General features: G+C 36.4%; 1 protein-coding gene across 2 annotated transcripts; it reads right to left on the bottom strand.

Moving 5' to 3' along the window:
* Nucleotides 1-11,803: 11,803 nt before the first annotated feature.
* Nucleotides 11,804-147,720, bottom strand: LOC150102630 (32 kDa beta-galactoside-binding lectin-like). 2 transcript variants are annotated; one of them, XM_090399794.1, is made up of 9 exons: nt 147,573-147,720; nt 108,164-108,252; nt 97,206-97,413; nt 77,907-78,035; nt 77,536-77,624; nt 63,307-63,628; nt 43,787-43,861; nt 31,002-31,090; nt 11,804-12,447 (listed from the first exon to the last, which is right to left on the bottom strand). In XM_090399794.1, exons 1-9 carry the CDS (start codon nt 147,636-147,638, stop codon nt 12,123-12,125), a joined length of 1,392 nt encoding a protein of 463 aa, XP_090255920.1. In that variant the 5' UTR covers nt 147,639-147,720; the 3' UTR covers nt 11,804-12,122. The 2 variants fall into 2 exon arrangements, with proteins under 2 accessions (XP_090255920.1, XP_090255921.1); XM_090399795.1 differs by lacking the exon at nt 147,573-147,720 and adding an exon at nt 122,258-122,369.
* Between the last annotated feature and the right edge of the window lie 106,189 nt (nt 147,721-253,909).

Genomic DNA, 253,909 nt, shown 5'->3' with positions numbered 1-253,909 from the left:
AGATTCTAAATAAACTTGGTATAGCTCTTCACAGTCTTTATTCCAGTCAGGTATGTATTCCTTTCGGAAACCCTTGGAATATACTTATTGGCTGTTGATATGACTTCTCCAATGAATCTGTTGTAGTTTTCACACACAGGTGGTATCCATCTTGCTTGTGGAATAGTGTTATTTGTATTCCTATTTCTACCAATACTGGGCGATGTTGGCTATGTGGAAAATCTTCAAGGACTCGTCTTATTGTCTTTAGCAGCTGATTTTATGAGTAACAAATCAGAGATCTGTGTTGTATTCCGTATTCCATGCTTCAGCCTTAAAGGTTCCTTTGTCCTTTGCATTGAATTAACAAACTGCTCAGCCCAGTTTGTTAATTCTTCACTATTTCCATCATTATTATTGTAATTCCACAGGATGTGGTGGCTGTTAAAATCCCCTAGTAGGATGTGAAAATTACTTCAGGTGTCCATTCTACCAAGGGGAGACTTATAGATATTAACCACTGTGAGATTTTCCATTCTCGTTATGATAGTGTGTGTATTCTGATTAATATGTGCTGATATTAAGTGAGCATTCTCTATATTATTGTGTATGTAAGTTGCACAGCCATGAGTTTGGTGATATGTAGCTCCTAGCAATCATATCCTGCAATTCTTCTAGATTTCAGTTGTTGTTCATTATGTGTGTGTCTCTTGAATGACAGCTATGTCAATATCATTTACCCAAAGGATTTTTGAGAGATATTGACTTTTAGCAAAGCTGATTCAATATTGAGTTGACAAATCCAGAAATTAATACCCAACTTTTTTTTTTGTTTTTTTGTCTTATGGTCATGAAAAGAACATTTGTTGATTATATAGCTTGTGATTTCATGTGTATATAGCCAGGAGATCATTAAGATCTCCTGGCTGTAGACTCATGCCAGACTTATTATTAAGATAAGTCTGGCTGCCAGCAATTGCTAGCTCATTTAGCATTACCAAGGGTGCACCACATAGAGGTGAGTAGAAATGCACCCCAGTGTTTATGTATATCCACAAAGAGTTAAGTGAACAAATGTTTCATTAATGGAATACCATAAGTTGGCATAATCAAAAGAAATATAAAAATGGAAGAAAACCCAAGTAAAATACTTATTTAATCTAAAATTTTCACCTAAGTGTCATAGGCATTTTTAGTACAGGATCATAGAATGGCAATTAAACAATAAGAGACAATTTTAAAAAGCTCCACTTAAGCAGTTAATGTAAGATAACTAAATAAAGTCAGTAATTTCCAAATGTTATTCAAACAAACTTTTACAGAAAGAATTGCAACATATTAAATCCATCTTTTTTATCTAATGGTTTTAAGGATTCTTTCATCAAAAAAAAAAAAAAAAGAAGAAGAAGAAGCTTTTAACAGTTATGGTATCTCTGCCTCTTCCAATATAGAAGAAATAACTCATACTTATCCCTTATGTGCAAAGCATTTCTGATCAGCATAGTGAAAGTTTTAAAACCACTGAATTTTTTTGTTGCCTTTCACCTCTTCAGAAAAACTCGACCTTTTTGCCTCTCCTGAGGACAAGCTTCTACCTCTAGGTTTTCCAGGTGTCTACCAGATTCCTTGCTCTTGTGGGTTATCTTATTTTGGACAGACCAGAAGATCTGCTTTTATTCGTATAGAGGAACACAAGTCTTATATTAAATACCATGAGCTTCAACAGTCTGTATTTGCATAGCATGCTGTCAGTATTAAACATGTTGGAAATTTTTCCACTTGGTTATACTATAAATTAAAGATACCAAGAAATTATATACTTGGTTTAATCCTTTATCCAAGTGTAAGCAAACAAAGTTTGTGCCTGAAATATTTTCAGGACTGGGGCCACTCATATATAAAAGCTAATGACTTCACATCACTTGCCTTAGTATCCCATAATGCAAAGCACATAATCTTTGCAGACATGTATAATACTATTCATTATGGGCAGGGTCACTACCCTGACTGGTTTCAACCTTTATTGAGGTCTCATCAGTGGGAGCCAAACCCAGAGGTGATACTAAGGTTGAAGTAATGCAGAAGTCATATTTTCTACTCAATAAAGGTCAAAACCAGTCTGGGTAGTGATCCTTCCCATAATGCATAGCATTATACATGTCTGCAAAGATATGTGCTTTGCATTATGGGATACTAAGGCAAGTGATGTGAAGTCGTTAGCTTCTATATACGAGTTGCCCCAGTCCTAAAAATATTTTAGGCGCAAGCTTTGATTACACTTGGATAAAGGATTAAACCAGGTATATAATTTCTTGATATTTTTAATTTATAGCATTAAACATAGTTTATTGGAACAAGACAAGAATCCTTCATAAAAGTCATTTCCTCATAGAATGTACAGAAAAAGGAAGTTATTTGACTGTATTAACTTACATTAGCTATTTAGGTGTATAATACTATAGTCATTCTTCCTCTTACTTGCTAGATAATGACAAAACTCTTTTGGACTTACTTTGGCCTGCTTAGCTAATTATCTGTTATTGTTTAATTGCCATTTTATGATCCTGTACTGAAGATGCCTATGACACTTAAGCAAACATTTTACGTTAAATAAGTTTTTTATGTGAGTTTTCCTCTGTTGTTATATTTTTTTAATAAGTGAATGAATAATTTGAGTCTGGTATATATTATGTAGAGAATTTGTTCAATATTTTCATTTTAAAATTTCATATGAAAGAAATTATCAGTATTCCTTAGATATATGATAAACCAATTGTGGGTCAAGTGGATGGGTAGGAATATAAAGGAAGAATTGCAAAAAAAATAACATCAGATAATGAGAGAAAATTAGCTAAGCAGGCCAAAGTAAGTCCAAAAGAGTTTTGTTGTCATTATCTAGCAAGTAAGAGGAAGAATGACTATGGAAGCATGACTTTAATCAGTGCTGATGGAAGGAATATAACAGTGGCAAAACAAATAGTCGAGTTGCTGAGTGATCACTGCAAAGGTGTATCATTCAGATGGAGATCTTGCAGTTACTGATACGAGAATTGAGGTAGACTAGCTGTAGGTGCTCAACATATTGAAATTCATCAAAGTGAATACTGCAGTGGGAATGGATGGTGTGTCAGTCCATGTGCTACAAGAATATGCAAGATAACTGGCAGTGCCTCTAACAAAGTTGTTTAATGTAAGTCTCCATACTGGCAAGGTTGAAAATGGAGAGAAAAGAGGGTAAGATAGTTATGTCTTAGAGCCATAAAGATGGCTCTAAGACATAAGTGGCAGTTACAGAACAATTAATATTTCAGGAGTGCTGGTTAAAGATAAAATCCAGCAGTGACTGGAATACGATACTTGGTGGTGGGCAGCATTGTCCTGTAAAAGGTGGGTCCTGCTTTAATAATTTACTCACATTTTATAAAGAAATAATAGCATAATTGAATAAGGGAAATGGCTATACCATGATACTGCTGGACTTTGCAAAGGCATTTGACAGAATAGTGCATGGAAAAGGGTGGCTGACAGTCAGGTGGAAGAGAATGAGGGTAATTAGTGGAGTATCTCGGGGTTCTGTACTAGGACTACTCTTTAATTTGTATATTGTGAATATAGGGAAAGATTTAATGGGTATGTTTCTGATGAAAAAAAATGGAGGGCAATAGTTGATAAAGGTGATCTAATCCTGCAGGATGATTTAAATAAATTGGCATTGTTGGAAAGATAATGATTGTTGATTTAACGTTGCAAAGTGTAAGGTTATACGCTTCAAGTTGAAAAAGTTACCTACTGTGTATGTAACTACTGATGGTCTGAATTGCAGGAAATTGATGAAGCTAGGGACTTGGAGGGTAATGGTGGACAGAGAATTGAAGTTCAGAGGACATATTGCAAAAGTTGTTAAAATAGTTCAAAGGGTAACGTATGCGTTGAAAAACATAGAGAAGTTATCGTATAAGGCCTATGATTCCGCTGTATCTTGATTACTGTGCTAGATTTGGTCATCTGGGTTTCTTGGAGATCAGTAAATAGTGGAGAGGATTCAGAGAGAGTGACCAAGCTGGTGAGAGGTCTGTGGAATTCTCAGTATGAGTATAGGTTGAAGGCATGTGGGCTGCAAAGTTTAGTTGATAGGCAGAAAAGAGGGAACAATGATAGAAACTTATAAGGTTCTATAAGATTGACACAGCAAAATTTCACTATGTGGTGAATAGAGCAAGAATTAGGGGGTCAGCTCCTCAGAGTTGTGTAGGAGTGTGATCAAGGGTTGCTTGAAGAAAGCAGTATCACAGTGTATACCTAGAGTCAGAATGATAAATCAGGTAGGAGTTAGATGAATGAATAGCATCATTAAGCAGGAGTTGTAGATAAAGAAAAAAGTGACTAGCATGCCTCTGAGCAGTACAAGACAAGCAAGAAGTGTGACCTGTATGGAAAGGAAGACCAAAATTAATTATGAGAGACAGCTAGTTGATGAGACCAAAAGAAATACTAGTTCTTTCACTATGTGGCAAGTAAAAGGAGAAATGACTGCAGAAGGATGACTAAAAAATCCTGATGGGGAGAAGCTAAAGGAAGTAAATCAAATAGTTGAATTATTAAGTGAGCATTTTGCAAGGGTGTACTATCTAGGTGGTGATGTTGCAATGCCAGATGTGATATTGACTGATGGGAAGAATAAAGGGTGGAGAAATGGAGATACTTAAAATATTGCAGTATCTCAATTCAAACACAGCCATTGGATTAAATGGCATATTAGCATGTGCAAAAGAATTATCAACTCCTTTCACTAATCTGTGTGATTTCAGTCTCAGTACTGGGAAAGTGCCAGTGGGGTGGAAAGAGGACAAAATAGTCCTTTTACTTGCTACACAGGTAAGAACTAGAGGATTTCTTTTGGTCTCATCAACTAGCTTTCTCTCATAATTAACTTTGGCCTTCCTTTCCATATAGGTGACACTTCTGGTCTGTGTCTTGTACTGCTCAGAGACATTCTAGAAACTTTTTGCTTTATATTCCCACAAGAATTTTTTTCTTTGTCTGCTCAATGATACTATTCATTCAAATAACTCCTACGCTGCATACAGGAGTCTCCAAGACAGAAGTAGAAAATTAAAGGCCAATCAGCAACTCAGTAGTTGAAGTTAAGACATTGGAGAAATTGATGAAAGACAGAATTTGGGACTTTGTGGCACTATATAAGGGATAAGATAGTTTTGGGAAGGGTTGGCTTTACCTTAGTCATTTGCTTACTTTTTATAACAAAGTGACAATGGAGTTTGATAAGGGAAATGACTACTGGGTGATACTGCTAGAATTTGCAAATGCATTCCACAAAGTTCTACATAGAACTCTGATACATAAATTGAAGCAAATGGTGGGATGGATATGAATCATGTGATTTAGATTCAGAATGTGACCGATGGATAGATATCAGTGGTTTATGGAGGAGAAAGCAGGTAACCACTGGTTACCTGCTTTCTATAATATAAACTGAAACCATTTCTGATATGACACAGTGAGAATTCACGAGCATTCAGAAGCATTGCTCCGATGATGAACTAGGAGTTTAAGAAGTCATGGATGACTCAAAAATTGTTTGAGGATGCCTTAATCAACTGTTATGTGAGTGAAATAAAAAGCTATTGTGTGAAAGAAAGTGTAGAATTTAAAATGTTATTAATTCTAGATAACGCTCCATGCCCTCTGTCTTATAGCAGTGATCTTCACCAAGTTCAAGGTAATGTTTCTCCTTTTTGTGTGAAAATGTATTGGAATCTGCAAGTGCTGAGAAGGCTGCCAAGGAGTTTGTGGAAAAATGGATAAAATTATTACAGAAGAAAATTATTCACCGCAGCAAATATTTAATATGGATGAGACATCCTTGTTTCGGAAAAAAATGCCTGAGCAGATATTCATCCACAAAAGCTAAAATCTATACCTAGTTTCAAAGCTCTTAATGCTCGTATTACTATTCTTTTAGGGGTAATGTGGCTGGATATAAATTGAAACCATTTGTGATATGGCGCAGTGAGAATCCACGAGCATTCAAAAACATTAGGAATCGTACTCCAAGTTCATTATCAGAGCAATAAGAAGTCATGGATGACTCAAAAATTGTTTGAGGATGCCTTAATCAACTGTTATGCAAGTGAAAAAAAGCTATTGTGTGAAAGAAAGTGTAGAATTTAAAATTTTATTAATTCTAGATAATGCTCCTGATCATCTGTCTTATAGCAGTGATCTTCACCAAGTTCAAGGTCATGTTTCTCCCTCCAAACACTACTTCTCCCTGATCCATCAGTTGGATCAGGGAGTTCTTGCAGTGTTTAAGGCTTATTATCTACAGAGAACTTTTTCACAAGCCATTTCTGTACTGAAGGAAATGACCAGACTCATGCAATTCTGGAAAACATTCAATATTTATCATGCTATTAAAAATATTGTGGCTTGGGACAAAGTGACCTCTCAATGTATGAGTGGCATATGGAAAAAGACATTAAAAAGGTTTGTGCATGATTTTGGAAGTTTGTAATAGTAGGAAACAATCTGAATCTCGAAGTGAATGATGACGACGTAATACAACTCGTAGAAAGTTCCCCTGAAGAGTTGACCAACAAAGGCACTGGCATGTGTTCTTACAAAAGAACGCATGGCGGTGTCTAGTCATGTTCTTTTCTCGAACAATCCTGATGGTGAACACCAGGGTCATTCAGTCTGCTGGGATAGATCCAAAAACATCTTTCATTGCCATAAGTTTGAAAGAAAAATTGTGGAGTCCAGAGAAAGCATCCTTAATTGTGAACATTTAAATAACAATTTGAGTTGCAACATCCCTGATAGCCACTCTGTTGTTCAGTACTGGCGTTCATGAGAGTCTGCACGCACACACTCAACAATGCCACGTTTGAAGGAACTGAAATGTAAATACGTTTTTTTCATGTCAATTATGTACTGCAATTTTCCTGTGCTTCTCAGTTTTAAACTTCAGTGTTTTTATTGCTGCTTCCTATTTTTAGAAGACACCTGAAGAAGGCTTTCAAAAGCCAAAACTAGTAGTGTTTTATATCATTAAAGCCTTACAATTATTCTCTGTTTTAGTCATTAAATCTTTTTATAATAATGTATCAAAACAACCAAATCAATGTTCCTGAATGCATATATGTATAAATAAAACTGATTAGCCTCTGGTCAGGATCAGAATGTTCACAAGAGCTATGGATTTCATATACACTTAGAAAAAATAATGGATCCAACTTGTATGAAGTATAAGCTGAAATTTTTCAGTCTTTGTCATTCTGTTCAAGATTTCTTTGATGCAAGGTATGGTTACGTCATGAATCTCCAGGAGTTAGTACTACACCCTTACACAACTTCCAGGGATTGCCTGTATTCTCCCCTTTGCTCCTGCAAAACAGATCACCAACTTTAAGATTTCTCTCTCTCGTGCCTTCTCTTTTTTCTGCATTTCTTCAGACTTTCTCTCTAATTAATATTGCACTGCCCTGATATGTCTTAACCACCTGTTTCTGAACCTTCTCCAGAGTTTCCTCATCACAGTGTAAACCACCAACTAAATTTGAACTTAGTTCTTCATTTCTGCTCAGGACCTTGTATAGTGATTGTACCGCAGTACAAGGCCTTGATCAGAAATCTTATCTTTTCAGCGTGCTCTTTATCATAACAGCAGTGCACTATGTATGTCAGCTTCACAACACTTATAAGCAGTACTCCTAAACACTCCTCTGTCAATCATCACTCAAGATCCAAACTCCTTCTCTAGGATTGGATTATAGTTCCTAGTTACCTACTGGTAAGTAGGTCATATGCTATAAGTTGATCTTTTAAAAAAAGTGAATAGATCAGTAATCAGCTGGTTATCTGGAAACTAGATGGTATTTAATTTATTGTACTTGCTAGTGATGTTTTCACAGGACTTTCATTTTGCACTTACATGTTTAATTTTTGATATTAGTATCTTTGTCTCTAGATTTATCCTAGTTTCTTTGCTGGTCTTAAGAAAAAAAAAAAGAGGTAATTTTTATCATATTTAACTATTAATCTTTATTGGGTCTTTGTCAGTTTTGTTTGCATCATTTTGTATTTTTTAGGCAGTACTCAACTGAATGCTTTAAATGTTTATAAAATCCTTTAGTCATTGGAATTTATCTTCTCATCAGTCATAATATAAAAAAGTACTTAGCTATCTAATTTGAATCCCAGTTAACTCAATGATCCTTTATAAAAAAAAAACCAGTGTGTCGTGTTGCTCCTTTCTTCGAGCAGAGCCCAGTGTTTATGGACCCCGAAAACTTCAAGAATTTTTTTTTTCACTATCTGTGAATTTTACGAATATATATCTCCATGGTCAATAAAAATAAATTAGTATAATTCTTTAGTTGTATTTACTGCAACAACTGATTTAGTTGCAGCAAATACAATGGCAACACTGAAATGAATCAGTTATCTGTTCTTGATGTGATGTTAGCATTCATCCTGTATACACACATATAGGTTAGGCAAGATCTGAAGATGAATTTTGAGTGGGTAAGAGAATTTTATTGCATACTTGAAATACTATTTGTGATAAGTCATATAATTAAAACCTACAAAGAAAGTAAAAAAAAAACAGTTAATTCAGGTTATTTTCTTGTTGCCGATCTTTCAAAAAAAAAAAAAAAAAAACTGAATTTAATGCTTAGTCTACTAACAACTGCATATAATGAGGACATTCTCTTATATATCTACAAAATTGAAATACAGATGCTATTTATATTTCTCAAGTATTTGTCTTCAAGTGAAAATCTTGTTCATGACAAGATTTATTTTGCCTGAAGCCAGCATCTTCCCACTCTAACTAGAAACACTCAGTAAGGAAATTCCTCTATAATTCTCATTGTTTTATTTGCCTTTTCATGATTAGTATTATGAAAGCCATTTAGAATTTGACCTTCAGACCAGGTTTCCTGAATTATGTAGTGGAAACCACTGTAAAACTTTTTATACCTCCATATGCGAGCATTTCTGGTTGAATATCATCTATTCCAGCTGCCTTTCCATGTTTCAGGTTTTTTGATGGCTTTTTCTATTTCAAATATTGATATGTATTCCTGACTGCATTCCTGTTGAGTGTTTTCTACCATATATATACATACCACCACCATGCTATTGCCAGCCTGCTTGGCCAAGTGGTTAGCGTATCCACTCATGAGGCTGCAGATTCAAATCCCACCAAGGGCATGGATGTTTGCGATTGTTCTACTAACCATATGTACTGCTGTGACTGACCTTTGTGCCATAAAAAATCAAATCAAATCCACACTGTCACTACTTGTTTCATTTAGTAGCCTTTGAAAGTAATTACTTCAGGCATGTAGAATATATATCTTCAGTTTTCATTTCAATTGAAAAGCTTTGATATGCTATTCCTTTATTTACAAATAAAAGGAATTTCCTCCATATCCAAGCCAAGCTTTTCAATTGCCTCCAGAATATTTTGACACCTTCCTGATAATTTATTTTCTATGTTAAGTCTTTCCCATGACTCGTTTAGTTAGTTTTACACAGTGCTCACTTTATATTTTCTAAGAGCACAAGCTGACTTACTTTCTCAAATCTTTTGATATGCTTTCTTTTCCTTGACTGCCTATAACTTCTTGATTCTACCATGGAGTTCTGAATTTTATATCCTTGCAGACAACCTCACTACATGCCTCTTTGATGCAAGATTAGAATTGAGCAGGATGAAGCTCAATTCTAAATGCTGATCACTTAAATTTTAAATCTGTTACTCCAGATATCCAAAATATTTTGTAATTTTTATGTTGCTTTTTTCATCCTTTGATACAGTCACTATCATCCAGTTCTAAGTTTTTATGATAGCCATTTTACAAAACTTCGACATTTCCCCTCTTGGTATTTGTTTCATCTTTCTCCTATGACTTATTTAGCTACTTTTACAATATCTCAGGATTCTTACATTTTTTTTCCTGTATTGTGTAAAGGTACATACAACTTGCCAAGAAGTTTTGAGTCCACGATGAAGTTTCTTTTTTTCTCTCTGGATTTAGGCATTTAGTTTTCATTCTTTTTCTTCTCCCCCCAATAATATTTTAGTCTACATGTCACCTCCAAAAGCTACTTAACTTCCTTTCTTTTAGTTTCTCTTGCAAAATTAAAAAGCTTACTCAACTCATCCAAAGACCCTCTGCTGGCCCACCCCAGAGTATACCATATATAGGAGAAACAGGATGCACAATTCCTATCAGACAAAAAGAACAAATTAAACATAATAATTATGGTGAAGCTGGCCTTTCTGACCATGCCCTGAACACCTTACATAGAATTGACTGGAAAAGCACTAGTTGTCTACATCATACCAAAACATGGTATGAATGCAAATATAAGGAAGCCTGTGAGATTATTACCAACCACCCCAATCTGAACGGTCTAAAAATCCCAAACATATGGAAGGCATATTCGACCCACAGAACCTTCCTCTCTAAGAGGAACTATAAACAGGACTGTAGAAAATCCAGGATCCTAAATCAAAAATAACAATTGTAATGCTAAAAATAGGACATTGTTACTGAAAGAAAACCATCTGCAAGAAAGAATGTTTATTCATGTTATCATAAATAGAATTTAGCTTGATGTAGTTTATAATTTTTTTTTTTTTTCCACTAGAGGTCATGCCAATAGAATAACTTGATCAATTTATTGTATGTAATGTAACTTAGCTTGTCCCGTATGTTTGTATATACTCCAGATGATCTTGATATGAAGATAGAAATGTCAGGATATTAAAAGAGTTATTTATAACATGGTTGTAAAGGCTATAATTTCTAAAATGAAAGCTGCTTAATTTATTTTTAGAACTTTCATACCACATTCACTTTAAAATTAACTATATACTCCTGAACCATTTGAAGAGGTATCATGTTAATACTTGCATTCTTTGTATATGAATTTATGCACATCTTTATGTTAGAAGGTGGTTTAATCATTAGTAACAATTTGGAGGAAAGAGCAAATTCTATGCCCGATTTATTTTCTATTCTGGGTCTCCAACAAGAACTGGCATTTCTTTTCAATTTACTCCTCCTCTAATGACAAATTAGTTTTTCTTTTCTACTTGAACCCTTTGTGTGAAACCAAAGGTGCAAACATAGTCATTGTTCAATTTGCACACATTACTGTAGACAGACTGGACAAACGATTCATTGAGTTCCTTTGTGTTTAATGTGTAGTACAGAATTACAATTTTCAAGGTTCCAAATTGCCATTTGTTCATTCTTGCATGCTATCTAGTTTAACTCTTAAATGACATCTTCACCCAGACCAACCCATTCAAATTTTTAACTGCTGATCCTCACAAATGGATCTCACATAACATCTGAATGTACTATACTTTTATTCACTATGCAAAATGAGAAAATTTTCTTTATTTATGGGCTAGTGCTCTATACCTATTTGTTTCTTTCTTGACAGAATACCAGCACAGCAATCACAGAATCTTACTATCACTATCAAAACTTAAAGTGAAGAACATATTTCAGTAACAAGTCCTTTTATATTTCAAATGTAACAATTTTTGGGATAAAAAGTAATGACAAAATCTTGCTGTTCTCTAGTGAAGAATGCTTAAAAAAATTAAAACAATTAACAAGAAATGCCACTGGGGTCCACCTAATAATGGGACTCATGCTTTTGTTGAGAAGTCTTTACTTCAGCAAGAATCAGACCATTCCAACCAGACACCACTGCTGTAGATGTATATTGTAATTTTGTCCTTAAGTACACAACAAAAGTGAAAAATATATACTGGCATTTGATTCTTTATCTTTTTAATTTCATTTTTTGAAAGAATCAGTGTTACATCAAATTGGCACAAAAGTTATTCATTTAATGCTCCATATTTTAAAAATCAACAGCAAGTTGCAAGTAATGTAGGATTTAACAGAATAATATATACCAGAGAAAAAAAGAAGCATTTTTTTCAGAATGCTCATTTCATTTTAGTGTTTTTCTGCACAGTTCAATGAAGGAACAATTACATTACCAAACTAGAGCATATATACAAAATGTGAAACCAACAAGTATATTAAAAAGTGCAGGAAATATGGGCTAAGAAAGCTTATTAACTATACAATTAACAAACGATGAATAATGACAGAGCCATCAATAACTACATGATCTATCCGACTGACATCAAGTCTGTGTTGATATTCAGCTTGTTTAGCACCATTAACGGCAATCAAAAATCCATCATCTTGACAAAGAATTTGCAATTCAAACCAAAGGCCTTCTGAGAATGGAAAGGAATCTGTAATTCTAATTTCTTCTCCCCAGCTGTCACTGTCACAAGAGTTCATCACTATAACAGGTTCAACATCATCCCAGCGTGGATTGTAGTGAAAAGCAACATCTGAATCTTCAGTACTGTCACATTGGAGGTTGATGTGAAAGCTTTAAAAAAAATTAATAAATTAGGGTAAAAATTTACAAAAGGGCAGGGGAATTGCCTATTATTCCCATATTTTTTTAACTACATGTTTAGCATTATCTAAATTCAATATCCAAATTTATTTTAAGAAGATTTGGCTAGGTAAATCTTATTCTTTTAATTTTTCTGAATACTTAAATTATGGCTGAAAATTAAACATATTAAGCAAATCAAATTTTACAGCATGTTGAACTTCTGTATCAATCAGTGATGCTGACTAATATTCACTCATTTTGAAACAGTTTATATATATATATATATATATATATATATATATATATATATATATAGTAGTCCACCATTTATCTAATAGTATTGAGAATTTATTTTTTAATTACAAAACTTCAGGATGGTTAGCTTGAAGGAATGCTGCATGTGCTATTGGGGAGCACCATTTCTGAGCTAATAAATGCTTTAAGTCATTGCCACATTATAACTGACACTTTCAATTTTTTTTTAATTACAAAAAGTAGCAATTAGAAGATTGAAGTGAGGAGAGAGTTAATTACAACAAATTGTGAACAAAAAACATTTTCACTTACTATCTAGTTTTGCCTTGTTTCTAGCATTGTATATTGTTTAACCTCTCAACTGGCCACGACATCTATAGACGGTCGAGATAAATCTGGATACGAAGCTCTAAAACCCATTGAATAACATGGATAAGAAGTGCAATTTGGTGTCACTATTTCATCCACATGGGCCGGTAGGGAGGTTAAGGAAATTGACAACGTGTTTGTTAATACATAAAACTTTTACTTATTATTCTATATTTCACTGAAGTCAAAATCAGCATCATCAGGAATTAATACACTTGTATTAGACACACTACAATAATAAAGAAAAAACTGTAGAGATACAGGAAGACCTAAAGTCCTACAATTATGCCACCTATTGGTCTTAGTTGTTGGGTTGACTGTCTGTGGATTAAAGTTTCTCCTATGAGGGGGAAAGTCTGGTACAACCATATTTGCTTAGGTTGGGATAGTAGTTGGTGAAAGTTAGTTGATTTGAGGGAAGCCTTTGAAACTTGAATTTGTCTCAGTAGAGTAAGGTGGCCTTTTTCCAATGGATCCTGAGCGGTGGAATCAGATGTAATCTTGGTGCTCTGATATGTGGATGTTGGCTGTGCTACCTATAATAGGAAAGATTGCAGCTGCAGGGTACCTGGTAAACTCCAGGTAAATCCAGAGGGTGTAGCTGGTCTTTGGGAGGAGCAGTAAGGGCTGCTATAGTTCGCCCACCGTTTGTAGGTCTCTGCTTGGAGTCTTGCCAAGAATAGTCGATTCATGCTGAAGGGGAGAAAGAATTAATGAAGGACGTATGAATTGGTCACCAACACGCAAAATCGCATGCTTTATAGGTAAAGTTTTCCAACTGTTATACGAGTTAACTACAATAATCATAAAAGAGAAGTTAATTTTCTGACCTGTAATAATAAAGAACTCATCCCACAATATGGACTGATTACCCTATTTTCGGAATGGATTTTCCTTTTTCTGACATGACACGCAGAAGTGTCGAAGGATCTCTAATCGGTGGGCGAACTATAGCAACGTGATTTATAGTTAGTCAAGATGGTGCTTTTTTTAATATTTTGGCCACCTTTTCTGAGCTGCTGTAGATATAGGGTATGGTGATAGATTTACTTTGATTATGCTTGGGAGTAATAATGTGGATACACGGTGTTACAATTCCTTGTATTTGGTGGGAGGTGTAGCCATTGGCCAATTTTTTTTTTTTTTTTACGTGGGCGAGTTCTGTATTGAGTGCGGTGTTATCTGAACAAATTAATTTTGTCCAGTGCTAAGATTTTTATAGTTGCAAATTGTTGGGAGAAAGTGATTAATGTGACTGTTGTTGGATGTATCTACCTGTGTGTAGGTAGGTTTTCTGTTGACTGGGAAGGTCAGGGATCCATTTGGTTGTCTTGTAACTAGGGTGTCTAGGAAGGGAAGACTGTTGTTTCTTTCTAATTCTATCGTGAATTGGATCCTTGGATATTGGCTGTTCAAATGGGAAAGGTGTCCCAGCCATGTGGCCAAATTGCAAACATCCACATAGCATAACCAAATAATGGGGTTTTTTTTTGGGGGGGGGGGATTTAAGGATTTAAGAAAGAGAATTTAAGGCATTCTTTTCAAATGTCTTCATGAAAAAGTTGACTGGGGAGGAGGGAAGCCCATAGCTGAACCCTTGATTTGTTTGTAGAATTTTCCTTGCCAAACAAAACAGCCCAAGTTAATAGTGAACTGAAAAAGGGCTGACATATTGGGAGAAAATTCTGCTTGGATAGTCAAGGTGTCTAAGCAGGAGATTTGTGAATAAGGAGGAGACATCACAATCAACCATTAAATCAGTGTGGCAAAGTGTGTGGTCTTGTATACTGGACTTAAAATGGGCTGAGTTTTTATATGTGTATGTGAGAGAGAGACATCACTAGAAAGCACTTTGGCTAATTGTTTAGCTAATTTGTAGGCAGGTGAGTATATACCATCTACAATTAGGCATAGAAGTACATCCTCTATGAATTTTGGAAGTCTATAAATATGGGGATGGGGGTCTGGAATTGTAGGGTTTTATTTGTTGGTTATGTCTGCTGGGCAAGAAGTAACATTTTTAGTAGTGGATGGTTTTAATCTGTTGTAGGTGGTTCAGTCTTTAAGAAGGTGGTCATTTTTTTTTTTTAAATATAATCTGCATGGCTTAAAATGACAGTAGCATTGCCCTTGTTCACTTTGAGGTTTTTTTTTTTTTTTTTTTTTTTTTTTTTTTTTTTTTTTTTTTTGTTATTTCTTAGATATAGAAAGGCTTTGTATGCTCTGTTGGGTGGGTTGCTTGCAGAAGTTTTTGCCTGTGAAAGAACATTAGGTACATCAAACCTAATACTGTTGGCCTCACTGCTGGGAAGGTTGTAAATTCCACACTCTATCTGGATCACGAAATCTTTGGTTGGTATGTATCTAAGCATGATAGCAAAGTTTGGCCATGATTGAGTGTTGATGGGTAGATTTACATTTCAGGGCAGTCTTGGAGACAGCGACTTTGTTAAATTTGAGTTTCTTGATGTGCCAGCTTTTGTTCATTTATCTAATAGTATTGAGAAATCATTTTTTTTTTTTTTTAATCTGAAAAAAAGTAGATGTTAACTTGAAGGAATGCTGCATGTACTGTTGAGAAGCACCATTCCTGGGCTAATCGATGCTCTAAGTCATTGTCAAATTATATAACTAATAACACTTAATTTTTTTTTTTAATTACAAAAGAGGAAGCAATTGGAAGACTGAAGTGGGGAGAATTAATTGCAACAAATTTTAAACAAAAACATTTCATTTACTGTTCAGTTTTGTTTAATGGGAGTTCATTGTTTTCTTCCTTTCAATCAAAAGAATTCTAATCACCTTTCTCAAAAAACTAATTTCTTTTGGGTTGTACCAGAATGAAATTATAGTAAACAGATATTGGTGTCCAAATTACTTTGAAAATTTCACTACACCTATATGATAGCTCCTGAAGAGCACAAAAAAAATTTTTTTGAAGGTTGCTAAAATGATAAATTGCTGTCAGTGAATCATACGAGGGTTGTTTGAAAGTTTGGTAAATTTCCAGTAGATGGCGACACAATTTGTTCATTCATACCAGTGTTAGCACATCTTTTTCATGATCCCTGTCAAAATTTTAGCCACTTGCGACACGTAGTTCTTGTTTGGCAAACATTTAATATGACTGTGTTTGCATTTTTCATAAAAATTGAGAAAAACAAGTTTCGTGCAGTGATAAAACTTATTGTTAGAAGTGGATGGCCATGCAGATCAAAGCCAAGTTCGATGCAGTTCATGGGAATTCTGCACCAGCATTAGACTATTTTTGGATAAATGAGTTCAAATGTGGTCATAAGTCTGTTGAAGATGAAACGTGCTCCAGACGCCCGAATGAGGTCACTATGAAGGAAATGATCGACAAAATCCATGGTATCGTTATGGAAGACCACTGAGTGAAGGTACGTGCAATTGCTGAGATTGTAGGCGACGGATGCCACAATTGTTGACTGTTGATCAAAAACACATGCAAAAAGACATTTCAACGCAGCGTTTGGCAATGTTTAATCACAATTTGAAGGAATTTTTTTTTTTTTTTTTTTTTTTCCCGATTCATGAATGTAGATGAAACTTCTATCCACCACTACACACCTGTGTCCAATCAGCAGTCAAAACAGTGGACAATGATTAACAGTGAAAGATCACCGAAAAAAGCGAAGACCGTTTTGTCAGCTGGGAAGATGGCCACTGTTTTTTTGGGGATTCCCAAGGAATTATCATGATAGACTATTTGGAAAAGGGCAAGACAACAACAGGAATCTATTATGCATTATTATTGGACCATTTAAAAGAAGAACTAAAGAAAAAAACTGCCAGGATTGGCACACAAAAAAGTGCTTTTTCATCAAGACAATGCATTGTCCTACACATTGGCCGTTGTAATGGCAAAATCGCACAAATTGGTTCCATATCCACCGTATTCTCCAGACTTGGTCCTGTGTGACCTCCTGTTCCCAAACTTAAAATGGCTCACTGGGGGAAAAAAAAAAAATTTTTTTCTTCGAACGAGGATGTCATCAAGGCTGTCAATGACTATTTTGCACAATTTGACAAATCCTACTTTTTAGATGGGATGAAAAAATTGGAAACTTGCTGGACCAAATGTGTAGACCTCGATGGAGACTTGAGAAATAAAGGAGATTTTTTTTTTCCAAAAAATGGGTTTAATTTTTTTTACCAAACTTTTCAAACAATCCTCAGAGTATACCATTCGAAAATTTTACCTTTCTGTGATAATGCCTTTACTTAACAGCTTCTCAATCACTTGAGTTTTATAGTTTCTTGCATCACACGAATTAGATGACCTACTCTTTCCCCCCCCCCCCCAAAAAAAAAAAGATGTTCATATAAGTAAGTCTCCTTGTCCAGCACTATTTTTATAAAATCTCTTCCAATTGGGAAAAAAAAACAAAAAACAACCAAACTTCCTTCAAAGTAGTTATTTTTCTTGGTTGAATTTCTTCATGTTGATTTAAACTAATATTCTTTGTCTATTATAATACAGCTATATTGCCTGCTTCAGTTTAGGAGTGCCCCTGTTTAAATGTCATTGGCTATTTACTCATGGGTTCTTAGGGCATTATGAGTGTAGATGTACTAAAAAGTATATGTAGCTTAAGGAATAGAAATTGCACATACCTTTTTCAGGGTGTTGTGGCTTTTCCTCTGTCTGCGATGTCGAGAACTGCAGAGTGTGTGTGTGGTGTGTGTGGGGGGGTAGGCAGTTTGGTAGAATAAGTTAGAAAAACCCGGGGTTTTTTTTTTTTTTTTTTTTTTTTTTTTTTCCACACCACACACACACTCTGCAGTTCTCGACATCGCAGACAGAGGAAAAGCCACAACACCCTGAAAAAGGTATGTGCAATTTCTATTCCTTAAGCTACATATACTTTTTAGTACATCTACACTCATAATGCCCTAAGAACCCATGAGTAAATAGCCAATGACATTTAAACAGGGACACTCCTAAACTGAAGCAGGCAATATAGCTGTATTATAATAGTTTATAATGAGGAGTAACATGGGAGTTTTCCCAGAAATAATATACATTCTTTGTCTATTTTATTACTGTATTTACTCAAATATAACTCACTTTTTCCCCACAAATTAAAGTTAAAAAATCTTAGTGTGAGATACATGCCGGAATTTTTGGAAACTAAATTTTTTCAGGAAACACTAAACTGACGTTTATAATTAAATCCTCGCTATTCATTATAATTGCTCAAATTATTTATAAAATGAATTCATTTAAATTATCAACATTTATGCAATGCCCTTACCATCACATGATATATTTGAATATTTAGTGACAATGCTTCTGTAATTAAATTAAAGCAAACAGTATCATTATTGATTTTCCTTTTATCATTTCAGAATTATAAGATCTTTGAGTTTAAAACCAGCATTACCTTGAAAGTTTCTCCATATTTCAAGCAAATATTATTAGTAATTTCCAAGACTTGAGGTATGTAATGAACAATCCTTCACAAGTGACTAATGAGAAGTGAAAGCAAAACAAACAGCAATGGTAGGTTGGTAGAGAGTGCAGCTATGAAGATGTGCATATGATTGATACAGTATTAACAAAAAATCGCATGACTCAACGACAGAGGCAAGCTAATGATCGAGTTGGAATGCTGATTCACTTCAACCGAATTCCAAAATATCTAAAACTTCCATAATCATTCACTATATATTTCTTAAAGTTTTAAACTTTGTGTGCGAGGTATATGCAAAACTTTTTAATTTTTTTTTTCATAAAATAAATCTCGAAGGGGTGCAAGGGCAAGTTATATTCAAGTAAATGTGGTATTTGTTATTAATATCTATTGCTACAGCCAAAATACTGCACCACACCAAAATGGTGGCACTCAAATGAATCCATATATATCACACAGCATGTGGGAAAAAACTTATTATTGGGGAGCAAGCATTGTGCAGCAGTAATAGTGTAGCAAAATACCATCTAGGTGGTGATGTTGCAATGCAAAATGCAACATTACTTGTTATGGGATGAAGAGGAGAGTATTGCAGTTTATGTATATCAATGCCAGAACTATTCAAAATAGGTGTGAGGAGTCTTTGACTTGGCCAAAAGTGAGACTCCGTTGACAGTTGGTGATATAGCCATAGGTATAAAGTACAAAGAATAGAATATCTTCAAAGGACAGAAGGAGTATTACTAATGACCATAGAAGAATTGAAGCCCAAAAGAGTAGAAGTACATCATAATAGGGATACAGAGGACAATTTGTTTGAAGTTATCTGGTATGAGATAGATAACAAGATGAAATATGTAATTGGTTACTGCTATAATCTAGGAGTATAAGGGAGAATGTAGATGACATGCATTGGCAAATTAGTACAAAGCATGCAGGTTGAGAAATGATTATGGGACGATTTTAATTATGGTAGGAAAAATGAAATTTATACATCTGAGATGTAATTAATGAGACAGCATGTAACAGAGAGGACATGAGGTTTGAAAGTGCTCTCTTGCTTAGGGAAAATGATCATGTAGTCTTGACTCGGAAGATGACACACAGAATTTTCTGTTAAGATGATATATATGTGGAATTACAAAACAGGTGATTATGACAAGCTGAGGTGTCAGCTTTCTGCACCGACTTGTAATAAGAACTTAGAGGGGAGAGGCAATGGTCAAAGAGTGTTTGAAGAAAGCAGTATCAGAAGGTATATCCCTAGTCAAAAGGATAAATCAAGTAGAATTTAGATGGATGAATAGCAGAAGTTGCAGACAAGGAAAAAATTCTGGAGAGAATATAAAGAAAAAAGTGACTAGCATGAGTAGTACAAGGCATAGGCAGAAGTGTGACCTGTATGCAACCTGTAAAAAAGGCCAATGATAATTATGAGAGAAAGCTAGTTGATAAGACCAAAAGAAATACTAGTTCTGTCACTATGTGGCAAGTAAAAGGAAGAATGACTTTAAAAAGTCCTGATGGTGGGGAGGTAAAGGAATTAAACCAAATAGTTGAATTACTGAGTGAGCATTTTGCAATGCCAGAATAAAGTGGAGAAATAGAGATACTTAAAATATTGTAGAACCTCAATTCAAAGACAGACATTGAATTAAATGACATTATGTGTATTAAGAGGATTTGCAAGGGAATTATCAACTCTTTTCACCAAGCTGTGAGATTTTAGTCTTAGTACTGGGAAATGCCAATGGAATGGAAAGAGGTCATAATAGTCATGCTGCATAAAGGGGTCTCCAAGACAGAAACAGAAAATTAAAGGTCAATCAGCATCTCAGGAGTGGTAGTTCAGACATTGGAGAAAGGTAATTCAGGAATGGGTGCAGGGCCAGCTGGTGGCGTGTGCAATATATGCAGGTGCTGCAGAAGAAAAGGCACCTAAAAGATGTCAAAAAATATGAAATTAGAGTTTAAATGAACAATGAATGGTACATATAATTATGAACGTACGTCGTCTTCCGTTCAGGCCCCTTCAGATCTTCCCGGAAATGAATAAATAAATTCTGAAATTGTATCCTGGACCCGATTATATCACTGTAATTTCTGATTAAAATTTATGAAAATATACTTAAAATTGTTCTTTATTTTTCGATGCATCATAAATCAACTTATGATTAATTTTTGAATTCCATGTAAAAAAAAATTTGTATAAGCAGGACTAATCCGTAGGTAACATACTGTAAAGCGGTTTTCATTTCCTGTTCGTTTTATTCACACTTTATTCAAAAAAAAACCTTTTTTGGAAAGGCGCCGAACATTAATCACACGCAAGAAAAAGACTAGGCAGCAGTGCTGACTGGGTGGATACAAATACTCTAAGCAACGAGATGGTTTTGTGAACAGTAGGTCTTGCCTTAGTAATTTGCTTCAAAAAGTGACAATGAAGTTGGATGTAGGCTGAAAATAATCAAATAAGTCTTATACATGATCCTAAACAGCCATCATTTAACAGTGGAAGATGGAAAAGAGGATATAAACCCAGACCTTGGATTTGTTAGTAATAGAATAGCTAATCTGCATAATAAACAGCTACTTGCACCAATTCCAAGTTCACAACATTATTATTACGTGACACTCCCATGGAGTCCAAAGACTCATCGAGGGAGGGCACCCACTCCACAACTCAATCCACAGCGAACCATAACTATCATCATCTACACCAATGCCATCTACTGCCCCACTACCACCACAAGTATTTTCACAGACAATCACAAACATCCACAGTGGGATTCAAACCTCAGTCTTTTGGCTGGGAGCAGATACGCTTACTACTCTGCCAACAGACCAATAATGCTGCAAGTCTTTCCACCAGTCCGAGTTAAGGAGATCACACTTAGAAGACTCTTTAATTTTAAAAAAGCTAACTGGGAACAGCTCAAGAGAATTAGATATAAACTTATACAACATTTTACCTAGACCAGAAAAGTATGGAAAGTTCAAAGCTATTAGATGTCTACTACCAGGCACATCCCAAGAGATTATAGAAGTTGTTATATTCCAGGTTTTATAGAACATAAAATGGAAATATATGAAAGATATTGTGATCTATATGATAAAGATCCATTTTCATCAGAAACAATTGATGCAGGAGAGGAACTTATAGCATCACTGTCTGAAAAAGAAAAAAAAAGTCAACAATGGGCAGAGAAAATTAAAAGCTTAGATATGATACAATAGCAGGAAAGCCTGGCTCTTACCCAAAAAATTATCTGGCAACCCCACAGCAGCAACTGAAGTTAATATAAATGCAAACCAAATTGCAACTCTGCTATATCAGAATGGTAAACCAAGTACCAAAGGAAAAATACCTAAAGATTACATTAAAAAGTTAGGGATTCAGAAAATCTCTTTAAAGCACCATTTACCAAACAGGAAGAAAATGCCCTTAAAAGCCACCAGTATAAATGATATTAGAAAAAGACCCTAAGAAATCTGGGAGAAAAGACAATAGAGTGGTTGTTAGAATTTTTCAACTTTTGTTGAAAATTTGCTAAAATATGTTGCATATGGAGGCAAAAGTAATACATATCCTGAAACTGGATAAACCTGCTGAAGATCCAAAGAGTTGCACGCCTATAGCTCTCCTATGTTCAATGCTGAAGCTGTACGAGAGGTTAATTTTCAACAGATTAAATCCAGAAATAGAGAGTGCTGATAAAACAGGCAGGATTTAGACCAGGAAGATTATTATTACGGGTATCTCCATGGAGTCAGTAGACTCATTGCGGGAGACCAAACTATCAAAACAATACATCTCTTCTTGAATTCATTTACAGACTAAGAACTCACAACTGAGTCAGGCAATGCATTCCACTCATTCACCCCCCTCCAGGCAAAAAACCTCATTCTCACACCCTTGTTAACCACAATTTTCCTTAATTTCCAAAGATGTCTTGTTCTTCCATCACTATCACACAGCTGAAACATTTCCCCTGCATCAATCTTATAAAACCTTTTAGTAATTTAAAGGTTTCTATCATATCCCCCTCTTTTCTGCCTGTCAACCAACCTCTGCAATCTAGCAATATAGAGAGCATTTTTTTTTTACATCACTCACCAACTTAGTCACTCTCCTCTGAAACCTCTCCACAACCTCCTCATCTCAAAGGAATCCAGGTGACCAGACCTGAGCACAGTAATCCAAATGTAGACGTATCAACACTTTATAAAGGGGAATAATAACCTCTTTATCTCTGGATGTTAGTGTGTTCCTCAATAACCAAGTAATCCTATGTGCAATCTTGGACACCTTAGCAATGTGTCCCATGAACTTCATCTCCCTATCCACCAACACCCCCTAAGTCCCTAGCCTCATCAATCTCTTGGAGTACCGTTCCATCAATGTAGTACACAGTTGGTAATCTTTTAATCCCAAAATGCATAACTTTACACTTTTCCACATTGAACTGACATCCATTACCTTTTGCCCATTTTGCCAGTTTATTTAAATCATCCTGCAAACTCTCAACATCAGCTTGATTTTTTATTGCACTACCCAACTTTGCATCATCAGCAAACTGAATATCTCCCTTTAAGCCATTTCCTACATCATGCACTGGACAAGTATTAAACTTAAGTTTCAGGATGGCTTGAAAGGGGTTTACCGCCCACCTGCTGTGCTGGACAGCAGCACAGCAGGTGGGCGGTAGATGGCGTTGATTTCGTAGTAGAGATTCGGTGTAATGGTTGAGACAGTTGTAGGTGTCCTCCCACAATGAGTCTGACTCCTTGGAGGTATCAAGAATAATAATAATATAACACTTAATCTTAGAAGGCTTATAGTCAAAATTTATAGCATGACAAACAGCTATTGTTTAGTTGGAGGTATTTAGGTCACTGCTGTTTAGCAGCAGATTCTTTGTGGAATTTCAAGGAAAAAAGAGCAGATGGCATATCCAGAAAAATGGTCAACCCAGGGAAGTGTGCCCTCTACTCCCTCTTCAACACACACACAAACGACCAACCTATAAACCCCACAGTCAAGAATGATCAGGCAATAGCTCATCAAGCAAAATCCTATGATAACATTGAGAAGCAGCTCACAAGCATTAGAAGCCCTTACAGTTGACTATAAGGAAAACCAACTGAAACCAAATCCCAGTAAAACAAATGTGTTTTTTCCATCTCAATAATAGGGAGGGAGGAGAGAGTTGAATATAGAATGGAATGGCGTGAAATTGGTCAATTATCCAACTTACCTAGGTGAAACACTACGTGGGCCTTAAATTATAAGTGATAGAGAAATTATAAGCGACTATAGCTAAACCTCAAACATTTAATATTTTGTGCTAATTAATATCTCAGTGGGGTGCAAGTCCACAAGTGTGCTGCTCTGCACTGGCACTTTGCTTTGACAGCAAAGTATGATCCCTGTTTGGGAAAGATCACATGTCAAAATTATTGACAAGGTTCTTAATGAAACATGTCGGCACATGACTGGCTGCCTTAAGCCTACAAAAATTGACCATCTATACTCACTGTCTGGGTATCACACCTCTCACATCAGAAGGACAACACAGTAAATATGAGCATGAACAGCATCCTTTGTATGGACATGCTGCAGTAAATAGGAGGCTAAGATCAAGAAAAAGTTTTACTCACTCACTGGCACCATTGGTTGATTCTGTAAAAGCTACAAGATCAACAATGTGGCAAGGATAATCTTCAGAGGCTCTGAACTTAAATCTCTTCTTTCTGGCTTACATCTATATTGGCAAAGATGAAAGACATTGAATCGACTTCATTCTGGGATCAGTAGATCAAAACAGAACATGGTCAGATGGGGTTACACAGACAATCAAAACTGCTCATGTGGTGAAACAAACCATAGAACATTGTCTGCAATGCTGCCTAATAGACAATAATACATGTACCCAAGAAAATTTAATGCAGTCTAATGAAACAGCTTTAAAGTATATTAGTCACTGATGAGTGAAATTTGACATTTCATGTTTTTGCATAGTATTTTTTACAGGTAGCATTTTTATGTTACTTTTTTTTTTAATGTCTATTCTTTTAAATAGATGCTTTTAATCATTATTATAAATGCTCTTATGCTTTTCTGTAGTTCTCACACAAAATAGGATAAAGAAAATGGCTACTCAGTAATACTGCTAGACTTGAGAAAGGCTTGGCATAGGATTCCACATAGAACTCTGTTGCATAAATTGGAGCAAATGGGGGATAGATATGATTTTAGTGATTTGGATTTAGAAGGTGACTGATATCAAAAAGTGGTTATGGAAGAGTTGAGTCCAGAAGAAAACAGGCAACTAGTTGTGTACCACAGGGCTCAGTACTTGGTCGTTTGTTGTTTAATCTGTACATCAATGATATATGAAACAATTTGACAGGAAATATGCAGTTGTTTGCTGATGATGCTGAACTTGAAAAAGCAAGAGTGATGTAGAGATCTTGCAAGAAGACAGACTAGTAGTGTGAGCAAAAAGGTAAACATCTGTCAAAGATACCAAGAAATTATATACTTGGTTTAATCCTTTATCCAAGTGTAAGCAAACAAAGTTTGCACCTGAATGATTTTCAGGACTGGGCACAACTTGTATAAGGAAGCTAAGACTTCACATCACTTGCCTTAGTATACGAGTTGTCCCAGTCCTGAAAATACTTCAAGTGCAAACTTCGTTTTGCTTATTGGATAAAGGATTAAATTTGTAATAAGAGATCACAATTTGTGTACTATGTTGATGGAACTGAACTGCAAGAAACTGATGAAGCCAGGGAGTTGAGGAGTCGATTGTGAACAGGAGTTCAAGTTTAGAGAGTATATTGCAAAAGTAGCCGAAATCAGCACATCAAATTACATTTGAGGAACACACTAACAAGCAGAGATAGAGAAGTTACTGTTCCCCTATATAAGAGTTTAACACATTAACATCTGAGTGATCATAGTTCTCTCGCTGAAAACCTAACCATCTGGCAAAGCAAGCGGAATTACCAGCAATTTTGTTCCTGCATGTTATTAGACCCACTACTTTTCATGATGGTTTCTTCAGTTGTAAAAGCATGGGGGGGGGGGGGTGAAAAGGAATGTTCTTTACAAAAAATGATAAAAGAATGATATATTTGATTATTAGTTACTATAATTGATTTATTAAAAGATGTAAAGAATAGCAAATACAGTATAAGGAAGAGAAAGAATAGGTGTCAAAAATACTTTCAGTACTGTAAAATGGATTACGAGTGATTTTCAGAAAGGGATTTGTTTGCAAAACATAAAATCACTAACCAATAAGAAACAGCAACTGTATACATGGCTAGCTCAGTAAATAACTATAGGGAAGAGCTTATCCTATGATCTAATAATGCTAATCAGGTGACTGATGTGACAAGAATACATGTGGGTGGACCAAGGAGCAAATCATCTTGTACAATTTATTGTGCTTATGTGTGTTTTTTTTTTTTTTTTTTTTTTTTTTATATATATATATTTCACTTTATTTACTAATGATCAGCATGTTTTTTTTTTAAACACAGTAACATAATTCTTGAAATTCGCTTGTCTACCTGGAGTTTCACAATCCTAAGTTGTATATAAGCACTGATCTGCATATTAGTTGGTTTCTCTTATCATAAATTCCATTAGGTCATCAGTTAGAAATGCATAGTACACTATAGATGGATTTTCCCAACAAGCCATAAAAGCAGTGCATCTTCTCTACTATACTCTATTATGAAATATCTAGAACTTGTGGATTTCCCACGTTTCTAGTTTGCTGGTTTTCATCAGAAGCCTTCTTATAGGATTCATTTTCAGTTAGGAATATATAAATTTTTACTCCCTACGTGTATACTGTCTGAAGACTGGAAGCAGCTGTCCTTATATATTGAACAACATGCCCTCCCAACTGCCGTATAATACTGCAGATGCAAAAAAAAGCAAGTAGTTTTATTGTATCACTGAATATGGTACATATTTGCATTCTGTTAATATATCTGTTCAACAAATAGTGCAATTAGAGACAACTGGGATAAAAACCTAATGAAACACATCCCCTCCTCCCACAGAAACTATGCTACATAAACTCAAGCAAAACTGTTTGTTGTACTGCTGAACACGATATCTAATTAAAAACAATTGTCCTAACATTTGTCCAAATTTTCAATTGCATGAAATAACAGTTTCAAAATTTCAAATGAACAGTATCATTAAGACAGGATCACACATGCTGTATAAACTTTGTGTCGGTGAGCCCATCTGCATGACGCAGAAGCAGCACACAAATGGTAATGAGAAGTCCCATGGTTACGATAAATGTGCAAAACAATTCCTGATGTGAACATGTTTATATATAAGGACAGATCTGGACACCCATTGCAATGTTATTTCCTAAAAATGAATATTAATCTTTTACCACTTCATAAATTTTACAGTTTGATTAAAAAGACAAGAAAATAAATATTAAATTTACTTTGCTTATCAAAATATCTGTTCAATAGATTGGGCAAGGTTTTCTCCTGGAAGTCTAAATTTGATATGAACTTTATATTGGCACAGCTTCAGGCAATGAAGACACTTTGGAAAGGAAAATGCACTTGCATTTTCCTTTGCAAATTGAAGGATTAAGACTACTGCATGTGAAAGTTACTGTGCAGATTTTTTTTAATGCAACTCCCACTCACAAAAGCTTTTAAAACTATAATGCATAGTACCTGTGGGTGGGCTTAGAATTTTTCAAATTTTTACTTATAATTGCATTTTTGCATAGTCCAGAAAACCAACTCCAGAGACCAAACACTGAACTTTTTCAAACCACTGCAAGGCCTCCAATAAGCAAGACAATGGACTCATACCAGACAATGAAATTTGTCTCTTTCCTACATGGAAATGCCACAGGTATATTCATCATAGAATTTAAACAGGATAATCATTGGAGAGGGTTTATTTTTATATGTAAACTTGATGCTTTATATTTTAGTTCCAGATATCTCTGAAGGTAATATTATTTGTCTTCTGATGTGACATGCTAAGAATGCTTAGTGAGATATGCTTGTGAGGAACCTTGATTGGCATTATAAAAGGAAAATGATACTGAACCTTTTAAAGATCCTCTAGTTCCAGAAGCACAAACTGCTTCTTAGGCATGACTAAAGACATTCTTTGTATCTGCCAGTTAAAAATTTCCATTTAGCCTTGTGCTTTTCCCAACTTGGTTTTGTCTTCTATTTCTTCATTCTGCCTTTGCTGCCTAAAACATTGACAGCGTTCACTTCAGTCAGTCCTCACAGTTTACACAGTAGGAGCAGTGTTATTTCTTCATATTCAATCTTCATTTGGGTTGTTAATAATTCAAAATCAGTTGCCCAGAGCAGTTTATCCGCCGATTCTTGTCTTTGTTTCCCGCTTTTCATAAATGCATTCAAATTCTTACAAATCCAATATTGGTATTACACTGGCATCTGAAACCTAAGGATGCACTATTTCTGAAAGATTACAATCACAAATCAGCTTGTGGCAATTTGTATAACTGATGATTTTGAGTAGAAAGTTGACACATTGAAATTTTTGAAAGAGATGCAGACTACAGGCCTACTTGTGGCCGATGTCTTGCCAGAGAGTTTGTTGATATCTACTACCTGTGCTTGAATAGTCAACTTGTAAGCTGACCTGCTGTGGTGCACAAAGGTGTCATGTGGTAGCACTCAACAGGATAAAAGGCAAAAAAAAGCTGCACTAAGCAAATTGTGTTTAAAGGAAGTTCTTCTCATGAAGGAATAAAGTTGCAAACTTGGATGTCTTGTAATGTCTCAAAGACATCTAGATGCTTTCATGTGGGGAAGAATTATTGGAAAGCTTGAAGGCAGTAGAATTACCGATATTGCCAGAGAGTTGGAATTTCACATAGTATTGTATCCAGGCTCTGGGCATCATTTCAAACCAATGGAAAATGTTCCAGATGTTTGTTGTGGAGTGAGGATGACTTCTTAACAGAGCATGAAGACAGAATTTTGATTATAACAGCAAAATGTGATCTACACACCATGGCAGGTCAGCTTACAAGTTGACTATTCAAGCACACGTATGCAGATATCAACAACTTCTGGCAAGACATCGGCGACAAGTAGGCCTATATGCCTGTAAGTCTGCATCTCTTTATCCACAGCTCATTGTAGAGCAGGTTTTTAGTGGTGTTACATCCATAAAAATTGGACAAGACGCCAATGGAATAATGTACTCTTTACAGATGAGTCATCTTAGTCTTTCCTCCAATTCGAGACTACACTTGATCTGGCATGAAAGTAGTACTGCTTACCATCCTGTTCTTGAAATGGGATAAATATGGCAGTGCTTGGGTCATGGCGTGGGGATAAGTATGCTTAATAGCTGCACTGAGCTACAAGTGCTGGAAAAGGGGACTATGACTAGTGAACGATATTGCAATGAAGTTCTTCAACGTCATGTTTGATTGTTTCGTGATGCTGTAGATGAATTAATTTTTATGGATGACAATGCCACACCACACTGTACAAGCAGTTGAGATACTTCTGGAGACCAAGGATATTAATTGAATCAAGTGGTCAGCATGCTCCTCAACCTCATAGAACACATTTGAGATGCTATAGGAGACTCTTTGCTGCTCAAAATTCTCTTCCAGAAAACAAACGAGGCTTATCCTTGCTCTAAAGGAGGAGGCTAGTTTGCCTCAAGAACTCTTGAATCACTCTGCACTAAGCAGGGTACAATGTTGTGAGAGCTGCATTGCAGTTCGGGGTGGACATGATCTATACTGAAATGTTTTTCTACATAGCTTTCTTTAAGTGCTGTATATTAATTCCTTAACTACATCCTTAGGAATGTAACTTTTGCCAAAATCTATTGCAATTTAATTTGTATGAAATTTATAGCACATTTTTACTATAATTTATTAGTATGCTGGCAATAAATTTGTCACATTTGGTTATAGTCATTAAAAAATTTTTTTATATAATAAAAATGTAGTTCGTTCTTAGCTTTGACAATAGTGTATGAGCCAAATTCTGCATTAGGCTTGTCATAACATCACTGAGGATCTGGCACAAAATTCCTTACTTTTCCCATAGTACATGCCTAATGGTAATATATGGCCTTGCATGTAAATGTCTTTAATCTGTTTAGTTTCATAAATTAATAGAATAATTTTAAAAAAATTGGCAGCGATATTTCTTAGCCAAATAATGGCAGCTGAAACTGTGCTATAAAATAGAAGTTCTAATGATAAAAACCCCATCCCATCTTCCATTTTGTGTTAGGTTCAATGATCTGTCACAGCCAAGCAGCTTTGCTCCTACAAACCCTACACTGCTTATGATGGGTGGTTAATCCTGTCTGCTTTTTAAGTTCATTCCTTTCTGCATGTGCTCTTACTTATAACACCAAATGATGAGCAACCTATTTCCTGTAATAAATGTTTAGGCTCCAAGCATTCTTGTTTTCATGTACATGACAGAGCAATTTTAATTCAACATGTGCTTACCAGAGCTTTTTTTTGCGCTTTTGAGTTTATATTTTTGAGCCAGGTTTGCAAAACAAAAGTTAATTATTGTGTAGGAGATGCATAATAATATATTCAGATAACGGCTTTTATTCCTTTATAGGAAGTAGAAGAGGCCTTTTAACCATATCTAGCTTTTGGAGACTGAGTGGGAAGTTCAATCTCCACCAGTAGCCATTCAGAGATATCTGGCCCATGACTAATCACTAATTGTAAGTGGCCACTGATGAAGAGACTGGCAAACAAGTGCTGACATCTCTTGGTGCCTAACCCTAACAAAGATATGTTACTGTCTGAAATAACATAGGTTCTGTGGTCGATTTTTTTCGAGTTTACAGGATGAAAAACCAGAGTTTCCATGGAGAAAAAAACCTGCTTCCTGTGCCAGAGATTAACTCAAGAATTCAATCAGTTCCTGGAGATGGATGCTGATCATCTTTAGGTCGGAGAAATTTTATCACCTGGTGCAAGACCACCATCCTACTTAGTGGTAGCTTGGGAAAGGAGGAGGTTCCATGTTTGGGCTCTAGAACAGGGTTTTCACATTATGTAAAATATAAAAAAAATTTAGTCCACTCAAGGTTCTAATGTATTACAGATTTACAACCTTTCTATGATTGGGAGTCACAAAATGATATATATTGATAGTGATAGCCAGGAGGAGGAAGAAAATGCAATAAAATTGAGCCTAGTTGCACATAACATTGTATTGCATAAAAGTGCAAATTCAAGGATCAATTGACTTAAGGATTGAAATTTTCAAGGATCGCTGTTCTGAATGTCATTAAATGGTGGACTACTGTATATCAGTGAAGGAATGTGTGCTATTTATTTAAAATTAATAGTAAATCACAAATGATTTTGAAATGTCATATTTTGCGTTTTCTATTTTAAAAATACTCATGAAATAGTATTTGTTTCACTATCTTACCGTGTTGGATCTTTTGGTACCTCTCCAGAAAGAAGCACCAACTGACCTGAGCCTATCCCACCAGAAATTCTTGACACAGCTCTGGGTTTCTAAGAGAAAAAAATAATAGAAGAGTATACTCAGGAGCAAAGGTTGTGGCAGTGTAATTGAATAAACACAATTATTAAAATCACACTTTCCAATGAAGCTATTCTTAAATATCCAAGAATACCGAAGTGTAATTCAAAAGCATTCATTTAATCTAAATTTTTTAATGATTAACACCCCAACCAGCCATGACATCTCTAGACTTCCAGCTAAATCTGGATACGATTCTGTAACACCCCTTGAATAACATGGATAAAAAGTGCAATTTGATCTCACTATTTCATCCACTTGGCTCGTAGGAAGGTTAAATGTGAGCCAAAGGTAATTAGGCTCTCCAAACTTTAGAGATCTGGACCAAATGATAATTAGCAAGAACTATGTCAATTTGTTAAAGCTGGTAGCATAAAACAGTTTTACAATATTTACAGCTGAATAGTTATTCTGAGTGAGTTCAGATTGAAAAGACAAGCATTTTACACAAAACAGTTGAACATAATTAGAACTAGTTTTCTAACCCTGTTCCATTCCATGGAACAGTCGTAGTTTTATGGATATGAAACTGGCAGGCTGACAATTGCCTTAAACTTCTATACGCAAGATCTTCAAACTAACATGTGCCAGCTAATCAATTCCTTTATGTTCTAATTATTATTACTAACACCAGACGAGTCAAAAGACTCATCATCATGGGAAGTACACACAAAGTTCAAACTATGCTTTAAACTCAATGTATATGTATTCACTGAATTTTCAGGCATTGTATTCCAACCACTCCATGCAAAGAACCTGCTCCTTATGTCCCTGCTCACACCCTCCTTATACAACTTCCAGGAATGTCCACTTGTTCTATGAAAAATTTGCACATTAACCTGGTAACAATTGACTGAAATGTCTCCATCACAGCCCATCTGTTTTTCTATTCAGAAGGTTTTGCAAACTGTACTTCCTTAATCTGTCTTCATATCCTAAAGACCAGTTACTACCCATCTTCTCTGGAGTCTTTCCAGTATATCACCATGAAAACTAGGTTAAGGTCCTCCACATTATTACCATAATTTAATGTAATGACTAACTTTTACATTATGACCTCTGAACTTCTTATCTTTGTCCACCTCCACCAAAGTGTATACTTTGCATTTCATTGTTGCCTACCAAATTTCAGACATGTACACTTTGCAAAATTGAACTGATAGTTCCATACTGTTGCTCACTACATACAATCTATTCAATCCTTCTGTAAAGCCATAACATCTACTTGATTCCTCACTCTTCTCAGTTATGCATCATTTGCAAACAGTTGTATATCACCAGTTGAACTTGTCCCAATATCATTAATATACAAGTTGAACAACAGTCCCAACACTAATGGCTTTATTCTTTTGAGATACTGCAGCCATATACATAACTTGCTGATGCCTATCTGGAGCCAGTTGTCTATCCAACTTCTAATCTACCATCCAATCCCTTCTTCTCTAGTTTAGTTACTAACTTGTGGTATGGCAAGCTATCAAAGCCTTTGCAAAATCTAAGTATACACCTGTAGATGCATCTCCCTTGTCTGGTACACTCATCACATTGCTATAATACAAAAACAAGTTGGTAAAACAATCTACTTTCAACAAACCCATGCTGAAAAGTACAGAGAACACTGCTGTTATCAACCCACTTTTGTAACCTAGCTCTCACCAATTCCTCCAATCTTAAGTACAACTCCAGATATACAGATCAGACTAATTTTTAGCTTTATCACCACTTGGGAAGTAGAACAATTTTGCCTTCCTTCTCCTCTAGGACTTGTGCTGTTGCACAAGTTAAACAGGAGCCATAGCCGATTCTAACTCCTGGAATGTTCTGTAAAGACAGATGGTGATATGTTATCAAGTCCTATTATTGCCTTACTGACACCTAGCTTAACTTCTCATATACTCTTTCTCTCTCACCAGTAAGTTTTGTCTCCTTTCATTTTTTTTTTTTTTACACTTGAGCTTCTGATTTCACACTGAGGATGAACTGCTTGAGGAATACCTATATCCTGTATCCTCTGCAGCAGTTACCAATCTACTGCTTTCATATTAACATCTTGTCAATCATGCTTGCCACAAACTAGTTTTTCTTAGCCTGATTTGCTCATTTCTGCTCATACTGCACTTTTGTTGTTTTTACCTTCTGGCCTGTACTTTATACTCAAAGGTCAAAAATAATTTAAGAGAAAGTAAGAGGAAAAATAATTTTGGCAGGTGGATAGTTATGGCAGCAGAGTAACCATAGCAAATGATATGGTGGAATTATTTAACGAACACTATCAGTGTATATCATGCTGATGTGAATGATGCTGTGCAACATGTAGACGGGAAAGAAGTATTTGCTTGGGTTAGATGTTAATAAGGCTGTGGGAATGGATGACATGTCAGCATATTATTGAGCAATGTGCAAGAGTTAGCCATACCTTTGACATGGTTATTTAATGCAAGTCTTGCAGAGTGGAAAGAAGGTAGAGTAACACTTCTCCAGAAGCATGATTATAGGACAAATTTCCAATTACAGACTGACTACAAGTGTAGATACACAGACCAAAGTGTTGGAGAAATTGGTTAGGAATAAGATACAGGATTCTGTAATGGTCAGCATGGGTTTGTGAATGGAAAGTTTTGTTTTAGCATTCTGCTTACATTTTATGAGAAGGTAACAAATGCAATAGATAAGGGAGATTGATATACAGCGATTTTCTTGGACTTTGCAAAGGCATTTGATAGATTACCATAAGATAAATTGGTGTATAAGCAGCATAAGATGGGATTGGATAACAGATTACATGGATTAAAGAGTGGCTTTCTGAACAATGCCAGAAAGTTGTGTATGATACTTCATATATATGGCATGCATCAATGTTCTGTTCTTGGGCCTCTACTGTAACTTATTTGTTAGTGATATTTCACGTAAACTGACTGAGAATCTTTAAATGTTTGCTGATGATGCAAAGTTAGGTGGAATTATCGGGAATATTTCTAATATTAAATCTTTATAGTTAGATCTGAATAGACTTTTAGTTTGGACAGATGAGTGGGTTGTAATTTTAATAAATACAAGGTGTTATCTGTTGTGTGCAGAGAGGTAAGATACTATATTGGTGGAGCTGTGCTTCAGTATCTTCTTCAGGTGATGGTAGTGGACTTAAGTTCCTATGGCACATTCCAAGTGTTACAAAGACTGCATGTCATATCGCTGCTATGATAAAAAGTACATTGACATGTACGAATATGGAGGTGGTACATCTATATATAAAGGCATTGGTCAGACTACATATGGACTATTATGCTCAGGTTTGGTCACCTAGTTTTCACTGATATGGAAACACTAGAAAGGATCCAAAGACAAATGATCAAGGTAATAATATCAGGATTGTGGAGTGTTGGTTATGCAAAGCATTTGAAGAAATATGGATTACAGAGGTTGGTGGATATCTATTGTCAAGTTAAGGAATTCTAGCAAAACAATACAGAAGGGATTATAAACAGAGTAGAAGGTGAAAGGAAAAGAAATAGAAGCCATCCCTGGAAGTTATATAAGAGTGTGACGAAGGAGTGCAAGGAGCAGATTTTTTTACATGGAGAATTGGTGAATGGAACATATTACAAGAACATGTTTTTAATGTAGGAAGTGTTAAGGATTTTAAGAAAATTCAGCATGATAAATGTCAGTTGAGTGAACCTCCTATGATGAGTGTGCCAACTCATTGGAGAATGATAATAAGTGGATAGTAAGATGGGAAGAAAGAGGCCAGAAGGAATGCATTATTCCTAATTTCAAAGTTTATTGCGATACACATTGCTGGTTCAGTGGGCCTCCCACAATGAGTATTGCCTCCATGTAGGTTACTGTAATAATAGAAAGCTAGTGAAGAAAGTTTTAAAAGTATTATTTGTTAAATGTTTTATTTATTAAATCGTGTCATGGGTTTCACCATTGTGAATAAGTTTTAAACTATTAAATCTTGTCTACTGCACCTATTGTAAAAATAATTTGCTAGTGCTATCAGATTTCTATATTGAAATCTAAGCAAATGAGTAAGGACCTAGATATGTAAGTTATCTATTGTCAAAATTCAAACTATCAATTATTTAAACAGGAAGTAAACAGTCTTCACACTTCAATATACAAAAATGAAAAACAGTTTAATAATATTAAGATACATTTTAATATATACATACACTCAATATTCTGAATGTTACTTCAAAAACAAAACTTTTTTTTAAGATTAAGAAAAGAAACAAATTGCACAAATTGAATATACCAGCTAAAAAAGAACTCTTAACTGCATCTGGACCTCTTGAAAGAAACAGTTTATTTCTTTACCAGTAATAGTTCTTCTGAAAGTTACTTTATCTTGTAAATAACTGTAGATTTCCTATTCTTAGTTAAGTACAAAAAGTTAAGACTCGACACTAAAATCTTCAAATTTGAAGACTGTCTACAGTTCCTCCATAAACACCTTCCAGAAAAATCACAAAAATGCTAATTATATGAAGAGCAAAAGGCTTCAATTCAGCGACATAACTTATTTAAGTTAAGGGATGTTACATCCCATATTGTTTCTTAGCCGAATAAGAAACTCAAAGAGTTTCATGCCGAATATAGAAACTATATAAAGTTTGGCAATTCCAAGCGTAAGCAAATACCTGGATACTGCAGCAACTGCCCCATTAGGTAGTGCAAGCTGAGACAACTCATATCAAACGTGGAGCAAGCTCCGATCACTATATTCTTGATATTACCCATAAAGTAATACAGCTCCTAGGAGCTAAGTTCACATTATGGGTAATATCAAGAATATAGTGATCGGAGCTTGCTCCACGTTTGATATGAGTTGTCTCAGCTTGCACTACCTAATGGGGCAGTTGCTGCAGTATCCAGGTATTTGCTTACGCTTGGAATCGCCGAACTTTATATAGTTTCTATATTCGGCTAAGAAACAATATGGGATGCAATATCCCTTAACTTAAATCACAAAAATGTTTTTTCCTTCTTTCATCTTCAAAATCCACAGCTTTTTTCCTTTTTCTGTAAAAGGATTTAAGGAAAAATGACTGACCCCCAATTAAATTAACTGTATCTATTTCCCAAAACAGCCATTAAATAATTACTCTAGGAATGGAACCTTTAATATCCAATAAAACATTTCTCTTCCTATATGTGAAACTTCATTTTCAACATTCCAGAGTTCTTCCATAATTGTTATTCCTGTTACTTTTGTAACACAACAGCTAAATAGCTTTTAAAACATTCTTTCTCTCTGAAAGACTGCTACTTGGAGAATTTTTTTCTCACTTGTTTCAAAAACTCTTCCATATCACAACATCTTTCAACAACTCTACCCAACTGTTTACTAGTTACAGTGTTCTTTTCGCACACACAATACTTCTAAAGCAAGGGAAAACTTCGACATATGTTATCTTCATGGTGCATTGCTTGAAAGAGATAAAAACTCACATTTTCGTCAACTGAGTCAGCCTTTTTAACTAATGTATACATTAGTATACACAAACATTAAACTAAACTAATGAATTTTGGATACAGTAAACTACAAGCAAATATTAATGCTACACGTAAACATAACATGTAAACAATGCACGACCATACATAAAAAACTCAGTTAATCAGTTCTCACGAAATGCAATTCTCACAATATGAATGTTCTAATAATCAAAAATTGAAATTTTACACAAAATTCTGTAGAATATCTGTATGGATTTTTTTTTTTTTTTTTTTTTTTTTTTTTTTTTTTAATAAGGTGTCCTTTCAGATTCTCATTAAATAATTTGTGTTACAGTACAGCAAGTTTAATATTAAAAGTGATTTGCACATACAGCATTATTTTGTATTAATGATTATTAGCCAGTTATGCTAAAATGGATCAAATTATTCAGCACTACTGTTTAATACATCCAATGCTGTACTGTTAAATATTGAGTTAAGATTTCATAGCTAATTACACAGATTTTTTTTCTTATGATGAAATTATTCTTTCAGAGATAAACATGCAAGAGTTAGAGTGAAGAATTCAGAGTTTATGTGGAACTAAAAGGCAGGTAATCATAATGAGTTGGGAATATACGAGGGTGGTCTGAAAAGTTCTTGGCCTAACAATGAAAAACGAATGTATAATTTCAAAATAATTTTTCAACATAATCTCCCTTAAGACTAATACATTTATTCCAGTGATGCTCCAGTGCCATTATCCTGTCCCTGTAGCAGTTCTCAGTAAGATCTGCAAAATACCCCTCTACAGCTTCGATCACCTCTTGATTTGAAAAAAAAAAAATGCTGACCAGAGAGGAAGAGTTATTTTTGAGAAGAGATAGAAGTCAGAGGTAGCCAAATCTGGGGAATAGCATGAATGTTCCAACAATTCTTAGTACAGATCCCTTAATTTTCCCACTGCCAAAACACCTTTCTAGGAAGGTGCATTGTCCTGATGAAAGATGATTTTTTTCTTCTGCAAACAGGGTCTTTTCTCATGAATTTTTTCATCTAGTCTGGTTAAGAGATCAGAATAATAATATTCCCCAATTATTGTTTTACCCTTTAAGATAATTAATAAACAAAATGTCTTTAGCATCCCAAAACACCGATGCCAAGACCTTTCCTGCTTCTGTCCACTGTTTGGATTCTGGTGTGTAATGGTGAATCCAAGTCTCACCCATAATAATAAATCGACAAAATCAGTTTTATTCTTGTTAAAACACTCCAAGCACTGTTCAGAGATTTTCACACTAGTGCATTTTGATCTGCTGTGAGCAAGCGTGGCACCCACCTTGCACAAAGCTTTTTTCATATGTAATTCTTTATGCAAAATTTATCCTACACATTCTTTTGAAATGCCTATAGTCTCAGCAATTTCACGCACTTTGAATCACCAGTCATCCAATACCATATCGTGCACTTGATCAATGATTTCTGGTGTTACACTTTGCAGACATCATCCTCAAGGTTGCTACAGCCACATTTAAACTCGGCAGCCCGTTTCTTAATTGTTGAAAATGAAGGAGAAGAGTGCCCATAAACTTATGAACTTTGAATGAATTTCTTTTGCCATTAAACCTTCTTTTAACCAAAGAATTTTATAACCACATGATACTCAATTTTATCCATTTCAAGGGATACAGACAACACTTGCTTTAGACAGCTGTATAAAACAAACTACTAGATAGAATGACTTGCAATTTCACATGGATGCTTATGACAGATGTACCAACTTAGAAAAAAAAAAATCTCTTGCCGATAGTGTTGCCATCTATGGTCGAGGACTTTTCAGATGACCCTTGTAGATAAGCTTGGATGTTCATAGTTATTCATGAGTTCATCATATAAACAATACTAGAATCAAAAAATCACTAATTTATTTTGCTAAATATTTACCACTGATTTCCTTTTTTTTTTTTTTTTTTTTTTTTTTAACCTGGATCATCAGGGCAGAGATTACAACTATGGTAAATGCATGGAACATTCTAATTGGAACTGAAAAGGAATAAATGTTCTAACAATGTACCCTCTAGGGGTCATACTTGATGTTAAGGGAGTGCTTCATAGCTGATGCTAATTCTGAAAATACTCTAGTTAGTCCTAGATAGTAACATCTATGCAGCAGTTTTCTTCCATTTAATCTTACATTATTATTATTCAGGCCTCTATGGAGTCAAAAGACTCATCGTGGGAGGTCCCTCCTAGGAAACAAAGTCTATCATCTCCATAAACTCATTGATCATTCTCGCTCTCACCACTCCATCAGGCAATGCATTCCACGGTTCAACCACCCTCCATACAAAGAAACCACTCCTCACCCTCTTGCTCACAGTTTACTTTCGTAACTTCCAAGGGATGGGCCCTTGTCATTACTCCTTCCCACTGATCAACCAAGCGAAGGAACTCCCCAGTATCAACCCTGTAACTACCTCTCAACAGTTGAAAAGTCTCGATCATATCACCTCTCCTTCTATCCACCAAACTCTGCAGTCCACATTCCCTCAGCCAATCCTCATAACTAACATTGTACAGTCCTGAAACTATCTTTTTTTATCTGCCTTTGTACCCTTTCCACAGTTAATTCATCCCCTTCAAATCATGGGGACCAAATCTGAGAACAATAGTCTAAGTGTGGTCTGATCAGGGTCTTATACAATGGAATGATATCTCTTTTAGCAAGTCAGCGTCCTTCTCATTATTTGCAACAATCCTCTGTGTTACCTTCACCACCTTTACAATATGTCCCCTGAATTTCAGGTTTCTATCAATCAACCCAGATCTCTTGTCTCCCCTACTTCCTCCAGTATAGCTCCTCCAATAGAGTATGCAGCATCCCAAACCTCAAGACCTTACATTTTGCTGCATTAAACTGACACCCCATTCACTTGGGCATCTGTCTAGCTTATTCAAATCCTCTTGCAGGGCTACCACATCTGCACTATTACTAATAACCCTTCCTAGCTTTGTATCATCTGCAAACAACTGAATATCCCCTCAATCTATTGACTATAATTCATATAAAGGTCCCAGTTCTGAGCCCTGTGGGACCCACTTGTAACCCTCTGCCTCTTTGAAACTGCCCCACCATACACAACTCTTACTAAATCACTTAGGGAATTGAACAATGTAGATACGAATATACATTAAATTATACTTTAATAAATAATTCTGATATTTCGACACCGTCACGTTGCCATCTTCAAAAGGAACTTACGAAAAAAAGGCACGTGCACGTAGGCACTACAACATAGTAACTGAAAATTCTCCTAAAAGTCCTTATAGTGCCCTCTAGTAGGCTAAGTAGGTGTTCTTGGATGTTGGGCTAAAAGTCTGCTGATGTAAGCCTCCCAAATTTGGGGCAGTTGCATACAACCAAATTTGTTGAGGTTTGGAGAGTTTCTTAGGGCTGAGGCTGATTCCATAAATAGTCTTTTGAATTTGCATTTTCTATGGTGTATTACTGTAGCTTTCTTCCACCGTATTCTGTGGCGTGTATCCAGAGCATTATCTGCAAGACCAGAATGGCTGTACTTGCGAAAACTGATGTTGTCCTTGTGTTGAGAAATTCTGATATTCGCTGTCCTGTATGTTTGGCCAAAGTAAGACAGTTTACAACTGCAAGGGACCTGGTATACACCAGGTAGGTCTAAGGGAAGTGGTTGGTCTTTAGTGGAACGGATAAGGGATGCTAATTTTCTGTAAGGCCCGTAACAGGAGGTCAGGTCAGGTCATGTTTTTTTTAAGATTTTGGTAATTTTTTCCGAGGTGCCTTGGATATAGGGAATGGTGATGGATTTAGAGTAATCCTTGCTGTGGAGGGGACTGTGGTTTGTAGGTTTTAATATTTTTTGGATTTTTTTTGGGGGGGGGGGAATAGCCACTGGCTGAGAAAGTGTTGAGGATGTGATTTAGTTCAGTGTTTAGGGCCATGTCATTAGAACAGATTAGTTTAGCCCTGTTGTATAATGTTTTCACCACTCCATATTGTTGTGTGTGGGGAGGGGGATGGTTGGTGAATGTATCTGCCTGTATAGGTGGGTTTTCTATAAACTGAAAAAACCAAGGTTCCATCAGACTGGCAGGTGACTAGTGTGTCTAGGAAAGGGAGACTGTTGTTTTCTTCTTTTTCCAGGGTGAACTTGATTCTGGGGTGTTGGTTATTTAAGTGTGTTAAGAAGGAGAGGAGTGTTTCAGAGCCATGTGGCCAAATAGCAAACACATCATCAATGAAGCCATATGGTTGGTTTTTGTGGGGCAGAGGCTAAGGCTTTTTCTTCAAAGGTCTCCATAAAGAAATTGGCCAAGGGTGGGCAGAGTGGTGAACCCATGGTTGTCACCTCTATTTGTTTGTAGAATTTTCCCAGCCAAACGAAATAGCCCGAGTTCATTGTGAACTGAAATAGGGCTGAGATATCGGGAGAAAATTTAGCTAGGATTAGCTCTAAAGTTTCCTTGAGTGGGAAATTTGTGAATAAGGAGGAGATGTAAAAGCTGACCGTTATGTCAGTATGTTGGAGTGTAAGGTTTTCTATGCTGGCTTTGAAGTGGCTGTTTTTTTTTTTTTTTTTTTTTTTTTTTTTTTTTTTTTTTTTTTTTTATGTGTGATGCCTGGCAGCATAGTGTGTGAGCTCATTGGCCAAATGTTTAGCTAGTTTGTATGTTGGGAGTCCGTAAATACGGGGGGGGGGGGGGGTATAGAGTTAAACGGCTTTAATCTGTTGGTAACTTCTACAGGCCAACAAGTGACTTTCTTAAGGAGCCTGTGAAGTTTTCTAATTTGCGAGTTGGTGGGATTGTATTTGATAAGGAGGTAAGTAGCCTGATCTAATACAAGAGCATTAAGCCTACCTGTGTAGTCCTTTTGGTTAAGTACTACAGTTTGCATTTCCCTTATCCGCTTTGACGTTAACTAATTCTTTATTATTTCTCATTTCCTGTAGAGCTTTATATTCCTTGTTGGATATGTTGGTTTTTGGTGGTCTTGCTTTGGAGAGGACACAAGCTATATCCAGTCTTACACTGTTGTCAATTTGATGTGAAGGTGGCAGATTCTGCATTCGATCTGGATCATAATATCCTCACTAGGTATTTTTCTGGGAGCAATGGCGAAGTTGTGGCCACGTGAAAGCGCGTCGAGTGCTTCAGGGCGACTGAAAAAAGGTTGATTACGGTGTTGGTAGCAAGTTTTGGATTGACGGTAGAGTTCTTTCATCTGTCGGCCTCTTATTTTTTCAAATTCTTTGTCTGCAACAGTACATGAGACGTTATGTAAAATAGACCAAAGTTCACGATTTAAAGTGCACGAAAGCTCATCTTTGAAGGCACAAATAGCTTCGTTAATGTCCGCTAAGAGAAACTGCGTGGCGGTGATTTGTTTGTGAAGCAACGCGTAGCTAGCATGTTTATATATATGGAGAGCTTTTTGTGAAACAAAACAGTGCTTGAATTTTACACAGTTTGGGATTACCTTATTATCCTGGCAGCGTTTCAGGAAAGTTAGACGATTTAATTGTCTAGACAGCTGATACCTATCAGACAGCCAATTCTGAATCCAATTGACCAAACTGACATCCAGACCAAAATGCTGCAACTTAAATATCAGCTTATATGACACCCTGTCAAATGCTTTCGCTAAGTCCAAGAAAATGGCAGTATATGCTTTTCCCTCATCTACTGCTCTCGTTATTTTATTATAAAAGGCTAGCATATTACTAAAACAAGAGTACCCCTTCACAAATCCATATTGACTCACAGATAACATTACCCTCATCTGCCCAATGCTGTATATAGTCCATCACTAATTTCTCCAAGATCTTAACTACTGATGACACAGACTGGCCTATAATTAGACACTTCCAGTCTGCTACCACCCTTATGCAATGGCACTATCTTACCTTCCTTCCATTCCATGGGCACCTTTCCCCACAGCCAGACTTTCACTGAAAAGCCAGGTCAGGACTGGATGGTATTTCACCATGAGTTTTGAGAGAATGTGCTAAAGAACTGACAGCCTTTGACCTGCCTGTCAGTTCTTTAGCACATTATCTCAAAACTCGTGGTGAAATACCATCCAGTCCTACAGCTTTACTGACATCCAGAGTACAGTATTTGGAACATGCTCTCCTCCTGCACCTCTAAACCTCAAACCTGCCCTATCGCTCTAGTATTAAAATTTACTCCTCCAGGATGAAATACTCCAATAAAGTGTTCACTGAACAATTCCACTATGTCCTCTGCATCAGTCACTCTATTCCCATTTTTATCCCACAATGTCATTCTTCCACAGTCATTTCTCCTCCTACTGGCCACATAGCTAAAAATTCCCTAGGATTTTCTTTGAATCTTCTGAACATTGTGATGCATGGAATTGAAACTAAGTGTTTTGCATTACTGCTGCTTGAATACAAATTATACTTGCCAGGAAATTATATTCCTGTTTAATCCTTTATCTAAGTAAGCAAACAAAGTTTGCAAGTGACTTCAGCCTGTAAAAGTAACCTAGTCTCGAAGAGGTTTCATATGCAGACTGTTTGCTTGCACTTGAATAAAAGGAATTAAACAAGGACATAATTTCTTAGCAAGTACAATTTTCTTTCTAACCAACTGAAAAAACTGTCAGCAACAATCTCTGATCCAGAGCATTTTAATAAGGTGATACACTTTTTGCTTTAACCTTTATCTTTTTGGAAGAAAGTTGGAAGAAAATGGAGAAGAAAGGCTCAAGACAGGAATAGCTGGACTCTTTACAACCTGCAGTCATGGAAAAATCCTGACAGAAATCACAGGTTCATCAAGGTAATCTTTCTGGATCTAGGTCACACTGATGAGATCTCAATAAAGGTCAAAACTAGTCTAGGTAGTGACCCTCCCTTAATGCATAACATTATGCACTTCTGAAAGGAAGTGTTTTGTAGGATGGAATACTAAGGCAATTGCTGTGAAGTCATTAGCGCACACACACACAGCCTAGTCATGAAGACATGAAAACTTTGTTTGCTTACACTTAGATAAAGGATTAAACAAGAATATAATATCTCGGCATGTATAATTTGATTTCAATCAAAGTGAAAGAAAAAAAAATTCAATATACTGCTGCTCATTTGCAAAATTTAGAAGCGTCAACAACTAAAATGTTTTAGATATTTATGTCCAACCCAAGTCAATGTTACAAAACTTACCACACAAAATAGTTCCACTTTCGAGTTCTTGAAATCCCTCTGGTTTTCATCTCCACAACCTGAAGGTAGCTTGTTCTGAAAGAAAAGAAGTTTACCCTGCTTAATGTTATATGAAATTAAGATATGTATCACTTGATATCTAGCCACACATTTTCATGTTACAAGCAAGTCATTTCTGCCAAGTGATAATTTGATGACAAATTAGCAACATCTAGTTGCTTGGCATCAAGTGACCAACATTCAAACAACTGGTTTATAGTATAAAATTAAAAAGTATTAGATGAGTTACTGAATACAAGTTAAATGGGAGTTCCACTCATTAACTTTTTCTTAACATTAATGGAAAAATGTTTGCAATACTGATGTGCACTCTTGGTTCAGTATAAGTTGCCTGTGTATTCAAAGAATGATCTGCTAATAGCTGTAATGTCAACTTTATAAACAGCCTTCAAAATCTGTGTTGCAAAAAAAAAAAAAAATAATAATAATAATAATAAATCTTATGGCTTATTTCCAGCTGTTACCATTCAACCAAGTAACAGATGCCATCTATGAATTTAAACCTAGGTCTTTCCAGTCAAAAATTTTTTTTTTTTTTCGTGTGCAGTACAAAGTATTCTAAAGAACTCTGCTGATTGAAAGAATACACCCATTCATCTAATTTGCTCTGAAACTAGAATAAAGATTGGTAAACCAAATATCTGAATTTTTATCTAGCAGAATATCACTGTCATATGAAGAAATGTGAATGACCTGCTGATTCAACCACTACTAAGAGTGAGTTGATGTCTTGATGTGGGATGCATGCAAAAGTTTCAAGGCAAGACAGAAGTAAAAGTAGATGACATATTGTGAAGGGCCTACTACTTCAAGAACCTGAAAGAAAAATTCTTGTGTATCCTTACTTAGAAGGTTGATTAAGCAAGATAAGACAGTTTATCTATGGTTAGATACTCTAAGAATCCTAAAACCCAAAACATAGTAATTCTTAAATCACTTCAAGCCTCCAATAAAAATTACCACAGTGAGGTCTGGTTCCACAGTCTATAAGAGGTTGGAGAGCAGAGACACTCTGGCCAACTAGACTAGCAAGTAGTAGTGTATATCCAAAGCAAAAGAATTAAGATTGGTACATAAGGTAATGCATTTACATATAACATGCAGATTAATTGCTACCTGCACTTAAGGTGCGACTAGTATTATTACTATTGCAGGCAACTCCAAGGAGTCCTTACTCGTCAAGAGAGGTCCTAAACATCATGTCAAGAACTATCCAACATTTGCACAGTATCTATCATATTTTGCTTTGAACTCATTTCACAGTCATGGCACCTACAACAGACTAGCAACCTATTCCACTCACTCACTACTTTCCAAGCAAAAAATCTAGTCTTAACATCCTTGCTAACTACTCTTACTCTGTTTCCCACCACCAGACTTGTTCTGAAAAATTTCCTCTGAATTAATCTTGTAAAAATCCTTCATTAATTTGTAATCCTCAACGTGTTCTCGTAAAGTTCATTCCATAGATCTGCTACCATCTTGATCACTCGCCTCTGGATCCTCTCCTCATCACCAAGAAATTCTGGCACCCAAATCTACATGCAGTAGTCAAGATGAGGTCTTATCAAGGCTTGATGAAGAGGAACAATTTCTGGCTTCAATTTCCTGGAGAACAGTTCCACTAATGTGGTATACAACTGGTAATCTTTTCACCCCAAAATGCATAACCTGCACTTTGCCATTAAACTGACATCATTTGCCTTTACCCAGTCTGCCAATCTATTCAAATCATCCTGCAAAATTTTGACATCTGTATTAACTATTTCTCTACCCAACTTTGCATCAGCAAACAACTGAATAGTTCCTCTCAGATCCTTTCCTATATCATTAATGAATAAATTGAACAGTATTGGTTCAAGAACAGAACCCTGCAGCATGCCACTAGTCACAGGCTTTCTTTTGGAATCTACTCCCGAATAAACTACTTTCGGATCTCTCTCCAACTACCCTCCTATCCATCTCACCAACCCTATATCCAACCCCCATGTGCTACAGTTTATTGATTAGAATTCCATGTGGTATCCTGTCAAAGGTTTTTACAAAGCCCAGCAGTATCACTGTAAACCCCTTACCTTTATCCAACTGAGCTGCCACTGTATTATAAAATGTGAACAAGTTATGAGGCATCACCTACCCTTAACAAAAACTATGCTGCCTCCCCCCCATACAGTATCCAATTTCCATTCCTGTATTTTGCTCTTGACTAACTTCTCCAATACTTAGACAACTCCTGATATGCTGATCAGCCAGTAATTTGCTACATCAGTCTTGGAGTCTCCTTTATGCAATGTAACTATTTTCCCTCTCTTTCCACCCCCCCTCAGACTAAAGACTTAAATTAAACAATATGGTCAAGAGTACTGACAATTCCCTCACCGCTTCATGCAAAACTTGAGCTGGTATACCATCCAATCCCACTGCTGTATTCACACATTAAAGGTTCTGTAATATGCTATGCACCTTCATTTCATTTACCTCAGTTCCCATATAAGCCTCTGGTTCTCTCATTCCTGCAATATCACCACCTGAATGATATACTCTTGTAAAATGTTCACTTAGTAATTCTACTATTTCAACTGATTCAGTTACCTCATTACCATCAGCATTCATTAAAATGCTTCTGCCATATACATTTTTTTTGCTTGCAGCATATCGAAATAACTGTTTAAGATTCTCTTCAGCCTGCTTTGCTAACTTCCTTTCATAATCTGGTTTGGCCTTTCTCACTGCACTAGTACCACACTGGCCTGTAGGTCACCTTTCAACTTAAAATTCCCTCCACATTTATTTTTTTTTGCAGCTCCAGCTTGATGGTATTCATCCATTTAACTCCCACTTGATTTACTCTCCTGACTCTAGGTATGCAGTCTGCCATCACTTCCCTCAAACACTCCTTTACCACTTCCCATGCACTGTCACCATCCAGTCCTTGCAGTTTTGCATACCATGGCACCGATCCAAGCAATATCTTAAACTTGTCATACTTACCAACCCTGTAATTCCACACGTTTGGCTACCTCCCAGGTCAAGACCATATGATCACTCACCAATTGGTGGCAACATGGTCATTTGTTATTATATCACACCTCCAGGGAGTTCAAAGACTCATCGAGGGAGGGCATCTACTCTACAACTCTTTGTGTTACTACTCCATCAACCTTCATCACCAACGCCATCTACAGCCACTAATACTTTCACAGACAATCAGAAACATCCATGACGGGATTCGAACCTGCAGCCTTTTGGCTGGAGAGCGGATGCTCTAACCACTCGGCCAACAATTATATTACTAAACAAATTTTATATTATAAACAGTATATAATTATATACTGTTTACAAATAGTATACTATTTGTTTACAAATGCCAGAAGTATTTGAAATAAAGTAAATGAAAATTGTAGCATTAATAGTATGAGTATTCACAAAAAAATTGTTGGAATAAGTTAGACATGGTTATTATTATACACACACCTCCATGCAGTCACAAACTATCAACACAATATCTATTGCAGCTCTTCTTGAAACCATTAACTGACAAAGAACTCAACTGACTGACAACCCATTCCATTCATTCACCACTGTCCAAGAGAAAAATCTAGTCCTCTCATCCTTGCTAACCACACTCTTACCTAACTTCCAGTGATGACATCTTGTTCTGCCCCCACTAATCAAATGCAAAGACATTTCCTGCAACTTTCAATCCTATAAAATCTAAGTAACTTAAATGTTTCTATCATATTCCCTCCCTCCTTTTTTTTTTTTTTTTGTCTCTTAACCAATTTTTGCAATCACAAACCCTCAGTCTATCCTCATAGGGAGCATTCCACAGACCACTTGCCATCTTGGTCGCTCACTCACTTCTGATTCTCATCCCCAAGAAACCCACATGATTAGACTCGAGCACAGTAATCCAGATGGTCATATCAAGGCTATATAAAGAGGGATGGTAACTCCCTTATCTCTGCTTGTTAGAGAGTTCAATAACCAAGTAATCCTGTGAGCTACCCTGATGACTAACAAGATTCCCTCTAAACTTCAGCTCTATCTACTACTACCTGCAGATCTCTCAATGTGCTACATAGCTTGTAATCTTTGTATCCCAAAATGCAAAACTACTTTTTCAACATTAAATTCGCATATACTGTTTTACCCATTCTTCTGACCTATTTAAATTATCCTGGAAGCTCTCTAACATCACCCTGATTAACTATTACCCTCCACAACTTCACATCAGCAAACAACTAAATATCTCTTTTCAAATTATAGTATTTCTTTAATCATTTATGCACAAATTAAACAACTAAGCACAGAGCACCGTAACACCAGTCACCTGCCTTGTGCTCCCCCATGTACTACTTTTTGGTATCTGTCATCAGCCACCCTTTTATCCATATCACCAGTTTTACATACATTCCCTTGTTGAATAGCAAAGTTTCGTGTGATATCCTGTCAAACACCTTTGCAAAATCCGGCAGTATCTCATAATCACTCCCTTTATCCAACCAGTAATTTTTTATAACAGTAACGGCTAAGGTACGACCAACCCCTCAACAAAGCCATGCTGCCCCTTAAAATATAATATTCTTATCCATCCATTCTTGAATTCCTTTTTGACCAACTTTTCCGGTACCTTTACCATCATTCCAGAGATACTGATTGATCTATAATTTTCTACCACAGACTTAGATCGTTCTTTATGCAAAGGAATTATTTTCCCCTCTTTCTATTCTTGAGACTTTGCCAGAGCTGAGACAAATTAAACTGCCTAGTCAAAGATATCCCTTCCAATCCCACAGCTGTCTACTGTGGGATATTCTGAATGCAATTCAGATTCTGAATTGCATTGAGATTCTGAAATATATTAAGTACCTCCAATTCAATTTCTGTTCTTACATCAGTCCCTGTTGATCTGTATGTTCACTGGGCATCCACAGATGCTGTATGGTCAATCCAATGCTCGGTAATGTGCCACACCAGGTCTCGAAATGTAGTCCTGTTCGAGTTTCTGGATACTTCAGCTCTCTGAAGATTAGTCACTCAACACATCATCCATCAATGATGGTCTACCCCTTCCTCTTGTTCCAGGAACTTTACCTTCTATTACTGTTCTGAGAAATCCTCCTTCCAATGTGTCCAAAGTATTTTAACTTTCTTTTGTCAATATCCTTAAGGAGCCTTAAAGTTCTACTGATCTTTTCTAACACCCATTCATTTGTACACCTTTCAGTATATGATACAGTCTTTTGTAGCACCACATCTCAAAAGCAGATATCCTTTTCTTATCTGACTTCTTTAGGTTCCAAGTCTCACATCCATAAATCACTGTTGGAAAAACAACTGCATCAAAAATCTCAACTTTGTTCCTATGAAGACTGATCCATCCTTCCAGATTTTAGACAAGTCTGACTGTTGTTGTAGCCATTCCTAATCTTCTTCTGACATCTTCTGAACAGCAATTCTTCACATTAATAATGGATCCCAAGTACTCAAACTTGCTGACTTCCTCAAGTCTTTCTCCATTAAGGTACACTTGTTTCACTTCTGTCATAACAATATCTTCACTTGTCTGATATACCCTTGCAAAATGATCACTCAGTAGCTCAACAGTTTCATCTGCCTTCATTGCCTCTCTACCATCTACGCTCATTAAAGTAATCCTTTCATAGTCGTTCTTCCTCCTACTTGCCCCAAAAAAACTGGGATTTCCTTTTCCTCGTTTGGCTAATCTCTTCTCAATCTGATTTTGCCAACCTTAACCATGCTAGTCACCTATCTTGCCTGATACTTGTACTATTCATGAGTTAGCTGGTCGCCTTTCTCCTTATAGACCCTCCACAACATTTTTTTTGTTTGCAGCTTATGCTTAATGATACTATTCATCCATTTGAACTCCTACCTGATTTACTCTCCTGACCTTGGATATAGTGTGATTATTGCTTCCATCAGATACCCTATGCACTGTGAAATCCTTCCCTTGCAGATCTTTATGCCATGGTACTGTTTCGAGCTGTCTCCTAAGTGTATCATATAATCACCTGCCTTGCAGTTCCACACACACACACACACACCCACCCCTTCTTAATTGAAATTTCCACATGTTTTGCTAGCTCCCAAGTCATTTCCACATGTTACTTTTCCCAATCTGAGGCAATGTACCACCTTAGTTATGGATAAATCTTCTGATCATAACCAGATTCACTCTTCTACCCTCCATCACATTTTGTTTCAAGTAAGAATGTCTCAGGTATATAAATTCCATTTCCTTCCTGCCATGTGATCTTTCCTCCTTCCAATCTATCTTTTCGAAGTTTAAGTCCCCATAAATATTACTCTACTTGCACTCATTGTACTAATATGCTGATGGATGTCTTCCATATCATCCCTGGCATATAGCAGCAACCAGTTTTATATTTAGTCCTACTGGCTGCAATCACACCAGATTAACTCAAATAATTGCCATTTTCCCAACTGACTCCTACTTTTGTTGGCTGCAATTCATCTGCTATAATTAGAAGTACCCCATGTCCTGTCTACTCTATCTCCACTGAAAATATTAAATCCATAAATTAAATCACATTCAGTCCCTATAAATACATCTGCTGTTAGCAGATGTATTTAGCCATTAGCCAAGTCTCACTAATACCTAACAACATTTGGTGAGGTTGCACTAACCAATGCCAAAAAACTCCTTCCTCTTGTTCCTGATACTTCTAGCTTTAGTATATAGAAACTGCAACATCCCTTTAGGACCCAACCACCTTTACTTCCTGAATTGACTATCTTATTCAATATTTTTAGCTTGAGAGACTAGATTCTCCACTTGTTAGTCATTCTCACTCATTTGCCTCATGGGGGCCATCACACACACCTGCATCCACCCTAATTTTAGTTTTTCTGACTGTGCTTCCACACTCCGTGAACATAGCTTTCTCGATACCTAACTCCAGATCTATTTAATTGCATCCATCAGCATTGTACAGATCTTTACGTCCATCAATCTCAGGCCTTGCACAACCTGTGTATTGATTTATTAGCTATCATTGTTCTCTTTCTGAGTTTGCCTCTATCAATATGGCAGCAGACTTTCTAAATGGATGGGGTTGGATATTAGATTAGTGCATTGGATTGGAAACTGGCGATCTGATGGGTATTAGCAAGTTCTGCATGGGGAGGGGGCAATATCCTGGAAGAGGAAAGTCACTAGTGGTGGTGTGCCTCGGGGGTCTATTTTAGGGCCATTGCTATTTAACCTGTATGTTAATGATATTAGCAAAGATTTGGATGGGAATATTCAGTTGTTTGCAGACTTGAATAAATCTAGTGAATGGGCACAGGAATGGGGATGCAAGTTCAATGTTGCAAAATGTAAAGTTTTAAAATTTGGGAAACAAAGATGAGTAGAACTTATGCTTGGTGGGGATATATTGTTGGAGGAAATAAGATCTTGGAGTGATAGTGGATAAGGATCTGAAATTTAGGGGACACAAATTTCAGACCTTGTGAGGACAACACAAAGAATCCTGAGAATGATGCAGAGGACACAGACTTATAAAAGTAAGGATATTCTTGTTCTACTGTATAAGGCTCTGATTAAGGCCACACATTGCACAGATTTGGTCACCTGGTTTTCAAAAGGAAGAAGTTACAAAGGGTAAGAGGTGATCGACTAAGGTAGTTTCTGATTTCTGGAATATCAAATATGAGGAAAGGTAAGAAGATGCAATCTACAGAATCTAGTGGATAAGAGAAAAAGGGGTGAGATAGACCTACAGTTAATAAGGAGTTGTTATAAGATCAATGTTGATGTGTTTACAGAAAAAAGTGGCAGATTAGGGGAGAACCAGAGGTCATCTCTGGAAGCTGTATAAGGAAGGCGTGAACAGGGGAGTTAGAAGCAGGTTTTTTTGCATGCAGAGTTGTGAATGATTGGAATGCCTTGCCAGAGAGGGTGGTGTCTGCAGAGAATTTAAGTGTTTAAGGCACAGTATGATGATATACCGTATGACAAAAGGACCTCCTATACGAGTCCTTGACTCCATGGGATCTTAGGATAATAAAAAACTTTACCCTCTTGCTCTTTATTTTTGCTTCTTCCAAAAACTCTTTCACATCATATGCAATACTTCTTACCTCTCAAGTCATTGGTTCCAGCCAAAATAATCAATTCTTTCACCTTCCTTTTCTGCATTCTGACAGCTTTACTAATATTAATTTTTGCACCAGAGAAACAAGAATTTGTAGTGCTTTTTGTAATATACCCCACTTATTGTGGAATCGCCATAAAAAATTATCTGCTTATGGTCTCTCTCATTTATTCTTATGATTTTCTTTTTGGCTTCAGACCTCTTGCTTTTTTCTGTGCTCACCAATCTCTTGCTATTTCTGCAGCCTTTCAATCTTGAGCTTTGTCCTATGAAGGACTACATGCAAGAGAGTTATTTCTTTATTCAAGAATATGTTGCCCTGAGCTTCTGCCACCGGAGCTTTCACATACACTATTTTACTACTGCTTGCAATCACCTATTTACATTCTCTTTCACCATTTTAAACCAGAACTCCATTCACTCCAATACTTTCAGTTTCATGGCTTTCAGTACTAACTACCTCATTTCTGGCTTGCGAAATATCTACAACACTGCCACTCTTATCCCACAATCCATTCTCTTGGGAATGAATATATAGTACATACACTACACTTTGCAAAATTCCCCCATCTTAAACTCCCTGCACAATGACATTTTGGCTGCCATTTTTCTCATTCACATCGGTGCTATGAATAACAATTTATCACACATGGTATAAATATCAAAAATAAACACTCAACCACACAGTAATACATACAGATAATACAATTGGTAATTATCAAAATATCATTAAATCAATATCAAAACAGTAATTTAGCTGAAGATTACATTCTGACAGGAACATAAATGGTGTTTTTCATGAAAACAGACAGGGCAGAAAGGAGTAGAAATAGTGCTATTGATGGTAGCAGGAGGTGTTATTCCAGTGGAGGTGAAAGGAAAGGAGCAAACAGTGGCAGTGGTTTTGAAGCAGTGTGATGCGAGTTGGAGATGAACAGAATGAAATATCTAGTTGGGCATTGCTATAGACCAATTTGCCTATACATTACTCTGGCTAATAAGAAAAGGTGATCATTATGGCAGAGGTGTAGCTAGGGAGGAGGGGGGGGTCTGTCCCAGGCGGCACTTTGAACCTTTTGCAGTTAATTCTAAAATACAGTCTGTAGAACTCATTTCCAAATATTGTAATACTACTGCAAATTTTCTTCACAATCGCTGTAAGTGTTGCTAGTTGTGACAGAAGTTTTTCCAAATAAAACTGATTAAGAATTACCTACATTACTATGAAATAGACTTCGCCAATGTCATCGACGATTTTGCTAACAGAAAAAGCAAGCAAAATAACATTTTAGAATGTTGAAATTAAAGTTTTACTTCAAAAATAAACAGTGTTTTAATTTATTTCTCTATACGTCGTTTTTACTTTTTGTAGTATTTTTGGTGTGTATTGAGAGGGGTGGCAAAGCTCTAGCTACACCACTGCATTATGGGCATTTTTAATTATAAAAATATAGACTGGAATGAAAGGAATATTTGGGGAGAAAAAAGAATGTCCCTCAAAATCTCAAATTCAACTACCTTAGGCAGTACGTAACAGAATGTACACGGGTATCAAGAATCTTGGATTTGATTATCTCATCATAAGATGTTATTGTAAATGAGAGGAAATTGTAAATATTGTAAATCCCCCTCCAGTTGGTGAAAGTGACCATGAAGTGATTACTTGACTGGCAACCAGCCATATAAAGACTTCTGTGAGAAAGAGAATGTGTGGAACTATAAAGCTGGTGATTATGACAAGCTGCTATATCATGGAATGAAGAATTACATGGAAAGGAGATCAATGCTGCTTGTGACCAGTTTGGTAACTGTCTGGCACAGGCAATGTCTGAATGCATTATGAAGGTCAGGAGGTCATATAAGGTGGGTATGAAATGGATGAATGAAGAGGTGAAGCCTGCAATTTACAAGGTGGCATTATGGCAACAAGACATGAACAGTGCTAATAGCATAAAGAGTAGAAAAAGAAAGCAAGAAAGGCAACTCACTTCATTAAGGGTAGCAAAAGTGCAGTGAAAAGCTAATGAGGCCAAAAGAAATCCTAGAGAATATTTTCTCTATGTGGCCAGTAGAAGAAAGAATGACTACAGAAAGTTATAACAGTGGCTGGGAAAAATGGTAGAATAACCACTGAAAGGATATAGTAGAGATGCTGAATACAACCTCCTTTCGTAACGTCCATCCCTGGAAGTTACGAAAGGAGGCTGTGCACAAGAGGGTGAGGAGTGGTTTCTTTACATTGAGGGTGGTTGAACCTTGGAATGCATTGCCTGAGAGAGTGGTTGGAGCAGGAATGGTCAATGGGTTCAAGGAGTGGTATGATAAACTTTGTTTCTCCTAAAAACGACCTCCCACGAGGAGTCTTTTGACTCCATGAAGGCCTGGATAATAATAAATATTAAACAAAATTACATGATAACCACAATGAAAACTGATGTACTGTGAAAATAGCAGTACATCAGTAGAAAGAACAGGAATATAAAGTACATACAACAGTTGGTTTACCAATTGAGAACTCTTGCCACATGCTATAAATTAATATTAAAACTATTTTTCATGTTTACATAAAATGAGAATCTCCCAAACTTTTGGGAGAGAGAAAATCATTCCAATTGATGTTAGGCCTAACAGCTTTGAAAAAGGTGTTCATATTTAAAATTGTTTCTATGGAGAAGATGAGCTTCATTCCACAGGATACTGTGTTTAGCATCAATACTATGCAGTGCCAGACCAAACTATTCAGGCTTCACATATTCACAATGAGGTTCAATTTTTTCCCCCCCACAGAATGGCCTGTTTGCCCAGACTGTATCAAATTACATTAACAAGGGACCTGGTAAGCACCAGCTAAGGACAGAATCCGTTTTTCTTTTGTGGATAGTAACAGATGAAAAATTTTGTTGACACTTTTTCAAAATTCTACCAATAGGTTTAGAGATAACAGAAATTAAGGGATTAGAACCCTGCAGTCTCTCAAAGAAGCCTTAAGTCTTGGAACATAGGAGTCAGTTATCTGTTGGATTTGATGAGGGTTGTAACCATTTAATTCCATTAAAGTTTTGATAGAAGTTCTTGTAAGCTTGAGGGAGAGAAGCACACATTATGTACTCTATTAATATTTTGGGAGGTGTGATGAGCGGACTTGGATGAATTTATCTACCAGTTAAGGTAGGTTTCTGATAGAGACTGGTTGACAAAGTATTGGAAGCCATGTGCTTAAGGATATCCAAAAATGGACAATTTCCATGGTGAATTGAACAATCCAGATTTTCTTGGGGGGGGGGGGGGGACCCAAGGATATTCAAATACAAAAGACAGACATGTTGGTCAGCTTTGACATTGTTCTTTATTTACAGACATTACATTATCTGACAGTGTTAGTTTACTTGATTTCTCCTCTGATGTTGAAGTTTTTGAATTTCTTATATAATCAGGATATTTCAGCAGGAAAAACAAGATCTGTAAACAGATTGAAGGCACTGTCGTGGGTAGCCCATATCTACACCTTTGGGAAGAAAGTATCTTTCAGATAGTTTCTAAACTATCTGAAAGATACTTTGTTCTCATCCATCCCCAATCCTCTTTGATTTCATTATGTCTATTACGTTTCTGCTCTCTGGCGACATTCTGAAAATGAACCTAACACTTTCCTACATTGGATCGCTCATGCATTCAATTCACCTGGGAAAAGAAAATGCTGCTAGATACATTCATCATGTCTGGTGTGTTCCTCTTCCCCAAACTTACAAGAACTTCTATCAGAACTTGAATGGAATTAAATGGTTACAACTCATACAATCCAACAGATAGCCAACTCATATATTCCAACACTTAAGGATTCTTCAGACTGCAGGATTTCAATCTCTTATATTTCTGATATCTCTGAACCTATTGGTAGAATTCTGAAGTATCACCTTAATCCACATATCAACAAAATTTTTCATCTATTATCTACAAAAAACAAACTGTCGCCTCTGTCTTTAGCTGGTGTTTATCTGATGTCTCGTGAATGTAATTTGACATAGTTTGAACAGACAGGCCATTCTGTGAAACAAAGAATTAATGAACATCACTGAATATGCGAAACCTCAAGTCTTGTACTGCATAGTATTGACACTAAACACCGTATCCTGTGGGATGAAACTAATCTTCTCCATAGACATAGTTTTTAAATACCTTTTCAAAGAAAGTTCTTATATCGACCTAACCTGAATTGGAACAAATGCCTCTCCCAAACGTTGGAGAGATTCTCATTGTATGTAAATATCAAAAATAGTTTTATTATTACTTTATAGCACAGCAACCATTTTTAATTAGCAAACTGATTGTATGTATCTTGCTCTTTAATTTGCTTGTTTTACACACTGATGTACTGTTATTTTCAGTATGAAATATCTGTACTTTAATGAAAGTTCATTACTGTTATGTAATTTTGTTTTATAGTTGCCACAGATATTGTACTTGCTGTTCATAGAACTGGGGTTGGCAATGTGCCAAGAATAATCAATTTATGCTGAAGGGGAGAGAGAAATAAAGGATGTATGAATTGGTCACCAACACGTGAAATCACGTGCAAGTTTTCCAGTTGTTGTACAAGCAAAACAGTTACCACTTTAAGAACTAGAATTTTCTTAAAAGAAAAGCTAATTTCTGATGTATAATAAACACTCATCCCATGAAATGCATTGATTACATTAATATGAATTTATTCTCCTTCTGACATGTGCAGAAGCGTCAAAGGGTCTCTCATCTGTGGGCATACAGTACCTTTAAAAATTGTGTCACATTGCCATGGAAAAAAAAAAAATTTTTTTCTTCTTTTTTATTGTAATATTGACCAATGTAAGCCCGCTTGTCTTCTAATGCTATAATTCAAAATATATTCCATAAGACATTCCATGAAAATCTATGGGATATGAAATATCACAGGCAATAGATTTTCATTCTCTTCATGTCACTTCTCTCAAGAAGTACATAAATATCTTAAATCTCAACTCAGAATTCATATTACTTCTGAATATCTTCTAAATGAAATTGGAATTTAAGATGAAGAGATGCCATCAGTAATCATAAAGGATATCATAAGGAGTAAAATAAAAGATAATCTCTTGGAAAATTAGACAAATTAAGTAATTATTACTGACTACATGAATGTGCAAGGGATTATACATCACTAAAAATTATTCCATGCTATGGCCATCTATCCTCATATTTTACTTTTGTAAAAGGACCTACCATATACTATTTGGAAAACACTACAAGTCAGGCTAGCTACTCCCTTGACTTCAGGAGATAAAAGCCTGTATCTTGTGAAAGCTATTTCCTATCTTTTAAAGCAGCAATAAGAATCATGTGGTCATGCTCTGACATTTGACTCCTACCTCAAATATTATCAACAGACCCCTGGAGTCTCATCGTGGGAGCCCCCCCCAACTCTCATGACTCATTATACCTCAACTTAAATGCATTCACTGTCCTTGCACTCACACTCTCAGGCAATGCATTCAATCACCCATCACTCTCCATGCAAAAAATCTACTACTTATGCCCTTGCTCACACCCATCTTATATATATACAGCTTCCACAAAAATGGCCTCTTATTCTCCCAGCTGGCCTAATTGGCCGAGTGATTAGCATATCCACTCTCCAGCCAAGAGGCCGCAGGTTCAAATCACACTAAGGTAATGGATGTTTGCGATTGTCCTAACCAATTGCCATATGTACTGCTGTGTCTTGGTGCAGTATGACCTATGATGTCTTTGCACCATAAAAAAAATGAAATCTTTCTCCCCTGTCCCTAGATATGCTCTGAAAAATCCCATCCACTGATCCGATAATTACTCCTTACCAACTTATGTCTAGATCATGTCTCTCCTCTTCTATCTGCTTTGTAATTTGCATTCTCAATCTGTCCTCATCTTCCACATTCTAGAGACCAACTCAATCATCTCTGAATCCTCTCCAACATCGCATCATCGTTTTGAACTTGGCAACCAACTGTGCACAGTAATCCATATGCAGCTTGATCAAAGCCTTGCACAATGGAATCAAGTCATCCTTCTACAAGTCAGTGTTCTCATCATCATTCCCAAAATCCACTGTATTGTCCTCACAATTTTAGCAAAATTGTGCACGAAATTCCAAGTTCCTATCCACAATAACTCCCAAATCTTTCATCTCCTCCACCTCCTAAAATATCTGTACCAATCCTGTACTCTATATCTCCCATCTTCACTTCTTAAATTTTACACTTTGCAACATTAAACTGACATCCCCACATTTGTATAGCAACAATTGAGCCCTTTCGAATGTAATTTACATAAAAATTAAAAAGTGGCCCCAAAACAGATCCCTGGGGCACTCCATGTGATTTTCCTCTTCTGGGAAATCACTCTCACATATACAGCTTGTTGATACCTATCAGATAGCAATCTCCAATCTAATGCACTAATCTGCTTTCCAACCCCATATTTTCCAGTTTAACTACTGGTCTGTCATGTGGCAATCTAATGCCTTTGCAAAATCTAAATATACTACTGTATATTCATCCCCTTGTCTAATGTATTCATCACCTTGTTATAATAAGATTGTAAAACATTCCTTTAGCAAACCCATGCTGCCCATTAAAGAGAATTCTACTGTTGTCAACCCAATTCTGAATCCTTATTCCCATTAGCTTCAACACCTTGACTACAACTACAGACAAGCTGATTAGCCTATAATTCAAAGGCTTAGTCTTATCACCCCCCCCCCCATGAAGGGGTTTGCCATTTTTCTACTCCTTCAGAACCTGGCCTAATCCTCATGTTAAAAGTACAGTTAAAGCCATCATGAATTCCATGGAACATTCCCTCAAGACACACGGTGATAGACCATCAAGTCCCACAGCCTTGTTGACATCAAGTTTACTCAACTCCTCATACCTCCTCGGTGGTCCCCCCCCACACACACACACTCCCACTGCTTCTAAGTTCTGCATTATGTTACAATGCACAAGGATAGAATACTTTAATGAACTGCTCATTAAACACCTCTACTATACTCCTCAGTGTTTATCATTCTTCCATTATTACTGATCAACATCATCCTCCCATAGTCATTCTTCTACTGGCCACATATTGAAAAGCCTCTTTAGGATTTTTTTTAGCATCATTTGCTAACTGCTGCTCATACTGCGCTTTTTTGCTACTCTTAAAAAATGAATCGCCTTCCTTGCTCTTTGTGCTCCTCATGCAACTGATTATCTCTACTCATTTTGTGTCATCTCCACAATGCTTTATCTTCCAGCCTGCATGCTTCACCTCTTCAGTCATCTATTTTACATCTTATTTAATCTCCTGATCTTAGGAATACTCATTCATTGACTCTGCCAGATACTTCTTGAGTAGAGACCAAGCAGCATTGATTTCCTTCCCATGCAATTTCCTCATTCCATGATATTGCTGCAAGCCACATCCTAAGTTTGCCATGATCACCTCCACAATATAGTTCCACATAACCCCTTTCTCACAAAAGTCCTGATATGGCTGGCCACCACCCAGGTGATCACTTCATGGTCACTTTCATCAACTGGAAGCCGTGACATTATTTACAACAATATCTTCTGATGATAAAACCTTCTGGTTTTCAGAAAGATGGAGATGTTGGAAAGGGTCCAAAGGCGACTGACTAAGGTAGTTTCTGACCTCTGGAATGTTGGGTATGAGGAAAAATTGAAATATGCAGAGTCTGGTGGACAGGAGGAAGAGGGGGAGATATGATAGAGACCTACAAGTTGGTAAGGAGTTGTTATAGGATCAATGGTGGAGAAGTTCTACAGAGAATAGTGGGAGATCAGGGGAGAACCAGAGGTCATCCCTGGAAACTGCATAAAGGGGGTGTGAGAGGCAGGTTTTTTTCGTACAGAGTTGTGAATGATTGGAATGCCTTGCCTGAGAGTGTGGTGTCTGCAAGGAGTTTGAGTGCGTTTAAGACACTGTATGATGAGATGTGTGTGTGTGTGTGTGTGTGTGTGTGAGAGAGATAAAAGGACCTCCCAGATAAGTCTTTGACTCCATGAGGTCTTGGGGTAATAATAATCAAATCTAAGACCCTTGATCCAGGTGGCCTCTGTTACATACTGCTTAAGGTAGTTATTGCTTAAAAACAAGAAATTCATTCTCTTTAGTTCCTGGTGCTGTCTCTTCATGCCTGTCTATAGTATCATAATTGAAATTGCCCATAATGATCATCCTTTTGTTATTAGTTAGACCAATTTGTCTAAACATTTCCTTTTTACTGCTTTCCACATTACCAGTTCTATAGCAACACTACTAAACATTTCATCCTGTCCACTTCCACTTCACACCATTCTGGATGGTGTGAAGTGGACAGGATGAACCACTGTCAGTATTTGCTCCTTCCCATGCTAGATAGGCACAGCTCCTCTGCCAATTAATAATATTCCTCCTCCTTTTTGCTTTGTCCGTGCAAAAGACAACATATCCCTCCATCTATTCCTGCCAGAATGTCATGTTCGTTTAAACATATCTCACTTATACCAACAATGTTCGAGTGAATAAACTCAACAATACAATTCCATTCTGCTTGTTATGAATACTACTAGCATTTATAAACACTCATTTCTGTGTTTATAACAAGTCCCACTAACCTAACTTCTCAGACATGACTCCCCTATCCATTCCTGTATTTCTGATATTACACCCCTTATCTGACCTAAATGTCATTCCCACATCCTTGACCATCTTAATCCTCACATATATACTCCTGAAACTATCATCTACACTTTTCATGTAGTGTGCCCTTGTCCACCCTGACCTCCTTCTCCTATTCTATTCTATTCACTCGAGCCACTCACCTCCCATTCACAAACTTGCCTACCATACTCTCCTGCTCTTCCACAACACTTCTTGCTTCCTCAGGTCTTACATTCACTTCAGTCATTCTCTCTTGCAGCTACAGTTTTTCCAAGTGACTTGCACCAAATCCATTTAAATGTATCCTTCTCTTTTATACAGCTCTATCCAACCCCTCAAACTCATGAAGCCTTTCGCCTCACAACTCTGCTAGCATACCATTCATAATTCTGACTGATAACAAGAAGAATGTAAGGAGGGATGTCATGAGGTTGTTAAAGAGAGTGAAAGATAATGTGATAAAGTAGTCAGTATGTTGCCCAGGTATGATAATGACTTGAGAAGGTGAGCAAAAATTTTGAAAGGTATGCTAGCAGAGCTGTGTGAGGAGAAAGGAGTTCAGTTTGTGAACGTGTGGGATGAGTCTGAGGGGGGTGTATAGAGTGAGTGTGTGTGGGCAGATGTCAGTTTAACATTACTAATGTGTAAGGTTTTAAAATTTGGGAACACAAGATGGGATGCAGAGTGTAGGATTGGTGGGTATATTTTAGAGGAGATGAAAGATTTGGGGGTTATGGTGGATATGGACATTTTGCTATAATTGTGAGGACAACATAGCAGATTATGGGAATGATGCAGAGACTGTTTTGATTCCGTTGTACAAGATTTTTATCAAGCCACATATGGATTACTGTGCACAGATTTGGTTGCCAGGTTTTCAAAAGTATGATGAGATGGAGAGCATTCAGAGACTATCAACTAAGTTGGTCTCTGGAATGCAGAATACGAGAACAGATTGAGAGAATCCAAATTACAGAGCCTAATGGATAGAAGGAAGAGGGGAGACATAATCTAGACATAAGTTGGAGGTAATTAGCAGGTTAACGTGGATGAGATTTTTCATAGAATATCTAGAGACAAGGAGAGAACAAAAGGCCATCCCTGGAAGCTGTATGAGGCAGTTGTGTGAGCAAGGAGTAAATTTTTTGCATGGAGAATGGCAGGTGATTAGAATGCATTGCCTGAGAATGTTGCAAGTGTAGGGACAGTAAATGTCTAGGTAAAATGAGCTGTGCATGTGAGAGTGGAACCTCCTAAATGAGTCTCTTAACTCCATTGAGTTCTGTTGATAATCTTTGTTCACCTTCTCACCTCATCATTATCATGTGGGAAACATGCTAATTACCTCATCTACCACACTGTTCTTTCCTTCTCCTTAACAGCTTCATGATATTCCTCCTTCCATTCTTCCTGTTACTAGTCAAATCATTTGTGCCAACTACCAACTCTTGCTCGCATAGTCCTCTTATCTAATGATTCACCCATCCTGTTCATTCTACCTCCCAGAAAATATACCTTGTAAACTTTTCAGTCATCCCATCTTTTATCAAATCTCCATATATTGCCACTCTCAAATAATTCAATATTTCTTTCAAATCTTTTGTCCCATTCCTATGTAAGTTCATTACTCATACCTTTAATCTCTTGTCTCATCTTTACCAACTCTGTTTTCATATCTTTAGTTTTTCAGTGCCATTTACACAAATTACATTTTCACCACATTTCAACATCTGTTTTTCTACTCACTGCTGCTAACTTGCAGCCAGCTCTCTTACCGCTGCAATTCACCATCCACACATGCTGTTTTACCAATCAACATCACTAACTCATTCCCACTTTCACCTGCTATCTTACTGTTATTGTTCAAGTACCGAGCCATTCTGTCAACTCCACTTACTGCCACAATCTTTTGCTAGCTACAGTTTACATTATCTCACAATCCATAAGTATGCTGTACTTCTTACACACCCAAACTCTCATCTCTCCTACTGATCCTCTCCACATAAATATCTTCAATCTCTCCCCAAGAATACATAACTACATTCACAGCATCATGACATTTTCGAAAAATCCATGCCACTCCCATTCGTCTTTCGCACCGTCTTATGTTTCACTACCATTTTACTCGTGCTCAAATCTGCAAATAAGAAACACAAAGAAATTTAATAAATACAAAATTATAACCACACTGAACACTGCCTACCGATCACAACTATCATACAACATGTTAAATGATCGAGATCATCATTCCAAGGCAGTGATTTATCATTATCAAGCACCTTACTCATTACATCCAATTGTTCTAAATTGCTCACAGGAACAGGTGCAGCGGCACTGCTGCCCTTATAATTCAGTCATTCAACTTTTCAAATAACATAACGTGCTATTTGAAAAGTTGAATGTGTTCATGCTCACATACTTGTTAGTTCTGCAGTTTCCCCATCCTGGTTTTAGTGCTACTGCACAGATGCTGTCATATCTACATAGTTTGATAAACTTTAGTGAAGCTAGGTTTAAAAGACTTGAGTGTACAGTATGTTCTTGCTTACAGACCTACTCTATCATTTGTATTAGCTTCAGCTGTTGTATGATATTGCAATAATCAAATATTCTTACCAACACTGAGTCTATGAAGATGTCTTCTGTATTCAGGTCCCCTTCAATGAACAATGTGCATGCTGTTGTCATATCCTGGCGATGAGGAAATGAAATAAATTCCTTGCCATTTACCCAGGTTTTGAAAGAATCATTTGCAGCTGCTATTACAAGCTTGAAACTTTCACCTTCACCAAAAGGCATTCCTCCTTCACTTACTTCTTCAGCCCACTCATCATCACTGCGAGAGTTTCTCACTACTATTCCATCACCTATACGAGGATTAAAATGAAAAACAACATCGTCGGATTTCCCTGGACCACACTGCAAGTTGATGATAAACCTAAGATAAAGAGAAAAAGAGGTCCAGATTCATAATGAGAAATTAACAAAACATTGAGATATTGAAAAGTACACTTGTGTCCAAAAGCTAAGGACGAACTACATTTTTACCTGTGTATGAAAAAATTTTCATAAATACAGCCAAATGGACAAATTTATTGCCAGAATATTAATAGATAACATTACACAAAAAAGTGTTATAAATTTTGCACAAATTAAATTTGTGCAAGATTTGCACAAAACTTAAATTTCCAAAGGATGCAGTTAAGGAACTAACTTCCAGTGCTTAGAGAAAACCATGTGGAGAGACATTTCAGTTGCAAATGCAGCTCTGACATTGTATGCTAATCACAAAGAAATTTGCCCACTCCTCCTTCAGATCAAGGATAGGGCCATGTTTGTTTTCTAGAGGGGAATTTTGAGTAGCAATGCATTTCTCAATCAAACACAATGTTGAATTACTTCATTGCAATCTCATTCACCAGTCAATCCTTTTTTTTCCCAGCACTTGTAGCATCCTTATACAGCTTCCTCTTGTTCTTCCCCATTTCCACCCAATCTATGAAAAATCAGATCACATTAATCTAGTAATAATCCCTTACCAACTCTACATTCCAGACCAGAAACTACCTCAGTCAATAGTGAACCCATTCCAACATCTCTTCATCCTTTTGAAACCCTGATGACCAAATCTATGTACAATAACCCATATGTGGTGTGATCAATGCCGTATGGTGCAAAAAACAGTACTGAAATTCAACATCTCTTATGAGATATGCCATTCAACTGCATGCACATTAATAGAAGATCATGTGTAGTCTACATCATTACATTTAGCTGTAGTAAATGATGTTAACATTGGAAGAAAAGACGTTTATTATTAAGCATTATTTTTGTTCATACAGAGTTGGTAGAACAAATGGTCTATCACTTGATGCCTTCGTTTGGAATATGTTGAAGGAATGGGTATTCCATGAAGGCATGACCTGCCTTCAAACCTTGAACTAAGGAATAAAATTAAACAATTTGTCCAAACCCTTGTTCTCCAAGATGACAGAACCTTTGCATGCACTATGAAACTGATCTTGAAAGATCAAGGTTCCCATTTTGAGCACAATCTACTGTCAATGCTTTATTTGACCAAGATTCTGCAGATAGTTGGGGATGTACATATGTGTAAACATATTTCTTTTTCAGTAAACCAGTTTGCTCCATAACATTGTTGTAGTTATTCAGTACTTTTTTTTGCACCATACAAAAGGAATCATAATTATCATCCTTACTCCTACATGTCAGTGTTCTCTGCATCATTATCAAAATGACCTGTGCTGTCCTCAATTTTAGCACATGTCCCTGAAGTTTCAGGTCCTTATCCAAAATACCAGATCATTCATCTCTTCCTCTTGCTGAGATATGCCCACCAGTCTTATACTCTGCATCTCATCTGTGCTTCCCAAACTTTAAAACCTTACTTGTTACATTGAACTGGTAGCTCCATTCATTGATCGATCCTTTCAGGAAATCTATTCTAGTCCTCTTGCAAGGCTACAAAGATCTATTGTATTCCTCATAGTTCTTCCCAACTTTGCATCTTCTGCAAACAACTGTACATCACCATTCAAGCCCTTCCCAATATCATTTACATACAAATTAAACATCAATGAACTCAAAACCTCTGGGAGACACCACTATGACCTTCCTCCTCCAGGATATCACCCCTCCCCCATACACAACTTGCTGATACCTATCAAACAGCAAATCTCCAATCCAATGCACTAATCTACTATTATTATGTTACACCTCCAGGGAGTCCAAAGACTCAGAGGGAGGGCACCCACTCTACAACACTGTCTCCAACTATACCAATGCCATCTACAACCCATTATCACCACTAGTATTTGCAGAGACAATCATAAACATCCATGCCCAATGCAGGTGTTTCATGATCTTAAGATCTCCAGAACCCATCTGGTACAATGTGGAATATGATACTGAACGTTTTGCTGTCTACATTTGTGGTTCTGTGTCAGGTTGTGCACCTGGTATTCAGGTCTGCTGCTAGAAGCAATGCTTGGTTTGTGTGTAGAATTTTAGTCAAGTCTCCTTCCAGTATTTGTTTAGATATACTCATAAAATATATGTTAATTTTTTAGGAAAAAGTAACAATTTAATTTTTTGTTTGTTTTTATAAGTTCCATGTCTAAATGCCAAGGAAAAAGAAAGATCTAATGTTAGCAGATAAAACTGCCTTACTTGACAAAATAAAAAGCTAACCATCTAACACCAATCATCTTCAGCTGGCAGAGATGACCAGTGTTCCAAAATCGATAAATCACATTTGTTAGGCCAGCAGGACAAAATGCGAGAAAAATGGGCATTACATGGACATGTGAATCAAAAAATTTGAAATCATTGTATATTGCAGAAAGTTGGTACACTACATCCTTGAAACAATTGAAGAAAAACAACTGATGCCATCTTCAAGGTCCAAAGGACAACAAGGAAAATCCTAAAAACTGAAGCAAGGATTCAGTTATAATAGAGGTCTTTATTATAATTGGATGAGGTATGTGTGTTAATGGTCAAATGTTAAAAATCAAATCGAAAGAGTTATCTAGTTATCTAGAAAGCTCATGTGAGCTTTAAATCTACAGATGGTTATTGTGATGGAAAATCGGACATGAAACAAAATTTAAAATGGCACATGGTAAGATGCTGAAAACTGAACAATGGAAATCAACTAAACTACCCAAATTGCTGCAGAAGTTTAGTCCTGATGAAATCGATGATGACGACGAAAACAGGTCTGTTTTACCGTGGCACACAAGTGTTCCCCGAGCTATAAACTTGCAGTGCTGTCAGGTTCCATGTTACTGCACATGACAGTAACACAATTACAATGTCGCAGTAATCATTACCATCTTGTGCTGCTGTAACATGTTGGGAACTGACAAACTGAAGTTGTTGGTTATTGGATAAAGCACCAAGCCTTGATGTTTTAAAGGGCTTAGAATGGACAGTTTGCCAGCTCTGTATTATGTCAACAAGAATGCATGAATGACTTATTATTCAGGAATGGCTAATGAGTTGGGATGCAGAATTGCAATGAAATTCAAGAAAAATTCTTCTGCTTCTGGACAATTGTGCAGCATCCTCAATTTGTTTATTTGAAAAACATTCGACTTGAATTTTTCCTGCTAACACCATGTCCCGGTACAGTCACTGGACATGGGAATCAAAAAATTTGAAATCATTGTATATTGCAGAAAGTTGGTACACTACATCCTTGAAACAATTGAAGAAAAACTACTGATGCCATCTTCAAGGTCCAAAGAAATCAGCACAAAGGTTACCATTTTACAGGCAGTACAATCTGTTGCAGATAGTTGGCAAGGAATAAGCAGCAAAATGATTCAAAACTGCTTTGTTCGTTATGCTTTTAAGAATTCAGACTAGGAAATACCAGATATGACTTAATGAAAATGAAATCATTTTGGAACTGCAACACATCAGAAACTACAAAAAGTTTTTATGCATTGACAATAGTCTTCAATGTTACAATGAAAATGAAGATTGTGAAGATGCAATTGTTGAACAAATTGCAATAAAACACCTAAAGACTCCAGAAGACAAGGAAAGTAATGAGGATGGCACACCTGAACATGAGTGACTAACCAGGAAGCAAGGAAATTTATTGCTGAATTATGCTACTTTATGCAAAAAGGTAAAAAAGGCAGCAGTCCTTCATCTGAATTAGATACCTGTGCTGATTTTGTTCATTTGCAGTCTATAAAGGGAACATGTCAGGGTACACTCGATAAATTTCTCCAAAATAGTTGTTAGTTTTTCTCCAAAATAGACCTACATATAATTAACCACTTTAGGATATTAACACATGTACGTTTAGTTTTTTTAAAATAAAAATATGGTTAACAAAAACATATACTGAAAGTGTATTTTTAAACATTTAACTTTGTGGTATTTGTCCCAATTATGCAAAATTTTATGGAAAAAGTGCTATAGTTTCCATTTTCCCTCTGTCCCAATTAACTGGAATCCACTGTGTGTCAGCAATTTCTAAATGGACAGTAGCAGGATTTTTAATTTCACTCATTCTGCATTATTATTGACAAAGACAGCTAGTCCCCCCCACACACACAACACACACCTCAATACTGCACTTGTCAATTAGTTAAACAGCATTTGAGCTTTGGGTTGTCAGCTGGTTGGAGGTGAATTTAATTTAAAAGGACTACCCCAGAACTGTAATACAACATGAATTCTTGTTCGTATGTTTTGTTTCATAGACTATTGGCATTCCAACACAATCTGTAGAGCATTAGGCCTGTGTCATCACTGCATTAATTCTGCAACAATAGCAGATGCCTTGAACTAGTGGTGTCAAAACCAGTAGTGACTTTGGGTGACATCTTAATATAGCCTGTTTCTAGCTTTTGTAAAAGTTCTCTTACAGCTTTTGAGGACTTTGGCCACAAATTATTTGCTCCTAAACTTGCAGAATGACTGGAGGAACTTCTTTCTTATAGAAGTTGGTTACTGTATCTGTGGGATTTCCAGGTTCAGCACATGTTGGTTGGTCTCTTGCATCATTCCCCCCACCCTGCTTTCTTTGTAGAAAGCATTATTTTCATTTGCTGTTCTTCATGGGTCAATTCTGAGCCATTTTGAGAATGGCTAATTTAAGACTTAGGTCTACTGTCAATATCTGGGGCAGCTAGTAGTCTTTCAAGTTGTATATAGTCAGACCATTCGATATGAAAGAGTTTATAAAAAACTTTCTGAACAAGACAAGTACCTGATCGAAGTCTAGGATCTCCCACTGGGAATTTTACAATTTAAAGAATTTACAATCTCATCACTAAGAGAAAAAAGAAAATTAGATATTTCAAATTTAAATAACTAAGAACTTGCCTCCACAGCAGATGAAGTCAAAGGCAAAAAATTAAACTCAAAATCCCAAAGATCAGATAAGGTTAACTCAATGCAGATGATTAATATTTTCTATAATAGTAAAAAGGTATCACCATATTGTTAAATTATCTAGATAAGAGATTATAAAGCAACTGTAAAACTTTCTGTAACAAAATATATTTGACAAGAACTTCTAATGAGATAATTGTAATAATTAAAATGAAATATATTGATCTTTAATTGACCATGATTTAGCTGCTAGAGGGCTACATGATGTTAATGTTTTCAGCAAGCTCCCGAAAGCTAAGTATTATTTTGAGTGAAAATTAGAATATTGGTGTTAATCTTAACGTAGTATTGTTTATTTTTGGTAGCTGTGTGTCGTGTCTGTGTAATTTTGGTGTGAATTCGGTTTTATTTAACTTAGTATTTTAAAGATACGTTTCATAGAGTAGCACATGGTGCTAATGCGACGAAAAATAATGGCGTACAAAAATAAGACGCCTTTGTTCAAAAATTTTAATGTGAGGGAGTTTGTCTAGTGTGATATGTGTGGGATGTATGCTTTCCCAAAAGAGGCTGTAATTTGGATGGAAAAATGATAGTGGTGGGAGACTGTGCAGACAGTGTAAAGAAAGCGAGGAATTGAAGTATGTGTCAGGTCGTGAGATTGTTGTGATAGAAGAAAGCCAGAATGTGAGTGATGAGAGTAGCTTGATAAGGAATTGCAATGTTGTACAAGATGGCAATGAGAGAGGTGATCAAAGAGACAGTGAAAGCAATTATACAGAGAGAAAATGGTTCAAATGATGAATTATTTGTAAGGAGTGAGATCGTACTATTACGTGGAGTAATACACAGTGCGAAGCGGCAGTTGGAGCACCTGCAAAACTCTTTCTAGAGCGTCTCGGCTAATGGAAATAAGCAAGTGCTTGAAAGGAAAATAAGCGTAAGAGTGGGAGAGGTTCAGAAATGAAGGAAAGAGTGTTGTATGGTGACTCGTTATTAAGAGGTGTGATAGATGAGAGTAACTAAATCTTACTTACTGGGTACAAAAGTTAAGGATGTAAGTGAGAGTATTAGAGCGCAAAACCAGAGGGTGAAAGAATTAATAGTTGTGGTGGGTATGAATGAATTGAAAGGAGATAAATTTTTTATGAGAGAGGACTTGAAAGTATTGTTAAAAGGTGGTGAAAGAAAAGAGTGACAAAGTTAGGATGGCGAGTCTGTTGCTGTGGTACGACAGAGCGGAGTTTAAGAGGAGGGCCATAATCACAAATGACGATGTACAGGTTATGCAGATGGTGTGGTGCGAAATTTGTGGACATGTGGAATAAGTTTTATGGGCGAAAGGATTTATACAAGATGGATAGCCTGCATTTGAATGGATTTGGTGTGCGCAGACTGGAAAAACGTGTTGCTGAATGAAGTGAAAAAGTACAGAACCAGAGAAACTAGAACTACCAAAGAGGGGAGGAAGTGGATAATGCAGACATCAGTGAGACAGTTGAGTGTAAGAATGTATATAATGTACCCGAGCCAGTACTAAAGACAATCGGAATGGGATAGTTAGAATAACGCATCAAGATAGAGGTGGGACAAAGGGACCTCTGCATTTCATGTATACTAATGCCAGGAGTATTAGGAACAAGGAAGAATTTTTGGCCTTGGTTGGCTCTTCCTGGCCACAGGTTATTGGCATTAGTGAAACATAGCTGACGGAAGAGGATATAGTTAGTGGGATAGAATATGTAGGTTATAGTGTGTTTAGGAGGGACAGAGAGAATAAAATGGGGGTGGGGGAGGAGTGTTATTGATGATAGCTGATGAACTTGAACTGCAGCCAAGGAGAATTGAAGTTGTATTGCAGGATAGTGAAAAGAGCTCATTTGAGGCTATTTGGTGTGAGATTGAGACTGCCAGAACAAAATATATAGTTGGGTGCTGCTATAGACCAGGTGATGGAATAGGTAGTGATAGTATGCATAAACAAATTGATGAAATGAGTGGAATGAGGGTAATTATTATGGGAGATTTCAAGTATGGTAACATTGATTGGAAGGAGGAGAGGACACATGTGAGGAAGGAACTGGATTTTATTCAATTTATTAAGGGATAACTATCTGAGACAGCATGCAATAGAAAATACTAGATGTCTGAAAGTGCTCGATTTGGTAATAGCATCCGAGAATTTGACTGTAATGAATATGACTATGTTGCCACCTATTGGTGAGAGTGATCATACGGTCTTGACCTGGGAGGTGGCTAATGGTGTGGAATTTTTGATTACATGTGGAATTACTGTGCTGGAAAGTATGACAAGCTCAGGAGATTGCTTGGTTCAGTGCCATGGCATGTAAAACTGCAAGGACTGGATGTTGATAGGCCATGGGAAGTCAAGGAGCATTTGCAGGAGGTTATGGCAGACTGTATACCTAGAGTCTGAATAGTAAATCAAGTAGGGGTTAAATGGATGAATAACACCTTAAACTTTTGTTGCAAAAAAAGAAACTGTGGAAGGAATTTAAGGAGAAAGGTGACCTGCAGGCACATGACCAGTATAAAGCGCAGGCCAGAAGGGTAACGAGTGTGATAAGAAAAGCAAAAGCAGATTATGAAAGGAAATTAGCCATGCAAGCTAAAGAGAATTCCAAACAGCTCTTTCAATACGCTGCAAGTAAAAGAAAAACTGTACACGGCAGAATGATTTTAAGGAATGCCGATGGTAAGAAGGTCACTGAATCAGTCGATAGTGGAACTACTGAGTGAGCACTTTGCAAGAGTATATCATCCAGGTAATGACATTGAAAGAATGAAGGAACCATTAGTTTATACGGGAATTGTGATGAATGAAGTGGAGGTGGCCTATATAGAACCTTAACGTGAACACATCTGTGGGATTGGATGGTATACCAGCACGGGTCTTACGTGAAGCGGCTAAAGAATTGTCAGTGCCCTTGACCATATTGTTTAAGGTGAGTCTTTAGTTTTGTTTGGTCCCGAAGGGGTGGAATGAGGGGAAAATAGTTCCACTGCATAAAGGAGGATCCAAGACTACTGTTGCAGATTACCAACCAATCAGCATATCAGGAGTCTTTGTCAAGGTCTTGGAGAAAGTAGTCAAGAGAAAAATACAGGAATGGATCGATGAAAATGAGATATTGTACGGGAAACAGCATGGTTTTGTGAAGAGTATATCATGCCTCAGTAACTTGCTCAAGTTTTATAACACAGTGAGGGCTGAACTGGATAATGGTAAAGGGTTTACAGTGATTCTGCTGGGCGTGGATAAGACCTTTAACAGGATACCACATGGAATTCTAATCTGTAAACTGCAACATATGGGAATGGATATAGGGTTGGTGAGATGGATATGAGGGTGGTTGGTGGTGAGATACCAGAAGGTAGTTTACTGAGCAGTAGTGTCCAAAAGACTGCCTGTGACTAGTGGTGTGCCGCAGGGTTCTGTTCTTGGACCACAGCTGTTTAATTTGTTCATTAACGATATAGGGAAGGATCTAAGCGGAACGGTTCATTTGTTCGCTGATGATGCAAAGTTGGATAGGGTAATATAATAGTGAATCCAAATCGTCCTGCAAAATCTTGCGGGATGATTTGGATAGATTGGAGTTCTGAACTAAGGAGAATGGATGTCAATTTAATGCAACAAAATGTAATGTTATGCATTTTGGGGGGTGAAAAGATTAGCAGCAGTATACCACGTTGGTGGAACTGTACTCCAGGAGATTGATGAGGCCAGGGACTTTGGAGTGTTGGTGGATAGGGAGATGAAGTTTAGGGGACACATTGCAAAAATGGCTAAATTAGCTCAAACCACTTGGTTGCTGAAAAATACTTTGATGAGCAGAGACAAGCAAGTTATTGTTCTTCTGTACAGAGCTTTGATAAGACTTCATATCTGGACTACTGTGCCCAGATTTGGTCACCTAGGTTTCTTCTTGATGGGGAGGAGGTGGAGAGGATCCAGAGGCGAATGACCAAGATGATGGCAGGCCTATGGAATGAACCTTATGAGAACAGGTTGAAGATTTGTGGGTTGCAGAGATTGGTTGATACGCGGAAAAGGGGAGATACGATTGAGACATTCAAATTGCTGAAGGGTTTCTATAGGATTAATTCAGAGGATATTTTTGAGATCAGGACAGGTGGTGGGGAGAACTAGGGTCTATGGAAGCTGGGCAGAAGTGGGTTAGCAAGGGTGTTAGAGCTGGGTTCTTTACTTTTAGAGTGGTAAATGAGTGGAATAAGCTGCCAGAGTCTGTTGTGTTTGCTATGACAGTGAATGAGTTCAAGCCAAGGTATGATAGATACTGTGAGAATGTTGAATAGTTGTGTGGACACTATGTTTAGTGCCTCCCTCAATGAGTCTAAGGACTCTCTGGAATCGCCTGTAATAATAATAATGATGATTCATAAACATCTAATGCCAACAAATTTCGCCGACGGGGCTGTCCGGCTTCTTCAGGGCTTTTAAAGGTAAGAGAAAAAAACTTAAAGTGGCTAGTACCAAGAAAATGGAGTAACACTATTGTATAAAATTTATTATTATATTAATATCATTATATTAAATTAAACTTTAAAACAGAACATGCAACATTACACACATGGAGTGCGTTGTGTTAGTCACTGTTATGAGAGCATGTTCTGTAGTTTTGAGCAAAATTAAATTCTGGCAGACTGATCTTAAGGTTTTCCATATGTCAGCTATTATCCTTCCCTGGTTTCTGTTAATATTTTCTTCAGAATGGACTACAACGGCTTCCTTGCAATTGTAATGTACATCCTCAGTCCAAAAAGAAACCGAACTTTTCCAAAATAGAAGAAACTAGTAGTGCCACCTGTTGTATTTTTTTTTGTTGAAAGCAGCAATCTTCATTAGTGTTGTGCCAACTGTTTATGACATTTGTTTCATTAGAAGCCGAGTTATAGTGTCAAGAGTGACTGTGTTTTGACGAACAGTTGCAAAATGAGTTTCAAACAGACAGTTGCGATTGACGTTTGTGTTAAACTTGGTAAAGTTTTACCGAAATGCATCAAATGCTTCAAAAAGCATATGGTGATGAATGCTTATCCCGTACTCAAGTTTATGAGTGGTTTAAGCGATTTGAAAGTAGTCGTGAAATGCTTCAGGATGACGAAAAGCTGGGTAGTCCAAAAACTGGACTAAGCAAAGTTAACATCTAAAAAGTGTGCGATTTCAAAGAAAACCTGAAATCATCCATGAGATTGATTGAAGATTAATCGGGGATTCTGAAATCAACTATGCACAACATTTTGACTGAGAGTTTAGGCCTTCATAAATTGAATTTGTGATTGTTCCCCACAAGTTGACCCATGAACAAAAAATGTGTCGAATTGAACACTGCAAGGACTCGTTAAAACTGCTCTTAAGGACTGAAATTTCCTTGAAATGATCGTTACTGGTGATGAAACATGGTGTTTTGACTATGGGCTTGAAACAAAGCACCAGAGTGCTGAGTGGAGACCACCAGAAGAGAGGCATCTAAAAAAAAAAGTCGCTTGGAGAAGTCAAAAGTAAAGACAATGCTAATTTGTTTCTATCTACGATTCCAAGGACATTATCCACAAAGAATTCATTCTGCCTGGCCTAACGGTCAATGGAGAGGTTAATCTCGAAGTTTTGCAGCGATTACTAGTGAGAATTTGTCGTGTATGGCATGAATATTGTGATACAGGCAGCTGGTTACTTTTGCATGATAATGTACCATCTCATCGTTCGAACATTGCGAGACAGTTTTTGAGCAAAAACCAAGTTTGTGTATTGGATCACTCGCCGTATTCACCTGATTTAGCACCCTGTGACTTCTTTCTCTCCCCCCCCCCCCCCCCCGACTTCATTTACCAACGAAAGGAAAGCAATATGACACCATTGAAAACGTTCAAGCAGCAGTAAACATGACCCTCAATAGTATCCCAAAAACCAATATAAAAAACTCATTTAACAAATTAACTGACCGTGCCAAACACTAAGCTACGGAAGCATATATTGATTGAAATAAATCATTTGAATAATTAATTGGCCTGTGCTTTATTTTCTAACAAAAATTCTGTTTCTTTTTGGACAGAGGGTGTATTATTACTTATATGTGTAATCCATGGGAGTTGACTCACTGTGGGATACCCACTATCCATTAAACGCAATATCTATCATACATCTCCTTAAACCTATTCACTGTTGGGAAGCTCACCTAGTCTACACCCTTACTAACCACTCGTAGACAAGTTCCAAATGAGACTCCTTTTTTTCCTACTCCCCAAATTTCAAAAATTTAAAGTATTCAAAAATTTCTTCTGTGTCAATTTTATAGAATCCCTTTAGTAATGTATAAGTTTCTATCATATCCCCTCTCCTCAGCCTGTCAGCTAAGCTCTGCAACCCACACACCCTCAATCTATCCTCATAGGGAATATACCACAGACCTGTCACCAGGTTGGAGTCACTCATCTCTGAATACTCTACACCACCTCTTGATCCATAAGAAATGCAGGTGACCAAATCTGTGCACAATAGTCAAGTGGCGGAATCATAGCCTTATAAAAAGGGATAAACCTCTCTAGAGATTTACCTCTCTAGATAACTTTATTTGTCAGTGTGTTCTTCAGCATCCAAATAATCCTCTGGGCTATTATGCCAACTCTTGCAGTATGTCCTCTGAATTTCAAATCTACCAACCATCACCCCTAGATCCCTAGCCTCAGTTTCTCGTAAACTAATACCATCGATATGACATAAAGTAAGCAATCTTTTTATCCCAAAATACATTACCTTACATTTACAACATTGAATTGAGAACCACTGTCTTCTGCTTACACTGCCAATGTATTTAAATCATTCTGTACAATGTTGAAAGTTTATTTTTCACTTGGTTAGAGTATAATAAAATTAGTTTAATCCTTTATCCAAGTGTGAGCAAACAAAGTTTGCACCTGAAATTATCTTCAGGACTGGGGTAAGGTGGTACAACACCAGGGAAACTCATTGCAAAGGTGGAGCAAGATACCAACACTCCTATCTCAGTATCTCCTCTAATGCAAAACACATCTCCTTGCGGATATGTCTAATGTTATGCATTAAGGGAAGGGCCACTACCAAACTAGTTTCTACCTTTATTGAGGTCTCTTCAGTGGGAGCTAGGCAGAAGCATTAGCAGGTCATCTCCACTTGGGCCTGGCTCCCACTGAAGAGACCTCAATAAAGGTAGAAACTAGTTTGGTAGTGGCCCTTCCCTTAATGCATAACATTAGACATATCCGCAAGGAGATGTGTTTTGCATTAGAGGAGATACTGAGATAGGAGTGTTGGTAGCTTGCTCCACCTTTGCAACGAGTTGCCCTGGTGTTGTACCACCTTACCCCAGTCCTGAAGATACTTTCAGGTGCAAACCTTGTTTGCTCACACTTGGATAAAGGATTAAACTAATTTTATTATACATCCTGTACAATATCTACATCACCTTTATCAACTATTTGCCCTCCCTAGCTTTGCATAACAGGCAAATAACTGAACATCCTTCTTCAAATCTTCCACCATATCATTAATGTACAAATTAAAGAGTAGTGGTTCTATTACAGAGCCCAGGGACACTCCACTATTCATCGTCATCTGCTATGATTTCACTCCACCATACACTACCCTCTGATGTATATCAAATCAACCTCCTACCCATGCCACCAGCCTCATATCCATTCCCATTCGTTCCAACTTATGTAAGTTTTCCCATATAATATTCTGTCAAATGCCTTTGCAAAGTCCAGCAGTATCACTCTGTAGCCATTTCCTTTATCCAATTCTGCTGTCACCTTATTATGAAAGATGAATAAACTACTAAAGCAGAATCTACCTTTTACAAAGCCGTGCTACCCCCCTAGAGTATCATATTCCTCTCCATCCATTCCTAAATTTTATTATTGAAGTATTTTTTTTGAATGTAAATTACATGTAAATTATTCTGAAGGCTGATTTGTCTGTATGCAAGATGAAAAACCCGCTACCAATGTACGATATCAGCTAACTCACCTTAAGTTGAAAAAGCCCATATAAGGATATTCCCCTCATCATGACTAGAATCAAACCAGGTCTTTTCTAATCAAAGGACACAATGTTCTACTGTTCTTCCAGTTGCACTACAGCCATGTTGAATCAGCTGAACAACTTTCATTATGAAAATTATTTTATTATTTATATGGGTATTCCATGAAGTCAAAAAGACTCAAATAAAATAATTTTGTAGTTGCTGATATAACACTACTGCCAACATAAAAAAAAAGGTGGGTTTTACTTGCATTTTTATAATAGAGATTAAAACTGATGCTATTAATAGTAAATTAATGAATTTGATCCTAATGCAAAGTGAAGAAAAAATAAATTAAATCAGTAGCAATAATGACTTTCAAGTTTTAAAAAGCTATGCATACAATGTTTGTAGTTCTAATGCAATGCAATATTTCCACACAGGCAATTCAGACAACTATTTATGGTGCCAAATTATAAAAGCATGCCCTCCAATATCTTCTGCATTTTAAAACATAATACAAAATAATCTAAATTTCTAATACATGACAAAAAAAGAGGCACCAAAGTAATGCCTGTGGGAACCAAAGTCTTAAAATACAAGCATGTTCACAAAGTGAAATATAGTTCAAGAAGAGTCAATGCTAAGGATTGATTGGAAAAAGATAAACGTGCAGTGACTGTTTGTAAAATGTTAAGCATTTATTAAAACTTTAAACATTTAATTCTTAGAACAGCATTTTTGATTAAATGAATTGGTACAATTTGTTTTGTTTAGAAGAAAGGAGTTACTTTTTTTGTACTGGGACAGGACATATTCCCAGAATTGCTAGTCTGAAGGATTCATTTACATATCCTCCAATCAAATGATTAAGAACACTTTGCCTTATTTAAATATGGGGTGGGGGAACTAAGATTGTTACCTGTCGGCACCAGATGGTACTGTACCCCTGATAAATATCATATCCCCGACCTTGATGTTGTTTGGGATGCTGAGCCTCAGATTCTTCGACTAGAAAACAAAATAGGAATATTACTTAAAACATTGGAAAGTTGTGGATTAGTTTTAACAGGCACAGAACAAAAGAACAGTTGCTGATGCTAAACTTCAGCAGTGTAAATGTACAGCATTTAGTAATAAAAACAAACGTTAAAATACTGTAAGTGTAAACTTAAATGATGGTTTAACTTTAAATCTCTATCACAAAATGCTAACATTTACAAAAAGCATATTTTATCATGCTTTTTTCCTTTTTGAATAAAAAAAACTGCAACCAGGATAGCAGGTACTTACTATCGTCTCGATCGGGATGTCAATGGCACGTATGATGACGTCCCCGCCAATCGCCAAATGGGTGACATTGGCAAGCGGTAACCCCTCTCTATGTTTGAACGTCGTGAAGGTGTTACCGTTGACCTCAACCTATATAGACAAACAAAACTCAATTTAGTAAAAATAGATAAATACACAAAAGTCAACTAAACATTTCTTGTTAAAAATATTTCAAAAAGATTAAACTATTGGGCAGTTACACATGAGAGGACAAGAATAGTTTCCAAGCACAGTAACTCAATGTGAATTTACTCTGAAGCTTAAACTGGTATGTTACATGATTATAATTCATAAATCCAAGTAATTTAACTGATTTTTGTGTGTGTGAAATTCTTAATTTTTAACTGCCTCCATGAGATAAAGACATACTGGTATATATAGATTTGATTCATCTGTGCTCTGTCTTTATATATATTTGATCCCCACACATGAGAGGCCAAAAGGCTTAAGCACATTAGTGCTTATGTGGGCAAAAAAGGTAAGAAAAAAAAAGGTGGAATTTTGATTTTTTTTTTTTGGTTGAAGCTGAAGGTTGTATTCTTCAGGAAAGGAAGAGTGGGGAGGCTGTTCCAAAGAATGAAGTAGATGGAATAAAGGAGGTAGTGAAGTTGATTTGGCAAGTTTCAAGCTAGACTATAAATGGATGTTGGTTAGCAGCACTGGTAGACATTGAGAAAATGGAAAGACATGAAACTGAATTACTAGGCATTCAAATACAGACATTTCAAACTATACTAGACAAAATCTTCAGAACAGAAGAAACATAGGCTGTTAAAAATGACATTAAAATAAAAAAGGTAGACATTGCAAAAAAGCAGCAATTATGAATTCACAAAGCAAGAAAGCAACCTATTACAACAATAACAAGTTCGTCTTTATTCAATTTTACTTAGCTCTATAGATGAATGACAAGACATCATCAGCAAGTTCCAACTTTCCTTTAAAAAAAGAACCAGCAAAAATATGTTTAAAACTCTTGATTTCAGCCAATTTCTGTTCTGTATCCAGAATTGAAATATTTATTCTTCTAATGGCGGTGAATTTGAGCTGTGCAGAAGAAAGTGATTTTTAATCTGTGAATAGTCCGCTTTTTCCCCCGTTTTTCTACGTTTTTGAGTGCTAAATTGTTTCTCTGAATACGAGTGTACTTCAGTGGTTGTTTTTTTTGGAAGTTAGTTGCTGTCGCGATACAATATATGTTGGTACCGTCGGAATCGAACGCGTAACGGTGGAAGACAAAACGAAGCTAAGTTACTGTATTTAGTTATATTTCGTTTATTTAATTATATTTAGTACTTTAAATGTTCTGATGTTTGTACTTTTTTCCCCTCTTATTTATTAATTGAATAATTATTAAAGATTACGCTACTCGGCAGTAAGGAATGATGGTGGATTCAGCAGCAGTCGCAAGTGGCGTAACGCCAAGTCCTCCGCCATTTAAAAACTCGATTATTAGCAATATCATAAAGGACTTTGTGGCATGCAGTACTTGCGGCATGTATGCTTCTCGGGAATTACATATGTGGCTTGTTAAAGAGAGTGGAGAGCGTATGTGCGCCAAATGCAGGCAGTTGGAGGAAATAAATACATTAGATATATCGATATCCGACTTTGTTGCTCCAGGAACGGAGAATAGGAAGACAAGTAGTATGATAGGAGCGAATGAGAAAATAATAGTTGATAGTGTGGAAGGTGTGAGTGACTGTAGAAGTTTAGGAGATGGTTTTTTTGTATGGGAGAGTGAATTTAGATTAAGAGTGACTGACCTGCAGAGGGAGATAGATGAGTTGAAAGAGGAGGTGGAATGTCTAGTGAATGAGAGCAGAAGTATGAAAGATAAGATTAGGAGAATGGAAGAGATAAATGCAAGGCAAATCAGAGTAGGAGAGAGAGAGAATTTAAGGAGTATGAGTGAGAGGTATGGGGGTGCTAGAAGAGGAGAGAATGGAAACAGTAGAAGAGAGGGAATGAGAGAGAGGTATGGGAATGCTAGCAGACGAGAGGATGGAAACAGTAGGAGAGACGGAATGAGAGAGAGATATGGAAGTGCTAGAAGAGGAGAGAATGGAAACGGTAGGAGAGATGGAATGAGAGAGAGGTATGGGAATGCTAGAAGACGAGCGGATGGAAACAGTAGTAGGAGAGACAGAATGAGAGAGGGATATGGAAGTGTTAGAAGTGGAGAAAATGGAAACAGTAGGAGAGAGGGAATGAGAGAGATGTATGGGAGTGCTAGAAGAGGAGAGAATGGAAACAGTAGAAGAGAGAGGTATGGGAATGAAAGAAGAGGAGAGAATGGAAACAATAGGAGCGAGGGAATGGTAAGAGGTATAATGTATGGCGACTCAATGATCCGTGGTGTTCAAGATAGGATGCGTGAGGAGTGTTTGCCAGGAGGAACAATAGAAAGGGTGGCTATGGCAATTAAGAGAGGTGAAAGGGTGGATGAGATGATTGTGATGGTAGGAACGAATGACTTGAGTGGTAATGTAAGTCGGGCAGCGAGAGATATGAGATTTTTGCTTGAGACTGTACGGAAGAAGACAGAGAGGAAAAATAGTGTGCGTGTTGCCTAGGTATGATAATGATGAGCTGAGCAGAAGAGCGGTGATATTGAATGGCATAATAGCGAGAATGTGTGACAAGAGAGGACTGGTATATGTGGATGCTTGGAGTGCGTTTGAGGAAAGAGAGGAGTTGTATGCGAGAGACCGTTTACATTTGAATGAGGAAGGGCGTAGGCATCTGGAGAGATTGCTGTTCTGAACGAGTCAGTGTGTCCCAGGGAGGATGAAAGCAGGGGTGGCCTCTTGTGGGAATGGATACTTGGGAGAAGGGAGACAATGTCAGGTAACACTGAGCCCAGTGGAGTCTAGAAGGGATAAGGCTGGGTATAGAAACAATGGCATTTATATGCTGTATACTAATGCCAGGAGTATCCGGAATAAGGGAGAGGAATTGGTGGCGCAGATAGCATCAGCCTGGCCAAAAATTATTGCGATCACTGAGACGTGGTTGACAGAAGAGGATATAAAAACAGGAATAGAAGTCGCTGGGTATAGCATTTTTCGTCAGGATAGGAGGGGAAAGTGTGGTGGTGGGGTGCTGCTTATGATAAGTGATGACCTATGTCCTCTAAGAGTGGAGAATTTGGAAGGAAGTGAGAAATGATTTTGAGAGCGTATGGTGTGAGCTAGAGGTAGGCAAGACAGGATATTTAGTGGGGTGTTGCTACAGACCCAGGAGCACAGAGGATGGGGACCAGGAGATGTTTAGACAGCTAAGTTTGGCAAGTGCAAGAAGAATGATTGTTATGGGAGATTTTAACTTCAGTAGTATAAATTGGAGAGAGGAACATGCATGTAACAATAGGGGAATGGAATTTCTAGAATTCTTGAGGGACAAATGTCTTAGGCAACATGTAACAGAGGGAACAAGAGGTTCAAAAATTTTGGATTTGGTTATAGCATCAGAAGAGTTGATAATAACTGAGTTGACGTCTCTCCCACCAGTTGGAGAGAGTGACCATATGGTGTTGACATGGAAAATGAATAGACATGCAGGAGTATCAAAGAGACGGGAACTTATGTGGAATTATAAGGCAGGTGATTATAATAATCTTAGACGTCAACTTCGGGAAGTTTCATGGAGGGAGGAATTGGACGGCCGGGATATCACCAGTGCGTGGGAAATTGTGAAAGAATATTTGTTATCAGCAATGGTAAGTTGTATACCACGAGTGAAGAAGAGGGCGCAATTTGGAGTAAAGTGGATGACAAACAACATTAAACAGGAACTGCATGCGAAAAAGAGGCTATGGAAGAGATATAAGGAGACAGGTGAAGAGAGGATGGGTGAAGAATATAAGACACAGGCCAGAAGAGTGACTCGTGTGGTAAGGAAAGCGAAACTGGAATATGAGAGGAGATTGGCCCTAAGATCCAAAGAAAATCCTAGGGAATTTTTTAGCTATGTGGCCAGTAGGAGGAGAAATGACTGTGGAAGAATGATATTGTGGGATAAAAATGGGAATAGAGTGACTGATGCAGAGGACATAGTGGAATTGTTCAATGAACACTTTATTGGAGTATTTCATCCTAGAGGAGTCAGTTTTAATGCTAGAGGGATAGGACTGGTACGAGGTCTGGAGGTACAGGAGGAGAGTGTGTTTCAGATACTGAGTACTCTGGATGTCAGTAAAGCTGTGGGACTGGATGGTATTTCGCCACGAGTTTTGAGAGAATGTGCTAGCGAATTGACAATACCTTTAACGTGGCTTTACAATGGAAGTCTGGCTTTGGCAAAGGTGCCCAGGGAATGGAAGGAAGGTAAGATAGTGCCATTGCATAAGGGTGGTAACAGACTGGAAGTGTCTAATTATAGGCCAGTCTGTGTGTCATCAGTAGTTGTTAAGATCTTGGAGAAAGTAGTGAGGGACCATGTACAGCATTGGGCAGATGAGGATAATGTTATCTGTGAGAATCAACATGGATTTGTGAAAGGACGCTCTTGTTTTAGCAATATGCTAGCCTTTTATAATAAAGTTACAAGAGCATTAGATGAGGGAAAGGCATATACTGCAATTTTCTTAGACTTGGCGAAGGCATTTGACAGGGTGCCACATGATAAGCTGATATTTAAGTTGCAGCACATGGGTCTGGATGTCAGATTGGTCAACTGGATTCAGGATTGGCTGTCTGATAGGTATCAGAGTTGTGTATGGTGGAGCAGTTTCCAGGAGGCAGAGGGTTACAAGTGGGGTCCCACAGGGCTCAGTACTAGGACCTATATTGTTTAACCTTTATATCAATGACATAGCCAGTGGATTGCAGGGGGATATTCAGTTGTTTGCAGATGATGCGAAGCTGGGAAGGATTATTAGTAATAGCGCAGATGTGGTAGCCCTGCAAGAGGATTTAAATAAGCTAGATAGATGGGCAAATGAATGGGGGTGTCAGTTTAATGCAGCAAAATGTAAGGTCTTGAGGTTTGGGAAACATCGATGGGATGCTGCATACTCTATGGGAGGAGTTATACTGGAGGAAGTAGGGGAGACAAGAGATCTGGGGTTGATGATTGATAGAAACCTGAAGTTTAGGGGACATATTGCAAAGGTGGTGAAGGTAACACAGAGGATTGCTGCTATTATGAGAAGGACACTGACCTGCAGAGATAAGAGGGTTATCATTCCGTTGTATAAGTCTGATCAGACCACACTTGGACTATTGTTCTCAGATTTGGTCCCCAGGATTTGAAGGGGATAAATTAACTGTGGAAAGGATACAAAGACGGATGACAAAGATGGTTTCAGGACTGTACAATGATAGTTATGAGGATCGGCTGAGAGAATGTGGACTGCAGAGTTTGGCGGATAGAAGAAGGAGAGGTGATATGATTGAGACTTTTAAACTGTTGAGAGGTGGTTACAGGGTTGACACTGGGGAGTTCTTTCGCTTGGTTGATCAGCGGGAAGGAGTGATGACAAGAGGCCATCCCTGGAAGTTACGAAAGGAAACTGTGAGCAAGAGGGTAAGGAGTGGTTTCTTTGTGTGGAGGGTGGTTGAGCCGTGGAATGCATTGCCTGATGGAGTGGTGGGAGCGAGAACGGTCAGTGACTTTAAAGAGTGGTATGATATACTTTGTGTTTCTCAGGGGGGGGACCTCCCCTCGATGAGTCTTGACAGACTTTGTCTTAGGAAGGACCTCCCTCGATGAGTCTTTTGACTCCTTGGAGGCCTGAATAATAATAATAATAATAATAATAATTTGAAGATCATCCTAAGATCCCATGGATTCACATACTCTTCTAGGAGGTCCCTTTTGTCATACCCATAGCTCGTCATACCATGTCAATATATTGAAATTCTTTACAGACAACACACTCAGGCAATACATTCCAATCATATATAACTTTCCATGCAAAAAACCTGCATCTCTCTCTGGCTCACACTCTCCTTATACAGCTTCCAGGCATGACCTTATTTTCTCAGCATTTAATCTCCCAACATTCATTTCTCCCCTCCATTTTTTTTTTTTTTGTTTTTAAACAGACAACAAATTTCAGTCATCTGGAGCTCTTCCCAGTTGCAAAATTTTATTTAATAGTCTCTTATGTAGACTCAAACTGGCATATTTAAATTCCATATTTATTCATTCCATCATTTCCTGTTTTTTCAGAACTTTAAACCAAATAAAAGTTTCTAATTTGTTACTATTACTTATCTTTCCATAAGTTTTCATAATTATTTGGTCTCCATTTTTACTTGTAACACCTATATTACTTTGTTCTTTAATTTCTTGGTTCAAGTACTTGAAGATTTTATATGTTGATTATTATTTCTATGTAACATAACTAAAAGTTCTTTTATATAGTTATTCCAGTTCTCTATATAAGAGAACAAACTGGAATAATTATAATTTATTATTATCTGACCTCCATGGAGTCACTCATTGTGAGAGGTACACACAAAGGTCATCCAACCACACCTTAAACCAATTCAGTGTATCTACATTCATAACACACTCAGGCAATGCATTCCACTCACTAACTGCTCTCCATGTAAATAATCTTTTCATTCCTCTACTCAACATCTCCTGACTAGCTTATATCTCCATCATATTCCCCCCCTCCTATTTCATGAGACTTGGCTATTTACATTCTCTCAATCTGTACTCATACTTCAGTTCTAAAGAAGACTGACCACCTTTACAAATCTTCTCTGGACCCTTTCTAACATATCCTTGTCGCCATGAAAATGCAGTAACAAATCTATGAACAATGATCCATACAAGGCCCCTGATCAAGGCTTTATACAATGGCATAACCTCTTTATTTCTGCATGTCAGGGTCCTTTGCATTATTGCCATTATCTGATGTGACAACTTGTGCAATGGGGATCCTGAATTTCGGATCCTTGTCCACTATCACTCCCAGATCTCTCATCACCTCTACCTCTTTTAAAGTTTCCCCACCAAGTGTATACAGTCATACCCCGACTTACACAAATCCAGAGTTACTCTGTTTCTTATATGTACGTATTCCCGTCCCACTTCATGCCTCACCACTAGTCTTATCTTTCCGGCACTGGCCGCATTCACCAGTGTCGCACATGCCGTGAACAAGCATTGCTGTGTTTCGTGCAGTCTCCATTCATGCTTGATTTTTATACAAAACTTGATTGTTTAATGTTATGTTCTTGATAAAAATTTTATCATATAAAAAATAATAACGTTGTCCAAAATAATCAAGTCCGATTCTTCTACAGCTAGCAAGAAAAGAAAAACATTGACTTTGGAAACAAAACTCAACATTAAGGATTTTGAAGGCAGAATGAAAATTTGTGAGCTAGCAAAGAAGTTCAATCTACAGGAATCCACAGCAAGAACAATCATAAAAGAAAGGTTTACAGATTTTGGAGGACAGATTCTAAACGAGGAATGAATTGTAGCCACAAGGCAAGGAATAAAAAAAAAAAAGCATTAGCTTGCTACGAAGAAATTTTGCTTGACAAGAAAAACGCATTATGCCGTCAGACGAATCTATTAGATGTTATAAAACCATTGACATTGAAATAACTTTTTTTGTGTATGAAAAACTACAATTATGATTATATTTCTTAAAAAAATAGCTGTTTTTGTAAACCTTTGGTCCCAATTATATGTTTGTATATATAAATTCATGCAAAATTATACCCCGAGTTACGCAAATTCGACTTGCGCGGTTTTTGTTGGTCCCACCTACCGTGCAACTTCGGGGTATAACTGTACCTTGTATCCCATCATTGTTTACTAAATTTCAAAATCTTACACTTTACAACATAGTACTGACAGTTCCACTTATCTGAGCATTCATGCAATCTATTCAAGTCCTCCCTTAAGGCCATAACATGCGATTATCACCAGTTACACCCATCTTAATATCATTAATATACAAATTAACCATGGTCCAAAAACTACACCCCATATACAACTTTCTGATACCTATCAGACAGGCAGTCATTGATCCAACTCAGAAGTCAGTTTCAATTTATTTAACAGTCCATCAAAAGCTTTTGCAAAATTTTTGTATACCATTATACACATCTCCCTTGTCCAAGACATTTGTCATAGTAGATGGATCAGTTAGTAAAACTGATCTCCTTTTAACAAACCTATGCTGATAACCAGAGAATACCTCTGTTATAAACCCATTTCTATATCCTACTTTTCACCAATCTAGTCCCTTCACAACTCTAGATATATAGATTGTTCTATTATTTGTAGCCACAGCTTTATCACCACCTGCATGCAGTGGAACAATTTTACCTTCTTTCTACTCCCTTGGAACCTGTGCTATTGTAAGATTCTTATTAAACAGGTATGCCAATGCTACTGTCAATTCCTTGGAATATTTCCTTAAGATGCATGTTGATATCAAAATCCTATTGCCTTATTGATATCCAGCTTATTTCCTTAAATACCTCCTCTCACAATTAAGCTATTCTCTCTTCTGTCTGCTACACTTAAGTTTTAGTAATTTCACCCTAATGAGGATGAAACACCCTTATAAAATGATCACTAAATACCTCAATATCATCTACAGCAGTTACCATTCTACCATTTTCATCCATTAACATAATCTTACCATACTCATTCTTCCTTCTATATACCTAAAAAAACTAGGGTTTTTCTATGCTTGATTTGCTAATTTCTGATCATATTGCATTTTTTGTTGTCCTTACTAACTGATTCGCTCTCCTGGCTTGTTCTTTATACTCTTCATGTAGCCAATTATTACCATTATTCATCTTGTACTGTCTCCAAACTATCTTCCAGATTTCATGCTTAATCATAACATTCATCCATTTTGCACCTACCTTATTCAGCTTTTTGACCTTCAAGAATGCATTTCACACACACATTGATGCTGTGATTTTATTTCTTTCAGTTCCCCAGCAGCATTTATTTCCTTACTGCTCAACTCCTCATTCTATGTTATAGCTGCAAGCTGTTTCCCAAGTTTGTCATAATTGCCAGCCTTATACTTCCACATATCCTTTTTATATGGAGGTTGGCATATAGCTAGCCACAATCCAGGTGATCACTTCATGATCAATCTCACTAACTGGAGGAAAGTGCAAAATCCCACTCACAATTGCTTCCTTTAATGAAATTATCACAAAACTCAGTTGTTTTTCTGGAATACAATACAAGGTGTCCTTTAGTGGTTTTTAAAGTTAATTGTTGTCGCTATATTGTGTATTTTGGTTACCAAGAAGACGGGGTCGGAATCTGATGCATAACTGAGGAAGACAAGATGAAGATAGCATAATGCTATCTTCATCTTTATGTTTACTATACTTAAATGTTTTGTTTGTAATTATTTGTACTTTTACTTATATAGTTATACTCCCTTTATACTTATTTAGCAGCGACACTAATTAGCAAACATTATTTTGAATAATGGCAGCAGTTAAAATTGCAAATGGCGTATCTCCAAGTCCTTCCCCATTTAAGGACTCCATTTTGCGTGATATACAGAATTTTGTAGCATGTAGGACTTGCAGAATATATGCGTCCCGGTGGCTGTATATATGGCAGGTGAGAGAAAGGGGAATACGTATGTGTACAAAATGCAGGCAATGGGAGGAACTTGGCGAGTTAGAGATGACTATAACTGACCTCATTGAGTCAGAGACAGGAGATTCTCCACATAGAGAGACAAGTGGTATGATAGAGGGGGAGAGAAATATGAATAAAGTAATGAGAGTGGGGAGTATGGAAAGGTTGAATGATTGTGAAGTTTCAGGAGATGGTCTCTCAATTGGGAGGATGAATTGCAAATAAGAGTGGCTGACTTGCAGAGAGAGAGAGATGAGCTGAAAGAGCAGGTGGAATATCTAGGAAATGATATGAGAAGTGTGAAAGATGAGATTAGGCAAATGGAAGAGACTAATGCAAGGCGAATCAGAGTAGGAGTGAGAGAGTTATGGGAATGATAGGAGAGAAAAGAATGGAAACAGTAGGAGAGAGGGAATGAGAGGAATGCAAAGGAGCACTGGAACCAGGGATAGAGTGATGTCAGGAAGGCAGGTAAGTAGGTGGAGCACAGAGAGAAAGTGTTAGAGGAGAGAGAGTGAGGGATGCATGCGAGCAATAGGGTGGTAAGAGGTGTAACGTATGGGGACCCAATGATCCGTGGTGTTCAAGATAGAATGTGTGAGGAGTTGCCTGGACGAACGATAGAAAGTGTGGCTATGGCAATTAAGAGGGGGTGAAAGGGTGGATGAGATGATTATGATGGTAGGAACAAATGACTTGAGTGGTAATGTAAATTGGGCAGCGAGAGATATGAAATTCTTGCTTGAGGTTGTATGAAAGGGGAGTGTGCATACTGCCTAGGTATGATAGTGACAAGCTGAGCAGAAGAGCAATAATATTGAATAACATAATAGCTAGAATGTGTCAGAAGAGAGGATTGGAATATGTGGGTGCTTGGAGGGCATTTGAGGACAGAGAGAAATTGTATGCGAGAGACCACTTGCATTTGAATGAGGAAGAGCATAGGCATCTGGAGAGATTGCTGTTCTGAACGAGTCAGTGTGTCCCAGGGAGGATGATAGCAGGGGTGGCCTCTTGTGGGAATGGGTACTTGGGAGATGACATCAGGTAACACTGAACCCAGTGGAGCCTAGAGAGGATAATGCTGGGTATAGAAACAATGGCATTTTTATGCTTTATACTAATGCCAGGAGTATCCAGAATAAAGGAGAATTGGTGGCACTGATAGCAATCAGCCTGGCCAAAGATTATTGGGATCACTGAGACGTTGACAGAAGAGGATATAATAACAGGAATAGAAGTAGCTGGGTAGTGCAGCATTTTTCGGCAGGATAGGAAGGGAAAATGTGGTGGGGTACTGCTTATGATAAGTGACGACTTATGTCATCTAAGAGTGGAGGCTTTCGAAGGCAGTGACACTAATGATTTTGAAAGCATATGGTGTGAGGTAGAGGTGGGCAAGAAGGATATTTCGTGGGGGTGTTGCTACAGACCAAGGAGCACAGAGGGTGGGGACCAGGAGATGTTTAGAGATTTCAGTTTGGCAAGTGCAAGAAGAATGATTGTTATGAGAGATTTTAACTATAGCACTATAAATTGGGGAGAGGAAGATGCATGTAGCATTAAGGGAATGGAATTTCTAGAATTCTTGAGGGATAAATGTCTTAGGCAAGATGTAATAGAGAGCAAGAGGTTCAAGAGTTTGATTTGGTCATAGAATCAGAAGAGTTGATAATAACTGAGATGACATCTCTCCCACGAGTTGGAGAGAGTGGCCATATGGTTTTGAGTTGGAAGATGAATAGACATGCAGGAGTATCAAAGAGAAGGGAACATATGTGGAATTATAATAGTCTTAGATGTCAACTTGGGGAAGTTTCATGGAGGGAGGAATTGGAAGGATGGGATATCATTAGTGCTTGGGAAATTGTGAAGGAATTTGTTAGCAGCAATAGTATGGTGTATTCCATGAGTGAAGGAATACAGCATATTATTTGGAGTAAAGTGGATGACAAACAATATTAAATAGGAACTGCATGCGAAAAGGAGGCTATGGAAGAAATATGAGACAGGTGAAGAGAAGATGCATGAAGAATATAAGACACAGGCCAGGAGAGTAACTAGTATGGTAAAGAAGGCAAAACCAGAATATGAGAAGAAATTGGCCCTAAGAGCCAAAGAAAATACTAGGGAATATTTTAGCTATGTGGCCAGTAGGATGAGAAATGACTGTGAAAGAATGACATTGTGGGATAAAAATGGGATAGAGTGACTGAAGCAGAGGACATAGTGGAATTGTTCAATGAACACTTTATTGGAGTATTTCATCCCGGAGAAGAAGGTTTTAATACTAGAGGGGTAGGGCAGGTTCAAGGTTTAGAAGTGCAAGAGGAGAGTGTTCCAAATACTGAGAACTCTGGATATCAATAAAGCTGTGTAACTGGATGATATTTCACAAGTTTTGAGAGAATGGGCCATAAGTTTTGAGAGAATGGGCCGTAAGTTTTGAGAGAATGGGCCGTAAGTTTTGAGAGAATGGGCCGTAAGTTTTGAGAGAATGGGCCGTAAGTTTTGAGAGAATGGGCCGTAAGTTTTGAGAGAATGGGCCGTAAGTTTTGAGAGAATGGGCCGTAAGTTTTGAGAGAATGGGCCGTAAGTTTTGAGAGAATGGGCCGTAAGTTTTGAGAGAATGGGCCGTAAGTTTTGAGAGAATGGGCCATAGAACTGACAGCACCTTTGACCTGGCTTTTCAATGAAAGTCTGGCTGCAGAAAAGGTGGTCAGGGAATGGAAGGAAGGTAAGATAGTGCCATTGCATAAGGACAGTAGCAGACTGGAAGTGTCTAATCATAGGCCAGTTTGTGTGTCATCAGTAGTTGTTAAGATCTTGGAGAAAGTAGTGAGGGACCGTATACAGTATTGGGCAGTTGAGGGTAATGTTATCTGTGAGAGTCAACATGGATTTGTGTAGCAGGTGCGGTTGTTTTAGCAATGTGCTAGCCTTTTATGATAAAGTTACAAGAGAAGTAGATGAGGGAAAGGCATATACTGCCATTTTCTTGGACTTGGCAAAAGGCATTTGACAGGGTGTCACATGATAAGCTGATATTTAAGCTGTAGCAGATGGGTCTGGATGTCAGGTTGGTCAACTGGATTCAGGATTGGCTGTCTGATAGGTATCAGTTGTGTATGGTGGGGCAGTTTCAAGGAGGCAGAGGGTTACAAGTGGGGTCCCACAGGGACCAGTACCAAGACCTATATTGTTTAACCTTTAAATCAATGACATTGTCTGTGGATTGCAGGGGGATATTCAGTTGTTTGTGGATGATGCGAAGCTGGGAAGGGTTATTAATAATAGCGTAGATGTGGTAGCCCTGCAAGAGGATTTGAATAAGCTAGACAGATGGGCAAATGAATGGGGAGAATCAGTTTAATGCAGCAAAATGTAAGGTCTTGAGGTTTGGGATGCTGCATACTCTATGGGAGAAGCTGTACTAGAGGAAGTAGGGGAGACAAAGAGATCTGGGGTTGATTGATAGAAACCTGAAATTTAGAGGACATATTGCAAAGGTGGTGAAGGTAACAGAGGATAGCTGCAATAATGAGAAGGACACTTGCCTGCAGAGATAAGAGTTATCATTCCATTGTATAAGACTCTGATGAGACTACACTTAGACTATTGTTCTCAGATTTGGTCCCCAGGATTTTGAAAGGGATAAATTAACTGTGGAAAGGATACAAAAGGCAGATAACAATGGTTTCAGGACTATACAATGTTAGTTATGAGGATTGGCTGAGGGAATGTGGACTGCAGAGTTTGGTGGATAGAATTAGAGGTGATATGATTGAGACTTAAACTGTTGAGAGGTGGTTACAGGGTTGACACTGGAGAGTTTGCTTGGTTGAACGATGGGAAGGGGAGTGATGACAAGGGGCCATCCCTGGAAGTTACAAAAGGAAACTGTAAGCAAGAGGGTGAAGAGTCATTTCTTTGGTGAGAGGAGTGGTGAGAGCAAGACCAGTCAATGAGTTTAAGGTGTGGTATGATAGACTGTTTCCTAGGAGGGACCTCCCACGATGAGTTTTGATAGACTGTTTCTTAAGGACTTCTTGCGATGAGTCTGACTCCATGGATGCCTGAATAATAATAATAAACTCTTGATCCTTGCATCACATGCTGCTTGATATAGTTGCCTCTCAAGAAATTCATTTTCTTTATTCCTAAATGCTATCTTTTCATTCCAATCTATACCACCATAATTAAAATCGCCCATAATTAATCTTCTTTTTCACTAAAAAAAAAGTTGTTATACATTTCTTCACTGCCCTTCACATTCCCTGGCCTATAGCAAATCGAACTAAATATTCCCAACCACTATTTCCCTGTTTCATGTCTATCCTATAGACAATTCCTCTGCTATCATCAGCAGCAGTCCTCCCCTCCTGTCCTTTCTATCATGAAAAAAAAAAAACTTTATTCCAGTTAGGATATTTTCATTCAGCCATGTTTTTCTTATTCCAAGAATTTTGGGGCAAATAAACATTCAGTGAAACCAGTTCATATCTTTTATTTCTGACATTTGTAAATAAACAGCAGTTTACTTTTAAGTCTATAACCAGTCCTACTTAAGCCACTTGTTTTAGCTATGGCATTCTTTCTCTTATAATTTAGTTTATTTTCAGTTGTATCAGAAGATTATTTTCTGTAAGTTTCATTCCCCTCCTCTTTATATTTGGATAGACTGGCAGTCTAAGCAAAGGAGAATGAATATCAATGTAATGGGGCAAAATGTAAGGTTATGCACATTGAGGTGAAAGATTACCAGCTGTGTATACCATGCTGATGGAAAGGTACACCAGAAAATTGAAGAAGACATATGGGGTGTTAACAGATAGGGAGTTAAAAAGTTTAGAAAACATATTGCAAAAAATGTGGCTAAAGCAGAGACCAGCAGGTAATTATACCTCCTTACAGAGACTTGATAAGACCATCCAACTGCATGCAGATCTAGTCACCTTGGCAATAAGAAGTTCCAGAGGAAAGTGACCAAGGTGGTATCATGTTTATGGAATGAACATTGAGGACAGGTTGAAGATTTGTGGCTTACAGAAAGTGGTTGATAGGCAGAAAATTGGTCATATGATTGAAACATACAAATCATGGAAGTTTTTTTTTTTTTTTTTTTTTTTTTAAGATTAATACAGAGGAAATTTTTCAGGATAGGTCTGGTGGGTGGGGAGAACTAGGGCTCATCCTTGGAAATTGAACAAGTGTAGTTAACAGGAGTATCAGGACTAGATTTTTGTTTCGAGAGTGGCAGGGGCAAATGCTGGTCTTGAAATTGAAGCTTGCTCTTGTTATCATTCAGGGAGTGAGAGGTGTGATTAAAGTCTGATTAGCAGAATAATAAATTACTGACCATTTAAAAGTATATATTTAGAAATGTATGTACATTTAATCATAGAATATCATTTGTAAAAGAAATGTATTTGTATCTTTTTCAATTTAGCTACTTGAATACAAGTTCTATCCTACAGTTCTTTATGAACTGGTCAATAACATAGTCATAAAAAGTTGGTTGTAACTTAATTTTCCCAAGCAACACTCACACTTGTAAAGGCTGGCTGAAGCTAGAGCTACTTTGACTGTATATGACCTGTGTTATAGACGATGTGAAGGGAGCAGAAATGGCTATGCGTGTGCATGAAATCAGTGCTGCAGCGAGGACCTGGAAGCTCTGACAACCGAGCAAGCCAAGGTAGCTTTGACTGGATGAGCAAGCATCGGCCTTCAATATACACAACGCAAAGCTCAATTATTGCCGTGCAAGCTTAAGACGTTTTCTCTCTGCAAAAATAAAAGCCTAAATGGAATGCATGCATTTATTAACAAATAAATATTACTTCTCAAGTAATGAGCTTGCGCAGCAAGCATAGAGAATTCGCCTCAGAAGAGTGGCGAATGAATGGAATAGGTTAGGGGAGTTTTTTGTGGGTACCATGATTATGAATGAGTTAGCAAAGTATGTTACTATGCAAATGTTGGATAGTGGTTGGCATGATGTTTAGAGCTGTCCTTGAGTTAAAAGGACTGTATGGAGTAGCTCTTAATTTTTTTTTCCAATTTCTGAAGCCTTTTTCCTGTGCCATTTTCTTTTTCTAATATGATTGGCCATTTTCTTTATTATGCTGTACATATTCTTCCATTTAGTTTAATATGTTTTTTTTTTTTTGTTTTTTTTTACTGCTATTAAATTATCATCTTTAATTTTCTTTGGTACAGTTTTCTAATATTTTCTTATTGTAACCATTTTAAATGCATTTTATATTTGCTTTTTTTTTTGTCTTCATCTTCAGCGATTTTGGGATATTGACATGTTTCCAATAACTGCACGTTAGCCTAGTGGCTATGTGCTTCGCAACCATATGCATGGGGAAGGAGTGTCCTGGGTTCGATTACCGTCGCCAACGTGAGGAGCTTAAGGATCTTCCTCAGCCATAGCCGGTCATGGGCGTGGACAGCAGGGTTTCTCCCAGTTTATCTGGGGTTTTTCATCCCACAAGCAGGCAAACCGGCCCCCTGAACATACAGATCTACAGCCATAAATACTTAACCCCATGAGGGGGGGGGGCTCAACTCACCCCAATAGGGATAGGGGAGAAAAGGGAGGAAACTCCATATGAATAAATAAATAAAAATAACTGCATAATGATCTATATCTAAATGTAAACCTCAATAACCAAGGTTTGTTAGGTGGTATACACACACAACTGGTTAGGTGTGTATGGATTTTTTTTTTTTTTTTTTTTTTTTTTTTTTTTTTTTTTTTTAATCTCCCATTATGCAATTTAGGACAGATTTAAGATTTAATAAATTATCCCCATTTATTCCCAGGAAATTAATTCACATACATAAGCTGAAGAAAAATAAAATTACAAAATTTTCGAAAAATTAACCAGAGCTTATGAGAATGCAATCCTTGACAACTGAATTGCCTTAGCTTGCACCTATGTTTTCAAGATATGAGCACTGCCCAGCATCTATATAGTCTTATTAATGCTTCTGCCAAACATTTCACTGATATCTGTTTTGAACTGGTTGGTTCTCATCAGAGACCAGGAAGAAACTTTAAAGACAAGAACCCTCACATTCAATACCAAAGCAATCTGACATCACAGCTGTATATATATTTTTTCTATAAGAACTCTCAGTTGCTGTGTAATAGTAATAAAAATCTCAGTGATAAAATGAATAGAAGTAGGGAATATATTAAAGATCCATCCTTATTTCATACCTAAAGAAAAAAAAAATTGAAAGTTCCAAAAAAATTATTAAGTTGAAAACCGTATAATTTTTCTTTGGCTGCGTAAGATATACAGGAAATATTCAGCTGTGTGCTGATGAGGAAAAGCTAGGAAACATGATACAATGAAGATAATGTAGTGATCCTGCAGGAAGACTCTAGGCTTAAAGACTGGTAGTATGGACAGAGGCTGCCAGTTTAATATAGCCAAGTGTAAGGTCATGAACTTTGGGATAAAGAGATCAAGTTGTGTACTATACTAATTTTACTGAACCGCAGGAAACTGATGAAGCTAGGGATTTGGTTGTTGAAGTTTTTAGAGGGCATATGGCAAATGCAGCCACAATTCATCAGATTACTTAATTGTTAAACACACTAACAATCAAGAACAGGAAGGTTATAAGACCATAAGTAGACTACTGAGCACACGTGATTGCGTGGATTCCATTGTAGATGAAGAATTGGCAGAGGGGATCTATGTGCAACCAATGAAGATTGTGGCAGGTCTATGGAATACTAGATTGATTTGAAGGTCTGCTGCTACAAAGCAGATAAGCAAAAAAAATATTTAAAAAAAAGGGACCTGAAGAGATAGAAGAGTTATTCTTTTGTATAAGATCCTGATCAGATCACACTTAGACTACTGTTCTCAAATTTGGTCCCCAGGATTTGAAGGGGATAAATTAACTGTGGAAAGGGTGCAGAGGCAGATAACAAAGATGATTTCAGGACTGTACAATGTTAGTTATGAGGATTGGCTGAGGGAATGTGGACTGCAGAGTTTGGTGGATAGGAGGAGAGGTAATATGATCGAAAATTTTAAAATATGGAGAGGCAGTTACAGGGTAGACAATGGGGAGTTCTTTCACTTGGTGGAGCAGTGGGAAGGAGTGATGACAAGGGGCCATCCCTGGAAGTTACGAAAGGAAGCTGTAAGCAAGATACTGAGAAGCGATTTCTTTGCGTGGAGGGTGGTGGAACCATGGAATGCATTGCCTGATAGAGTGGTGAGAGCAAGAACAGTCAGTGAGTTCAAGGAGTGGTATGATACTATTTCTTAAGAAGGACCTCCCATGATGAGTTTCTTGACTCCATGGAGGCCTGAATAATAATAAAGGGAGGGGGGGGATGTGATGGTAACAACAAATGTTATTAAAGGGATTTTACAGGACTGACTCCAGACTTTTTTCCAAATATATACCTGGTAGGAAAGGAGAGAATAAGAGCCCTTGAAATTGTGCAAAAGTGTGGTTAGAAAGGATGTTAGGCCTAGATTTTTGCTTGGAGAATGGTGAATGGGTTACCAGAGATGGTTTGAATACTCAGTGAATGAATTCAAGAAAAGTTATGATAAGTAGACAAATCATGATTAGTGCAGGCCTCATTGCAATAAACAACTCCATGGAGATGCCTAAGAAAATAAGAAAAGTAGCAATCTGTTTTCTCTGTAGATGGTTGCTCTAATTCCATTTCCAAGTTTTTTCAAATCATGCCTTGCATTTTTTTTTTTTAAAGATATGCATTACTGCTGAATGGTAGCAAACCAGTATTTTGTAATATTCCTCCTTTGTTGTAAAGGATTTTTTCTTTTTGAATATATCTATTCCCTTTAAAAAAATAAAATTTGTACATTTTTTATTAGGTATTATGTTTAATTTTTACATTACTGAAGAGTAAAAAAGTTATTTTCTATGTCAGGCTGTATTAATATTAAAAAAATGCACTACAAAAAATCCAAGGCTTAACTGTTTGCCACATTACTGGGAATTCTCACAAAATAAGGTGAAGGCAAGTCTACTTATACTATTTGTAGCCTGTAACTACCATGGACAACTGATTAACAAACTGGTGAAGATGACAATTTTCAGTATTGACTTGAACCAGAATGTGGATAAGATTCTACAAGTTGACAAACCTTCGATTAGAAGGAGACAAAACCTTCCTGTGAATATCTCTGAAATATGTAAGAGTCAAAACTTAAATCTTAAAGGAGAGTACACTGATATGAGCTAGCCATTTATCTTTATGAGCATCATTAATGTCTTTAATATCATTAATCTAGTCTTGAAGTATTTATTCTTTCCCTCTGGAATTATTACTAAATAAGGTTGAGGAGTACATTCTGCAATAAGTAGGCACCACGAAGTTTTTTTTTAAATATTTGTTCTCAAAATTATCAAAACTTTGAGTTTGACGGATATTTTCCAAATCTGTTGAAATTGACAATATTCAAATAATTCATAACATAAACTTCCAAGCAGGTTATACAATCATAAAATAGTTTAATACAAATTGCAGATAAAATACCCTTTGTAATCATGCTTCTAATACTGCACTGGAAGAAAACTTCATGCATGAGATGTGTTATAGGACATAAAAACTGTTACACCTTTGACATTAATGGTATATTTTCTTACATCGTAGGTGTCCATGTAGGCCGTGATAACCAGTAAGAAAGGGGAAGCACTGGAGAACGGGAAATCTCCATCCCTCTCCTCCTCACCCCACTCGTCGTGGGAACGGGCGTTTCGTATAACCAAAACATCCTCTCCAAACCGGGGATTGAAGTGGAAGTAGATGTCCGCAGTCTCGGGATCCGCCCCACGCTGTAAGTTGACCTTAAACCTGCAAAGAAAAAAATTTATACATTTGTATGATGAAAATTACCTTCTCTTCTTAAAGTGGAATAATTATAAGTATCGCAGAAAACATGAAATCAAAATAGCCATTATTTTACAATTCTAATTCTAGAAGCCCTTCAGAGATGAAGAGCTCATGAAAATACAACAACTTGTAGCATAAGTTAACTGGATTTCCTAATTGAGAACCAATATTATCATTACTTTCTAGCAGAAATACCCTTTCATATTAATCTGCTTTTTTCAGTACTTCAGATATTAAATTTGTCTTCCTTTAGGTTGTTTTCATGCTATCCTGGAATAAGTGTTGAGACTATTGCCTCACTGGCTTGGTCCTAGAGCAGGACTTCCAGATTATGTAAAAAAAAATAAAATACCAAAATATTAAAAATAGAATAATAAATTTAGTTTAATCCTTTATCCAAGTGTGAGCAAACAAAGTTTGCACCTGAAAGTATCTTCAGGACTGGGGTAAGGTGGTACAACACCAGAGCACTCCTTGCAAAGATGGAGCAAGCTACCAACACTCCTATCTCAGTATCTCCCATAATGCAAAATACATCTCCTTGCGGATATGTCTAATGTTATGCATTAAAGGAAGGGCCACAACCCAGACTAGTTTCGACCTTTATTGAGGTCTCTTCAGTGGGAGCCAGGCCTAAGTGGAGATACCAGGCAGAAGCATTAGCAGGTCATCTCTACCTTACCCTACCCATAGCACAAGATTTCACAAAAGAATTTCCCTATGAGGTGTAATAGGGAAATTCTGTTGCAATTCTCAATTTTTTTTTTATTTCTATTCTTAGAGATTTGCAATATGAGAGCTCTATTCCATTTAAAAACCTATAGCATATTGTACTATAAATTTACAACATTCATGGATGTGAGTTACATAAAAAATAAATAAACACACAATATATGTATTAGATGAATAACTCAAAAACTCATGTTGTACCTAATTCTACATCATCTTCCTGCATCTACAATTTCAACAGCTGATTTCCAACTTAAACTGACTGTATAGTTTTGTTTACACAATATAATTGTTGTTTTGAACAGCTTTTCGCTTAGCATCTTGTATGCCTTTGCCAGATCTACAAAAATTAGATACAGATTGCTATATACTCATGATTTTTGACTGTTTATGAAGTAAAAATCTGATCCTAACAATCTATTTGCCCTGAACCAAACTTGCTCTTCTCAAAGATTTTCTTAGTTCCTTAAGTATGATTCCATAAATCTTACCTGGAACAAACATTCAGTAGAGAAATTCTCACATTCAGTTTCTTGTAGATGACTAATATGGCAGTGCTACAACAATTATCTGAAATTAGACCTGATAAACCATCTGAATTATGCAATACAGCCAGTGTACAACTTTCATATCTCCATTTCTGGTCAAATATCATTTACTCCAGCTGCCTTTCCATGTGTTTTGATAGCTTTTTTCCTACCTCAAGTGTTGGTATGCGTTCCCAAGTGGTTTGCTCTTGAATACACCATTTTGTTCTATCATCAATATACTCCTTCAGCGTAATTATTCTAGACATCTAAATTCTACCTAAAGTTTGTCACCTTTAGCATTTCTAATTCCTTTTATAGCACACTTTCTCCCATTTCTAAGTTTTCTGCAAGAATCTGTAGTTCATAGTCACCTTGATATTTATCTTCTATAGTTTTTACCAGTCTTAGATTTTTTTTTGTTTAGTTTACTTTTAGATAATCACTTTCTAGTTTTTTTCTTTATATTCTCTTCAAGGCAGTTGCTAAGCAACTTTCACCATGATTGATTTTTCAGGATCTTAATTTCTTGAATCCACCAAGAAGTTAATATTTTTCTATCCTTGCAAATAACTTCATATACTTTTCTAACTGAATATACATTTTTTTTTCAGAGTTTTTCACCGAGTCTTCAAGATTTAGTTCTTGTTTTCAAAGTTATGATTTTTTTCTCCCATAATATTCGAGTCCAAGTTCCCTCTAAAAAGTGCTTTACTAATTCTTTTCAATAAAATGTGTATATATTTTTCTATTCAAATGTTATTTTTTTTTATAAATTTTTTTTTTTTAATAAATTACTCTGGATTTAGGATCACACTTGGATAAAGGATTAAACTAAATTTATTATATTCTAACCAAGTGAAAAATAAACTTTCAACATCTTTCTCTAAATCCAGAGTAATTTATTAAAAATGGGTGGCACACCATTTGGCAACTTCTATAGGTAGAGATGACCTGCGAATGCTTCTGCCTGGTATCTCAGCTTGGGCCTGGCTCCCACTGAAGAGACCTCAATAAAGGTCGAAACTAGTCTGGGTAGTGGCCCTTCCCTTAATGCATAATATTAGACATATCTGCAAGGAGATGTGTTTTGCATTATAGGAGATACTGAGACAGGAGTATTGGCAGCTTGCTCCACCTTTGCAACGAGTTGCCCTGGTGTGTACCACCTTACCTCAGTCCTGAAGATAATTTCAGGCACAAACTTGTTTGCTCACACTTGGATAAAGGATTAAACTAAATTTAAATTTATTATATTCTAACCAAGTGAAAAATAAACTTTCAAATAGTGCAATTAGAGATAACTGGGATAAAAACACTAATGAATCACATGTCCCCTCATACAGAAACTATGCTGTATAGACTGAAACAAACCATATGTTGCATGGGCAAAAACAGTATCTAACTAAAAACTATTGTTATTAATTAGATGTGTGCGAGTTCAATTTCCCAAGGCAGCAATAAAATTCAACCGAACATGTTAAAATTCGCAAAAGTGTTAAAACTAAGTAATATATATATAATGAATGTTATGGCAGTTTCACATATGGAATTCGGTTGAAGAGAGTTAGCATTTCAACTCAATTGTCTGTTGAAATGTGAAAAGTGCTATGCTTTTATCTTTCGGTTGCAGGCTCTTTTGTTAATACCGCACCAATCATATGCATGTTTTAATAACCTGCCTTTGCTGTCTGTTTCACGTTAGGCTTAATTACCATAAAGGGAGAAAAGTCACAAAAGAGAAAAATGTTCCTGGTCTGGGGATTCTCTTATTCAGGTAATATTCACTAATTTCATGTTATCAGTCTGTGGTGTGCCAGTATCGGTAAGTGGCGATATTATTTGATCTATTCTACGTTTAAAAAATTTAACCCTGAGATGGATAAGTGGCTGATAAAAAAATAAAAAAAAAAATCCTGCGAACAATCAGAAGAAGCAGACTCAAAAAAAAGACAGTATTTCATATTTTACCAGAACAGCCTGCATCGTCTTCAAAACCAAACGGTAAGAGGCAAAAAATGTAATATATGCATTTGATTTTTGCAATATTCACTGTGTATGTTTTGTATTGAATATAAATACAATAAATATTATATCTCTCTATTACGATTTTTTTTTCAAGGGGCCGTCAAACATTTTAATTTTTGCAAAGGGGGCCCTGACATCCAGAAGTTTGGGAAGCACTGCACTAGACAATAATCCTAATTCTATACTAATCTGCTGGTTCATTTCAACCATCAACTCAAAGTTGAAAAAAAAAAAAGACTCAATTTCGATCTTAGAAAAACAGATAACTGCATTAACAGCTGCCAATGCACATGTGGCATGAATAAACTGTCTTACAGGTGAAATTAAAAACCTGATCAGTGAAAGAAATAGTCAGTAGTCAATACCACAGAATGCTGGTTCCCAGATCACTGACAAGCACTCAACTGTACAAAAGGATAATCGATATGTGCATAAAAACTATCAAAATCAACAATGGGAGACAATACATCAGTCCTTGATAACAGAAGACCAGATGGTCAAGAAAATAACCAAAGTTCAACGCACAGATCATGAACTACCTCCCACCAATCTATGGTGAATGTTGTCTGGTTTACTATGACATAGTCAAAGTTAAAGCTTTTGTTGACAGCCTAGAGAAGTGTTGCTTTAACTACATCCATATGGATCTAGACTTAATCAGTAAAGGACATGCCTGGATACAAATGCTGAAATGCACAGAGTACATAAACTCCATCCAACCAACATCGTGTGCCGATTTAGATGAAATCACCAAACTTAATAGGAAGGCACCTGCACCAAATGGGATTTTTAACTTAATCAAATGCCTGCCCCATAAAGCAGTAATGCACATTGTTGCTATTATTAATGCAATAGCAAGATTATTATCATTATCTATTATATATAAGAGTTAGAATGATTAGTCTTTTGCCATGGTATGACAGTGAAAGGTTTAAAAGGAGGGCTATAATTGCAAATGACTTTATGCGTGGGTTATGTATGACGAGTGGTGTGGAATTTGTGGATGTGTGGAGCGAGTTTGATGGGCGAAAGGATCTATATAAGATGGATGGCTTGCACTTGAACGGTTATGGTGTAAGAAGACTTGAGAAAGTATTGCTGAATGTAGTGGATGTGCAAATTCAGGGAAACTAGATTTGTTAGGGCGGGGGGAGTAGAGATACAGTCCTTATGGAGGCAGTTGAATGTAAGAATGAATATAATATGCCAGAGCAAATAAGGACAACAAATCTGAGTGGGATAGTTAATATAAGGCATCAAGGTAGGGTTGGGGCTAATGGGGGTTTTAAATTCATGTACACTAATGCTAGGAGTATTAGGAACAAGAAGGAAGAGTTTTTGGCCATGGTTGGCACTTCCAGACCACAGGTTATAGGTATTAGTGAAACATGGCTGACTGTAGATGATATAACTAGTGGGATTGAATGTGATGGGTATAGTGTGTTCAGGAATGACAGAGAGAATGGGGGGAGGAGTATTGTTGATGATAGCTGATGAGCTCCAGCCAAGGAGAATAGAAGTTGAATTGCAGGATAGAGAAAAGAGCACATTTGAGGCCATTTGGTGTGAGATTGTGGCTAGCAGAACTAAATATACAATTGGGTGCTGCTATAGACCAGGTGATGGAAAAGATGGTGGTGACAGTATGCACAAGCAAACAGAAGAAATGGGTGGAAGGAGGGTGATTATTGTGGGAGATTTCAACTATGGTCGCATTGATTGGAGTGAGGAGAGGACACACGGGAGGAAGGAAATAGATTTTATGCAGTTATTAAGGGATAACTATCTGCGACAGCATGTAATGGAAAATACTAGGGGTCAGAGAGTGCTTGACCTAGTAATTACATCTGAGGATTTGGCTGTAACAAATATGACCACATTGCCACCAATCGGTGAGCATGATCATAGGGTCTTAACTTGGGAGGTGGCTAAAGGTGTAGAATTTTCAATTAAGACAGGGTACATGTGGAATTATCGGGCTGGAAAGTATGACAAGCTTAGGAGTTTGATTGGTTCAGTGCCATGGCATGTACAACTGCAAGGACTAGAAGTTCTTGCAAGGACCAAGATGATAGTGCATGGGAGGTAGTTAAGAAGTGCTTGCATGAAGCAATGGCTGACTGTATACCTAGAGTCCGAATAATAAATCAAGTAGGGGTTAAATGGATGAATAACACCATTAAGCTTGACTTGCAAAAAAAGAAACAACTATGGAGGAAATTTAAGGAGAAGGGTGACCGGCAGGCACATGAACGGTATAAAGCGCAGGCCAGAAGGGTGACGAGTGTGGTAAGAAAAGCAAAAAAGGATTACGAAAGAACATTGGCCATGCAGGCTAAAGAGAATCCTAAACAGTTTTTTAGATATGTAGCAAGTAAAAGGAAAAATGTACATGGCAGATTGATTTTAAAGAATGCCGATGGTAGGGAGGTAACTGAATCAGTTGAGATAGTTGAGTTACTGAGTGAGCACTTTGCAAAAGTATATCATCCAGGTGGTGACATTGCAGAAACGAATAAACCAGTAGATTATACGGGAATTGTGGTTAATGAAGTGGAGGTGAGTAGTCTATTGCATAACCTCAATGTCAATACATCTGTGGGATTGGATGGTATACCAGCTCGTGTTGTACGAGAAGCAGCTAAAGAATTGTCAGTACCCTTGACCATTTTGTTTAATTTGAGTCTCGGGTCTGGGTTAGTCCCGAGCGGGTGGAAAGAGGGGAAAATAGTTCCACTGCATAAAGGTGGTTCCAAGACTGCTGTTGTAAATTACCGACCGATTAGCATATCAGGAATCATTGTCAAGGTCTTAGAGAAAATAGTTAAGAGGAAAATACAAGATTGGATAGAAGAAAATGGGATACTGTATCAGGGACAGCATGGTTTTGTGAAGGGTAGGTCATGCCTCAGTAACTTGCTCACGTATTATAACACAGTGACGGCTGAACTGGATAAGGGTAAATGGGCTTACGGTGATTCTGCTGGACCTTGCCAAGGCCTTTGACAGGATTCCACATGGAATTCTAATCAGTAAATTGCAGCATATGGGAATGGACATAGGGTTGGTGAGATGGATAGGAGGGTGGTTGACGGAGAGATATCAGAGAGTGGTTTACTCCGGAGTAGAATCCACAAGACGGCCTGTGACTAGTGGTGTGCCACAAGGATCTGTTCTTGGACCACTGCTGTTTAATTTGTTCATAAATGATATAGGAAATGATCTGAGAGGAACAGTTCATTTGTTTGCGGATGATGCGAAGTTGGGTAGTGCAATAGTGAATGCAGATGACGTCAAAATTTTGCAGGATGATTTGGATAGATTGGAGGTCTGGGCTAAGGAGAATGGATGTCAGTTTAATGTGGCAAAATGTAAGGTTATACATTTTGGGGTGAAAAGATTAGCAGCAATATATCACATTGGTGGAACTGTACTCCAGGAGATTGATGAGGCCAGGGACTTTGGAGTGTTGGTGGATAGGGAGATGAAGTTTAGGGGACACATTGCAAAAATGGCTAAATTAGCTCAAACCACTTGGTTGCTGAAAAATACTTTGATGAGCAGAGACAAGCAAGTTATTGTTCTTCTGTACAGAGCTTTGATAAGACTTCATATCTGGACTACTGTGCCCAGATTTGGTCACCTACGTTTCTTCTTGATGGGGAGGAGATGGAGAGGATCCAGAGGTGAGTGACCAAGATGATAGCAGGTCCGTGGAATGAACCTTATGAGAACAGGTTGAGGATTTGTGGGTTGCAGAAATTGGTTGATAGGCAGAGGAGGGGAGATATGATTGAGACATTCAAATTACTGAAGGGTTTCTATAAGATTAATTCAGAAGATATATATATATATATATATATATATATAATTTTAGAAAAACCCGGCTTTTCAAAATTATTTTTGAAAAGCCGGGTTTTATATATATATATATATATATATATATATATATATATATATATATATATATATATAATTTTAGAAAAACCCGGCTTTTCAAAATTATTTTTCCCACCTTCCGACTCCCCCCACGTTTCTCTTCCCCTCTCCCCTTTAACAGCATAAATATATAGAATGAAGTCATCGTCCTAGCATCTAAACAAGGTATGTACAAAATTTTCCTCAATTATTCTGCTATAATTTCCTTTAAAATACACTTATAATGCCCTAAAATTTTTTTCTCGCATAAAAAGCCAGTGTATTTAAAATAAGGGACACTCCTAAACAAAACCAGGCTATAATAGCCGTAAAAATAACATTTTTTTTTTAATTGAGACCTTTAATTCTTATTAGTTTAATGCTATCTTTAATTGAATTTATAAATTAAGATTTTTATCTGAAATTGTGATTTAATACCAATAATTTATTCATCACTCTGATGAAATTTACCTCTTTAATGCTTAGCAACAGTACCGTCGACAGGGTGTAGCATAGAGGCAGCCTATCTTGCAGCGCCCACTTAATAAGGGCGTTCCATAAGATATTTCACATTTGATGTAGATGCAATAGATTTATTTGAAGAATTAAAAATTCTCTCAAAAATAATACAAGGGAAAAGTGGTCCTCACTAAATTTTATCATATATATATAATCAAAATCTTGTGGAAATTTATCCCAACGTAACCACCACCCTAAGGATATTGTTAACAATTCCTGTTAGCGTAGCAAGTTCGGAAAGAAATTTTTCCAAACTTAACTAAACTGATTAAAATTATTTGCGAACAGCAATGACCCAAGAAAGAATTGATTGGTCTAGCAATTATATCGATGGAGGCGGACATAGCTTAATTTAAATTTAGAAGAGCTTAAAAACAGTTTTATTCTGCGATATCCCCTTAGAGCAAACGTTTAATTAATATTATTATGTAATCGTTTTGCATTAATGTTTCTCATGTAATAAGAAAATAGCAATTGGGGATTTTCTTATATGGTTGTCTTATAATCCATCAGGGGGCATATTTAATTGTTTGCCTCATGGCACGATCTAATCTGGCGACGGCCCTGCTTAGCAATGTAATATCACGCGGCTCGTTCTACTTTTGAATGATCAATTGTTTGTATTCCACCTTTGTAAAAACTGTTCCTATCAAGCCACTGAGGAGAGTCTTAGTTTCAGACTGAAATAGTTGGCAAACATTAAAATATTTTTATGTTAGCGTGTTTATAATTCTTAATTTAATGTCACAAGTGTCTCTCAAGAATTGAATTTAATTTGCATATACTGCATGGGCATACCTTATTTTCAACCTAGATGTCCCGTGAAAGGTATTTCTCAAAACAAATACATTTTAAAGAGCCCAAGAAATTTTACATAGTCACATCTTTAATCGTTCGTCATGCAAAAAGACAAAATGAGTATTCTTAATGAGCTAGCGTCAAAAAATAGTGTTTTTAAAAATAAATTGTATGTATTAACATTTGAAAATGTATAGGATAAGTTATATGTCGTGTGAACAAGACAAAAACAATGAGGACGTTCTTGAAGAATAAGTACCAGGAGGATTTCACACACACACACACGAATGGGGGGGGGCTCAAAAGTTCTGATAAACAAATCAAACAAAGATGATAATTTTATAACCACAAGGAAGAACCCATGTTAAAATTCTTTAAACTCATGTTTCAAACTGTAATAATTTGTTGTTGTTTTTTAATTTTAGGATATATAAATAGTTTTAATATTATTTTTGTTCTAGTTATTTATCAGAACTTTTCAGCTTCCCCTCGTTCGGATGAGAGTCGTGGGTAGTTCATATTATTTCCTGTGCCTAATTTTAATCGTCAGTCCGCTGTTGTCAATGAATAAGATGAAATGGCAAAAATAAAAACACAAAAATTGGGATTTTAAAAAGATGCATCACAAGAGAATGTTTTCAGAACTATCATAATTTTCAGCCTGGATAACACGATCTTGCAGACAGTATATTACCACTTAACTGCATGCATCTTATTCGGCCAGTTTTTGCCTTTCTGAAATCGGTGACAAATCCCCATCTTCTGAGAATGGCTAACGCATTTTAAAAAAAATGAACCTAGGCCTATCTTCACTTCATCAGTTGTGAAAATCCGCCGCTGTTTCTATGTTTGCAAGTTAACTCAAGTATCTCGCGCAAACGATAAACAGCGTTTCTAGGTTGCATGCGTCATTCGACCTTGAGTCATTTAATTTTACATAAGTTTGCAAGTAAGGCGAAGACTGCCAAAAACTTTTGGTTATGTGAAATAACTCTTATCTAAGCCACCCTCGTACCTTCCAAGTAGAACATACAGAATGGGTGATAAACGTATGATCGTGTTTCTGGCACTTACCGGCTGTTTCCTATTTTAGCTGCTGGCAACTCTCACTGAACTTACAGTAGCAATATTCAGGTACCGAGTTCTTTCATGTGACCTTGACCATCGCATTTATTAAATAGAATTAGGCTCAGTGAAGATAATTTATCGAGGAAGGAAGGGAAACATGTCCCCCCCAACACACGCGTTCTCAAAATTGAGCCAATGCATCCGATAATTATACAACACCGTCGAGGAGAATCGGCCAATGAACTTACCGATCATACACACACGCACATCTTAATACAAATGTTCAACTCTTTCTTCCAGGGCATGCATAAGCTTGAAATTTACATCGGTTTTAAAAAAAATTCATTGTTATTTCGATAAACAGCACACATTACAGACCAAAAAAATAATATTCTGAATGAAAGTATAAATTAAAAATACTGAATTTTTATTTAAATAAACAAAACTAAATAAATATTTTGTATAAAAGTAAAGTAAATAACTTAAAAAATTCTGTACTTGGGCAACCTTTGAATGCTATTTGTTCAGATTAAGATATTCCATAAAGTTCTCAATTTTTGCCTTAATTTCACTGAAATGTATTAAATAAGTATTTTGGTGATAAAACATGGGTAATGAAATTTGTTAAAAATAAAATTGCCAATGAAATGTTAATATTAGCAATATTATTAGTATGTGGCAACAGTATCGAACGAGTGATCCCTTCCAACTATAATACTAACCGCGCTCAAAATTGCTTAACTTTTTGCGAGCCATTAGTAGCAGAGGTTCTACCAATCGACCAACCTTTGCTGGCTTATAATTAAACTTGCCAAGTTTTAATAGTAATAAAAGATACAATCTAACTACGACGAATGCATATCTGTATCAAAGACTAAAACAGAACTAATGAATTCGTATCACTTTGTTACCGCATCACAAGAGGCCGAGTTGAGGGAAGGGATAATAAGGCAGTCACAATTCGAGTGAATCGAACACGAATTCAATCACGCACAACCGATTTAAACGTTTAAAAATTTGGATAAAGTACAGATCTTAAAAAAAAAAACCTACCGAAGAACACGTTCGAATAGTGAAGTCTCCGGCCCCGGAGTACCCAATAGAAAGATGCATCAGCTACTTACCGAGTAGGGTCTGGGGGTACCATTCCCAGAATGTAGATCTTAGAGCCAATGCTGAGTCCACCGGGTATACTGCAGGCATGAGGAAGAGTCTGGAAAATTTCCAAGGAATTAGATTACTTAAACAAAATACTGAAGCATGATTAAAATAAAGCATGCTTTGTTTTTTCTCCTATCTTGGGTTTTTCATTATGTCTCATTTTTTTTACCAATAATTTTCGTAATAAGCATTTATTTAATCCTGATTGTTGAGTGGTGCTTTCTGTGTACCAATTGTGAATATTCATCCATAAGGGTGTTGAGCAAAGTATGCCTTAGTTGAGAAAATTAAACTACAAGAGAAAATTTTCTCCACAGAATTTGCTTTTGTGGTTGTTCATATGCGAATTATACATAGCTAACTAAGATCAGTTGTTTCCACGGCATGGTTGGGCGTTTTTTTCCATTCTTAAATAGATTTTCATATAAAATTTTTTATGAAAAAAAAAAGCTACCTAAATACTTAAAAATATATTAATGTCTAAAAGTAATAATTACTTATTCCGAATAATAACTATTATGGTAGTGACATCTGTATATTAAACCTGTTCAATATTTTAGAGCGAGGTAAAGCGTAGTCTTTGTGTGTGTGACCAACGAAAGGTTTTTTTTTTTTTTTTTTTTAAGATAATCTGGAAATCCAGCTGGATTTCCAGAGACCAAACAAAACTTTTCGAGCCACTTCTGTCCTTCAATAAGTTACTTGTTTGCCTACAGAAGAAGAATCGAGTTTGATTGAAATCTCTGAACAGAGATCAATTTTGAGGCGTTTGCAGAGTTCGCTTTTTTTGGTATAGGTAAGCTAGTGTTCTCCAGAAAAAAAAAAATGCTTTTTAACTTCACATCGGTAAAATCACCCGAAGAGCATACAATTAATTCGAGCTAAGATTAACACCTAGCGAACAGAACCGAGGATTACGAAAGGTGGAGACATCACGATTATTTCGTTCTTACTCCGATCCTACAAACATTTTCATTGTGTCCCCCTTTCGTTAAATATTGAAATTATCATTGCACCTTCAATGACCAATGAAAACTTCGATAATTCTGAGCATTGTTTTTGGTGCAAAGTTTGTTTTTAACTTCAATTCAATATTAGAGTTACTGCCAATGCTAGAACGTTAGAATATTAGGTTTAAAATAGAAAAGTTTCATTTCTGTCTAAAGCTTTAAATACGACTTACTATGACCTACATAGTAAGTGATTAAATTTATAAAACTGTTCAGCCGGATGAATAACCCTTCGACCTCCGTATGAGAGTGGCTAATTTTTCGTCACACCTAGTTGAAAAACCCATTAGATTCCTTGCATCTTAAATGGGATTTTAACTCTTTTCAACAAAAAAGGTAGTGGTTATTTGAGATTAGGGTAGAAGCAAAGACTTATGCCAGTTTATATCTTCATTTTCGTGCTCTCTCGCTGGTTTGTTGAAGACAATTTGGGAGGTGTGGCCAAGGCTATGAGGCCAGTGTATTTTATCTGTTGTTCTTCTGGCCGATTTGTTTTGCGAGATGAAGAACTTGACTTTTCGGAAGGCCTTCCATCTTCATATGAGACCAACTAACTCACTTTCAGCTGAAAAGTCCCTATGAAGATTCATCACGTCTTAGACGGGATTAGAACATACGTCTTTCAAACCAAATGACATCGTCGATACCGACCGAACCATGGAGTATCTGCTGAGGAATGAAAAACGCTACTTTCCGGAAGACAACCCTATCACCTCCTTATGATAACTGAAAGGCATCTTTATGGATCAGCTACAGTGATTGGCACTAAATTTCTTATTTAACCTACATTTGAAGTAAAATGTTTTTAACTTGTGATTTATCCTCATAGTTGGAGAATTAAGACTTCGGATTCCCGTTTGTGTATTCTTTGACAAATAAATTTTAACTTTAAAATGATAAGTTCTAATGCCTATCATTGAAACATCTATCACGATCTATGCACGAGACTGATGTACAAAGATTTATAACCTTTCGCAGGTTAATGGGATCCACACACAAAAAAAAATAATGTTTAATTACGTGTTATAAAAGGGGGATGTGCACTATGGTTCCCAGGACTGGATAGAGTATGTAGCACCAGGCAAGCACTTTTTGCCGATCCCATATTCAAGAAAATGTGTAAAATAGAGAATTATAAAAAGTTATCAAAAGAAATAAAGTGGGGTGATTTTCAGGAGTTTGAGCGTAAAGAAAAAAAAAACGGTATCAAAAAAATAATATTATTCTGAAAATTACACACTATAGCAAAATGGCAAAGAAACTGTTGAAATAAGCGCGTAAATTCTGAGGTACTTATTTCACTTATTAAAATAATTGGTGGCGATTTATTTTTATTCTTTATTACTTATATACTTAAGGAACCCTTTAATTACCTAATTGTTTCAATTTGCATTAATTTTTGTAGTCAAAACAGAATTTTATAACGTGGTTGAAAAATAAGTTCCGAGGAAATCGGAAATTTCCTTCACGCTTAATTAACACTTGATTTTTTTTTATATATATATTGGTTTAAATTGTTGGTATTCTGTTATACAAAGTTGTGCAGTGCAAAGTATATACTCGATGCTATCCGAACATTACCCGAACTCTTAGGATTAATAAGGTCAAAATCCTAAGAGTTCGGGTTGCCATCTTTAGTTTGGAAGAATGACCAGCCACACCACTTTACTGACGGAAATACCGTCTAATGAACATTCATAATATCAATCTGAAAATCCCAGACCAACAACTGTTAAATTATGGCAAGAGGAGGGGAGAAGAGAATACATGATGTCATGTCTTCTTCCTACAGTTTTATGACTAAGTTTGAGAAATAAGTGGTTTCCTTTGCAGATATCGAAGCCAACAGGCACCTCCATTCAAATTTTCACTAAGAGGACAGACTTTCAAATGAAGGCAAGTTAACCGATCGCATACGGAAGTATGCAGGGTTTCTCTCCAGAAATTATGTTTTTCTTCACGCAAACCCAGTGAATGCGCATTAACAGAAAAATACTCTCAATAGGATAATATAATGCAGTTAATGCATCGTAGATTGCGTGCACTCCCACGATCCCCCTCCATGCGAGACACCTGTTCGTGGTGGCCCTTTTCACGCTTCCTCTTTTCCTTCGCTTACGTATTTTTTTCTCCACTTCTGATTCTTATTATGCTATCTTCCAAACTACCATTACTGGTATCCAACGCCTTGCCGCGGTCGACTGGACATCCGGAAAGAAGGGGGAAGGATCCTGATAGCCTCGCATTTGGTTTCTGCTTCGGCAAAACGGGCGATCCTGAATGGCCCAGACAGGATCAATCGGCTAGTATGCTTAGCCGCAAGGTGCGTATGTGCCGCAGTAAAGTCTCTTTCCCCATGATTCGGGGACACACCAAGGCTTACTGTCGTGCTCGTTAAGTGTTCGGATTAACCCTGGCATACCACTCCCGAGTGCAGGCATTGCTTGCTGGAGAGTGGGATGCCATGTGCGACACTATGGTGGGTGGGGAGCTCTGACGCTGAACAAAAACCTACTTGAGCACGAGTTCTTCATCCTAAATTGTTTCAGGAAGTAGATTATGGAACCCTAACAAAGTAACATCACTGATACTTTTCGATAACAGAAGAAAGAAACAAAGATACCAGTATAAGGGCACTGGTTTTTGTAATCATCTCTGCAACAGATGAAAAAAATACGGAAAATGTTACCTTTCTTTATTCAAAAAAAAAAAAAAAAGTTTAGGAACTGGCAAGTTCTCCCAAAACAATTAAAGAAACCATGTCATGGTGATGTCCTTGTAGAAACATTATTTCACACCTCCAGGGAGTGCAAAGACTCATCGAGGGAGGACTCGTCTACAACTGTCTCCTACACTCAGTCCACCAACTGACCTCAACTACACCAACGCCATCTACCGCCGGCCACCACCACTAGTATTTCCACAGACAATCACAAATATCCATGCCCACGGCGGGATTCGAACTAGCAGCCTTTTGGCTGGAGAGCGGATACGCTAACCACTCGGCCAGCCAGGCTGACATCATGTCAACACAACATTCGGAGAAGTATTCAGAGCAACTCCTATGGGAGGTATACCCGTAACAGTTACACCTAATAAGATACTCAATTTCTGAAGGAGGGGTGATCTCAGAATGGGATCATGTTCGGGACGAGATATGCAGAGCTAAAAGATAAGGAGGATGGCAGGTATGACGCGCATCCTGAACCGTAGGGATGATCACCTGGTGACAATTAGGAACATCCTCACTTTTGTTCAGAGCCGGCTGGAGGTTGTGGGACCTCGGGAAAAAGTTCAATGGGGTCCCAAAATATTTGCAAAAAAGAATTTATTTTAAAAGTCAATTTTATTAAACATAATTTACAAACATTAAATACATATATACGCCCCTCGTATTTGCCGGCGTCTTTTATTATGGCCGGTACCGGCCATAAAAGGACAAAGAATCAATATAAATTTAATTAAAATATTTCCCATATCAATACATCTCTGAAACATCAAAAATATTAGTAAATTTTCTTAGAAATCTGAAAGTGCGGGGTCACGGTCTGAAGCCCGAAAAACCGACGTTTGAGCCGCTCTCGTTTTTGATACTGCCAAGCCTCCAACATCTGTAAAAGGACATTTCAAATGTCTTGTTAGGCTGTATATCCCTATTCCACTAAGATGCTTCAAATGCCAGAAATATGAACATGTCCAAACTGCCTGTCACTTGTGCCCAATGTGATAGTAAAGAGCTTAACAAATCTTGCTCTGCAAAGATAGCTAAATGTGTCAACTGTCAAAATCATCCAGCGTACCCCTGTGCATGCCAGAAATGGAAAGAAAAGAAATACAAAAGATAACAGAGAATATATCAGGGCGCAAAAAGGGAATTGGCTACCACTACACCTGCTCTGAGATCCTCTTAAGGTAGCAGTTAAGAAAATGTCAAAAGCAACTCGAACTTATGTCTATTCCACCATACCTGAACTTTACGATTGTGACTGTTCCTTTGTTGATCGCACGATGTACGGTCCCACTCCAAAAAATGGTTTCATTCGATGAGAACCCACTTGTGGGCGAAAAAAAAAAAAAAAGGATACCTTGGTGTCTGCTGAAGGTAACTATTTACTTACCTAGTGACCCTGACAGTGATGTATTCGATATTTTTCCAGAGGAAGAGTTGGACACCGGTCATCTATACTTCCGAAATCTAATGAGAAATAGAAATTCTACAAGGGTAAGTCCTCAGCCTCCTGGAAATCAGACAAGTCTACAAAACCTAAACAATAAGAAAAATTTTTACAACGGAACTGTGGTGGGTTTCGTCAGAATATCGATGATGTCGAGCACCTGCTGAAGAAACAAACCTTTTTATTTCTTAATTAAATTAAGGGGATATTAGATCCCACATTGTTTTAAAACCGAATAAGAAACTCAAAGATTGGAATCAGAGTTTCATGCCGAATATAGTATAAAAAACTATAAAAGTATCGGCGAATACTAGCGTGAGCTGAATGCAAGTAGTCCTAGAACGTAGTACAAACACGGGCAACTCATTGCAAAAGTGGGGAAAGTTCTGATCACTATCCTTTGGTATTTACCATACACATTTCCTAGGAAATGTATGCTGTTATTACATTATGGTAGGGAGGTCACTACCCAGACCGGTTTCAGCCTTTGAGGCTTCATCAGCGAGTAGTTAGACCAAATTATAGTTCGCCCACCGTTTGTAGGTCCCTGCTTCGCGTCTTTCCAAGAATAGTCGATTCATGCTTAAGGGGGAGAAGAAATGAAGGACGTCCGAAATGGTCGCCAACACGCGAAATCACGTACTTTATAGGTAAAATTTTCCAATTGTTATACAAGCAACATAGTTAACTACAATAATCATAAAAGAGAAGTTAATTTTCCGACCGGTAATAATAAACAACTCATCCCACTATACGGACTGATTACCCTATTATCGGAATGGATTCTCCTTTTTCGGAGATGCGCAGAAGTGTCGAAGGATCTCTAATCGGTGGGCGAACTATATTAATACCAAAGGGTATAGCATCTAATATCCCCTTAATTTAATTAAGGCTTATATCGCCGAAATGAAGCCTGTTGGCTCTTTATATTTAAGTAACTTTTTATTTCTGTCTGCAGGAAACATTTAAAACCCACTGAGGAGCCTACCTTCAGGAATATCCCTCTTGTACGCAAGGACAGAACTGGAAATGGCCCCGTTATGGCAGAGCAGCTATCCTCGTGGGCAGTCTTACTCCTTTCCGTCCTTCCCGGATGGAAAGAAGTCAGTCATGTCCAGCTTAATACTGCTCTGGAAGCAGTAGCGATTCGACTATCTGTAGGGTTTATCACAGTATACTCAATTTATTTACCACTGGGTTATGAATTAAATAAAACGGAACCTGATAATTCATACTGCAACTGCTTCAGCCCATATCCCTAATGGGCGATTTTAATGGACGTACGTCCAAAGGGGTACGAATAGACGCAGTGGCATCATAGGGTGAATGCTCGGCAATGACCTCCTTTATTAATAAGGGAGTATATATCTTCTATATGTCTTATCCTGCAATCGACCTTACAATCTTTGTCCCTGCCATTTTTCTACTGCTAAAACGGAATGTCTAAGAAAACATACGAAAGCCACCATTTAAGCGTGATTAGCACTGTCTTGAAAGGAACATCTCTTCATACACGGATGCCCAGGTGGAAAATGGACCGGGAAGACTAACGCATTTTCAATCTTGCAAATTTAATACCGAAGCAACACCTATTGAATGAATCAGTGAAGTATGTCAGATTGTATTGTCCATGCAGCAACCACATCAATTCCAAAAACATCCCGATTTCCAATCTATCCAAAGCCTTGGTAGACCCCAGAGTATACCGAAAAAGATCAAGGTAGAGCACGAGGTATATTTCGTAGATATCCTACCACAAACTCAATAGCATTTAAAACCTGCTCGGGCTAAAGCACGTTATGAGAGACGTCAGTCAAAAACAATCCTGGATCCAGTTTACATCATCGATTAATCAAACAACCAGTGCGAAAAATTGTCTAGATTAAAATCTGGAAGACGAAAGATACACTAAACACGCCGATTATCTACCTTGGAATATCACAGCAACAGTTTCATATCCTCCTGATTTTTTAATACTGAAAAAAGCAAAAAGAGAGAGCGGACATTTTCTGCTAAGGAGATAGAGCTGTACAATCAGCCATTTATTAAAGAGGAACTCGAGAGCTCTTCTGTTTCGCCCTAGTGAGTAGTCCTGATGACATAAAATGAAACATCTTCCATTTTCTATGGCTCTCCTCTTACTATACAAGAGAATATTTATAGAGGAAGAGTTCCCAGACTCTTGGCATAAGTAAACTGTCACTGACATACCAAAACCAGTTGGAAAAATAAAAAAAAAGTACATACAAGGCTACTCTGATACTCAGAGCAACAAAATTCTTTCCAATACAAAATATTGTGTTGGAAAAATTCGTAGACACCGATCAAACTCAGATCATTTGGTCCGTTTAGAAAAATGCATAAGAGATGCTTTCCTGAAATGAGGTTTGTTTCTTCGACATGAAAAAAGCTTATGCCACAGCCTAGAGATATAGCATATTAAAAGACCTGTTTAATTTTAATCTGTGGGGACACGACACCTTCCTGTTTTTATTAAAAACATTCTATTTCAGTCGAATCTTTCAAGTCCTAGTGGGAACCACGTTACTTGGCCATATCATCTAGAACAGGGAGTTCAAGTTCTGTTATAAGTGACCCTCTTCGCTATTAAAATTAAATTACTGAACAGCTTCCGTCCACAGCAGGCAATTGCCTTTATGTTGATTGCACAATTTACTCTCATTTCTGCAATATGGGGGGATCAATGAAAGACAACTTCTACAAGCAATCGATCATGTCTCTTCGTGTTTTTTTTTATTATTTTTATTATGGATCAAGTGTGCGTACGCACAGAAAACTGTGCGTACACCTCTGCCAGAAATTCACACCTCACACCTGATCCAAGTATGGGATCAACTATCACAGTAGCACCTGAGACCAAGTTGTTGGGACTCGTCTTTGACAGAAACTAAAGATTCCTTATACACAATCATATTCGGGATAAGTGCAAAAAAGCACTGATATCCTCCGCACTCGATACAGAATGGGCCGCTGATCGATGTTCCTTGCTCCCAATTTATCGCGCTCGTACGTTCAAAGCTTGATAACAGACTCCCATGTTCACAGTTGTGAAAGAGAGCACGCTCGGATCGTTGGACGTTATCCATCAGGGTATCTGAATAGATAATGGCACTCTGCACCGATTCAGTCTTTATGTTGAATCAAATGAATCCATCTATCACTCAGACGAAAATATTTGGCCATAAAGATGAAGACCCCTTCCAGATCATCGTGCATGGACTAGTCTACGTTGGGAGATGCCCATGTCAGACTTCCATACGTACTTTTTTGGTATGTACGTTAAAAGAGGCTATGGAAGCTATTGGCATAAATGTTGACAAAACTTCCTACACCAAACAAAAGCGCATTCCTTCAAGGCAGACTTGAATCCCATCCAGCAACTTGTCAGCCACAAAAGCCTCATGCACGATCATCTGTCTACCTTCAATTGTTCCTTCCACAGAGCAACCCACTGGTTCTTGAACCATCAGTATGTATGGGCAAGAAATCAAACACCTCTGTTGGCTGTGCTTCTTGATATTATCTCCAACCAAAATCCCCTCGACTGCAGTAATTCTACAGAGTTTAATGCCATGCAGCTTGTGCATATAGAAGAAAAATCCTAAAGTGTGCAAATTTATACAGACTGAAAGTTCTTTACAGGCTATCTCCTTTCTTGTGTATAATCCACATCCAGTGCTGTGAGGTGTTACAATTTTTATACGAAATACTTTTAATTTTGTTGTTCGGTTGTGCTGGATTCTCAGCCACATTGGACTTAGGGGAAATGACATCGCAGCTGCAAGATCAGTTCATAGTTTTTCGACATACTGTTTGACGGTATCATATATACCTACTACAAACAGCTTATAAAATGAAAATTAATTGCCCACTGAATACTCCTGGTAGGCAACACTGGCAAACATGCCATATGAGATTAAGCATTGGCAGTCTACTCAACCTAGGAACAGCAGAAAGGAAGTTGTTCTTGCACAGCCTAGCATCATCGCACACTTACGTGTGAGAAATGCAAACACCCGTCTCACCATTAGTCATATTCCGGTGGAGTGCCGGAACTTCACACGAGAGAGGAATGACATTTTTACTTATCTGGCCGAGCCAGCTGAGGCAAATGTTACGGACTCGGACAAATTGCATGACATTTTTAAATTTTTACAAAGAATTCATTTAAAACTCATTTGATTATATATACTAAACCTTGTAAACATACATTTTATTTACTCATTTATCTTATTTATTAAGATTTGTATGGAAAACTATATATTTTTAATATATAGATAAAGTATATATGTACAAAAAAATAGGGTATCATTCCTTAATTACTTATTAATGTCTTTAATATGCAAATGTACAAAGCGTCATTTTATTCACTAATTTCTCCTTACAATTATTTATTAATACCCTGTGTACTGCTATAACCTGTGTCAAGGCACAATATGACCTTAGCTGCCGTTGCGCTATAAAAACAGAAATCAAAGAAACCTACCCGAGATGAGTTCTGTGGGGGATGTCATAATTATCATGTAAGAGTAGGTTAATAGTGTAAACACAAAGTTAAGAAAGTGCAAAGCCCATATTCACCCCACCTCCTCAAAAAAAAAAAAAAAGTCTGCTATAAAAGCACCACACCTGTGTTATTTTTTTCTTCTTAGATTCCTGTCATAGGCGACGAAACGAGAACTCAGATACAGTATTAGTTCTTTTGGGGATGGGGAAATAAACTTTTCCACTCGGAGAAGTGGTTTATTTTCTACTGCTAGATTTTTTTAATTTAGAATGTTTCCGGAATTTATATATTACCCAAATATTAACAACAAATGTACAAAAATTACATATAACAAGAAAGGTGTGCGTGAAGAAAAACCAGAATATTGGAAACCTGAAGTGGCTCGAAAACGATGAAGATAGTCTCTATGGCACGGTTTCTAGATAATGTAAAAAAAAAAAAGTAAAAAATTTGGGATTGGATGCCGTGTATGTTACTGCTTTCAGAAAGTTTGAAAACAATCTGAATCTAGATAGATTATTCGCTCCTTCGGAACATGTCAGTTACATGTTAAATTTGTCTTATACCTGCGTTTTCTATTTCGTTAAAGATGGCCTTTAATTTCAGATTCTAAATATCGCTTTACCTAAGTCAAATTAATGACTTGATGATCCTTGGCCATCAGCCAGACACAGCTACTCTGACCTCCCATGTTGATAGCTTTTAAAGCTTTCAGAATACTCCTTTCACAGCGCTTTTGTTGTGACCATTAGGCAGGGCCGGCCTTCTCTATAAAGGGACCTGAGTGCAAGAAACCTTTTATGGCCCTAAAATATTTTTCGAAGGTAAAAATTAAAGGATTCGAAATAAACGTATTGTAAAACCTCTTACCTGCAAATGATTTTGGCACAGGAAAAAAAAAAAAAAAAAAAAAACATTCGAAATAACAGGTTAACAACGTTTACTGAACAGAAAACAAAAGTATTAAATAATTAAAATAAATATTTATCACAAACAAAAGTAACCTGGCTCACCAACTAGCGCACAAAAACTATTTACAATTAATTATTGTTTAAAGTAATAAAAAAATAATTTAAGCACATAAAAAAATAAATAAATAGGTTTACTATTTAGGGGCCTAGTTTTACTAACACGTATATTGCTTAATATGTATTTAACTATGCGATTTTTGTTTGTTTTTTTTTTTGCTATGTCATTAATCATTTCCGAAAAATTACAATTTTTTGGCAATTTCCTTTCGATGCTTAATATAGCAAGTGCATTTATGCGTTCTTCGCACATACTTGACCGAAGATAATTCTTTATCAATTTTAATTTGCTAAAAGAAAGCTATAGTAACTGGTAACGTAAAGAAAATTTGCAATACAGTTAGCACATTTGGAAATAGTTCATAACTATTATTTAATATATATCGCAATATGTCTTGCGCGTTATTTACATTTTTTTGGTCCAAGATCAATTCTCGTAACAAATCAATTTCCTGGAGTCTTCATTTACATCTTTACTATAATATTTTACAAAATCCCTTGAGCGGCTTTCTAGTTCATTTTTTTCTAATGTTTTTATATCATTGATTAATTTAAAATAAGAAATAACATTGGGTATATTTTTAAATCTCTCATCTATTTGAAGAATAACAGTATAAATCACAACGTTGAAAAAGTGACATCTGCTAGTTCGGAAAATTCTTTTTCTTTTTCGAATTCTTTTTTTCAGGGAAGTCTTCGGAAATATTCAAGTTTCGTGCTATCATTTTTGCGTCGTCTAAAAATGTGTTAAATTTTGGATTTCATTTTTAATTTTATTCACTAAATTAAAAAGCAGAGTCAAGAACAATTGTTTTTGCTTGAAATAGTTTGTTGATACTCTTAATTTTTGACAATATTGTAAACCACACCGATAAGCTTAAAATAAATGGCATTTCTTGTAATGAATGTAGTAGACTTTTAGCTTCGGCTACTGCTGTGTTATCGTTAATTGCACCAATAAATTCTTCTAAGGCATTATAAGTTTGTTCAAACTGTGTATACACTGCTTTGACTGCATCTATTTTGGCTTCCCATCGAGTATCACATAATGGTTTAAGCGTAATATTTAAATGCTTTTGTATAATTTCCCACCTTTTTGTAGAAAATACGCAGTATAAACGTTGCAATATTCCGAATTTTTTTTTTTTTTTTTTTTACAATATATACTACTGGAAGCAGCATCACAAATTATCAAATTAAAAGAATGCGATAAGCAAGGTACATAAATTGCATGAGGGTTTAAACTAATTATTCTAGATTGTACGCCTTTATATGTTCCCTTCATATTGCTACCGTTATCGTATGCTTGCCCTCTACAATTCATAATATCTAAATCAAGCTCACTTATTCTTTTGCAAAGCGAATTGGCTAGTCCTTCACTAGTTACTTCAATAAATCCTATAAATGACTCATTTATAATTAGTTTTTTGTCTACAAAATTTACATATCTAATAATTATTGAAGTGTTCCTTGTGAGAAATATCAGGAGTACAATCCATTTGGATACTAATATATAGCTGCTTTTATATCGTCTTTAATTTTATTAAGGACTTCATTACCTAAAGCAGCAATAATTTGCTGTATTAGGTAATGCAGCAAATAATGCAACAACTGAACTGGACAAAACTTGTACATCAGTATATCGCGGAGACATATCGATGGCTTGGAAATAGGATGTTTGTTTCTAATTTTCTCATCACTTATTATTATGAAACAGTTGGTAGAGTTTAATTATTGCATTTTTATTTGGTATAGCTGTACTTAATAAAATTGTATTATATTAAGTTAAAATATATGTCAGCGAAGATATTTGAAATGTATTTTTTTATTTTAATTATTTTTTTAAGATGAGCCCTGGGTTGCGTGCCGAAAAAAGTTATTGGCGTACCACATTTGGCAGGCATGTTAAGGGTTGTCCACCCCTGCTCTAGACTAACCATATATAAAGAATACAAATATTTTTTCAACGGTTTCGATAACGAGCAAAATCATATATAAATGTGTAACAGATTAGAAAAAAGCTAATGATGAATCAGGCATTTTAGCATAAAAACGAAATCATGTTTGCTAATTTTTATACACTGCATAAACGCATCAAAAGGGTTAAGCAAAAACCCTAATATAATAGAGAAACAGATATTATTACCGGGGTCCTAAAATCCTGTCGATGAAATCCCTTTAGTTATAAGCAAAATTAGAAGAAAAAAATTTTAAAAAATACGTTTCCGCAAATGTGTACCGACTGTGCCCACTCGATCGTGGGGCCCGGGTGCATTGCACCCATCGCACCCCCGAGATGGCCGGCCCTGCCATTAGGCTCTCATTTCGCTACCTACACACCAATTCGGAGTTCATAGCATTTAACAGAACAAAAAAACAAGTGTTTTCATAATTGGCAAAAAATATGCTTTTTGCTCATGTGTTGCAGCGAAGGTGAACAATACGGCTGTTAGTAACCAGATGCTGTGGTTAAACAGGATTGTCCCCCCCCCCTTCTCTCTCTATCATTTGCAATTATTGTGCTAACTTAAAAAGGTTGATTTACGTAACAGTAAGAGAATTTCAAAGTGCTGCAGCTAGGTCATGCGGAAGTGTTAACCCATGATTTAAGTTTTACAGCAGGTTTCACTACTGACCAATTTGTCAATTATTCTATTGAAGAACGAAGCCATAATTTTTGCGGAAATATTCGAGCAGTTGTGCTTAGTTTCAAGTTTAAAAACATACACGCACACAGTTATAATTCAAAAATCGTCTTAACTAGCCTGCAAGATGATTACCTAGGATGTGTAACGTGGTGAACATAATATCAGAATAAGGTAATTTATATACACACACGCAAAATTCTCATCACAAATACATGATAAAGTACTTTTCAAATCCGATTCTCTTGGAATATGGACTTCAAAATTGTACCACCTACTCAGAAAAATTACCGTCAACCTCTCGCACAGAACTGTCGTGACAAATTACGCAAACGAAGAAATTTGTATTCGAATGCTTTAGTGTAAAGTGTGCGGGCATACACTGTTACTCCGATTCTTTGATCGAAACAAAAGAAGCTATGTTGCTACTAGCACAATGACCTATAAAAAAAACTAGCAATATGTAGAATCGTACAGCACTAGCATCACTAATAAAAATATACTGGTTATAATTAGAAAAGCCACAGCGGGGGAAGAGTGCCTAGAGCTGTTTGTTGGCGCAAAGAATACAAAAACTAAGCAGCTATTTAACACAAATACCTAGCTAGAATAAACTGAGGTTCAGATATAAGTGAACAGTTGCACGGCTGGAAAGTAATAAAAGAACTCACCGGTTAGCCCAGAAAACAGAAAGACAGCGACACAGATATTTCGGTGTGAAGTCGGGAAGCAGAGACTTGCTTGTGAAGACGACCGAGAATTCCTATGTTATGTGCAGGGTGGGAGTGGCGAAATGCCAACAAATGTAACCACTTTCCCCAAAAAGGTGGAGACTGGAGGGGTGGGAGATTTGCAGCAGCTGGCATATCATCTTACAGAAGGCCATATTAGTTTACTTCGCTCAAAAGGATAAACACTTTGAAGTGAGCAAGAACCGCCCTGAATCCTAAATACACGACGGAGCCTCATCACACGAGGAAGTGTGTCACTCGTGTCCGAGTTCAGCATTACCAATGTTATATGGAACCAAGTTAAACGATATTTCAGTTGTGCTGATGGAATATTTGGTTTATTATTGCCCACGAAATGATAAATATGGGAGGCGTCAGGTTATTAAACAAGTGTTGAATCAAGAGAGAAGGAATGAAAAAGTACAAAAATATCTCGATTCAGTACTATGCAAGTCCAATATCAAAGTCGTGGATGTTCATTAACACTCGAACGATTTACAATCACGAAAATTAATTTGATCAAAATTCGCCAATAGCAAAAACACTGCGGCATTGAAAAAAAAAATTCCTTAAATTTTACTTGAGAAATCCCAAATGATTTATTTAAACTTTTTACGAAAGAATTTTACCGGAAGAAAGCGAGATGTAACCCATTCATTTGGAACGCAGTTAATTTGCTCACAAGCGTATGTTTCTGAATTACTAACATCCGTTTAGACAATAAAAACAGGTATCGAAAATAATTTTCTCTCCCTTCTTGGAACAATAAGGGAGAGAAAATTCTTCCCACTGTAACGCAAATGAAGAACGATTGTACACAGCCCTTCGTCTGTAAAAGACCTGGGGTCTCATTCTCATTCATTAGTCTCATTCTCGTCGTAGAAAATTAATCTTTTTTTTTAAGCTGTAAGCAAGTTAACACTTCTATGGAGTAGAAGGGTTTTTCTCCGGGTAACGCGTTATTTGGCATAAAAGCAAATTTATGCACACAAAAAAACCTAGACGTAGGCAATAGATAGCTTTGTGTGGAGGTAGGTAGCTAGTGATGTATGCAGCTAAATTAGATGTGGTAGTGTAGATGGTGGTTCGTGTAGTTGAGTGCCCTCCAGCGATAAGTCCTTGTACTCACAAGTACGTAATCGTGACAATGGTAGCTATGACAAGAACTCTTGAACCTGAGGTTTGCTTTTATGTTCAAGTAAAATGCGAAACCACCACTGAAGCGATAAGTTGATTGAGCGTTACTGCATTGGTAGTTCTTGTCATACTAGTGTTAAAGTTTGTGATTAAGAAAGTTCCTAAAAGGAATCTCATTTTTGTCACAATTTAACAAGTAGGAACCTTTATAAAAAAAATTAAAAGGAAACATGCTTGCATCTAAATGTGAAATGCAACTGAGTATTTGTTGACTCACATAAAATTTTTTTGTTGTAATATGATGAAAATAAGATAATTAAATTATAGAATATTGGTCATAAGAATTTTGCATGTAAAGGCTCGCTGTTAAACAATTGAAACAAGGGATTATAAGTTTATGTCAATTCTTAGAAAAAGTTGGTAAGCTGATGAAGTTTAATAAATGTGACTCATAGGGTTGGCAAGAAACAAGGTAAGGTCCAAGGTCCCGATTTTGGACGTCGCCACGAGTCAGTCGCGTGCACATGGCCCGCGGGATATTTCGGCAGAAAAACGCCACCCTAACTGGTCATAGAAAGGGTATCCAGACATCGGGGAGGAGGATTAATTGCAGAAGGTGCCGTAAGGTCAAGGTATAAAAGGGTTAGGACACCCCCCCCAACGAGGCTCTCTTGGTTCTCCAGTCTTCGTATGGGTTGTCTTGTGGTTTTCCTGAGTGACGGTCAGGAGTTCTCTCCTTCTGCCACGACAAGGAACAAAGTAAGAAGCTTGATGTGCTGAAGATGTGAAGGCCCACCTTGATCCGAGAAATCTCGGATATGGTTCACTATAGAAGAATTCGTCCTCGGAAATTACAGACGAGTAAGAGCAGAGACTAGCATAGAAGAGCTTTATCAAACGGTATCGTAAAATCTTATATTATTTCAAATCTTATGTAGCTGTGATTGCAGTTCAATTACCGATCTATTGAAAGACTTGAACGAGAGTTAAACTAGGACTTTAGTGCATTTAAGAATAGGTTTGTCAGTGTTAACAGATAAAAAAATCTTGTGTCTAGTAACTTATGTATGCCATCTATATTTTGTCTGAGAGAGCTGTGAAGAATTGAATGTGGTTACTATTGTAGCGATAGGACTGTTTAACCCATATTACTCTCGTGAGTTAACGTGTATAAACTAATTGTGTTTAAGGTATTGTATCATAATATTGTGCTCAGACGGATGAGAAGTTTTAGTCAATTGTTAACATTTGCAAGGATATCCTTTTATCATATGTGTGGAGTCTTGTGGCGGCATAATCACCCATCCCACATAGAATTTTATAACCTATCATTTGTGTTTTGCTTCAGCTTAGTATTGAATTAAGTTTTAACAAATTTTAATGTATTGTATTGTGCTTATGTGTATAATAAAACTTTTGCTCATTGAAAACTCAGTGGTCTGAAATCGCTGGATCAAAAAGTTGTTTGGTTTTGGACGACGAGAGAGAGTTCACGAAAAATGTTTCAAAATTTCCTGAACTCCGGTGAAAAAAAAATTGTCGACCTCACCAGAAAGGACGGACCAGCTAATTAATGGTACTACCAGAAAGAGCCAAAATCATATGCAACACATTTAAGCCCAAGACTCCCTTCTGGACTTACCGCAACTTAACCTATGACAAAAAAAGTTAACGTTCTCGGACATGACTTAAGCGAGCGAAGCGAATTGTCATTATGACAGTTGTGAATATTTTTATTTTTTTTTAGGAGAATTGGATTTTTTTTTTCCTTTCTCTTGGAATTTTATTTCTTGATAAATAAAAAATAGAAATAAGCACTTTTAGTCAGAAACCGCTAAAGCAAAACAATCCAAATTAAATATTTTAAGGTTAGATAAGAGCTACAGAATTACACGAATCAAACAGCTGCAAAATAACATACTTGAATATCGTAACTTCTGGATATGCATATTAAGATACGTCACCATTACATACAAATCCCAATGCAAATATTGACTGTCGAATTAGAGGCTTCTATAGGTTTTATGCGTTATTGGAATTAAGTGTTAACGCTTAATATTTCAATAGAATAATTCAATATTTCAATGCACAACGCCATCTACCTCCCGCCATTCCCAATAGTATTTTTGTCTAAATTGCGCGTGTTCTCTTGGCCGATTTGTATTCCAGGAGCATTATCTCCTTAGTAACTAAGGAATGAGTCTATTGGAACTATGTTTCTAATGCTGTAGATTAGACTTTTTACTGCGAAAAACTGTAAGCATATCATTTCACTCACTGAAGCCACATCACAATTCTCACTTTAGTTTTCCTTCACTTTTCCTGTTTTCCTCCTTGTTCTCTAAAATACTCGCATCTTCATGTCTTTTACTGCTATCTCCTTTTTAAGAAGGACGCTGACATTTCTTGCTTGTTACCACGAATCGTGCATTCAATACATCGCACGCGCACACGCACTGCATATCACGAAGTCCCTCATTAAATTTCCAAAAATAAGGTCTTCCTGCCATTATCTTGGTTCGCTTAGGTACCATTAGCTGCGTCGTAATATATAAAAATACTCACGTACACTAAGTAAAAACACTGCACACTAAATTATTGTTACGTGACACCTCCAAGGGCTAACATCGCGTGAAGGCACATCTCCATTAATCCACACTCACCGTCTTAATCCTCAAACACCACCACCATTCAATGCACAACGCCATCTACCTCCCACCACCATTCCCAATAGTATTTGTCTAAATTGCGCGTGTTCTCTTGGCTGATTTGCCTGTATTCTGGATGAAAAGCCAGAGTCTCAGGGAGAAAATACCTGCTACCGCAGTGCGAGATCGGCTAACTCAATTTTAATTGAAAAAAGTCCACAGATTCTCTTGTCATGGCGAGAGGTGAACTTGGTCTTTTTTCCAATCGAAGAGCGCAATGTCCCGTTGTTCTAATTGCGCCACGGAGGCGCTTACTACCATAATAAACTAAATTAACAAAAATTACAATAACTTTAAAAATAATATCATTTTGCAGATACATGAAAAGCCAATCTTTCTCCATGTGCCATCTAGCGACCAATCCTTTCCATTTTTACAACCAGGTGATCAATTTCCTCTGATCGTTCACTGGGTATTACAGTTGGACAGCTTCCTCTTTTGAAGATGTCTCGAAAAATGATAGGTACAATGCCGAAGGCTTTGCACTTATGCAAACTCCCTCCCATCCTCATATTACCCTCTTACTGAATTAAAAACCAGCAATTTCTCTTCAGCCGATTAAGTTCAATACTCTACACCAGCATTTTTCAACCTTTTATCTTACAGAACACTAAAGCCAATTAATTACTACAATTCTACGGCACACCATTCAAGTATTAAGAAATATATCGACTGTTTCAAATAAAGACGAAACCCGTCTCAACCTTCTTTGTGAACCAAGCCTCTGAAAAATTTCTGAAACTATTTTTGACACCTTGTAATGAAATACAAAAGAATAATCAAAGTTATTTATGACAGTAATTTTTTTTTTCTGATATACATGTAACAAATTTATTTTTTTAATAAATGAGACACCTGAGCTTGGCGTTGTTTCATTATGTCCCTTGTGCGAGGTGGGAGTGTAGATAGGCATACCCTCACATCATCTTCCAAAGTCCATGACGCGAGCTTTTTTTTTTTTTTTTTTTTTTTTTTTTTAATAGTGTTCATTGCAGAAAATCTAGCTTCACACAAATATGAAGTGAAGAAGGGATTCAATCGCCTTTTTTGTGATAATGGGATATTCACTTCGAAGAGACATTTCCAAGAGAAGTGGAATATTTCAAAAGAATTATTCCACTGGTTTCTCGCACAAGTGAGAATGTTTTGACTATCGATGTTTTCATTTTGCTAGGAACCATGGCTTGATTTGCAAGTTTTTCACCATATACAACACGTGGGATGTGTGTTGTATGTGGATTATCTTCCCTTGAAATAAAGAATTGTGGAAGAAAAGCTTGGAGAAGAACAAGCTGGATTCCGACCAAATAATAGAGGCTGTCAGGATCTTCACTTTAACTTTACGACAAATAGTCGAGAAAGCATGGAAATGTAACAAAGATCTGTATTTAAGTTTTGTCGATTTGGAAAAGGCGCATGACAAGGTGCCAAGAGAGAAGCTATTCAATAAGTTTCAGTTGTATGATGTCAATGGGGCATTATATCAAGCAATACTTAGTCTTTATTTGAGTTTTAAGTCAGCAGTTAGAATTGAAGGAAGTACGGGAAGGTGATTTAATGTTAAATCTGGTGTCAGACAAGGATGTACTTTATCCCCTCTTATTATCTATATGGATCACATTATGAAGGAAAGTGGTATTAAACATGATATCAAAATTGGAGATGTTAGATGTCAACTCTTTGCTTTATGCGATGTTATACTTCTAAATAAATCAGCTACAAGTCGGCAAGATTCCCTGACTAAATTGAATAATTGTTGTAATAGATGTGGTATGAAGGTCAGCAATAATAAGACAAAGATAATGAAAATAGATAGAAACATTGAAAATGTCAACTGCGTTGTGAATGGAAAAAAACTGTGAAACAAGTAAAACATTTCACCCACTTAGGCACGATTTTTAGTGAAGATGGTAAATTAAATATGGGAATAGACAACAGAATCAAAGCTGGTATGATAGGAAGTCAATTGAATAAATTCATATGGAATAAGAGATAAATTAGTCGGAACAATAAATTAGCTTTATACAACAGTGTTCAAACCAGTTTTAACTTGTGGATCTGAGAGCTGGGTCAAAAGTAAAACACTTGACCAAAGACTAGAGACTGCAGGTATGAGTCCTGAGAAAAATTAGGGACACGAACAGGTGGCATCAATGGCAATATCATATTAAAAACGAGGATATTAGGAAAGAACTTTATCAGCATCCAGGAATGCGTTACCGGAGCTAATCTCAGGTGGTATGGTCACGTACACAGAATGGGCGAGAAAAGATTAGCAAAACAAGTGTTCTCTGCCAGGAAAACGACCAAGATATAGGTGGATTGATACGGTAAAAAGTGCTTTAGATGATAGAAACATAAGATCTGATAATGTTGGAGTCTTGACAAGTCAGAGACTAATTTGGAGGGAAATTGTAGATAGGAAGTTAGTAATGATGTAAATTTTGCATGCAGTACTATCATATTAAGTGAAGATAGTATGCACAGACAAATTGATGAAATGAGTGGAAGGAGGGAAATTATTATTGGGATTTCAACTATTGGTAACATTGATTGGAAGGAAGAGAGGACACCTATGATCTATTGGTGAGAATAGGGTCTTCACCTGGGAGGTGGCTAAATGTGTGAAATTTTCGATTAAGACGATACATGTGGAATTACCGTGCTGGCAAGTATGACAAGCTTAGAAGATTGCTTGGCGCAGTGCCATGGCATGTAAAACTGCAAGGACTGGATGTTGATAGGGCATGGGAAGAAGTCAAGGAGCATTTGCAGGAGGTTATGGCTGACTGTATACCTAGAGTCCGAATAGTAAATCAAGTAGGGGTTAAATGGATGAATAACACTATTAAACGTTTGTTTAAAAAAAAGAAACAACTGTGGAAATAATTTAAGGAGAAAGGTGACCTGCAGGCACATGACCGGTATAAAGCGCAGGCAAGAAGGATAACGAGTGTGGTAAGAAAAGCAAAAGCGGATTATGAAAGGAAATTAGCTATGCAAGCTAAAGAGAATCCCAAACAGTTCTTTCAATATGCTGTAAGTAAAAGAAAAAACTGTACACGGCAGAATGATTTTAAGGAATGCCGATGGTAGGGAGGTCACCGAATCAGTCGATATAGTGGAATTACTGAGTGAGCACTTTGCAAGAGTATATCAATCAGGTGGTGACATTGAAAGAATGAAGGAACCATTACTTTATATGGGAATTGTGGTGAATGAAGTGGAGGTGAATAGTCTATTATAGAACCTTAACGTGAATACACCTGTGATATTGGATGTATACCAGCACGGGTCTTACGTGAAGCGGCTAAAGAACTGTCAGTGCCCTTGACCATATTGTTTAATCTGAGTCTCTGGTCTGGTTTGGTCCCGAAGGGGTGGAAAATAGTTCCACTGCATAAAGGAGGATCCAAGACTACTGTTGCAGATTACCAACCAATCAGCATATCAGGAGTTGTTGTCAAGGTCTTGGAGAGTAGTCAAGGGAAAAAATACAGGGATGGATCGATGAAAATGAGATTGCATGGGGGGCAGCATGGTTTTGTGAAGGGTATATCATGCCTCAGTAACTTGCTCAAGTTTTATAACACAGTGAGGGCTGAACTGGATAAGGGTAAAGGGTTTACAGTGATTCTGCTGGACGTGGATAAGGCCTTTAACAGGATTTTATACCACATGGAATTCTAATCCGTAAACTGCAACATATGGGAATGGATATAGGGTTGGTGAGATGGATGAGGTGGTTGATGGAGAGATACCAGAAGGTAGTTTACTCAGCAGTAGTGTCCAAAAGACGGCCTGTGACTAGTGGTGTGCTGCAGGGTTCTGTTCTTGGACCACAGCTGTTTAATTTGTTCATTAACGATATAGGGAAGGAACTGCGAGGAACGGTTCATTTGTTCGCTGATGATGCAAAGTTGGGTAGGGCAATAGTGAATGCTGAAGATGTCCGAATTTTATCAGGATAATTTGGAGGTCTGGGCTAAGGAGAATATATGTCAATTTAATGTGGCAAAATGTAAGGTTATGCATTTTGGGGTGAAAAGATTAGCAGCAGTATATCACATTGGTAGAACTGTGCTCCAGGAGATTGATGAGGCCAGGGACTTGGGAGTATTGGTGGATAGGGAGTTGAAGTTCAGGGGGAACATTGCAAAAGTGGCTAAATTAGCTCACCAAATCATTTGGATGCTGATGAATACTTTGACGATCAGAGATAAGCAAGTTATTGTCCCTCTGGTCAGCTAGGTTTCTTCTTGAAGAGGAGGTTAAGAGGATCCAGAGGCAAGTGATCAAGATGATAGCAGGTCTATGGAATGAACGTTATGAAAACAGGTTGAAGATTTGTAGGTTGCAGAAATTGGTTGACAGGCGCAAAACGGGAGATAAGATTGAGACATTCAAATTGCTGAAGGGTTTCTATAGGATTAATTCAGATGATATTTTTGATAACAGGACTGGTGGTGGGAGGACTAGGCGACATCCATGCAAGTTGGGCAAGAGTGTTAAAGCTGGGTTTTTTACTTTTAGAGTGGTGAATGAGTGGAATAAACTGCCAGAGTCTGTTGTGGGTGCTATGACAGTGAATGAGTTCAAGGCAAAAGTATGATAGATACTGTGTGAATGTCGAATAGCTTGTGGTGGATATGATGTTTAGGGCCTCCCTGGATGAGTCTAACGACTCCTTCGAGTAGCCCGTAATAATATCTTGTACACCCCTTGAGGGTACATGGCAGGAATTTGATGATGAAATAAAGCCGAACAACAAATAATCTCCATTGTACTGGCAGACAATGGTGTTAGATGTATTAATATCGTTACTTCACTGTCATCTAATTTTCGTTTTTTAATTAGAAACTTTTCCATATTGAATGGATCCTTAGAAAAAAATAAGATAAGGAATCAACGAAAGTCGAAAAAATTAATGAATTAATTCTTACCAGTTAAAAGAAAAGCCGGGTATCACTTGAAATCACAGGTCTCTTAACGTTTTAAAAGTGCAGCACTCAGTTTTCATTAAAACTCAATACGTTGAAACAACGAAACAGATCTTAGAGAATTGAAAACGGATTCAGTTGCGTCGGCGAGAGACATGCTCGAAGATTTCAGTTCACTGATTAGACCTGTCGTCTTTATACGGCGCTGACAAATGTAAGCACAGCGTATGCTATAATTATCGCACAACTAGAACCCGTAAAACACACACAGCGTTGCATATCTGTAATAACATGTATAATAATTCTATATTATAGCAATATAATCAAATTTTATTCATTCTTAATTACGTTAGATACAATATAAACATTACTTCTCATACTTTGTAGGTAAAATGAGTAAAAAAGTTCTTTCACATCAGTTTTATTCCTTTATATCAAAATCTTGCGACACACCGGTCGAAAATCGCTGCTCTACACTATTTTCATTCTCGCAAATAAGATTCCACTTCGCCTCTGTGTGTGTCTCTTCGACTATGAAAATAGTACATTACCATAGATTGCTACGATTTTTTTTTTTTTTTTTTTTTTAATAATCCGGAAACCCTGATCTTAGAATTTCCAGGCATTGAAGACTTCGCGGTGGTATCACACTGGGCGATACAATTCAGTCTTCCTTACGCTGCATTAGCGCTATAAGTTATGCAATTTCTACTGTATAGGATTCATACTGGACACGGTAGGTGACATTAGGATTTTGTTTTATCTAACTGGAAACCTCCTGATGCATTACCGTGAGATTTTGTCCATATACTCTTAGTGCTCGGCCAGCGAACCAACTTTACAGTTTTTGAATAGAGGAGTTCTGAGTCTCCAGGACATCCTACATTCCATGTTTCGTAGACCCAAGTGCATTTTTTTCCATTCATGCTTTCACTTCATCGAATTGTTTCGCTCTAAAGAAATTAGCCCACCTCTGGCTCTTTGTATACAATGTACGTAAGGAATGAAATAGAAAAAATATACATCTCTGAAAAACCAAAAGCATTATATCTGCCACTTCTGGCCTCCAGTAATGATGACAAAGGGGAAGTATTTCACGAAGCGAGGTGTAACGGATATTTTCTACAAGATAGATGCTTTTACAATGAGAATACCAACTCTTTTCGCTATATTAATGGAGTGGTTAACATTTGACTAAAGAAAGCTATATTGTCTTCACGTGCGCATAGGTAATCTATTAATATTACTGTTCTTGTTCTAGACAAGAAAGGAAAGAAAACGAAATATCATGAGCTTCAGCATCACGAGATGCGTATAAAAATAAATTCATTTACTTTGTCGGAGTAATTGTCTAAAAGATTCACAATGATAAACAATGAAATTAAACGATTTCATGTCTTCAACTGATACCGATATCAATCCACAATTAACAAATCGTTGTCAAAATTATGTCAAAGTTAAAGCTATAAAAGAGAATTATGACTGAAAAATGTAATATTCTTAGGACTGTTTTATTCACGTAACACAGAAAAAGTACTTTCAGCGACAGGAAAACACTGGCATCTCCACATGAATCCAGCTAGCAATCTTCGAGAAACGATCCCCAGCTCTAAGGCTGGATTATTAGTCGTTTAATAGACGTGCGCGTTAGACATAGTGTAATTTTTTAAATAACGGCTTCACATATGTAAGAGAAAATTAAATAGAATTTATTATTCTTGTATAATTCGCTCAATATATCATGAGCTTCATTCAGGGAAAAAAGAGAATTTAAATGGTAACATTATTTAAATTCTGAATAAAGAACAAGTAATAAGCATACGTGTCTCGGTTGTATCTGTATAGGAGGGAAAACATTAGGTCAGAGATTTTGCATCATCAGCTTTGCTAATGATACAAAGTTAGGTAGGCTGGAAGTATGGGTAAAGGATAATGAATATCAGTTCAATGTGGGAAAAGTGGAAAGTTATGCTTTTTGGGATTAAAAGATGAAGCAAGCTGTGTACCACACTGATGGAACTGTACTCCAAAGAGATTGAGGCTAGGGATTTTGGGATGTTGGTGGATATCACTTGAAGTTCAAACAGCATATTGTTAAGGTGTCCAAAAATAGCTCACAGGATTACTTGGCTATTGAAGAACACATTAACATGCGGAGATAAAAATATTATTCTTCTTTATAAAAAAAAAAGTGTTGATACGTCCACGTATGGATTACTATATTCTGGTAGCCGGAATTCCTTGCAGATGAAGGGGTAAAAAGATTAACGGCGAGTGACCAATCTGGTGAGTGGTGTAAGGAATACTCCCTACATTAACAGATTGAGTTTGTGGGTTACTCAAGTTGGTTGATAGGCGGAGAAGAGGGGTATATGATCGAAATATTTAAGTTAGTAAACGGTTTCCATAAGATTTGATGCAGTGGAGATATTTCAACAGTGGGATAGTGGTGGAAGAATAACAGGTTATACCTGGAAATTAAGAGTGTGGTTAACAAGGATGTGAGAACTAGGTTTTTCGCGTGGAGAGTGGCAAATGAATGGAATGCGTTGCCTGGCTCGGTTGCGAGTGCTCATCTGTCAATAAGAGGTATGATGAATGTTGTGGATAGTTTGGGTCACACGCGATGAGTACTGGATCCCATCGAGATGTCCGTATAATATTATATATAATTAAAATTATAAACAATTAACATCAATAATTTCCCAAAAACTGAATAGGAATAGTCTGCCGATTAAGATTAGGACGGTGGGCTTCACACGATTAAAATAAATAATAGACGACTAAATTGGAACCTACTGTACTATGGCTCCAGTGAATTCTGTCTAGTGTCGATGGCATGAGAAGCAAGGCCTGAACCTTCAGATTCCAAGAGTCTTATAATCTTGATTCTAGTAGTAATAGAACAGCCAGTCTGTCCAAAGTAGCAAAAAGATAAGAACAAGGTATTTGATAGACATAAGGCAAGAATACAGGTGACAATTTATCTTCGATAAGAAAGATAACTTCCGGGCTAGTTTGAAGGTGGTATACAATTATATCTGTTGAGGGCCCCCCTCCCTTGCTATTTGTTTAGATATTCTTTTCAGGTAGGGAGGATAATTATCAAAATATTTTCTGCATCAAGATCTAACTGAATCCATTGAGTAATAGAGTAAATTTTATTTTAAATTCTTCTAATAGAAGAGAACTCAGAACAAATTGTGAGTGCTCGGTGCAAAAGCCTTTTGATAATACTTTTTTGAAAAACAGGAAAAGAGTCGTTATTATGAATTAAGTCATACTTTGTACTGGACGTTTAGTCAACTAGTCAATTTTAAAACTGATGGCCAGTGATATACAGCTTTCATTTTACTTACTGTCCTACATTCCGCTTAAAACTAAACAGTTTTGATTGGAATGCAAGTAAAATGGAAAGTCAGAGTTGACGAACAGCCACGTTGGGAAGAAATCAATGCAAACAAAATCGTTATTCATATCGCCTTTGAAATAATGCATGTTGTTTTCGAAGTAGTCAGCATAAATTTACTACAATATGAAAAAAAAGCAGGAAACGAAGAAACTCCAAGAGGGAAAATGCATTGAAAAAAGAAAGTAAAAATTGTCAGTCTATATTTAGGAGAAGCGAGTTTCCATTTCTTTTCTTACGAGGCAGCGTTCCAACCATGTACTATTCCACCTGAAAAGTTTTTCGTTCATCTCCTTGGCATTTGTTTGGCGGGCGCACAAACCCGGAAGAAACCAGTGATTTTCGAGCTCTATTCGACTGTCATAATCAGTTACTGAGTCACTACAGTTTTCTATTGTTTAAAATAGAAGACAATATTCATGCATGAAATTAATATATGTAAGTATTTAAATAAGTTCATGCACTACGTTAACATATATAGAATGAAATTTGTGATCGTTCAGTGCGCGAGCGTACACGTTCTATGTAATAAAAACAAAGAACAGGATTACGCAATACACTAACAAACGACATTCATATTTGACTACAACTCAATGCAATTATTTTAAGTATAAGTGGATCGAGTAATTTTTCCTTCCAAGTACTAGATATTTCCGAAGAGTAGAAGTTATTCCTGAACAATGGCTGAACGGAATTTATTGAAATGCCATATTTGGCGGGTCGAGCATCAATTTGTTTCAGTGTCGAAACTATATTGAAGTTTACTCTAAATGGCTGGAATTTAATACAAATTGTACTAAAAAGCTAAAGTTAAAACTTTATTTAAAAAATAATGGCCTGCCTAATAGGCGAGTGGTTAGTGCGTCCTCTCTCCAAACAGGTTGTGGGCTCGAATCTCGCTATGGACAGCGATGTTTTTGGTTGTCTTTAGGTGGGAGATAAATTTTATCGCCAGGTGCTGAAACCCCAGCTCCGGTTATTGGAGGCATGAAGTGGCTTGGAAGTTCTACGTTGCTAGAACATACTTTTCGGATTGCGTAACCCTTAACCTACCTGAGATACTAGTGCGCGATACGTTTGCAACCTTTCGTAGAGAGACGCAAATAAAAGAGGGGAAAAAAACTCGAAAATCAACGCTTATGGCAACGTTGTTCGCGGTCTTTGCCAATTTGAGTGGTGCCAAGCGGTAAACATGTTGTGACATGTCATTTGTGTTGATGGGAAAGACTGATGGATTAAAAAAAATTCAGGTGCTGATTAGATTAACATTAATATAAAATTACGTTTTTTATTTGGAAGTCTTAAGCACATTGTAAATGGACCACATGTACGCTCAGTGAGTTTATACATTAACATTAAAGACGAAAATTAAAAAAAAAAAGGGGGGGAGATAAAAACACGAGAGGCCAAGCTTTTAAAATCAAGTAGAAGAATAATGACCGATTTTGAAATAGTTAATAGGTTGCGAACAGCCGGAATGCATTGCTTAGTGAAATCAAGTGTGGAATGCTGAATTAATGGATAAAAAACTTTCTTTAAAAAAGAGTACTGAATTCCTTCAAGCTTAGTTGTTACTGTTTCCAAGAGAATCAAAGCAATCTTCGGTTTGGTTTGGTTTTTCTCTTCCCTTTGATATCTAGTTCTTTACTTCGCTCATCTATTAGCTTGCGTTCATTCTATATGATTTTTCCATCCTCCTTTTTTGGGGGATCCAAATCATTTGATTGTATTTTACAAATCACCTGATTTTCGAGTTGCTAGTTTTAATATTTTTGCACCTGCAATATTTAATTCATCACAGAAAAACCTTAACATTCTTGTTTGTGAATAATGCTACTTTAGGTTTAGTTCTGTTTTATCTGCTGATATAAAGTCACTACTGATTTTACGAACCCAGATAAAACTAAAATAAGCTAGATGCGCGAAAAAAAAAAAAAAAATGTTGAGCCTCGTCTGGCAGAAGTGTTGTAAATGCGATTTTAATATACATCTAGAAATAAATTACGTTGCGAAGTGGGCTGATTACGTTATGCTAAATAAACAGGCTAAATTAATAATTAAAAAAAAGAAAACACCAAGAGCATTATTTTATAATGCAAATAACATTACATCCCGTAATTTCTAAGAGAATGAGAAACTTAGAAATTACGAGAATCATGAATGCTGTTCATGATTGAGTGTATATATAACTTCAGGAATGAATGCTCTCTCCTGAAGTTCATTTTTTTTTTTTTTTGTGCGCAGTGACGTGAACGTTATATTTTGTTCCGCTTCTTGGCATCTGACTTCGCTACTAAAATGTCCATGAGTAAGGATAACACGTGTTATCCTTAATGAATTTAACATTAGAATGCGTGAATGATCGCTATGAAGTTTGCAATAGAAAGAAACTTAAAAATAAAATGAATGAAGTAACATATAATTTGGAAGATAGAACGATAGGGAGGATGGTTTAAATAAATAACAGCTTTTTTTTAAATTAATTTTCATGCCGGTTGTTGCAGACGCAGTGATAAAAATTGAAATCCATTTTTTATAAGAAAAAACCCAGGCCTGTTATGGTCGACGAGTATTCCGAAAATATTTTTAAAATTTCCCCTCGAGACAGTATAAAATTAAAACAAGCAAAGTTAATATTTTTGTTAAAATTAAGCGTTCCTTGATTTAGTAGTCAGGTGGAAGGGGGGGAAAAAATGTACGAACTTGGACGCCACTGAAGTGGGATGTATCGCAACAAAACAGGAAGTGCAAGAGGCTGCCCTCTATTGGTGGTACTTAACACTAACAGTTAATTTTGTGAATTCTGTTAAATGTCAGACTGATTTAATCAAGAAAATCCATTCGTTGCATAAGCAAGAGGAAAACGCTCTGAGAATGGATTTCGATTAAGTCTAGCATAGAGCACTTGCGCTGGAATTGTAAGCACGCATGAAATTTAAATAACCAGTTTGGTCACTGTTTAAAAAGGTCCCCCCCCCGCATAAGGAAGTAAAAGATAGATATACCACAAGCTGCTCCACAGGATATATTGGTTTATAAGGGTGCGAATACACAAGGTGGTTCAGAAAAATGTTGCCATACTTTCGCACTTGAGACAATTCAGTATTAGAATATTCTATAAATTTAACGGAAAAAAACTAAACGAAAGTTTTTCAAATTGCAGAGTAGCAAACTGAACATCTGAACTGTACCATCATTATGAGGTGCATAAATAACAGTACGTATCAAGACTTGCCCGGAGTTCCAGAACTATGCAGGTGTTCAAATGTACACGAGGATTAGGACGATTTTTGGATTTCCCAGTTTGTTCCCTTTGAGGAGTTAAGGTACTCATGAGATGTAGGGTCCCAAAGATGGAACAAATTTCTCATTACTGTAAAATGAAGTTCATAGGCATTATGTGCAGAATGCGGTAAAATTGTAGTTTAGTCAAAAGGGGACCCAAAATGGATATCGGGAGAATAAACGGGAAAGCATTTTTGGTGTGTGTGTGGGGGGGGGGGGAAATCAAAAGATTCGAGTACCACCACTATCTTTACTTACAACGTATGGCAGAGAAGACAACTTTAGTTCAGTTCCGATCGCACTTTGGGTGGGGGGTCAAATAAACATCCAACGAGAAGAACATGAACACAATGATGCGATCAAGTTAATACCTGGTTCATCAGTTGAGTCCGTTTATGAAATAATTCAAGAATGGGTCTAACTGAATTTTTAAATTTAATCGGAAAGACTGAGGAAAAATGAGCAACTTAGTTCGTTATTATACGATTCTAACAATCACTTTACATGAAGACAACACAGCAGAATTATTACCTTCGTCCAAAAGGTAATAACTTGGAGTTCGGATACTAATCGTCTCCAGTATATGTAAATTCTCACTGGTCTTTCTGTTTAATTCTTAGGAGTCTTTAAATTGGATCTCAAATCACGTCTGAAACATTATGATGTATGCTACAGTTCAAGTGTAAGGATGCATCCTAAAATTATATCCGCAACAGAAGTTCGTCCCTAATTTCAAAACAAACACGTAACTTGTGCCTCTTTCCCATCACCAACGATCTGATTGATGCAGAGGCACTACAAGAAAAAGAACTTTTAGTATAAAATTCCTCCGTATAAGAAAAGAAAATTAGCCCGCTTGGATTCTTTTCTCACTTAGAAAGGAATCTAAGACTAACTGACCCAACAAGAAACAGTCAGTCAACGCAATGAAGCAAGCAAAACAAATGTATAAACAGTACTATCGTATTTACTTTGAAATTTAAAATTTCAAATATTTTGATTGTCACTCTTTCCTTAAACTTATAATCCAAAGATTATAACAAAATAATTTCATAGCGATTTGTTTTCAGAATATAATTTACAAAACTATATACTTAATTATGAGTACTTACTGTCTCATAATTTAGTGTTTCCATGGTCAATGGAATTCACCCCATTAAAACTGACATGAAATGTATGTCTAACTCTGTATAGCCCTTTAAGTAATGCTTCTGGGGCCATAACGTTAGATGGGCAGAAGAAAGCAATATAGATTTGATTCCAGTAGAGACTAAAAATTTTTCTGGACTTTTTTCCAGCCAGTTCTCAGGTTAATCGATCTTTGTCACAGCAAGAAGTTTTCTCACAAAATGTGGGATATTAACACTGTACCCCACAAAAATAGACGTCAAGACTCTTATTTCAGAGACAATATACTAGTTCGTGTTCAGAAATACAAGATGACAGTAGTTTCGGCCTACCCTCGCACACAACGCCTTGAAATCGTCGGTAGCCGTTAATGACCAAGTTGGGACAAACTGCCTACTCAGTTCCACCTACTCCCTTTGGGAAATAAAAAAAAGGTATTAGAGAATTTATAAAATGAAATGCTATGATTCCGGTTAAATATACTCAAATTTGGTACTACGTAATGCATTATACAAAATGCAATTTCGCTCGGTCCATTATAAAATTTTCACCCAAGGAAATCTTCAGTAGAATTAAAAATTAAAGCAGTTCACTTATAATGAACACTAAACTACTGGTACACCACCGATTTTCTGCCACATCCTTTAGTCCGGACAAAATTACGAGTGAACTCAAATTCCCGCGACCACCAAACAAGTTCAATGGGCTGGCATAGCGGCGTTTAAATAATTCAGCGAATTCTCGCGTGATTGTAGAAGGATGGTTTCAAAGGTTTAAAAAGAGTCATGGAATTTCTCGCTATAAAGTTTGTGGTAAAAAAAAGGAGAACATCCAACAGGATTCAGACAATAAGATAGTTACTGTCCTAGGGTGCTCAAATGCAGCACGCAGATATGTAGATGTAAAATACTGGGTGAAGCTTGAGCACACGTGTTAAGCCTACCGGAAGATTGCAAAATTCTCATTCTGGAGAACTGTTCAATTCGCCTTCACAGCTAAGAAAAATATTTACCATCAAACTCTACATCCCTTATCCAATAACAATGAATGCAATGTTCTGTAAAGGATAAGTATCACTCATTTATATAGAAAGTTCGTTAGATATCGTAAATGCTGGGAGACTTGTATATTTTTGATTCGTTGGATGTGACGGGAGAAATACCGACATAAGTTGTGGCCCGTCTTCACGTTTGATAATTCCTCCAATGAAAATGTTGGAAATAACTTCAGAGGATGTATCGAAAGGAAAGGAGAAAGTTCTCGAGTTGCTTGAGTATGCAAAAAATGTTACGGAGACCTGCTTTAGTATATCAAGTAGGATTAATGAAGAAAATCGCCAAACTTTCCTGACGAAGAAACACTTGTTCATCAGTATACTGGCTCTAAACGTTTCTTCTGAACTCTGATAAAAAAAAAAAAAATTTAAAAAATCAAGGAATCGTGTTCTATCATTTATACCAATATATTCCATTTAATCAATTAAACGCACATTTAATTTGTATTTAATGTGTCTGGGTCCATGGGACCTAGACACTTAAATTAGAGACATGGGCGAGGAGAGGAGGTATAAATAGTGGGTCAGGTGCAATGATTAATTATTACATGACTTCGGTTGATCCGGTAAGGTTCTGGAACCAAGGTTGCCGGAAAATCGGTGGCGTACCTGCATTAGATTAGCTGATCCAGGACAATGTGGGCTTGTTCCGCCCATGGTAACTTCAGATTGGTACTATGTATCACAACCGCTCCATAAGAAAACGGCTGTTATGTAGGACTTGAGTCTTTTCTATAGAATCCCATGTTTGCAGGAAATATGCATGTTCAGCAAATCCAGATTATATTAGCTTACATGAGCTGAAACAGTCTAAGTGTTCATAACTAAAACGAAATGTTTTTCCTAATAAGAGTAACTTACGAACTGCCGAGAAGTTTCCCCACCTTGGGTTCCACAAGCATAATGGAATTAAACACACAAAAGTGGAACTGTTTAATGATTAGATATTTTCTTTTCATTTATAATTTACGCGCTCACTTTATACAATTATTATATTATTATTTGAACACTCTACATGAATAAAAACATGTGAACATAAAAAAAAAGAAGCGCTGTAGGCTGCATTTGTAGAATGGGAAAAGTCAGAGGTGTGATTAAAAAGATTATTCAAGGCAAACTATAGAGATAAAAAAAAAGAGATGGTCTAAGTAGAATACAGTTTGGATTGCGTAAGAAATATGAAACGCATGAAAAAGTTACAAGCGTAATAAGAAATAAAAATCGTGTGTAGCAAGCAGAACAGACTAAGCACAATTCTAGTTTCTTTAACTTGTAGCCAATAAACGGGTGAACATTAGGAAAAATAACCTTCGTAACTGGAAATGATAGAGTAACAAATCACCTTCACAAATAATATAGTGTAGGTGTGATCACCATTTCATGTTGGGAAAAGATGAGATGACCGAATACATTAGTGGAGGACAAAACGGGAAACTGATAAAACCAAAGTTTGATATTAATAGGCTAAAGGAACTGGGCAGCATATCTGTATGCGATTAAGGTTTTCAGTATGTCTGCCAGTTAATTGAGTGTTCACCGATAGCTTGAGGGATTTAAACCAAAATTTTTACCATCTCCGTAAGATACCTGAATGTTAGAAAATGTTAATTTTATCACCCACTCAAACTGTCGTTTAAGTGGGTGATAAAATTAACAGGTGCTCAGCAAGTACTGTAATAGAATGAGTTTCTGAGGAAGGAAGATAGTTACACCATAGATAATAATCAAAACAGACCCTGGTGATGTACAGGTCAGTGAGTAAGACAGAACGACTAAGGCTCAGAAGGCAACATACTAGTTGCTCACCCCCTTTCTACATGTTGAATGCCACTAAAAGTCTAATTTGTTAGTTTTATTACTAACGTTTTTATAGTTTTTTTTTTTCCCAGTCTGTTACCGATTTCGTAGATCTTTGTAGGAAAATAGGGTTTCTCCCTGAAAACTGATTTTTAAACACGGCATCTCAGAAAAATCGATCGTAAAACTCACTATTTCTGATGATATGAGCGTAAATGTTTAGGATCACAAGATCGTGGTCATCTTTTTTTCATATAAGCCCACACGAGTAGTAGAATTCGTATTTTCTTGCCGTATGCTATTCATGAGTTCAGCTTTAGGGCTACAAAGAGAGGGGGAAAAAAAAAGAGCGTTAGAGGGTATATAATTTACGCAGAAATACCAAAATGTAAAAGGCTTTGGGGAAAATATACACGAGCCTCCTTTTATGGAGGAAAAAAAATATTTTACGTTTTATAACCATTGCAACAGGTTCTTATTGAAGATGGAGGAATTTCTCATTAATCCAAGAATGTTTCTAAATAAAATTAAACAAGCAGTACTCATGTGAACATTCGCACAATACATTACCTTGATCAAAATGAAACTGGTAAGAAACGTAATGAGACAACATGCACATCTCCGTGGCGTGCACATGGCTTTCCAGCCAGCTTGGTAGTCTAAAAGACAGAAGTCACGAGGTGCAGGTTAAGACTTGACAGCAAAACGCAATAATCTGTAATTTGTAGCACTACAACTAAAGTTATTCAGTGTAAACTGAATAACTATTTTCAGGTGTTCCTCATTCCACAAAAAAAGATTGAGAAATGTTTTAGAGAACCATTAAAACATTACTTATGTTTGTAGAGTAGAATATCTAAAGCACCAAAGTAAATTCATAAAAGTTTGATGAAGCAGCCCTTTCGTGGATGGGGACTGTAGCGCCCATACTTTCACTTGCAAATATGTGCAGTCACTGTCGCCCTTGAAAGAAGAAAATGCGACACTTACGACGCAAAGTGAGGGGGAAGGGTATATCTGGAATATCAAAAGTAATTTGCATGAAAGAATTTCAACTTAAACTGCAACTTAATATATTTTAAAATGTCAAATTCCGTCGAGTTTAAGTAGTGTCTAGCTATAATTACAGTAATTGAAGTTACAAAAGAAATAGATTGTATTTGGGGAAGGATTGCATTTTAAATTTCTAATGTGATATAACAAAGGGAGAAGGATATTTTGAAGTGTGGAGCAAAAGTGTTAGATTATAAATAATCCAGATCGTTCGAAAATTAAATTTAGAATTTTGTTAGTTGCAGGATTAAATCCTACAACTAAGATAGATCAACCGTGGAATTCTTTCACACAATACCAAGTGTATGAGATGGCAAGTGTTTACCTTACTCTTAATCACCGACATATCGTGTCGGTGATTAAGAGTAAGGAAAGAGAAGGGAGAATTTTTCTCCCTTCTCTTTCCTAAATGGAGGGGGGTATGGAAATGAAAAATTTAGATTATGTTAAAATAAAATACAACTACCCTTTCAGAAAATTAAAAAGGATTATTAATGAAAGCAACACCCCTTTTTTCATATACGAAAAAAAAATAAAAAAAACACGAAATTTTGGAAGTCTTGAAAATGTGTCATTTCAAGGTGGAGGCAGCAAGGTGACGCTATTTTAGTCCGACACGGAAAACGATATCAGCTCCGCCTTAAGTTCGCTTCAGATCACAACATGGAACGTATTCTAAACCAGCAGCACGCAAAGTTTCATTGCGCTCATCGTGTACGCTAATACTGGTTCGGCCTCTCTTCAAAAAATTGAAGGACATTCAACAAATCAACATGTAGAAGAAAGTAAGTTTCATTGCAGAGCACTACAAGACACTAGTTTAGTATGCGGACTTTTAACATGGAGGAGGGATTTTTGCATCCTAAATAAAATTGACACAGTTTAATAATTAAATTCGATTCCAAAATCATCCATTTAATTAGTGAAAACAGCTTACAGAAAATGAAAGTATTAGCAACACATTCTCTGAAAATTATGCCACTCCACCTGTGTTACATGTCAACACTTCTGTAATCAAACAGTAACTCAGATTTTATACACGTAATGAAAGGATAGTTTTGGTGCCCCATCCTAGATGGGAGAACAGTAATCCTAAAGGTCGGTTCTGTTGTGATATGTCCGCAGCAGCAACTTTAATTCCGTATTGTAACTCAAGTATTTAACGAACATAAGACAAAAGATTATATTTAGCTAACTAACTTGATCTTTCAATACAGGGATCAAGTCACCATTGCTGTAACCTCTCATTACAGCGACAGCTGAAATTTCTCCTCCCATAGTTTTCTGTATGGTTCCATACCTTCAGCATGGAAATTATGCTAACATGACGAAATTTTCTCCTTAAGTTTAATTTTTGATATTTTGTAACAGTGCCAGTGCAGAGTTCAGTGTATAATCCGTGCATATTATAAAGAAGAAAGCACACTACAAAAAGTTAAAATAGACCTAAACTGGGTCTGTTTAGGATAGGAAACAATCGTGCACTGTTATGAATTCTTTGGTGTACGTTTACATCCATTATAGTAGGAGGAGAAAAAAAAATCATTAAGGACAGGAAACAGCGTATGTTCCAAGGCGGCTTGGCTCCTTTCTGGAAAGATCAGTAGTTACAGGGAGAAAAACCGCCAGCTTTAAGAAAAGCTGATTCTACTCTAACTGAAAAGCATAAAGAATGTTCCTGATGGAATGGGATTCCAACCCAGGGCCTTTCCAATCAAAAGGATGGATGTTCTGCATTGCAAGATAGAAACTGAGAACCAGTTCATCGAGTCAGAAATTCTCGGATCTTTGCAACTCTACAGACACACTTCATTAAAGAGAATCGGGGTTTAATAGAAAGAACAAAAACCGATAATCAAAGTTAGCTTGGTCCTCCTCTTCTTACGGCAGCGATGGCCAACCTTTTACGTTCCATGCGCCAATATTTTCACGTACGAGTTCAGATGCGCCATACAACTCTTGTATCCTTAAAAATATGTTGATATAGTCATGTTTAATAAAATCGAATTCACGCTTACTATCACCTTTATTTTCCTTTTGCTCATTTTCTTTTGCACTGTGATGGGTAACAATGTAAAAAGGCTTAATTTTTCGAAAAAGTACAAAACCGCAAATGTTCACAACGGACGAACAAAGCACAACTCCGTAGCGCACGAGTATCAATTGTAAACTGACCGACAAAAACCTGCGATGCACCGCTGTTGCTAACTCTTGGCGCCTCGGAATTAGACAAGTGAATGTGCAAAAGATGTGCATGAGACAAAGTCGCTAAAAATAATGATTAAGTTTTAGCCTTTTTTGTTTTTTTCCCCCCTACGAATCAGTTTCTGGTTGATACTTTTTTTTTTTTGCATAAATAGGCTTACTTTTTTTTTTTCATCATCACTGGGGTCCAATGCACCACTTCTAATCATCCAATGCGCCACCTTGCGCCATAGGTTGGCCACCCCTGTCTTACGGGATAAGCGTTCAAATGGTTGTCCCGTAAGGAGGGAGAATATTCTTGTTCCAGAAGTTCAGCAGATAAAGTCGTCCGCCCTTTATTATCCCTAAATTAGTATTAGTTTCGCACAATACAACTGAATATGAAAGAAGACCAATAATACGCCAATACTTATGTTTGAAGCTGACGCAGAGACCCACCACATTATGCAGGCTTTCGAATCCAGATCCCGCGAAATAGTGCTTAATCTTTATTCTGAGATCTCCTATGCCGGTATATTGCGTGTGTTCTTCAGACAGTTTCCGGATCAGTTAACTGGCCTTCTGATGAGAAGCCCTAATAGAGGTTCTTCAAGCCATAGACGAGATTTGAACCCAAGTCTTCCAAAACCAAAGAGCATCGTCGAAACTGAGCTATGGAAACGGACTTAAGTCAGCAATATTTGGTACTATATTACTTCTAGTAACTCAATTTTCCTTTTCAAATTCGCAATTTCATTAAAATACCGGTTGAGGAGAAGTGGACCAAACACAGAGGGTATGCAGGCATCTTTAGGTTATGTTCGCAATGTTATACGATGTCCTTTTCATGTAGAGATAACAGCATTTGTTCAGTTTCGATTATCAATAGATCAAATTTTGTCCAGACAGGTTAGATTCTTTATGTAAATACAGATCGTTAAAGGGTTTTTTTTTCTTTCCAAAAAAAAAAAAAAAAAAAAAATTAAATTATGGCAATTTCTTTATTAGACCCTACTACAAAGTCAAATAAAATAAATTACTTTTGTCTTAAAAAATCCCGATAAATGAAACTGCCGTTACGTACAGGAAGAGAAAAAAGTTACTTTGTTGGATACTATTTATTTAAACTAATCAGATTCGTCTCTGGAAGACATGTAGTTACTGAGCTGATGTCCGCGTGTGATCTAAAAAGATATGAAAAGTAGAACACTTTTTAGTCTTTATTTCTCAACCAAGATCTCTTTGTCTCCTCAATATGCAATACATCCATGCCAATAATACAGACTTAAATATTTAAAATCAGCATTATTGGAATACTATTATTCCTAATAACTCCAAATTTCCATCAAATTAATATTACAAGACGCCCAGCTAAAATAGAGGTCAAGGAAAAGTGGATCGAACGAGGTTCTGTAGAACTTTGACATTTATCATAGTCAGTCTCCGCTCTGCTAATCGATTACCCATGATGCAATTAGTTATTTATAGGATGTCTACAGTTACAAGATATAGAGAACAGCCGGTATATATAATGGTATCGTCTGTTATCAACCGGCGAAATTAGTACATTAGTTTGCTGCAGGGAGAACGACATCTTACAAAAATTAATTACACAATTTCACACAAAATTCCTAGATACTTGCAGTTAAAACTCGTGTGTATAAAATTTGTCTGAATTAAAAAACTCACGAGTCCGTAAGTGACTCAAATGTCTAGAAATGCGTCAGAGATAATTATCTTATTTAGGATTCCATGGCGATGACTGAAATGTTGAATACATACACGTGTCATAAACCACACTGCATATTCCCACTAAGACACTATGCTTTCAGAATTATGTTAAATGCATTTATATTCGCGATTTACTGGGTTTTATTATTATTTTTTTTTAAATCATAAGCGTCCTCCTCCCTTAATCTTTCCACCTAAATCAGTAAAAGCGATTTAACAGAAATAGCAAAGCATATTGATCGATGCTACTCTCGTCATCATAACACGCAAGCCTATTTTTTGAGTGACGGCGAGAGTTCACAACTGAAGCTTTGAAGTGTTACAAAAGTTTCAGTTATCCTAAAATACTCCATTATGAATGTCTAAACTATCAGACAATATTCAAATTATATCAAAGAAAAAAGTTTTATGCTAGTTTGAAAAAAAAAAAAAAAAATCTCACGTGGATATATGATCAGTTATAAGATGTTACGTTGCTTTAGAGTCAGATAAGGGTATTATTTCATTTATAACAGTAAGGAAGAAAAAATAAATAAATCGAAATAGCAAGTTAAGTAACTGCATATTCAACCTTCTTAGAATTTCTTGTTGGCACTTTAAATAAAAAAGAAAAAAAGTTAATGCATTTAATATTCTCATTCCGTAATAGAAATTGAAACTATTAGTCTCGGGTTCGATACATTAGAATAATTGTGAACTTAGACATTTTGACATCACATTCATTTATAAAATTTTAAACTTCATTTTTGAAATTTAAAAGTTCAATATTAACATTTTAAAAACTTCTGAAATTTTAACATGAAAAATAAAATAAAACAGCTGAACTTACGCAGTTCCTGTAGTGAAGACCGGGGCTCCCTTCAGCCTTCTCTATTAACTTAGTGAGCAAGCTCATGGTACCGAGTTCAGAAGTATCGTCCGGAAAACTTACTAGCCTTTGTCGATCTTCCTCTTGCAAGTTATATTACTTTGACATTGCAGTAGAGGAAACACCCTAAGCGCAATGCAGAGGGCACTGTCCTGTATGTCAGCGCCCTCTGGTATCGCCGTTCTACTAATCCACCTTGGCTGTTTCGAAGAAGTTGGGCATGTGTATCCTACACAGTTATGCGGTATTTGTGACTGCCAAACTTCCACCGTTTCCTCCGTCGCGCGTGTCTGGCTTGTCTAGGCATATAAGACAGAACTTGCAAACACGTGGAGTGTCAAAACTAGGTGAAATGCAAGGAGCGCAGCATACTAGTGACTTCAAAACAACAGAAAAGAGTACAAGCCAAATAGAATGCATGTCTATTATTAGCACTTGTTTCCATGTTCGCGTTATTAATTAAATATGAATTCGAAACAAAAGCAGAATCATATTATATTTGTTCTGAGCATTTTGCTATCAAAATTAATATATTGTTGTGAAAAGTCCCTTGAGATATTATTAATAACAGTTTTTTGGCAAATTTAAAAAAGTGAAAGGATGTGAGTTTCAGTCTTCTACTAGTTTCTTGAAGTTCTCATTGGACGAACTGTTTCGTTATGCCGATTAATAAGCTATCTCTGTCCCAAATGGTGTGATCATGATAAGGAATAATAAATAAAATAAAGCCACGCAGCCACTCAAAATATCAAAAAAAAAAAAAAAAACATAGTAGATGACTTCCTTTCATCTCCAGAGCATTTCTTAGAATGTTCTAGACGGTCTAGTTCATTTAATGCATTTCATGATAAATATGCGAAGTTTGATTAAGGTTCAATAAATCCACACTGAACTCCGAGACAATGATCAAGATCATTATCGTAACAGCATAATGAGTTTAAGCATATAAATGCTGTATATTACGTATGTCATAATCTCATTCTTTCTATTACTGTTCTAATCGAATCCAAATGGCTTGTTTGTTTAGCTGAGAGGAAGGTGATGCTGAGCTTTTTTTGTTATTCCGCGTATAACAGTACAGTCTGAGGCATTATCTGCAGTGGAGGAAACCCAAAACTCAGTTGTATTAGCATACTTTATGTACAGTATTAATCTGTATGCATGTGTTTCTGCGCCGAAATAATATAAATGACTACTGACTTTTCGAGACCATTTGAAAGTAAAAAAGTCATTTAATACAAAAATCATCCAAGAACCTTTGCGACTAGGTATCATTATCAAGAATGTGGTAAAAATTTTCGATAAATGTTAACAAGACTTAAAGTACTTCAGGGACTCGTCCATAAATCGCATAAGCTATATTTGACCCTCTCTCCTCTTTCTGCAGATTGGTAACAATTCTAGAAATTAACAAGTTAAAAAAAAAAAAAGCGAATGATGTTATTTGAATGTCTCAGCTCTATAAATGATACAATTTTATTCATTAATCACATGAAACTTTATTGAAATTTAATATTATTAAATTCTTATTGTAATTTTATAATAGAATAATATATATTAATATCTTCTGTTTATCTCTTAATGATCTCTATAGAATATACAAAAACAGTATATCTGGAAATATCAGGTTCATCAATCTGTGTGTGTGTATAATCAATATATACACACACACACAGTAGTGCATTCAAATTAATTTCAGATGACATCATTCACCATATTTATTTTTCTCCTTAAAATAATTACCGTCGGCACTTTGGCTCTTCTTGCAGCAATACGTGTGGGCTTCCTTTCTGTGGTTAATTTTAGAAAAATGCATGTAGCCTTTAAGAGGTACACGTTAAGTGAATATGTCCTACTTATTTCCCGCGTTTACTGAAGTGAGAAAGATAACTATTGTATTACACAGTGCAAGAGGTCCCGAGATTCTAGGTGGCGGACCCACTAGCAATTTACAAGGGACCCAAAACCATAATTATGGCATTAATTGAATTTCAATAGGTATTATCACGTTGACCACCATGCCTACTACTGGAGGTTGTCACGAAACTATACAAACAAAGCCACACCACTGACTGGCGGGTGGCACACAGTGTATTACATAATAGCTCATAACTGTGTAATATAGATGAATGTGAGGCAACCGTGGATTGTTTCTTATATACATGCTTTCAAAAATCCAATTTTGCAAATATATTTAATATTAGCAGTCAACGTGTGAATTCTATGCACGTTTTTTTTTTTTTTTTTTTTTTTTTGCCTTACTAACGAAATCACCCCCCCCCCCACACACACACACACACATACACACACAGAGAAAGTGTTCTTAATTCATTTTTTTAGCTCTTCACAAAGTTATTTTTTCTAATAAAAATATTTTGCACATCTGACTTCTGACATATAACATTTATTTCTCAACGTCAGGGACAGATATAACCTATGTTTATGCTGGTCGAATAGGTGATCATAGAAAAAAATGGATGGGCTATTTCTTATATCAAGTGCTCTCTAAAGAGAGCACTTGATAAAAGAAAACACTTGTTTCCGATAGTTCACTTTTGTCCGACCACATATTATTAATACATATAAAATACTAATTTAATTCTCATTTGTAATTCGTAGTAGAGTTTTACATTCCCAATCATGCTTGCTTATTTTATCTTTGGTGTTAAAGAAAGAAAAACAAGTGGAACTCAAGTGATATGGCATATTGGTTGTTACATGCTGCTAGTCGTTTTCGACTTTTACTGCTCTGGTGAACATAGGCTCTCCATCTGACTCGATCTCTTGCCTGTTTTTCAGCAGGTGCAATTTCATATTCGTAAGTTCTTCTATGCTGTGCATCTAATTCTTTTGCTCTGTTTTCCTTCTCATGTCCTAAACCTTCTCTAACATATTTTTCCAATGATTCACTGCTTTCATCACATGTCCAAAGTAACTTCTGTTTACCAGGCAATAACTGCAAGGGGGGGATTCTGTCTTTATGTTCTCTAAAATTATTCTTACTGCCCATGGAACTCTTAACAGACTCCTTTTACGTCGTAATTAAACTGAATCAGCTCGCTTTCTTTCCTCTTAATGATCTAGCTTTCACATCCATAAATCACCACGGGAAAAACTATTTTTTCTTTAATCATTTGACTGTGGCCTTATTATTCAATGTTTTCTTAATTTTTGTCAGGTTTAACATGGCTTTCCCCCCATAGATAGGCTTCTTTTAATATAATCTTCACACTGACTATCAACACTGTCCACTTCTTCCAAGACTGTTTTTACTTCTTCCTCGATATTGTATGCAATTTTTTATGTTGCTCTCACCCACAAAAGGTTATTTACAAACCTAAAGTATATTTTGTACCGTGTGCGGGCTAAGGATTTTTTTCTATTTTTTTAAAATCAATTTTATATGTTTTGTATTTTTTTAAATTTATTTTTTGCATATTCCGAAATCCTACTCTAGAGACCAAACATGAAACTTTTTCAAGCTACTTCAGGCCTCCAATAAGCGGGGCGGTAGTAACACCGGGCAATGAAATTCACCTGAATCCCACCTGATCGTCGGTTACCTAATCAGTCATCGAGTTCACGTAATCAGTCACCTGATTATGTGAACTAGATGCTCAGGTATCTCCATTTCTCTCATCGCATTCCGCAGTTTATTACGATCAACACAATTAAATATTAAATGTTTTCTTACAATTAATAAAATAGATGAATACTTCCTTTGAAATTCTTTTCTTCTTTCCATAATCACTCTCATGTTCGCTATATTCGCTACTTTTCCATGGTTCCAGCTTCTTCTTCTTTTTTTTCCTGAGCGACTTTTCTTAAAAATCTGTCGACAGATTTTTAAGAAACGCCGTTCCCAACTCCATTGATACTCTATGAGCTCCAGATTTTCCTTTGACAGCTGTCCCCTTGCCCACCATCGCCTTGCTTTTCATTATCATAGGGTCCTCAACGAATTTTTCTCTTTCAATGTCAGTATCCTTCTCATACATTTCCTCTACATACTCTTTCCATCTTTTTTTTTTTTTTTTCACTTCTGCTTCCATCAATTTTTGATGGAAGCAGAAGTCCCAAAATTACTTTTTATTGTAAGAATCAGAAATTAGTTTTTATTGCCAATTTAGGGATAATCTTTCCTGAAGCTTCATCTGTCTTTCTAAACTGACCTCTTTGTTCTTCCTGGAATTACTTTCTTCACTTTCCTTGCATCTTTTGTTTACATGTTTTGAAAATCCACGTTCTTTCGTTTACCTGAGGTCTCATTTTTCTTCTTTCTTCTGTTTTTTATTTTTTTTAATTTTTTTTTTTTATAATCTGTCTTTCTCATTGAAAATAAATAATTAATCCTTTATCATCTTTCGGCCTTCATTAACGTGAGCTCCAACTATCAATAAACCAGGGATTTAAGGAAGTGAGAGAGAGAATAAGCAGACAACTGCCGCCATCTCGTGGCTCCAAACCATAACATTCGTGTTATCGTTTGTAACTCAGTGGGAGTTATATGGGCGATTTTTTGAACCAATCTGATTCTTCTTTGCTTCTTCTGTTACTATATATTCTTCCCACAATTCTAAATGGCTTCATATCTCATTCAAACTTTTTAACTTCTTTCAAACTTCTACTTAAATCCCTGGTAGGGGATTTCCTCTTAGCCCTTAATTTCAATTTAACTTCAGAAATCAGAAATTCGTGATCTGTTCCACAGTCTGGACCAGGTAATGTTTGTGCTACATTGATCAATTTCTCTATCTTCTGTTGCTAACCGTATGATCCATCTGATTTCTGCATTCACCGTTTGGTGAAGTCCACGAGTACAAACTTCTTTTATGGTGGTGAAAGTGAGTGTTTGCAATAAAGAAATTGTTCTCGACACAACACTCTGCCATTCTTTCTCCTGTGTCATTCCTTAATTCTAAACCAAAATTTTCAGTGGTACCTAGTTCTTTTCCCTTCCATTTCTATATTACAATCTTACATTACAATTCCCACGATCAGTCTTCTAACTCCATGCAGATACTTGTATTATAACAACAACAACAACAACAATGATAATCTCCCAATATATATGAATAGCAAATCTGTCGTATCAAAACTATACCCTACTTACTGCCATCTACCATAAAATTCTCACTCATGCATTCGATACATGCATACTCTCTTCCAACTGTGAATACCGCTTCATTTTTTTCTGAAACTTTCATGTTCAGAGTAATAAATTCTAAAACCTTCAACAGCAAAGTGACTCATTCCTGTTTATTTAAGTTCACTAATTATTCCTAAAATCTTACCCTAAGTTCTCATTTCTTACTTTACTAAGATGTCCTTGATGTCCAGATGTCCATTTTATGTAAATCAGCAAAGCGGAAGCATCTTCCTACAAAATGAACTGTGTCAGAAGACGAACTTCCTGAAAGCTTTAATCTGGCTTCTTTCATGTAACCATTTTGACAAATGGTTACATGAAAAACTTTTCACTCTGGTCCCGTGTTCTGTACCATATCTCAGTAACTTAAACTTTTTTATGATTTACTGGAAGAGAAAATTTGACCTTTAAACATAGCTTTTATCTAGTCAAATGGAAAGACCATGCAAAATGTGATGATCATATGTTCAACAGTACAAAATTGTATAGTAGGAAGATACAGGTACACCACCGATTGTCGGCGACGGATAGTCCGGCGCTTCCTTGCGACCACCCGACTAGTTAAATGGACCGCCAAAAGCAGCTTAAATAATTAAGCGCATGCTCATTTAATTAGCGTGGGTGTGATTGTGGAGAAGAATGGCTTCAAAGGTTCTGAAAAGCACCATGGAATTTCTCTCCATAAAGTTTGTAGTGAAAAAAGGAGAATGAAGAAAAGCCCACAGGATTCAGACAATTTACTGTCCCAGGGTGCTGAAACCCACAGGCAAGCATAGATGTAACCTGCTGGTGATATAGGAAAAACTAAATGCTCTAGGCCATTGGAAGGATTTAAAATTTATCCAAAACTCTGCATATGCTCTACAAATAAAAATGGTTGAATAACCACCGAGATTGTGTTACAATGGTTCATGTTTTGTGAACAAAGCCTGAGCACACTGCACATGTGTAGGCCTACCGGAAGATTGTAAAATTCTTCTCATTCTGGACAATTGTAACTCACTCTCACAGCTAAATAAAAATTTTATACAGTGTATTTACCAGCAATCCACACATCCCTTATCGAAGACTAAGGACTATTATGCTCTGTGAAGGCTAAGTATTATTCGCTTTTCATGAAACTTTTGTTAGATGTCACAAATGCTGGCAAGCTTGTATAGATATTTAATGAAGAATTTAGCATGGAAGAAGTATTTGGGTTCTTTGCTTGTGACTGGGAGCGTCAAACTAAAGAAATGCTGGCATAAGTTGTGGCCTATCTTGACGTTTGATAATTCTCCTAATGAAAATGTTGACAATGAATTTACAGGGGGTGTATCAAAGAAAGGAGAAACAAGTTGATCTCAAGTTGCTTGAATATATAAAAAAAATGTTACGTAACTTGCTTTAGTATAAAGTAAGCTTAATGAAAAAAAAACTAGCCAAAATGGTTGCCTAATGACGAAAAAACGCCAGTTGGTCATGACTACATTAGCTCTAAAATTATATTATTCTGAATCCTGATAAAAAAAAATAAAAGAATTGTGTTGTATCATTTAAAGAAATGTATTTTAGAAATGTATTAAGTTTCTTCGTCCAGTGCTTTAGAAACATGGAAGAGGTGTAATTCATTGGTCAGAGGTGTACTAATGAATTATTATTACATGACCTCGGCTGGTCCAGCAAAACAGCTAATCCGTCGGCAAGGTGCACGTGGTCTCTGTGTTAGCATTCACAGCAGTTATTAGTTTTTCAAGACCCTTGATGCAAAATGAATTCAGGTGTAGGCGGTCCCTCTTATACAAATTCAATATTCCCTCAAACTCACTCCATTCCTTCTACACAGCCTACACATCGAATCGTTTGCCATCGTAGCCCTTATTCTTAATTCATTTTTATCATATGGAGGTAAAATACTGACAATTTTCACTTTCTCACTCTTCCAACAACCGTTTCATGCCCTCTCTCATACTGAACTTATTTGCTAGTTAAGTGGTTAGTACCTGCTACAATTACGATTTCGTTTATTTTTCTTTTCTGCTTTCGTTATAGATATTCGAGAGAGAGAGAGAGAGAGAGAGAGAGAGAGAGAGAGAGAGAGAGAGAGAGAGAGAGAGAGAGAGCGTATAACAGAATGTAACTATACAGGTTTTATCTTTTGTTTTCCCTGCAAGCTTACTGTTCTAATTTGTGGTTGGTATCAGTGTACAGGGAAAATAAAAAATAAAAAACGGAGCGTTTCAAATGAAGAATTAATCCTTGGAGAATCAGTGACAAATCTGTTAAAAAAAAAAAAACATACAAGGGAATAAGCAAAGCTGGTAGATGGAAAGCAGTTAAATAAATTTATATGGAATAAGAGAGAAATTAGTCAAAACACTAAACTAGCATCATAAAAGACAGTGGTCACACAAATTTTAAGTTATGGATCTGAGAGTTGGACTAGAAATAAAGCAGTTGATCAAAGACTCATTTGGAAGTAAACTGAGTAACTGTCGAGTAAGTTAGCAAGAATGTAAAATTTTCACGTAATATTATCATAGTATCCCGCTTATATTCCCGAGGGTACATATCAGGAATTTGATGATGATGATAATGTTCAATGTACGCTGTTTAATTTTTTTTAAATTATAAATAACCAATATTTAAACTGCCAACTTGATAAAGAACATGCAGACTTGAAAATCCACTATAAATTAAATTCCATCCAAGAAAGAAATCAATAGTCGATCTGAACTCTAATCAATGAACGATATTTAATAATACTACTAATAATAGAGTAATTTATAGACGAGTCGCAATTTCCTAATTCTCTAGGACGTAACTAAAACTGTGAGGTCAGAGTATTACATCTATAAATTGTGTGATTGTGTACAGTGGTGTTAGCTAGAGCAGTTGCCGCCTAGGGCGGTCCCTGAGTTTGCCGCCAGCTCTCAATACACGCCAGAAATACTACAAAAAGTCAAAACGATGTATAGGGAATAAATTCTTCTTCTTCTTCTTCCTATCATGGAATATAGGCCATGTGGCCTGTTCCGGTCTCATGCCATCTCTTTCTTGGTCTTCTTAAAACACTATATTTATTTTTGAAGGAAAACTTTAATTTCAACATTCTAAAATGTTATTTATCTTTCTTTTCTATTAGCAAAATCGTCGATGACATTGGCGAAGTCTATTTCATAGTAATGTAGGTAATTCTTAATCAAATTTTATTTAGAAAAACTCCTCTCACAACCAGCAACACTTACAGCAATCGTGAGGAAAATTCACAGAAGTATTACGATATTTGGAAATGAGTTCTCGAGACTGTATTTTAGAATTAACTGTAAAAGTTCAAAGAGGTTCAAAGTGCCGCCCGGAGCGGACCTCCCCCCCCCCCCCCAGCTACGCCACTGATTGTGTATTCTTCTGGCCGATTTGTCTTTGGCGGATGGCGCAAAACTGCAGTCTTGCAACAGAAAAGAAAATTTATGCGGAAAAGAAGGCAAACTATGCAGATTAAGTTGGATGTAATGTGGAAGTCCACTTCAGTTGTCACCTAAACCCCTGAAGATGAGCCTATACCTTCCACAAGTTACGCATATAGAGAACCATTCACATATTACTGTACATTACAGTGCCAGGAATAGCACCCTCAAGATTCCCTATATTTCCCATTGAATTCACAGATAATTTTCCGTTTCGTATACAGGAACTTTTGGCTTGAACATCGAGATGTGCTGCCATCTGTTACTACAAAATGAAACGAAAAGCCGTTTTAAAACATAATTTGAAACGGCATCTACTTTCAGTGCTAACCAGTAGCGTAGCTAGAGGTGGGCGGAGGGGGAAGTCCTCCCCGGGCGGCACTCTGAACCTTTTTGAACTTTTACAGTTAATTCTAAAATACAGTCTCGAGAACTCAGTTCCAAATATTGTAATACTACTGCGAATTTTCCTCAATTGCTTTAAGTGTTGCGAGAGGAGTTTTTCTAAATAAAATTTGATTAAGAATTACCTACATTACTATGAAATAGACTTAGCCAATGTCATCGACGATTTTATTATTATTATTATTATTACCCCAAGACCTCATGTTTGCTAACAGAAAAGCAAGAAATATAACATTTTAGAATGTTGAAATAAAGTTTTACTTCAAAAATAAACATAGTGTTTTTATTTATTTCCCTGTACGTCGTTCTGACTTTTTAGTATGACATGTAGTATTTTTGGTGTGTATTGAGAGGGGCGGCAAACTCAGGGACCGTCCCGGGCGGCAAAAGCTCTAGCTACACCACTGATGCTAATCCATGATTCTTTTACATGAATTTATAATTACAAGCCATGTTTAGCGAAACACGTCAAAAACTAGTCTGTATTTCTTTGGAAATAATAAATTTATAATTTATTATCAGGATAGCAAACAAACTTGAGGTGGCATGAAAGAAAAAATGTACTTTAAAGATAGCAAGCTATTTTATATGTATATAAATATAAACTTGAGTTTTAATCCATTTCCCAAGTAAACAAACAGACAAGTAAGTCAAGTTTGCGCCTGCAAGTAGTGCAAGTCTGGGCAACTCCGCACGTAGTGCAAGTCTTCAAAAAATGTACTGTTTCTAGAACAGAGTTTATGATTTATGTGTGCCTATTTATCCAAGACATTAAGTTGCGAAAAAGGACCTGTCAACCTTCTCTGAGCGGGTTGTTATAAAACAATAGTGCTGTAGCTATTTATCAGAAGGTGACTTAACCAGCTATTTTACGCCCCCCTCAAAAAAAAAAAAAAAAAAAAATATATATATATATATATATATATATATATATATATATATATATATATATATATATTATGTTCCTGCATCGAAATATTTTTGCTAACGACGAAATACTTATCGTGAAACCTGTATAATTGAAAAATTCCTCTTGATTTTTTTTTTTTTTAATTTAGAGAACGATTCTTTCAAAAGTCATGAATCGATAAGCATTAATATATAAAGTGATAAAAGCTTCTTCTTTTTTTTTTTTTTTTAATTTTTATTCTACCCTATTTCTTATACATTGTTGATCCTGCAGTATATCAACAGTTTATACCCGCCACTGATTACTAAAATAGCCGTCAACCCTATTTGAATGAGAGTCATATTCGACTGTTAGGCGTTAAATTTATCACCGTAAGATGGGGTTACTTTGCTCCAATTGGCAAAAAGTTTTCAATTGACTCTGCAAACATATTTACTATTTGAAATGATGTAGCATCCCCCTCCCCCCCAGTATTGTATTAGTATTGGCAACACTGCTGTATCATACTCTCCCTGCTCATGTTAACTTCTACATGTGTGTTTGGTTACTAGAAAAATTTGGTTGCCTCAGCAACCTCAAGTAATTTATCACCATTTTTTTAAGATAAGGCATATATAATTCTTTTCCTTAATTCCTCTAGTTTTATAATATCTAAGTTTTTTCTTATTTTATTAACATTTCTTGACTTTATAGAACATTAATTTACTTCATAGCCAAATTTTAATTTGCTGGGGATACTTTGCTCCACCTGTTTTTGAGTTTACAAGTGGAGCAAAATATCCCCACTCAACATTATTTTTAATCATTTGATTCATTTCAGGCTCTTATTCATCATTTCATTTCATTCATTAATTAATTTTAATTAATTAATTGGCAGTATGTTATATTCATGTATGAAGGCGAATATTTTCCGGGGCAAATTTCAGAAATAAATAAGGAAGAAGCAAAAATAAGCGCAATGCAGAAATCTGTAAGTCCTGGAAATGGCCTACACCAAAAGATGAAATATTTTATCCTTTAGAACAGGGGGTTCTCAACCTTTTCCAGTGGCGTACCACTATATTTAATTCAATATATTAGCTGTACCAGTAAGGCAGTGGGTCACGTACCACCAGTGGTACGCGTACCATAGGTTGAGAATCCCTGCTTTAGAGGATGTAATTTGTCCTATTAAACCCCCAAAAATGACAAATCGTAGAGGCATGTTTTCTGTGCCAGAATTGGAAAACATTTGGAATCCCTGAGCCTAAAGTTCTTAATCCCAATGATTTTTTTTTCTTTTTTTGCCACAGTTTATGTATCTGAATTTTAGAACTTACCATATATTAATTTTACATTAATTTTTACACGCAAATTCTAAATTTTTCAATTTTTTATATTTTCATTTCCAATTTGTCTTAAAAAAAGCAATTTCAACAATTTTGTATGCTATTTTATGTTATAATAAATAAAGATTGTATATTCTTATTTTGTGAATAGTCTTACTTTGCTCCATTCCCATTATTCTATCTAAATTAGTAGTTTTTACTAGTTAGTGCAAAGTATCCCCATCCTAGGGTAAACATTGCTCCAACTTTTTGAAAAAATAAAAGAAGGAATAAAACAACTGTTTTCACAGAAATTTTACATAAGGGCATTCAGTATACTCTGTACATTAAAAATATATATATATTTCAGAAAATAAAAGTAGCTTGAGTTTAGTAGCTAAAGTAGTTTGCGACAATGATCAAAAAATTGAGCCTATAATAAAGGTCAGATGCATTCAGTGATATGTTTTGGGATTTCATACACTAGCCAAGAACACACCTAATTAAAAACAAAAAATGTTATTAGTGGAGGGAAAATGGCGAAGTGTGTAGATGGTGGATATTGGCGTATATGACTAGGGAATTAAGTGATATTAGACGGTAGATTGGGGAGTCTCCCTAGCTCAGCAGGTTGCAACGGAGCCGTTTGGTTGGAAAGACCTTGATTCGAAACCCGTCTATGATACAAAGGACCAGAACCGGCGCTATGGTCTTTGCCGCCCGCATGCAATTTCTATCTAAGTTCCCCTGTAACGATCCGAGAGTGTGTGGTTCTTTTACGATGATAAAAATGTCAATTATTTGAAATTTCTTAAATAAATTTTGACAGAACAGCCACACGTCGGTTCGCTAAATGTAACGAACCGGGGGGTGTTGACTAGGCAGGATAATCGTTAAAAACCCAAATATTCAAAAAATTCTCAAAAGTTAAAGCAAATTTTGATAAAGCCACTTCACTTTAATCGTTGAATATAATGATACAGGGATTATAGCCTTCTCACCGACCCGAATAGCTAAAAAAATTAAAATGAATTTTAATTAAAGTTAAAATTTATTTGAACTAAAGTTAAAAAAATTCTTGCATTTTATAACTTACTAAATTCTTAGTAACTTGTAAAAATGTTTTAATAATTTTTATAAGTGGAACTATCTTTTAGGAAAATAAAAGAAACTCGAGATAGATGAGAAAATAAGAAAACAATTTAGAAATAATTAAAACATTTAATATAAGTATTCAAAAAATAACATCCTTGCAGAATAACAAAAAATAAATTAAATTACATAAATATACTTGAAATTTTTTTAATCAAAATTTTAGGGTTTTTGATTTCATATCCACAAAATTAGAAATAATGGTCTCAACGTCTAATTCCGCACATATATCATTTTCACTATTAACGCCAAACTAACAAGCCTTTTTTGTGACATACTTGTTCTTAAGTAGGCTTTAATCAATTTCAACTTGGAAAAGGAACGTTCACCACTCGCTACACTAACAGGTAAGGTTAATAGTATTCTTAAAGCAATTGAAAAAGTTAGGGAAAGATAAATTATTGGACACAAAAAATTAAGAATATCGAAAGCGTTTTGAATATTTAAATTATCCTTCCGAAAAATATCCCGGAAAGCACATAACTCGTCATATAGTTCTATTGCATTTACGTCTTTCTTGTCGCCGTCCTTCAAGAGAATCTCTAAATCGTCACAATTTTTTCGTAAATCTTCGTTATTAATTTGTAGTAATCTATACAAGAATTGAAATTATCATAATATGTTTTTAACTGTTCAAAACGTTCTATTAACGAACACATTGCAACGTCTAGAAGTGTATAAAACACAATCACTCTAAATTTATCTTCTGGCGATTGTGGCGTTTCGTCATGAAGCTCGTAGTCAAATTGTCGTGTCTTCTTTCGTTGTCAAACTTCTGTACCAGTTTTAAATTCTTGTTCTACATCCACCTCTTCACTCAGTTCTTTTGTCGTTTTTAGAACTTCTTTAAAATTTGTATCTGATCGATACTCTTGTAAGAATATTTTTAAGTTTTCGATAGATTCTAAAGCAAGTGTAATGTTCTATTTTTGTCTTGAAGCATTTTACTCACAGGATTTATTCTGTTAAGGAAATCATTCCAAGTTATAAGAGAGTAAATAAATTTGTAGTCCTTTATTTTAGCACATAATGTTTGTGCTTCATGCTGAGTTTCTTTATTAAAATTTCCATTATTTAAAATTTCAAAAAGTGCATCGTAAATTTCTCCTAACTGATATCGTAGAGGGCGGATTGCATTAATTTTACTTTCCCATCGCGTTTTTGATGGCTGTTTCAATGTTAATATTTTTAAGAACTTTAAAAGGATTGCCCAACGTTTGTGAGAGAATGAAAAGAAATTGTATATTTCTTTAATACTTGCAAAGAAACTAATTGCATCTGCATTCACTTTGGCGGCATCGTTAATGATTAAATTTAGAGTATGAGCAGCACATGGCACGTAAAAAAGCTCGAGGATTTTTGTTCAGAAGCAAATTTTGGAGCCCATATTTTTCCCCTTTCATATTTGCCCTATTGCCATACCCTTGACCTCGCATGCCTTCAATGGGAATATTCCATTTTTCCAGTTGTTCCATTATTGTTGCACATAAACCAGGTCCTGTGGAATCTGATATATCTGCAAAACCTAAAACGTTTCCCCTGATCTTGACAATTCCATTGTCACAGGAAACAAAGCGAATAATAATGGTCATTTGTTCTGTTTTACTTGCATCAGGTGTGCAGTCTGAAATTATGCAACAATATTTAGATTTTCGAATTGATACTAAAATTGTATCCCTGATTGCGTTACTTAAAGTTTCCAATATTTCATTTTGACTCTGTCTTTACTCAAATAGTGTACTCTATTGTTTCGTTGTAGGGTCCTTTCAACATGATTCTCCATAACGGGATCAAACTTCGCAAACAGTTCGACTAATTTTAAAAAAATGCCGTTATTCCTTTCATATAATTTATCAGATGATCCGCGAAAAGCTAAATTTTGGCTACCAAGAAATTTTATAATTTCAATCAAGCGTTCTAAAACACTCGTCCAATGTTTCTTTTCCATTTCATACATGCTTTGAGTCTGGCAATCAATAGTAGTTTTGCTTTTTAAATTTTTATCAAGTTCCTTCCATTTCAATAAAATTTTTATGTGAGTTAAACTAGTCTCCTGTCTATGCAAAGTTGTACTTACATTTCTCCAATTATTTAACCTTCTACAAGACTACTTGATTCATTAGGTACGAAAAGTTTGCAACAAAAGCAAAAAATAGAATTTAAAGTTTCGGAATAAATGAGCCATGTTCTTGGCACGAGCTCCCCGTTTTCCATTTTTCTATTAATTTTTCATTAATATTTCCCCATTCACCTGGATCTTCTAAATTTAAAGAGGCTAACAATGTGTTAGTTCCGTGGTCAACTACAACTAAATCTTCTCCTAACTGTTTTTCACTTAAATCATGCGTCTTGTTATCTTGTTCAATAGTTGCAATAGTACTTTCACACAAACTGGATGATGTGCACGGTTCTTCAATCCTGATTTCTGATGTATCAAGTTCATTACAATCTGCATGAGGATATTTTGATATTTTAACAAATTTATTAAAAGCCATAGTTTGTTTCTTAATATCTGCTTCTTTCGCAACATGACGCTTACGATTTTGTGCACCGGGTAACTTTTTTTTTTAAAATTTTTGATTCCATTTCTATTTTATACCCACAAGAAATTATTACACAACACGACACAGAGACGAAATAATAGTCCGCACTGCGCTACTGTCAGTAGCCTACTGAGATGCGTACCATATGACTGGTTACTAGCAACAAATGTTTTGTACGAAAATTCGTTTCTGCGCATAAAAACCGTTCACCGTTTCACTTTAAATAGACTGCATTGGACACAACATTCTGCAGGCAAGCATTTAGTCTGCTCTCGCTGCAAAATTGTAAACAGCCGACTGATCAAAGTTAGATTAAGAATTTTTCCTAAGCATTTCTTCGACAGGTTCTCGATTTAGCTGATCTTTGGTATAGTCACATAGGATGTCGTCTCCCGGAAACCAAGGAAATGCGATAATGGTAGCAGTTGTGTGCTGTACTCTCTGCCCTGAAAAATTCGGTTCATTGATAGCTTGGGCTCACTATCAATGAAAGCGTGCAGGTGGAGACCGGCTGCCCACCTGTCTTCAAAAAGTTAGTTAGGGCTAGAGGAACTTCACCTACTCCATATGTAAAATAAAAGCCGTTAGAAGGTTTATTTTAATAAAATGATTGCATTAAAATAGTTTTTATTTCAGTTTAATATATTAATATTTTAATATATTATTTCTATACTAAATATATAATTTCATCATAATCAAATTCTTGATATGTCCACTCATCAAGGGGTGTACAAAATATTTATAACATTACTGCATTATTAACTTGATATTATTACTAACTTCCGATCCAACAATTTTCTCCAAATTATGCTGTTATTTGTTTAGGACTCCAGTATTGTCATTTAGATCTTGCATTTAGGTGCGTCAAATCAAGCTAAATATTGGTCTTTCATTAACTCCTTTTTACTTGCCATTTTAGCATTAAACACCTCTTTTTGTTTACCATTGTTCTATAATTCTATTTAATGACCATATCATATCACCTGATATTAGCACTGTTCACACATTACTGAATGCTAACAATGTCGTGTTTCTTCATATGAATCATTTTTCATATAATTCTGCCACTTATGCCATCTGTTCACTGTCTTAATCTTTCTCAGAACTCTCAAATCTGTGGTCTTTAGCCTTTAATCAACTGCTTTATTTCTAGCTAAATTCTTAGATCCATAAGTTAATTAGTTTCCACGCTGTCTTGTATACTGCTAATTTAGTGTCTTGACCGATTTGTCTGTTATTTCCATATAAATTTCTTCAGTTGTTTTTCCTACCATACAGCTTTGATTATTCTCTTATATATTTCCATATTTAATTTGCTGTTTTCAATAAAAATAAAAAAATAGAGCTAAAATACAGGATCCCAAAAAGAAATAATGATATTTTTTCTTTTATTGAAGATCCCAAAAAAAGTGAAGTTGGTAGTTTAATTATAAAGCTAGTAAACTTCTACATGTTTTCTATCATTTACAATAATCAATCTAAGTTCAAATTCTTCAATGGCACGCTCCTGTACATGTGGGAGATGGTTGTGACGACTTCCCGAATATGCTGTTTCAATTCGGTTCGTTATAAACTTTAGAATTAACATAGCCCATAGATAAAAATCGAAAGAAATTAAATCTGAAGATCGAGCGGGCTATTTTATAGTACCTCCCCGCACCGATCCATTATTCTGGAAATGTGTTGTTTAGAAATGAAATATTTAGTTTTGAAATGAAGATTTAAATGTTTATAAACAATTATGACGTATGAAAAACTTATATCTTCACTTGTTATTTTAGTCTTTGCTGTTTACTTCTCGGATCTTCAATTAAAATTATTAATATATATCTTTTGGGGACATTCTGTATATTTTATTTGTTCTATATGTTTTCCACTGAGAATGCAGTTAATATTTTTCATTTTTCTATTTATTTTCATCTATTTTTTATTATTTTAGTTATTTTTATATTTTACTATTATTATATTTATTTTTATTTCTCTCAACATAGAGAAAGTTCTCATATTATTAAAGAAGGGCAAGTTTCCCAAACATCGAGCATCCGTCGTTTTGGTTTCCCTTTGGTTGAAAAGATCAGGGCTCGAGTCTTGTTTAAATGGCAAAAAATCTTTATAAGCGCTTTTCAACTGAAATTGAATTAGCTGCTCACATAAGGGGATGGATGGGTGTTTACTCTCTCCGAATTTTTGTTTCTCAAAACGAACAAACCTACCAGAAAACGGACGCAATTTACAGGCAAAATCACATTACAACCAACAGCAACACAACATACTGATTTAATGATGTGATAGCGCATGGCACTTTTATCATCATACGCTAAATAAATTCTAAATGCAGTATCACTTATTGCGAGCCTGGAGTTATCTCCAAAATTATACATTTATCTGCAATCACGTTGAAAATGAACCCAAGAGGCTTACCTAGTTAGAGAGTTAGTATATTCTGTGATGTATTTATATTTATTCTTAGTACCCTAGAGAAATGCTTGAAAATAAATAATATCAGCATGGGCTAAGTTGAATATGGTGGACATCATAATGCTTTGCTCTCAGAAGAAAGAAGAATGTTATATATATAAAACAGAAGTTTAGTTCAGTTTCTACAGCCAAAATCTTATCTTGCAATTGCTGTGATAACAGTGAACCAATTAATAAAGGTTCGAGAATGTTTCTAGAAAATATATTACTTAGTTCGAGGATGAAAACAGATCATTAAAAAATGACACTTTGCATAGCAGAGTTGTATGAGCCATCGTTCCATTTTAGCTTCATATTTTTAAGTAGCTCTTGTTCTAATTAGTTGATGCCAATTTCAGGTGAAACTTTTCTAATAACAGACCAAACAGATCACTCTGAGGCCCGACTCTCATACTGTTTTTTACACAAACAACTCAAAACACTAAATATAAAACCAACAGACAACGCCATGGAAAACAAAACATCCATCAACGTAAAAATTTCATTAAAGCAAACTCTATTACAAAGAAATGCATTGGTGTTTGGCTGTTGGTGCCCACGTTTCCAGTATTGGCTTTTTCATGTTTTTTTTTTTGGGGGGGGGGGGGGGAGAATGATTTGTCAGTTTCATTGATAAGAGCTAACATGGCCATTTCAAGTCAGTAAAACGAATAAATCACCACCATAACAAAAACAAGAAAAGCACCAAAACATGAAAAGTCAATACAAGAAACGCTTTCGCACGAAAATTACTATAAAAAATAACAACCACTAGCTTCACCCTCCCCCAAACATACACACATGCACACAGAAACATATATACTGTATACCTCCCCAAAAAACATACATACACCCCTACCCATCCCCAAAAACACACAAACCAATATACACACGCCTGCATCACAAAAAAAAAAAAAAAAATGTAAATACACCATCTCCTCAAAAGAAACATGCCCCTACCCGCCTCCCAAAACTCAACAAAAGTACTTAAAGAAACACTAGAATACTGAAATATGTATTCTCATATGGGAAGCAATATCAAAAACAATCAGTCGCATGCCTCATCAGCGAAATAAAAACCGAGGGCATCGGTGATGGCAAAAAAAAAAGCCTATTTCTGTATGTTATATTCAGAAAAAAATACAGTGTTGTAAATAACATTTCAGTCAAATAAAATGTGTATTTGTAAACTTAAATGAACAAATTTTAATGTCATTGATGTGTTCTCCATATCTAAGTAATACCACGTCTAATGTGTTCTCCATATCTAAGTAATACCACGTCTAATTTTGAAGTCACAGTGAATTCGCATACAATTTTTTTTTTTTTTTTGCTCAGTTATTCTGCTTAGAATTTGTAATAAAGTTAACATTTAATTAGAAAAAAATTAAAATTAAAAAGAAAAAATATAATTAGTAATGAGCTTTTAATTAGAAATGAGCTTTTAAGTTCTTAAAAATGACATAGAAAATTACTTGGTAACCCTAATATATATATATATATATATATATATTATGTGGGTGTCATGTGGGCCTTTGGTTCAAGTGTGGCATTATTGGTAATGGTTAGTGTGGAATTCTGGGTGAGGATATATTAGGGTTACCAAGTAATTTTATAAGCTTGGTTATTTAATTCCTAATCCCAAGTATGCAAACAATTAAGTTTGCGCCTGAAACATAGTTCAATGTACAATATACAATATTGTACAATATCCCCAAGTTAAAAAATTAATTTCATTCATATATATATATATATATATATTAAGTAAAAGGCTGGTTATATTCCACTAATTCGAGTCCTACCCAAGGGCCTATGAGTTGTGGAAATACTTTCTGAAAATGAAAGCTGCGCCGAAAAAAAAAGGCCTTTTGCAGCTGCCCAATTTTTAATCCATCTAACTCGAGTGCTTCTAGACGTTCTTTCAATGTTTTAAGGATGGCGCCTAAAGCACCTATTATTATGGGAACAACTTTCATTTTCTTTTGCCAGATTCGTTCAACTTCGATTTGCAAATCGCGATACTTTGTAATTTTTTCATTTTCTTTGTCGTCAATCCGATTATCTCCTGGTACTGATATTTCGATGAACTGAACACCCTTGTTTTCACTTTTTTCAACCACTGTTATATCGGGTGTATTACATTCCAAGCTTTTGTCAGTCTGGATTTTGAAATCCCAGAGTATTTTAGCTTTTTCATTCTCAACCACTTTCTGGTGAACTTTATGCTTCCAATAGTCTTTAGATACTTTAAACCCATACTATTTACATAAATGCCAGTGAATTATCTTAACTACGTTATCATGCCTTTTATGGTACTCAATTTGTGCGATTTTGCTGCACCCACTTATAATGTGATCTACCGTTTCTTCCTTTTCTTTGCACAATCTACATTTACTGTCTTCTTGAATTTTTTGTATTTTTGCCTTCATGACGTTGGTTTTAATGGCCTGTTCTTGTGCAGCAAAAATTACCGATTCTGTTTCTTTCTTTAGTGCTCCATTTCTCAACTATTGCCAGGTCAAGTTGTTGTCAGCGCTGTCCTCTATGCTGTGAAGGTATTTTCCATGCAGTGCCTTATTTTTCCATCTTTCAGTTCTTACTTTTACTCGGTTGGTTTTGTAGTCCAATTTTGTCTCCATGGGTTTAAATAAACCCTCTTTCCTTACCTCAATTAGAAAATTTTCCGTTGTTTGCTGCAGATAATCATTCAAATTTCGTTTATTTTCTTCAATAACTTGCTTTACTTGTAATAATCCTCTACCTCCTTTTTTACGTGATAGATAGAGCCTATCAAATCACTGCGAGGATTGAGGGAATGGTGCATTATCATTAATTTTCGAGTTTTTCGGTCTAAATCTTCCATATCTAGCTGGGTCCATTCAACAATGCCTGCTGAATTTCTCATAACAGGTATAGCCCAGGTGTTAATTGCTTTTATCAAATTTCCAGCATTAAGCATTGACTTCAGGAGTTGCCTTAGTCGTCTTATGCATTCTGCTCTAGTTTTTTCTTTGATCTTATTGTACAGAATTTCTGATGTTTCTAAAATTCCCAAATATTTATAGCTATCTTCTAATTTTATTGCCTCGATTATTTCACCATTGAGCAGCTCGATTTCGTTCAGATCTTTAAACTTTCCTCTTGTTATTCCAGCAATTGCACATTTGTGTGTGTGTATAAATTAATGCAGGGAACGAAAAGAAAAAAAAGTGGGGGAACACCGATATCCAGTAATTATTTTAAAAAATGTTTACTGCTGCCTATTGATAAGAAAACTTGAATATAAAGAAGAAAAACACTGCTGGCGCCATCTCCTGACTCTAAACTAAATATTCCCATAGTCAAAATTAGGAATGAAATACTACATGCTTAAATTGGAAAACTTGGTACCACCTATAGATAAATATTTTCTCCCTAATTCCATACTCCAGCCAAAGATCCCAACACGTGACCAAATATCCTCACCCAGAATTCCACACTAACCATTACCCATTATCAATAATGCCACACTTGAACCAAATGCCCACATGACGTCATTGACAGATAGCGTCCCCAGGGCACATCCCAGAAGTCCATGCTCGAACCAAAAGACACAACTTGACGTCATCGACAATTGAGTTCACAAGACCACTTCCTAGTATTCGATAATCAAACCATTACCCAGAATTCCATACTCTGACCATTATCCATAATGCAGCACACCAACCAAACAAAAAGAGGGCGCTCACACAACTTATGCATCCAGGATACAGGTGACGTCACCGAAGCTGATGCCCACTACAATGATGTCACGAAACTACATTTGATAAATAACGTCACTTATCTATATCTGATAAATGATGTCACTTATTTCAAACTTATAACAACAGACAATGACGTCACATCCTCCATTTACCCTACCCTATTTGGTTCACAGGGTCCAGACATCTAGGTACATTTCCATCGGATTTTAAGAGGGCCGTAGTTGTACCGATTTACAAAAAGGGAAACAAAAATAACTTGAAAAATTACAGACCGATCTCCCTTCTACTGGTGTTTTCGAAAATATTAGAGAAATTGGTAAAAATCAGACTAATGAAATTTTTGGACAAAAACAACTTCTTTTCAAAGGATCAATGGGTTCAGGCAAACGTTTAGCACAGAACATGCTTTACTGAACTTCACAAACACAGTTTATCCCTCCCTAGATGAACATAAAGGAACATTAGCAGTATTTTTAGATATACACAAAGCTTTTGACATTGTATCACATGAAATTTTAATAAAAACATTAGAAGTCATAGGAATACGAGGTACTGCCCTAAATTGGTTCAAAAACTACTTAAATGCTAGATCACAAATTGTAAAAATAAACAACATCTATAGCAGCTCCAAAACAGTAGATTGTGGTGCCACAAGGATCGGTCTTAGGACCAATTTTATTTAATATTAATATCTATTTTATAAATATTAATCAAATATAAATTTTATTTAATATTTATATAAAATAAATACTTTTGCAGATGATACAGTACTAATTTTCTCTATAGACACAGCCGAAAAAATGCAAACTATAGTGAACGCTGATCTTTAAAAGTAAAAAATTGGTTCCAGTCAAATGACCTTAGTATGAATGTCTCAAAAACTAAATATGTAGATTTTAATTTGCGAAATTCAACAGGCAAAATGAACTTCACTGCACAATTAATTTTTTATGATTGGAATTGCAGGAATTGAAATTCAAATTGCAACTGTCAGGAAGTCGAAACTAGAGGCTTCAGCATAGTACGATAGATTCCTTCCCAACGTAAAATACCATGTTGTAGTATGCTTTGAATCCAAGCAGAATATAATATTTTTAACATATTTAACTTTAAGAATGTTTAACATCATCCTTACTTTATGACATCGGTAATATGCGGTTTTCAGCTTAAATTACTATCAATTTTTAATCCCAAGTAAGTTATTACACTGACTTTTTCTATTTCCTGACAGTTGCAATTTGAATTTGTCCTGCAATTCCAATCATGCAAAATTAATTGTGCAGTGAAGTTCATTTTGCCTGTTGTATTTCGCAAATTAAAATCTACATATTTAGTTTTTGAGACATTCAGACTAAGGTTATTTGACTGGAACCAATTTTTTACTTTTAAAAGATCAGCATTCACTATAGTTTGCATTTGTTCGGCTGTGTCCGTTGAGAAAATTAGTACTGTATCATCTGCAAAAGTATTTATTTTATATAAATATTAAATAAAATTGATATTTTATTCATATCAATTAATATTAATAATTCGAGTAGTTAAAACTTAAACTTGAATAAAGTAATTCAAATCATAACTAAAAACAAATATAAGGATACTGCAATTTGTAATAAATACCATACTGAATATACTACCCCAGAGATATTTATTATTATGTGATACCTCCAGGGAGTCCAAAGACTCATCGAGTCTTTGGATTAATTTTTTGGATTCGTTTTTTTGTGAATATACTGCTATTCACAAAACACGATAACGAATACGTAAATATCAAACAAGATGCTTTCCTTAGTGGACATAAGGGCCTAAAATATATATAGTTCCTAAAGCAAATAAAGAAGCAATACACAAACATATTTATTTAGCGCCAAAAGTATTCAACACACTACCTTTAACAATAAGAAATGAAACCAACCCAAACAAATACAAAACTCGAATGAAAGAATATTTATTTTCACACAGAAATGAGGAAGCTCTGTTCAAAATAATTGTATAAATGATTGTTTATTTTTGCATATTGGTATTAAAAAGATCCAGTTTCAGGTGTAAAATGTAAAAAATGTAACCTTATTTAACTACTTTCTTTTATTTTGTTCCTAATTAATGTTATGCAACTTTCTCTGTACATATTAGCATGTTTTATGTGATTTCATTGTTATTATATTATAATTATATATAATATGTATATTATATGAATGTACATATGTATTTATAATAATAATTCATTACATAACTTTTTTGTAACTTTATGCATATCGTAACCTGGACGAGCTGTTGCTCTCAGGTTACACATATGATTGTCAGAATTTTGTACTAAAATATGAAGCTTACAATTACAGTACTAATTTTCTCAACGGACACAGCCAAACAAATGCAAGCTATAGTGAACGCTGATCTTTTAAAAGTAAAAAAAATTCGTTCCAGTCAAATAACCTTAATCTGAATGTCTCAAAAACTAAATATGTAGATTTTAATTTGCGAAATACAACAGGCAAAATGAACTTCACTGCACAATTAATTTTGCATGATTTGAAACAACAATAACAACAATAATAATAATAAATACAACCACCGAATAAACTGTTCACCGTTCACCTTAATCTTTGAAACACATTTTACGAATGTTCTAATGAAAATGTGTAGCTGTAATAGGAATAAGGGATATTAGCATAATTTGATATAGAGCTCGGCACACAAGAGAACGCCTCCATAAAGCAGTCGCAAGGACTTCGTGCCATGTGCCTGTGGAAAGATCAGGATTTGAATCAAGTTTAATAAGAGGGGAGGTATGAGGAACCTTTATAAGGACTTTTCAACTGAAGGTAAGTCAGTTGATCTGATACGCAGGTGGTAGGGTTTATCCTACCAGAAATTCGGATTTTTCACTCTGCCACCTTCGTATGAAATCAGCAGCCTTACCTTCGGTTGAAAAAGCCCATATAAATGTTATAAACAGCATTCGAACTTGCCTAAACAGAATTCGAACTTAGGAATGAAGAGCATAGGACCATACGATTGATATTTTGCAAATAGCGGTAATTAGGTTAAACAAACGTCAAGGTATTTGTACAGCGTTCATAGTTGCAACTCCTGATTCCTACCCCCCCCCCCCCCCACCTTTAAGTGTCACAAACTTGGTGCATGTATGCCAAAAAGAAACTAAGACATTTTTTAATCTGTTTCAACGCTTATACATTCCACACCTGAAAACAGCATTCTACTCTTGATTCCTTCCGTGATGCGATCCCATTCGCACCATCTAATGATTCAGTAGCTTCAAAGCGTTCTACTCGCTTAAAATGGAAAATTAAAACTTTATTTTGGGTGCCTATTTATAATGACAGTTCATTCATTTATTTAGTTATTTTTGTGCATGTTGTATTCTTTTTCTACACACGAAACTTAAACTTGCCTTGCACGAGCCAATAAAAATTTGACAAATTACGGGAAAGGGGGAAGAAGAGAATACACTTCGAATCCTGGCCAGGACACGAGGAACCTCTCATACTGAGGCTTGGCATTTCCATCACTTGAAACAACCAAAACCGGCCCGAAATCACAATCACTTGAAAAAAAGAAAAAAAGGTTAATACGTTTGTCATGTTTATTCATCATATTTTTTATATAATAAATACGTACATAACATTCGCAGATGTTCTATCTACTTAATAGTAGAGAGAAGTCACTGCGTTAATATAGCCTTAATTAAGTTTATATGGAGCCAAGTTATTGGCTGTGGCAGATCAATGAACACAACACGTTAAGAATCAAAAGGTAATTTAAGAAAGACGTTGGATTATTTTGGAGACGTTGGAAAGAGGTGTACGGAATGAACAGGGCCACTGTGTGGCCCTGTTCATTCCGTACACCTCCAAGGAATCTCGTAAAGATGAGAAGCTATTATACCGCGAAAACATGGGATGGGGGTAAAAACTAGGATGACCAAATAAAAATTCTTAATATAGGGCCGATCAAAAGCTTGTTGTGGAAAGACACCACTTACATCGCTGCTTGCGCCGTATGATATTCGCGCAAATTAAAACGCCACACGCTTACCTGTTTATGTTTTAATTTTTTAAAGATTAAAGTTTGCGCCATATGCAAATATCTGTCACGGACGTAGGAGAAAAGCTTTCCTCTCGCACAAATTTGAATTTGATGGCGTTGCAAATTGTTCTTTAAAATCATTTAGCATTTCCGTTACTGTTTCATAAGTAGGACATATTTGATGAAATCATATATCAAGAGTGGAGAAAAATTCACGCCATTCAAAATCGTAGTCTTCCTATATCTGCTTAGCAGATATAGGGAGTATCAGTGGTGGCCATTTCTATTTATAATATTCGAAACTACGCTTGTTCTAATAGAAATTCAACTATCTATGCTCAACGCTACTACTCATCCGATTTTTTATTTTGCTATTGCTTAGTTGTTATTTTTCACTCTCTCAAAAGGTGTCGTTTGTGCATACATTTATCTCATGTTCTACACCACAGCGTCTCAACCTATAATCAATGCTTTCTTTTTGACCTTCTTCAGTATAAATCTTTTATTTCATTTTGTTAAATGCACGTCTCGTATCTGTTCTCCTCTAAGCTCTATAAGTGGTTCTGAACGCTTCGATCTTTCTCTCCTTAAACCACAGCTTTTTCGGGAGAAGCTATTCAGTTGGAAAAGATCTGAATTCGAATCCCGTCTAGAAGACGCGATGAATCTTTATAAGATCTTTTCAGTTGTAAGTGAGTTAGCTGGTCCTGGAGATAAAAAGATTTTTTCCTCCCGAAAACTCAGGTTTCTCATTCCGAAAAACAAACAAACAAACTGCCTCGGATACGCAATCAATAAACATTAAACACTTCTCCAGAGACCAAAGATGGAACTATTTCAAATCACTTCAGTCCTCTAATAAGTGAGGAGAAAGTTCAAGCTAGACGAAGAAATGCATGTCCCATTTAAAAATAATCACAAACATCCATGCTCACGGCGGTATTTGAACTTGCAGCCTGTTGGTTGCTAAGCGGATAAGCTGGCCATTTGGCCAACCAGGCCTAAGGTCTTTTTTCCACATGCGTACTTTTCAAAGTGTAGTAAAACATTTGAAAAGAAAAAAGAGAACGTCAGAGCAAACGTTGTATTAGTGTGGGAATTTAATGGGGTTGTCTTTCCAGTGTTTATTTTTGTAGATAATATTTTGCCATACTGCTACATGAGAGGTTTTACGTGTATTCTCACTTTTTTATATACTTTATTATTATTATTATTATTACGGGCTACTCCAAGGAGTCCTTTGACTCATCGAGGGAGACCCTAAACATATCATGTCAAGCACTATCAAACATTTGAGCAGTATCTATCATACTTTGCTTTGGACTAATTTCACAGTCATGGCACCCACAACAGCAGGCCCGTTCCGTACAGGGGTGCAATGAACCCGGGCGACATAATTTAATCGAACGTTCATAAAATTTATTTTAATATACATTCCTCTTAATGTGTAGTATAATAAAATGATTCGTAACGTGTGATTGTACTTCGGGATCTTTTACTTTTTAATGGAAGGGGGGGACACAAAAATTTTGCACCCAGGCGATGCAAATCCACGGAACGGCCCTGCATAACAGACTCTGGCAACCTAGTCCACTCATTCACCACTCTCCAAGCAAAAAAACTAGTTCTAACACTCTTACTAACTACACACTTACTCAGTTTCCATGGATGGCCCTAGTTCTCCCACCACCAAACCTGTTCTGAAAAATTTCCTCTGAATTAATCTCGTAAAAACCACATTTGTATCATATCATTCCTTTTCCGCCTATCAACCAGTTTCTGTAACCCACAAATCTCCAACCTGTTCTCGTAAGATTCATTCCATAGACCTGCTACCATCTTGGTCACTTGCCTTTGGATGCTCTCCACCTCTTCCTCATCACCAAGAAACCCTGACGCTCAGATCTGCGCGCAGTAGTCAAGATGGGGTCTTATCAAGGTTCGATAAAGAGGAACAATAACTTCCTTGCCTCTGCTCGTCAAAGTATTCTTCAGTAACCAAGTAATCTGATGAGCTCTTTTAGCTACTTTTGCAATGTGCCCCCTAAACTTTAACTCCTTATCCACTAACACTCCCAAATCTCTGACTTGGTCAAGTTCCTGGAGTACAGTTCCACCAATGTGGTATACGGCTAGTAATCTTTTTACCCCAAAATGCATAACCTCATACTTTACCACATTATTCTGATATCCATTCTCCTTTGCCCAGACTGCCGGTCTATACAAATTATCCTGCAAAATTTTAACATCATCTGAAAAAGAAACTTTCCGTAGAACTGGAGTCGAACTAGCGACCTATGAATAACCATAATAATCGACGGCCACAAAATTAATACCAGCAGCTCCGAGGTGGACCCTCCCAAGTACTCACTGGATTCAGGTTTGCTTAACTTCAGTAATCAGACAAGAACTGGTGCTTTCAAACCAATCTGGCGGCTGACAGATTTCCGAAAAGCCTCCAGAGCCGTCCGTCGATCATGTCTACCCAGCACACACGTCTTGTTGACAAAAATTTTATATATGTATATTCATCAATTGGGAGTTCATTCGTCACTGTTGCGAGTTCATAGTTACCCACGATTTTGAAGACCTGAGGGGATAGAGTACGGTAGGCATTGCTGCCATCATACATTCCTAAAGCTAACTGATAGCTATCTACATTGATATCTATATTCAGGGGTTCTCGCTAAACTCACACTGTTGTCTAAAATGATGTGAGTTCAACGGTCGATTTTTTGAGTTGCTATTTAAAAACAAGAGCTTTCAGGAGTTAAAATCCTATTTGCCTGTTCTAAAGATCGAGTAATCGAAAAAGAAAGCCTAAAAAAAATTCCTCTTCCTATCGGTGACTGGGATCGAACGTGCAAAGGCTTGTACTGTTACAAGGCTATATATACAGGGTGTTCGGGATAAATTTGACAGTTTCGTAAGGAAAAAGAAAATCTTCTTTGTATCTATTAAATTTAATGAATTGACAAAAAAACATTACAGGCAGAGTTAATTACAATACTATCAACAAGATTTACTCAAAATAACCACCATTAGCATCGATCACAGCTTCAATTCTGCTTCGGAACCTCGAACAAGCTGATGCTACAGTCTCCCTGGGAAGGGCCGCAAAAACTGTTTTAATTTTATCCATTAACTGGGCTTTTGTATTACTGGAAGTGCGATTGGTGTCTTTTTCAACTGCGCCCCATACAAAATAATCCATGGGGTTAAGGTCTGGGGAGTTTGGAGGCCAAACATTTGGACTGGTGAAGTCGTAGAAATTTTCAGACAACCATTTTTGACTTTTCCCAGAGGTGTGGCAAGGGGCCGAATCCTGCTGCCATACATACGGCCTACCATTGGCTACCCTTGTTATCCAGGGCTTGACTACAGTTAGCAACTCCACGAACAAAGCCCGAATTCCAATGCCAGGGTTCTTCAACACCTGTTCCTGCAGATTTGCGAGGAATTCTGCTGTACGAACGCAATCAGATCGTCTGCTAGGGATCTTTCTTCTTGCTACATCCTCGTAGTCACCATTGCAAGTCTCTAGTTCATGCCTGATTGTTTTTACTGTATTCAGGGAGCATTGGGCAGCAGTCGTAATATCCTTATTTTGATGGCGGGCACGAATCATCATGATACAAGTTATTCTCTTCCATGATTCAGGTGGGTTCCAGCTATCCATCCTTTCTGACATCTTGTATATGAATGAAGAAGGGTCCAAACTTTTAAATGAAGAGAAGTGTGTGTTAATACATGTAACTTACGGAAAAATATAATTAATTATAAATATGTCAAATTTATCCCGAACACCCTGTATATATATACGTGGGCTGTTCAATAAGTAATAAGACTAATTTTACTGTGGCGAAATCACTCATCACAATATTAATTTCTGTGGAATAAAGAAATGTTGCTGTATGTATTAACAAAAGAGGATGATAGATGGTGTATACGGGCTGATGTGCCAGAGTGTCACGTGACTAAACGCAAGTGCTCATCGGCGCGCCTACGAGGTGCAACAAGTCTTCGAAATGGAAGCGTCCTTGGAACAGCGTTATGCGATTAAATTTTGTGTGCGTTTGCAAAAATCGGCATCGGACACTTTTAACATGATACGCGAAGCTTTCCACGATGAAGCAATGTCGAGGACAAGTGTTTTTCGCTGACATAAAACTTTTAAGGAAGGAAGGCAAAATGTGGAAGATCTTGATCGTGAAGGAAGACCTTCAACGTCCATCACAGAGACAATGATCAACACAGCAGCGATTATCATCAAACACATCAAAAGGAAGCGTCCATTGCTGAAGAATGGCTTCTTATTGCACCACGATAATGCAAGGCCACATATTGCTGGTTGTGTAGTGGACGTTTTGCAGAAGAATAACACAGATATCTAACCACACTCTCCATACAATCCTGATCTCGCACCGTGCGATTTCTGGCTGTTTCCTCAGCTCAAGAAACCACTAAGAGGCCGCCATTTCGAAAGTAACAAAGCATGTGTAAAAGCTGCGGAGGCGGTTTTGAAGAATTCTCAAAAAACGGACTCTCACGTGTTTAAGAAGTGGACGCAACGTTGGGACAAATGCATCGCGTCTTACAATAGTTACTTCAAAAAAGACCATGTAAATGATGACAATTAAAGGTAATCTGTTTTCTGTATAAATATAGTCTTATTACTTATTGAACAGTCTACGTATATATATATATATATATATATATATATATATATTCATAATTTTACTCGGTAGAAAATGAAATAAAATTGACCTAAAATGATAAAAATGAAACATCTTCTTATAAGATTTTGTGTGATTGTGGCAAACCATACGGCCAGACAGCTAAATCCATCATTTTACGCATGGAAGAACACCAAAGAGACATTTCCTACAACAGAACCAGGGCCAGCGCTCTCTCTAGCCACGTTCTCTTCTCTATCAACTCGGATGAAGGCCGCCAACACCTCGTAAACTGGCCACAAACTTCTAATATCCATGTGTGCTATGATGAACTTGAAAGAAGAATAGTTGAATCTAGAGAAATATCACTTGATTCATCTCATATTAATAACAGCCTTAGCTACAATATTTCTGATGCACACATTGCCACTGTCCAATACTGGCGCACTCGTGTCAGCTCACGCACGTAGTCAACTTCATTTGGAACTCAAGCACGCATTCCTGTTTTTAAATGTACTTGTGTGTTTTACACTAGATCTGTTAATGTATTTTATCATGTCTCTGTTATTTTTTATTTAATTCTTTGCCTGTGATACCTGAAGAAGTTGAATTTTCAACGAAACTAGTCGTATCTTTATATTAAACTTTTCTTTCTCGGTATAGAGTCATTTAAATAAATAAATAAATAAATATATATATATATATATATATATATATATACACGGACTGTTACAAGGCTATATATATATATATTAGCAAGCTTAACGCGGGATTTGATTAACGTGGCGAAATTAAGTGTGCAATCCCTTGATATATGCGGCAAGAGTTTTGATTAACGCGCCTTCCACCCTTCGAAGCTCGCAGCTGATCTGACAGATACATGCAAAATGTTTAATATATCTTCTTACACAATTCAGCGTATAGCTTGGAGATCATGAGTAGCTGTGCATTCATATGTTACGAGTGACATTCCGCACTTTTTTGCTGTCAGTTTGGTTTAACACATGTTATGTAAAGGCTTGTGATATTTGACATAAATTGTAACTGAGAGATACTATACTGACCTCCGATGTCAGTATAGTATGGCTTAGTTTTTTTTTTTTTTTATTCTTTGTTCAATAATTTCTAGATTGTAACTGAAAATAAATAAATCATCATGTATTACTGAAATAGAGAACCAAAGGCTTATTTATCATACATGTCCTCTAGGGACAGCGCTTCCCAAACTGTGGACCGCGTCCCCTTGGGGGCCGTAAGTTTTGTTGAGGGGGCCGTGAAATAATGAAAACAAATTTAAAATGTTTTAAGACTAAGTATATTTTTTAATCTTAAAAGAAACGTATTTAATTTTTATTATTTATTATTTATTATTATTTTATATTTTAATGGGAAAAAATCACACATTGGTGTTGGTTCACAAATTTTGCTTCCTGCGTATTTCGGCGCTTAATGAATATTAGTAAATATATGCTTATTCATATAAGTTTCGTTTCAAAAGGTATCGATAAGAAGCACAAAAAATATTACAAACGTAAAATATTGAATATAAATTGTATTGAATATAAATACAATAAATATTATAATAATATATGTCTGTATTACGATTTTTTTTTCGATGGGGGGCCGTGAAATATTTTAATTTTTATAAAGGGGACTTTTACATCCATAAGTTTGGAAAGCACTGCTCATGTGCTTTACATTATGCAAAATACTAAGGAAAGTGATCTGGATCTTACTCCACCTTTACTACGAATTGCCCATAAGGTTGCTTATGCTTGCATCAGCCGAATCTTTTAGTTTCTATATATTCGGCACGAAACTCTTATAGTTTCTATATTCGGCACGAAACTCTTATAGTTTCTATATTCGGCACGAAACTCTTATAGTTTCTATATTCGGCTATGAAATAATGCAATGATGTGATTCAGCACATCTCCTCTAGGAGATGTGATTCAGCTATGAAATAATGTTGGATTCAATATCCACTTAATTTGTACCAACATGTATTATATTTGAAGTATTTTTTCTTTATGTTTTATTGCTTGCTTGTTTGCCGAGGTCTGTAGTCATTTTGCTTGTTATCGTACAATTTATGCCGATAAGAAAAAAACTAAAACTGTTCAAACGACTCTTGATAACTTCTTTTGATTAAAAAAATTGCAGTAAAGAATGCAGGTACAAGTATTTATTAAACATTTATTTTGCATTCATTTTTTATCTTTCCTAAAATAGTACCATATAAAACGAATTATTAATACAGTAATCGATCATGAACGAATTGTAATTTTTACCATTGATTATTAGATTTGACTAACGCGATTTTGATATACGCGGTAACATCGAGGGATTAATTAACCACGTCAATCGAGAGATACCTGTATATATATATATATTACTGTCATTATTAATTTTTTTGGAATATATATGTAGTGGTGTTTCACTGTTTGATGAATCATTTATTTTGCCATTTAGAAATCAAGTTAGCATTTTGTCTATAGAAGCTACTCATTTACAGCAGCAATGTTCGCCCGGTGCCACGCCGCCAAAAGACTGGCTTGACTGGAATAAGCTATAAATTGCACATCATCATCAGCTCATTAACAGGCTCTCAATTACCCTAACTGCTCCCTAAATGCATTCCATCCCCAATAATCATCTTCATTTTGGTTTATGGGGGTCTCCATAAGTCCGTACCACTCAGCCTATAATAATAAATATGTGATGTGATGGTGTTATTTCAACATTATATATTATTGTTTATTATTGTTAGCATCCCATGAGTTTGGACACTAACATATTTCAGTTGATAGCGTATTGGGAACTTAAGTGTGTGTGTGTGTGTGTTCCGGATCAGGCGTTAATATGACGAATAACAAACAGTTTCAATTTACGATAGGCGATCTTAAAAATTCAATGGTGGAAGGAAGTGGGACTGCACATTTAAAATTTAATGTGAACAAATTTAAGTTAATGCGATTTTGTAAGAAGGTAATATTACATGGATGTACGCTAAATGAACAGGCTGAATTTAGAAATTAAAAAAAAAAGAAGTTAATTAGTGCAAGGACAAATAAGCATACAAAAAAGGCACTTCATGGAAACTTTATTTTTGTTAATGATGCATAATCTATATAATACTTCAGAAGGAGTGTATAAAGCTTTATCAATTCGTAGGTAATTATTACTTTTATTATTACATACATCTTCAAGGCCCACCTTTCCTAATTGCGTTGTGGGGGCAGCAGCTGCAAGAGGAACTTCTACTGGTCACGATCCTCCGCCACCAAGCTCAGGTGTTCTGGTGGGATTCCCAAACGTGTCCACCCAAGGTTTTGGATATAATCTAACCAGCGAGTCCTTGGCCTTCCACCCTCTGGCTTGGCAAAGAGGGGGGACCTGCTGAGGGAGCCTCTCTTGTGGCATTCTGACCAGGTGCCCGTACCAACGTAACTGTTATCTCTCAACACGGAGAAGTAGCGGTTGAGTATTGAATGTTTCCCGACTTGCAGTGCTTCTGACTCTGTCAAATCCTTTCACCCCGCAACCCCTCGAAGGAACCTCATTTTAGCTGCTTGGATTCGTGTCCGCATTCTTTCGGTCATTACCCAACTCTCATGACCATAGGTGAGGATGGGGACATAGACTGTATTGAAGACAGCAAGCTTTGCCTTCTGGCTTAACTCCCGCTTCAATACTACCGGACGGCCAAGCTCCCGCAATATTGCGCTTGTTGAGCCAATTCGAGTATCTAGCTCTACGTCCCACTTTCCATCACTCGTGAATATGGACCCAACGCATTTAAACTTCTCCACCTGCCTCAGTGGGACTCCACTCACATGTAGAGCGCAATGAGATGGTTGTCTTGATATCGCCAATGTTTCAGTTTTGGCCACATTGATCTTCATTCCGGCTTCTGCACAAACAGCTACAAACCTATCGAGGGTCTGCTGGAGGACATCTGTGGAAGAGCTAAGCAGAACTAGGTCATTTGCAAAAAGCAGACGTCCAATGCTACATCTTCCAATTCTGACACACTCACTGCCTCGGCTGCGCCTATGAATCCAGTCCATAAATATTATGAAAAGGAGGGGTGACAGAACACACCTTTGGCGGAGGCCAACAGAGACTGTGAAAGGTTCAGACTTTGTGCTGTTTACCCTGACACAAAACTCTGGGCATTCATACAGGGACTTGATGGCAACTAATAGTTAACCATTCACTCCATACTCCTGTACTACTTGACAAAGCTTATCCCGAGGAACCCGGTCATATGCCTTCTCCAAGTCCACAAAGCATGTGTAGACATGCTTGGCATATTCCTAAGATTTCTCAAAGAGCTGCCTTAAAGTGATTTAAGGCAAATCTTAAATCACTTTAAGGCTTCCTGGAACTTTGAATCGCCTATGCTCCTGCACCTTCTTTCCAAGCACCTAGCATACATTTTCCCAAGCAGGCTGAGCAGAGAGATGCCACGATAGTTGCTGCAATCCCTCTGGTCTCCCTTCTTGAAGACTGGTATTATTATGCTTGTTTGCCATTGCTTTGGTACTCGCCCAGATATCCAAGCAGCCTGACGCACTCGAGTCAGCCAGAGAACACCATCTCGATTTAAGGCTTTTAGCATTTCGGCCCGAATTTCATCATCATCATAATATTGTATTATTATTATATACATCATCGGTTCCTAAACGAGTCGAAGGATTCCACGCAGGAAGTATTTTCTTGTATTATTTTTTTGAAATTATTCACAAAAATTAGTCTAACCTCTTAATATGAAAAGTAATAGTTAAGAAAGAAAAACATTGCCTACAATGTTAATAAAACCAGAGATGGCGCTAAGCAGGGTAATTTTTTGAAATTTTGTAATTCCATGAATATTATATTACGTTTTGTCTTATGCACCATTATTAATATATTGATGCATAAGACATTTTTATTATGATTATTATTTCTTTTTTTATTTGTCGTTTGGGACAAATATTTCTTGACTCCATACTTCGACTACAGCCATTCATAACTCACAGTAAATAAATATAACGCTTCCCGTTTTACAGACCGATTGCCTTTTGTCACATACAAACAACAATATCGATTTTCTTCTTCTTCTTTCCATCCACTGCTGTATCTAGGCTTTGCCCTAGATACAGCAGTGGATGGAAAGAAGAAGAAGAAAATCCACTGCTGTATCTAGGCTTTGCCCTTAACTTTCCAGTTCTATCTGATTTTAGCCAATGTCCACCACCTTGTATCAAATCTTTGAGTACAAGGATAAAAAGGAGAGATGACATTGCTAAAAGAGTCATCTGCAAAACGTGATTGAGATTTTTTCTACTGATGTTAATTCTATAGTTTCCCATAACATGTTCCTTAAAGACTTCTAATGTAGCAGAAAACAATTGAGGTGATGTAGAATCTCATTGCCTTACTCCTCTCCCAAAACAAAATTCCTTTTCTTGATGATGTTCTAGCTTCACATTGGCTGTTGAGTTTTGATTCAGTTTTTAATAATCGGATATACTTTGGTGGAATGGCTTTGTTTTAAGCTGTTTATTATTTCTGAATGGTATAGAGAATCAAAGGCTTTTCAAAATCTACGAACACTAAATATGCAGGAAGATTATATTCATTTGCTTTTTCTATTAGTTGGTTAATGGTGTGGATATGATCTATTGTAGAGAATCTTGCTTTGAATCCTACTTGTTCATATGGCTGTGCATCATCCAAAATGTCATACAACAGCAATTCTTAAACTTGATAACTTAACTCTAGAACTCCTAATAAAATATTATGCATGTTTACATTTTAATTTCATAATTTTGGCGGCTTCTTTTAGCCATGATTTTAAGAACAAAAAAAAAAAAAAAACGCGATGGTAAAAAGTTTCATTGTTATTGTTATTTATAAACAAATGTTGAGATGATGAATATTCTCATCGGTTTAAACGCTTAATTATAAATTAAATTTATAAAATTTAATTTATAAAATTTTTATTAATTTTATGAAATGTCGTAATATGGTTCATGAAGATACCTTAGAATAGCTTTCAGTTGCAATTTAAGAAACATTCTTATAATGTTGTATGGAGATTCCTGTATTACCATAGAGTGCAGACATACAAAACAAAGACATATTTTATTCGTCATTAATCCTTATCCGAACTGCTTACAGTGCCAAATTATTACTTGTATTAAATATGTTTTCTTTTTAAGTGTGTGTGTGTGTGTGTGTGTGTGTGTGTGTGTGTGTGTGTGTGTGTGTGTGTGTGTTTAATCTAATATTTTAATTTAATGTGATTTAAACATCTTCAACTTAAATATTTTAAAATTATTATCGATATATATAATACACCCGAAATAAAGCTGATTAAATATTTGTTGGATCATATACCATATAATTAATTTTTAATTATCTCTCAACGATCTCCAATACTGCTGAAGAGGTGATATTACAAATATCGCCTCCTCGGTATTCAAATATTACGTTTTTTGTTCCCCCCCCCCCGCTCAAAGTGTCGATTTGTCTCTGAATAACTGCTAACTCTACGCAAATCGCAAATTCATCAAAACCATGAAATAATGCTGTTCTCATATTTGGGGTAATGCACCTAACAATTCCCTAAAAATATTTGAATCAGTGCAAATTAAAGCAATTAAATTGACTGATGATCCATCTCTCACCAATTCACTCTCTTTCCACACAGACGTTCAGTTTCTGGTGCAATTTCTACAAATATTTCCTTGGTCACTGTTAATGAGAGAGAGGCATCGATAACTCCTCCACTCTCTTTCTAAATCTGTTAAAACACGTGCAGCGCTATTCAACACCCTTCACGCGTCCAACTTTATATGCTTGCAGAACAAATTATTCCTATTCTTCGTTCATTCTTCCTACTGGAAATTAAGGAGTACAATCTACAGATTTCAAATTCAGTGTTAACAAGTTTCTTCTTCCTCTCCGTGTCTACGGTCAGAAAAGCATAAATTAAGTCCTGTTTATTATTAATGCCTAATACTGAATAGAGTAATTTTCTTATAATATATCTAAACGAAGAAATATAAATATCGATAATATAAGTAAAAATATATTATACATTTTTCTTATTATTTTTAGAGAAGAGATATTAATTCAATTTCATAATTTTAAGTCCGCTGATATATAAGTTTTCTATGCGATCCCACCCACGAAAGGGTGGATTAAGGGTTTTTTTTTCTTCTTCTTCTTTTTGTTTTTGTTAATTTTACGTATTTCTGTACTTTTTTTTAAAAAAAATTACTTTTTATATAATCGGTAAATCTTGCTCTAGAGACCAAACATGAAACTTTTTCAAACCACTTCAGGCCTCCAATAAGTGTTTCACACCGGGAGATGAAATTCATCTCTCGCTTAAAGACAATCACAACCATGCCTATGGTTGTGATTCGAGCCCGTTGCCTGCTTAAAGGAATGCGAATACGCCCACCACTCGGTCAACAAGGTTTACACGTCGATCGGAAATTTCTCTTTCTTTGCTGTATGTAGTAGTAGTAGTAATCCTTCATCTAGAAGAAACTTTATTTTCTTCAAAAAATTCACTGAGATAGTTGTTCAATATTGAGTAAGAGAATTTTTTTTTAATATCACAGCTTGGTGAAGCAAATCCCACAATGTTTTTGGTCATTCTCAAAAAACAATTAAAATATTTATAGGATTAAAACTTTTATGTTTCTCTTGATGATGAAATATTAAACGGACTCATAAAAAATATCAAGTATATAAACGAAAATACTGTAGCTACGAAGGGAAAATTTTCTAACACGTTGAATATACAGCAAACATTATTTCATACGGCGCAGGTGAAAAACGACTAAACTACCATAATCATATTAATTTTATAAACGCTTACGTTATGTTGAAAACATTACACAATTCGTGACAACTTATTGGAGCCATATTTGTGATTAGCTAGATGCATGAAGTAAGAGTTCAAGTAATTGAAGGATACGACACAAGCGAGCACTGCAGAGTATGAAGAGTGAATCTGTTGTTGTTTAGAAGAGAGCCCAAAGAGTCATCAGATTCGAATTCTGCGGCAATTTTTGTCAGTCTTCCTTTATTGCAACTGGCAGATATTTCACATGTGAGTTACTTTATCCTTTTCATTTATAATTGGGAGATTTTTGGGCAACAATCCATAAGCGTTTTATTATCCCTTTTCTATTTAGAGTGAAATTGGAGGAATGCCATTCCGCAATTTTATCAGTGCACGGAACCTTGAAGTTAATACCTTTCTGTCATGCGGAGAGATATTACTTTTTAACACCAAAAATTCCTAGACGAATTAAAGTCTTCACCCGATCTGACTTCACATTTCGTTTTATTTATCCTCAGAGCGTCACCCGTTCCTTTATAGCCGGCTACCGCACCTATGGAATTTTCTTTAACTGTAATTTCTTCTTTTGATACTTATCGACAAGAAGTGCAATATACTCCCCATATTTCTTTGTTTACAGCGCGACGCGATGCAGTGCGAGGCACCGCACATTTTCAGCGGGGCGTTCAGGTTCACGTTAACAACGGACCAGTTATTTCTGTTTTGGAATTCGTCCATAATTCGAATATTCCCAGTCGTTCTTGCCGCTGGTAACGAACGCTGCCTTACAGTTCCAATAACGTCACTGGAGAATGCAGTCTCCGTCGATAATGTGAACACTGGAATCTCAATTTTTCCGCCAAGAAATGCCCCCAACAAACGCCAAGAATGCCGAAACGCATACCTCGCGTTCCATGCATTCTTGCTGCGCATCCCGAGGTTGAGCTGCTAGAGGAGATGGAATGAACGGTAGAGAAGATGAGAGGCGAAAGAAAATGTTTCTGAGTGACGGAGTTGCCGAGAACATCCCAGCCGTACACTTCACTTATTAGATTTTAGTTGAAGATTTTTTTTTTTTTTCTGCTGCTGCTGCTTCCAGTCTATTTTGTATAAGCGAAAACTCTAACGTAGAAGTGCGGAGGCAGCTTTTAAAAATGACCGTTTTAAAGGATAATAAGTAGCCTCGTCGTAGAACGAAGAAATGGGTGACTGAATAATAATGAAAATATGCACTGTTGAACTCACTCCTATGTAAACCAATCTCCATTTATTGTCATGACTTCTCGCCTCCTTGGAAACAGCTACAGAAATGTACTGCAGATATGAAACACGTGCTTGCGGCTCGTAGCCTTACAGCTTGATGAAAGCAAATCGCAGTCGACTGGAATGAAGTCTTATAGCAAATTATAGCCCATAATTACATTATTATTATACAACAGAACTCCCTCTACGGTCCATAAATTCTCCTCAGTAGAATCTATTTTGAAATATTTATTATAAGTATCGTATTTTATCTGGAAATTCTTTATTTCAAGAAGACCAGATTACTGTTCTCGATGCGGTAATTAGTATCCCTTTTGTCCACGTTATGTATGTAATAAAAATGCATGCTCCATCTATGCTATAAACGTGAGTAGCAGTTTTGAAATGGTTGTTCTGAATCATAAGAAGGACTTTTATCATGTTCGCAGTCGGCTAACTTAAGCTTAATGAATAAAAAAGTATATTCTTTTGTCGCCTTGTATGTCTGCATATAACAGCGTGGTTAGATGGACATTTTAATGAAATCTAGTATTTTGAATTTTAATCATTACAGTCCCTCCTCCCATCGAAAGATGAGACAATTTTCATAACTGCATTCAAATGTCTACGTCTGGGTTACTAGCAATTGGCCAGGCGGTTGACCGAGTGGATGGCGTCTCTGATTTCTAACTCGCAGGTTTTAAACTTGGCCGGCAAGTTTTTAATATCTTTAGGTGGCGATGGTTTCCGTTGTTGCCCACTATGGAGACACTAATTGAAAGCTTGAAAAAGTATCACGTTGGGTCTCTCGAGTAGCTAAGGGTTTTCAAGCTAAATCCTTAACCAACTAACGGTATTCATGTGCTATAGGTTTACTGCTATAAAAAAGAAGAATGTTCTCTGATTAAAGGCAATTATACTTAGGATGCCAACATTAGGGAGTATCAATTTGCAAAATATGAACCTTAAAAACAAGCTTGCTAACAAAAAGAAAGCTGACAGCATACAGAGGAAAAGAAGAGACACTTCGTTTCGAGAAAGCGGTCTCGAAAGAGCGAGCTTAGTTAGTCACAAATGATTTTCATTAAAATTTGTCAGCAAATCAAACTAGAGTTTGTGTTCTTCACGGAAATGTAACGTTATTTCATACTGCTGCAGCGCCATGCTGTGAAAAATCACTGGCATATTTCTCACAACTCATTGGGAAGTGCTTTTTTAATTTATTATTATTATTATTATTATTTGAGAAAAATAGTTTGATAAACAGATCTAAAAAAAACTCCCTAAAAGTGTAATTTAAAAAATAATCTTTAAAAAACTGCATTTGCTTTGTTATTATTTTTTAATTCTTTTAGAAAAGGGGAAACAGATGAAAGCGTAATCATAACTACAGGAAAAAGATAGTGGTTAGAATTACGACGACGGTGTTTTATGTATGGTAACTGCTTTGTTCGCTAGAAGGTTTGTCTGATTTGTGAGATGAAAAAAACTCAGACATCAGAGAGGGGAAACCCTAGGGGACTGAAGCTGAGATGCTTCCGTCCCATACTGATTCGACATAGCATCAGTACATACCGTGGATGGAGTAAGGATTGGATAATTCAGAAATCCTGCTCCAGAGACAAAGCAAGCACAAAGCTTTCTTAAGGCACTCCAGGATTCCAATGAGCAAGATGGCGCTCTAATCTCGGGATAATGAAATTCATCTACCTTCTAAAGACATTCATAAACATCCATGTCCACAGTAGGATACGAACCCAAGTCTGTTGGATAGAAGGCACGATCTCGATTAAACCAGCAGGTATTTCAATTAGATTAAACTTATATTGGTAGGTAAATTTTATATTTATCTGAATTATGAATGTCTTTAGAAGGTAGATGAATTTCATTTTTGTTATTCATCGACAGTGATTTAAAATCTGCCCTCCAATGCTTTCCCGAATTAAAACAGTACGCCGATGCATTCAAGCAACCTGAGTGTGTTGCAGGTTAGTAAATGCACTTGCGCTTTTATTTCACAACTCTTTCAGGGGATCTGAAAAAGTGCATGTTGGATGTGGGAGAACTGATAAAGTGTAAGTGACATGGCGTTATTTCATTAGGATTTCACCTCTTTAATTTGCTCACGGCTGAGCACTCGTAACATTATTCATAATTCCGCCCCGTTTTTCACTGTTTAATGTATTCTCAAGCGTAATTTTAAAATTTGATCCATCCATTTTAGTTGAGGATTTTCCTCTTCTTATTTTCCCCTATTTTATTCGGTAAAATAGTTTTATCAATGTTATTATTTATTTTTCTCATTATATGTCCAAAGTATTTCAAAATTCTTAATGTCAATAAATTTACTTATTTTTTCTTTAAAATTTAAATTTTGGGTTTTATCAACGACACTTTTCATTAATTCTTTTTTCTACCAGGAAGTTCTATATTTTACTTTCTCCCCTTTGCAATCCATCCTCAATTTGGCCTAACTCACGGAAATTTATAAGAGGGAACTCTAGCAACGTACGTAACAGCTATGTTCCAAAGTTGATCTCGTGTGGAGATGACTGGGTTTTTTATCCGAAATGCCGAAAAACGGGCAAAACGGTCAAAAGAACACACGCCATTACCAACATAACACTAGCCTCGTATCCTTAGATGCGCGATTTCAATCACAATCTAAATTTGGTCGCAAACAGTAAATGATGCGACTCGCAGGTGTATCTATGGAGATTCCATTCCTCATTTGTCCTTCATTTCAGTCTGACACTGGACTGAATTTTGAAGCGGACTTCAATGTCAGAAATTTATATTTCCAGTTTGTCAAAGACAGCTGAATGTCGAGAACCATAGAGTGTCTGCGATGGACAGAATCTTCTCCCCTTTCCTCCTTACAGCCTCTTTACTCTGGTCATTTTTAGAGGGGCCTTAAGCAACATTAGAAACATCTCATTTAGAATTTGATTGATATGAGTTGAATGATTATAATAACCTGCATAGCCGTAGGACGCAACCCTCCGTTCTTTTTGTCTAATTGGGCAATTCTCAGAGGAACATAAATAACGTAAGAAAAAATTCGGTACTGTCAGGCACAATAATGTGTCCTGCCGTAAAATCAGCACATTTGAAGTTGATTTTTGTGTCATGACGGCGTCAAAAGACATCTTTGCTATTGCATGCCCATATCAAGGGGGGGGGGACGTGAAGCTTCAGTGATGTGACGCTTTTTCATGACGAAAATTTCCTAATAACGCGGGTAAAGACGTTTTTTTTTTAACGTCAACTGTATTCAACGACGACCTGGCCCATAGAAGAATCTGCGGTGGAAAGGAAGAGAGAGAGAGAAAAAAAAGACACTTTTTTTTACTATTTTAAAAGTGGCGTTTTTTTTTATTATTATTAATTGGATTTATCGCATCAAATTAGCAAGTGTGTCCTTTTGAATATCTCTGTCGAAAAAAGTGACGGATTAATAATATTCCACTTAGAGCTATAGTTACAGCATATCGAATTTTTGTCCCTAATAATTATCGTAATAAGATGAGTCAATGACTCGCTCGGTATTTTTTATACACTGCCGTGACTTTTGATAATCAACTTCGTCTAGTCCTAATTTTATTATCTCCAGTAGTGTCTGTCAGTTTTCATCGATTTTTGTTTTATTTAATAAATTCGAATTTTATACTTTTTTTTTTTTTTTTTTGTAAACTCCTTCAAACATACATTTTAGGTCTTCCCTATTCTAGTACAATACCATCTGCATGATCTACATTGTTAATCTTCAGACCTCAAATTTTAAATCTACTTTTCCAGTCTTCCATGATTTCCTCATGATGTTATATTCATAAAGATTTAAAAAAAAAAAAAAAAAACAGAAACAAAACGTAACATTGACAAATTATTTGCTACTTGAAACCATTCGGAAAGTTTATTTTCTGTTTTTACCATTACTGAGCTGTTGATGTACAGCTATTTGATTATCGAAGAACATGTTTTTCCGGAATTCTCATTTCTATTATGACTTTCCGCAGTGTGATTAAAACTTATTAGCGAAATGTTCCTCTTCCATACATGGCTGTTTTTGTTTAGGATTTATTGTTCTGTGTCTTTTCAAACTCTCTCTCTCTCTCTCTCTCTCTCTCTCTCTCTCTCTCCTATTAATAATATATTAAAGAATTTTACTAACACGAGGTGTGACAGCCATTACTCTATAATTACTGTAGTGCTGACAATCCACTTTCTTATGTACTGGAATAAATATTGATCTTGTTCAGACTTTAGACCATGCACAGGCTGTCCAGATTTTGTTACAAAGAATATGCATTATTTTTATTCTATATTCACCCATGTTTTTAAACATTTCACAAAGGGCTTGAGCCTGAGATATTGTCCTATGCAAACGTTTTTATATCTTTAAGTATTTTTGTACTTATGATTAGAACTAATCATAAGTCATTAGATCCACATCACTGTATATAAGATGTTATTTATTATCCCTTTGAATCCTTTATCAGTTTTTGAGCTACCTTTCTTTCCACCTTTCCATTCATTCATTTTCTATTATTTAGACGAGTCTTCCCTCAGCGTGCTCAGACGAAAGCACGTTATGTGAGACGTCAGAGTCAAAAAAAAAAAAAAAAAATCTTCGATCTAACTCATTAATTAATCAAACAACCAGTGCAAAAATTGTATGGGATAAAATCTGAAAAATGAACGATAGATATGGAACACACCATTTGTCTACCTTAGACCATAATGGATGTGTTGTTGCTGATCCCAAAGCTATTGCAGACGCTTTGAGGGAAAATTTTGCCCAAAATCTCAGCAACAGCTTCATGTTCTCCTGAATTTTTTTTTAATATTGAAAGAGCAAGAGAAACAGCAACTAAATATTTCTATCAAAGGCATTGAGCCGTAGTGCAGTAGGGCTTGATGACATCCATTATGAAATGATAAACATCTTCCATCATCTTCTTCTCTTCAATACACTTCAGAATACTTAGAAGAATTTGTAGTTTCTTGCCCTAAGTCAGTTGTCATTGCTATCCCTAAACCAGGAAAGGATCCAACGCAAGCAAATAATTATCCACATATTGCTCTGACTAGCTGCCTTTGTAAAATATTGGAGAAAATCGTTAATGCCACACTTCTATGGTATGTAGAAAGTAATGCTCTTTTCTCCAATACGCAATGTGGCTTTCGTTGACATCGTTCAACTTGACCATTTGTTCCATTCAAAAACTTGTATAAGAGACGCATTCCTGAAGCAAAAACATCTGGTTTCAGTGTTCTTTGACATAGAAAAAGCTTATGACACAGTCTGGAGATATGACATATTAAAAGACTTCTATAACCTACGTCTCAGAGGTGTCCACCTTCCTGAACTCTTATTTATTAAAACTTTCTGTCCAGACGAGCTTACCAAGTCAGAGGGAAAGTGCACTATATCTGCCATATCATCAAGAACAAGGTGTTCCCCAACGCTCTGTCTTATGTGTGACACTTTTTGTTATCAAAGTTAACTCAATCACTGAACAGCTTCCTTCCACTGTAAACAATACTCTATATGTTGAACTTCATAATTTAAAGTCACTATCGTAACATGGGGTAACCGAAACACGACTTCAGCAAGCAATTGATTGTGCCCCTCTGCGGGTTCTTAATGGGTTCAGGTTTTCAGCAGAAAAAAGAGTGTATGTGTACACTTCTGTTGTAAATGCAGTCTTCACTCAGATCCCGAATTAAGAATGGGTCAAACAGTTACTACAGTAGCAACAGAAACCAAGTTCTTAGGACTCATCTGTGACAGAAAACTTAGTTTGTTTGCACACATTCGTCAACCGAGAGAAAAGTGAAAGAGAGCGTTAAATCTCCTCTCATTTTATCCTCTAATGAATGGAGTGTGGAATGATCTTCACTTCATCCTATCGTGAACTTATACGTTCAAAGCTGGATTATAGGTCTTAAGTCTATGGCTCTGCAATGCACAATAACTTGCAATGGTTGGATCCCGTCCACCAACAAGGTATACTGGACAGTATATGGAGCCTTTTGTACATCGCCCACTCAAAACCTTTATGATAAAGCAATAAACCGACTCGACCACTTAGACGGAAACAGCTGTCTCTTAATTATGCGATAAAAATAAAGTCCCTTCCAGAGCATGATATGTGGACTAGTCTCTTGTCTCTGCGTTCGGAAGCTCAATATCACACTCATCAGACTGTCATACGCTCTTTTGGTATGCGTGTTAAAAAGACTATGCAAGCTGTTGGCATAAATGTTGACAACATTGCCTGCACCAAGCATAACCGCATCCCTCAATGGCAGATTTGAACTCCATCCTGCAACCTCTCACTTGCAATTGTTTATTGCACACAGAGCAGCCAACTCTCTGATTTCTTGCTCATTTATACTGATGGTTCAGGAACTAACACTTCTGTTGGCTGTGGTGCTGTTTCCTGACATTACTGTCTTCGATCAGATCCCACCTGATTGCAGCAATTATACATCAGAATTGCATGCCATTCAACTCGCACTTGTGCATATAAAAGAAAACTGCTACCAGAAATGTGTAATTTATACAGACTCATTGAGTTCTTTACAGGCTAGCTCCTCTCCTGTGTATAATCCGCATTCAGCGCTGTGTGAAGTGTTACACCTGTTGTACAAAATGAAGATCCTCCTTAAGTTTGATGTTCGGTTGTGCTAAATTCCCAGCCACATTGGAATTAATAGAAATGATATCGCAGATGCAGCTGCTAGATTAGCTCATACTTTTTCCGAGTACTGTTTGACAGTACCATATACAGACTACAGACAGTTTATAAGATCAAAGTTAATTACCTAGTGAGAGTCATTATTGCAGAAAGCACTGACCAGCAAATTACATGATATTAAGCCTGAGCATTGGCATTCTAGTCAACGTAGAAACGGAAGAGAGGAGTGTTGTTCTTGCTAGGCTCCTACATAGATTACAGTCGTCTCACACATTCTTATTTACTGAGGGCCGATGACCCATCTATGTGTGAAAATGCTATCATTTGTCATATTATGGTGAAGTGCCAGCACTTCACACGAGAGAGGAATGAAATTTTTACTTATCTAGCCGAGCCATTACACTCAGAAGATGTTATCAGACTCAGGCAGATTGATGACGTTTTTAATTTTTTTACAAATAATTAATTTATACAAACACTTTTGGTTATAAATTTTATTTATATGTAAATTCTACACTGATTAAGTTAATTTTTATACATGCATATTATTTACTAATTTATCTCCATTTATTAATACCTTGTGTACTGCTGCAGCCTTCGCTATGGCGCAGTACGACCGTTGCTGTCCCTGCACCAATAAACCATAAACTAACTAAACAAGCAAACAAACTTCCGTCATCACTATTACTTGACTGTCTATCTTTCTGATTTATTTTCAAAAGTACTAGGATATTATAGAATCTGCCAACAGTACAAATACGCTATTAAGTCTAAACCTTTTGTAGGCAACAAAAAAAGATAGTAAGAGTGACTTGAAAAGAAGCTTAAAAGTGCTTTTTTATATATATAATGATCCCTCCCCCCATCGTAAATGTAAATTAAGTATACGTATAAAATGTAAATTGAGTATACGATGAGTATACTCAATGTAAAGTATACTCATCGTAAAGATTTAGTTATTTTAGATTTACGGCCGAAGCAACTGGCCAGTTTCATCAACTTGCCTGCATTGGTTGATGAAAAGCTCTTGTTTCCGGGAGGGGAAGAAACCCTACCACCTTTGCATATAATCTTACAAGAGACAAATATGTTGTACGCATTTCATTCGGCTTTATGATTTAGCTTATTTCCCTTTGGTACATACAAATGAGAAGAAGCGTAACGTGATCCTCTTCTGATAGCAATTTATACTGTGAGTCTGTGGCAGAGTTGATCTCCAGCAAGGAATGCTCCACTAAGAAAGAGGTATATTGGATACGTTTTAATCGCTCCTGCTTTGCAACCTAAGTTCTAATTAAGAAATTTTCTTTTTACAAAAAAAAAAAAAAAAAAAACCGGAAAAAACTATACGGAATACCCAGTTTGCAAGGAGTGTTCGTAGCAAGTAATCCACTACTTATTTATCTTGCTGGAAGTTATTACCTCACAGTGGGATTCTTCGAACCTACAACCTTTCAGAAACTGTCACACATAATAACAACCTCCTTCACAAGTTAAGTGACAATTTGATTCCTCTCTATGAACTAAATGTGAGTTCTGTCATTTTAACATCTCGGTTCTTATTGAAAATCGACAGAAAATCAACTAATTTCCAACAAATCATTTTAAAACATGATTTTTCAACACTGCACAACAAATTTAAATATTTTTTTGTTTAAGAAAAGCGCGATGATTTACATAAATTCGGTTGCATTTAATTTAGATCTGTTTTCAAAATTTCTGGATCACCCATCGTTTAAGGAGAGCTGAATAAACACCTTCTATACAGATAAAAGTTTAATAACAAACTATAAGAATATTTATTAAAAATTAGACGATTTAAAAACTTTGCTGATGTTTATTTGTGAGCACCTCCTGAAGTCTGGCTGACAAGATGTTAGCAATACTCGGCTGACTTACTGAATCTTATTCTTAGAACCTTTCACCGTAATTTCCCTAAACAAATAAATATTGCCCTTCCCACAGAATTGGGAAGGGCAATATTTAAACAACGAGATAAAGAGGAGGCAAGTGATTTCTTCAAGGAAACTGACATTTTTTTAATCATGAAAAAATATACAAGCCATCAAATTACACAATTCGGAGTTGACGCAAACAGGATTAACCTTCTCACTACATTACTTAGGCTTATTAGAAGCCGAATTATTTGGTCTTGACAGGTCATTAAGATTAATATTTAAGAAGAAAGTGACACATCAGATGAAGGGTTGAGTCCCCTATGACAAATCTTTACCATCTGGCTCTATATCTGGCCATTTCTGTCATCTCTCTGAAGTTCGATAATTGTGACCTTTCCTTCAAAGACAGTAGCCAAGTTCTTTTTTTTTCAGTCTTTTGATAGTCTTCCCCCAATGATTCCATTTAAGATTATATTTCATAATCTCTGAATCAACATTCTCTGGAGAGGTCCAAACCATCTTAATTACTGTTTAAGAATTATAGCTATGATATTTTCTCTATAGCTTAATTCGTGTTTAGCTTTCTCGTTTGTTTTGTGTTCCGACCAGTAAGCCTTATTTAGTTTTCTTAAGTATTTCATTTCAAATTCTCTGATTTTATGTATTTCTTTCTGATTGAGTCTCCATATCTCGGCTCCATACGTTGCTGTAGGTATAATGATGGTTTTATAGAGTTTTAGTTTGAGGCTTTTTGAAATGCTGTAATTTTCCATATTTTGTGTAATTTATTCATATTAGACTATCCTTAGTTAAGTCTGTATTTGACTGTGGTCTTAAGATAGTCTGTCAGGAACTGTATGTTAAATACCAGAAAAGTAGCATCAAGTTCATCGCTCAGCTCATCAAAATTTTAAGATTATAGAGTGCTGAAAATTCATGTCTTCATTTGCCTTACGTGCAATAATTGAAATGATTCGTTTACCTCTTTCTGCAGCCTTATTTCAGATTTACCGTTCGTATATTATACTGATTACTGCTCTCAGGCAGATTTCGTTCGTTCATTCATTTATTCGTTTTAAATATATCAGAAAAAAAAAACGTGAATTTTTTTTTCAATTGTAAAATATAAAAATATTTAATATCCCCCTCACCACCTACGATTGTGTAATTTAAAAACAAGCTTCAAAACGAAGACTTTATCAAGGCACTAACGCCTATAAAATACATAACATTACTTTTTTTTTTTCAATTAATAACTTTATAAATTTAGACTAAAATGACGCTATTAGTGCATATTAGTTAACAACATATCAGAAGACAAATAAAATTATCTCCAAATTCTTTTGTTAGTGGCCATGTATTGTAGCCATTGTATGATAATTTCATACGATGTCTTTCTCCTTTATCTGTGAATAAAAGAGAGAATATCTAGATTAATTATGGTAATAAAAATCAATCCACTCAAGAGGATATGAAGCTAGGCACATGCCATACTGCTAACATTCAAAAATTCAAAGTTAAAAAATGATCAAAAACTAATGCTGGCGAATGAATACTGCAAACCTTACTAATGTTTATGAAGTAATTTCAAAAGTTAAATGGAATATTCTTTTAGCTTTATGTACATAAAAAATTTCGATTTTCTTTAACAGATGGTACGCAGACCTATTCGGAATTCATAGCGCGTTTCTGTAGGCAATATAAATAATATGAGAGCGCGCACGCACACACACACAATGTACATAATTATTGCTCTGCTAGGAAGCGCTTCTGTAGCTCAGATGTAAGGACGTCTCAACATTTATATTTCGATTAGTAAGACTTCAGTTAGAATCTCGTCTTAGGAGGTAAGAAATCTTTATATGGTCTTTCCAAATGAAAGTGCTACCTGGTCTCATAGTGATCTCAGGGTTTTTCCTTCCAGCAAAAACAGGGATGAAAGCACACTATTCACACATAAAACACAGCTTTGTAGTCTTAGGTGTATCAGCTGTAATGCAAACCAACTCAACTCAATACTATTAGGATGACAACGTAACAGTGTCACTAGTAGCGAGAACAATGTAACAAACCGCAAACATAAATCAATGTGCCAGTCAAACGAAGGATCTTAAAGTCCTACAGATATACTACCACTGGTGAGAACAGCAGAAAAACATTCATGAATACCACATTTGCCAAACAAAAACAAGCAACTACGGATAACGTGAGCGAAAGAATATTAGTATGGACACTACAGGGCCGATCTCCAGTAGACGTTATGATCGATAAAGTCGCGGGCGATGACTCTCGGTTTCTGGAGGATGGAAGGACAAGGTGTTATTATTATTATTATTTATGGAGAACCTATCCACGAGAAGTTAGTCAACCTGTAGTACGCTTGTACCGTTCATTCAACGGTACAAGTCGATACATGCCAAGATACATATTTTGTTTAAAACTTCCTTCAGATTTTTTTAGTTATTCAAAAAATTAATTATTGAATCGGTCTGCACGCGTACCACAATTTGGGAAACACTGTCTTTACGGATTGACTGCCTCAGTCACCAGTTTCAATTACACCGAGCATCTTTAGGATGTCAAATTCCCCACAAAATATGATGGAACTGCAGAAATTCACGTCCGCCAGGGGTGGGATACTGGGGGAGTCGATTTCCCGATGTATGAATCTGCTTGGAGGCTCTCGGTGGTCCAACATGATATTAAGTTTTCAGTCAACACGCATAAAATGTACAGGAAGAACGTGTATTAATTATTACAATGAAAACGAGTAATTCCCCAGCAAGGTCTAAAACTCTGGTATTAAGTTATTACCGGAACATCCGACACTGCATCATCCACCAATTAATCTATGTTGAATTCATCCAGGAAAGGGGAAAAAAAGCATATGGATAACATGCATTACGTTATGTTTGTTTGCGTGTTCACTAGCATATTAACAAACAAAAAAATATGTATAATTAAATTTAAAAAAAAAGTTTGCACGCCAAAGAGTTTACCTTGTATTGTTGTCGGGACAACAGGACTGTGAAAAGTAGGGTGGCAGTCACTATTATAATATATTAAATATAGCCAGATATTTTATTACTTAACTTCCTAAATTAAAAAAAAAACACTCATATCATGAATAGTTTATATTATTTTAATATAGTAGCACTCTCATATTCAAGGAATGTAAATGAAGTTAACAAAAAAGGAAGGGAAGATATGGAGTAATTAATTAAAAACAAGAAACTGATTAAGTTATTAAAAGTAGTGATATCTATGCAGTAGTTAAATTCTAAACGAATAAGCTCTGGGGTTCTTAAAGTAAGGATCATAAATGTGAGGCTATTGTTTGGTTGTCGCAATATTTTTTAAATTTTATTTATTTATTCTGGTGGAGTTAAAGCCATCAGGCCTTCTCTTCCACACTACCAGAAATATTAAATACAAATACAAAATTACGAATTAATATAATACTTCTGACATATTAAAAGATAATTCGATTTAAGATAATATTTTATATGAGCGATGAAAAAACAGTAGCTCACGAAATCACACGACACGTGATTTCGTGAGCGAAAGAATTCTGTTCTACAATGTGTGGCAATGAATTCTCACTTTTACTGCTAATAATTGCTTCTGCACTTTTGTGAGATTTGGTATCCCTGTGTTCGTAAATTTTCTTTACGAGTTGCTTTTGTTGGCATTGTTTAACCCTTCCCCTTTAATACGTATTAATCCATTTATCCACTCTGATGCTAAGTGAATACCCTGATGTGAAGAACTTGAGCCTAGGGTCTGTACCTTTGCACATGTTATACACCCCCAAACCTCCGTCCTTGAAAAATAACCTATTCTATTTACCTTTCAATGTGATCCACTGGTCGAGTGTCCAGCAAGTCGGCAAATCTTTCCTTTCGTTCAACGTATTAATAATATTATCGCATTGCAACTGATGGAAATCCTGTGTTTCTGTGGATTCGTTACAGACTTCTTTCTCTTCAGAAACTACACACAAACTGTCATTACAAACTCGTTTTGTATTATGACTGTCATTCGAGCTATTTTTCCGTTTAAAGAAAGTACAAATGTACTTATATATAGTTGAAATAGTAGATCGACATAAACACAAAAATATCACACGATTTTCTTTGTGCTTCTCACAGAGCTCTGATAAACAACTGCTAATCTGCTGTTCTATTGTTGGTTGCTACAGTGTTGCCAACCAGAAAAGACAAAATATCGCTACACTACGCTGCAGTAATGTTTGCTTGTCAATCGCTGCAAGATAAGAATTAGAGGAAGCTCCAAACCTCCCCGTCCCTTTCATCACGCGTTCGTAATCAGGCGACTGTTGATATTGACTTTACATACACATTCAAAACTGTAAACAATTGTTGAATAATAACACAATAATGTCGGCATAATTACGGTAAAAGGAGAAAAGTCACAAAACAGAAAAATGTTCGTGGTCCGGGCCCGGTGCATAAAAAATTTCCGGGCCCAGATCCCGGACGGCCCCGGCGGAATTTAACCACTTTATCTATGTATCAATCATTAAAATGAAATATCACTGATAATGCTGAAATTGCTTCAAACGTAATTATATATGTAATTATGTTGAAAATGTAAATTATAGACAATTGCAGTGCATTATATTTCACTTTGAGGGGAGTGAAATAAAGATAGTCTCTTAAAACGGAGGGGGAACATGCAATCATATTTTAGATTTATTTAAAAAGCTTAACTTGATTACCTATGTTCAATCCTTTGAAATGACTGAAGAAATCAAATGTAGCCTTTGCATTCCCGAAGGAATATAAAAGCTATTCAAAAAATTAATTAATTTTAGATTTATTTAAAAAGCTTAACTTGATTACCTATGTTCAATCCTTTGAAATGACTGAAGAAATCAAATGTAGCCTTTGCATTCCCGAAGGAATATAAAAGCTATTCAAAAAATTAATTAATTTTAGATTTATTTAAAAAGCTTAACTTGATTACCTATGTTCAATCCTTTGAAATGACTGAAGAAATCAAATATAGCCTTTGCATTCCCGAAGGAATATAAAAGCTACCTTACCTTCCCAGAATGTTGGAACTCTGTTAGAGCTGCCAGGTTTGTCCAAAATAAAACTGACTGTATTAACAAAGTATCGCAACGTATTAATTTTTTTTTTCAAAAATTGGGGGAGGGGAGAAGAAACGAGATTTATATTAAGAAAATAATCAAGATGATTAAAACATCAGATAGTTTGTTGGTATAAAATATATTCGCAGTTTAGAAGAACAAACATTTTTCCTACTTCACTACTGTCGTTTTAGCAATTGTTTCCTATGTTCCAAAACTAATTTTAGTTTATTGTTATTTAACACAACTCAGAGGCTTCAACTCAAATGAATAATCTGCTGATATTCGGTGAAATTCGCAGTACTTTAATACGGGGACTGGAAAGCTCAGAAGGTCCACATCGTTATGTTGGAAGATTTTGTCTATTTTCTAATATAAGATACTTAATTTTTTCGAGCTTTTTTTTTTAAAGTAAAAAGGACCCTATTTATTCTTTCTCTTAATTTCTATTCTTGATTTCATAAAGATTGCTTTCGAATTCTGTTGAAATCATTATTACTCTTCCTATCCAAATTATATTATATCTTAATCTTCAGCCAAGTTCGCAAATGACTTCTATACAACTAGATAAACTAATGACAACAGGGTTACTGCAAAAATTAATTTCTGTTTAAGAGTCCATGTTTAAGATTTCAATGACTGTTTCATTAACGGAAGCATGTTTGTTTCTTGCACTGATTCTCCTTCATCTTTTTTTTTTTTTTTTTTTACGATTATCAGATTACTGCTGTTTATTTAGAATTCAGATGCAAATGAAAAACTATAAAGATAGTGTTTATGGCTGTTAATTGCACGCGTTCTTCCGCCAGCTACCCTGTTATGAGGATGAAAACCCAAATTTCCAGAAGGTAAAACCCAACTCCCCCCCCACACACACCCGTAAGAGACAGGCTATCTCATCCTTAGTCGAAAAGCAGCCATCATAAAGATTGCTCGAGTTCTAGACAGGATCTCAACCAGTCTTTCTACTCACAAGCGAATATCGCGTCATCCTCACGACTACTATTTTCTGCAGTAAGCGTGAATCTGAGCAACGTCTGTCTGTCCATTTGTCTGGATAGTGTACATCCTAACAAATGGACAGACAGACGACGATGATCTGTTGAGATGCTGCAATGCATCCAACGATAACTTGTAAATCAGTGCAGTATTGTAACTTACGCGCCACTACTGTTTGATAAACATATTAAGCAACTATGTATAAATTAAGTTAATTTACTTAATTAATTATATTGTTTCAAATTAACCATTTATCCTTACTCAAGCCATAGTCACCTTATTACGGCTATTTCGGAATATAAAAACAATGACACATGACTAACGTTGGGTACTGTAATGTCAGGTATTAATAAGGAAGATGTGTGAACACTCGTATGGATATTGCATGACAAACAACTGCCTGCTTGCAGGAATGGAAAGCATTCCTCTGTACATCAAAAGAAGCGAATGTTTCGCAGTCGATAAAATTCTAATTATCTGATAGTCCAGTCCGAAAATTTGAATCGGAAATGAATGTGGGTAATGTCTACGTGAGAGAGCTTACAGCTTATTAAATGGATCGTGTCGTCAGTATAAGAGAGGATTGGGTCAAAAAAGGGAGGGAACAACAGATAAGGACGGAGAACAGGACATCGAATCGAAGATTGAGGAATAGACACCGGACCCTGAAGAGTAGCAGCGTTATTATGCCACAGCGATCCCTTAAATAAGTTTATTAATAATATGAAAATACAACAAAAAGTCCCCTCGACTCCGTTCATTGACGATTGCTTGCTAAAATCTGTCAAAGGTATGTCCGAATCACATTTTCTCGTCAAAATTTGCATATATATATATATATACAGGATGTAGAAATATACAACCTGCTTATATCTAGCCGTTTATTAGTAAAACAGAATGATTCTTATAGAAGAAATTGTCTTCCAGTATAAGCATAACCTGCGTGAGAAATATGAAATATCGCTTAAATATAAAGAGCCAACAGGCTTCATTTCGGCGATATAAGCACTATTTAAATTAAGGGGATATTAAATCCCACATTGTTTTAAAACCGAATAAGAAACTCAGAGATTGAAATCAGAGAGTTTCATGCCGAATATAGTAAACTATAAAAATATCGGCGAATACTAGCGTGAGCTAATGCAAGTAGTCCTAGTACGTAGTACAGTACCGGGCAACGAGTTGCCCGGTATTGTACTTTTCGGACTGGACTATCAGATAATTAGAATTTTATCGACTGCGAAACATTCGCTTCTTTTGATGTACAGAGGAATCTTTATATTTAAGCAACTTAATGGGTGCGCCTTTTGAACAACTCGTATAGCAGAGTATATAAGTTCTTTTCGCTATACCCTTTGGTATTAATTTGATCTAGCTACTCACTGATGAAGCCTCAAAAAAGGCTGAAACCGGTCTGGGTAGTGACCTCCTACCATAATGTAATAACAGCATACATTTCATAGGAAGTGTGTTTTTACATTATGGAAAATACCAAAGAATAGCGATCAGAACTTTACTCACCTTTGCAACGAGTTGCCCGGTATTGTACTACGTACTAGGACTACTTGCATTAGCTCACGCTAGTATTCGCCGATATTTTTATAGTTTACTATATTCGGCATGAAACTCTCTGATTCCAATCTCTGAGTTTCTTATTCGGTTTTAAAACAATGTGGGATTTAATATCCCCTTAATTTAAATAGTATGAAATATTGTGTAGTAAGCAATATGTGTGATCTCGTAAAATTAATTCTTGAGAAACTGTAGTGACAATGAACGTTTATGAAGATGAATGACGGTTATGTAGACTTAATTTGGTTAATATACTTATTGTTACTTGTATAGTGTCGTCTCTCTCTCTCTCTCTCTCTCTCTCTCTCTCTCTCTCTCTCCGAAAGCTGGGTATTTAAAAAATAACACAACGCAAAATTCAATCAAAAATGAAACAACTATAAAAGCGTTATTCCAACCACTAGAGGGTTTACCGGATCAAATTCGAGTCACCCAGAGAATTCTCAATGCCAGCACGCTAGCAGACGTACCTTCGAAGGCTTTGCCAAACGTTGCGACATATGTCATCGCAATTATTATAATAAACATGCTTCATAAAATAGCTGAAATGTATGGTAATATGGATAGTCATATTGTACAAAAGTTAGGCAGATAGTTTAAAAGAACAATCATTATGCTTGTGTCCCGTTTTGTGCTGCTGGCTTTGACAATTAACACCGATCTGCTTGTCTGTAACATTATTATGGTGTGGAAATGATCAATCACCTGTTCCTTGCTGACATTCATAATTCGAGAGCCTGGTTGGCCGAGTGGTTATCGTATTCACTGATTCAATGCACAGGTAGCGGGAATTTGTTGTCTCTAGGTGTGAGCGACAGGAAGGGGTCAAGAAGGACCAACGCCCTGCTTATTGAATGCTTGAGAAAATTCCATTTTTGGTCTCTTAGAGTAAGGTTTCCGCAACAGGCAAAAATGAATAAAAATTAATTTGAAAAAATCCTTAGGTCACCCACTATACTATAAACCTTTTGTAATTGGGAGTTGCGTAATAAAATTTAAAAAACCCAAAATTTAGAAAATTAGGAATGAATGTGTTTATAAACTTTGTCTATTATGACATATTTTTAAGATTGCCCCCTGGAGCTAGTAAATAGTTATCTTTCCTTACGAGTGTAGTTTTTATTGAGGTGCTTGCTGTTTGTCAGGCGATGATTATCCATATTAGATGTATACTTCAAATATATATCTGCTAGCAGGACTCAGATTGTATGGTATAGCGGGGAAATGTATGAATTATCTAGAAAATGAAAAGAACAGAAGGTCGGGAAAAAACTACTAAAGAATCGCACACGAACTGCGAGTGCACAAATTGTAATTTAGATGTTATATTATGTATATTACGTCTATGCCTCAGTATAATTTTTGAATGCGTTTTGCAAAATGCATTCGTTTTGTCCAGTTCGTATATAGAACACATATTATTCCTCCGCTACTGATGGACGAATTTCATTGAAACTCAGCATTTGGGATCCTTACCAAAATTTGTCAAGCCATCTCAATTTTAGTTTCATTCGGATTTTCCACTAGTAGGAGAAAATTTTCGCTAAACCCGAAAATAGTAATAACTCCGCCTAGAAGGAATTTAATTAACTTTGGTACTCAGGATCTTTATTAAAATTTGTAGAGTCGTTCGTCTCAATTTTGGTCTGATGGGACCATTGCTAGTGACTAAGCGATCGTATGCCAAAAAAAAAATAAATAAATTGGCCAATGCTACAAATGATGCTAAATATCCTCAGTGAATATTATTACGTAACACCTCCATATTATACCTAAAACAGTTTTAGGTTCAGTTGATGATAATTAATGACGTCACTATACAAGAGCGGTATTGTAAAATGCGAATTTTTGATGATTTTTGCATCTTCCCTTAAACGTTTGCCTAAAGCGACCGAAGCAAGAAGCATTCGCAATTTGCCATCATGAACAAATCGCTGATACACAACTCCTTCAGATTCAAAAAATAAAAAATAAATAAATAAAAAAAATATATATATATATGTATATACTGTATATGTTGACCGGACCTGCTTTCTTAACCCAGTGATGATGAGAACTTTACTCGGAAATACTGTAAACAGTATTCTGAAGCATTTTTTCAAAGGATTTTTTTTTATCATTATTAAACACAACCCAAATTTACAATCATTCGTTGTTCCTTGTTATTCAATTAATTGGGATTTTAACATTTCCAATGATTCTCGTAATGCTCTAACGAAGAAACGGTAATCAATGTGGTGATTACACATTTCTGTGTAATCACCACATTGTACTGTGGCATGTATATTTCTATACATGCCACAGTACTTGATATGTTTCGTCTATGTTATGTTCTAACTGCATATGTTTATTCCACATGAACAATTGATTTTACTTGCTTCCGTTTTTTAGGGCTGAATGAATAAATTTTGGAGGGGCAAAGGAGACTTCAGATCTTGTTTAACGGCGGGCAGAGAATCCAACTTTTACTTCTTGTAACTTCATTGAGATCTCATCACTTTCGCCGCTTTTATACTGTACAAAAGTGGCATTCTCCCGGCTAAACAAAATCTCAAGTCTCCGTCGTCCTCCAAAACCCATTTAGCCCTAAAAAAAGTGTGTGTGTGGGGGGGGGGGGGATGCAAAATCATTTGTTCATGTAGAATTGCTACTTGTGATACAAAGGCGGTGAGGCTTGTTTGTTACAAGTAGCAGTTGTGACAAATAAAAAAATATCGGTGAGAACATATAAAGGAACAAAACATCAAATTCTGTGGCAATGTATAGAAACAGCAATCTCTTCGTCAAAGCATTCAAGGAACCATTTAAAAATTCCCAATCAATGTAATAAAAAAACAAGGAATGATCCTACACATCAGGTTTGGTGGAATTAATAAATAAATTAAAAAAAAAAACTGGCGCATGCAGATCTCTGACATTTAACATATTACATCGCTTGTTATCATAATTCATCACGAATCGCGCAGGTGCAACACTGTGAGTTCTATTTCAGATGTTCCTTATTATCGATACGTTCCGTATATGACCCTCCTAGCTCCGTCGGTCTTTCGGGGAGCCCTGTAACCACTAGAGAGCGCGTCCCCTGAGTGGCGGATAGGGGAGCCCATCATATACAGTATATTATACCCAAGATAAAAAACTTTCTACATATATATATACACTGTATGGTTTAAGTCTTATTTTTGCCCGGCAATTGAAACTTATTGCAAGAGAAATAACTTAGCTTTCAAAGCTCTTTTACTTTTAGACAACGCACCTGTTCATCCAAATTCTCTTAATGATCTGTGTGAGAATGTGAAAGTTTCCCCACCAAATACGACATCATTGCTACAACCCATGGACATGGGCATCATTGCAACTTTCCAAGTCTATTTTCTTAAAAAGACATTCTCAAAGGCATTAGAAACAACAACGGGAGAAAATGCGATTACGCTCCAGGAATTTTGGAAAAAATTTAACATTAAACACGCAATTGAGAACATTCGTGACTGGTGGGAGCAAGTGTCTTCTAGTTGCATGAAAGCTGTCTGGAAAAACCTTCTGCCAGAATGCGCTAATGACTTAGGTTGTTCTCAAAATCCTGTGAACGCGGTCAAAGAAATCATTGCAATTGGTGAAGACCTCGGTTTTGATGGTGTTGATGCAGAAGATGTTAAAGAATTATTGGATTCAAATTCAAAAGATTTCAGTGACAATGATCTTCTTGAAATTGAGCAACGCACATATGAACTCAACGAACAAATGGAATGTGAAGATGAGGTTCCAAAGGAAATAACAGTCAAAGAACTGGATGGAATATTTCGCAATTTAGAATCGCTTAAGCAGCAAGTAATGGATATGGATCCAGATGTTAATCGAAGAATGTTTTTTACCTTGGGTAAAATATATGTTAAAGATGCAAAGCTATTTTAAACCTAGTTTTACTCCATTTCCCAAATAAGCAAACAGACAAAAAAGTCAAGTTTGTGCCTGCATGTATTGCAATTCTAGGTGACCCGTAAAGGAGTACAAGTCTAGGCAACTCATGGTAAAAATGGAATAAGCTCTGATCACTAATCTTAATATTTAGCCTTAATGCAGAGCCCATCTCCTTGAGGAGAGGTATGATGCATAGCATCATACCTCTCCTCAAGGGTAACGAAGGGTAACGAGTGTAGTAAGAAAAGTAAAAGTGGATTATGAAAGGAAGCTAGCTATGCAAGCTAAAGAGAATCTCAAACAGTTCTTTAAATATGCTGCAAGCAAAAAAAAAAAAAAAACTGTACACAGCAGAATGATTTTAAGGAATGCCGATGGTAAGGAGGTCACTGAATCAGTCGATAGTGGAATTACTGAGTGAGCACTTTGCAAGAGTATATCATCCAGGTAATGACATTGAAAGAATGAAGGAACCATTAGTTTATACGGGAATTGTGATGAATGAAGTGGAGGTGAATAGTCTATTACCGAACCTTAATGTGAATACATCTGTGTGATTGGATGGTATACAGGCACGGGTCTTGCGTGAAGCGGCTAAAGAATTATCAGTGCCCTTGACCATGTTGTTTAATCTGAGTCTCGGGTCTGGTTTAGTCCCGAAGGTGTGGAAAGAGGGGAAAATAGTTCTACTGCATAAAGGAGGATCCAAGACTACGGTTGCAAATTACCGACCGATCAGCATATCAGGAGTCGTTGTCAAGGTCTTGGAGAAAGTAGTCAAGGGAAAAATACAGGAATGGATTGATGAAAATGAGATACTGTACGGGGGGACAGCATGGCTTTGTGAAGGGTAGATCATGCCTCAGTAACTTGCTCAAGTTTTATAACAAGGTGACGGCTGAACTGGATAAGGGAAATGGGTTTACAGTGATACTGCTGGACCTGGCAAAGCCGTTTGACAGGATACCACATGGAATTCTAATCCGTAAACTACAACATATGCGAATGGATATAGGGTTGGTGAGATGGATAGGTGGGTGCTTGATGGAGAGATATCAAAGAGTAGTTTACTCAGGAGTAGAGTCCAAAAGACGGCCTGTGACTAGTGGAGTGCCACAGGGTTCTTGGACCACTGCTGTTTAATTTGTTCATTAACGATATAGGGAAGGATCTAAGAGGAACAGTTCATTTGTTCGCTGATGATGCAAAGTTGGGTAGGGCAATAGTGAATGCAGAAGATGTCAAAATCTTGCAGGACGACTTGGAGTTCTGGGCTAAGGAGAATGAAAGTCAATTTAATGTGACAAAATATAAGGTTATGCATTTTGGGGTGAAAAGATTAGAAGCAGTATACCACATTGGTAGAACTGTACTCCAGGAGATTGATGAGGCCAGGGACTTGGGAGTATTGGTGGATAGGGACATGAAGTTTAGGGGGCACATTGCAAAAATAGCTAAATCAGCTCATCAACTCACTTGGTTGTTGAAAAATACTTTGACGAGCATAGACAAGCAAGTTATTGTACCTCTGTACCGAGCCTTGATAAGACCTCATCTCGCCTACTGTGCCCAGATTTGGTCACCTAGGTTCCTTCATGATGGGGAGGAGGTGGAGAGGATCCAGAGGCAAGTGACTAAGATGATAGCAGGTCTATGGAATGAACCATATGAGAACAGGTTGAAGATTTGTGGGTTGCAGAAATTAGTTGATAGGCGGAAAAGGGGAGATATGATTGAGACATTCAAATTGCTAAAGGGTTTCTATAGGATTAATTCAGAGGATATTTTTGAGATCAGGACTGGTGGTGGGAGAACTAGGGGACACCTATGGAAGCTGGGCAAGAGTGTGGTTAGCAGGGGTGTTAGAACTGGGTTCTTTACTTTTGGAGTGGTGAATGAGTGGAATAGGCTGCCAGAGTCTGTTGTGGGTGCTATGACGGTGAATGAGTTCAAGGTATGATAGATACTGTGGGAATGTCGTATAGTTGTGTGGATATGATGTTTAGGACCTCCCTCGATGAGTCTAAGGACTCCCTGGAGTCACCCGTAATAATAATAATAATATAAATATGCAGGAACAAAATTCAAAGAAAGACTCCTAGCTTAGTCGGTATAGACGAAGTCTTTTGGTCGGAAACACCGGGATTCGATTCCAGTCAATGACGTGAGGAATGTGGTGTCTTTCGACTAAAGGTGAGTTCACCCGGAAACTCTGGTTTTTTTCGTCCCTCAGAACAGGCAAATTGGCCCGTGAACACACGCGGATCTACAGTCATAAAATACATACTTAATCGCTCATTTGGAGGGCTCAACCAGTTCTAAGGGACGATGGAGGAAAAGAGGGAATCTCACACGAATAAATAAAAATCCGTGTATCATAACAGACACAGCAGTTTTATATCACTCTCCTGAAGTGTACTATATCACACACGAAACTAGAATTATAATTCATAAATTGTCTAATGAATATTTTCAACGTGGTAAATACACCGGATATTAATTCTGATACGTAATTTCTGACAACAGAAATTTCGAGGCGGTCAAAATGCATTAATTACTTACAGGTATTTCCGACTTTCCAAAAGATTTTTCAAGCACTAATTGTAGTAAGTTTAAAAAAAAAAAAAAAGGCCGGAATTCTTCATAATTTAATTACATGTATGCTTTTAAAATTTTGCATGAGTGAAAAAAGTTGATCCGAATTCTTTTCGCTGATGATGATGTTGTATTTTCTTCGGAGCTATTCTGTTACGAATGTTTTCCCAACTAGATATTACCATTTTTCCTTCCTTTATCAAAATTTGAGTTCAAATATCTACTTTCTCAAGATCTTTTCTGGCATTTTAATAACGGGATGATAATATTATTTCATATAAATAGTACTGAACTGCTTTAATAATAATTTAGAACGACTATGATATATGTCGACTAAGAATTTATATTACGTCAAACCATACCATATGCGACAATGCCCATTTATCGAAATTAATGGATACTGTTTGCCCAAAACTAGCTAATATACAGTGATGCAAGCAGAAAAATAAATCATAAAGTATCCTTAAATTATCACTCAGTAAGATAAGAAACAACTCGAAATCATTAAAATTAAAATTACCCCCAAGAAAATGACCAATAATTATTAACATAACGAACACTGATTAGTTTCTTCAATAATACAAAAACAAAACGGAAATCAATTTATCACACCATCGGATTTAGAACCTATTTAAGGTATTGAGAAGGCCCTTAACACTTAATTGGATCTTAACAGGATCATATTGTTGCCACATCCACTCTCTCGGGTGGAAGACTGAAATAATGTATTACAGATACTGATCAGATAATGTACTACAGTTTTCGCAGAATATGCATATATAGTCCTTGCGCTGGTTTGCTTTTTCGGAGCAAAACCCAGAGTTGCCGGCGGGAAATCTCAGCTATTTATGTCTAAAACTAGAGATAACTTTACCCAGCTGAATGAAAAAGATGTCAAAGATGCTTTGCAGGACACAGGCCTTTCCTCACAGTATGAATTTATTTAATTAATCTTGCTATAATGTAATATATATATAAAGAAAAACCAAAATTTGAAACGTTTTTATGTCATCACGTTTTTTGTCTCTTCATTGTTTTGAACCGGTTAAGCCGATAAGCTCATAAGCCAAAATTTGAAACGTTTCACGTCCAACAATGTGTTTGCCTTCATGAGACAACAATTTGTTGGACGTTTCAAAACAATGGAGACCGGCTTACCATCCCGGAACTCGCGGGGTTGGGCACCGTAGGCGCCAGGGGGAAGAGCCCCCCTTTAGTATATATATACACTGTATATATTTAAAACCGGAACGGCCTTATATATATATATATATATATATATATATATATATATATATATATATATATATATATATATATATATATATATATATATATATATATATATGTTAAAGATACCAAGCTATTTTAAACCTGGTTTTAATCCATTTCCCAAGTAAGCAAACAGACAAGTAAGTCAAGTTTGCGCTTGCAAGTAGTGCAAGTCTGGGTGACCCGCAAGTAGTGCAAGTCTAGGCAACTCGTGGTAAAGGTGGAATAAGTTCTGATCACTATTCTTAATATTTACCCTTAATGCAAAGCACATCTCCTTGAGGAGATGTATGATGCTATGCATTGAAGGCAAGGGACCACTACCCAGACCGGTTTCGACCTTTACTGAGGTCTCATCAGTTGGAGCCAGGCTTAGAAATAGATTTAAGTAATACAGAGCTTATAAGCATATTACCAAAACAAGTTACCATAAGGTGTTTTGACCTTATTAAATAAAAATCTCAGGATGAGAGATAGATGTAGAAAGTATTTTGCCTTGGGTATAATATATGTTAAAGATACCAAGCTATTTTAAACTTGGTTTTACTCCATTTCCCAAGTAAGCAAACAGACAAGTAAGTCAAGTTTGCGCCTGCAAGTAGTGCAAGTCGTTTAACCACCTTACCGGCCGTTGTGGATCAAATACGCATCCGCATACGCTTCGTATCCATCATATATTTCATTGTTATAACAATGGTATTGCAATTTTAATAAGCACTTCGCATCCATGATAAAGTGAACGTCTATAGACGTCTTGGCCGGTAGCGTGGTTAAAACTTGGACTTGCACTACGTGCAGGGTCAGCTAGACTTGTAACACTTGCAGGCGCAAACTTGACTGACTTGTCTGTTTGCTTACTTGGGAAATAGAGTAAAAAACCAGGTTTATATTTAAAATAACTTGGTATCTTTAACATGACCGGCAAGTCAAAGTGCGTGAAATTGCCAAGACTATAAGCATTTCAAAAGAATGTGTAGGATATATTTTGCATGAAGTATTGCAAATGAAAAAGCTTTGCGCAAGATGGGTGCCGCGCTTGCTCACAGCAGATCAAAAACGCACTCACATGAAAATCTCTGAACAGTGCTTGGAGCGTTTTAACAAGAATAAAACTGATCTTGTGCGTCGATTTATTACTATGAATGAGACTTGGTTTCACCATTACATACCAGTATACAAATAGCCAAAACAGTGGACAGAAGCCGGTTGTTCAGCGCCAAAGACAAAGTCGGTTCCGTCAGCAGGAAAGGTCATGGCATCGGGGTTTTGGGATGCTAAAGGCATTCTTTATTAATAAAGATAATTCTTTATTAATTATCTTGAAAAGGATAAAACAATGACCGGGGAATATTATTCCAAACTTTTAACCAGACTAGACAAAAAAATTCGTGAGAAAAGACCCAGTTTGCAGAAGAAAAAATCATCTTTCATCAGGACAACGCACCTGCCCACAAATGCGTTTTGGCAATGGGAAAATTAAGGGATCTGCACTATGAATTGTTGGAACATCCACCCTATTCCCCAGTTTTGGTTCCCTCTGACTTCTATCTCTTCCCCAAACTAAAACTCTTCCTCGCTGGTCAGCCTTTTTCTTCGAATCAAGAGGTGATTGCAGTTGTCGAGGGGTATTTTGCAGATCTTACTGAGAACCACTAAAGGGACGGGATAATGGCGCTAGAGCAATGCTGGAATAAATGTATTAGTCTTAAGGGATTATGTTGAAAAATAAAACCACCCTCGTATATATATATATATATACATACGAGGCATAAAAACTCAAGAAATTAGTTTTTTAAAATTTTATGTTTGTTAACAAACAAACACTTATATTTCAAATAGGCCTTACATTTTCATTACACAGTATTTTATTTTAATCTTTTTATTTATTGTTATATATTTATACTATCACAGTCAGTACTAAAATCGCAATTTTTCAAAAATCTTCAAAATTCAAAATTACTAATTTTTAAATAAATATGGGTTTCATTAATTCGAACAGCCAATTTTTGAATCAAAACCAAAACTAGTTGTTCATCAGCACTAATTTCAATTATAACAAAAACTCATGTGCAAAAAAAACCAAAAAGTTTCATTCAAATACTATCTGTGAAAAGTGTTTTTGTTGAATACAAGTCGCATTATATATAGTTTATTGTACCATATATATATATATATATAAGTGGAATAAATATTTCACTAATTTATTTTTATTTCAGGTCTCCTGGACTTGTTAGAGCGAGTAACGTTAAATTTTTCACAGTACCATGCCAGAGTAAACAAGAAGTACGCCATTATCGCTTTAATCAAGGGAGAAGAATAGTACTACACAGGGCCAGTCCGAGAGTATCTGACGCCCCTAGGCAAAGAAAATTTAGGCGCCCCTATACATTGTCTCTCTCTCTATATATATTTTGTCATACTCACACAAACATAATCCCCGAAGTCTTCGCGCCCCTAGGCGATTGCCTAGGTTCGCCTAATGATAAAACCGGCCCTGGTACTACAGTATAGCTCTCCTATTTTGTTTTTTAATGTGTTCTGTTGTAATGAATTTAAACAGATTTTTAAATTATATGAATATTTAAAATACTTTAAAGAAGACTGGAGTAAGCACATTTTCTGCCTAATAGCAATGCGGATCTACTTATTTCTTGTTTTGCTTTGGCCCATACTTCATCTAAAAACGAAGTAGTCGTTCTACTTACTTGCGAAAAGGCTTATTCTGCCTGCTTGCATTCCGGCTGCTATAAGCAACTTAGCGCTATTTATGTGGTGCGCAAAATATAAATAAAAATAAATAGTATTCTAATATCGTTCTTCGCAGAAAAAAAAAGCAATTAGCAAGTAATAATGTTAAAGAAAATTATCAAAATATTCTAACTAGTTAAAATTTTCCTTTATTCCCCTTAGATATAAAAGAATTTTTAAAGGAATTTCAAGTTCGAAGCAAACTATTTCTGCGTCTATTGCAAGCTGGGCTGCTCTACATTTCTCCAAGATTCTGTCGATAGAGAAGAAGAAAAAAAAAAAAAGTTGCCTATTTCTATTTTATGTGGCACATCCCATGTACACATAAAATGAAAATAGGCAACTTTTTTTTTTTTTCATCGACCTTTCTGGTCATCGAACTTCTCTGGAGAAATGCAGTCGGGGGAGGGGGGTTAATATTCACAAACAGTAACACGAGTGCATGTTCTTGCCACTTTAGTTTAGAAATTCTTTCTCCTACAAAGACAATTAGAATTTTAAAAAAAATGTGTAATAATAAACAACACGATTAGCTTTTCAAACAATATTTATTATAATCTGAAATCTGGAAATATTTATAAGTTTCTCTTTTACGTCTAGGCCACCCTACAAACGCTTCGACTGAAATTCTCTGATCACATATGAAATCCTGCACGTTATTTCATCGCCCCATCTAGTTTTGTCACTTTTACACAAAAAAAATGTTAAATGAATATCAAGCTGAAAACAATTTTCAACTTAGCCCTTTCAAGTAAATGTCATGTGGGTTATTTGAACTATGGAACCTTCTGCATTTATATATAATAAACTAACAAAATCATAGTTTATATTATCTTACAAGGGAGCTTGAAAATTACGGCTACTTGTTCGCCTGAGAAGACCAAACGTTAGACAACTAACATTAGTTATGTGTAACTTTACCGTCATCATCGGTTATGAACTTATGGATATTCAACACATAGCTAGTGAATAGTATAAAGTTTAAAAAAATAAAATAAAATAAACCTTGAACGTTATCATGCGAGATATATTTCAGTGCTATGAATATAATTAAATGTAACTCATCGTTTCGGAATTCTAGTTTAGATTACCTCTTTGTTAGATAACATTAAATGGATCACCAGTTACTCTGTATAAGTCAAGACGTGCACTTTATCAGCGATACTTTTCAAGCAAAAGTGTACCTTATACATATTATGATCATAGCCCAACTAATAGACAATTAAATATTTACCTTCTGTATTTTAAGTACCAAAGAAAAACATATACGTGAGTACTTGATACAGGACACACTGGAAAAATTCCGGAAGTACCGGAGCCATAAACTCCATCCCACACTGGCACATCTTCAGAGTCAGCAGTGAGAATGAGAGAGAGACTGCAAAGAAACCCAAAAAACTACGAGGATGTCGTGCAGGAGCTAAGCGTTTCCGATACATTCTAGTGTTATCAGTTGATCGTATTAGTTCCATTTCTATAAATACTATTTTAAATAACTTTTGAAAATAAAATCTTTACATAAATATAAAGCGCCAACAGGCTTCATTTCGGCGATATAAACATTATTTAAATTAAGGGGATATTAAATCCCACATTGTTTTAAAACCGAATGAGAAACTCAAAGACTGAAATCAGAGCGTTTCATGCCGAATATAGTAAACTATAAAAGTATCGGCGATTACTAGCGTGAGCTAATGCAAGTAGTCCTAGTGCGTAGTACAATCTCAGGCAACTCGTTGCAAAGGTGGGGAAAGTTCTGATCGCTATTCTTTGGTATTTTCCATAATATAAAAACACATTTCCTAGGAAATGTATGCTGTTATTACATTATGGTGGGAGGTAACTACCCAGACCGGTTTCAGCCTTTATTGAGGCTTCATCAGTGAGTAGCTAGATCAAATTAATACCAAATGGTATAGCGAAAAGAACTTATATACTCTGCTATACGAGTTGTCAAAAAGGTGCAACCCATTAAATTACTTAAATATAAAGAGCCAACAGGCTTCATTTCGGCGATATAAACATTATTTAAATTAAGGAATATAAGTTCTTTTCGCTATACCCTTTGGTATTAATTTTGGTCTAGCTACTCACTGATGAAGCTTCAATAAAGGCTGAAACCGGTCTGGCTAGTTACCTTCCACCATAATGTAATAACAGCATACATTTCCTAGGAAATGTGTTTTTAATTATGGAAAATACCAAGAATACCGATCAGAACTTTACCACCTTTGCTGCGTGTTGCCCGAGTTTGTTACTACGTACTAGGACTACTTGCATTAGCTCACGCTAGTAATCGCCGATACTTTTATAGTTTACTATATTCGGCATGAACTCTCTGATTCCGATCTTTGAGTTTCTTATTCGGTTTTAAAACAATGTGGGATTTAATATCCCCTTAATTTAAATAAAACCTTTACATTTATAGAAAAAAATGACAACTGGAATTTTTAAAGCATATTTTAAAATCTTTCTATCTTCAAAGTTAAACATCGTTATTATAATTTAGCGCATATGTAAAGTTAATATTTTGATATAAATGCCCATGCATTTATCGTTTTGATAAACAGCACTTCACATACATTTTAATATGCGAATTTGTTATACATGATAATAACAATCTTCGATTTATTTAGCAAGGTCAAAAAAAAAAAAAAACATATACGTATACGACAAAAAAGGAAAAAAAACTGTCAATGTAAGGATGATACTGTGATCTGTGTTCCTTACAAGTTATAAGAATGGTCGAAAAAGAAAATTATATACTAGCGTTCGTTGTAAATTCGCTGGTGCATATTAGATGCTAATAATAATAATTACAAGTGGGAAACAACAACAAAAACAGATTTTCCTAGTTACCCACGTGAAATTTCATTCTTTCGCGTCCAATTTTCCATCATCTTCAAAATCAACTTCCATCATCACAGTTCAGTACAAAATAATGCAATATGACAATACACTGTTTATACGTCGACAACACTCTACAGTTCGTCGCATTAACTTTAGAGATGACAAATTTATTCCATTAGAGGATGAAACCTATAGAAACGACGATGTCTGTTAAAGAGGTCAATATTCGGCTGCCAGCGTTCTCCAAGCAAGTTGCAAAATTTACATTCCGGATCCACGCACTCGTCCCTTGTCCTATAGCGATGAGGAAAAGAAGCGCCTAAATCAGCTACTGAGGACCTCTCCGCCAGAGAGCGTAAATATTCATCACGAAGAGCCGTTGGAGCAGGTAGAGAAAACGCTATCGGTCGTCTGTTGTCGTGAAATGCGGTTCCTTGACACACGGCACACTGGCAGGACTCTGGGAATACAGGAGGGGGCCACAAACCTCTTCCCAAGCTCGGAACACTGCCGGAGTTAGCACTGGGAGAGAGAAAACATTGCGAAGAAATCCAGGGAACTGCAGGACTGCTCTGAGAAACCCAAGAGTTTCCGCCGATCGGATCAAAATGTGGAGTACCTCTAGGGAATGGCATTAAGGTGGGAGTAAAGTTGCTGACACGCGGTTCCTGCCAGAACGATGCTGGTAACTGTCGCTGCCTTAGTGGGACAACATTAGCCCTGGATCCGCTATCTCCGTTATCCAGAGGCGAAGGTTGTAAGCTCGGCAAAGCGACTGATGTTGCACTAGCAGTATGCATTGCCACTAGAAAAAAGTATGAAACGATGCACTCAGATGTAGGAGTTATAAACAAGTTATTCGAGATGCCACCTAGAACACATTTCTAGATAATGCTGTTCATTTAACCCGAAGAAAGTACTTCGATATAGTTTTGAAGCTCTTCAGATCACGCACAACACATCTGCTCGTAAAAGTCAACAAATTCGCAAACAGTTCCACTAAGAACCTGAAATAGGACAATACTGCATTATGTTTCACCATCCGCTAAGTTTCCAAGTGGTATTAGTAAACGTGGCCCAAGTTTGGAAATAAAATCGAACAGTACTCAGCAGTTCCGTCGGAGAATCGTAATTACCGAACTGTGAGCATCCCTAGCCAAATGCGATCTGATTCCCTCCAACACACCAGAACAGTCCGCAGCGTATCCTTGGTTACGTCAGCATAGCGTCGGTTTCCGGTACAGATAGTCAGAGTGCAGCCGCCGCGTAAAGGCATGTCTGCGAAATGAATTACGTTATTGAACGAGAGCGTTCCTAGAGGTAACGCTGAGGTGCGGAATGCGTATACAGCAAACCGAAAAATGCGCCAGTATTACGGCTGGAGCGCGTGGAATTTGTGGCCGTTGTTTTCCACTCCGAGCTATGAGCAGCGGCCAACACAAGAAAGGAGCAAGCGGGTGCTCCCGCTGTCTACTTTGCCTGCCTGGAATTACTGGCTGGCTGTACGCGTGCCCGTTGCTGCGCTTCTAGACAATGGTGTATGCTAAACACGCCCGCTGTCCGAGACGTGATGGAATGGTGAGCAATTAGAGCGGTGACATAATCGTCCCCTTCATCGTCACACTGTCGAGTGGCATGCGAATGTGTCGCGACCTCACATTCCGCGAGAGTCTCGCCTGTACAGATGCTTCGACGTTCTTTGCGAAGTTGGTCGTCCGTGATGGCTTTGCACCGATTCAAACCAAAGAGCAGGAAGAAAAAGAAAGCCTTACACCTGTGAAGTTCTTCCTCATCCCGTCAGACGCGTGAGGAATGTCGTGAAAAGAGAAGGGGGGAGTCAGTTTACACAGAATGAAAGGGAACGTCATCTCGCCAAAGAACTATCCCATTCAGGTTTTAAGAAAAAAATAAAAAAGTAAAATATATGTCCAGTGAAACGACCATTTCTTGAACACCGGATTCTCTGTTCAGTTTTTCTTTAAGATACACATGAGAACAGAAAATGATATATAAAAACAAAATATGCAGAGGCATACTTGAAGGCCTTCGCTTATAATCAGTAATTTCCAGCTTTTAATATAATTCGTTTACTATGCCACTTACTTTATTTATGATGGTTCAGAGTAATGAAATTATTAAACCTATTATTAACTGCATAGTTCACAGCCCAGTCTAATTATCATTTTGGGAGTTTATTTAATCTTAAGAGTCAGTAGGAACTCAATAACTTTATGCAAAGCAAAATAATCGAATTGCTGTATTGTTATTTTCAAATTATTTTAGGAGGGGGTGTTTAGCTAAGTGCGGCATCGCCCTTCTTATATTTTCATGTGCTCTAAAAATAATATTTTCTCCTAATATGAAATGTAAACAGCAAAATACCAATATCGAAAAAAAAATCATGTTTCAAATACTTTCCCTAGAAAAAAAAAATACTTGACTTCCCAGAACTCCACTTCTAATTTAGAGGAGTAAGTCTTTGATGTCGACATATCACTAAAATTTTGCACCTGAAATATCAGTGCATTCGTCATGAATGTGTTTCGAATTAGTTCTGCAATAACTTAAATTTTATAAAACTGTTAAAGTGATTAATTTTATGTATTTATTTAGAAATAAATACATAAAAAGTATATATTTTCTTATAACTGGTTACAATTTTGTGTTCGTAAGTTATTTGGAGAATTCAAATCTATTGGACTGAAAACTAACGATTTCTTCAAATTGTTGTACTCGAATTCCTTTACGAGAAATTTAATAATCTAATTGACGCTGGACACCCGCAGATATCTAAACAACAACAGAAATAAATTAACTTTATTAATTATTTTTTTCTCCAGGAATACGAAAGAATAACATCATCACAAATTTTCATAGTAATAATTATCCTAAAAATGAATGCAGGGCGGTTGATCTACCTCCCTGGTGGACCACCTTCATACTTGGGAAGTAAGAGAATGTTTAGCAAGAAAACAGATTGATTTTGGGCTTTTAAAGTGATCTTCCTAAAGTAATTTATTATGGTAATTACCACTTCCTGAATCAGTCTGGAATGACCAGCTTATTTCGGATTGTATTTAAATCGCATTCGCCACCCTCACCGAGGAGAATTCAATCAAAAAAAAAAAAAAAAAAATCAGCTAACGCCTTTCATTTCCGTACAGGGAGTAGGCGAGGCTGTTTTAGCTCTAACTTTTGGAGACTGAAAGGGGAGCTTGTTGCAATATTCAGATTTTTCGCGTACATACATTAATCACAGCGATAAAGGCTTCTCCGTACTAATACTAAATTTGACACTACTCGCAATAATAGCAATTGTATACATGGAGCAAAAACACTTTTCTAGGCTTTCAAGCGAGCCACTTGGCCGATCTTAACCGAAGAGGAGGGCGGGGAGAATTCTTTCACAAACATAGACCCATCACACAGGAATCCTCATTACCTTAGTTGCCTCATACAGAACAAGAAAATTATATCAACAAATGCAAACACTTTTAGCATGCAGTAAATATTTCAAAGATAGTCATGATATATTGACTCCGAACCTTCGGAGTCAATATATCGTGCTTATCAAAAAAAAAAAAAAAAAAAAAACTATCATTCAATGGGGGTGGCGCTATCCAACACAGGGAAAACAAACAGTCTAGCAGAATGCAAATACCAGCACAAGGATATGCAAATAGCTGACAGACATAGACAATTTGAATCAAGATGAAGTAAAGAACTGGGTCTTCCCCAGTTCGCGGAAATTAATTTTTCTGATATATGTTGACACAGTAACAAATATGTTATTTAGTTAATACAGGAAAGGGATGAAGAAGCCTCACTAGAAGTAGAATAACAGACACTGTATGATCAAAAAGTTGATCGTACTTCGTTATTATATAATAATTATATTAAGAAACTGTAAATTACCTACTATAATTATGAGAAAATATCAAATATTCTTTCCTGAAGAACGAGGATAAAACAAAAGTTGCACACTCGTCCTTCTGCTTTTAGTTAAAAATTGTCGCATAAATAAAGCATCATAAACGAAAGCATTGTCAAAATGTTTTGGCATGATCCAAATGACACTGCCAACTGATTAGCTAACTGGCGGCTAGTGTAACCTCTTCGTGGCCAAATTACTTGATCGACGCCAAAGTTTCATCCATTCAGTGGAAGTCCCAAATATCAACGTTGTCAACAGATTTCACTTATAAACTTATAAGAAATCAAATATTTAAGTTCTGTTCGTTATTTGTCCTCCAAAAGAAAATTTTAACTTCTCAAAGGTTTCTGTTTCCCAGTGCGAAACGCAACTTTGATGTACACCATAGGTTCCCAAAGTGGGCGGTACCGCCCCCCAGCGCTGAAGCCTTCTAGGGGGACTATATCAGAAGCATTTGGGGGCGTTCAGGCGGTCTAGGGGTCGGTGGCTCTTTATAGAAGAAATTAATAATATATATTTAAAATTAATTATTTTCATGATTTTATAATCATGAAAATAATTAATTCGATTAAATAATCATTTAAAATTTAAATATTGCATTTTAATTCATCTTATGCCCGTCTTACACTATCAATTTTTTTTTAGCAATTTTCTATTTCAATTATTTAATCATTTGAAAATTTACCATGTCAGATAAAAATAGATGTCAATTTTCAATATCAATGAGAAAATACAGCATGTATATATGTATGTATATACATGCTGTATAAACATAATAGGTTATGTTTACAGTAGCAAATATATTCGTTATATTTCATTTCAAAATATATATAAAATATATAAAATCACTTTTCTAATTGATTTGTACAAGAATAAACCCAATTTTATATAATTTAATATTACGAGTAAAAATAATAATGGCAAGAAAGAAATAAAATCGTAAATTTTAGTTTGCCTAGTTAGTACTAACTTATATTGCTAACTAGATGGAAAAAACAAAGCAAATATTATTCGAAACTTATTATACTGTTTTCTGTGGTTATGCTTTGTAAGTTTGTTGTTTATATCTTGTGTAATTATTTTATTTATTAATTATTATTTATAATTATTCGGACAATGTCGTGGTCGGACGAACAAAATGCGCTTGAGTGCAAAATAAAAAATTGAACGTGTCATACAGGATATTTTAACTTCTATTTTTTATATACTTAAAAAATTTATTCATTTTTTGCTATTGTAAAAATCAGTGGCGCACTCAGGATTTAATCTTGGGGGGAGGGGGAGTTGAGTAGACTATTTGAGAATACACAGTACACATTGAATACGACCTATGACTGATTATCTGCAGTGATCACCAATACATAATATCCGTCCTCTGGCCCGGCTCGGGCAGCCAGAGCACTACTTCATTCGCCTTGCGTTCACAGCGGCCGTGATTCCGAGAGCTATAGGGTATTCCCACTTTATGTGACCGTTAATTCATAAGTAGTATAGAAATAGAAAACACGACACAACGTAAATATAAAAATTCCTAATTAAAACATATGTTAATCAGGAAAAGATTTTTGGAAAATTTTCAAGTATATTTCTTTTTCCTTTTTCTTTTTGGAGGGAGCCAGGCCCCCCCCCCCCCTTGGCCCTCCCTGGGTGCGCCACTGGTAAAAATTGATCGTGCCATACAGGCTTTAGTCTATCCACGCAGCAGATGCGTCTTAACTAGTAGTATGTCGGTCAACTATTACGTAGGTAATTCACTCAGTTCAGCATGTTTTGACAGGAATATGGGTGCTTGCAGTGACTTGTTCAAAGCACGAGCACGATGGTATCGCAAACAAGTCAATGCATGCCAGTCGATTCGGGCTAGATTTCAAATCTATAAATACCAGTGGTTTAGGAATAAGTTTCATTATTTTTTGTGTGCTTTGCCAATAATCATCAGTCGAAAGTGTGATAGATAAGTGGAGTCATACAAAGTGCAAATTAAATCTTTTATTTTGTGAATATTTTTGCAAATTTTATTACTTCATTTTGTCTGAATATAAGAAGAAATGTCGACAGTACAGTATTGAGTATTTGAAATATGGTTTTATCCAGTCTCCTACGAACCAATTATTACCCATGTGCTTGATTTGCCAAAAAGTGTTTTCAAATGAAGCAATGAAGCCTTGTAGGCTACAAGAGCATTTGACTAAAATGCATGCGGGGGGGGGGGGCGTTACAAATAAATGCAAATGGAGGCGTTACAAAATTTACGTCTTGCAAAGTGGGCGGTAGCCCGAAAAAGTTTGAGAACCTATGATGTACACGAACTGTTCTTTGAAGTTTACTTTTTTTTTTTCCAGCATAAATCACAAAACTCAGAACGTACAATCACACTTGACAAGATATTACTGTTCAATAATGCAAGCTGCAACTTGTGAAATAAATAGCAAATGACCCAAAGAAACTTCATCTGTCTGCATCTATTGGAAAAGTATTGCACTAAGTGAAGTGGATGTGTCACCGGATTGTCAGTCCGGAAATTTTTTGATACTATACTATACTATACTATTCATATTAATTCATACTAAACAAATTCATATTCCTAACCAGATAAATGAGCTAAAACTACTAAAAAAAAATATATATATATATATATATATATAAATAAATAAACGCGTGCGCAATGAAGTCTTTAATTTCTTGCGAAACCGATGTAATACACAGAGTTTGCAAAGATATCTATTTATTTATGTTTCAAAGATACCCAAAGCTGTTATTCGGATAAAATAAAACTTCTGAAGTAATGTTACTTCTTGATGTAAACAGGGAGAATCACTATGACAGATTTCAAGGCGAGTCTCAAAAAACAAGCATACATTACATGCAGTACTTATTTCCACACAATTCAATTATTGACATCTTGTATTCGTTAGCACAAGTACGACGAGGCAAAAAATATTGCATTGTAATACGGCTTACAGAATATTAAATTTCTTAACTGAAATCTTTTAAGAAAACAAATTTTGCATGAGGAGAGTAGAGAGTGTCTTGCCAGAAAATTATTTGCTTACCCAAAAGAATGTTTCTATATATTTTTGCAGGCCTGGCGAGTGTAGGCCATCCGTTTTACTACTAACAGACTGTTGATTTCAGACGACTGGCGAAACTACCAAACCGTAAAATTTTACAATGTTGTAGAACAGAGAGTTTATTGTGGTTGAGAGGATACCAGTTAAAGTTTCCGAGGTTTCCACAAGGCTAGTCTCCTGGGGAGAGGATGACTTGAAATCTTACTTTCGTACCCACTTCAAATCCCGCTCGGGGAAGAAAGTCGTAAATGGTATATGATTTTCCCAGCCACCTTGCTTACCAGAGGCCTGATATCACAAGACCGTGACCGAATGACCGTACTAATGTGTTATAGCGAAGTTTCCAAACAACTTTTATACTTTGAGCATCACCAGCCTAAAATATTTTATAAACTTCATGTCCTCCTTCCAGAACAAGTGCAAAGATCTGATATGAAGAGCCTATGAATACCTATACATATTTCGTATAATATAAAGCTAAATATATACTTTTCATGTATAAAGTATTGTATATAAAGCTGCAACGATTCAGCTTCTAGTACTGTATTTGTATGATGAATTCAACATTTAAAAATACATGTGAAATATTTATAAAATCATCGAATAGACTCTTATGTGTTTGAATTCCAGAGCTGTGCAACTGAAATACCTCAACAAAGGATTTTTAAAATGTTCGTTATATATTATTTTTTAAAACATATATTTCGTTATTTTTTAAAACATATAACGAACCCCCCCCCCCCACCCATCCAAAAAAGAGGATGCTCCCACTTTAAGAACCATTTTGCTATAGGTTTCCAACATTTTCTGGAAACTTCAATATCGCGAACATTAATTCAACAGATGCCCTGCTCCAGGCGAAAATGGTGGACATCTCGTTTTACAACATCCCATTACTTAATGGTAATGAGATATGATGATAGAGGGACTCAATCCACTTTAGTTGTTGTTGTCTGGAATTACGGTGAAAGCAACTAAGGCTATACGGCTATCGTACTGTTTGCTAACTGCATTTGTTCTTGGGATCGGTTTGCCTGCTTTGCGGAATGAAAAAAAAAAAACCGGAGTTTCAATGAAGTACAACTCTGCCACCACTGCATTAGATAAAGTAGCTATCATGCTCTAGTAAGCATTTCTGGATAACATATGGCCTGTGATCGGGTTATCCTGCTGAATGTGTTCAATCAGCCCTTTCTCTGTGGGTATCAAGGGGACCTGAGGAGAGCCATAAAAACATGCTCCAGACTATCACTTCGTTGCATTCAATTGTTGTGATCAGCATGAAGGATTTATGGCTTCGTGTTGTTGTTGTTGTTGTTATAACCTTGTCCTTCCATCGCATGAAATAACAGCAACTGAAATTCATCACTTCTACTATTCACATTGTAGACATTTTTATTAGTTCGAATTTTTTTGCCTTTTTTTATTATAACTCCAAACATGGGCGATTTGCATATTTATTACGACAATTTCCCAAAAGATTAAAGTAAAGTATCTTATTTCTTCCAACAGGGTCAATATACACTATGTTGACAAAAGTATTTGGACACCCGGTTGTGGTCAAAAGATACCTTTTAATTATATTTCTAGTACCGAGTGGGACCACCTTTTGCCTGAATGATACAGGTGGCAACAGGAATATTATTCCATTCTTCCGCAAAGCTATCCCCATTGTCCATGCTGGTGACGGTCGTTGTAGTCTGGAGCGAATTCGGAGTGTTTTAATTCATCCCAAAGATGTTCGATGAGGGTTGAGTCTGGACTCTGAACCAGCAAGTCCAACACTTCAACGTTGTTTTGTGGAAACAAATCTCGTGTTTCATTTGGATGGGGCTTGTTCCGTTGGTGGACGCGCCCCATCCAAATGGAACACACCCATACCATAATCTTGTCGGAACCGTTCCCCTGGGAATATCCAGATCCAAGCACGACCATCACAATAAAAATGTGATGGTCGTGTTTCATTTGGATGGGGCTTGTTCCGTTGGTGGACGCGCCCCATCCAAATGAAACACACCCATACTATAATCTTGTCGGAACCGTTCCCCGGGGAATCTCCAGATCCAAGCACGACCATCACAGTAAAACAATTGGAAATATGATTCGTCGCTCCACAGAACTCATTTCCAATCATCTACGGTTCACGAACGATGTAAAGGCACCAGTACAAGCGTCGTTTGGGTTTGAGGGAGGATGATTTGTGGCTTTGTTCGCAACTGCTCTTCCGTGGTAACATAAGGAATGCAACTCTCTGCGGAGACAGTTACGGTGCTGACAGATGCCCCTGCAGCATTTTTCAGGTTGACTGCGAGGTCCACTGCTGTTGACGCGCGGGATGCTCAAACATTCCGAAACAGAGCTCATCGATCTCGGTCAGTGATCTCCCAGGCCATTTTCCTGCTGTAGTAGCACCATCAACTTTCCATCTACGAATGACATAAGCGGCGGTGTGGATTTCGGTATACTGAGACGGTCTGTCAGTTCAGCTGAACGTGGCATCTTGACATCGAGGACAGTGCAAACATGCAGCAAATCCCACCTTTTTATTACCAGACTTACGCAGACACTCCCTGGATATATGCATGTGGTAGGATGTGAAATTTGCATGGTAATTTGCACAAGGTGTCCAAATAGTTTTGTCAACATAGTGTATGTCGTTCCGCTTCAACTTAATGAGGAGGAACGAGTTCGATAATCGTCCTTTAATTTCCCGAATGATGTACTGATCGGTCAATATCTTAAAAGTTTTATTTAAAAATCCTCTGTTGGTATCTGTACACTGGCTAAATTTGATTTTTCAAAATTACAGTTCACATCATCTGCAGAACCTAGAATGGTACTGCTGAGTTCCTAATTTAAAGATAAGTACTTTCATTATGAAACGAATCACTATGTAATAACTATAAATGAAGATATAAACATAGAGATTACTATGTAATGATTAGCTAATTTATATATCAACAGTTTATTTATTGTTATGGGAATTTAGTTAGTACAAAAATTAACTGCTGTTAAATTTTAGCGACTGGTTACATACATATAATTTAAAAAGTTTACAAATCCTAAATGTCATCAGTGACTTATTTGTGCTACAGTCAGCTGATACTTGTACTGAAGTATTTTTCTTTTTTTCTATCATTCCGTCTATTTTCTCCAAAAATTTATTAAAAGATGAGGACAAAAAACTGAAAACAACAGGAGAAGAAAATGGGAAAAAAATTATTTGGATCGTTTAATAAATTTTTGGAGAAAATAGATGGAATGATAGAAAAAAAGAAAAATACTTCAGTACAAGTATCAGCTGACTGTAGCACAAATAAGTCACTGATGGAGCAGGATGTGAGGTTACCCTCTACCTCCATATCAAGCATAACCGGATGAATTTCAAGAAAAAATAGAAGGTAAAAACAACAACAACAACAACAACAACAAGGAATCTATTAAACCAAATGCACGCCCTGTCGTTCAGTTATATGGCCATGTAATTTGAATATTAAACAATTATTGTTGAAAATTATCCGCCTCAAGTAAGAAATTTAAAATTTCTAAAAGAAAATAGAGGAAAAGTTTCGGAAACTTATTACACAGGAATTTGTCCAAATAGTGAAAAAATCCCTACATCCCAGTTACTTCCTTCTGCCTCCAAGGCTTTTGTATTTTGTCTAAATGCAAACTTTTGGTGGGTGGAAAATATCAACTGAAGATGAGAAAGGATGCAAAGATTGGCATTTATCACAATACAATCAATACAATAAGTATTCAAAACTGAAATTTAATTATAAAAAAATAACTATGGATTACACAGAACAGAGACCAAGTGTATGAAAATGAGAGAAATAATATTACCGTGATGTTGCTGACCGCCTAACATACATGATTCAGCTTTTGACAACACAGTGTCTAGCATTCAGCGGATCATCCATTTGGCAGAAAATTTACGCGAAGTACAAAAATCGACAGGAAATAATATTACATACTATTTAGGGAAGAAATGTAAAAACCAAATAATTAAAATTATAGCAGATGCTACGAATGAAATGATTTTGAATAAGGTAAGAAATTATAAATATTACTCGGCTATTTTAGATTCAGCTGCTGGTCAAAGCGGTCTAGAACAGATAATACTTATTGTTAGATTTGTGCATTTCCAAAATACAAATGTTTCTATATGTGAACAATTTTTGGGATGTTGTCCGGTAGATGACACGACTGGAAAAGGGATCATATACATTTTTAATAAGCTAATTAAAAAAAACTGAATCCATACAAAACAAATTTGAAGAGCCAGAGATTATGAAGAGCCAGTCATAATATCGCATTAATGCGTGCAAACCTAACGGATGGTAACGAAAAAAATTCTAGGACATTCTATAGTCCTTCTTCTGCGCATTTTTTAAACTTGGCAGTAAGAAATGAAGCAAAAATCTTTTTTGATATTACTGATATATATATATATATATATTTATTTATTTATTTATTTACTAGGTGGGGGGGTTCCGCCCACCTGACGCCCACGGCGCCCAACACCCAGAGTTCCGGACTGGTAGGCCGGTTCTCCTTGAATTCTGATGACTCGAATTTTGAAGACTCAGGTTAGCCCCTGAGTTTCAAAACGTTTCAAATAACTTGATAAAAAACGTGACACAAAAATGTTACAAAAAAAGGCTTATCATTTTATATTATAGAGTAGATATATATATTAAATATTAAAGATCCCAAGAAACTTTATATACAGTAGTATCTCGCTAATCCGAACTAATAAAAACGGTGCTCGTTCGGATTAGCGAAAAGTTCGGATTAGTGAATTTTCGCCAAGAGACAACGATAAGTAGTGTTTAAGACAAAAATAATCAGATTCTAATGGTATATCAATTTAATTTTGGAAATAAATGAAGTAACTCATAGAAAAAACGCTACTATACTATAATGTATAACTTAGAAAGTAATATAAGTTTATATTAGTAAAAAATTTAGTTTGTATATATCTTTATTGTTGAGGATTTTGATTTAATAAAATTGCATTGTTCAGTACATAACTTAATTTGCGTAAAAAATATCACTTTCTTGTACACAACACACAAAACAAAGTTTCACAAAATAACACAAAAAAAGTTTTTTTTAATTTCTCTCTAAAAAAGTCACTGATTTTCTTTGCTTCTTGGAAACTAAACTGTTTTCGAATGCTTCTTCTCGGAGCTGCATTAGCAAAAAAACTTTGTGGAATGGTGTATCATTCTGATCAGCCCATTCTATACACATATGAAAACTGTCAACTGCCTCTTCACGTTTTACTTTTTTTTCTTCGAGTTCTTTATCATCATCGTCATCTAATTCATTCTGTAGCGTCATATTTATAATTTGAGCATCTGATTTGATTTCGAATTCACTTTCGGTTCTACCTGTAATCCATTCTGTAACATCTGTTTGTGAAATTTCAACATCTGGATTTATATTTTTAACCAAATCATGCACGTTATGAATTTCCTCTTTTTTTGTATATCACCGTAGTTATCTTGGTAAATTCTAGAAGGCCACGGTTTTTTCCATGACGCTCGAATTGCTTCAGGTTCGAGGCTTCCCAAGCAGCAGCAACTAAGAATGCTTCATCCTTCAAATTTATATTTTTTTATTGATGTGGTAACGTCATAATTTTGGGAAATTACATTTAAAAGCAGGTCTACACGATCTTTTAATTTAATGGATTGTATTATGGTCTGATCCATTGGATGCAACAATAGAGTAAAGTTTGGAGGCAAAACAATAGTACACAATATAATAATGCGTAATAAATAATTTTTTTTTTCTTTCAAACCCCAGTTCGGATTATTGGAGGGTTCGGACTAAAGAGGTTCGGATTAGCGAGATACCACTGTACTTGGTTTTATTCCTTTTCCCAACAAGTAAGCAAAACAAAGTTTTGCACGTGAAATATATTCATTCATGTCTGAGCTATTTGTATATAGAGGCTAATGACTTTATATCATCACTTGCCTTAGTATGTGTCCCATAATGCACAGCACACCCCTTTCATATATATATATACTGTAACAAGTAGCTCAGACGTGAATATATTTCACGCGCAAATACATACTAAGGCAAGTGATATGAAGTCATTAGCCTCTATATACAAGTAGATCAAACGTGAATATATTTCACCCGCAAAATTTTGTTTTGCTTACTTGGGAAAAGGATTCAAGTATATAAAATTTCTTGGGATCTTTAACGTATATTACGCCTAAGGTAAAAAACCTTCTAAAACACACACACACACACACACACACACACACACACACACACACACACACACACACACACACACACACACACACACACACACATATATATATATATATCTTAAATCTGAAATCTTATATATTATATATGGAATCTTATATATTAAATCTGAAAGTATATTGAAAACATATTTTCCAGTGTCATAAATTCGAAACCACGAACTCCGATTTTTCCATCGGGTATTCGATATCGTGGAACTAAAAACTCGATCAGAGCCGGTATACAATGTTATTTTAGAAAGTGTTTCTATTAAGAAAGATATGCATTCTAGAATGAAAGCCAAAGATATACTTTCGAAAACATGCACTTTTAAATTTATTTACTCAGTACTAATTTGGAATGATGTTTTATTAAGTAAAATAAATGTGATAACAAATGATGCAGGAACTAAAATTCAATGTACGTTAAAATAATTCCCTTGAAAGTATCGAAGGGATTAAGAAATTCTTCGAAGAAAAACGAAGCGGCGATGATGTTTACGAAAAAATATAGTATTGATGCCAAATAAACTGCAGAATCTTTTGACATTGAATTCAACTTCTCCAACGCAGAGAATACTAGAAAATAGGAGGTACAGAGAAGGAAGAGTCATTTTCACTGCGAATTTTTCAGCCAATTTATAATCTAAAACTACATTTCAGATTTTTTTTTTTTCATATGTCCGATAGAACAACATCATCTTTTAGAAAAGGTGTACGATGCTGAAAGAATATCATTCCTTTTCAATGTTCTAGATGACATATCATTTGAAGAATTACGATGAACATTAACTACTGCAACGATGCAAACATTTACAACTGAAATTGACTGGTGAGCATAATACGGAAAGTGATATCGATGGCACATCGATGTATGAGGAACTAAAATCTTCAAGTTGTTTTCTATAATTTAGGATAACTCGCGTTGAAGTATATTTGCAGCAATAATTTACCAGATACAGTTCCGAATACTTTTATAGCTCTCGGGATATATTTAACTTTGCCAATACCGTTCGCCAAAGGAGAGAGTAGTGTCTCAATATTTAAAACTACTAAAGATGTAAAAAAGTAAAGACTACTTAGATAAAAGTCGTTTTCTCACTGAGCGGTTGTATAAAGCTGTGAAACCTTGTATAAAGTGTGAAACCTGTGAAAGCTCGTTACGCATCCCCGAGTTAATTTTTTTTTTTCTTTTCATCTCACACAAAAATGTCCTTATGACTTATCTGGTGCTGTTCTATCTTACTGACGTGTTACGTTACGTGGACCATGTTTATGTATTCATACTGAAAATATCCTTGATACTTGGGCAAAAATCTTACGCAATAAAAATTCTAACGTAAGTGTTCCATGGTATTTATTTTTAATTAAATGTCTACTTGCATGCCAATGAGTCGACATCTTAAGCAGGCGTTTTCTTACCTTTGGATTTATTATTTTATTATTATTTTATAATTACGCCAATGTAACTTAAAGCTGCGAGGGAATGCATTATGCATGTAAATCGCATGTGTTCTGTAAGTTGCACGGGAGGAAAAAAAACCAAACATTCCAGGAGAGGGGATTCTTGACGATTTCGTATGAGACCAGTAATTCGTCCTCAGTTGTAAAGCAATTATAAATTTTTCCGCATGTCACAATATAAATCGAATCTACGTTTTTTCCATTAAAGGATGTTGTCGCTACAGAAATGGGCTGGAAACGCTCCATCTGGCTCATGATTTTTATTTTTTATCCTGACATTAAACAACTGCTCTTTGCAAAAAATGCGAAGCATCTTTAACATGTGAGCAGCAAGATTTGGCGACTAAAGAAGTGACCGAAGTGAACAATGACTATGAGTGTGAATATGGAAGAAGTGGTGGTGGGGGGGATCTAATTAGTATTCACCACTCAGGATTAAAGGGAACATTGTGCCACTCCAACAAGTTATTCTGACTGTCCAGTGTGTGTTTGTTCTGTGAGAACTACACTACCATATGAGATCAGAAAATCTGTCACCAGTGGAAAAGTTCGTATAGAAGTTGTAGAGTGATCCTAAGCCTTTTTAACTAAAAATTATTGTTTTCTACCGAATGCGTTCGTATACACTTCAAATCTTAAAATTAGGGTTTGTAGTCAAACGTAAGAAGTTCTATATCTCCAGATTTAGATAAAGGGGTAATTTTATAATCCTTGAGAAAAAGAAAACAATATGGGAAGGGCTGTTCAAAAGACCACGGGTAGACGGAATGTAAGAGGAGGGCGAGAAGCTGGATCGATAAGTTTGAAGCATATGGATGCTAGTGACTAGCAGCTGCTCGTGTTTTGTATGTTTAGCGGAAACTGGTAGAAAAGGTATAATACGAAACAGATTGTCTATGAAAATTGATTAGGGAGAATCTGAAAGAGAGCGAGAGGGTGGGTTAGCAAATTATCATCTTTTGGCAACAATCCACTTAAAAGATAGCATGAATTATTCTACTGGAGCACTTCTTGATAGCATCCAAGATTTTAAGGGAGATGTGATGCGCCACCCCAAATGCGAGAACAGTGTTCTAAAATGGAGCAGATTTGAGATTTATATTTATATTTGGGATATGTTCTTTGAACCATGCTTGCACAAGACGAGTCTTGTGATGCAGGGTGTTGTCTTGTTGGAAGCGTCTAGATTCAGAAAGCCATACTATCACCATATAGGGTAATCCATAGTCCGAACCAATCCCAAGGTAAGAATCAGCAGTCAATGTGTGTTCAATGATGAGAGGACCCAGTGATGTCCACGAGAATAGTCCCTATACCACCACCAGTCTGTTGCTGGCCAACCATGCAGTCTGGTTAGCCAGAAACAGGATGCACGATTACGATAACACGATAACGTTTTGGCTCATGAGTGTATCTGAGTGTACTCGGATACACTCATGAGCCAAAGGTTGTCATCCAAGTTGGCTGATAACCTTCTCATTGTTTTTGAGAGGACTAGGGTCAGAATACTGGAACATCAGTATGATGTTTGACTTTAGTCTTCCTTATTTTTAGAAAATGGCTGGATATAAGCTTGTTTTCGTGTAGTTCGGTAGATATCAGACAATTATGAGTTTGAATAGGCGACATAGGATAGATGTTAATCCTGAAGTGCAAATTTTGGGTATAATTAGCCGGCCTGGTTGGCCGAGTGGTTAGCGTACCCACTCTCCAACCAACAGGCTGCGGGCTCGAATCCAACCATGGGCATGTATGTTTGTGATTGTCTTTAGGCGGAGACGAATGTCATCGCCCAGTGTGAGACCACCAGACCGTTTATTGGAGGTCTGAAGTAGTTTGAAAAAGTTCCATATTTGGTCTCTAGAGCAGGGTTTCCGGACTATGCAAAACAAGAAAAAAGAAATAAATAAATGAAAAATACAAAACAAAATTATAAAATTGATAAAATTATGGGAAAAATATCCCTTGCCCACCCAAGGTACAAAATGGACTATAGGTTTGCAAATAACCTTTTGTGGGTGGGAGCAATATATAAAAAACAAAAAACTAGATTAATAAGGATTTTTCTCTCTTTCTGGTGAAAGATTAAAGAAGACAACTAGTCGGCTTTTCTTGGTATAGTGCGAGGTAAGTTTCCTTGGTCTGTTCAAAAATGGAGAAGACAGATGCAAGTAAGTCAGCCTTATATTTGGTAACACGTAAAGGCGCTGTTACCATCGTACCATTTGAATATACGTGTGTGTGTGTGTGTGTGTGTGTGTGTGTGTGTGTGTGTGTGAGTGTGTGTGTGTGTGTGTGTGTGTGTGTGTGTGTGTGTGTGTGTGTGTGTGTGTGTGTGTGTGTGCGTGCGTGCGTGCGTGTGTGTGTGTGTGTGTGTGCGTGCGTGCGTGCGTGCGTGTGTGTGTGTGTGTGTGTGTGTGTGTGTGAGGAAGAGGGGGTGGTAAGGAAAACCATCCTAATTAGTGTTCGATTTCTCCACAATCAGCACATGGATTAACAAAAACTGCATCTGACAGTACTGTTAAGAGATTACAAGGTTAGATTGCCATTTGCATAGTCAATTCTATGGCCATCATAACAATGGGCTGTTGTATGACCGAATGTGCGGGTGCGTGCATGCATGTGTTCATGGAGAAGTGTGACTGTTTTGCAGAAAAAAAAAAAATCTGTTTTACCTCTTGAAAAATCCTCCTGCTCCATATAAGATTAGCTAACTTTCCTTCGGCTGAAAAGTTCTTATAAACATTCTTTCATATTACAATAGGAACCAATCATACCAGATTTACCAACAAAAATTGCAGCTGTAATTGAGGTACAAGTTTTCATATGATTTTACTCTATTGTTCCATATTGTAAAAAAAAAAAAAAAAAAACCTCTAATATTTATATTCCCAAACTAACTTCGTGAAGGGTGGTTGATAACTGGCTCTCTATTCTGTGCCATTGACAACAACTGAGCCCGAAGCTATCAATGATTTCATTAGGCACCAAGAGAGATGATATGGCAGACAACTTCCGCTCGCGCTTCTAAATCCTGGTATATGCAGTATTACAGTATTACGAATATGTATAGCAAGGGTAGCCAACTACGCGTCCTTTTGGGGCCAAAATAATTCCGATAAGACTTAGAAGAGCCGCCAACTTTAACCGATGCGATGGTACGGGAGTGAATGTGCGCATGGCGAGGTTGTAACGAGCTTGCAAGAATTGCTTTGACTAATTACACACACAATTTAAGGAACTTACTAAGAAAATGGATGCAAGGAAGGCCTCTACTAGTAAATAAGCAACTAAAATTATTGTGTTTGGACTTCAAAATTATTTTAATTATTCAAAGTAAGCTTCATTTAATGCGTTTCGAATTAAACTTTTTTTAGTGCAGTAATTTTTATTAACCCTGTTTCTCTCTCTCTCTCTCTCTCTTCTTTCTTTTTTTGTTTTGTTCCTCTTTTTTGTTGTATCCTCCTCTCTTTTTGTTTATTTTTTCCTGGTAGATCGTGAAGAGCCGCGTGATGCATGGACGAGCTGCGTTGTGTCCACCCCTGATATATAGTATTATTGTCTGAAATAGTATAAGGTCTATGGTTGTTTTAAGATTGAATATTTTTGAATCATGGGGTTAAAAGCCAGATATTCTGGAGAAATGTACCCTAAGATTTAACAATCAACAACAACAGTCAGTATAACTTTGTCAGACTGCCTAACTCAAAAACCAGATTAAAAAAAAAAACTTCCTCTAGAAAGAAAAATTTCCTCTAGCCACGACAACGAAACCTAAAAATCTTTTCTTCTGCTGTCTAGCGCTATGGAATAGACACCATTTCCAGAGATGTTATAATTTTTGTGCAGAATTTATGGAGTTCTCTACGGAATTACAGGTAAGGTAATTATAAAAAGCTTAGGAGGCAGCTTAAAGCCATCCCATGGAATAAGAAATTGCAACTGCATGTTAGTAGTGCATGGGATATAATCAACAGGTATCTGAAGGAAGCAATATCGAAATGTATTCCCATGGTCAGGAAGATAAATTAGGTAGACGTTAGATGGATGAGTAGTAGTATTAGGAATGATATGCAAAAAAAAGAAAACACTATGGAGGATTTACAAGGAGAAAGGTGATCAGCACACTCACGAGCAGTACAAAGTTTAAGGTAGAAATGTTACCTGCAAAGTAAGGAAGACTACATCACATTATGAAATGACGTTAGCTAAGCAGGTCAAAGGAAATCCAAAGAATTCTTTCACTTCGTGGCAGGTTAAAGGAAGAATGACTTTGGAAGGATAAATTTAGTGAGTGCTGATTGTATTATCGAGGCGTCTGAGTCAGATATAAGAGTTAATGAGTGACTAATTTTCAAACCTCTGTCACTCGAGTGAGGATATTTCTGTGTCTTACGTAGCAATAACTGATATGAGAATTCAGGTTAATGAATCGGAGATACTTAGGATATTGTAGAATTTAAAAGGAAATACTGCTGCAGATTTGGATGGGATATCAACTCGGGTATTAAATGGATGTGCAAATAAATTGTCAATGTCTCTTACTTGGCTATTTAACTTAAGTCTGAACTGTGGTAGGGTCCATAGGAAGTGGAAGGAAGGTAAAATAGTCTGAATTTTGCATAAAGGAGGCTCTAAGACTGCGATAGAAAATTACAGACCAATCACAATCTCGGGAGTGGTGATAAAAGTATTGGAAAAGTTGATTAAAGACAGAATTCAGGAATGGGTGGATAAGAATATGATACTCTATGGGGGCCAACATGGTTTGGTTAAAGGTGTGTCTTGCCTTAGTAATTTATTAACTTTTTATAATAGAGTGACAGCTGAGTTGGATAAGGGGAACGGCTACAGAGTGATACTGCTGGATTTTGCTAAGGCTTTTGACAGGATACTCTATGGAATACTGTTACGTAAATTAGAACAAATGGGGATGGATATTAAACACTGGTGATGTGGATAAGAGAATGGCTCATGGATAGATACCAAAATGTAGTGTATGGAGGAGCAGAGTCCAGGATGAAGCAGGTGAACAGTGGTTGAACAGCTACAAGGCTCTGTGCTTGGACCATTATTGTTTAAATTACACGTAAATGATATAGGAAATGACGTGAAGGGAGATATTTGTTTGCTGATGATGCAAAGTTGGGTAGTGCAATAATTAACCATGCTGATGTAAGAGCTTCCAAGATGATTTAAATAAGCTGGCAATATGGGCAAAAGATATTGGATATCAGTTCAATTTGGAAAAGCGTAAAGTTATGAATTTTGGAATTAAAATTTTACAAGCTGTGTACCACATTGATGGAACTGTACTACAAGAGACGGATGAGGCTAGGGACGTTGGGAATGTTAGTGGATAGAGAGTTGAAGTTCAGATGGCATATTGCTAAGGTGTAAAAGATAGCTCATAGGATTACTTGGTTGTTGAAGAACACACTAACATGCAGAGATAAAGAAGTTATTCTTCTTCTTTAAAAGGCGATGATACATCCACAGCTGGATTATTGTGCCCAGGTGTAGTCGCCTGGATTCCTTGGAGATGAGGAAGTAGTAGAAAACATTCAGAGGCAAGCGACCAAGTTGGTGAGTGGAGTAAGCAATACTCCCTATATACTGATAGATTGAGAGTTTGTGGATTACAGAAATTCGCTGATATGCGGAGAACAGAAGATTTGATAGGAATATTTAAGTTACTAAAAGGTTTTTATAAGACTGATTCAGGAGAAACATTTCAGCAGTGGGATAGTGGTGGAAGAACAAGAGGTTATCCCTGGAAATGAAGTAAGAGTGTGATTAACAAGGGTGTGGGAACTAGATTTTTTTCTTGGAGAGTGGTGAATGAATGGAATGCATTGCCTGACTCAGTTGTGAATGCTGCATCTGTCAATGAGCTCAAGAAGAGGTATGATTGATACTGTGTGGATAGTTTGGATCTGCCGCGATGAGTCTACTAACTCCATGAGGATGCCCGTATTATTATTATTATTATTATTATTATTATTATTATTATTCAAACATTATGTACCTGGCAGTACAGAATTTGTATTATTGTTTTAATAATGGCAGACAAAACTCAAAGTAAGGGTATTGTTGTTTCCCGTGAGGACTCGTAAACTTATTACATCACATACTAAAATTAAAATTAAATTTACTGATAATTAGACAATGTGTCTAACACTGAGATAGGCCGTAGGCTTAACTTGCATTACTGTTGGTACAGCTATTAAAAACAAACATAAAAGTTCTTAGTAAACTAGTGAGAAGTGTTACACCAGTTTATACTACAGTTATCTATAAACGTTACAATCTTACATTACAAATGGAAATACTTTTACATTTCAGCGAAAATTATTCTAATCTTTTTTATTTATGTAAGTTATAGATTTTTGGGCAGCCACAAATATGGTTGCTTAAAAATGTTCTTAAATCATTATATGAATCTACAAGGGGGGGGGGGGATACCATACTTCGCTAAACGACAGTAGTCTGGAACCTTGACGTGCCTATGACAGAGTACGCCTGTATTAGCAGATGCGCGGCAGTAATTCAGCGTGCGCGAGTTAGTGAGTACTCGCACATAAGGTACACTGCGCCCTAAAGCATATTCTTGTGATCAAGAAGCACTTGGAATATCAATCTTATTAATGATATATGTGTCGTCACTAGGGGGAAAAAACGGAATTATTCCTAGAGCGTACATCTTAATGATTGCCTTTATTTATTTATTTTTTTTTTTAAATCTTTCAAGTGTATATTAAGTAATATGTATATATACCACTTGGAACGTATTAATTTAAACAACGATCACGAGTCATGCTGGAGATAAGTAGATTCCTGTAACTATGCAATAATTTTAACAATAAGAACTATAATATTCATGTAAATAGGGTAATTGTTTTTTTAAAGAAACAATAAGAATATGAAAATTAATTGATTCACTTGAATATGTATTTTTATTTTATTAATTCAATTATTAATTTATTTTTATGTATTCGTACTCTACCGCAAACATCGGCTACACTCATATTGTTCGTGTAGCCATCGTTTATCAATAGAGATGTCTATATTCTACAATTGGATTAATCAAGTTTGGTTTATTCGATTCACTGATGAAAAAATTGTAAGTTGTTACGCTGAAATTTGATAAGTAAAACCAAGATAGCTAAACTCATCAAAAATTATTGTCATTAAATTAAGAACTCGATGGTTATCGTTATTAAGTGGTTAAATAAGTAAGAAACAAATTCTCTTTTCTAAACGAGTAAGAATCAAACAAAAATACTCACAGGATTCTTCAATCACATGCCTACGGTTCCCTTTCTTGTTTCTAAAATATTCATACACAATTCACCGCCCGCAAAGCACAATAACTTTCCCACGACTCATTTCTTCATTTACTTTGTATTTACATACATATATTAGTAAACTGTGATTAGCTTCACGCCAAGATGTAGCCCAAAGTTTGTATTAATATTTATATTATATTTATATTTTTATAACATTTATTTATTATATAACATTGATATTATAGTTTGTATTAACATTGAACGTGACAGCAATAACTAGCATTGTTCCAACGCTTATAGAGTAAATAATTGAATTTATTTATTTATTTTATTTCTCTTTTCATTTTGTTTTCTTGTGTGTATGTACCAATTGTGAAGTTTTGATAACATTCGCTATGTGTAATTAATTGTTTCTAGCCTTTCTTTGTATAACTTTTGTTAGTACCCACAAAGATGTAAGCCCGACGACTTACGTAACTTCTACGATTATATTGTTTATTTCTTTAAATTTGTTATATGTGGTGGTCTCAATATGAAAATTTTCTAAAACGTGATGTCTGTTTAAGAAGTGGCTTTTGCTTCCATATTTACACAGGAATAGATTACGACAAGAAAGACTATTATAAGTTCTATTCTGGAAGCCCTCCGGAAGGGGAAAAAAAAGCCCTCTCCTTCTTTTTTTTCCCTTCCGAAAACTTGAGTTCTTAATTTCCCAATTCAAGAAAATTAACAAAAGTACTTTTTAGACAATAAAATATAGTGTTAGGGTAAGGGACCATGATATGGCTGCAGCTGTCTGTCATATTTTCCTTTCACCCGATTCATGTGACATCACTCATAATCTTGGTCAACTGTTAGGGACAGCTAAGGGTGGAGTTTGCTACCCAACCGATCTTGCATAAGATCTGTAAAGACATTAGCAGCTAGACTACTTTCTTTGGGGTTTGTTGGTTAGAGGATTGTTATTAATTTGCTAAAAATAAAAATAAAAAAATCTTCAAACTACTGATTTAGGTTATCGAATGACACTACAACACACACACACGGATGACAACCTTTTAAAATACAAGGTTCCCAAAATTTTGGTTCACAAGATTAGGCTCTAAGCTCTTCTAGCTTATACAATCATATAAACGAGGAAGAATCAAACAAAAATACTCAGGGATAAGAAACAATTAAAATGCAAATACAAAAGTATAAACATATATATTATTGCCAATGCACTTGTTTGCCTATCTCTTCATCGGTGCCGCCTATAATTAGTGATAAACACGGGCCAGCTATCTCTGATTGGCTACCGGTGAAGAATGAACTGCCCACTCCAAAAGCTAGATAGGGTTTCAAGGCCTTGCCTACTCCCTAAAAGGGAATAAAAAAAGGCGTTAGCTGATTTTTTTTTTTTTTTTGATTATTGCCAAATATTTTATCAACTCCCGCTTTCATCATAAAACAAAATATCTCGAGTTTAATAGTCAAGATGAAAACTAAGCTATGTGGTAAGTGTCAGAGAACTGATGCAACCTATGACTGGGCGAAGAGGCATACTACCTTTATGGTACTTAGGCAGAATATAAAACTGTTCAGATTTCCTAGATAAAATGAAGATCAATTCACCGACCTTATAATTAGGTTCGACAGTGAATTTTTATTCACTTAAGTACCTCTTGAGAATTCCCTTTATTTGCTTTCACAAGCCTTCCCTCCGGATATAATCAAATTATTTGACTTTGTTATCAACTATAGTTATTTCATTTTCTAACATGAACTAACTAACTCTATCGTCACATTTTACAAACAGATAGAAGGTAACTCAATGGGAAGCCCACTTTCTCCTGAACTAGCGAACACTTTGAAATCCTTTTCTCTCAATACAACCTCAACCTTCCTTCGCTGTGTAGCCCCATCAGAATTATATCTTACCAGTGCCTTTCTACCAAAAATAAATAATGTACACCGACGTATAAATTTCCCCATGGAAATATAAAAGTACAATGAACTTGCATTCTCAGATATCTTACTCTCCCGCTCTCGTACGAGTGAATTAACTTTGTCTACCGTTAACAGACTTTCGCCAGTCACTACATACAGCAACAGTCAGATCACTGTCCTTCCCCAAAATTTACTATCATAAAAACTGCACTACATCATATGCTTTAACACATAGGATCTTGGTCAAGAACTTCTTAACACGTAACGCATTATGTAATTGAATGGCTTCTTACACAGCATGTTTTTGGTTTCTACAAGTATGCTTCCAACAATCCTGAAACAGTACGAAGAGTTTCAATTCCAAATGTCTCATATATCTCCATACCGAGTTCAAGAATATTCAAGAAATAAGCCTAGTATCTACATTTATTTCGATCCACAACCTCTACTCACGATTTCCTTCTTCTAATGATAAACAATATTCTCCTTCCCTACATGGCTTCTACCAAGTCCTATATATGGTCGTCATTTCTCCTATTTCGGACAAACTGGACGTTTTGTGGAGAAAAGATTACAAGAACACCAATTTAAAATCATTAATAAAAAAATATGAGAAATGTGGCCTAGCACAGCATTCGATTGACACCTACCAGGGACTCTTCTTGTATAGAACAGGTCCATTTCACTGATGCCATTTCATTACAAGTTCGAATTTATTTAAGGAGACTGCTCAATCCCTGCTACACCAAGCTAACTGAATCGAAATAATTGCCTCTCCTTATACCAAAAATCTCGGAAAATCTAATTCTCATCAGAAATCCATAGTTTTTTTATTATTTTTATTACACACATTACCTATCAATAATTGTCTGGACACCCCTGTTATTTGAAGTTATGGAACACTCCAGGTTTGTTAATAATATTAAAACCGGTGTACAGATAGTAGGAAGTAATATTTCATTGTAGCAGTTGAATACAGGTGGGCGTGAAATCAGTGACTTCAAGAGGAGTCATCGTGGGCTGTTACATTGGTGGCATGTCCACATGTGCCATTGCCACTCAACTAGAGTATCCAGCATCAACGATTTGCGATGTGATCAACAATTGGAGACGTTTTAGCATCACTAGTGCAGGAAAACACCCTGGCAGTCGCCGAAAATGACTGACAGGGACAGGAGGGTGTTAAAACGGGTGGCACACAAAAACTGGCTACAATCAGCACAGACATTCGTGATGTGTTTCAAAGAGCCAGTATCACGATGGTGGCACATACTGTACGAAAAGAACTCTATTAACTGGGTTTCGATGGAAGAGCAGCGCCACATAAGCCAAACATCACAACGAGCAATGCAGCAAGTCAGGCCTGATGCAAAGAGTATGTGAACTGGACAATTGACCAACGGAAAATGTGGGGTGACGAGTCAAGGTTCGCCTGTTTCCAGTTTGATGGCAGAGTGCGGGTACGGATGTGGAGGTAGCCTCGTGAACGCTTGTTACCAGTGTTGTACCTACAGTAGTTTGATGGTGGAGTTGTAAAGGTGTGCAGTGGGTGCGCTCAGCTGGTTTGGAATGGGACCACGGGTCGTTTTCCGTGGTTCCATGAAGGCAGCTCAGTACCTTGATTATTCTGGATTTCCAGTTTGATGGCAGAGTGCGGGTACGGATGTGGAGGTAGCCTCGTGAACGCTTGTTACGTGTTGTACCTACAGTAGTTTGATGGTGGAGTTGTAAAGGTGTGCAGTGGGTGCGCTCAGCTGGTTTGGAATGGGACCACGGGTCGTTTTCCGTGGTTCCATGAAGGCAGCTCAGTACCTTGATTATTCTGGATAATCAGGTGCTGCTTACGCTGTGGAATAGTTATGGAATGGACCCGTGTTACTATTAAGACGACAATGTCCCATGCCACAAAGCTGCAGCTGTTATGGAATTGTATGAAGAGATGGGTGTTTAACGACAGCCTTGGCCTGCGCAGAGTCCTGACCTCAACCCCATTAATTAAAATTTTAACTTTTGTTAAAATCCAATCAGCCATTATAGCTTGATTTACGAAACTTTGAGTTGTTTTAGCTTATTTATTATAGGTATCTATTACTCACGCCTCATTTTGCTACTACAAATTATTCCATACAATAAGAATAAATCCTCTAACGCTTTTATTTCCCAAAAGGGATGGGAAAAGCTCCTTCGACGCTAATTTTTTGATGACAGTTTGAAAGCCATTCTCCATCCTTCAAACCTTCAGTGATAGTCCAAGCTATTAATGAATAAGGTTTTCAGAAAAGGATATAGCAGACAACAGCCGCCATCTCGTAGTTCCTAACACTCGTAACACACATTATTATCTGATAATGTGTTCCACTGTAGATTTCGATATGTTAGGTTAAAGACATGACTTTCAGGGAGAGAGACCCTACTTGTAGCTGCCGAAGAAAGGCTCAGAAAAATTTACTCTAGTAGGCGACTAAAATCGAGCTTAGAGCAATCTTTCTTTGCATATCCTTGACCTACGGATGCAAACACTGTTTTCACAGGGCTATAGCTGCAAACACCATTTCTACAGTGCTATACAGACATTGACAAATTTTTCCATTGAAAGCAAAACTGGAACGACCGAATAAAGTTTAATTTATTTTCTGACCTCCTGGGAGTCAAAGATTCATTGATGGAGACCATATACATCGATACCAGCTGTTATACTTTCTCTTAAACTCATTCACACTAGATGCACTCACCCATTTCAACAGAAACTGTTCCACTCAGTTCTGAGAGAAAAATCTAGCTTATTCCTTTCTTAAACTGCACACAAATTTAACTGATACGGATTATCCCTTTGTTCTCTCCCCACCTTCTATATAATGAAAAATCTTATCAACCAAAATCCTATAACACTCTCTCAAAAGTTTAAACCTCTATCATATCGCCTTTCTACTGCCTTCCAGTGTTTGCAGTTCAGATACTCTATTACAGTAATCTACATTCCATGATTTCAGTGTCATCGTTTAACTCTTCTTTGCACCCTTTCCACAGATTTTTTTATCCCTTTGTAACCCAGGAAACCAAATCTGCATACATTAATCCAGGTGCAGTCATATCAAGGTTTTGCAAAGAGGAAAACTCACTTCCATATCCTTACATGTCAATATTCATTTCAACATAACACTTATAATCGGAGTTGTATTTACAATTTTTATGTAACTTTCGAATTTCAGCTTTCTATACCATAACTGCAAGATCTCTTTCCTCTTCAGTTACTCTATGCATAATCCCAACAATATAATATACTGCTGGATATCACATCACACCAAAGTGCATAACTTTACCTTTACTAACATTGAATTGCATTTGCCTGCACGTCCAGCCTATTCAAATCATCCTGCAAATATGCTGTATATATCAGTAGCATCTTTGATTGTCCTGCCTATCTTTGCATCATCAGTAAATAACCTGAAGATTTTCTTGTTACCTCTTTCCAATATCATTAATGTATATATTATGGTCCAAGGACTGATCTCTGGGGCACATCACTTTTTGCCTGATATCTGGCAGATTCACATCATCATAAACCACTTTCTGTTACCTGTTCATCAGCCACCCACTTATCGAAGCTAAAAGTTGATATTCCAATCCCATATACTTTCTGTTTATGCAACCTTTCCTATGGTATTCTATCAAGTACCTTAGCAAAGTCCAACACTATCACAGTGTATCCATTCGATTTATACAATTCAGCTATGATCTCCCTTGTATACAGAAATGAATTGTCCATTCATTTCTGTATACAAGTTTTTACCAACTTTTCTAAAATCTATACAATTGCTCCAAAGATGCTGATGTTAGTAGTTTGACACATCAGTCTTTGCACCACCCTTATGCAAAGGTTTGTACAATTTATGTCCCAAATGCAAAATTTCAAATTCTACTCCAACAATAAATTCATTGAATTCTATCTAGCTAGTGTGGAACTATTATTATTATTATCTGTACAATTTTTGTTTGTTTGCCAGATTTTGCTATTAGAAATGATGTGATCAAAACAAAATTAAACTGCATGAATATATTCCAATGTACATAAAAATATCAAGTTTTATGAAATTCCACTCAGCCACAGATTACTATATTTTCAAAATTACCCTTTGTTTTATTCATTACCACTTGCAAATGGTCCAAATGCAATAAAATTGAGTTAGTTTGATAGATTTGTTAAATATCACATATATAACAAATTTTAATAAAATTTCATTGTCAGAATTCAGAAACAACTTATACATTGACAAACAGACAAAAGGAATATAATTGGTGATGATGATTTTGGATAATAAACAACAAACAAGCACTGAGAATATATGCAGTTGACTGCAATTCAGAAGCAGCTACTTTTAATGAAATATATAATAAGTAGTATGCTATTGTCATTTTGCAAAATTAAGAGGGACCTTTAACTTTTGACAAACAGAACAATAACATCAGTTAAGCAGATACTTCTGACTAGCCAAATGTTTATTTTCTCAGTATCTGGTTCATTAGAAATCTCTTGAACAATTCTGAACAGGAACTTTCCCCTTCATCTGGTGTGATTATCATTACAAATGTAAGAAAAAAAAAATTTGATTATACTGAGCTTTCAGGGGAACCTGAAACAATAAGAAATGCATGCCCAATGTGATCAGCAGAAGGGTTTGTAGAGAAGGAAGAAAATACACTGGGTTAGCTTTGCATTAGGAACACCCACCTAATAATGTACAGGTCTGCATCTCTGTGCAATTGCAGCTTGCAGATACCTAGGAACAGATTCCACAAGGTGTTGCACATCCTCCACACATAAGTCATGCTAATCCATGTCTGCTGCAACAACCCAGATCAGTGGGCAAGCATTTCTTATTCCATGAAGGAGGAGGAGGATCAGCAGTTTTCGCACCTCATACTAGAATATCCCACTTATGTTCAATTGGATTACAGTCAGGAGAGGTTGGTGCTAAGGCAATGTGGCAAATTCATTGTCGTATTTCTCCAACCACTCAGTATTTGTATAAGCCCAATGAGAGGTGCAATATCCTGTTGAAAGATGGCATTGTGGTCAGGGTAGACCACCTGCAGTTATGGATGGAGATGGTCAGCTAACAGGTCCCTGTAGTGTTCACTGTGTCAGCGTTCAGTGTTTGTGGGATGATAACCAATGGATCTAGAGCGTGCCAGGAAAAGCTCCCCAGACCATAACACCACCTCCACCAGCCTATTGAACCCCAACTGTGCAACCTGCGGATAGAGCATCATGTCAAATGCGAACCTGGCCATCAGCATGGCGAAGCAAGAAAAAAAGTATTCATCACTCCAGACAACCTTCTTCCATCTGTCGAGGGTCCATTGAATATCAAATAAAGGTGATAGTTTAATAATATTCAATGAGACCAGATGTAGCAAACTTAATTTCTTCCATAATGATTTTTTGCATGTAATAATAGCAATCACCAATTCTGTACAGTACTTGGCTAGAAAGTTACTACAGTGACTTTCAACTGAAAGAGAAGTATTAAACATCCCTCTGCATAGCAAATACTCTAGAAATTAAGAATATAATGTTTAGGAAAGAGCTCTCCTCCCTTTGTAGGGAACCGGATACAGATTAGGTTACTTAATGCACATGGATACAAAATAGACTTCTCATTTGAACTCAAATGCATGAAATGATGAGTAGCTAAATGAACTTAGTCTGATAGGATTTGAATGCCACATTGCAGATGTGAATGTTTAATAGATTAGGTACTAAACTTATCAAAGGCAAGAGATATGAATGAGTGTTTTTTTTTTTTTTGGCAAACATATCTTATCCTATTTTGACAAAACTGCTTGCTACTCCACTAATGACACCAACTACTCTGAACACACTTGATTTACTTCTCTTTTTTTTTTAATGCTAATTTTCTTCAGTCCAACTTTCCTAATAGTGAGGATATTGCTCTTTTAAGTTTTAATGTTCAAAACTTCAACTACATTCCTCTTGCCAACTGCACTGACCCAATAAGAAGAGATACCAAGACACAAGATGCTCAATAATCTTACAGAAATCTTTCACATAATTACTAGAAAAGCAAATAGTCCTAACCATTCTCAAAATACTCTTGATCTCTTGCTTACCAAGAATTCTTCTAATGATGTTGCAGATGGTGTTTGTTTGATAGACAATTCAGATAACGATAAGTATTGTAATACTGCTTTGTATTGACTCGGTTCAGCATTTTCATATGCTAGCCCATATAAGAACATGAATGGATCTTCCTGATTTCCATGCTTCATTTCCTTGGTTGAATTATTAATTGTTGTAGAAAATTTTTAGTTGGTTGTAAATTAAATTAAAAATGCCAAGAAATTATATTCTTGTTTTATTCTTTTTCCAAGTGTAAGCAAACAAAATTTGCACATAACAATTAATGTGAAGAATCTTCATGTGCAAAACTTTGATTGCTTACACTAGGATGAAACAAGAATATAATTTCTTGGCTTGTTTAATTTTAATGTAAACATATACATTGACAAACTTGTCAATGAAACAATTCTTCTAAAACTGGAAACATTCATTGAAATTCTTATATTTTGGTTCAGTTTTTCCAAAGTGTAGCATGATTATTCAAGAGAAAAATTAAATATATTGAGCTGGCTTTGTTAAACCTTTAGATTCTTCACTGGCTATATTAATTCTCGAAACAGCTTTTTGATTATTCTAACCTCCTAATGGTTGTCAACCTAGAGATACAATTGTAGGGCTGAAGATTAAATAATCCAGAAACCCTGCACCAAGGCAATGTAAATCATTTGCCACCTAGACATTGACAAACCTCAATTCCACTGAACTTGATGACCGGAGCAAAGGCATTAATCATTTGACCCAAGACGGCCAGCTACAGTAGCAAATGTAAGAAAGCAAACTTGTATAATATGCAAATGGTAATTGCAGAAAACTTGTATCATATTCAAATGGCAGTTATGATTTTTGTCCAAACCTATTTCCACTTCTTTTGCAGTCTGTTTTCTATGTTATAGAGAAGTCAATTTAGTGATTTCATACTTCTTTTCTTTCTCACTCGACATGTTTTTTATTATTTTTTTGCCAGAGAGATTAGAAGAATACCAAAAAGTCTTCTTGACCTTAAAGTCATTTATTCAATTATTCTGAAAATCTGTGGACCAGAGTCACCTCCCTTTTTATATTCTCATATTACACAGGTATTTATCGAAAACCTTGGAAATTAATTTATATATAACCTATTCTCTGAGATGTGCAAAAAAATGTTTCCATCAAAATTATTACTATTTCTGTCATTTCAATTCTATGTCAAATAATGGAGAAATCTGTTAGAAGTCAACTTCTACACTAACAGAACTTTTTTTTTCCCCTAGGCTTTCTTCAGCTAGTTTCTGAGTTAGTCAATCTCTGGCAGAAAGAAGTAGGGATTTTTAATCCTGTAAACTCAGATTTTAATCCAAAAATTCAAAAATCAACTGTAGAATCCACACTGTTCAGTTACTCTAAATCCTAAAGCAGAGGATGGCAACCTTTTTAACTGTGCAGATGTAATTAATAACCTTGGTTACTATTTGCATCACTTCCTGAAGTTCCTTTAGGCTTTTGCACATAAAGTCTCCTCATGTATGATGCAATGGAAACCTATGTGGATGACCAACATGTTTTGCAAACAGATTTATAAATCCTGCTTCCTTTCCAATCATGCTGGATGCAGTATCTGTTGTGACAGATACACTTTGAAATATCAATTTGTTGAATAGATAATTCATTCATAACTGATTTACATATTTCAAACCCCCAGTGGTACGCTCAAGTAGTGTTACAAAGTTAAGCATCTCTTTGCATACATCGTCAACCCTACAAAATTGTGCAAAGATTGCTAGCCTAGCTGATGATGTAATGTTTGTGCTCTCATCAACACAAATAGAAAAGAACTTACATGAAGCCAAATCTTTTAATTGTTCTGCTGTATTCCTTTCCAACTTAAGTATCCTATCCTTAACTGTTTTTCTATTCACAAACAAATCTTTAATGCGCTGAATAATTTTTACTTTTTCTGAAAGATTGTCAAAAAAGTAAAGGAGTGCATTCTAGCCATGCCTCTTTAATATACTCATCACTGAGTGGTTTTCCATGTTGGGCAATAACTTTTTAAACCTCACAACTAGCAGCAACTAAGTTGGAATTAGGCCTACATGAAATAAATTTCAAAGTATCAGACTGTTTTTTTGTCATGCTCAGTTCACAAAAAACTAATTCTCTTTGTTCTTGCTTACTTTTATTTCTCATGAACAGTTTCAAAATGTCACTTTACAGAAGAAGTCCTACAAACAACTGATTTGGAACAGAAAATGCATAATGCTTTATTATCTTTCTTAATCATACCAAATTTTTCAGTGCAGTATTCTTTAAATTCTCTAAATCCTCTTCATTTGAATGTCTATGTTTCTTTGCTGGTGGTTGTGACATTCTGTACAATCTGTAAATTATTATTATTATTACTATTATTCAGGTCTCCATGGAGTCAAGAGACTCATCGTGGGAGGTCCTTCCTAGGAAATACAAAGTCTATCATACCACTCCTTGAACTCATTGACCATTCTTGCTCTCACCACTATCAGGCAATGCATTCCATGGTTCCACCATCCTCCACACAAAGAAACCACTCTTTCCTGCTGCTTCACCAAGTAAAAGAACTCCTCAGTGTCCACCCTGTAACTACCTCTCAACAGTTTAAAAGTCTCGATCATATCACCTCTCCTTTTATCCACCAAACTCTGCAGTCCACATTCTATCAGCTGATCCACCCTCTCCACAGTTAATTTATCCCCCTCAAATCCTGGGGACCAAATTTGAGAACAATAGTCTAAGCGTGGTCTGATCAGGGTCTTATACAACGTAATGATCACTCTTCTATCTCTGCAGGTCAGCATCCTTAGTATTGCAGCAATCCTCTGGGTTACCTTCACCACCTTTGCAATATGCCAGAATTTCAGTTTTCTATCGATCATCACCCCAGATTTCTTGTCTCCCCTACTTCCTCCAATTGAATATGCAGCCTTCCATCAATGTATCCCAAACATCAAGACTACATTTTGCTGCATTAAACAGACATCCCCATTCATATACCCAGCTGTCTTCTTCTTCTTCTGCAGCTTCTCCCACTTAAGTGGGGTCACTGTTTATTATGAGTCTCCTCCACACCTTCCTGTCTTGGGCTGTCACCACATCCAAGTTCATCTTCAAGTCCTCTTCTACCAGCTCCCTCCATCTCTTCTTTGGCCGCCCACGCTTCCGCCTTCCTTGCACATCCATCTGCATGACCCTTCTTCCCACATATTCGTCCTCCCTCCTCATCACATGACCAAACCATCTCAACCTTGCCTCCTGTATTTTCGCTCCTAAGTTCGTAACTTTCACTGTTCCCCTGACATAGTCATTTCTCAGATGATCCTTTCTGGTCACACCGCACATCCACCTAAGCATTCTCATCTCTGCTACTTCCATCCTGCTAATGTTATTTTTCCTCAGGGCCACAGTTTCTATAGCATATGTCATAGCTGGCCTCACTACTGTCCTATAAATTTTGCCTTTCAGATTGATCGGCACCCTCTTATCACATAACACTCCAGCCATTTCCCTCCAGTTCCTCCAACCTGCTTGTATCCTGCATCCCACTTCCTTCTCACCTCCTCCATCTTCTTCCACTGTCGAACCTAAGTATCTAAAGTCTCTCACCTTCCTGATGACATTTCCTTCCAGCTCCAGGTCTGTCTCCTGGCCACCGCCCACTGCGCAACACATATACTCTGTCTTACTTCTGCTCAGTCTCATACCTCTCTCTTCCAGTACTTTTCTCCATCTTTCCAGTTTAGTTTCCGCTTCTTCTCTTGAATCTACACACAGCAAGATGTCATCTGCATACAACATTGTCCAAGGTGCATCTTCTCTCACCTCCTCTGTTACCACCTCCATCACAATATTAAACAGAAATGGACTTAATGCTGACCCTTGATGCAAGCCAACTGTTACTTGAAAACTTTCTGTCTGTCCCAAACAGGTCCGAACACTTGTCTTCACATTTCTGTACATTTCCTGCACCAACCTGACATATTTCTCCGGCACCTTCTTCTCCCTCAGACACCTCCAGACTTCTTGCCTTGGCACTCTATCGTATGCTTTCTCCAGATCAATAAATACCAGATGTAGCTCCCTTTGTTTCTCTCGATATTTTTCCATCATCTGTCGTAACCCAAAGATAGCATCTGTTGTTGATCTTCCAGGCATGAAGCCAAATTGTTCCTTTGCAATCTCCACCTCCTCCCTCAATCTACCATCAAGAACCCTTTCTAGGATCTTCATTGTGTGGGACATCAACTTTATTCCTCTGCAATTTTTACAGTCTTGTGCATCCCCTTTACCCTTGTAGATGGGAACAAGAGTACTCTCCCTCCATTCCTCAGGTATATTTTCCTGTTGGCAAACTTTCATGAACAGGTCCCACAGCAGGTCAATTCTCTCTTCCCCCAGTGCCTTCCATGCCTCCACTGGAATTCTGTCGGGGCCCACCGCTTTTCCATTCCTCATCCTCTTCATGGCCTCCGTCACTTCCATTCTACTGATGTTCTGCACCATCCCCTCAGAAGGCTGCCCATCTCCACTGTGAGTCCTTGCATTTTCCTCATTCAGAAGTCCCTCAAAGTATATTTTCCATCTGTTTCTTATGTCCACATCCCTCCATAATACTCTTCCTTCAGCATCTTTGATCTGCCTCACATGTAAGATGTCCTTAGCTGCTTTATTTCTACATTTCGCTAGTTGGTAAATTTTTCTCTGTCCGTCCTTTGTTTCTAATTGATCATACAGATCTTGATATGCCATGGCCTTCGCCTGTGCCACAACTCTCTTGGCTTCTTGCTTTCTCTCTTTGTACACCTCTCTGTCCTCTTCCACTCTTGACTCATCCCACTTCTGCTTTGCCTTCCTCTTAGCTGTCACTGCCACTTGTACATCATTATTCCACCACCAACCCTCCTTCTGCTCTCTAATCTTTCCAGATGTCTCACCAAGCACCTCGATTGCACAGCTCAGGATTACTTTTGAATTATGTTTCCACCAATCTTGTACACTTTCCAGTCCATCCGAAATCCTCTCTAACACTCTCTCCCTAAAATGATTCCTCACACTCTCTTCTTTTAAGCGAAACCACTTAATTGTCTTCATCCCATGGCAACAAGAAGTTCTTATCTTTGATCTTAATTTAAAGTCTGCGCACAGCAGTCGGTGTTGTTGTGCTACCTGATCTGTTGGAATTACCTTACAATTTGTCACAACCTTAAGATGTTTTCTTCTAGTCAAAATGTAGTCAATTTCTGAGCTGTTGTTACCACTTCTAAATGTTATCAAATGTTCTTCCCTCTTGAAGAAAAACGAGTTCACAATTGCCAGATCAAACGCTACTGCAAAGTCCACAACCCTCTCTCCTTCCTGGTTCATCATTCCCACTCCGTGGCCACCATGCACCCTTTCACAGTCTCTATTCTGTCTTCCTATGTGCCCGTTCAAGTCTCCTCCGACAATCACCATCTCATTTTCTTCCAATTCCCTCATTTCTTCATCTAACACGTTCCAGAACTCATCTTTTTCCTCTGCAGTACAACCAACTTGCGGGGCATATACACATAATACGACCACCCGCTCTTCTCCAAGACCCAATTTCATTCGCATGATCCTGTCGTTCCTTCTACCCACGTCCAGTACTTCACCCTTCATTCTGCCACACACCACAATTCCTACACCATTTCTTCCCTCGTTATTCGCTCCAGAGTAGAACAATTTATATCCATCTCCCAGTTCCTTTGCCTTTCCCCCTTTCCACCTTGTCTCCTGCACACATAAAATGTCCAACTTCCTCTTCCTCATCATGTCTGCCACCTCTCTTCCCCTTCCAGTCATGCTTCCAACATTCAGTGTTCCCACTCGCAACATCCTCTCCACCTGCTGGGCTCGCTTCTTTAACCGCACCCGCCATTGATGCGGTAGCCCTCGTCCACTTCTCACAGCTGTAGGGCGATGTGGCTGCGCGTCGCTTAAGGGGTACGCCCTAGCCCTTATATCATTTTCTCTTCGACTCATAATCATATACCCAGCTGTCTAATTTATTGAAATCCTCTTTCAGGGCCACCACATCTGTACCATTACTAATAACCTTTCCCAGCTTCACATCATCTGCAAACAACTGAATATCCCCTTGCAATCCATTGACAATGTCATTGATATAAAGGTTAACCCCTTAACATACAAAGACATCTGTGACAAGTCTTTCGTTGCACCAAAATTGATTCTGAATTTTGGTTTCACATATAAATACAACCGAATATGGACACTAGACAATCTCGTGCCTATTTCCTTTCAGCCGAGAAAAGCTGCCAACGGCATGTATCGGCTATTTCGTTTGTGTTTGTACAAATTCATCATTATTTTTCAAATAATGATGAATTTGATCTAGCAAATCACCCTCGCCCAAAAAATTGGCAGAAAAACGACTGCTTTCTAATTTTTAATTGGTACGTTAAGGGGTTAAACAATACAGGTCCCAGTACTGAGCATTGTGGAACCCTACTTGTAACCTTCTGCTTCCTTGATATTGCCTCCAGCATACACAACTCTCTGATACATATCAGACAGCCAATCCTGAATCCAGTTGACTAACCTGACATCTAAATCCATGTGCTGTAACTCAAATATCAGCTTATCATGTGGCACCCTGTCAAATGCCTTTGTAGAAAGAAGGAAAAAAAAAAAGCAGTGTATGCATTTCCCTCATCAACTGCTCTTGTCACTTAATTATAAAAGGCAATCATATTACTTAAGCAAGAGTGCCCCTTAACAAATCCATGTTGATTCTCACAGATAACATTACCCTCATCTGCCGAACACTGTATATATATAGTCCCTCACTAATTTCTCCAAGACCTTAACAACTACTGATGACACAAAAACTGGCCTATAATTAGACACTTCCAGTCTGCTACCACCTTTATACAATGGCACTATCTTACCTTCCTTCCATTCCTTGGGTACCTTTCCCATAGCTAGACTTTCATTGAAAAGCCAGGTCAAAGGAGCTGTCAGTTCTTTAACACATTCTCTCAAAACCTGTGGTGAAATACCATCCAAGGGCAGGAAGCAAATAAAAAATATGATAATGGTATATTCATATACGCAGCATAAATATGAATATAAAAAAAAAAGGTGGAAGAAAGAAAGGAAGTCAACAAGAGAATAAAGCAAGAGGCAAAAGGAAAAAAGTAAATTACAACTGAATGACCAAAGTTGTACAACCACAAAGTACCTACAAAAAATAATTGCTTTCTTTATACAGCTTCCAATTTTAATGAAAATTGGATCATGGGAGCATAAAAATGTGGTGTATGGACACTGACGAAATTTATAATTTGGACTCAGAATATCTCATCATAATCACTCTCTGCATACACCTACCAAGTTTAAGCAAACCAAAAATTAGTACAATTATAAGTCTACCTACACACATGCAAATAAAAGAGAAGGATATGCATGCCATCTAATCACGTGCAGATAACACTTCACAATCCAGAATTTTGATAATACATTTCACATAGCTTTAACAATAACTTATGTTGATGGCAATGTAAAGAAAATTTGCATTTATATCTAATAAATTAAACATTAACTGACAATAAA

This window comes from Typopeltis vanoorti, chromosome 10 (assembly GCF_054136105.1).
Source record: "Typopeltis vanoorti isolate ZY-2024b chromosome 10, IOZ_Tvanoo_1.0, whole genome shotgun sequence".
In the NCBI taxonomy this organism is placed as follows: Eukaryota; Metazoa; Arthropoda; class Arachnida; order Uropygi; family Thelyphonidae; genus Typopeltis; species Typopeltis vanoorti.
This window is presented reverse-complemented; position numbering and strand designations above follow the sequence as displayed.

Coding starts and splice junctions, on each gene's coding strand:
- LOC150102630 (XM_090399794.1), bottom strand. CDS start 147,638: ATGAGCTTGCTCACTAAGTTAATAGAGAAGGCTGAAGGGAGCCCCGGT. Junction 97,414..108,163: donor GTACCCCCAGACCCTACTCG/GTAAGTAGCTGA, acceptor TTTTCTTTGCAG/GTTTAAGGTCAACTTACAGC. Junction 77,625..77,906: donor ACATCCCGATCGAGACGATA/GTAAGTACCTGC, acceptor TTTGTTTTCTAG/TCGAAGAATCTGAGGCTCAG.